Consider the following 211,355-nt stretch of genomic DNA (forward strand, 5'->3'; position numbering starts at 1 on the left):
GAAAAAAGGAAGTTGACCAATCCAGGTATCCATCGCCGCGGCTGCAGAGCGGTAAAGTTTTTTCCGTTTTTTGTCGTGGACAGGGCCAGAGCTTGACTGAGAGGTCAATGCTGGGCTGGGTCTGTTTGTGCGTTTTTCTCGTCCACTGATTGGTCAAATATGTTTTTTCCAGCTCCTATCAAGTGTAGCACAAAGAACAAGAACTGGCAGCAGTTCATGGGGCAATTATAAAGATGAAAGAATTGCCATTTACAGAGTGACAGTGTATCAGGACAGGTTTGCCATACGACTACCTACCAAGTGGGCATTCAGGGATCTGCATACTGGCATTTGATGCTGGAATGCGTAGCCCTGCACCCTGTGTAGTTTAAGTGCAAAGTGCTCCTTCCTACAGGGAGGCAGCCATTTTTTTTGTAGTATGGGGGTAGTAGCATGGCAAACATTGGTCAGAGGGTACAACACACAGAACTTCTAGCAGAGCTGGTTCAATGAGGTTCTAGATAAGTAAATGCAAAAATGAGTAAGAGCATTGCAGGCTCACCTGCAAAGCAACAACAGGTGTGTGGCATCCGTAATCTGTGCATACGACGGCCGCGTATGTACAGAAGGGGGGATGTGGAGAGAGCTTGCAATGAGGCGAGAGCTTCCAAAGGTGAAGTGCGCGGGAGCATATTTTACACAGGTAAGTACTTAGGATAGTACTTAGGTAGGGGAGAGAGGTTTAACCCCAATCTACCAAAAAGAGTAAACAGAGTTCATGAGAATCATAAAGCAACAAGATCAATTCCGGTATGTATTGATCAATTTAAAGTGTACAGAGTACAAGCCGCAGGGCGAATCCCAAATCATTAATAAGAATTGATTTGTTTGTATTTCGATTTCAGGAGTTTGGCAATATGGACTCGAGACAGCTGCAGTGCTGGCAGCAAAGATGGAGATGTCAGTCGGATAAGCGAAAGGTTCCAGATGCCAATCTGAGTTTGGAGAACAGCGAGATTCCTGAAATTGGAAAGAGACTAAAAAACGTGATTCCTGAAATTGGAAAGAGACTAAAAAACGAGGTTCCTGAGATCGGAAAACGACTAAAAAAACTGACTGAGCAAAGCATAGTGCAAATTGTTAATGTTTTTCTTTCCCAAGGAGGTGCTTTTATAATGAAGAGTACCGTGCTGATGGTGATCCTAGGCTGCCATTTCGTCCTAGGAGAACGAAGAGAGGACATTCTCATGAATAATAAGGAATTAATGAGAATGCAAGGCCCAAACATGTTGATGTTGGGTGACAAAGGTACTGATCCTTTCACACCTCCCTCTGATTGGCACAGATGGACCAAGCAGGGATGGAGGAAAAGAGCACTTGTGCCAGGTGAAAACAAATTTCATGGCACAATGTGAGTGAAAGTTCTGAAGGGTCAGGTGTGCGGGCAGTGTGAATTGAATGGCAGTGTAAATCTGCCATGTAATGGCAGTGTAAATCTGCCATGTAAATCCCAGAATCGATGCACCGATCCAAAGTTTTGGTAAAAGGTACATTGCAGTACAATGGGTATATGCAAAAGGTGGCGTGTGTGATTCAGGGGTACCTTGTCTTGGTTATACAGAGTGAGATGGTTCCAGATTGGAGAGAAATGAGCAGGAGGCGTCAATTTTCCGACCAGAGAGACGCAGGGGACAACATCACACTCTGGGGTTACCAACAGAGGGTGTCTCTGAAACAACTATACACACGTGAAGGCTGGAAAGCCGAGGGTTGGTGGTTCTCGAAACAAGAAGTAAAAATCGAGATCAAGCCACATTTCCAGGTGACAAAGAGGGTGGGGAAAGCGATCCCGGGGGAGGGAAAGCCAACACAGGGAACCCCATTCACACTACACGGGTCACAACAGAGGCCGATATTACACAGCCCATATGCAGCCATTTATCCTCATGCTAGTTGGATAAGTGAAGAGATACTCTTAAAGGGGAACTGAAGAGAGAGGTATATGGAGGCTGTCATGTTTATTTCCTTTTAATCAATACCAGTTGCCTGGCAGCCCTGCTGGTCTATTTCTCTGCAGTAGTATCTGATTAAAACCAGAAACAAGCATGCAGCTAGTCTTGTCAGATCAGACTTATAAGTCTGAAACACTGAAACACCTGATCTGCTGCATGCTTGTTCAGAGGCTATGGCTAATAGTATTAGAGGATCAGCAGGGCTGCCAGGCAACTGGTATTGTCTAAAAAGAAATAAACATGACAGCCTCCATATACCTCTCTCTTCAGTTCCCCTTTAATTGAAAGATTGCAGAGAGTACAGTCTTCCCGACCTCAGGTACATATTGTGCCTCAGGACATAAGGGGGGAAAAGGTCCAATCAGGACAGTTGGGGACATATTTTGTCAGGGAGTTGCTAAAAGATCCTATACAACGGAGATTGGACAAGGGGAGGTATATCGATTTTTCTGGAAAAGGATCTTTTGCATGGAAGCTTCGAGATGTTTGGGTGAACAAATGGAAACGGTGCAACATTTCTTTAGGCACCGTCACTTCCTTAGTTCCCACCTCAACACATGTCTTACACCATGACCTGAGAGGTCAACCTTTTTTGGTGCTAGACGGGGAGGTGAAACAAGTAGAGTTGTCCTCATGTGGGCAATTCTCACAGAGGTACCTGTGTTTGCCGGGGCAAGTCAAATTTAGTGAAGAAGCCTGCTGGCTCAATAACACAGAATGCGAGGCTACCATTCAAAAGATCCACCCTGAAGCCAAACCGATAGTTCTGGTGGCTGAAGGAAAGGTTTTTTCTTTTTTAACATAGTGTCTAATGACACATTTAAGGTACATTTGCATAATTGTTCCGAGAAGGGGGATCTGTCAAGGGGAACATATTGTGTGAGCGGAGATCCCATATGGATCAAGTCATCCAGGTTTGATGACGTTATTTCTCAAATTGTTAAGAGAACTCTAAAGTTCAAAGGTTCACGTGAAGCTCCCATCCTGAAAGAGAACACGACATGGGACAAAGGGGAACAGGGTTTGATCCAAGACGACCACACTTTGTTACAACGGTTAAACAGACAGTACACTAAGTTAGAGGTAAGATTTCACCATGATCCCGGTGATCTTAATGAGGTAGAACACAAAAATAAGCAGGTGAGTTCCAGTCTGACCTGGTGGGAAAGGTTTCCGGCTATGTTCCAGGGACACTCGGACTGGGCCTCTGCAGTTCAAAATTTCTTCTTACACCCACTGGTCGTCTGGATGGGGATGACAACTTTGGGCGTCATTATCCAGGTGAGGTTGTGTGTTAAAATTACGTAAAACAAATTAACCTGGTCAAGAGATTGGTGCCTCATAAACAATCTCATGAACCAATATTTCCAAATTAAGGGATAACCAGGGTTACGGGTATAGGTGTAGCAGTTCCTGTGATGGAGCTGATTGTATAAAGGTGGTATTTTAGAAGGCTCCTGGCACTGCTCCGTTGTGTAACAGACAAACGAGTTTCACTTTTCTGTGGTCATCAAAGTTTGTGAGTGATACGCAAGTGACGCAAATGCTGAACATGTGGTATAGAGGGACTTAGAAGTAGGGCCTCCCCAGAGAGCATGGTTACAGGAAGACCAAGAGGTCTTGCCCTCTCTCCCAGGGATAACCGCCTAGAGCAGAGAAGTTGTGTGAGCACGAACATCGAAAAGTGAAACATAAAGGAAAGAAACCAGGTACGGCTGGGTTCAGAAGTTGGGATCTGCGGATCAAGCCATTTTAGGGGGGATTGTTATAGCTTAAGTAGGCCTCAGTTATTTGGACTGAGTTAGTCAAAAAGGCTTAAGGTGCAGAGCTGCCCTTTAACCACTTTACCCCCGGCGGTACGAATTTCTCCGTCCCTTTTTTCCCTCCTAAAAAACCAGGGACGGAGAAATCCGTACCTTCCGCGCTCCCGCCGCTGTCCGCGCTACCGCTGCTCGTGCGCGCGCACCCGCCGCTCGTGCACGCCGCTGCTTGCTTGCCCGGAGATCAATGAACGGGAAAATCAATTCCCGTTCGTTGATCTAAGCCCCCGCAATGATCTGCTGCTTCTTTCAGAAACAGCGCGATCATTGTGAGTCTCCCAGCCTCCTACTGCTTCCTGTAAGCGTCCTTCCGGTCGCTTACAGGTCGCATGTAAACATACTCACTGTGGCCATCTTGTGTCCAAATAGTAAACTACACCCTAATGCATTTTACACATAAAAATAAATTGTTTTACATAATAAATTAACTCATTACCTCCCACACTCCCCCAATTTTTTTTTTTTTTGTAATTTAAAAAAAAAAAATATATATACAATAAAAAAAAACATAAATAGTTACCTTAGGGACTGAACTTTTTAAATATTTATGTCAAGAGGGTATAACACTGTTACTTTATAAACTACGGGCTTGTAATTAGGGATGGACGCAAAACTGAAAAAAATGCACCTTTATTTCCAAATAAAATATTGGGGCCAAACATTGTGATAGGGACATAATTTAAACGGTTTTATAATCGGGAATAATGGGCAAATAAATTTCATTGGTTTTAATTACAGTAGCATGCATTATTTAAAAACTATAATGGCCGAAAACTGAAAATAATAATTTTTTCTCACATTTTTTCCTATTTTCCCCATTAAAACACATTTAGAATAAAATAATTCTTGGCATAATGTCCCACCTAAAGAAAGCCTAATTAAATAAAGCCTAACAAGATATAGTTCATTTCATTGCGATAAGTAATAATAAAGTTATAGACGAATGAATGGATGGAGCGCTGAAAGGTGAAAATTGCTCTGGTGGTCAGGGGGTAAAACCCCTCAGTGGTGAAGTGGTTAAGGGGATTTTCTCTTAGAGAGAAAATCTACAGTTCTGTCAGCAGAACTAGAACATACCAAGAAGCTGTTCCTGAAAGAAGGCCACAGGCCTACACTGACCTCAACATGTACACCACAAGAACAATCAACATAGGCCATGTTTACCAAAATACCACATTCCAGTAAGTAAGGGAAAAGTGACATTAAATATTAACCGAGTAGGTGGGTATTATGACACCACGAGGGGGCTAAGCCAATAGTCGGGTCTGGGGGATGGCGAAGATGAGGTCACAATTAACTCTTTCCTAGTCGGTATTAAAGACCCGGGACGGGCGGACAGAGTGCACTCTGATTCCTGCTCTGCTTCCTACTTTCCCGCTATGCTGTCTGGGACCTCTAAGTATTTCCATTCTATATGTAATCTGATATGATGTATGCTGTACATAGGTAGTCTAGTGTAACGTAGGTTAGAAAGAAGGTAACTGACTAACATTCAGGAGGAAGGTTAGTCAAGAGCTGTACCGCCAAGTACTTAAAGAATGAAGACTTTGCTTTGCTAGGATGATGAATTATATCTGTATATCTGTTTCCTGAATAAACTCCTTGAATATTGAAGAAGCCTGAGAAAAGTCTATCTCCTGCTTGCTGTGTTGAGAGTCAAGTTATCTCACAGTTCGTGGGACGTAACTATAAGAAGTTGCTGGTGTCGAAACAGTTAAGGTGATTTATAACAATGGTGCCAATAAACCCTTCACTGTCTAGCAAAACAGGCAGACAGGGGCCAGGGGCCGAAGTTTTCAACATATTCCACAGCGAAACAAGCGGAGTAGATGCAGACTGGAAAGCTTATCAAGCTGATAAGTGGTGTGCGTGAGTCAGCACACGGGCTGCAATTCGAGGAAATCAGCTGCGAAACTCTTGGACGTTGAACTTAAGCTGCAGGTGCACAGCAGTTAAAAGCCTAAACAGGATCGGGAAGAACGCTCCGAGGCTACAGCTCGCAACTGCCGCTGGAGATCGATTGGTTTATAACACTCAGCACAAGCAGCAAGGAAGGATGTTCCGCTACACCGTGGGTAGGGTATAAAGATTTCTTCAATTTTATTGACACATCAGAAGATACACATAAGGCTCACGCGTATCGGAGCTCACAATGGCTCCTTAATCATAATCATATGATTACACCCACGGTGTAACGGAACATCCTTCCTTGCTGTTTCTTTGATGTATAAGTCCTTTAGAAAACAGCACTGTACCCCACACAGCTCAGAGAAGATCTTTTGCATAGATAACAAGTGACGTTTCTTAACTCTTTCTGTACTGGAAACAATATGAGACTATTTTCTTTGCTACTAATGTTCTAATTCTTAGCTGTACTACACATACAATTCATTATCTCATAAGTTTATTTCACTTCAGATTTTCTTTAAATGAAAGACGTCTAGCCATCTGCCTGGCAATAAAGAACACAAATATAAGCTCGTTGGTAGATAGACATTTTCTTGATAACCACTAAGGGTACTTTGTAGAACTCCCCTTTGTGGCTTGGACACACAGCAGTCATAGCCACACACACAGACAAGCACAGACACACACAACCACAGCCTCTCTTCTTCCATAGCTGCCATATACAGGATCAGGAGGGGTGTAGCTACATCCTGCCTGAGTGTGCACCTCCGCTCCCTATCTACTGCATGTAAGAATACCTACAGAGGGGTTAACCTAGGGTGCGTACTCACCTAACAACTAATGTCTCCTGTCAGGGATCGGGACCCAATCCCATTGGGTGACATCGCTGTTCATGTCTGTACAAACACGTGTCAGCTGTGAAGCTGACAATGTGCTCTGTTGCTATGCAGGGGATGAAAGGACAACAGAGCGGCACGTGTGCAACATCACGTAGCGGGCGAGGGAGCAGCATCTTAAAAGAAATTGGCCACCGCTCAGGCAAGCTCGACCAAGTTGATCCGCTGCGCGGAACGCTTGCCGAGCAGCCATCGCTGGCCGGGGACCCCTTTACACACGCCTGAGTATCGACTGAGGCGGTTGTTATCAGCCGACAGTGAATGTGTGGTGGGGGACCCACTAGTGCGATTGCAATTAGGGGTAGTAGCAAACGCAGGCCATGTAGCATTTTGAGTGCTCAATGCTAAGTATGTAAGCTCTGCGAAATCACTTTTCAAAGCAATTTTGCAATCCCGGGGGGGGGGGGCGAGCAATTGCGCTTCAATAAACTTTATAATACTCCTCAGATGCCTGGATTTCCTGTTTCTGTACATAGTCCCACCCCCGAAAGGAAGAGGTCACAGGTGTTACTCTGATTGGTCGTAGAGAAGTCGGTCACCTGGTAAGTATAATAAAGTTTTGTTTAAAAACAACAACATGCGAATAGCTGGCTAATCGCGATAATGTAAGTGTTGGATAATCGTGAGCGAAACTGCACTAGGAATCACTGCACACAGCACTGTGGCGTTTTTAATGTGCATTAGCGATTCCTAGCAGATTCCAGGCCTAACACTAACTTTGACTCCCCTCTACCTAATATTAACCTCCTCTCTCCTCAGCCCAACACTAATCTCCCCTGTGCCAAACACTGGCATCTCCTCTGCCTAAAGGTGCCCATTCAAGATCCAATTTCCCTAACAACCTACCGCTTAATCTGATCATTGTGATCAATCGGAAATGATCGTTCCGGCTCACCTATGTAGTGGAATATCATAAGCAATCCAAACAGACTAATAGAATCTATCCAAAATTCAGGTCAACAGAATGATACAGATGATCTAGATTCTAGACTACTGCAATGCCCTGTTCATCGGATCTACAGATAAAGTTCTGCGCCCCTTACAGCTAGTACAGAATGCTGCAGCCAGACTAGCCAATGCCCCCCGCAGCTCACACATCACCCCAGTAGTACTGCAAACTCTTCACTGGTTGCCAGCAAAAGGGAGAATCAATTTTAAGATCTGCCTGCTGACATTCAAGGCTCTACACCACATGGGACCCAATTACATAGAGGATCTATTGGAACTTTATGCCCCTCCACGCACCCTCCGCTCTGCCAACAAGATAAAGCTGGTTATACCCAGGATACACTTAACATTTGGTGCTCGGGCCTTTTCCTATGCAGCCCCTACTCTATGGAACTCACTTCCACAATCAGTACGAGAGGCTCCTTCTCTGGACAGCTTTAAAAAAAGGCTACAAACTCACCTCTTTTCCCTAGCCTTTGAGACTGCGTAATGCAGGGTCACAGTGCTTTGAGTCCCCAGGGAGAAAAGCGCTATATAAATATTATTGTTATTGTTAAGCCTTGTACACACGCCAGACGAAGCAAGCTCAGCCGAGGGCTATTTGATAACAACTGCCTCTACTGAGAATCTATCTACATCAGCCCCTTATAATTCGGCCAGCAACCTGGCACCAGAAGTGGATCACTCTAGCCTAGTGTTGGTGAAGAGCAATGTCCTCCCCACTCACCAGTGGTGTAGCAATAGGGGGTGCAGAGGTAGTGACCGCATCGGGCCCTTGGGCCAGAGGGGCCCTGAAGGGTCCACCCTCTATCACAGTATTAGCTCTCTATTGGTCCTGTGCTGGTAATAATCACTTCTATAGATGCTTTGAATAGTACTAGTAATCCTTAACACACTGTTCCCCATCCCCTTCTTGCACCTCTGACACTGTAGTTGCCATTGGCAGGTTTTGGTACACCATATCAATTTATATGTATAGAGTGCCTGGGGGGGCCCCAATGTAAAACTTGCACCGTGGCCTATAGCTCCTTAGCTATGCCACTGCCACTCACACTCACCCTGTTCACCCAGTAAGGTGCAGCGCCAGCCCACCCTACTCCCCCCACCCCCCACATAGCAATAGAGCAGTCTAGCAACGCATCTGTACAGTCTTTTCGCCGCACTGTCGCCTGAGGGACTAAGTACTGGCAGTTGGTGACATTCTTTGTATGTATGTAAGAAGCTTCAGCTATCAGGTACACCCGTGTGTACAAAATCAACACAAACTGCAGCTCACTAGTGTTGTCCGGATCATGAACGATTCGGATCTTTGATCTGAATCTCTTTTGTGAGTCGAATCATCCGAATCATCAAAATGAGTGATTCGGATCACAAAGGGGGCGGGGCCAGGAGCGGCACGCCCCCATCTCAGCGGGCAGGGGGATCCTGGAAGCAGAGCAGAGATGGATCGCTCTGTTGGAGGGGAGCCAGCCTTGCAGGGACAGGTAGATGAGAGAGGGGACATGGGTGCCACTGCCAGATATGTGTAGAGCACACATACTGGCTATAATGTGCTGCTCATTTTAGGCTGTCTGTTCCTAGTTGTGCACAGTGAACAAATGGGAAACTTTTGGCTCAGAAGCACAGCTCAGTAACTTTGTAGACAGCGTGCTGGGCTAGAAGGGCAGACACTGTGATTGCTGTGCAATATGATCCTCCTGCACTGCTCTAAACAGCTGCACTTCACTTCTGGGAATGCTTTGGGGAATGCTTTCTTTCACTGTGCGACGTTTGCATTCAAAGTATACAGATGGACATATAGGTGAAATATATGTAAAGCATATGATTGCAGCATGTGGGTATTGTGTGCAAACAAACATTTCTGCTCTCTGCTCGTCCCTCCTCCCTTCTCTGTCCACTCCCTGCCCGTCTCTGTCTACCATCTCCCCTTCTCTGTGTGTCCACCCCCCTCCCCTTCTCTGTCCACCGCAGGGAAAGTCCTGTCCTGCTAGTCATTTCACCCCCGAATGCTTCCCTAGTAAAATGATCCGAGATTCAGATCAAAGATCCGGATCTTTTCAATGATCCGATTTGAATCATCCGAATCATTGAAAAGATCCGAACTTCCCATCTCTACAGCTCACTGTCAGCATTTCTTCTCTCTGCATCTCTCCAGTAAAGTCTTCACTGCCAAAATGCATTTTATAGTGAAATGCTGAAGTATGTTGAGATTAGCAACTGTGTACTAGAAAACATATGATTAAAGCGGACCCAAACCAAACATTTTTTTAATTAAAAATATTTAGTTGCACCACTCTGACACATACAAAGATAAATAAACATTCCTTCAAACCTATGATCATTTCAGTGCATGCTTTTCACCCTTCTCTTTTCATATCTAGGATTATACTGGGGGCAGCCATTAACAATTCCTCCATTGCCAGACACCATCTACTCCACCAGTTTGCCGGATTTTGTCCCGGCAATTTGAAAGGAAGGGAGGGGTTCCTCCAATAAATGTAAAATATTTTATATTTGTCATCATGCAGCTGAAAAAAGGCTGCTATTTATTATTATAATTTAGAAAATAGATTTTATTTCTGAAATATTGTATTTTTAACCACTTCAGGATTCTGCGTACGCTTAAGTACGCCCCTGAATCCTGAAGTGGATTCCATGGACCGTTCCATGTCAGTTCACGGAGGGCGGCTCGCAGGGTAAATGTAAACACGCGGGGAAGATCTTCCCCGGTGTTTACATATATACGGCGCTGCTGCGCAGCAGCGCCGTAGAGGAGATCGGCGATCCCCGGCCTCTGATTGGCCGGGGATCGCCGGAATCTGATAGGCTAAAGCCTATCCCATCAGGCGCAGGACGGAAATCCGTCCTGCGCCGCTCACAGGGGGAGGGAGAGGGAGGGAAGGAGGCCAGGAAGCGCTGCGGAGGGGGGCTTTGAAGAGCCCCCCCGCAAGCAGCCGGCGGCGATCAGACCCCTCCAGCAGGACATCCCCCTAGTGGGGAAAAAAGGGGGGAAGTCTGATCGCCCTGGCTGCTATCTGATCGGTGCTGCGGGCTGGAGAGCCCACGCAGCACCGATTAGTGTTGTCCGGATCATGAACGATTCGGATCTTTGATCCGAATCTCTTTTGTGAGTCGAATCATCCGAATCATCAAAATGAGTGATTCGGATCGCAAAAGGGGCAGGGCCAGGAGCGACACACACCCCTCTCAGCGGGCAGTGGGGTCCTGGAAGCAGAGCAGAGATGGATCGCTCAGTTGGAGGGGAGCCAGGGACAGGTAGATGAGAGAGAGGGGACATGGGTGCCACTGCCAGATATGTGTAGAGCACACATACTGGCTGAAATGTGCTGCTCATTATAGGCTGTCTGTTCCGTAGTTGTGCACAGTGAACAAATTGTAAACTTTTGGCTCAGCACAGCTCAGTAACTTTGCAGACACTGTGATTGCTGTGCAATATGATCCTCCTGCACTCGGCACTAAACAGCTACACTTCACTTCTGGGAATGCTTTCTTTCACTGTGCGACGTTTGCATTCAAAGAGTACAGATGAACATGTAGGTGAAATATATGTAAAGCATATGATTGCAGCATGTGGGTATTGTGTGCAAACAAACATTTCTGCTCTCTGCTCGTCCCTCCTTCCTTCTCTCTCCACTCCCTGCCCTCTGTCCATCTTCTCCCATTCTCTGTGTGTCCTGCTAGTCATTTCACCCCCGAATGCTTCCGTAGTAAAATGATCCGAGATTCGGATCAAAGATCCGGATCTTTTCAATGATCCGATTCGAATCATCCGGATCATTGAAAAGATCCGAACTTCGCATCTCTAGCACCGATCAGAAAAATACCCCCCTGACACAGAAGTGGTTAATTTGGGTCCACTTTAAAGTTCACTACAATAACTTTCCAATGCAATTTGCAGGAGATCATGTTTAGGCAGTTATATATTAGTGTTGTCCGGATCATGAACGATTTGGATCTTTGATCCGAATCTATTTTGTGAGTCGAATCATCCGAATCATCAAAATTAGTGATTCGGATCGCAAAAGGGGCGGGGCCAGGAGCGACACGCCCCCTCTCAGCGGGGTCCTGGAAGCAGAGCTGAGATGGATCGCTCTGTTGGATGGGAGCCAGCCTTGCAGGGAGACAGGTAGATGAGAGAGGGGACATGGGTGCCACTGCCAGATATGTGTAGAGCACACATACTGGCTATAATTATGTGCTGCTGATTATAGGCTGTCTGTTCCGTAGTTGTGCACAGTGAACACATTGGAAACTTTTGGCTCAGCTCAGCACAGCTCAGTAACTTTGCAGGCACTGTGATTGCAGCACAATATGATCCTCCTGCACTTGCTCTAAACAGCTGCACTTCACTTCTGGGAATGCTTTGGGGACGTTTGCATTCAAAGTACACAGATGAGCATATAGGTGAAATATATGTAAAGTATATGATTGCAGCATGTGGGTATTGTATTCAAACAAACATTTCTGCTCTCTGCTCGTCCCTCCTCGCTTCTCTGTCCACTCCCTGCCCTCTGTCCATCTTCTCTCCTTCTCTGTGTGTCCACCCACCTCCCCTTCTCCTGTCCACAGCAGGGAAAGACCTGTCCTGCTATTCATTTCACCCCCAATGCTTCGGTAGTAAAATGATCCGATTCGGATCAAAGATCCGGATCTTTTCAATGATCCAATTCGAATCATCTAGAAGATTGATAAGATCCAAACTTCCCATTTCTATTATATATTCATCTATTTTTCACTTTCCTAAAGCAATCACTCAGCTTGCGGTCGTTCCCTCCTACTTCCCCGTAAAGAGAAGAGGAACGGTCATCAATGGCAAGTAACAGCTACAGTGAAGTAGCATTACAAGCCCGCTTCGCGCTCAGGAACAACCGCTGAAGCTCCTCATCGTGATTGGCAAGTTTGTACACTTTAGAGCACATTTCGACAGTTAAAAACTATAGAAATGATCCCTGAAAGTATAGTCTTAACCTAAAACTGCAACTGTGTAATGCCCAGATCTGGAGAGATTACTTTTCCTGTTAAGGCGACAATTTTATGTATTTTTTTTTTCTTTTTAATATATACGGCTTTAACTGCAATTTGGTAAACTGATACTATTTTTCTACTCTACACATCTTAAGTGGTATAGTTTTAATTTTCTAACGGCTACATAACATATTGCTGCTCATTTACATGTCTTGGTCCAACCATCCAATTACAATCAGACTACCCTGTACTGCCACCTAGCGACTTTACGAAAATACAGGGATGATGGCAAGCCCTACTCAAACATGGCTTCCCCGCATGTAAATGTTGTCTCTATGGTAACGAGACTTCCTCCCAGGGTGCACTGCACGCCAGGAAGAGGATAGAGGTGTGTAAGCATAAGCTGTAGCTGAGCAGGATGGAGGAAGAAGAACTGGAGGTGGTGGAGGAGTTGGAGGCAGTCTTGCACCTGACACCAGAAGTGCAACAAGCCATAGAGCAGGTGAGAGCAATGATGGCAGTGGTCTCACATGGGAGTCCAGCTCATATAATAGGATGCTGTGTGCAGGCTGCTTACTCAGTCTCCTTCATAAGTGTGTGCATATACAATACTAAATAAATACTACATGACAGTGCTTTGCTACACGTTTATCTACAGACTAGTGTAAGTTCCAGCTTTCTAAAATGAGGGAGGAGGACAGCTTTTAGTGAAAAACACATACATTCGGGCAAAACACTCCTCTGGAACACCTCTGTAATAGATCATGAGCAATAGATCTGTCCCCTTTCTAAGCATTACTTTAACTACTCTAGTCCTTGCTTTCTACCCTTCCTTATTTAGCGTTTGAAATTAAGAATGAGTAAGACAGTAATTTCGAGCTTGTGAAAATTGTTTAGAACACGATAAAAGCTATTTTTAGTGTATGCTAAATAGGAAATATAGAAAGCAGTACATCAGAGAGGGACATGAGGTTTAGTTCCTGAAAAGGAAAGGCACAGTCCCTTTGAATTGTGGACAGTTGTGATCTATTTTTGTAGGAATCCTGAGTTTCATATAATGAATGACACATTGTAATAATAGTATGAAACAAGTTAGCCTCTTTGCACAGTGTCTCTAAACATGCAGATATTGCATGCAGCCGTTCATTTGCAGATTTATTTGGACAGATGCAAAGAATAGTGGAGCTGTTGACCAGAACAATTGGTCTCCTTGCTTTTTGTAAACATTGAGGGAGGGTTAACGCTTCTGCAGACAATTCTTCTTTTTTCTGCATGTTTTTTTGTGTGTAAGGGCCCTTTTACACTTAATGCGTCAGTACGTGTTGGTACATGTTTTTTCCATGGTAGTGCATTGTGAAAAAGCTTTCAGTTAAAACGTGTATAGTGGGAACTGAGCCATAGGAAAATATGGGCATTACTTTGAAAATCAGTTTTTCTTTCAGTTATAACTGAGAGTAAATAATTGTAAAAGGGGCCTTAGCCAGGGTCAGCATACAACAAAAGACTGTCCATAACAGGAGTTGCACGCAGTGTGCGACATAACGTATGATGAAAGCAGCACTTTTTTTCCTGCATGTGGGAACCACACCTAGATATGAACCATCACATTGATTAATCTGGTATGGTATGATTCTGCATTTGGGATGAGTGATAATGCTCTCACGAAAAGCGAGAATGTCCTGCAGAGTGCGGGAGGTGAGAGTTGGATGTATGGGGTTAACTCACCTAGCCATCGCTGGCATTCCGATGCAGCCTATGGTGCATTCCATCGTCTTACAATTTTGTATTTAGTGCCGGACGTTCTGGCTCTGAATGCGGAAGTGTAAGCCGATGGAACGCACTGTAGACTGCATTGGAATGCAGGCGAGGGCCAGATAGGTTAACCCTCCGCAGATCTCGCTCTCACCTTCTGCACTCTGCAGGACATTCTTGCTCATCCCTATTCTGCATGCAGGAAAAACTGCGTGTGATAACCACCAAGTGTGAACCCTGCCTGAAAGCTGATTGGTTGTTTTGGGTATATGGCCCACCTTTGCCCCAGTGTTCTCCATATGTGTTTTGGTAAATGAACCCAAATGACCCCAGACTGTCTGAGATGACATGGCTGTCCATTATGCCACATTACTCCAGGTTTTATACATAACTATGTAGAGGGATGGCAGAGAGCCTCCCCGATCCTTGCTAGGTCAAATAGCTCTTCAGTACTCCTCGGACAACCTTCGGATTTACTTGTGACTGTGAGTAGTTCAGAAGACATTCACATCCTTATTAAAGAGAATCTGTATTTAAAAAAATGTAGCATAAAAAAACATACCTATGTGTTCAGGGACATCTCCTATTACCCTCTGTCATAATTTTGCCGCTCCCCACCGCATCAAGCATAATTAAAAACAGTTTTATAAACTTTGTTTATAAACAAAAAAAATGGCCGCCAAAACCAGAAGTACGTCAGCAGAGCTTTTTTTCCCCTCTAACTCTAATCCACTAAAGTGTGACAGGCTGTTCGTTTCTTCTGAGCCTGCAGGCTCCAGCACTCTGCCTGTTACTGGGATTGCTCAGCATGTGACAGTCCAGGCAGCTCATTTCACAGCCCCACAGAGGACGATTTATCCTGATTACAGCTTGTTTTTACAAGCTGTAAAAAGCCTGCTCGAGTCTGCAGGCTCAGAAGAAACAACCAGCCTGTCACTCTATACGCAGCTCTCTCCCTGGTCAGCCTCAGAGGCAGCTCTCACTGACAAGAGAGCAGAGAGGCTGCCTAATCTAAATAACACACACGGGAGTGTGCATAGGCGTGGAGCGGGGGCTTGCATAACAGATCAACAACACTAAAGAGTTGGCAGCCTTTCAGACACAGGGCGACAAATCCGACAGGGGAAAGATAAGTTGATTTATTACAGAGACAGTGATAGTAGAAAGTGCTGCAGTAAGCCAGAGCACATTAGAATAGGTTTAGGAACTTGTAGGATGATAAAAAACAGGATGACATTTTTGTTAGTCTCTTTAAGCATGCAGGAGTCCAGGCTTGCACATGCGCAGTACGGATGCGCTCTTCTTCTAAACCACTTGGGGCACAAATAGTTCCAAAGGTTGCCCGAGGGTACTGAAGACATAGGCTATCATTCATAAAGCATTCTCGCATGCGGAAATGCTGAAAACAGCTGACTTTACCGAATACATAGCAAGATCTCCATTCATAAAGGCTCTTTCCGCATGAAAAGCTGACATTTCCTCTACGGCTCTACCAATGCCTAACCCTTGAAGTTGTCATTGACATATTCAAAAATTGTTGTATTACAGTTGCGGGGCCTTGCCAAATCATTGAAGAATCTGCGTAATTGACCACTCTATTAAAATTACCACCCCCCCCAAAAAAAAAACTTGGGTTGAATTCCACTGTATAAGAGGTTTTGTGCTTCTCATTTACAGGTTTTCCCAAGTCAAGACCCCTTGGACCGTGCAGACTTCAATGCTGTTGAATACATTAATACTCTGTTTCCAACTGAACAGGTGGGTGAATAGAGACATGACTAGTGCTCTAAGGCAGTGTTCCCCAACCCTGTCCTCAAGGCCCACCAACAGTGCATGTTTTGTGGAAATCCACAGCGGAAGTTAATCAGCTCTGCTGAGACACTAATTACCTCACCTGTGCATGTGTGTGGTTTTCTGCAAAACATGCACTGTTTGTGGGCCTTGAGGGCAGGGTTGGGGAACTCTGCTCTAAGGAATTCTTTCTAATTTGTAGTTTCTTAGAGTATTTAAGTATGAGAGGTGGGACACAGGCTATGCACCCACCCTGCAAACCTCTTAAGCTCAAATCTGGTCATCAGCTAATTATGGAACCTATAAGTTGGGACCTGACGATGACCCACCATTGGCTTCACAATCCTTAGACCACATCAAAACATTACAAACAATTGACACTAATACAATTCTTTGAAATTCCATTGTCCCTTATTCGGCTCTACCAGCAGGGAAAAATCTGAGCGCGTAAACCAGAGCTTTAACTATATATTTATCTGAAAACACAGTTCAACCGTCCTTTCTCCAGACATGCATGTTGCCATGAGATCAGTCAAGGATTGTTTCTGCTCAGCTAAGGGCTTGAAACACAAATATTCAAGCTACACAGTACCGTGAAGGTCAACGGCAATGCATTTGCATTTCTTTCCATCAGCAGTCACTCTATTTACCCACGATGCTGCAGTATGTGCTAGAAAAGATATGTAATACGTTTCTTCTTTTCCCTCTTCTTAACAGGTACTATTTCTTACTAGTGTCCGAAGCTTTACTGTGAATAATGTTACATAGATGATATTTCCCCTGCATTAAACATTTCCCACCCCCTGTAAACATTGGTGCTAGTCATACATATATAGAATAGGGGAGACGTAAACAATACGTGACACTTCATACCAGGTTTAACGGGAGTGGATTTTGACAGAAAGATCTGTCGAGCTGGCAGTAGTTCATTTTATGTGCACATATTCATTATGTAAATTTTTTAAGGAATGCTGAAGGAGTTAAAAGCAACATTTTAACCTCTTGTGGGTACAGCCAATTTGAAATGTATGTGTGATTATTGTCCTCCGATGCCAGAGTGCAGATTTTCCTAGACTGCATCGACATGCTCCTGCCATAATCCTGTGCACTTGATGCTGGGAACTCGGCTGACATCTCCCCATACTGATCAGGAATTATATTGATTAGCTCTTCATCAACTGATCCCTATGATCGCCAGCGATCACAGTGGTCAGAAAAGGCAGGCACAGATATTTCTCTCACCTCTCCTTGTTCCCCCGATGATTGTCGCTCCACTCAGCATGGCATCTAGTGTCTCACTGCCTCTAGTTCCAGGTCCAGACTTGGTGATATCATCAACCTGGGACCTGGTACTTTCGGCAGTATGAGTCTGGATGCGGTGCTGAGTGGAGGCGAGAGACAAGTGTCCCTGGAACTAGAAGTATGTAATACTAACCACTTCCTGCTGCTCATCTCTGCATGTGGATGTGAAGGGGAGACCACTAGACACCAGGGAAGCTTATGAGGACAACTAGACATCAGGGAAATAAATGGAGGAACACTAGACTCCAGGCAAAACATATAGGGGACAACTAGACACTTGGGAAATAGTACATGGACGAACCACTAGATACCAGGGAAAACATACAGGGGACCACTAGATACCAGGGAAAATGTATAGGGGACCACTAGAAGCCAAGGAAACTGCATAGGGGACCACTAGATGCCAGGGAAATGGATGGGAACCACTAGAACACCAGGGAAACCTATGGATGACCACTACCAGTGAACCATATGAGTAAAACTATAATACAATACAATACAATAACATTTGTAAAGTGCTTTTCTCCCATAGGACTCAAAGAGCATAGTTGTGTCTCAGATTAATACAGGGTTGCAGGCTGGGTTGTGTTACAGAGGAGATAGTCAGATGTTCATGAATGCTAGACTGAAGAGGTAGGTTTTCAGTTTAGACTTAAATGCTTCCAGGGATGGAGCTGTCCTGATTGGGTGTGGCAGGGAGTTCCAAAGTGTAGGGGCAGCATAACAAAAGGCTCTGTCTCCAAAGGTTTTGAGGTGGACTCTGGGGGTGACGAAGGTGTGACGTCCTTTTGATCTAAGATTGTGTGTGTGTGTGTGTGGGGGGGGGGGGGGGGGGTGATGCAGTTACAACAAGTCCTTCAGGTATCCAGGGCCCAGATTGTGCAAGGATTTGAATGTCAGTAAGCCAATCTTAAACAGAATTCTCCATTTTATCGGTAGCCAGTGGAGTGAGCACAGGGTTGGTGTTATGTGGCAATGGCGGGGTTGGCTCGTTAGCAGCCTTGCGGCGGCATTATGTACTGATTGCAGGCGGCGTAAGTCTTTCTTATGCAGGCCTGTGTAGAGGACATTGCAGTAGTCTAACCTTGATGTGACGAAGGCATGAACTAGGGTTGGAAGATCCTCTGAAGGAATTAGGTGTTTAATCCTTGCAATATTCCTTAGATGAAAGAAGGAATGTTTCACAACAGCTGAGATTTGATTCCTGAAGCTTAATTTCCCATCAATCAGTACTCCCAGGCTGCGAACACAGTCTGAGTTGTTCAGGTCTGAGTTCCCTATCCTTAGCGGTGTTGGTTGAGACTGGGGCTGCTTTGCTGTTGAGCCCTGGCCCTCGATAACATGAACCTCAGTTTTGTCAGCATTAAGTTTTAGCCAATTATTATTCATCCACTCCTGAAGCTCAGCTAAGCATGCGTTTATTTGTGGAGTAGGGTCTGTGATGCCCGGTTTGAATGACAAATATAGCTGGGTGTCATCAGCATAGCAATGATATTTCAGCCCATGTTTTTGTATGATTTATCCAAGTGGCAGCATGTATATGGTGAAAAGTAAAGGGGATAATATTGCGTCCTGAGGTACACCGTATTTTAGTGGTACAGGGTTGGAGAGGAAGGGCCCTAAGGCTACCCTTTGTGTTCTGCCAGCCAGGAAGGAGTTGAACCACCGGAGAACAATGCCATCTATGGTCAGCAAATAAAAATGAGAGGTACAGAGTCGGCACTGCTGTAAGCTGTATTTTAATCCACAGGTGGTAGACATCACATGCGTGTAAAATAGAAGAGGTACATGTACCATGAAGTGGAGGCTGTGAGCTGGTGGTGGGTGCTGGGCACAAGATCAGCCTCTGTTGGTAGCCTCCGTAGAAGCGCTCAGCGCGAAACGGCCGTCAGGCTGATCCTGTGCCCAGCACCCACCACCAGCTCACAGCCTCCACCTCATGGTACGTGTACCTCTTCTATTTTACACGCATGTGATGTCTACCACCTGTGGATTAAATTACAGCTTACAGCAGTGCCAACTCTGTACCTCTCATTTTTATTTGCTGACCATTGTTTGTTTCCAGTCTGAGCATGCTGGCTGTGCCACAAGTGAGGTCTGCCGCTAATCTGTTGGTCTCCCACACTGCATGTAGATCTAGCTGTAGTGCCGACTCCCTCTCCCCTCCTTACATCTTCCGCAATGCCATCTATGCCACAGTACTCTTGTAGCCTGTTGAGCAAGATTTCATGATCGACTGTGTCAAAAGCCGCTGAGAGGTCAAGCAAAATCAGGATGGAACATCGAACATTTACCCTTGTCTCTTGCAATGAGCAGATCATTGCAAATCTGGGTGAGGGCTGTTTCACAGCTGTGATATTTCCTGAAGCCAGATTGAAGAGGGTCAAGGATGTTGTTTCTGGAGAGCCTGGCTTCAACTTGGAGGTAGACAGCCTTTTCAATAACTTTTCCCAGAAAGGGGAGGTTTGAGACAGGTCTGTAGCTGTTTCACCAGGGAAGCATTAGAGTAGACTACTAGACCACCAGGGAAACACATAAGGAGGGCCACTAGATTACCAGGAAGCTTTGTATATAGACTGGTATGTATCACAGATCAAATGGGGAAATGTAATAGGGAAACATGAAGATGCATTAAAAACAATTACCATAAAATATACAGCTTACCCATGCGCTCTACAAAATAAAATAATGAATTAACGTTCCCTATAACTTTTTCTCCCTAATTTGTACCATTAAAAATACTTTCATTATTTTCTCAGTTCAAAGTACATACAAGCAAAACCTCACTTTCATAGGTGTCTTAAGCAGGGATAATGTAATTGCTGATTAAATAGGGACATGGCTAAAGCTTCAAAGCTGCTCTGGTCCTTCCAGTTTATAAAACCCCAACATCTCTCCTGAGTACTGTTCAGATTCAGATGTGGGTAATTTGGTTGTAACCCTACTGTCCTATACAAACCACATAACCATACTGTCCTATACAGAACCATACTGTCCTATATAAACCAAAGAAAGAGATGATGTATTCCACTTGTTTTTCTTATCTTTTTCCATTCACTTCTATCAGAAAGCAAGTGGCCACAGAATCGAAAGGGAGATCGGACATGTTGGAAATGATCTTTCGAACCATCTAATCAGCTAAAAAACGAACAGTGTATTCCCAGCATTATTCATTTTTGCTTTTTAAGTACCTGTTTGCATCCACTAGGGGTCACTGTCTACTCTTTTTAGTTGTTTCTGCATGATACTTTTCTAGGGAAGTACACCATCACATCCTAGCTCACCCACAATTTCTAACATGAAATCAATAGTTTCTTGTATGAATTTTAAAAACGAGTGAAGTTGGAGGGTAGTTCCTATTCGGACCAATGGTGTGTGCACCCTTGGAGATACTCCTGACAGTAATAATAATTACATTATTTGTATAGCGTTTTTCTCCTGTCGGACACAAAGCGCTTGCGAGGCAGCCACTAGAGCGCACTCAGTAGGTAATGGCAGTGTTAGAGAGTCTAGCCCAAGAACTCCTTACTGAATAGGTGCTGGCTTACTGAATTAGGAAGAGGCGAGATTTTAACCCAGGTTATGCAGAGCCCTGAACCATTACACTTTACAGCCACTGATTTTAGTACATTTACTTTGGAATTATGTCCAAAGTCTTTATTTTTTTGCTAAGCCAGTAAGCCAGCACCTATTCAGTAGGAGACCTTGGGCAAGACTCCCCAACACTGCTATTGCCTAAAGAAAATGGCCTAGTGGCTGCAGCTCTGGCGCTTTGAGTCTGCCAGGAGAAAAGCGCAATATAAATGTTATTTGTCGTGTCAGTTAAAGAGAATCTGTACTCTAAAATTCTTACAGTAAAAAGCATACCATTCTATTCATTATGTTCTCCTGGGCCCCTCAGTGCTGTTTCTGCCACTCCCTGCTGCGATCCTGGCTTGTAATTGCCAGTTTTAGGCAGTGTTTACAAACAAAAGACATGGCTGCTAACAGCTTGTGATAGGCTCTGAGAAGCTCTGTCTGTGACTCACACAGAGCCAGCAGGGGGCGTGGAGAGGGTGTGTATAGCTTCTATCCTATCACAGCAGAGCAGCAGATTCCTGCCTGAGTGCTTGAGTCTCACAAAGCCGTCAGAGGAAAGAAGATTAGGTTATATAACAGAGATAATACAGCCACTGTTCAACTAGGAAAAGCTGCAGTAAGACAGACTACATTAGAACAGGTATAGGAACTTATAGAAGAAATAAGGCTGAAAATTTTGTTACAGAGTCTCGTTAATGTAGGTGAACAGACGTATGTGTTGGGAATTTGCGTGTTTACAGGCAAATGCAAATTTTGGCCCCATTTGCAAACAGCAAACTATTTTTCCTACAGTGCTTAGCTTTAATTAACCAAGGTCAGCTGTGCTGGGATGGCCAATCAGCACTGAGTGGAAAAGCACGTGCCATGCTCGCACAAATTTTCTTTTTGGAGGATAGCAAACTAATGTTTGGGGATTTGCCTGTACGTGGTCCTTCTCGTTTTGCAAACAAGCCGACTTGTGTTTGCCATTTGCCCAACGAACCACAGAAAATGGAAGTGATTGTAACATTAGCTGAACACACTTGTAAAAACAACTATATAACAATTACTTTACATTTTTACCTTTATTTACTACTACTACTGCAGTGTTTTATTATGCAGGGGGTTTATGTTTCTTTTTGTCCAAGATACTTGTGGTTGTAGGCCTACATTACATTTACATTTACGTCAGCTGGCTAAATTTAATATTAAAGTTCAAAACAAAACCTTTTCTTAAAGTAAAGATCCAATGAGGCTAGGTGCACACTTGATTGATATTGGTTCATTTCCTGGAATGGACAACAATAAAACTGGACATGTTGATAGATCCTATGTTAAGCATAGATCGTTCAGACACGTTCTAACATGTCTGTTGCGGGTACTGCTATCATGCTCTTGTGTATTTATAATGCTGGGCATACTCTGTACGTTTTCTACCGTGTAATCGAGCCGCCGGCTCGATTCCGGCGCTTCCCTGCTCGTCCCCGCGGGCGCCGGGGACGTCCCCGCTCGTCCCTGTGGGTGCCCGGATCCATTCCCGCTCGTCCCCGCGAGCGCTTCCTTATCTTCCGCTCGTTCTTTTTGCCCTGCCCGCCGGTATCGAGCACGGAATCGATCCGGCGGGGTATCCGACACGTCGGAAATTATCAATCAAGCCATCAGCGGCTCGATTACACGGTAGAAAACGTACCGTGTATGCCCAGCATAACACCTTTTTGAGATTGTATGGACCCTCTCCTCCCCTTTACCTGTTGCTGTGAGGAGATGCAAAGTCTAGTCCTGCACAAGTTTTCCAGACACCAGACAGAAGTTGGGCGTGTCATAGATGGCATTCTAGCTATGACATGTCTGTTGCAATGGACATAACAGTCAAGTGGTGAGAGCTATGGGGATGTGCCATGGAGGTCACATCGGATCCTCTGACAGCCCATTACACTTCCTCATTGTAAAGTGAACCCAGCCTAAATGTGAAAAGATTTTTTTACAAGGAGAGGTTTTTTCTTCCTGTTGTTAATCACTAGTCAATTTAATTAACATGTAATAATGTTCTATGTTTTCTTCTTACAGTCCTTATCAAATATTGATGATGTTGTGAGCAAAATACGCCTGAAAATAAGGTATGTAAAAATATTTTATTTTTTGTCAGAGCTGCCCATGGACCTGATGCACAAAACTCTGGTAATGTTGCCATGCACAGGGGTTACTAGCTACCGTTATTAGTGCAGAGGGAGCACAGGCCATTCACCTATTAGCATCATGTGCGTTACCGGGCTACCACTATGGTAGTGTGCGTTAACATAGCAACACTTGCGTACGTGGAGCTAATGGCCAGTGTTTTCCCTAATGCTGGGTACACATGATACGTTTTTCTGCTCGATTTTTCCTCTCGATTCTCCGCTCGATTCTGTGCTCGATTCTCTTATCTTCCACAAGTTTTTCTTATCTTTTTCCATTCACTTCTATGAGGAATCGAGGCAAAAAATGATCGGGAGGAATATCGGACATGTCAGAAATGATCTATCAAATCCATCTTATTGAGAGGATAAACTTATGGTGTGTACCCAGCATTATGCTAGTAACTTTACCGTAGATTAGTGCATCAGGCCCACTGTCTCTTAACCACTTGAGGACCCACCCTTTACCCCCCCTTAAGGACCAGCGCTGTATTATGTGATCTGTGCTGGGTGGGCTCTGCAGCCCCCAGCACAGATCAGGGTGCACGCAGAGCGATCAGATCGCCCCCCTTTTTTCCCCCCTATGGGGATGATGTGCAGGGGGGGTCTGATCGCGTCTGCGTGCAGGCATGTTGCGGGGGGGGGGCACCTCAAAGCCCCCCTCCGCGGCGACATTCTCCCCCTCCCTCTCCTACCTCCCTTCCCCGGAGATCCGGGCTGCACAGGACGCTATCCGTCCTGTGCAGCCAGTGACAGGACGTCCCCTGTCACATGGCGGCGATCCCCGGCCGCTGATTGGCCGGGGATCGCCGATCTGCCTTACGGCGCTGCTGCGCAGCAGCGCCGTACAATGTAAACAAAGCGGATTATTTCCGCTTGTGTTTACATTTAGCCTGCGAGCCGCCATCGGCGGCCCGCAGGCTATTCACGGAGCCCCCCGCCGTGATTTGACAGGAAGCAGCCACTCGCGCGAGCGGCTGCTTCCTGATTAATCAGCCTGCAGCTGGCGACGCAGTACTGCGTCGCTGGTCCTGCAGCTGCCACTTTGCCGACGCACGGTATAAGCGTGCGGTCGGCAAGTGGTTTTGGGTAGTAGTAGTAGTAGTAGTAGTATTAATGGCAGCTTCAGGAGAATGACTACAAAAAAATCAAGGGCTGCTCAATGTACAGTAACTTTAAGGGCCAATTCAGATGGGGGTCTGAACCAACTACCCGGAGTCTCAATCAAATACTTTTTTGCATGCATGCAGAAAAGCATTTGGTGGATTTCAGTGTCCTAACCCCCTCCCTCCCTCCCCCCATGTGATACGGAGGCACAGCCGTAAGCGACTCTGGAAGCAGCCTGTTGCTTCCAGGGTGCGGCTTAAACATTGGGTAAATAGAAATAAAAACGTGGCATTTGCACAAGCAACGGTAAATGGCAGGTACCAGCGACAGTACTGGCTTTGTAGTGTGGCATGTTGCACAACCCACATAGGGCTTCATTCACTAAACAGTGATAACTCAAATATCGCACCTTATGAAAAGATATCGCACCTTATGAAAAGATATCGCACCTTATGAAAAGATATTGCACCTTATGAAAAGATATCGCACCTTATGAAAAGATATCGCACCTTATGAAAAGATATCGCACCTTATGAAAAGATATCGCACCTTATGAAAAGATATCGCACCTTATGAAAAGAAATCGCACCTTATGAAAAGAAATCGCACCTTATGAAAAGATATCATGCCTTATGAAAATATATCGCACCTTATCAGAGTAGCATAGCGAGCGCTACAAACTTATTGGCAATGGCACTCGCCCTGCCCTGAGCCCCTGCGGGTTCGTAGCGTTTGCTATGCTACTTTGATAAGACGTGATATCTTTGATAAGGTGTGATATTTTTCATAAGGTATAATATCTTTTCATAAGGTGTGATATCTTTTCATAAGGTGTGATATTTGAGTTATCACGGTTTAGTAAATCAAGCCCATAGTGTGAATTTAGCCTAAAAAGGAAACTTAGGATAGCAATGAATAAAATAATCCACGTTTTAACAGTTTCTAACATTATTCTTAACCTCTCGTATCCCTTGCCCTGCGGTAGTAGATTTAGTAGTGGAGGCTGCAGATAACTTGAACTTTTCTGCTGTACCCATAGCCAAGATTGCTATTTGGCAGCTGAGACCATAGTACAGTATAATCTCTTTATAGTAAACCTTGATATAGTAAACATTCGTGTATAGTAAACTACATGTCCAGGTCCTGGCCAAGCACAATTATAAATATATGGGAGTAACGTCTGGTATAGAAAACCATGATATAATAGGACTTCTGCGATAGGAAGCCTGTTTTTGCCCCCTGCAGTATTCCATATCGAGCTATAGTGGAAAGTGGGTGCATGCATCATATGTCAGTAGGAGACCCATGACCCGTGGTTATTGGATGGCAACCATTTGTAGCCTGCTCGCTATCTGCACACTACTCTGAGCCTTCATGGATTACCTCCAAAAGCACCAGCAAGTGGGACCTATGCTTCCTGTGTAAGCTGCTGCCTGATTGCTGAGGGAATTGTCTGTCATCTGTGACTTGCTTGTGCATGGCTGCAACACTACAGTATAATCAAGGATGCACAGAAATGTGGAAGGAGAGCACACAATAAGTACTTTACCTGCATTAACTGTTGAGACCTATGCTTCCTGTGCAAGCTGTTGTGTGATTATTGCATGCAAATCCCTACATATTGAGCACTGTACATTTTGATCTAGCTTGGATACAGCCTGTACTCGCTTGCTGAAGCATTGAAAAGAAAAAAAACCTCCCAATTATTGACTGATTTAAAGAGACACTGAAGCGAAAAAAAAAAATGATGATTTTATGATTTGTATGTGTAGCACAGCTAAGAAATAAAACATTAAGATCCGATACATCAGTGTAATTGTTTCCAGTACAGGAAGAGTTGAGAAACTCCAGTTGTTATCTCTATGCAAACAAGCCATTAAGCTCCCCGACTAAGTTAGTCGTGGAGAGGGCTGTTAACTGACTTTTATTATCTCAACTGTTCCTGGACTATTTACTTTTCCTCTGCTAGAGGAGAGGTCATTACTTCACAGACTGCTCTGAAAGACTCATTTTGAATGCTGAGTGTTGTGTAATCTGCACATATTATAGAATGATGCAATGTTAGAAAAAACACTATATACCTGAAAATAAAAGTATGAGAATATTTTCTTTGCTGCTAATCTTCTAGTAATTATTCATAGTACACAACCAATTCACTATATCATATTTTTTTTTCCGCTTCAGTGTCTCTTTAAGATGCAGTACTATAGTATACATTATGCACTTAAGTATGGCCATTTCTGATATAATAAACTTCTGATAAAGTAAACCACTTTTCCCGATCCCTTGAAGTTTTGAAGTTTACTATAAACGGTTTCTACTGTAGTTACTTAAAAACTGATTGCATATTCTAAAAAAATAGTTTTATCACTTCTGCATATCATGTCTTCATTCCTATGTTTCCACTCTAGGCGTTTGGATGACAGCATCAGAGGTGTAGTCCGGGGCCAGACAAATGTTGGCCAAGATGGGAGACAGGTATGTGCTATTTTATTCACTATTGTTTTTATGTCTGTATGTCTGTGTAAGATCGCAGCAAAAAACAAACAAACCTGTAAAAGTGTTTATTCTTTTTCTGCATACATTTTAAATGCGTCCAGTGTTCTCACCAGGCTCTTTTAGCCGGGTGCTCCACCCGGCTAGTTTTGATGAGCACCCGGCTGTCATCAGCTCACCTCCTGCTGTGCTATAAGGAGAGTTGCGCACAGAACCACCAGTCCAGCATTTTCTCATATTGCCCCACCCGGCTACTTTTTCATGCCTCTGGCTGAAAAAAAAATTCTGGGGAGAACACTGGCGTCCATTCACATAATAAATGTTTCATTTTGTTTGAAGTAAGGAGTTAATGCAGTGGCTCTCAAACTTTTAGTGGTGAGGGTGCTTTGATGACTTTGACATTTTTTCACACCTGAACAAAAACTACTAAAATGCTGTCAAGACTTTTATGCGGCTAGACTTTTTATCATCCGTCTCTCTAAGTGGTCAGTGACAACCCCTCCCCCTCAATTAAGTAGCATCCCCCCAAATAGCTAGTGCTGCTCTATAGGCAGCATTTCCCTCCTTTCTAGTGATGCTTATTAGGCCACTTTCCCCCTTCAAGTAGTCAGAGAACACCTAGGCAGCATCCCCCCTCTAGGTGGCCACCTATTGTTTATCAATGTGAAGTTGCATTATCTTATGGCAATGCACAAATGATGGGGATGCATGCCGAGGCACTCCTGCATGCACTCCTGCAAAGCCCCTTTGACTGTAAAAAGAAGCTCCGCCTCTGGCAGCGATAAGCTCTGCCCCCTTCCCATGGGAAGCCCTACCCACACCAGCAGGAATCTCCTCCCTATCTGGACACTTTGGAGTAAAGAGGTACCATACAGGAATCCTAGTGTAACCACCCCTGCAGCTGTGTGGGAGCAGGTAAGATAGTGTCTCTCTGACAGCAGTGACCTCTCTCTCCTCCAGCATCCACAGTGACCTCTCCCTCAACCTTGCACCCACAGGGACCTCTCCCTCCACCTAGGACCCATACTGACCTCTCCCTCCCCAGCATTAGCACTGCAGTGATCCTGCCTCCCCCAGCATATCTCACATGGCACTAAGTACTTGCAATCAACACCCGCATGACACTCGATACCCACCCACAGCCAGAACCCACATGACACTCTGTACTCACACCCAGAACCCACAAGGCACCCAGCATCTGCATTCAGCACCCACATGACAATTAATACCCCCTAGCCAGAAATGAGGAGGGGTGGGGTGTGCGGCGGGGAGGGGCGTTGCGAGGCCCCTTTTTTTAAATTTGAGCACCCCCACTTAAGGCCCTGCACTCCTGGGAGGTGCTTGAGTTTGAGAACCCCTGAGTTAATGATTTCCAACTAAGGTAAAACAAATCATTGTTTCTTATCTGAGCAGAAAGGATGGAAGTTTGATGCTGTGAGAGTAGTGCTTACAAATTTCCTGTAGCCAATCAAAATACCATAACAATATGGTGGTGAACAAGAAACTGCTACTTTTTATTCCATTATCATGCAAGCATCCCAGCATAAAATGACTGCTTGGACTGCTTACATTTCTATTGCCTCATTGACATGATAATGAGAGTTCCTTAAACTGGGTCTTGGGTACCCTTTTCTAGTTTCTGACCCTCTCCTGTGACCATCAAGCTTCTGTCCATATTCTTTTGCAGAAGCATAGATCGTGCCATTTCCACAAGGTCTCTAAGGGCTTGTTTCCACTGTTGCGACGCGATTTCGCCGGCATTCCGACGCTTGTAAAAACGCATGCTGATGCGTTTCCGCATGTGTTTTTACCCGCGATTTCGCGTGCGATTTCGCATGGCAGGGTGCCATGCGAAATTAACCATGACACTGCCAGGGCAAAATAAAATTGAAAAAGGTGCGAAATCGCACGCGAAATCGCGGGTAAAAACGCATGTAACAAACACATGCGTTTTTACTATTAAATACATTAGCGGCGATTCGCATGCATTCCACTCGCAGGCGAATTCGTTGGCTCTTTTGTGCGTTTTTTTACCGCTGAAAAAAACGCACCTCAACAACGCTACAGTGGAAACAGGCCCATCCACTTGCATTACATGTGCGAATCCGCATGCATTGGACGCATGCGGATTCGCGATAGTGGAAACGAGCCCTAAAGGTGAAATAGCAACTGAAGATAAACAGGAAGAGAAACTTCACACTTGAGCATCTGGTAGCCAATGTTACATAAAAATGAGTTTTTCTTGGATCTCCGTTGCATCACTCGCCTGTATTTACTTAATTTTTTTTTTTACTCTTATCCAGTCACATTCAATGTTTTACACACAAATGTGAATCTTAATATTAAAACTGAAAAAAAATAAAAAGTCAGATACTAATGGAAATGGGCGCTCTGGATCCTATAGAGCACAGGTGTCAAACTCCAGACCTGGAGGGCCAGATCAATGCCAGTGTTTAGGATGGACTAAGAAATGGAGGAATGTGTTCTACCTGATGGACCACACCTTTCCTAATTCAGACCCATCAATTAATTTGAGCTGTGTCAAAAATGTGTGAGGACCTCAGCCCTCGAAGGACCGGTTTGACATCCCTGCTATAGAGCCTTTCAATATGTCTTTGAGGACCCTTAGAAAGCTTTGGGAGCACTAGTTTCCCCAAGTGCTCCTGAAGACGGGCAGCTCCATACTGCACATGTGTGAGCGCACTCGTGCATGAATGGTACTACTCCGTCTTTGGAGCGATCGGCCATGTGAGCTCCTGGAGACAGGTGGCTCCATACTGCGCATGTATGAGCATGCACTCATGCATGAGTGGTACTGCTCCATCTTTGTAGCGCTCGGGGACACGTGTGCTCCTGAAGACAGGCGGCTCCATACTGTGCATGTGTGAGAGCACTCATGCATGAGTGGTACTGCTCCGTCTTTGGAAAGCTCGGGAAGTGTGCTCCTGAAACCTCCTGTGGCCTCTCAACGTTAGTAAATTTAATAGGGAACAGCACTTGAAGGAGGGAACCGAGAGGCATCAGGGAAGGCTCTATAGGATCCAGAGCCTCTTCTCTCTCCATAGGTAAGGATCTGACTTTTTTTTTTTTTTCTTGCTACAGATTTGCTTTAAGAAAGTTCCTTTTTGCTTATCTTATATGAATCATGGATGGCCTTAAAGGGAACCTTAACTGAGATGAATATGGATGTTTCCTTTTAAACAATATCAGTTGCTTGTCAGTCCTGCTGCTCTATTTGGCTGCAATAGTGGCTGAATCACACACCTGAAACAATCATGCAGCTAATCCAGTCAGACTTCAGTCAGAGCACCTGATCTGCATGCTTGTTGAGGGGCTGTGGCTAAAAGTATTAGAGACACAGGGTCAGCAGGAGAGTCAGGCAACTGGTATTATTTAAAAAGGAAACATCCATATCCTTATCAGTTTAGGTTCCCTTTAAAGGAGGCATAAGGGCGATTCTAAGGAAAATAAGTGCTACTTACCCGAGACTTCTTCCAGCCCCAAGCTCCCAGCATGTCCCTCGCTGCAGCTCCACCGCCAGCCCTTGGCCGGCGCTGCCTCCCGGTCCCCGGCGATGATGTCAGGCCGACCTGTACTGTGCCTGTGCTATCGGCGCTGTCAATCACCGCCATGTGGACCGGAGTGTACTGCGCAGGTGCAGAACTGCTGCGCCTGCACAGTACACTTCCGAACCATGTGGCGGTGATTGACAGCGCCGCTCGCACAGGCGCAGTACAGGTCAGCCTGACATCATCACCGGGGACCGGGAGGCGGCGGCGAAGCTGCAGCGAGGGACATGATGGGAGCTTGGGGCTGGACGAAGCCCCGGGTAAGTAGCACTTATTTTCCTCAGAATTGCCCTTATGCCTCCTTTTAAGGTTCAAACACATGCAGAATCCATGTCGCTTAAAGTGATCAGGACTTGATCCCTGGGGTGTCCAAGTGCGGGCTGAGCACTGTACACAGAGGCGCGTCTGTTGTATTTGGGAGGGGAATGGATACAACAGACACAGGGCTGGATTTACCCATAAGCATGATAGGTTTTTGCCTACAGGTTTTCCCGTCCATGAAAGATGGCTCGCTAGCCGCCAAAGTGCTCACTTCGCTTCCCTCCCTCCCTGCAGAGTGCGAGCAGAGCAAAGACTCACCGGCGCCAACATGCCCGCAGTGACCGCTTCTCTCCCCTGCAGCGTGCCCAGCATCATCTCCTAGGTAACAGCGGCGTCTACTTACTATGACGCGTTGCCGCCAGTATGTGCAGGCGCGTCATGGTAAGGAGACAATGCTGTTTCCTACGAGATGAGGCTCGGCGTGCTGCAGGGAGGATAGCGGTCAACACTGGCATGTGGGCTTGGGTGAGTGTTTGATTCACTCCGACTCTGGATTATGTAAATTTGTATACAATTTTATGCAGCTTGAAAATGGACCAATCAAGTCCCATCCAGGCTTAAATTGATTGGTCCATTTTCAAGCTTCATACATTTACATACAAATTTATATAATCCTGCATGAACTCGGAAATATTTGCATCTCATCTTCATCCCTAATGTCTAAAGCCTCATTTCCACAGACAATGAAAAGCTTCTAAAACTCTCACAACTGCTTGCTGCAGCCTGGCAATTGCTTGCTGCAGCCTGGCAACTGTTCTGATATTGGGTACAGTACATTTTGACATATCAGTGTTGTAAAGGAGTAAACAAAATCATTTATAGCTATGTAGATTAATTTGCAAGCGTTATACCAAAAAATACCACATGTACAGCCAGTGTTTGTGCTCTTTAAAATCTATTGATGCAAATTTATTAGATGATATCTAATCATATAATATACTTGCAAATATGTTCTTTCTTTGTTAGAGTAAGATTTATACATTTAATGATTGGCAATTCAGCAGACTAAGAGTGCACATTTTGAGAACACCTGTGATTAATACCATACCTCAAATTGACACCTTTTATATACAATCCATGAAAGATATACACATACTAGCTTCTTTACCTGAATGGCTGGTATTAGCTGTGGTCATGTGTTAGGATCTACAGATAGTCATCAGTGTGTAGGAATGTTTTTAAGGAATAAACACACGGTTTAGACCTGCCAGCCTGCACATCCAAGTGGGAGCAGGTTATAGTGAAAGCCTTTTGGAGTTTTTATACAATTCTGAAAATGAAAGTTTGAAAGGAAACAGACCTGGTAGAGGTAACAGTCTTTCAAAATTAAAACCGCACTGAAACGTAATATTTATTCTTGTGTATAGACTGTAGTACAGAGTTCTTAATCTCTATAGAGGAGTTGCCTAGAATTTTGCTAGAAGTAGCCAATGCAGATCCTAACATTTTTTTTTTTTTTGAGAAGATACTTGTTTTATATTAATTATCACATGTAAGAAGAGGTTTCAAAAGCGGTCTGCACAGTCTTATACTTTATGTATATCATACTCACTGGATCCGTGGCTCGCAGCACTTCCAGGCAGGTGTCTCTACGCGTGCGCGCGGACGAACGCTGGGCCTTGTAGTTCCTCTTAGAGCAAGATGGTGCACAGTGTTGCGCGGTAGCGGCACGGAGTTGTGTATGCGCAAGGCACTTGCGTGAATGTGTGCGCGCGCAGATCGTTGCGAGATTGCGCAGGCGTTAATTCTGGCGCCAGATTCAATTGCCACCAGTATTTAAGCAGCACTGCCCTTCACTGCAGTGCTGCTTGTTCTGGCAGTTTGGATAGTTTACTAGTGTGCTTATCTATTGTATTTATGATCTCCTGTTGTGACCCAGCTTGTGAACTCGACTATTCTTGATCTCCGCCTGCCCTGACCTTTGACTTGTGACCCCGACCATCCTTGATCTCCGCCTGCCCTGACCTTTGGCTTGTGACCCCTACCATCCTTGATCTCCGCCTGCCCTGACCTTTGGCTTGTGACCCCGACCATCCTTGATCTCCGCCTGCCCTGACCTTTGGCTTGTGACCCCGACCATCCTTGATCTCCGCCTGCCCTGACCTTTGGCTTGTGACCCCCAACCATCCTTGATCTCCGCCTGCCCTGACCCTTGGCTTGTCTTGTGGAATACGTCTCTCCGTTATCAGTCCTTCACCCAGTAGTGTCCTCCTGTTCTCTGAATCACTGTGGAGCTACTTCCAGCTCAACCTGGTGGGCACTAGGCAGCGAAGTCCGGCATCCCCATTAGGGGGGTGTTTCAGCATCTCCACTAGGGAGGTGTTGGTGAAGACCCGTGGTCACTTAGACTCTGTGCTGGAGTGGTTCTATATCAGTGATGAGGTCAACAGCCTCCTGACCCGTAACAATGTACAGAACAATTAATCACAGTGTTCCCACTTGGTAAGAGAAAGCTTGAAACACATCATGTACTGTACAGTAGATTTAACTATACTGTATTACAAAGGCTGCTTAATTTCCACCTTTCTGTGTAATTTAAGATGGTTACCTGATGGCTGCTTTGAACAGTGTGAGTGATCTGCTTTGTACTTAAAGTCAGCTTTTGAAGATAAAAGTTTCCATAATGCTACAGGTTTTGTAGCTGTCATTTTGATCCTTACTTCATTACCTGATGAGCAAAAAGCTAGCTGTCAGATCTCCCCCAGCTCCAGAATGGAATAAAATCCAGCCATTTAAAGCCACTAGATAAGTCACTGACCCATTGGTCTTGCAGTTGATATACATACTAACCGGTGATTTGGTTGGTGGTGAGTTCCGGATCAGGATGTTAAACCTGGAGATTCAGCCGTTAATAACAAACTTGGAAAAGGTAGTTTCAGGTTCATTTTATTTAAGTTACATTAGTTAAAGAGAACCCGAACTGAAAATAAAAAGTCAAAATAACCATACACAGGTCATACTTTCCTCCTGTGTAGTCTCTTCCTCAATCTCTTTCTCCTCTCCTGTGCCCCATTTGCACACTGTGATCAATGGAATTCTCCATCCTCCATTTTAAAAATGGTCATTACCCCATAACAGCTTCCTGGTCAGCACACTGTTTAACTGTAATATCACCCACTTGAGCCATAGGGAAACATGGACATTACCTTGCACATTCAGTTATAACTGACAGCTGCTAATATGTAACTGACAGCAACTGGTATATTTCAGTTCTAACAAAATATTGTCAGAACTGGAAGGGATCACTGTAAGAAGAAAACGGTGAGCTTCTGAGAGGAACTGACGGTGAGGTTCGTATGTAATATTCATTTGCAGCTATGTCATGTGTTTATTTTAAATAATTGTACTCGCTTCAGGTTCCCTTTAAGACTAAATGCTTTAAATGGAACCTTAAAGTGGACCCAAATTAAAAATACAAGATTTCAGAAATGAAACCTATTTTCTAAATTATAATTATAAATAGCAGCCTTTTTCAGCTGCATGATGGCAAATATAAAATATTTTACATTTATTGGAGAAACCCCTCCCTTCCTTTCATATTGCCGGGAAATAATCCGGCAAACTGGTGAAGTAGATGGTGTCCAGCAAAGGAGGAATTGCTAATGGCTGCCACCTGTATAACCCTAGTTATGCAAAGAGAAGGGTGAAAAGCAGGCACTGAAATGCTCACAGGCTTGAAGGAGTATTTATTTATCTTTGTATGTGTCAGAGTGGTGCAACTAAATATTTTGAATAAAAAAAATGTTTGGTTTGGGTCCGCTTTAAGTGACATCATGCCATAGCTATGTGGATGTACAGTGGCCGATCTGTGCAAGCCCTCTACGCTTGTATAGACCGAGCTGCATCGACAGGCCCTTGATGTCGGGCTTTGGGAGATCCCAGTACTGGAAAGGCGAGGGAGAAGCTGCTGGATTATCCAGAGTTCAGGTTCTAGAGATTGCCAATGATTATTACTATGGGGCTTATTCACCTTGTGTCAGATGTTTATTATGATTATCTACTGTTTTCAGTTTGCCCTAGTGTGTGAGCACCGTAGTGAACTTAAATGGCAAATGACTTCAAAAGCAAAGAAGATTTGTAATTGGTTATCGGTACAGTACTTTGTAAAGCGTGGTAATTTATCAGCTTTATTTAATTATTGAATTATTAGGAAGATAAATATAAACTGTACTTATATGAAAATGCTGTAAATGTGTGTATAAAAGTGGCAGAAATAATGCACTTCCTAATTACAGGTTCTGGGGTGTGTAATTAAAGGAATACTTAAGTCATAGAAAAAAAAAAATGACATTTACTCACCCGGGGCATCCCTCAGCCCCCTGAAGCTGGATGGTGCCCTCGCAGCCCCGTTCCGACCGTCCTGTCCCCGCCGGCGGCTACTTCCGGGTTCGGCGACAGCCGCCGACAGGCTGGGAACGCGGCTGATTCTCCGCGTTCCCAGCCGCTATATCACCCTCTATGCTGCTATAGCGTGTGTGTATATATAATATATATATATAAAATATATATATATGGTGCGAGGGCACCATCCAGCTTCAGGGGGCTGAGGGATGCCCCGGGTGAGTAAATGTCGTCATTTTTTTTAATGACTTAAAGTGACTCTGTAACAAAAATTACAACGTTTTTTCTACCATCCTACAAGTTCCTAAACCTATTCTAATGTGATCTAGCTTACTGCAGCTCTTTCAACTATAACCATCTCTGTAATAAATCAATGTATCTTTCCCCTGTCAGACTTGTCGGCCTGTGTCTGGAAGGCTGCCAAGTTCTTCAGTGTTGAACTGTTCCTCTATGCACACTCCAGTGTGTGTTTTATTTACATAAGCCAGCAGCTTCTCTGCTATCTTATCAGTGATAGAAGAGAGCTGGATAAAAACCCTCCTCTGTGAAAGGACAAGGAGCTGGTCTGTCACATACTAAGGAATTAACGACATAGGCAGAGCTGTCTGCAGGAAGCCTGTAATGTTCAGTGCATGAGAGAAGCTGGGGACAGAAGGTAAACACACACAAGTGATCTTTTGAGATTCAGAAGTAAGGCTGTATACAGCCTGCTTGTGTATGGATGTATTTTCTATGTGTGGACATACTGTGCATCAACCTACTTCCTGTTTTGGTGGCCATTTTGTTTGTTTATAAACAAACTTTTTAAAACTGTTTTTAACCACTTTTAATGCGGCGAGGAGCGGCGAAATTGTGACAGAGGGTAATAGGAGATGTCCCCTAACGCACTGGTATGTTTACTTTTGTGCGATTTTAACAATACAGATTCTCTTTAAGTATTCCTTTAATGTGACCAGGTTATCAAAGCAGTTCTGATAATGGCCCCTCTTCACAAGGAAACTGCTAGTCTGGGTGTGAAAATTCCTCTACTGGGCGTAGCAGGTTTCCTTAAGCTTCTGTACTGTAGTTATTTCATAAGTACCAGAAATAGGAATTCCCTAGAATCTCTGTGGTTTATTTATGTTGGCGATCAGGCGATGTCAGGTTAAATATCTTGTTTACACGCTTGAGTCTTGTTTCTACTGTCTGTTAGATCAGCTGTACACTTTATTCATTAGAGTAATTATTTTACAGAACCTGGGCTGAACAAACCCCAGGAGCCAGTTTTAATTTGTCAGGCTTTATTTATTGTCAGTGAAGCTGCTTCCAAATACTGTCATTTCTGGCTGCCCTCTAAATGCTACTTAAATGTGACCACCTCTTCTTTAAACTTTGGTCTAAAGCTACAGCTATAGCTTCTAATGACCGAATTGGGCTATGTTTCTGCTGGTGCTGGATGTCCGTCTCCAAGATGGACATAGCATTTGTGATGATGCTACTACACATCCAAATCCCCCCTGCCTTTCCAATGCGTGGCAATGGGGATTTGGGTGCAATGTGCAAAAAAATTCAGCAGGTTGCACTGAACATCACACACTCCCCTCTACCCTCCACTGCCATAGTGTGTCCTCGTCAGACAGTGTATATTACCTGTTGGGCTCCTTTTTATTGCATTTTTGTATCTGATTTTCGGAATGCATGCATATGCAAGACAATTCTAAGATTGCTAGGGTGCTAGCAATTTAACATAATTTGTAATGTCCCCTTTCCACTAATCTAGTTAGGCTTTTTTTTTTTTTTTGTGTGTGTGTTTTTTCCCAAACTCAAATCCAGTTCTTGCTGCATTTTTCTTGCATTTGGATTATAGTCAATGGGAGAGCAAAAAAATCTCATACCAGATATGGTGTTATGCAATTTACTTGTCATTTTTCTGCTTGATTTTTGTCTTTGCTTACGATCATTAGAAAAACGCAATCACCCTGTGACAATGAATGTTCGCACGAAAATTGTGCCTACGTGCACAGGGAAACAAGTAGCGTAAAATGGTGTAATTGCGATTTTTCACTGAAGGTGCCCATCCTGCTGCCCACCAGTAATGTACAGCGGCCTGCAGGCCCCAAAGCCAGAAAGCAGCAGGACTGGTAAAGTATACAGTTGTATGTGGACATGCTGGGGGGAAAGGGGGGGGGGGGGGTCATTTCATTGTATGCATAGTACTAGGGTCACTGGTTGGTTAGAAAAATTCTATTTCCTTACATGAGAAAACTGTACTACAGTGGTTTGCAAAAGTATTCGGCCCCCTTGAAATTTTCCACATTTCGTCATATTACTGCCACAAACATAAATCAATTTTATTGGAATTCCACGTGAAAGACCAATACAAAGTGGTGTACAAGTGAGAAGTGGAACGAAAATCATACATGATTCCAAACATAAAAAAATAAAAAAACTGCAAAGTGGGGGTGTGCGTAATTATTCAGCCCCCTGAGTCAATACTTTGTAGAACCAGCTTTTGCTGCAATTACAGCTGCCAGTCTTTTATGGTATGTCTCTACCAGCTTTGCACACCTAGAGACTGAAATCCTTGCCCATTCTTCTTTGCAAAACAGCTCCAGCTCAGTCAGATTAGATGGGCAGCGTTTGTGACCAGCAGTTTTCAGTTCGTGCCACATATTCTCGATTGGATTTAGATCTGGACTTTGACTGGGCCATTCTAACACATGGATATGTTTTGTTTTAAACCATTCCATTGTTGCCCTGGCTTTGTTTAGGGTCGTTGTGCTGCTGGAAGGTGAACCTCCGCCCCAGTCTCAAGTCTTTTGCAGATTCCAAGTTTGCCCTGTATTTGGCTCCATCCATCTTCCCATCAACTCTGACCAGCTTCCCTGTCCCTGGTGAAGAGAAACACCCCCAGAGCATGATGCTGCCACCACCATATTTGACAGTGGGGATGGTGTGCTGAGTGATGTGCAGTGTTTTGCATTTTGGCCAAAAAGTTCCATTTTGGCCTCATCTGACCAGAGCACCTTCTTCCACATGGTTGCTGTGTCCCCCACATGGCTTGTGGCAAACTGCAAACAGGACTTCTTATGCTTTTCTGTTAACAATGGCTTTCTTCTTGTCACTCTTCCATAAAGGCCAACTTTGTGCAGTGCACGACTAATAGTTGTCCTATGGACAGATTCCCCCACCTGAGCTGTATATCTCTGCAGCTCGTTCCAGAGTCACCATGGGCCTCTTGACTGCATTTCTAATCAGCGCTCTCCTTGTTCGGCCTGTGAGTTTAGGTGGACGGCCTTGTCTTGGTAAGTTTACAGTTGTGCCATACTCCTTCCATTTCTGAATAATCGCTTGAACAGTGCTCCGTGGGATGTTCAAGGCTTTGGAAATCTTTTTGTAGGCTAAGCCTGCTTTAAATTTCTCAATAACTTTATCCCTGACCTGTCTGGTGTGTTCTTTGGACTTCATGGTGTTGTTGCTCCCAATATTCTCTTAGACAACCTCTGAGGGTGTCACAGAGCAGCTGTATTTGTACTGACATTAGATTACACACAGGTGCACTCTATTTAGTCATTAGCACTCATCAGGCAATGTCTATGGACAACTGACTGCACTCAGACCAAAGCACACCCCACTTTGAAGTTATTTATTTGTAAAAAATGTTTGTAATCATGTATGATGTATGATGTATCATGTATGATCATGTATGATGTTCGTTCCACTCTCATGTATTTGTATTGGTCTTTCACGTGGAATTCCAATAAAATTGATTCATGTTTGTGGCAGTAATATGACAAAATGTGGAAAACTTCAATACTTTTGCAAACCACTGTATAATAACAAAAAACTCTATCTTTTGAGTTTAACAGAATTGTATGCCATTGCATAAATAACAACAATAACAATAATATTTATATAGCGCTTTTCTCCCTGGGGACTCAAAGCGCTCTGACCCTGCATTATGCAGTCTCAAAGGCTAGGGAAAAGAGGTGAGTTTTTAGCCTTTTTTTAAAGCTGTCCAGAGAGGGAGCCTCTCGTACTGATTGTGGAAGTGAGTTCCATAGAGTAGGGGCTGCGTAGGAAAAGGCCCGAGCACCAAATGTTAAGTGTATCCTGGGAATAATCAGCTTCATCTTGTTGGCAGAGCGGAGGGTGCGTGGAGGGGCATAACATTCCAATAGATCCGCTATGTATTTGGGACCCATGTGGTGTAGAGCCTTGAATGTCAGCAAGCAGATCTTAAAATTGATTCTCCATTTTACTGGCAACCAGTGAAGAGTTTGCAGTGCTGGGGTGATGTGTGAGCTGCGGGGGGCATTGGCTAGGAGTCTGGCTGCAGCATTCTGTACTAGCTGTAAGGGGCGCAGAACCTTTTCTGTAGATCCGATGAACAGGGCGTTGCAGTAGTCTAGGCGGGAGGATACAAATGCATGAACCAGGGCAGGTAGGTCTTCAGCTGGGATAAGGTGTTTGATTTTCGCTATATTTCTTAGATGGAAGAAGGAAGACTTGACGACAGCTGATACCTGCTGTCTGAGTTTTAGATTTCCATCCAGGATCACCCCAAGGTTTCGCACAGAGTCTTTATACTGTACGGTATCTCCCCCAATTGCTAGTTTGAGGTGGTGACCTACCACCAACACCTCTGTTTTGTCAGAGTTCAGCCTCAGCCAGCTGGTGTTCATCCAATTTTGTAAATCCACTAGACACGCATTTATGGATACTGATGGGTCTTGGGTGCCAGGCTTGAAGGACAGATACAGTTGTGTGTCATCTGCATAACAATGGTATCCTAGGCCATAGTTCTGGATTATTTTTCCCAGTGGGAGCATGTAGATTGCAAAGAGTAATGCTGTTCCTTTTACATATAATCCCTGCAGTATGGGGGCATTCAGAACCATGGGCAACAGTGAATATCAGACAGACTTCCAGAACAGAATAAGGCTCCCTGCACACCGCATGCTATTCCGATTCTGCTTTTTAATCAGTTTTTACATCCGATTCCGATTTTTAATCTTTACTGCATGCTGCGTTTTTTGCTCTGTTTTTCTGTTGAATGTATTCAGGGAAAATCGGAATTGAGAATCGGAAACTGAATCGGAAAACAGATTTGCAGTGTGCAGGGAGCCTAACAGTCTAAGCACACATTGCCCCATTCTCCCAGCATACACTCTCTGTAATGCAAGCATGTTATTTTCTTATAGAGTACCTCCCCAGACATGGTATCTGCCTCTTCACAAACCTAAACTGACCATAAAACAACTTTTGCTGCTGTTATAAAAGGACCACTATTGCAAATAAAAAAGTAAAGTATGTGTGTATGCATACATATAAGATACATTTGTCCCAGAGTAAAATGCACTATAGGGCCTGTATAACCGGCATGCGTCCCTGAAACTTGTTCTGATGGGAGTACGCAACCAAATCCCTCCGGCTATGGGAATTCGCACGAATAATACAAAAAAAAATATTTTGACTGTCCATTTTATTTTTCACCCATATGCAAGTTCAGAAGATTACCTTACGCTCCAACGTGTCCCTAGTGGAAGCAAGCCCTAAATTACTTTTTTACTTTTGCTGTCACAGTTAGTAGGAAAAATATGCATTCTTTATTCTTTAGAAAAGCACTTAGTGAATGGCAGTTGCTTAGTCCAATTGGCAAAATTCTGTGCAGATGGGTAGTGAGGCTGGCAGTATTGTATAGATCCTTTGCAAGGAGTACTCTTCTAAAAGAATAAGGTTAAGTTCACATTAAAGAGAATCTGTATTGTTAAAATCGCACAAAAGTAAACATACCAGTGCGTTAGGGGACATCTCCTATTACCCTCTGTCACAATTTCGCTGCTCCCCGCCGCATTAAAAGTGGTTAAAAACAGTTTTAAAAAGTTTGTTTATAAACAAACAAAATGGCCACCAAAACAGGAAGTAGGTTAATGTACAGTATGTCCACACATAGAAAATACATCCATACACAAGCAGGCTGTGTACACCCTTCCTTTTTAATCTCAAGAGATCATTTGTGTGTTTCTTTCCCCCTGCAGCTATCTTCCACTGAAGTGTCAGGCTGTTTCTTCCTGCAGAGTGCAGACAGCTGTGCCTGTATGTAATTCCTCAGTATGTGAAAGCCCAGCCAGCTCAGAGGAGGATTTATCCAGCTTGTAAAAGATAATAGAGCAGAGAGAAGCTGCACTAATCTAAACAACACACAGGCAGTGTGCAGAGAGGGGCCTGGAGGGGGGAGATGCATCACAGAACCACAACACTGAAGAACTTGGCAGCCTTCCAGACACAGGCCGACAAGTCTGACAGGAGAGAGATAAGTTGATTTATTACAGAGATGGTGATAGTAGAACATGCTGCAGTAAGCCAAAACACATTAGAATAGATTTTGGAACTTGTAGGATGGAAGAAAACCGGATGAAATTTTTGTTACGGAGTCTCTTTAAGGCTTCTTGCACACTACATGCGATTCCAATTTTTGTTTAATTTTTTTTTTTTATTTGATCCGATTTCGATTCCAATTAAAAACGTAACAGCATGCAGTACGTTTTTTAATCGGAATCTAAAATCGGATTAGATAAAAAATCGGAATTACATGTAGTGTGCAAGAGGCCTTAGGCTCCTTTTCCACTGCACAGCTGAATCGCAAAAGCGCAAATCACTAGTGATTTTTAAATCGCTAGGGTTGCTACTTTATTACAGAAATCATGAGTAGTATTTACTATAGTGATTCGATTTGGAAATTGCAATTGCTTTCTGGAGCCATTTTAAACGGAATAATGCAAATCACAATAAAAAAAATCACAATCACATAACAATATTAATGAAAAATCGCAATCGCTGGCATCTGTGATTTGCGATTGCTAGTGGAAAAGGGCCCTAAATCTGTTGCGATTTGTGCGCATCACATGGCAACAGTTTTCAAAATGAGTGGCTTCCACTAACGTGCGAGTTGCAATGCATAGTACGTTGCCCCCAATTATTTGAAATGTGAGCGTATCATGCGTGTTGTCCAGTAGGAAACTTCTCAGCTTGCGTTACTGCAATGAAATCTAATGCGCTAGATGGCCAGCCAACAGGATGATTTGAATGGGTCCATTGTGAGACTACTGCAGTACATTGCTGTTCATAACTTGCATAGAGCCATATTGCATATCAGTGAACTCAAACTAAAGGAAATGCTGAGAATCTTCCATGAGAAACTGGACTAGTTCAAATCCAAAGCTGTCAGTTTTTTACTACAGCGACATTGGGAAAAAGTAATTTATAGTGCACTTTACGCTGGGAGAAATGTACATCTCGCATATGATTGAACCTGCGTAGCCTGAATTTTATTTTTTTATTTTTTTTTTGTGATAGTGGTCTCTTAGATTGCAAAAAAGGTTTTATATGTATGTATAGTTGATAATCTTTTCCTAATATGTGGAGGGGTATTTAATGGCAGTGGTAGTTTGTTGAAAAACCCTGGTTTACTGTTTAGTTTTCTGTATTCGGTAGTTTGCGAGTCACAGACCTGAAAAAAAGTATGAAGCCAGGGGAATAAGTGCGTAGTCATAACACCTTATCTGCATGCAGGCTCTGGGCCAATGATTAGTAAACTGCCATTTTAATTTACAGAAATCTATTTCTTTTCCCCAAATGTGTAATTTTTCAAACATCGTGTAAAGCAACTAGGCGATGGCTTTGAGCAGGGGTGGTGAGTTTGAGCCAGTGTTCTGCTAACTAAATAAAACTGAATGCATACTTTGTTTTGAGAATGTTGAGCTGATGAATACATTTTAGCCTGTTGAACAAATGACAGTGCAGTAACAGAGAAATGTGCCTGGCACTCGGTGCAGCTGCTTCCTGAAGATGTGTACTTCCCTAGCTGGAGAAAACATTGCTAGCTTAATAAGTTGGGCAGATGTGTTTCCCCCCATAAAACATAGCTTAACATTCCTGGTAATTGGACAGTTCCTCTAGGATCCTGCTATGAATATTTGTATATTTATAGATGAGGAATTTTTGTACATTGTGCAGGGATGTGTGCTTCACACTTTGACACGTAACATTGGCTGTTTACTAATTACTAGCTATTCCTGCATAGGTAGCATTGGTATAATTTTGAGTTTTTTTCTGCATGCTTTTCAAAGCAAGCTGCTATTGCTGACTTCTTTTAAAAATACCAATTGCTATTTTGGTACTGCTAATCTTGTGTTTTTGAAACAGTGTTATCCTGTATAATAATTTTGCTGTCCCTGCGTTCTCCTGTGTCTGTCCATGCATCCATTGTGCCTGGCGTGCATGCACGGCACGTGGGCAGACATTGAGCAGTGGTCATGGACAAGCATGCGTGGCCATGCATGTGGGTTGCAGCCTTGGTGCGTGCATGTGGGTTGTGGCTTATCTTTTGGGAGTAGCATAAGCTAGAGATATATACAGGAAGCTCATCCCTAAAATGCTGTTATGGGGAAGGGGGAATCGCGGTTGCACCCACAAGGAGTTCAGGCAAGTGATTCTCCAAGGACATCTGCCATGTACAGTAATTATCTATGGATGGACATCAGGAACCCTGCCCCACCCTTTGTCATGGCAGCTCTCAGTGTATGAGGAGCAGATCACCTTGGAGAACTGGAAAACTGCTTGCTTGGCTGAGTGCACAGTAGGCAGCTGCTGGTAAAATTACCTATATTCTACTATTTGCTTTTATGTAATCACAATGGTAAAATATTTTATTATTGCCTAATCTGACCCAATTCTCACTTGAACCCTCCCTCTATCGATGCCAAACCCTAACTGACCCCCCAACTGATGTGCCTGACCTTAGCTGACCCTCCCCCCTTTCAACTGATTCCTAACCCATGGCAGCTATGTTAACCGCAGTGAGTAGCAGCTATAACTGGAAATTTGGAAACGTCCGCTGTTTACAGCCGCCGTTGTTTGCATAACGGATGGCACTAGCACTCATTATTTTATTGGGTGCCTCCAGCTCCCAAATATTTAGTTATGGCCATCACTAATTGTGGCTATTAGCATGGGCACCTATGCTGGCGCCCAAACTTTCCACCGGCCTCTGGTGCCCAAATTCCTTACTTTGCTGCCAACCCTCTCCATCCTTCATTCTTTTTACAGCATTTTAAATAGAACTTTTCCATTTACTTTTGTTACTGTCAAAAAAAATAAAGATAGGTGAATTTTTGTTCATTAGTGTACTCATCCCTTAGGTATCTCATTAAAGCAATAATAGTATGCAGATCAGAACCTCTAAGGCCTATGTTCTCAGCACATGGTGCTTGTACCCCAGGGGCACTTTAGTTGGGCTCAGGAGATATATGAACTAGTCCTAGTCAATCTATTATATTCAGTTTTGAGATGAAAAAAAATGAAAAACCATATATAAATTTACCTGAATAAGTATTATGAAGTAATCCTAAGCAACAAGTATGCATCAAGGGAGACGGGAAAGCCCCTGGATTATCCGGAGGCTTTCCTTTACCTAGGCAAGTACAATTTAACAATAACAATAATATTTATATAGCGCTTTTCTCCCTGGGGACTCAAAGCGCTGTGACCCTGCATTATGCAGTCTCAAAGGCTAGGGAAAAGAGGTGAGTTTTTAGCCTTTTTTTTAAAGCTGTCCAGAGAAGGAGCCTCTCGTACTGATTGTGGAAGTGAGTTCCATAGAGTAGGGGCTGCATAGGAAAAGGCCCGAGCACCAAATGTTAAGTGTATCCTGGGAATAACCAGCTTCATCTTGTTGGCAGAGCGGAGGGTGCATGGAGGGGCATAAAGTTCCAATAGATCCGCTATGTATTTGGGTCCCATGTGGTGTAGAGCCTTGAATGTCAGCAGGCAGATCTTAAAATTGATTCTCCATTTTACTGGCAACCAGTGAAGAGTTTGCAGTACTGGGGTGATGTGTGAGCTGCGGGGGGCATTGGCTAGGAGTCTGGCTGCAGCATTCTGTACTAGCTGTAAGGGGCGCAGAACCTTATCTGTAGATCCGATTAACAGGGCGTTGCAGTAGTCTAGGCGGGAGGATACAAATGCGTGAACCAGGGCAGGTAGGTCTTCAGCTGGGATAAGGTGTTTTATTTTCGCTATATTTCTTAGATGGAAGAAGGAAGACTTGACGACAGCTGATACCTGCTGTCTGAGTTTTAGATTTCCATCCAGGATCACCCCAAGGTTTCGCACAGAGTCTTTATACTGTACAGTATCTCCCCCAATTGCTAGTTTGAGGTGGTGAGCGTTTTGAACTTTATCCATCATGTGTGGACCACTTACCACCAACACCTCTGTTTTGTCAGAGTTCAGCCTCAGCCAGCTGGTGTTCATCCAATTTTGTAAATCCACTAGACACGCATTTATGGATGCTGATGGGTCTTGGGTGCCAGGCTTGAAGGACAGATACAGTTGTGTGTCATCTGCATAACAATGGTATCCTAAACCATAGTTCTGGATTATTTTGCCCAGTGGGAGCATGTAGACTGCAAAGAGTAATGGTGATAGTACAGAACCCTGTGGAACTCCATAGGCAAGTGGCACTGGATTAGAGTAGTGTGTGCCCAGACATACTTGCTGTGTCCTGCCAGATAGGAAGGTCTGAAACCAGCTAAGAACAGTACCCCTTAGGCCACAGTAATTCTTCAGTCGCTGGATTAGTATTTCATGGTCCACAGTATCAAATGCTGCTGACAAGTCAAGAAGAATCAGAATTGAGCAATCACCCTTGTCCCTTGCAGTAAGTAGATCATTCATTACTCGGACTAATGCTGTTTCAGTGCTGTGCCTTTTCCTGAATCCTGACTGAAAAGTATCAAAGATGTTGTTATCTGTAAGCCTGGCTTCTAGCTGGTTGGCGACTGCTTTCTCGATAACTTTTGATAGGAATGGTAAGTTCGCCACAGGTCTGTAGTTGGTTACAGAATCAGGATCTAGTGATGGTTTCTTCAGGAGGGGTTTTATGATTGCTTTCTTTAGTTCTTCTGGGAAAAGTCCACTTTGCAAGGAGCACTGAGTGATTTTGTGAAGTGCTGGCCTGAACAGCGCTGGGCACTGCATTAAGGATCCAGTTGGGCCAGGATCCAGGTCGCAGGTAGTGGGGCGGAGACTTTGAATGAGAATTCCAAAATCTTCTACACTCAGAGTGTCAAAGACTTGCCATGGTGGTACGGTAGTAGGCATATGCAACGTCCAGTGGTCAATTGATGTTGTTGGTGTAATGCTGGCACGGATGGTAGACACCTTGTTTGTGAAGAAGGCAGAGAATTCTTCACACCTTTCCCTGGAGTATGTGGTTGGGGCTTTTAGGCAGGAAGGATTGCAGAGTGATTCCACTGTGTGGAAGAGTTGAGCAGCTCTGTTGTTGGCTGTAGATATTTTGTGCGAGATAAAGTCTGATTTTTTCTTAGTTATTGCTTGTTGGTATTGTCTGAGGTGTTGAACTAGGCTAGATTTGTGCTCCCCAGTCCCTGATTTACGCCACTGTCTTTCTAGTCTGCGCCCTTTCTTTTTTAGATCCATGATGGTTTTGTCAAACCAATTAGCTTTCTGCTTTTTGGTTGCTGATTTGGTGCGCCATGGGGCAATACTGTCAAGTGTTTCATATATCGTGTTGTTGTACTGGGTTACTAGAGAGTTTGGGTCCATTTGACTGTGGAGCAGATTTGTAAAATCCAGGTTGGCAGTTATCCTCTCCGGTGTTAATTTACTCAGGGGACGGGTTTTGATTGTTTCTTTAGGGAGCTGCTTGATAGGGTGATGTTCAATAGTAAACTGTATTATGTGATGGTCTGACCACACCACTGGGGTTACTGTTATGTTACTAATGTCCATTCCGAGGTGGAACAGTAAGTCTATGGTATGCCCTCCTCTGTGGGTAGCAGATTTTACAACTTGTGTGAAGCCTAGTCCACCCATGAGATTTATTAGTTCATTTGCATCTTGTGATTGAGTGTTATCAGCCCGGATGTTGAAGTCACCAAGGATGATCCATCTCGGATAAGACAGAGCCAGCATGGCCAGAAGTTCTGGGAATTCCTGTAGGAAAGGGTCAGCATCTCCGGGGGGACGATAAACCACTAAAATTTTGAAGCCTTTACCAGCTGAGATCTGGGCACCTATACATTCAAAGGACTTTGTTGAGCCAACATTCAGGGCCCTGAGCTGCAGAGTTGTTTTGCCACAAATTGCTACACCCCCTCCTCTGCGGTCTCGCCTTCCCTCACTTAGGACTGAGTAATTGTATGGGATGGTTGCTTCCAATGTGGGGCCCGCATTGGCATCAATCCAGGTTTCAGTGATGCATGAAAAATCGCATGTCTGAATAAGGTCCGCAATAATGGCTGTCTTATTGTTTATAGAGCGGGCATTGCAGAGCAATGCGGTGACTGCATGGGGCTTAGCAATGGCGACTGGGTTCACTGCCGGGGTGTTACTGCATCTCTGACTAGGGACATGGCAACTTCTGCTACTTTCAGCCTCTGATTTCCAGTACACATCACTGGAGATCGCTGAAAAGTTATTTTCTTTGAATGGACCTGGGTCCCTGAAGTTGGACTGAGACTGAGTGTGGCACTTTTTATGGGCCTGGCCGCCTTTTTTACCTCTGTGCGTTTTATTTAAAATCCCTAGAGATTCCAGCAAATTAGCTTTTTTTTTTCCAATGTGAGATACAGCTCTCAATGGCCTGAGAGATAGTAAGAAGCTGGCTGTATAGATTAACATTGCTCTTTGGGAAGGAATGGGTTAAGTAAGCTCTTCCTTTGATTGTTGTTGTTTATCAGTGGGGGGTAGACAAAAGCAAATGCTGGCCTTCAGAATCTGCTAGAATAGGTGTGAAAAGTCCATTGATATGCAGAAGCATGGGGCCTACTAAGGTTTACTTAGAAAGGCAATGGAGTCAATATAATTTCAGCCTCTGAATGCATTTAAAGTATTTGTACAGTCTGCAAAAACGGATTGCCAGCTGGAAGATATTACTGGTGTTTGGGGAAGGAGGATGAATTCCCTTACCTTGGGAAGAGGACTTGGGAAGGTAGGAGATCTGCTTGCTGTGTTGCCTGGACATGCTTTTTTGATGTATTGGTTTGTTTGAAGCTGTGGACCTCATGAGTATCCTGGTGGAGAAATCCTATTCCATTGTGTGTCCTTGTAGGAGTAGAGAAGGCTTTTGTTTGTTTGTGTGGATTATCAGCTTCCCAATCCCATGCAGGACTCCAAAACCAAGGTCAGCTACACATGACTTTCATGGTGAGTACAATCCAGCTTGTAACTTAGCCATCCATAAACTTCCACGTTTCCCAGAAGGTTCCAGTTGTAGCCAGAGATTTCATGGTGCAGAATCTGTAAGTATTTTTGTTCCTTCTGTGCATATATGTGATTAATGCTTCCCAGAGCCGAGACAAGGTGTGGAGCAGGTAAAAGGAGAGGCTGCCATCTTGAGCGCGCTCAGTAAGTCCTAGGGCACCTTTTCACAGGTACACTTTAATGAGCAGATATTCTCTTCTTCTTGCTTTCACGTTTGCTTTAGTAGATCACATTAATTGTGTTTGAACATCATGTGACCTAATTAACCTATGAGATAGCTGTAGAATATCCCATTCTCTGGTTAGAAGCAGTTTGCAATGGGGGTGGGGCTGACAGGGGTGCGGTAGAAAACCAGAGCACCCACAAGAATAACACGAAAGCATCTGGAGAACATACATTCTCCATGTAGATCTGTGTTGAGAAGGGAATTCAAATTTGCAACTGCGGTGCCACAAGGGTAGAATAACAACCAGGAAGCTCATGCTGCCATTTAATGCTGCCCTGAACTTCAGCGTTGTTTTCTTCTTTTTTTCGTATAATTCCAATCTTTCAAATTCCAAGTGCAAAGATTTGAATGAAAATGTTTTTAAGCCCACCTTTGTTTGAACTGCTTAAGACTGTATTTCTCGTCTCATTTTTAAATGTTTGACTTTAGCTCAGAGAAATATTCATATTACAACTTAAATTCTGGCAGAATTTCCAGTCAAGAAATATAAAGTTTTACAACTGCATTAGCGTCTAGGAAGCAGACTAGCCTTTTAATTCAGATAATGTTCATATTTATTTTACTTTCACTCACTACATTTTATGTGGGGGTCATTTCATTTTAGTATATATATATATATATATATATATATATATATATATATATATATATATATTCACAGCCAAATTCCTGAAAGCTGTCTTTGAGGAGCCTAATTCTGGAGCTTTGGGGTTTTTTTCTGCCACTTATGTGAATTCACAGGATGTATTTTATATTGTTTCTTGTGTAATTGGTTGAAACAATTGAATTCCTTGTATATAACAAGTATAATGAGACCATAGCAAGGTTCTTCAAAAGAATCACGTCTACATTTGTTATGTTTCTTTGTTTGTGGATTGATTTACTTTACTTTAGCTTGAAATATAGCATTGCTTTGTATGTAAGTACATACATATATTCATGATTTAAGTTATTGGCACCATTTTGCTTGCCTCATTAAACTAACTTTGAATAACACCCAATGGCACCAACATTCATTCTACTTTTTACATTGCTTGTAAAGTAAGAACCGCATGGTATCTCCAGTTTTTGCTTAGACTGGTTTTAACTGGCTCCACTGCATTGTGTTGCTGTGTAGTAGGCACCAGACAGGCAACTGACAGAGCAGATCCATGCTTTTCCATAGACGCTTAATAGCAGTTTGCAGTTTAATTTTCTATATCCATTTAAATATGCTGGAAGGGACATGATGGGTCTTAAGCTGCCCTGTATTTGTAGCACTTGTAACTTTAGAAGTCAAACTTTTTTAGTAAATAAAGAAAGGGACAAGGCTCCACAACAACCAATCCAAATTCAATTTCCTTAAGCAGGATAAGATTGTAGGAGCTCGTTTCCACTAGAGGCGATTCTATGTGATTTCCCACACATGAATCCAGAATCCCAGCCTATTGAAACCAATAGGCTTCTTCCCAAATCGCATGTGGGGAAAAAAATATGAAGCGCTGCTTCAGAACTTCAGATAAGGCATCTGAATCCACCATAGCTGTGCACGGCATGGTTAGAGGGATGTGGATGTGTAATTGTGCAGCACATGTGCCAGCATCTGTCTTGGAGACATGGAAAACCACCCTAAAGCTAAATACTCACCACCCGACGGAGGAAGATGCATCCAGCGATGTCTCCTTGACGATGAGTACTCCACGATCCGTCTTCTGCCCGGCGGGTATACACGACATCACACGACGGGTGCAAACGGAAAGTCAAGTGATCGTGGTACTTCACATGGAGTCATCCAGGGTTTTAAAGATCTGATCCGCTGTGGTGGTTGTTATTGTTGTGTGACGATAAACGTCTTTTGTGTGATTGCGCGCCTGTGCCCACTTCACGAGATCGCTGAAACGATCAGTAATCGCTCATCGTCAGTCATCGGTAAAATCGCATTGCAGATTTAAAATATGACTGAGCATCCTCGACATTTTATTTTGGTGATTTTTTTTTTTTTTTTTTTTGTCAGGGAACACAGCTGATGGGATTTGCTAAAACACACCAAAGAACATTCTTTCTAAAGCATTGTGGCTTGACTATATGCACTTTACCAAATTTAGCCTTTTTTTTTCCTTTTTCTAACAATGGAGTTTTCTGGGTCTTCTTTCATTGAGTACTCAGAAAGCTTGTGTAATCAGAAACAGATGGACTTTGATCTTGAAGTTTGTATCTCTTGGAGGTTGTCCATGGATTTTCGTGTACCATTCTTGCTAATCTGTCCATTTTAGGTTCAGTTTTTCTAATATGGCCACATCCTAGAAGGCTGGTTATATCTATTTGCAGCTTTTTTCACAGGAACATCATGCTGTCTTATAGCCTCTACCTCTAAAAGACAACTGACCTGAGAGGGATGTGGAGGCTGCTATATTTATTTCCTTTTAAACATTACTAGTTGCCTGGCATCTTGCTGATCTTTCATGCACCAGTAGTGTCTGATTCACAAATCTGAATCAAGCATGTGGCAATTGCCGTCAAACTTAAAGAAAACCTGGATTGAAAATTAAAAGTCAAAATAAACATACACAAGTCATACTTACCTTCCATGTAGTCTACTCCTCAGTGTCTTTCTCGTGTCCCGCGTCCTGTTTGTTCACTGTGATCAAGGAAATTTTCCGTCCTCCATTTTGAAAATGTCCGTTACCCATAACAGCTTTCTGGTCAGCACACAGTTAAACTGTAACATCGCCCACTTGAGCCATAGGGAAACATGGACATTACTTGGTTTTCCTCTCAGCCTTAACTGACAGCAACTGATATTTTACTGACAGCAACTGATATATTTCACATCTGACAAAATATTGTCAGAACTGGAAGGGATTATTGTCAGAAGAAAATGGTGAGCTTCTGAGAGGAACTGATGGCAAGGTAACTATGTAATGTTCATTTGAAGTTACCTCATGTGGTTTTTTTTTCAAATATTTTTACTCAGTACAGGTTCTCTTTAAGTCGAACATCTGATCTGGATGCTTGTTCAGGGCCTATGACCAAGTATTAGAGGAAGAGGATCAGCAGGACAGCCAGGCAATTTGCATTGTTTAAAAGGAAATAAATATGTCAGCTTCCATATATCTTGCAGGTCAGTTGTCCTTTAAAGGAGACCTAAAGTAATTTAAAAAAAGCCAGTTTAACTTATCTAGGACTTCTACCGGCCCCCTGCAGCTGCCCTGTGCCTCCGCCATGACAAACTGATCCCTCCGGTCCCTCCCAGCGACTCACTTCTGTTTTTGGCAACGCAGCCAGTCGATGGCCACTTCATCTGCGCAGTGTCCAGGCCATGTTACAATATCTTTGTAGAATAAACACTCCTTTATCTCTTTTCACACTTGCTTTGATCAATGTCCAGTTGCGGCCTTTCATGGGACAGGTGCTTTTAATTTACTAGTTTTTCGGGAGGCATAGAACACTTTTTTTTAAATAGCTGTGAGGATACCAATAAATTTGTCCTGTGGCTGTATGTTCTATAAAAAAAACTTAGTTGAGGACTAAGCTGCTTGTATAGAATACATCCTTGTAAAATATCCATGAAACAAATCAACAAGTCTCCAGAGGATTCCATACTTTTGAACAGTGATAAAGGGGAATTTTATGGCAACGATGGTGGTCTTTTACTGCAAAATCCTTGAAGATCATTATTTAAACAGACATAACGTCTGACAAGGAAAATCCTCATAAAATGGATTCAATTGAATACAGTGTAGTAACTTTGTACAATTAGCCAAGGTGCATTCTGTCACCCTGCAAATTAGACCGTGTTTTTTTGTTTTGTTTTCATCACAGTATTGTAGTATTGTTTTGTACATGTTTTCTGAACTGTCACCTACTGAATGTGAAACCTTTGGAATCTTCATGGTGTGTCTTTTAACACATAGTTAACAGGAGGTTGCAATTGAATAACTCTTCAAAGAAGATGTAGTTCCGAGTTGCCTAAGCTTCACTTTCAAGGAGGTCCTTAACCTTGTAAATCTGTTAAATGCCAATGCCAGATGGCAACAGCTGTCAGCATTCCATGGGACTGTTTAAATACCCAAGGAAAATATCTCTTTATTGGAGATGGTAAAAGCATAGCAATTACTCTTTCGGGGATTGGTTGGTTGTTTTTATAATTTATGACTTGCCACATGAAAACAATTCTGTAGATAACTGGCTGAAAAGGCCAAGCAATGCATAGTTAAAATCAAAATGCATACAACATATAATTCACAGTATTGACATGATAATTTACAGGAAAACTGCATGTTTGGCAAAACGGAACAGAGCATTTCTGTTGTATTGGTCTTCGAGCTGAACTTGTATCACATATAATACACTGCCCACTAAGGGAAAGGACAATTTCTATGTAGCCTTAAAGCTATCACAGGTCCATATACATTTGCTAGTAATAATTCTGTCCCTGACCATCTGAGGCTGGCTTTTAGTTAGGTGGCCAAGCAAGGGGCATAGCCACCCCCACACACCCACTCACTTGCATGAAAGTGTATGACTAGACTACAGTCCAACCTCTGCTCCAATGCAGAGGCCAAAGGATGGTCAGTTTAGCTGGGTGTATTGGGTCTGTAATCTCTGCTGGTAAATGTATTGTAGAAATTAGGGATGGCCCATGGCACAACTCTATACTCTGTATGAATACGGACACTGTAAGACACTGATGAAGATTGTGAGCATCTGAAATACATACTTAGTGCATTACAATGTGCATTTCTAACCATAATCTTATTATTACAGTGAGCTTAAATAGTGCAGTCCTTGAAGAGTTAGAACTCTGACCCTAAGTAAAGAATGCTTTTCTTTCCTTTAAGCCCCGATGGAAGTACCCAAATCTACAGCGCGTTATCGCATGACCCATGCTTACCGCACAGATTATTCAATTATGCAAGTCAATGGGTGACACAGGCAGTGAGTACGACTGGAGCGCAGCGCACTTATGGCGACTGACAGGAATCCTGTGACATACTTCCTACCCAGCGGGGAGTACGCCACTAACCAGGGAGCAGGCCTATTCATATGACCCTGTTGCCGCACTATGGTGCAGGGTCATATGAAGCTTCATTTTTCAGTGCGAGAATCACATCACAAACATCCATTGCAAAACTGGCCTCAATTGTACTAAAGGAAGTGTCTGTTATAGCATTGTGTTTTCCCCTTATATGGGTAGTTGAAGTAGTAATGTAAATGCTTGTGCTGGAAAATTATGATATATGGCTTTGTGTAAAAGACCACTGTCATGAGGGATAGAGGCAGGAGTGTGGACTGCTATATGCAGTATTATGATTTATTGCATTAGCCTCAGCTATGCATATAGACATTTTTGCCCTGCCAAGTACAAAAGGACAAAACAGATGTCTCAAAGTGGGTCCACTGATCCCTGCAGTCTTTATAGATGGCTTAGCTGTACAGTCTGCATAATTCAACTGGCAAGCACTCCAAAAAATCTATAGAAAACAAATGGGTAATTTAATATGCTCCTGTGCTGACATTTTCGCCAGTATCTGCCAAAATAATCCTGTGCAAATCACTATCTGCTTTGTGGGAAAAAAGCTGACTAGTCTTATTACTGAATCATTTTCTGAATTACATGTGCCGGCAAGTTAATGAAACAGGTCTAGGCAGCTCTTGGAGTTATGTGCTACAGAGATGTGTAGTATTGATTATTGCCGTGGACTGGGCGGAAGGCTTTCCTCCAAATCAGCTGTATATATTTAGTTTAAGGTCCCCCCCCGGTTATACTGGATATTACACTTACGGTATATCATTGTAAAGTTGATGCTGTGTTGTGACATACCTGTTGCATTAGTCTCAGAGCTTAGCTTCTGGTATTTTATGATCAGAAAAAAAGAAACGCGTTTGCCTATTATTCAGTATTTGTAAGAAAATGTTTAGAAGTAATAGAAAACCTGAGTATTCAGTATCTTTCAATGTTGCAGACGAATTGTACCCATTTGCAAATGTTCTCACTATAAAGGCTTGCAGCAACAGATTTTTAGGTTAGAGCCATCTACTGGTAAAGTCTGGTATTGAGGAACAATCAGAAAACATTGGTTCCGTTTAGGCTTTTTTGTATTTTGCCAACTGGGTTCCAGTCTGCCAAGTAAATCAAATAGCCTGAGTACAAAGAATTTATGCAGACCAAATATCAGATTTATACTTTTATGGTCCCTAGGTCAACTTTCTTGTGGCTACTCTTCCTTGTGCAGCAGCACCTGCCCATTCCATGGCCCAGAGGTCACAGTGGCGCAAGACGCAGGCTAAGTAAACTGGTTTAAACCAGTTCTCCTCACAGCGTTTCAGTCAGTCAGGCGGCGGTGTACGAGGGGAGCAGAGGCCCAGACTGGAGCAGCCGTAGCAGCCACCCATTTGGCAGAGCGGGGGCCCGGCGGCAGCTATTCGGACGAAGCAAGGAGGAGAGCACAGCCAGAGGGGACAGAAACCAGGTGGCCACTGAAAAGTATTATGGAGACATCAGGCCAGATCCAAGACAGTGCACAGAGAGAGAGAGAGACGCAGTTGAGACAGATGAGTATAATTATTGCAACTTTGGCACAGACTGTGATCAGAGTAGTAGCCTGCAGTTAGGTGAAAAGAGCCTTAATTCAGCGTGGGTTATCTGAGAAAAAGATGATAGTTAACCACAGTATACTGAATTTATCCTCGATGAACGTGGTGAGATCAGGATCTGCCTGCTTGATATAACCTTAAAGAAACATTAACCTTGTGGTGAAAACAGTTCATTTCTGCAATTGAGTCTTGTATTGCCTAAAGAAACCGACTGTGCCCAAGTTACAGCAAGTATGAGAGAACTTTGTCGCCTAGAGAGTGAAAGGCCTCTGTCAAGTCCCCAAATTTGATATCTAGCTCAGCCGCAAGTGGTGATTGTGATTCAGAGACATTTTGCCGGTCAGCCTGCAGCAGTCACTAGAATATATAACCGCAAAATATAGAAGCGAATCTTAAAGTGATATCTGTTCTACCTAAGTGCAAGATTTGTGCAGGAGAGAGTGATTTTGAGATAAAGAAAACCTGTCAGTTAACCCCCTTGGCGTTATGATTCTTTCCAGATTTTAGGATCTAAAAAGTGCTGCAATTTTTTTGCACCCTTTCAGACCCTAAAACCTGGAAAAAATCATGCTGCCAGGGAGATCTGCAGCAGTTACAGTAACCTCTCAGCTCCCTGGCTCCAGCGCTGCAGTTAGACCTCCACCCTCCGGGTGGAGCTGCACCTCTAAAGTGAAATTGCCGTCTGTCGTCATGACGACAGCCGGCGATTTCACCAGCAGGAAGCAGAGCCCCAGAGGAGAGGAAGAAGAAAGCCAGCCGCCGTCGGGATTCCCGGGAGGTATGTAAAAACGCTCCCGCTACACGCATTGCTCTGCATACAGCCTCCGGCGGCTACCCCGAACAGAGGTCGGGATTACCGCTCTTAGCTGCGGTTTCCCCCCCCCCCCAACCCTAGCTTGGGATAACTGCCAAGGAGGTTAAAGTGAACCTAAAGCCAGTTAAAAAAAAATTAGATGAACTCACCTGGGGCTTCCTTCAGCCCCCTGCAGCCGATCGGTGCTCTCGCAGCTCTGGTCCGATGCTTCTGGACCCGCCGGCGAACACTTCCAGTTTGGCCGTCACTGGCCGACAGGCATGGGAACGCGAGTGATTGTTCGCGTTCCCAGCCTGTATATCGCCCCCTATGCTGCTATTGCGGCCAGGAGGTCGCAATAGCAGCATAGGAGGGCGATATACAGGCTGGGAACGCGAACAATCACTCGCGTTCCCATGCCTGTCGGCCGGTGATGGCGAAACCGGAAGTCGCCGCCGGCGGGTCCAGAGGCATCAGAGCGGAGCTGCGAGGGCACCGATTGGCTGCAGGGGGCTGAGGGAAGCCCCAGGTGAGTTAATCTCATTTTTTTTAACTGGCTTTAGGTTCACTTTAAACAAACAAGATCTGTTCACCTGTCAGCAGAAAAGGAGAAGATCTGTGTTTGAGTCATCCTGCATGCTGTGACACTAAAGAAACTACGGTGCAAAGGAAAACCGCATCTGATAGAGAAAAGTCAAACAGAGTTGGTGATTTAAGTGTTGCTATTGCACAAGTTGGAGTTTGATCTAAACAGCATAGAGAAAGTGATCTTACTGCAGAGGGAGATATTGGTGCTGTTCCTGGGTACATTTGTTTTCTTTGTTTCTTTTGTTTCTTTTTATGTATTTTATTCCTTATCAATTTATTTCATTATTGCTTTTATTTGGTTATTTTATTATATTGGGGCCACAGTACATAGAAAGAGAGCTTGAGAAATCCTCTGAGCCAAAAGAGTGGAAATTATTCCGGTGCCTTAACCACCTTAGCGGTATGGACGAGCTCAGCTCGTCCATTACCGCCAGAGGGTGCCGCTCAGGCCCTGCTGGGCCGATTTTGTTCAAATAAAAAGCAACACACGCAGCCGGCACTTTGCCAGCCGCGTGTGCTGCCTGATCGAAAGAGGGTCCCCCCAGCCGCCCGAGCCCTGCGCAGCCGGAACAAATAGTTCCGGCCAGCGCTAAGGGCTGGATCGGAGGCGGCTGACGTCAGGACGTCGGCTGACGTCCATGACGTCACTCCGCTCGTCGCCATGGCGATGAGGAAAGCCAAACAAGGAAGGCTGCTCATTGCAGCCTTCCTTGTTACTTATGCTTGCCGGAGGCGATCGGAAGAACGCCTCCGGAGCGCCCTCTAGTGGGCTTTCATGCAGCCAACTTTCAGTTGGCTGCATGAAATAGTTTTTTTTTAATTAAAAAAAAACCCTCCCGCAGCCGCCCTGGCGATCTCAATAGAACGCCAGGGTGGTTAAACCAACTAAAGAAAAGTGAGAGCTGTGTCAGTACCATATTAAAGAGAGACTCTAACACCACTTGAAGGTTTTGCTGAGCAATATAGCTTGGACCTGGTATCAAGGGACTGAGACTGTATAGAACTGAAGTTGCTCAGTAGACCTGTCCTTTGCCAAGCCCCTATATAACAGCCCATGGTACTGTAATAACAAGTATTGTATTCCGTAGTGGTTGATGATTGTAAGAGAAGATAGATCTGTTCTAGCTCAATTGTGTATATAAGTAAGGCTGTGAAGAGAAGAAGATTTTCTGACGTATTGTGAAAAGAGTTTATAATTGTGTTGAGAGTTATTACTAGTTGAGGAAGTTACCAGTTGACCATTGTTAGGTCACAAATAAATTCTTGATATTCGCATTTGAGTCACTGTCTGGTGGATTTCTCTCATCCGGGCCTAAAACAAGGATAAATCGGGTTACCCTAAGAAGTCAGAGCAATTTTGGGTACCTGGAGTCCGAGTCGGTGGTTTCATAAACAGAGGAGGTGATTTTTGTACCGACTCCACAGCCCTGCCTTTACATGTGTTGCTCCTCAATTGCAGCCTCTATTTTCAATTTGCATCCTCCTCCTTCCATGTCCAGCCTCTCCTTGCAGCCGCCTGAGGTCCGGGCCTATGTAGCCTTTCCAGAAATCTGGCATTGTAGCAGTTCCCTCTGTGGTTTTATAGAGAAAATCTTGTATTGAAAAAAAATGCTTGGTTGGCTTCGCTGAGAACTACTAACATTTCTAGCTGCCTGACTGTCGTGCTCATCTAATTAATACAATACTTTGTGAATATTATATGTGGGACAAGTATGGAAATGTTTTGACTTAACCACTTCCCGACCGCCTAACGCACAGAGGCGGCCGGGAAGTGGAGCCCTGAAGGACCGGCTCACCCACAGAGGTGGCGGTCCTTCTAAGGGCATGGGCGGAGCGATCGCGTCATCCGTGACGCGATCCTCCGCCGGCGCCTGTCACCGCTCGCCTGCCGCAACATCCCGCCGGCTATACGGAAGCGCCGGCGGGATGTTAACCCCGCGATCGCCGCATACAAAGTGTATAATACACTTTGTAATGTTTACAAAGTGTATTATACAGGCTGCCTCCTGCCCTGGTGGTCCCAGTGTCCGAGGGACCACCAGGGCAGGCTGCAGCCACCCTAGTCTGCACCCAAGCACACTGATTTCTCCCCCCCCCCTGCCCCAGATCGCCCAGAGCACCCCTCAGACCCCCCCCCCTGCCCACCCCCCAGACCCCTGTTTGCACCCAATCACCCCCCTAATCACCCATCAATCACTCCCTGTCACTATCTGTCAACGCTATTTTTTTTTATCTCCCCCCCCCTGCCCGCTGCCCCCTCCTGATCACCCCCCACCCCTCAGATTCTCCCCAGACCCCCCCCCTGTGTACTGTATGCATCTATCCCCCCTGATCACCTGTCAATCACCTGTCAATCACCCATCAATCACCCCGTCACTGCCACCCATCAATCAGCCCCTAACCTGCCCCTTGCGGGCAATCTGATCACCCACCCACACCAATAGATCGCCCGCAGATCCGACATCAGATCACCACCCAAACGCAGTGTTTACATCTATTCTCTCCTCTAAACACCCACTAATTACCCATCAATCACCCCCTATCACCACCTGTCACTGTTACCCATCAGATCAGACCCTAATCTGCCCCTTGCGGGCACCCAATCACCCACCTACACGCTCAGATTGCCCTCAGACCCCCCCCCCCCCCCCTTATCAATTCGCCAGGGCAGTATTTACATCTGTCCTTCCCTGTAATAACCCACTGATCACCTGTCAATCACCCATCAATCACTCCCTGTCACTGCCACCCATCAATCACCCCCTGTCACTGCCACCCATCAATCAGCCCCTAACCTGCCCCTTGCGGGCAATCTGATCACCCACACACACCAATAGTTCGCCCGCTGATCCGACGTCAGATCACCTCCCAAGGGCAGTGTTTATATCTGTTCTCTACCCTAAACACCCACTAATTACCCATCAATCACCCCCTGTCACTGCTACCTATCAGATTAGACCCCTATCTGCCCCTAGGGCACTCAATCACCCGCCCACACCCTCAGAATGCCCTCAGGCCCCAGCCCTGATCACCTCGCCAGTGCATTGCTTGCATCTATTCCCCCCTCTAATCACACCTTGAGACACCCATCAATCACCTCCTGTCACCCCCTAGCACACCTACCCATCAGATCAGGCCCTAATTTGCCCCGTGTGGGCTCCTGATCACTCGGCCAAACCCTCGGATCCCCCTCAGACCCCCTTCCGATCACCTCCCCAGTGCATTGATTGCATCTATTTTCCCCTCTAACCACCCCCTGAGACACCCATCAATCACCTCCTGTCACCCCCCTAGCACTCCTATCCATCAGATCAGGCCCAATACAACCTGTCATCTAAAAGGCCACCCTGCATATGACCGGTTCCACAAAATTCGCCCCCTCATAGACCACCTGTCATCAAAATTTGCAGATGCTTATACCCCTGAACAGTCATTTTGAGACATTTGGTTTCCAGACTACTCACGGTTTTGGGCCCGTAAAATGCCAGGGCGGTATAGGAACCCCAGAAACGGACCCCATTTTAGAAAAAAGACACCCCAATGTATTCTGTTAGGTGTATGACGAGTTCATAGAAGATTTTATTTTTTGTCAAAAGTTAGCGGAAATTGATTTTTGTTTTTTTTTCACAAAGTGTCTTTTTTCACTAACTTGTGACAAAAAATAAAATCTTCTATGAACTCGCCATACACCTAACGGAATACCTTGGGGTGTCTTCTTTCGAAAATGGGGTCACTTGTGGGGTTCCTATACTGCCCTGGCATTTTAGGCGCCCTAAACCGTGAGGAGTAGTCTAGAAAACAAATGCCTCAAAATGACCTGTGATTAGGACGTTGGGCCCCTTAGCGCACCTAGGCTGCAAAAAAGTGTCACACGTGGTATCGCCGTACTCAGGAGAAGTAGTATAATGTGTTTTGGGGTGTATTTTTACACATACCCATGCTGGGTGGGAGAAATCTCTCTGTAAATGGACAATTGTGTGTAAAAAAAATCAAACAATTGTCATTTACAGAGGTATTTCTCCCACCCAGCATGGGTATGTGTAAAAATACACCCCAAAACACATTATACTACATCTCCCGAGTACGGCGATACCACATGATTGGCACTTTTTTGCAGCCTAACTGCGCTAAGGGGCCCAAAGTCCAATGAGTACCTTTAGGATTTCACAGGTCCATTTTGTTTCAAGACTACTCCTCACGGTTTAGGGCCCCTAAAATGCCAGGGCAGTATAGGAACCCCACAAATGACCCCATTCTAGAAAGAAGACACCCAAACGTATTCCGTTAGGAGTATGGTGAGTTCATAGAAGATTTTATTTTTTGTCACAAGTTAGCGGAAAATGACACTTTGTGAAAAAAAAACAATTAAAATCAATTTCCGCTAACTTGTGACAAAAAAATAAAAACTTCTATGAACTCACCATACTCCTAACGGAATACCTTGGGGTGTCTTCTTTCTAAAATGGGGTCATTAGTGGGGTTCCTATACTGCCCTGGCATTTTAGGGGCCCTAAACCGTGAGGAGTAGTCTTGAAACAAAAATGACCTGTGAAATCCTGAAGGTACTCATTGGACTTTGGGCCCTTTAGCGCAGTTAGGGTGCAAAAAAGTGCCACACGTGGTATCACCGTACTCGGGAGAAGTAGTACAATGTGTTTTGGGGTGTATTTTTACACATACCCATGCTGGGTGGGAGAAATACCGCTGTAAATGGACAATTGTGTGTAAAAAAAAATCAAAAGATTGTCATTTACAGAGGTGTTTCTCCCACCCAGCATGGGTATGTGTAAAAATACACCCCAAAACACATTGTACTACTTCTCCCAAGTACGGTGATACCACATGTGTGGCACTTTTTTGCACCCTAACTGCGCTAAAGGGCCCAAAGTCCAATGAGTACCTTTAGGATTTCACAGGTCATTTTGAGAAATTTTGTTTCAAGACTACTCCTCACGGTTTAGGGCCCCTAAAATGCCAGGGCAGTATAGGAACCCCACAAATGACCCCATTTTAGAAAGAAGACACCCCAAGGTATTCCGTTAGTAGTATGGCGAGTTCATAGAAGATTTTTTTTTTTTGTCACAAGTTAGCGGAAATTGATTTTAATTGTGTTTTTTCACAAAGTGTCATTTTCCGCTAACTTGTGACAAAAAATAAAATCTTCTATGAACTCACCATACTCCTAACGGAATACGTTTGGGTGTCTTCTTTCTAGAATGGGGTCATTTGTGGGGTTCCTATACTGGTACTCATTGGACTTTGGGCCCTTTAGCGCAGTTAGAGTGCAAAAAAGTGCCACACATGTGGTATCGCCGTACTCAGGAGAAGTAGTATAATGTGTTTTGGGGTGTATTTTTACACATACCCATGCTGAGTGGGAGAAAGATCTCTGTAAATGGACAATTGTGTGTAAAAAAAATTAACAAATTGTCATTTACAGAGATATTTCTCCCACCCAGCATGGGTATGTGTAAAAATACGCCCCAAAACACATTATACTACTTCTCCTGAGTACGGCAATACCACATGTGTGGCACTTTTTTGCAGCCTAACTGCGCTAAGGGGTCCAAAGTCCAATGAGCACCTTTAGGCTTTACAGGGGTGCTTACAATTTAGCACCCCCCAAAATGTCAGGACAGTAAACACACCCCACAAATGACCCCATTTTGGAAAGTAGACCCTTCAAGGTATTCAGAGAGGGGCATGGTGAGTCCGTGGCAGATTTCATTTTTTTTTGTCGCAAGTTAGAAGAAATGGAAACTTTTTTTTTTTTTTTTTTCACAAAGTGTCATTTTCCGCTTACTTGTGACAAAAAATAATATCTTCTATGAACTCACTATGCCTCTCAGTGAATACTTTAGGATGTCTACTTTCCAAAATGGGGTCATTTGGGGGGTATTTATACTATCCTGGAATTCTAGCCCCTCATGAAACATTACAGGGGGTCAGAAAAGTCATAGATGCTTGAAAATGGGAAAATTCACTTTTTGCACCATAGTTTGTAAACGCTATAACTTTTACCCAAACCAATAAATATACACTGAATGGGTTTTTTTTTTATCAAAAACATGTTTGTCCACATTTTTCGCGCTGCATGTATACAGAAATGTTACTTTATTTGAAAAATGTCAGCACAGAAAGTTAAAAAAATCATTTTTTTGCCAAAATTCATGTCTTTTTTGATGAATATAATAAAAAGTAAAAATCGCAGGAGCAATCAAATAGCACCAAAAGAAAGCTTTATTAGTGCCAAGAAAAGGAGCCAAAATTCATTTAGGTGGTAGGTTGTATGAGCGAGCAATAAACCGTGAAAGCTGCAGTGGTCTGAATGGGAAAAAAAGTGGCCGGTCCTTAACCACTTCCCGACCGCCTAACGCACAGAGGCGGCCGGGAAGTGGATCCCGCAAGGACCAGCTCATGCCCAAAGGTGGCGGTCCTTGTAGGGGCATGGGCGGAGCGATCGCGTCATCCGTGACGCGATCCTCCGCCGGCGCCTGTCACCGCTCGCCCGCCGCAACATCCCGCCGGCTATACGGAAGCGCCGGCGGGATGTTAACCCCGCGATCGCCGCATACAAAGTGTATAATACACTTTGTAATGTTTACAAAGTGTATTATACAGGCTGCCTCCTGCCCTGGTGGTCCCAGTGTCCGAGGGACCACCAGGGCAGGCTGCAGCCACCCTAGTCTGCACCCAAGCACACTGATTTCACCCCCCCCCTGCCCCAGATCACCCACAGCACCCCTCAGACCCCCCCCCTGCCCACCCCCCAGACCCCTGTTTGCACCCAATCACCCCCCTAATCACCCATCAATCACTCCCTGTCACTATCTGTCAACGCTATTTTTTTTTTATCTCCCCCCCCCCCCTGCCCACTGCCCCCTCCTGATCACCACCCCACCCCTCAGATTCTCCCCAGACCCCCCACCCCCTGTGTACTGTATATATCTATCCCCCCTGATCACCTGTCAATCACCCATCAATCACCCCCTGTCACTGCCACCCATCAATCAGCCTCTAACCTGCCCCTTGCGGGCAATCTGATCACCCACCCACACCGATAGATCGCCCGCAGATCCGACATCAGATAACCACCCAAGCGCAGTGTTTACATCTATTCTCTCCTCTAAACACCCACTAATTACCCATCAATCACCCATCAATCACCCCCTATCACCACCTGTCACTGTTACCCATCAGATCAGACCCTAATCTGCCCCTTGCGGGCACCCAATCACCCGCCTACACGCTCAGATTGCCCTCAGACCCCCCCTTATCAATTTGCCAGGGCATTATTTACATCTGTCCTTCCCTGTAATAACCCACTGATCACCTGTCAATCACCCGTCAATCACCCCCTGTCACTGCCACCCATCAATCACCCCCTGTCACTGCCACCCATCAATCAGCCCCTAACCTGCCCCTTGCGGGCAATCTGATCACCCACCCACACCAATAGATCGCCCACAGATCCGACATCAGATCACCACCCAAGCGCAGTGTTTACATCTATTCTCTCCTCTAAACACCCACTAATTACCCATCAATCACCCCCTATCACCACCTGTCACTGTTACCCATCAGATCAGACCCTAATCTGCCCCTTGCGGGCACCCAATCACCCGCCTACACGCTCAGATTGCCCTCAGACCCCCCCTTATCAATTCGCCAGTGCAATATTTATATCTGTGCTTCCCTGTAATAACCCACTGATCACCTGTCAATCACCTGTCAATCACCCATCAATCACCCCCTGTCACTGCCACCCATCAATCACCCCCTGTTACTGCCACCCATCAATCAGCCGCTAACCTGCCCCTTGCGGGCAATCTGATCACCCACCCACACCAATAGATCGCCCGCACATCCGACATCAGATCACCACCCAAGCGCAGCGTTTACATCTATTGTCTCCTCTAAACACCCACTAATTACCCATCAATCACCCCCTATCACCACCTGTCACTGTTACCCATCAGATTAGATCCTAATCTGCCCCTTGCCGGCACACAATCACCTGCCTACACGCTCAGATTGCCCTCAGACCCCCCCTTATCAATTCGCCAGGGCATTATTTACATCTGTCCTTCCCTGTAATAAACCACTGATCACCCATCAATCACCCCCTGTCACTGCCACCCATCAATCACCCCCTGTCACTGCCACTCATCAATCAGCCCCTAACCTGCCCCTTGTGGGCAATCTGATCACCCACCCACACCAATAGTTCGCCCGCAGATCCGACGTCAAATCACCTCCCAAGTGCAGTGTTTATATCTGTTCTCTACCCTAAACACCCACTAATTACCGATCAATCACCCCCTGTCACTGCTACCTATCAGATTAGACACCTATCTGCCCCTAGGGCACTCAATCACCCGCCCACACCCTCAGAATGCCCTCATGCCCCAGCCCTGATCACCTCGCCAGTGCATTGCTTGCATCTATTCCCCCCTCTAATCACACCTTGAGACACCCATCAATCACCTCCTGTCACCCCCTAGCACACCTACCCATCAGATCAGGCCCTAATTTGCCCCGTGTGGGCTCCTGATCACTTGGCCAAACCCTCAGATCCCCCTCAGACCCCCTTCCGATCACCTCCCCAGTGCATTGATTGCATCTATTTTCCCCTCTAACCACCCCCTGAGACACCCATCAATCACCTCCTGTCACCCCCTAGCACTCCTATCCATCAGATCAGGCCCAATACAACCTGTCATCTAAAAGGCCACCCTGCTTATGTCCGGTTCCACAAAATTCGCCCCCTCATAGACCACCTGTCATCAAAATTTTCAGATGCTTATACCCATGAACAGTCATTTTGAGACATTTGGTTTCCAGACTACTCACGGTTTTGGGCCCGTAAAATGCCAGGGCGGTATAGGAACCCCACAAACTGACCCCATTTTAGAAAAAAAGACACCCCAATGTATTCTTTTAGGTGTATGACGAGTTCATAGAAGATTTTATTTTTTGTCAAAAGTTAGCGGAAATTGATTTTTTTTTTTTCACAAAGTGTAATTTTTCACTAACTTGTGACAAAAAATAAAATCTTCTATAAACTCACCATACTCCTAACGGAATACCTTGGGGTGTCTTCTTTCTAAAATGGGGTCACTTGTGGGGTTCCTATACTGCCCTGGCATTTTAGGGGCCCTAAACCGTGAGGAGTAGTCTAGAAAACAAATGCCTCAAAATGACCTGTGATTAGGACGTTGGGCCCCTTAGCGCACCTAGGCTGCAAAAAAGTGTCACACATGTGGTATCGCCGTACTCAGGAGAAGTAGTATAATGTGTTTTGGGATGTATTTTTACACATACCCATGCTGGGTGGGAGAAATCTCTCTGTAAATGGACAATTGTGTGTAAAAAAAATCAAACAATTGTCATTTACAGAGATATTTCTCCCACCCAGCATGGGTATGTGTAAAAATACACCCCAAAACACATTATACTACTTCTCCTGAGTACGGCGATACCACATGTGTGACACTTTTTTGCACCCTAAGTACGCTAAGGGGCCCAAAGTCCAATGATTACCTTTAGGATTTCACAGGTCAATTTGCGACATTGTTGGTTTCAAGACTACTCCTCACGGTTTAGGGCCCCTAAAATGCCAGGGCAGTATAGGAACCCCACAAATGACCCCATTCTAGAAAGAAGACACCCAAAGGTATTCCGTTAGGAGTATGGTGAGTTTATAGAAGATTTTATTTTTTGTCACAAGTTAGCGGAAAATGACACTTTGTGAAAAAAAAACAATTAAAATCAATTTCCGCTAACTTGTGACAAAAAAATAAAAACTTCTATGAACTCACCATACCCCTAACGGAATACCTTGGGGTGTCTTCTTTCTAAAATGGGGTCATTAGTGGGGTTCCTATACTGCCCTGGCATTTTAGGGGCCCTAAACCGTGAGGAGTAGTCTTGAAACAAAAATGACCTGTGAAATCCTAAAGGTACTCATTGGACTTTGGGCCCCTTAGCGCAGTTAGGGTGCAAAAAAGTGCCACACATGTGGTATCGCCGTACTCGGGAGAAGTAGTATAATGTGTTTTGGGGTGTATTTTTACACATACCCATGCTGGGTGGGAGAAATACCTCTGTAAATGACAATCTTTTGATTTTTTTTTACACACAATTGTCCATTTACAGAGTTATTTCTCCCACCCAGCATGGGTATGTGTAAAAATACACCCCAAAACACATTGTACTACTTCTCCCGAGTACGGCGATACCACATGTGTGGCACTTTTTTGCACCCTAACTGTGCTAAGGGGCCCAAAGTCCAATGAGTACCTTTAGGATTTCACAGGTCATTTTGAGAAATTTCGTTTCAAGACTACTCCTCACGGTTTAGGGCCCCTAAAACGCCAGGACAGTATAGGAACCCCACAAATGACTCAATTTTAGAAAGAAGACACCCCAAGGTATTCTGTTAGTAGTACGGTGAGTTCATAGAAGATTTTATTTTTTGTCACAAGTTAGCGGAAATTGATTTTTATTGGTTTTTTTCACAAAGTGTCATTTTCCGCTAACTTGTGACAAAAAATAAAATCTTCTATGAACTCACCGTACTACTAACGGAATACCTTGGGGTGTCTCCTTTCTAAAATGGGGTAATCCCTCGCTGTCCTCCTGCGCTCTGCCGTTCAGCTGCGATCAGCCCCGGTAACTTGCTCAGTCACGTCAATCTGGGTCTACTGCGCACGCGCAGTAGCTCCGCTCATGCGTATAAGACCCACACTGGACCCGACTGAGCCAGTTACTGGGGCTGAACGGCAGACCGCGGGTGTACGGTGAGGGACTCGCACATGTTTATGGGGCTGGAGGAAGCCCCGGGTAAGTATGGATTCTTATGTTTTCATCTCTGAGTCTCTTTTCAAAGGATACCTGACCCGAGGCAGGCTTGCTGCTGTTTTCCATTCTCTCACTTTCCCGTTTCCTACTCTTAAGGGGAGTGAATGGGACAGGAAAGAGGAGGGAATGGAGGGATAGTAAGGGGAAATATCACAGCAAGCCTGCCTTTTTGTGTCTAAAACTTTGACATTAGCCAAAAGTCAAATTTTTCAAGGGGTAATTACAGGGACTGAGGAGCGGTACAAATGACGCACGGAGGTATGATTATCCAGCATAAACATACAATAGGTAGCTTTGCATCGAGTCCACTTAAAGTGTACCCAAGGCAATGCTTAGGTCAAAAAATGATACTTACCTAAGCAGAGGGAAGCCTGTGGATACTTCCCATGCTGTCCTCCAGTCCCCCGTTACAGCTCGCAGACCCTCCAACCAGCACTTGTCAGATGGAAGATCCAGGTCACGCTCCTCTTCATGTACAATCCTGAGCAGTAAGCCATAGCTGCTTAAGCACAAGGGGCTCCTTGCTACTGCACAGGCACAGCAACAGGCAACAACTGTGGTCGTGCATGAAGAGTAGCGTGGCCTGGATCTTCCAGAGGGTAAGGTAAGTATGTGGGTTTTTTTTTACCTTAGGTTCGCCTCGGTTTCACTTTGTGTTTGAGAGCTTGCTCTAATCAATTACTTTTTTTTTTTAATTGATGCCAGATACAAGTAGGGAAGTAGCATTTGCAAAGAAATATTGAGATTAGAAATCAATTATGAGAGCTTTCATAATACGGGATTGCCTTAATGTGATTTTTTATTTTTTATTTATTTATTTATTTTTGGTAGTGCTACAGCAAACATGATTATAATTCATTGCAAATATTATGCCGATGTAATTTCAATACAAAGTGTTAAAATGTATGTTTAGTGAGCATCAAAGAGACTCTGAAGTCTCTAAAAAAAAATCCTCATTTTATAACAAAATCCTGATTAACATATTAGCCCTACCTAGACCGCCGCATTCCCGCTGCTGTACACTATCTAAATTCCCCCCCCCCCCCCAAACTCCCTGGGGGGCAATCCGGGCAGCGCTTCCATGAGAGGCAGAGCTATGAGCCGCAGCTCTGCCTCTCAGCGCGTCTATCAGCCCGGATCGCCGCCTTTCCCCCACCCCTCTGTCTTCCTTCACTGAAAGGGGCGGGGGAGAGGCGGAGATCCGCCATTGCTACACAAGAACGGAGGCAGAGCTGCGGCTCATAGCTCTGCCTCCAACAGCAGCAAAATCCACAACCAAGAAAGTCGTGGATTTTGCAGGGGAGAGGGAGGGCGAGTTTGGGGGGGGAAGGGATTAAGATAGTGTACAGTGGCGGGGATGCGGCGGTTTAGGTAGGGCTGTGATGTTAATCAGGAATTTGTCATAAAAAGAGGCTTTTTGGGCCCTTTTCCACTTGCAATCGCTAGCGTTCACGCTGAACGCTAGCGATTGCTGAATCGCAATTACCGGCGATTCCCCGACGTTCGCCGCCGCGATTTTGCTATGCTATGCACTGCATAGCAAAATCGCGGCAAATATCGCTCCGCCGCGCGTTCGCGTTCCTGACAAAAATGAATCGCGGTAGTGGAAATGACCTACCGCGATTCCTATGTTAAAAAGCAAACCGTAGCGATTGTAAAATCGCTAGCGGTTTGCGTTTTTGCGATTCAGCCAGCGCAAACGCGCTGGTGGAAAAGGGCCCTTTAAGAGACTTAAAGTGTCTCTTAAAAGACCTGAAGCGTCCTAACTGAAATACACAGCGGTCATCCTCCTTTGAAGGATTATTGTGTTTGTTTGAACATGCAACGCCAAAATTGCTCTTATTTACATAGATGCTATTTAAGGGAATCGTGCAAGTTACTTGGCAAGAAACATTGTACTGCTGTTTAAATTGTTTATTATTATACATTGTAGATTAAAGTGTTTAGGATGAAACATTAATGTATATGTAGGTTGTTTATGTGAAATTTTATATACACAGGGTGTCTATTTACATTTATATGAGTAACACAATTTAAGTGTAGTCTGGAGAGAGTCTATGGATTGCTCAGAATTTGCATGTTAAATAATAAATACTGTCATTTTTGCATTGCACTTGATGAATTGCTAGTCTCTCTTGTTTTTTCATTCTCTCAGGCTTTGGAAGAGGCGCAGAAAGCCATACAGCAACTCTTTGGCAAGATCAAAGACATCAAAGACAAAGCTGAGAAATCTGAGCAAATGGTAATTAAACTAGCATCACACTATTGCCTACAAGGGAAAAGGATGCTTTTTTTCTAGGTGTACTGCTCTACACCTTTAAAATGGATTTAAGTAGTGGCACTATGCAGCTTCCAGCATAAGGTGTCAGCTGTGACAGAACTTTACCCAATTAGAGTCCACTGGCACCTGATGCAACAGCTGGTTTCTTTTAATGCACATTGTGAAACCTCTGAGTTTCAGTACAATATTGGCATAAATCCCTGCCCGTGTTCCTCCATGTTACTGTGCTTGGGTTTAGCAATTGATTAATCAGGCTCTGAGTATCATATTGTGGGAGAATGGAGAATTATGAAGAATGTAACTGCACACAAAGCCAGGAAGTTCCCGAGCAATGCCTAAAGTTTGCAATATCCACCAACAGGAATGGTCACCGTATGGGGATGTTCATGTACTTTTTTATATGTGGAGTTTTTAAAGAGGGGTTCACATCAATAAGGGAAATTTTAAGTCACTTTAACCTTAGGAGTTCAAATTTTCCTTACTCTGTGTGTTGTTAGTGTAATGCTTGGTTCCCCCAAAAATGTTTGTGTGGCCTATAACTTTTATTTTTACATGGCTAATTTGCAGGTACAAGAAATATGACTGGTTTGTATGGGCATCACATGCTAATCCTTCCTAGACACAAGACCCTTGGTTACAGCTTTATCTTTCTCTCAAGCAGCGGTATACTAAGCTAAATGGAGACCCATACCCATCAATATTGATACCAATATCATATGACTAGTGATCTGGACAGGTGGCCAATGGGAACAGTTTATGGAAGGAGGGACAGAGGGGCTGTGCAGAAGTTACAACCTGGGTTTAAACTAAACATGTTACCATCTGTTTATGGTAACATGTTTAGTTTAAACTGAACCAAGCTGCTCCAGTTAACCAACTGCTTTCCCCTTCCTCCCTCTCTGAACTGCTCCAGTTAACTAACTGCTGACTCCTTCCTCCCTCTCTGAACTGCCCCAGTTAACCAACTGCTTACCCCTTCCTACCTCTTTGAGCTGCTCCAGTTAATTAACTGTTTACCCCTCCCTCTCTGAGCTGCTCCAGTTTACCAACTGCTCACCCCTTCCTCCCTCTCTGAGCTGCTTCAGTTAGCAAACTGCTCACCCCTTTCTCACTTTTTGAACTGCTTAAGTTAACAAACTGCTGCCACTAACTCTAGTAATGTGGGTACTGATCTAGTGGCTTGTTAAAAGGTGAGAGACCTATGGAAGCTGCCATATTTATTTCTTTAGACCATAACACTTTTCCTGGCAGTCCTGCTGATCTTTCTGGTGAGTAGAATAGTATTAGAAGCAGAGGACAGAAGGACAGCCAGGCAATGTGCATTATTTAAAAGCAAATAAACATGTCAGCTTCCATATCCTTCTCACTTCAGGTTCCCTTTAAGCCCGAATCTACTAAACAGTTGAACACAGGTTTACCATAAGTCTCACTCCACAAAACATATAAAAAAGCTGCATAAGAGCTGAGAAATAAAACAGGAAGTATGGAGGAATTATAAGACAGCAGCATGTAAAATGTTTTTACAGGTTTATTTTACTTCTAATGATTTGAACACGTATTTACTTTTGTGTAGTGGTCAGTACTTAGTAATGCCCCTTTATGGAGTAATAGAGCCCTTCTACTTCCTAAGTGACTTCCACCCACTTTGCAACTTTTTAGTTGTGCTGCCTTTTATGACTTGGCTGGTGACTCTCTGCTCCATGTCAGTCACTCTGCGTCAGTGTATGTAAACACTCATCATGTGATGTAGAGCGACTATAACCGGACACGCACTGCTTGTCTAAAGTCTTAAAGAAGCTTAGAAAACTATATATTTTCTAATAAAGTCTGTAAAGCCAAAGCCCAAAGGAATGACCAGCAAAAATGACAGAGCTTCAAGGAAGGAGAAGGGATTTCAATTACTGTATTTCCTGGTACATGTTTAATAATCTGGCAGTATGGCAGGCCTGGTAGATTAAGTTATTTATATAAGGTTTAGGTGTAGTATGCAATGCATTTTGTACGTCATATCTTCTAAGGAGCGCATATTTTACCCCAGAGCCGCTGCACCTTTTATATTGTGTGCCATAATTGGTGATTGCTGAGCCATGTTACAAGGCAACTTGATTTTCAAATCCCCTTCATCAAACATTCCATCACTAAGCTGGTTTATATGACTCTTTCAAGGTGAAAGAAATCACGCGGGATATTAAGCAGTTGGACCATGCCAAGCGCCATCTGACCACTTCAATTACAACGCTAAACCATCTACACATGTTGGCTGGAGGAGTAGACTCACTGGAGTAAGTCTGTAATCTATCCTGACATTGTCAGTCATTTGTGGCCAAACAACAAATGCCATCTCTCTGAGTTATAAATGTACGTTTTCATTTTCTTCTGTGCTGGCTGATTGAATGTAAGGCTTGTTTCACACTGGGGCTGCTGCTCTGCTTTTTACCACAATGGACAAAAGGACTCCTGCCACGGATGTTTGTTGCGTTCCCGTTGCAATGTTGTCCACTGCGGTACTGCTGCAGCACACTGGGAACAAACATGAAGTACAATTGCTCAAAATGAAAATCTCCATAATAGTCGAAGTAAACTGGAAAGTGCTGTTATTTCAGTAGAATACGGTAAATGTCACTTTTCTGGAGATTAGCTCGTTTATAAATAATGGTCATCTTAAATGATCACTATTTTTATAATGGTAGCTTGTTTCCTGAGATTTTTACTTTTGTGGGTGATGATTTATAAAATGATGATCAGCATGACTGTCACCTTATAGATCAGCAAATATTTATCACTGTGAAAGTAAAAAAATGCTATTGGCTTTAGTGGAATGATGTTGAGAACAAGTTTTTTTTTTTTTTACATTACTGTTGTTTTTAACCACTTCGCCATATCTGGACGCATATATCCATCCAGATAGGCAGTGGTGCTGCAGCCGTGTGGTGCGCGCGATCGGGCGTGCGCTCCCGCTGCCCCCCCGATCAGTGAATGGGAATATAATTCCCATTCACCGATCTAAGTCCCCGGCATAAATACCGACGCTTTCTCATCAGAGAGCGTGGTATTTCTGCCCCAGGAAACTTCTTCTCTTAATTTTAGTTCCTAGATGCGACATTGTTCGCATCCAGGAATTTTTTGAATGTGGCCATCTTGTGGCCAAATAGTAAACTGCACCCACATACCTGTATTGAATAAAAAATACATTATATTACATCTAAAATTGGCTATTTACCTCCCAAACTAAAATTACCCAAATACATTTTTGTATTAAAAAAATAAAATAAAAAAAATTACAATTAAAAAAAAAAAAAACTACATAAATAGTTACCTAAGGGTCTGAACTTTTTAAATATACATGTCAAGAGAGTATCTTATTAAATTTTTTAAAATTATAAGCTTGTAAATAGTGATGGACGCAAATTGAAAAAATGCACCTTTATTTCTAAATAAAATATCGGCGCCATAAATTGTGATAGGGAAGTAATTTAAATGGTGTAATAAGCGGGAGAAATGGGCACATAAAATGCATGGGTTTTAATTACTGTAGCATGTATTAATTTTAAACTATAATGGCCAAAAACTGAGAAATAATGATTTTTTTCCATTTCTATCTTAATCTTCCTGTTAAAATGTATTTACAGTAAAGTGGCTCTTAGCAAAATGTACTACCTAAAGAAAGCCTAATTAGTGGCGGAAAAAACGAGATATAGATCAATTAATTTTGATAAGTAGTGATAAAGTTATTAGCGAATGAATGGGAGGTGAACATTGCTCGGATGCATAAGATTTTCGAAGCTGTAGGCTGAAGTGGTTAAACATGTACTTGTACTATGATAATCCACAACCAAAATTAACCCCAACTAAAGTCAGTGCAGGCTTCTACCTTTTTCTTATTCTTTGTAAACTGCCATTTGCCTCTTCAAATTGTCCCTTTACCTAAATATGGGGATCTTAAAGTGGTGATTTGTTTGTACTCTGATTACTACTTCCTTTTAAAGAGGTCCCTGTCTAATACTTAAATTTATAATGTTTTAATCTATGGCACAGGTCAGCTGTGTAGGATTGTGAGTACTATTATTCAATCTGAAGTACAGGTATAATTTTTAGAAAATGGATTTCAGTTTTATTTTTCAAGTGAGTACTGGTTATCTGGGATAGCAATCTGCAATATGCACAGTAGGACATAAGGATTAATTAAACAGATTTAACCCCCATTGTTGTGTTTCCTTTTCACACTCCCTTGTCCTTTTTATTTTGGTTTTGGACATGATTAAAAATGTGCAAAGTAAGATAACATTTCAATGTATTTCCTTGATGTGCAGAGAAAGCTGTTCAGTCCTGAGAAAATAAGCAGTCAGAGTGATTTTTCTTTTCTTTTTGGGGGGAGGGGGGTCATATATGGGCGCAGGGAAGAGTTGACACAGGGGGCAATAACTTTGGATTCCTGCAAGATAAGTAGAGACAGAGATATTTCCCTGCTCCTGCAAAGCCATGAACATGTATGCTTGGATTGTCCATCGAAGGATGCATACTTAGAAAAACTTCTGAGGCTGCCTTGTCTTCAGGCCTGATCATCTTACACACTTTGGTATTTCAAGGTGTCCACAGATAAAACATTTATCAACAGTGTTAGCAGCTGGTGAAGGAGTGTGTGAATACTCATCATAACCATAGTAGCACTGAACTCGCTATGACTTGTAAGTATGAATCCTTTACATCATGCACAGTGCTTACTTGTAAAGCTGGAAATGTTTATATCTGTGAGTAATTTTACTTACTGCACCAGAAGAAATGGCATACTTGCAGTACTTATCTTATTGGGTCCTGTAAACTTTATATTCACGGCTTTAAGAAAGGACATATCTGGCATCAAGCATACTGTTCACGAAAAACTAGAAGTCAAGTAAAGCTTTTTTTATTATAGCCTATGTGTTTAGCTTGTTACTGATGCAGCATTACCATTACTTGACTGATTTTCTGTATAGTAATCTCAGGTCACTGGAGGTAAACCTGTTCACATAAGTGACCATTGTAGTTGTATTACAAGGCTCTCAAATCAAGTAAAGATGGCTTCCATGTAAGCCTAGTCCCACCATTGTTTTGTTTATTAACAGAGATGGTTTAGTAGCAGCATTATTAACTTTTCGGAATAAAACTGTGTTTTTGCAGAGCAATGACAAGAAAAAGGCAATATGGTGAAGTTGCTAATCTACTTCAAGGAGTGGTGAATGTCTTAGAACATTTCCAGAAGTATATGGGTATTCCTCAGATTCGCCAGCTGTCTGAAAGGTGAGAAAATACATTATACTTATTGTTCTGATGGTGCAGTTGAACCACAATAGTTGACTGCACTGGTGTATATAAATGGTAAGTTTTTGGAGGTGCCAACAGATAACCCCATCTTTCAATTCTTGTGATACTGACAGAAATGAGTAATTTCTCATAGATGATAGTTAGTTCCCTGCTCATGATGGATTTCTAAGCCACATTTTTTTTTAAAAACTTGACGTTTCCTAACTATCTTAAGGAAAGAGATTTTTTTTTTCAGTGGTCCTGTTGTTTTTCAGCATCCATCGGTCTTCTAACACCAGTGCAAACATGACCATCATGTCAGGGCCAGTGCGGTGTTGGCAGTGGAACACACTCACCTGTCACGGGGTGAAGGTGCCCCAGCAGGATGGAGATAGGACACAGGAAGGAGTGCGCCGGTGACAGGCGAGGGGGCTCTGCTGCCAACACTCTGCGCAGGCCTCATGGCAGGACATTTTAGATGGGGAGAGACCTATTACTCCCTTTAAAATGCAGCTAAAATATAATAATTCTTAGAAAAAAGTACCACCGCAGGAAAGCTTTATTTGTGGTGAAAAAAAATAATGCATAGATCATTTCATTGTCATAAGTGGCGATAAAGTTATTGGCGAATGAACGGGAGGAGTGTGGAAAGTGAAAATGGCTCTGGTTTTAGTGGAAATAACTTGCGGTGGGGAAGTGGTTAAATATACACTTTTATATTTCCTCCTGGTTGGGTAAAGCTGTTTTTCTAATGCGGCCCATATATAGAAGCTTTCCATGATGTACCCAACCCTCCATCTAATCAGTGGAAACATTGGAGACACAACACAGTGTGGCAAGCATTGATCAGTGGAGGATTGATGGGAACTCAGATTGCATCTCTTATTTGAAATGTCAATGTAGACCATGATGGATTGTTTCATGGTAATATTTTTAGTTGTGTCTTTGTGAAGCGTCTTTCCTTGTGTTTATGTTTTGATAACTGCTCCATCTGGTTGTGATAGGAATCATGATTTGCACGGAAATGAACGGCACACCCATGCTTACATCTCCAGCATTCAGAATAAGGAAATACAGCTTGTTTAAGCCAAAATAAATAGACCTTTGGGCAGTTGCTTCTCATTTCCCTCACTGACAATAGCTAAAACTGGAGATTTTTGTGTTTATAAAATTCTTTTCAGTGTTATGCCCACATGGATTTAATACTTAAGCTTTCTTATCACATCTAAGAGTAGTTATCTCATGAACCTTCAGATTTAAGCTGTCAATTATTTATACACCAAGTCCCAACAGGAGTATTGCAAATAACAATAACCGCATGTATAACTTGTAGCTCCACTTATCTGTGCTATGGAGCAGTAAGGGCACTTTTTACACTGCATGTGCTGTGATCTGTTTTTTTGCAGTGCATGCATTTTGCTGATCACAAGGGCACCATGATAAACCTAGTAATTGTAGTGCCTTGTATGGAATCGTGCAAAAACAGTGCCAGAGATTTTGGCGCAGCCTGCACCACCACAGGCCGTAATGTGAATAACGGCTAAAGAGGCGCTCAAGACAGACCACAAATTATTATAAAAATGGCATAATTTGGCCGCTAGCAATAGCTGACAGCCGAATTGCGCTTTTTCCTAATATCTATGGTGACCTGGAGGGGGAATAGTAATTAACGCCACCGAGACTTGTGCAGGAGCAGGGTGAGACAATTATCCGCTTTACCCTGCACCCAAATTTCTTGGCATAATTATAGATACGTGCCGTGTACAGACTGGGTAGTGCAATCTGTTTCTAACTGTATCGCAAACGTAATGCCTGGTACATTTTTTCTGCATTTGCGGTTAGGTTAAATGAATGGGAGCACATGCAAATTGTAAAGCAGGTGCAGTGCTATGTGATTTGCTATGCAATGTCCCATTTGAAAAACTTCCCACCCACATTTTTTTTTACACGTCAGGAATCTAAAGCCCAATCTACACGATACGATTCTATGTGTGATTCGATTACGATTCTATTTACAATCCGATTAAATCCGATATGTCCGATCGGGATTCGATTTGATTCAATTCGATTTGCCATTGCAAAACAATGGCAAATCGGACATGTCAGATTTAATCGGATCGTAAACAGAATCGTAATCGAATCGTACAAAGAATCGTGTCGTGTAGATTGGGCTTTAATCTCATCCCTAAGCGTGGTGAAGCCGCTGGAAAACAAGTGACAATTGTAGTTGCAGTGCACCACCATTGCAATTTACGGTGTGGAAAGGCCCTAACAGGCAAACATAATACAACACATTGTAACATTTACTTTTTTGTTTATTTGTATTTCATTTGGATTGCCTGAAATATTTTTTGTTTCTGAAACATGGTTTGAAGAAAGCAATAAGTGTGTTAAACTTGTCACTGATAACCATTCTATGAAAAGCATGGTGAACATTAGGGATTCAGCAAGGATCACACCGCACTAGTGGGAACAGTAATGTGGGCTGGGTATCAGGAAGCATGTCATAGCTAATTTCTGATTGTGCTATATCTGAAAAGCAGATTGGCTCACATGCAATGGCATGGCAGTTATTAGGACTCACTCCCTCCAGGTGACAGTGCGGGGCGAATGCTGTACTGACATATTTTTAAATTTTAGGCTAGCAATTTGTTTTGCTGCTATGGTGGGGGGTCAATGGAGCTGCGCACTTGGAGCATCATAGAGCAGGCAGAGTGAGTGGGTAGAGCAATGCTCTCAGCAAGGCGGATCACTCACCAGGGGTCGCTACACACACACACACACACACACACACACACACACACACACACACACACACACACACACACAGATATAGATGGCCTGGTATTTGCCAAAAGCTCATTGTCGTTTTCATCTGGTTTGTTTAATTCACTTTCCCCCATCACAATCTGTCAAAGGAAACACATGAAACACGAACGATATTTACCAAATGCCAGTTGCACTACAAAATAGTAAAAATAAGTTATGCAACAGACTTTCTTGGTCACATCCCCAAATCAAATCTTACTACAAAGTGCATCTGCACTCCCCAACAGTTTGCAAACAACAGCGAGAGGTGAGCTCCCCCACCCTAACACACACACACACACACACACACACACACACACACACACACACACACACACACACACACACACACACACACACACACACACACACACACACACACACACACACACACACACACACTAGGCAGAGGTGCTCCTTATCTGCCACCTTGGGCAAATGTAATCTAGCAGGTGTACAAGGCATTAGACATAGTAAAGAATATTGCTTTTAGCAAGTTTTTTAAACAAAAGATGAAGTGTACATATTTATCAGCATATGATCCATATCTTTGTCATTACTTTGGCAAGTACACACACTATTTACACATGCTGGTTATCAGTTGTGTTCTGTTGCTGCATTTTTGCATGAGTGTGTCTAAATAGCACCAACTAACAGCATGCATTTTGTAAAGGGCATTTCTCCTCAACAGGATCTATGGTCTCTGTGATCTGAATAAAAGAAAGCAGACTATTAGTAAACTGATACTTTAATATATACAAAAGTTTGCTTTCCTAAAACAGAAAGAATTTGCGATAATTCAGGTTGGAGTGAGCTCGAGATGTCTCCCAGGCACCACTGCTGAATATATGCAAATTACCCATTGTACCCTTAGAAGCTAAACACACCTCCAGAACCGCTGGAATGCAATGATGTGTCAGCTTGTTAATATGTACAGAGCCATAATAATCCAACATGCATACAGACTGTTTCGGATTGTTTAATATAATATATATTTAATATATACCTTATAGAGTACATTAACGAACTAAAGGACTATATAATGAATCTGAAATATTGTTTATGGACATACAATTATTCCACTGCTTTTTGACTTAAACTCTAATTCTTAAAATTGAGAAATAATGTGGTTTTGTTTCTATTGGTTTCCTCTTTTTTTTCCCCTATTAAAATGCATAGAAAACAAAACTCTTCGAGGGGAAAAAATGTCATACAATGAAAGCCTAGTTAGTCTTGAAAAAAAGATATATATTTCATTTAGGTATCATAAGTAGGGATAACGTTATTGCTGATTAAATAGGGAGTTAGCTAAACTGTCAAATCTGCTCTGGTCCATAATGGGAAACAAGGTAGTTAAAATACTAGTGTAATGCTGGGTCCCCTACGTCATTCTTTATTGGGTAGCCACGAGTGAGCATGGCTCATTCTTTCAATCGGGTCGGTGTGTGGTTGCTTTTCAGGTGACTCAGTTTTGTAAGTACCATATACATTTATGTCCATGGCTCTATATTAGGAATGGCCAGTGAGATTCAAGATTATTCAAATACTTGTATGCAAATGTACGCAGCTTGAAAATGGACCAATTAAATTCCGCAACAATGAAATTTGTTTGGTCCATTTTCAACCAGCATGTATTTGCATACATAATTTGCATATTTCTTAACCAACTAGGTTCGTACACACCTGTGACTCATGTTGCCCATTGGGGATCGAAACCTTATCCCCTTAGGCAACATCGCTGGGCCAGCCAGTACAGACGTGTCAGCTGTGCGGCTGACGATGCGTACTGTTGCTCTTCGGGGGGTGGGAGCAAAGGAACGATGGAGCGGTGAGTGTGTGATGGCAGGCGGGGGAGCTGCGCCTTCAAAGAAGTTGGCTGTCCGTTGGGTGAGTTAATCTACGGGATGGATGGCTCGTGGGTTTGGGGGTAGGGAGATTCTATACACACATTTGATTATCGGCTGAGAGGGTTGTTATTGGCCGTTTTAGCCGACTTAGGTCAAGTGTGTGTAGAAGCCTTAAGAATTATTTGCAACATATTGATCATCCCTAGCGTTCATATGTTTTAATCTAATACACTACAATTGACTCTAGGCTGTCTCTGTTTTTAAGACAATCGGTTGAATACAACACATGCACTTCTCCTTAATTTGTAGTGAGGTTGATTAATGTTTGAAGTGGTGCGTTGCACATGGCTTGCCGCACCGCAATGCACCACCTATGAGATGTTCCCAGTGCAGCAGGTGTGATGTGATATGCGGTATAGTAACATGTCTAAAGGTGCCCAGACATGGTGCAATTTATTTTTTTTTCGATTAGATAATTTAGTTCCATTATTCCGTTAGATTGAATATAAAGATTTTTCCAACATGTCTGATCGGATTGTTATAGAAAAAACAGGATAATCATGAATTTTTCTTGATCGAAAAAAAAGATTATTTTCAACTTTCATTCGATTTTGGTAAATAAAAAAACTGGAAAATCAAACGTTTTTATTGTATCATGTATGGGTACCACTGGTGCAGATGGTTTATCTCAGCAAAGGAGAAGTGCTCACTAACACAGACTTTTGGTGCCCATACATGGTACAATTTTTTTCGATTAGATAATTTAGTTTAAGTATTCTGTTAGATCGAATATTAAGATTTTTCCAACATGTTAGATCGGAATTTTATTGAAAAAAAAGGTCTAATTGTTCGTTTTCTTGATCGAAAAAAAGGTTATTTTCGATTCTAACGCTTTGGTTGAATAAACAGGAAAATCGAACGTTTTTATTGTACCATGTATGGGCACCATTAGACAGATTTGTGAACAACATTTGAGAGTAATTGAGTCTATTGTGTATGTAGAAAATGTTTCAGATCTTTATTCAGCTCATGCAAAATGGGAGCAAAACTGAAAGTTTTGCATTTATATTTTTGCTCAGTGAACAGTAAGGCCCAGTTCACACTTGAGTGGAGTGGCAAACGGATCCGTGAAAATGGATCTGATCACAGGTCGATCGGATCAGTTTTCACTCCGTTTCCGTTCCGCTGCTTCCGTTGTGTTTTCCCCCTACCCCCAAAGTGTATTTTTTTTTCTATTTGGAACGGTCCGTTTCTTCACTAGTGTGAAGAAATGTTCCGTTTTCTCATTGCCCCCAATGCAGCACTTCCGTTTCCGTTCTGCTTGGCTCATTGGTCCAGAAAAATTGGTCCTGCAGAAAACTTGAGTTCCATTCAGCGGATTGTGCAGAACGGATCCGTTTGGATGGATGTGAACGTATCCATAGGCTAACATTGTATCCGTTCTGATCCATTCCGGGAACAACCATTTTTTAACTCTGTGAACTGGGCCTTAAATAGTAGCTGTTCACTGTCAGTTTTGTGATGAGCGAAGAATGGACAAGAAAAAGTCCGTTCTCAGCTCAAGTGGGAACACAGCCTCTGTGTATTTTGTTGGAAAGCTTTTGGAATGGCTTTGTCTGTGTTTACTCATTAAAATAAGAAAAAAAAAGCAGAATTGTTTGCCAAAACCCTTGCAAAGTATAAAGTGGAGACAAGAGGATCTTTTTCATCAACAAAAGTAGAATTTGGTATACATACTCGCAAATGTATTGCTCAGTGGATTTATTCACTAAGTTATTCATTCGAGTACCTTAGGAAAGATCAAGCTGAAAATAGAACAAGCATCAATCCGTTTAATAGCATTTTTCGCCATTGTTATATATATATTACCATATAATATATGTTGTATGACACATGGTAAAACATTGAAGCCCGATGAAGGCTATACAGCCGAAAGCTCACTTACTTATTCTTTTAAGTTAGCCAATAAATGGCATCATCCTGATTCAAAACTTCTTACATGGTAAAAAAGTATTCCTAAATAAGGTCCTAAATATATACTAATTCTAACCCTTCTTACTCTGTGTTTTTGGCATATGCCTGATCCAAAAATAGTAACCCATTTATATCTCGGTAAGCTTTTTCCCCTTTATTAAAATACCGTGTCTAGGTGTGCTTCCTGTAGAGCCCATTATTCCTCTTTCCAACTTTACTAATACTGCCTGCAGCTTCCTGGAGGTCTGCTTCCATTTATAAAAGCCATATAAATTGAATTTGCCTAGCAATTTTGGCTCTGTATGACTTACAGAATATGATTTGTATTAATTTCAAATATCAGTTATCTTTTAAATGTCATAGATATGCCAAACATTGACACTTTAAATGGTACCTGCTCTGCAATCTGTAAAATTAGCAACAGGACTGATCTCTGTGACATTAAATCATTCAATATATGTTTTTAAACTGGTCCTGAAGTCTTTATGCACACTTCTATATTTATTCAGGAAACATTTATCATTATTATTATTATTAAAACTAAATCTACTCCATGCCCCTCTTCTAAGGTCTTAGAGCAACAATTTAATATAACCCCATGGGCATGAGTGAAGCCATCTTGATTTCACTAGCTCTCTTTTCAGATATGTAATGTTCAGGAAGAGTGGTTCGACCCCTGAGCATAAGGAACCTAGTGTTGCATAAACTTGGGTATCTCTCCAACTCTGCAGTCACCTAATTTCTGCATTTATTATAGAAGACTCCTTTTGCATTTCATTCCATTCTGACCAAAACCTTAAACAAAAATACAGTAGGTGTAACGTATGAAAGCCATTGACTGTTCATAATTGTTCTGTATGTAATGGAAGTAATTGCCATGAACTGGCAGGATGCAGAATCATACCATGTGATACATGTGCTGAGAAAGAGATTTTTTTTTTCCTGCTTTTGTTGAATGTGTGTAACAAATAAGTACGCATTTTTGGGACCATAAGATGGTCCTGACCATCATGTAGGTTTAGAGGGGAAAAAAAAAACAGGCAAAAATATAGTAAACCTGGTGTGTCCATTGTCCATTGATGTTAAATTATAACATCCATGGTGCAGGAGTGTCTTGTGGATCTTCTCCCCCCACCCCCCAATCATTATATCCCCCTTGTACCTTTTGTGTGCGCCTGAGTCCCCCTTGTGCCTTTTTTATTCCCCTTGTGTCTTTTTTATTCCCCTTGTGTCCTCTTCTGCCTCTCTTGTGTCCTCTTCTGCCTCTCTTGTGTCCTCTTCTGCCTCTCTTGTGTCCTCTTCTATCCCTCTGTGTCCTCCTATGTCCCTTTGTGTCCCCCTGTTTTTCCCTGAGTCCTCCTCCTTTTCCCTGTGTCATACTCTGTCCCCGGTTTCTCCTCTGTCTCCCATCCATGGAGCTATGCTGTGTTCCCAAGTGCAGCTTCATCGTGCTGCAAGGGAGTGCTACGGTAACTTGAACCACTGTCCTGATATCTCACTGTTACTAAGCGAATGCAGTGATTGGCCCCACTATGGGAGCCATGGTCCTGCCCACAAGACCATCAGCATCAGTAAAAAGGCATTAGTTTAAGTTACTACTTCCTTATAGCGTACCATGGATGGAAGACTGAGGAGCATGCAGGGGGACAGAGGAGGACCGCTGTAGTACCCGTATGTCCTGTACTTGTGGGGATATGCCAGGCGCCTGTCTGAATTATAATATTCAGACCATAAGATTCACGGACTTCCCCCACCCCCACTTTTGGGGTAGTATAAGTACATCTTGTGGTCCAGTTCAGAAGCATAAGTAATAAAGAGGAAGAGGAACAGTTATGTCTTTTGAGTGATGTTATATTCCCAGAATATTAAAGCAGCTTCTGCTGGCCAAACCAAAAACCACTTTTCTGAAGTGTTGCAATGTGGCAGAGCCTATAGACAGAGAATTGTTTGTCAGACTTCAGATGCACAGCTTATAAACTATATGGACCATTAAAGAGAAACTTTACCAAGGATTGAACTTCATGCCAATCAGTAGTCGATACCCTCTTTCCAATGAGAAATCTTTACCTTTTCTCGGAGAGATCAGCAGGAGGTCTGTCTGGCTGATATTGTGATGAAACCCCTTCCACAGTGTGATGGCATGACCATGGTCATGACAGTTTCCTTTCTGTTAATCTCACTGCATTGTGGGAAATAACATCTATTTCCAACTCACAAGCAACAACCAGTATCTCTCTCTGTGCATATGTATATCTTGTATATCTATAAAAAAAAAACACTTTTTAGCCTATCACATTGTTAGTGGTTGTGGTTAGAGATAATGGCAGTTGGTGCTGTCTAGTTTTTTTTCCTTGTCTGCCAGTAGTAAAGATGATGACTTGAAGGCTCATTGTGGATCAAACAGCATGAACAAATTTACATGGTGAATATCAACCATTTCTTGATCTTCTATTTTTTAACTTCTCACCTTGCAATGTATAGATTTTTTTCCCTTACTACTGTTTATCAGAAAAGTTTATCTTTAAATATGTACATTAAAAATGGTTCTGCGGTAATTTTGGCACCGGAGAAAGCCGATAGTAGAATATCAATAAAATAACCAATATTCTACTACTAGGTAATAGGATAGTAGAATATTGGTAATTTTTACAGTTATTTTACTATTATTAAACCTACCGTTAACCCTGTTCTTCCTTGAACGCTCCCTCGATCGATGTCTAACCATAACTAACCACACTCCCTCCACAATCTCCACCAATATCAGCAGCACCTTCACTGTTAAACTCTCCCTCCACCAATATCTGCGCTGCCCAAATTACCCACTGGGCACCACTATAGCCGTAAGTAACATTGCAGTCCACTGGTGCCCAAGTGACCTACCTGCTTTACTATATAATCCCTAAGAAATTTTCTTGATGGGATTCTAGTCTGCTGCTTACTATTGAGCAAAAAATACTCCTAAAGGTGCCCATTAACAATACAATCCTGCGGCCGATAGACAATTTCCGATCACAGCTATTGGAAATGATCGGTCATGTCTACTAACGGCCAAATACCTGCTAATCAATTTAATTAGATGAATGGAATTGATCCTTTTTTTTGATTGATCCCATCAATCTGATCAGAACGGTTAGCAGAAAAAAAGATTTGCATATCAGGAACACTTTCTAATCAACAAGTAATAACTGCTGAGAAATACTTGTCTATTGTGGATGTCACCTCTATCAGCATGGCTGAACTGGAAACCTGAATGCTGTAATATACAATTTATACCACAACTTATACCACTTCGGCTTCGCAACACTCTAAGGGCTCGAATCTGTAAAGTGTGATAACTGCCGTGCGCAAGGGGTAGCGCTCGAACAGCGTTACTTTGCGTGATAAGCTAAGGTTTGCGCACGATCACGTGCACTTTTCACGTGAAATGGGTAGCGCGGCAGCTCGCGTGATAACTGCTGTGATAGCAGTTTTCACACTTTAGAGAATCGAGCCCTAAGTGTAATAAAAGCTTTGTTATGGACATACAGCAGGGAGGGAAGGGGAACCACAGTATGCTTCCTTAAAAGTAGCCATAAAGTTATCAGACTGCACTCACAACAGTTACTTGTAAATGGAGAAATGCTTCATAAATTAAACCACATTAAATCGCTAGTATGCATGTGGAGTAATCATTTAATAGTGTTTCAGTCTACAAAGGTGGTTAGTGGCGCCTGGTAATTTAGGCGCTACCATAAACAGCAATGTTGAGTGCGGCTACAGCTGTACCTGGTGTATAATTTGAGTGCTGGACATGACTGAAGCTCAAATTATGTTCAAAAACAGAACAGGTAGTGTTAGGCTATTACTGGCAGCCGATTATGCTGTTTTTATACTAAATTAGTGTCTGAGCTCCACTATAGCAGTAATTCACATTGCGGCCTATGGTGCGCCCAAATTTCCAGCGCCATTTTGCGATGTCTGCCTCTAGTGACCGCCACTGTTCTCCAACCTTATAAAATTATGCCTTACGTAGTGTTATTAGCAACCACTTAGCAATGTTTCCAACCGTTACAAAGACAAATGATGGCTATCCTCTCCGCTAGAAAGGTTTCTTGATGTTTTTGCTTTCGGTTGAGTTGGCCTTTAATTCATTGCTGCTGGCTTGTTACTTTAGCTGTTGGCTTGCAATGAATATTTGAGGTCACTAGATTAATATACATTACAGAAATATTCAGTCAACTGACAAAACGTATTATTTTTGTGTGTGTGTAAGGAGCTAATAATACTCTGTCACCTCGCGCCCTGCATAAGAAGAAATGAACAGTTATATTCTCCAGTGATTAGAAGAGCGGCTATACGAAGGGAACAGCTGTATCGAGACAGAAGCTGCTAAGAGGCGCTCACCTATCCCCTCTCTGCCTGTGATCCACACAGACAGAAGAAAAAAATTACTAGAACAATAAACAATTATATTTTCTCCCTGTACAGCACATTCTTTATTCTAGGGATGTTTTCATTATGGGGATGACATTTTAAGCCCGCTTTGGTTTTGCCACTTGTGACAGGATCTTCGCCCAATCAGCACATATCTTCCCATGCTATTCCAACTCACTTGCGTTTTTCTCATCAGTGCTTAAAACAGAAGTAAGATGTAAATCTGGAGAGACAGCTGTGTAGAGTTTATCTTCACAAATGCACAGTTGCAATAGGTGGAACAGAGTAATGTGTCACCTTGTGCTCTTGTCATCTTTACTTGAAGCACAACTATCACAAACTTTGGAAACAGACCCAAGCATGTAAAGGATTGTAGAAGCTTATCATCCAAAACATTCAGGCAAGGTTCACACTTTTTGCGAAAAATTTAACGTTTTTGCATGAGGTTAAATATGCGTTCATATGCAAATTTTCACATTTTTTTTTTTTAACCATAGCTAATGTGAGTTTCCATGAAATGTGCAAATGTATGCTACAAGATGTAAGGGTTTTTTTTGTGTGCAAGTTAAAACGAAAATGCAATATTGCATATTAAATCCTGCTTGAAATGACTTGCATAGTATTTAGGGATTTATGTAGTCCTATTGAGCCACAAACTCCTCTAGACACTGGTCCTGTGACATCTGGCAACTAATTGTAAGCAGTAGTTACATACTTAGTTTGGTTGAAAAAAGCCATCCGGCCATCAAGTCCAAGCAGGGGAAAAAATGGATCCTTTAAGTTCTATAAGCTGTGAGGTGAAGCCTCCATGGACCAGATTTGTTTTTACAGCAAAACCCTCAGATGTTCAACCAAACTGAGATCTGGGGGAATTTAGGTATTAAAGCGGACCTGAACTCATACGTCCTCTCTGCTCTAAGCGTTAAACTGCATTATAACCTTTAAACAAAAAAACATTTCTTTGTTACAACTGATACAAATCTTAAAATAAATCTGCACTGTTTCTACTTCCTGGTTCATGGAAGCAGACATATTGTTAACATCCTGTGCTTTCAAATGGGCTTATCTGCCATCTCTGCCATAGGCAGTCATGTGACGCAGAGAGAGATCAGATTACAACTTGTGACTGTACACAAATGAGGGGGAATTAGACAGGCTAAAACTCTCAAAATACTTTCTCTCTGTTTTTCTTCTGTCCCGTGCTAGAGTTCTGGTCCACTTAAAGCTTCTTAATGCTGGGAATACATGCTTTGTTTCTGCTGTACGTTTCTCCTCTCGATCGGTTTTGCCGCTCGATTCTGCAGTCGATTCTCTTATTTTCCGCTCGTTTTTCTTATATTTTTTCATTCACTTCTATCGGAAATCGAGCGGCGAAAGAACCGAAAGGGAGATCCGACATGTCGGAAATTATCTATCGAACCATCTAAAAACGAACCGTGTACTCCCAGCATTAAATTTGTCACTACATCTCACGGGTGCGATTGGTTATAGAATTGCCAACATTCAGCTTTAGTATTGTGAGTTCCTTTAGAGCTCTTTCACACTATAGAGTGTGTATTGCGTTACGTTATAATGCAACACACAATGTCTCTGATGCAGCATGGCTCCCATTCAGGCATGAATGGCAGACGTGTACATTGTCGGGGAAAAAGCCATGCAGCAGTGTATTGCGTGCTACATTGGAGCAAATATGAAAGGACCCATTTACAACAATGGGTTGTTGGTACACTGCGCTGCTGCACGCATTTGCAGGTATAGTGTAAAAGGAACCTTACTACTTAATCAAACAGGCAGCTCAACTCAATTTTCTTGCACTTGAACCATAGGAACCTAGGGCTTTATTCCACTAGCTGCATTTTGCGTATTCAATCACTATCTGATCACAAAACAATAGGTACTAACTTAACAAACAGAAACTATGCAAGGACTTTTCCATTAGTGCAATGCATTTACAACGTGATTAGGAAATAGGAGCAATAGAAAATCGCATAGCAATTGCGCTGCTGTGCAATTTTTTTTCTGTGATTTAGCAAGTCAAACTATTTCCCGCTTGGTTTTTTTCTCCCGTCGGAAATAACGAATGCATCACAATCGCGCTGTACGTCTAGAGGATCAAACGAGGATCGCAGCGGAATTGCTGCAGTGTAAAATGGGAGAAACCTGAATGAGTTGCAGCATGATTGCGATCACGTTTCTCTGTGGGAAAACAGCTCTAAACTCTGAAACTGATTAATTGCTTTGATGTGCCATTTTAATTGCTGGTCACTGGATATTTATTTTTTTATCATATGTGTAACTGGTTAAGGACACAGCCTCTGACATAGGAGATCAGGGTTCAAATCTTGGCTCTTCCCATTCAGTAAGCTATTCAGTAAGTAGTCCTTGGGCAAGACTCCCTAAGGCTCAACACACACCATACAATCTTTGTTGGTCAATCTTACCACTTTCAGGTAGTATAAGAGCTTATCCATTCAATCATTCCAGGTATTTTCAATCTGTTGGCCCTTATACTACATAGATTTGGTAAATCTGTACAACCAAGATTGTATAGTGTGTGTTGAGCCTAATGCTGGGGATACACGGTACGTTTCTGTACCGTGTATCAACCAGCTGATCCGGCCAGCTGATAATATTCAGCTGGCCCGATCAAGCCGCTCGACCCGCGCCCGCTCGATCCCCGCCGGCGGACAATGGCAGGGAATCGAGCACTGATAAGGAAGCGCCGGCGGGGACGAGCGGTAATCGATCCGCGCGGACGCGGCTGGGGTCAATCCAGCGGCTGATCGAGCCGCCGGTCGACCCGTGTATTGCAGGCATTAGACTGCTACTTACTGCCTACTGAGTGCGCTCTAGTGGCTGCCTCTCAAGTGCTTTGAGAGCGACAGGAGAAAGGCGCTATACAATTTTATTTTATTTTTAGGTATTATTTATATGTTCATTTCCTATTGTCCAAGCAGTGACAGGGTTGCTTTAAGCCCTAGGACCGCTGGTTTGCAAACATTTCATTTTCTTGTTTAACTTAAATAAACTAGAACTTGATTCCATTTTTGTAACCTAAAAAGATTAAATGACCATCACAAATATTTGAAATGGCCTGGAAAATATTTTAACTGAGATATAACAACTGTACCACAAGTCAGTAAAGAGCAGCTGCCTCAGCCCCTTTTCAAGCTGAACACTGCCATTCCCTGTCTTAAATTTCTGGTAGGCTAAGCAAAAAGAGGTTGTGGTTTTCTAAGATGTACAGCTATTTGAAAACATGGGGAAATCTGAAACAAAGGAAAAAACACAAACTGTGCTTCGATTTCAATTGTAGGTGCCAATTTGGCATGCTTATTGGCTAATGTATCAATTAATACCCTTCTTATGCGTCACTCCAACCTCACTACCTTAATATAAGTTATAATGATCTGCAGATTTCTTAAAGGTTCACTACATAGTTTAATTCCTTGGTGTGGCAACATCAGTTTTTGGCATTTCAACCAGATCCAGAAGTCTGGCCACTTTGGGTTCTGGCTGGCCAATATGCAAAGTGGCCGACTGATGTGGCCAATGTGCAAAGCAAATCGCGTTTACTTACTATTTCGGACTTCAGCTGGCTAGAACAGGAAATGACAAGAGCTGGCCAGCCAAGTCCCAAACATGTTTTAGCATCTGTAGTCCCGGGCTCCTCTCTCTGCCCCTTGCATCCCGTGTCCTCCTCTCACACCTGCTGCAGGTAGAAAATATACAAGGCAGCACGTCCAACGTGCCTGTATCTCTCATTCACTGCTGTGTGTGTGTGTGTGTGTGTGTGTGTGTGTGTGTGTGTGTGTGTGTGTGTGTGTGTGTGTGTGTGTGTGTGTGTGTGTGTGTGTATATACACGCTCGAGTGTATGTTCATATGTGTGTCTGTGCACGGTATCTCTGGTTTTTATTGCAGTCTCCGTCACCGGTATTCGCTTCAGTAACAAAGGTTGCAATGAAAGCTGGAGACACAACACGCAGACACACACACACACACACACACACACACACACACACACACACACACACACACACACCAGGAAGAGAGAGATACAGGCACATTAAGAAGACACCAGGAGGGGGTCCTGGGGTGGACCTGGGTAATGCAGTGCGTTAAAGCTGTTTGCTCCTCCGCCCCACTGATAGAAACCTTTACTTCTGGACATGGCTGGCACACTGTTATCAGGTTGCTTTCGGGCCGGCCAAAGTCCGAAAAAAAAATAAGTGCTATATAAATTGGCTGCATTAGTCGTCAATGTGCTGAAGTGGCCACTATATGGTAAGTCCTACTATAACCATTCAAAAAAAAGAAATGCTACTTCTCTTCACATCTCCTCACAATGCCAAAAGCCCAAGTATCAAACAAATGGAAATGAAACTAAAAGCACTTCACCTTCCAACTAGCTACAGACTGTGTGTGTATACACATAGCTCTATCTCTCTCTCTCTGTATATACTGTATATATTTTATGTGTCCTCTAAATTTTTTTTACTGCATTATGTAGCCATACCTGTACTTGTGTGATATTCCTGTATTGCGTCAGTTAGTAGGTTTAGCCAATTTTGCAGTGGGAGCTTTGGTTGAATGCCATGTAAACATAATGGCTTAAAATAAATGTAAATTCCTTGAATAGATTAAGGTCAGCTTGTTGGAACAATCCCATTCTAGTGACTTCCTTCAGTCATGGAACAAGGATGAAAAATTGGTTTGGCACTTGCTCAGAAACGGAGATCAAAGAATAAGGAAGGGCCCATCTTAGCATTTGAAATTGGGGTTTTCTTTTGTAAAGAATGCTGGCTCTTGTACATCACCAGACCTACTCAAGTATCTGGAATCATTTTAGACCTGGACAGAGACTACATTTCCACAGTGATAGCACATAAATATGTTTACACATTCCCTCTAATTGGGCAGCTTGTATAAAATGATTCTACACAGTGTTTTGAAAGGGAGTATTCATTTGTGTGTGTGTTTTGTTTAACTGTATATGTTCTGCATTTAGAAGGGTCGGGGTGTCTGGAAAATTATCTCATCAGGTTACCTTTCATTTTGACAAGAAAATAACATGGACAACGTCGGTGAAGTCAAAAACGTAACAAGATCACTTCTCTATGAATGCATTTTTTGTTGTAACAGATGGTAGGGCAAATACCGTCGTTAACATTCTTTAGGAAAGAACCTTACATGTTGGAGAACTTTAGCATAAAGGGTTCTCTGATCAGCTTTTTATTCTCCATAATAGAATTAATATTTTTGGGAGGTCTTCATACAACATGTAGCTCAAGATCACTTCAGCAGATCTGATCACTTCAGTTCAACCAATAGAATTTTACACTGACTTCAGGTTCATGAGGCCCAGGAATATTTTTCAGCTACCCCAGCCACCTTGCCCACATCATGCTGCAAGCAGGCTGCGTTGTCCCCATAACTTCCTTTAATTTAAGACAGGGCCAGTTTTGCCATAAGCATTTCACTGGCCATTAGATCTTCCCAGTTCCCAGTTCCAGATCATTATTTGTAACAGCAGCTGTGCTTGTGTGATCTCAAGGCCAGTCTAAAACTTGGAAGGAGGTTGTACGGTCACATTACTTGGCAGTGCTACCATCTCAGGACCAGTCTGGGTAGGCTTTCGCTATGGGTGTGAAATTTTAATGCATCTTCATTCTGGAATCCAGCCTAGTACCAGGTCAGTACTTAGAGCACAAGTGTCGAACTCTCCGAGTGCCATGTCCATGCCAGTGTTTAGGATGTAAGCAAAAAAGTAAAAATGACCAGCACTTGCCAATTCTTAAAAAGCAGGGTATTTATTCACAAAAAGAGTGAACAAAAAATAGCCATGACATCTGGACTCCCAGAATGTAACTATAGCTCTTGATAGTAGATATAGCTCTTAGCTGCAAACAGTAGCATGATGACTTCCTCCAGAATAGGTTACGCCTCCATTGCAGCCCAGTTCCAATCACAACGGACTGTCGCCGTTTCGAACGGATAAACCGCTTTTGTCAAGTGAAAACATGCTTTTACTTGACAAAAGCGGTTTATCCGTTCGAAACGGCGACAGTCCGTTGTGATTGGAATTGGGCTGCAATGGAGGCGTAACCTATTCTGGAGGAAGTCCTCATGCTACTGTTTGCAGCTAAGAGCTATATCTACTATCAAGAGCTATAGTTACATTCTGGGAGTGCAGATGTCATGGCTATTTTTTGTTCACTCTTTTTGTGAATAAATACCCTGCTCTTTAAGAATTGGCAAGTGCTGGTCATTTTTACTTTTTTGCTTGCATTAAGTCTGTATCAGCCTTACAGGCTAGACCTGGCACAGCCGTTGAAGCAAGATAGGTGTGCTGTCCAAGAAGTACAAAACAGTGTTTAGGATGTACTGAGAAATGGAAAAATGTGGTCTATTTGATCAATCACACCTTTCCTGATTACAATGCATTTGAGCTGTGCCAAAAATGTGTGAGTACCCCGGCCCTTGAGGACTTCTGCCGTTGTATGGTGTTGTCTTCTGCTGCTGTAGCCCATCAGCTTCAAGGTGCAGCTAGGTGTGCATTCAGAGAGGGTATTCTGCATACCTCGGTTGCAACGTTGTCAATAGCTCCACTGTTCCTTTTTAATCTTTTCAAACCAGTCTTCTCATTCTCCTCTGACATCAACGAGGCATTTTTTCCTCATAGCTTCCGCTTATATATTATATATTTTATCTTTTTCTGACCATACTCTGTAAACCGGGCATCAACCACCGTGTCATGTTCAGAATCACTTAAATCCCCCTTTTTCCTCATTCTGATGCTCAGTTTGAATTTCAGCAACTTGTCTTCACCATGTGTAGATGCCTAAATGCATTCAGTTGCTATACTGTGATTGGATGATTTGTGTTAACAAGCAAATTGAACAGCTACACCTAACACCTAAAGGCCAGTGAATATAGAGTACTACTCTGAAAATTAAATTCAGGGTGTGTTCAACAAATTGACACAAATGTTGCCATGAGTAGTCCTGTCATGTTGGAGAGTGACCTAATGCCTCTCCACCTCTCCATTTGGGGCTATACAGGCCGTAATGTTTTCTTTTTTTTTCTGTTGACCACTATATTACTTAGGGAGGGACCCAGGGGTTCTTCACGCCATAATTGTAATAATTCCTTTAACTTCCTTTAAATTTCCACAAAAAAATGTTTAATGCCTCAGGTCTTGCTTTGATCTGCATCAAATGGACTGTAAACTAGACACCATTGTGTTTTCATTATTTATTTCAATGGTTTCCCATTTCAGACTGCTAGTTGTGAACAACTTTATTAAACAATATTAATGCCTTCTTTAAAAGAGAATGTTATTAATGCATGTTAATGAGTTCAGGAATCCCTGTTTGTTCTAAGCTGGACCATGTTCCAATAAGTGTGTTGTATGTCTGACTGCTTTTGGTGGCATATAGCTTCATGAGGCAGTTTCGTCTATGCAGATAACTCAAAATAATGTATCGTCTGCATAACCATTATTGTGCAATTTGTGTCTTAACAGAGTTAAAGCTGCTCAGACTGAGCTGGGTCAACAGATTTTAGCTGACTTTGAAGAAGCATTTCCATCTCAGGGCACAAAGGTAAGTCTTGTACTATTTTTTTTTTTTTTTTTTTTTTTTTTATTCCCTCTTTCTCATGTGATGGTGCTTAACAATGTGTGTGAAACCGTTCACACAATTCATTGCCTATAACAGTTTACAATTTAGGAAGTATTCAGCTAAGCATTCCAAAATAAATGCTGGGCTTGTTTAAGCCTTGTGCACACTTCCGCTATTGTTGCCTCTCGCCTGGCGGGGACACGATCCCTACATCTTCCCTGTTCTCTCACTTAAACAGGGAATGTGGCAATCTTCTTCCCTACTCTTTAATATGTTATCCCCTGACTTCTTCCCTCCCTCCTCCCCTACGGTCATCCTTTTGTGCTCCCAAGGTAGCTCCTACTCACTTGCCTCTACCCTTTGCAGATAAGTGGAGCGGTGATGCTGGCATCTTTCCTCCTCCAGCACTTGATCTGTCCTCCTCTGCTGCAGGTGTCTGCTCTCCTATGCCTTCCTGAGTTTACCTGCATGATTTATGGAATTAGGTAACATCCAGAACACCAAAACCAAGTCAGTGGAGAGTAAGCAACTGCAAAGGAAGAGGACTGATTGGCCACGAACCATTGGCCATGGTCTCTGCTGCCAGTCAATTAACGGGAAGGAGCTAAGAGTGACTAAGAGCTAGGTAGGCAAGAGCTCAGTACACCTTGCAACTCCTGGGCAAGATGGCATAGACAAGCATTACTTATCTGCACCCCTGCTAAATTGGCAGTCACCTAGTTTGCCCACTAGTTAAAAATTGGACTAAAGTTATTAGTGATAAAATATAAATTCTCACACACCCTGTATAAGGGAAGCTGTGGGCTGAAAGTGTGGTGTGGATAACATGACTAACTGGACAGAATCCTAAACCTTTTGGCAGGAAAGACAGTTCAGGTACATTTACATAGTGTTTAGCTGTTTGCTTGAAGTTCCCATTAATGTAGAGTATGTAAGGCAGTTTGGCTCAGCTGTGTTTTTGTACACGGAGCTCTGGAAACATATTGGATGTACTTTCAGCTTGGTAAAAGCAAATAAAGCATAATGGTTCTGTATTTGATGTTTTTACCAGAGACCTGGAGGACCGAGCAATGTTCTGCGCGATGCCTGTTTGGTAGCTAATGTGCTGGATGTTCGGATAAAACAGGAAATCATTAAGAAGTTCATCAGGCAACATCTCTCCGAATACCTGGTGCTCTTCCAAGAAAATCAAGATGTAAGCATAGCCCAAACACTCCCCACCAAGTTTCAAGCAATACTGTGCTTCAAAAAAACAAAAAAAAATTAATCATTGTTCAAAAAACTACTGATTATTCACAGCCAAGTGTATAAATGTGCCCACAGCAGTAATAAAATGCAATATTAAACATTTAGTAACGAGTACTCTGTTGGCTGGCACTTTAGAAAGAGATAAGGAGGCAATGTGTGATTTTCTTAGGCCTCTTTCACATCTACCAACGCGTGCAGGAGCCATTGCCTGCGGCGTGTCGTCGGGAGTCTGCGGTGCGACGCAATCAGCGGCAGTATGCTATTAATTGAACCCGATGGAAAACGCCGGCTCCCGGCGGTTCAACGCTCCCGGGTGCGTTGAACCGAAACGCAGCGTCAGGTGTGAAAGGTAAAATGTAAGTCTATGGACTTTAATTTTACCTTGGTTAACGCAAAGAATTGCCTTTGCGTTGAAACGCAGGAAAAGGGCTCTGGTTTGAAAGAGCCTTAATTTGGCATTACTGGACAGGATCTGAGGTATATTTTAAACAATGTTTCCCGCTGGTCCATCTGTGCTTCAAATATCATATTATCATCGGAGACGTTCTTGAAAGTTACATATTTCTTATGTGCTATCCAAATCTTTTATATACTATATAGTATGGTAAATGCATTTATATACCTGATGGAATTTGTGCAAAAGTAATTTTTGTTGACCAGTTTTAGGGGATTTGTGGCCAGAATCCAGATGAAATAAAATCTCACCATGCTGTCCAGTTTGTGCTTTAATTGGAGTGTATCAGCCATAGTAGTACCTGTAGTGATCAGAAATCTCTCACTACCATGCCAAGTATTTTCAATTTTAGGGTGAAAAAGGAATGGCTGTAGCTTTCAGGTAACGTCATGGGAGCCCTAACCATCCTGAAAGGAAAACTCCTATTCCTACCAATATTTTTTTATGTTTTTCTTTCTTTTTGTGGCAGGTTGCCTGGCTCGATAAAATCGACAGACGTTATGCTTGGATTAAGCGTCAGTTGGTGGATTATGAGGAAAAATATAGTCGAATGTTTCCAGTGGACTGGTGCATGACCGAGCGCATTGCTGTTGAGTTTTGTCATATAACCAGGTGAGATAACAGAGCAGTAGTAGAGATTTCAGAAATGTAATTTGCACTGCTCATTACATAATTTTTCTGGACAGTGAAACCAGGCAATGTTAGGTGTGCCACACTGCCATGAAACATCATTTAGGTATTTAAAGTGGAATGACACTTTTTATTTTGTTTTTGGAAAGACTAGAGAGTGATTAGAACTGTCCCTGTCCATACTGTTGTCTGTGTCCTGTTTGCAGAGATATACACTCACTTCCTATTGTAAGTTACCGTGTCACCAAGCCAGGTAGAGTAATGCTCTCAATTGAGGCATACACAATGATTCACTTCTCACACTAAAGTGATTTTATTGCTCTCTCTGTGTCACTGAAGACTCCCTTCCTTATCCATAACCCTTATATTGGGACGAGCTATGAGTACAAATGTCTCCAGCCAGAACCCAAGGAGTTTTGAATCAGGATGGTACAATTTATTGGCTAACTTAGAGATGAATAAGCATTGAGCTTTTGGCTTATAAAAAGCCTTTGTCGGACTTGGTTCCTGACAAAAACTGAAAAACACAGCTTATATATACTGACATACAGAGGAGAAATATTCTTTTGCAAACATAAATGTAACTAGATGCCTTAAAGGAATTGTCAGGCAAAAAAAAAATTTGTTTCACTTACCTGGGGCTTCTACCAGCCTCATGCAGCCATCCAGTCACTCACTGCTGCTCCAGTCCCCCGCCGCCAGCTAGTTTCGTTTTTGCTGACCTCAAGGTCGGCGGGCCGCATTGCATCAATTTTTACGCATGCCCGCTGGTGCAGGAACATTAACTAATACATTTTTTAGTTAGTGGTGCAACGCTAACAATTTTTTGCGTTGCACCGCTAACAATTTTTTGCGTTGCACTGCTAACGCAAAAAAAGGTTGGTGTTAATTTTCCTGCACCAGTGGGAATGCGTAAAAATGGACGCAATGCGGCCCGCCAACCCCGAGATCGGCAAAAATGAAACTAGTTGTCGGCGGGGGACTGGAGCAGCAGTGAGTGACTACGAGGGATCAGGATGGCTGCATGGGGCTGGTAGAAGCCCCCGGTAAGTGAAACTATTTTTTGTTTTTGTTTGTTTGTTTGTTTTTGCATGACAATTCCTTTAACTGTTACTTCAGGAGGCTTTCCCAGGCATCCTGGCTAAATTGATAAGATCAACAGTTTCCTCAACATAACAGACACTCATATTCAGTTATTGGTTTTCTTTTTGTTAGTTTCACTTCAGAGTAAATTAATAATTCCTTTAATTTCTTTTTTTGTATAGCACTTTTCTCCTGTCAGACTCAAAGCGCTTGTGAGGCAGCCACTAGAGCGCACTCAGTAGGCAGTAGCAGTGTTAGGGAGTCTTGCCCAAAGAACTCCTTACTGAATAGGTGCTGGCTTACTGAATAGGAAGAGCCTAGATTTGAACCGAGGTCTCCTACGTCAGAGGCAGAGCCCTTAACCATTACACAAATTCCACTAGCGTTACTATTTTAGTTCTGAATGAGGCATCGGCAGACTTCTAGAGGTGCCCCTCTTCTTGGAGTTTTCCCTGGCAGTCTGACCGATATGATAATGTCAGCCAAGCAGCAGTCCCACCCACAGAGCACATTATTATCTCTCAGCCTGGACTGCTCTAAGTCTTCATAATTTGTAAGTCGAGTTTTAGATGCCGGACTTTATCTATTTGAGGTTGAGGTAATCAAGAAGATGAAAATAATATCAAGTTCAAATTTTATTATTTTATGCCAATTAATGCAGCTTGCACCATCCGGAGGTTCACCCTACTGAAGTATCTAACTTCAGCTACCCTTTAACCTCCTGGCGATAATCCTGAGCTGAGCTCGGGGTAAGCCGCCGCGGAGGATTTCTCAGCCCCTGGTTGGCCAATTTCAACACTTTGCTTCGTTACACGCAGCTAGCACTTTGCTAGTTGCGTGTATAAGCAGTTCGCCGCCGTGCCGCGTTAGATGGCCTGACCCATCCCCCCCCTCCCCCCAGGACCCTGTGCGCAGCCTGGCCTATCACCGCCAGGCTGCGCTAAGGGGTGGATCGGGACTCCCTCAGATGCCATGACGTCATCCCGATCGTCTCCATGGCGACGGGGGGAGCCAAACAGGAAATCTTGTTCTGAACGGGATTTCCTGTTTGCTCTGATCGCTGGAAGGAGTGGGGGGGATGCAGCTGCACAGCGGCTATCATGTAGCTAGCGCTAGGCTAGCTACATGTTTAAAAATTAAAAAAAAAAAAAAAAAAAGTGCTGAGCTGCCTCCCTGGCGATTCTATTGTATCACCAGGGAGGTTAAAATGAACCCTCGTAAAAATTGCCTTTTTTTTTTTTTTAGATATCCCCTGGTTTTATTTTATAGTTAAACCTTTACAAAGAAGAATGAATGTTTTGTTGTCTCTGATCAGTGGTAGCCTATTAAGTTTCCCTAAATGAAAATTCATGAACTATTGACCTTTTCTATCTCCCTCTGCTTTCAGAAGTTTTATTTTTCCAGGAACTCTTTTATGTTTACTATATTCCTAACAAGGTACCAACAAGACAGAAGCTGTCACTTTCATGCCTAAAAATTATCTCTTTCAGGCTGCAAAATAAAACAAATTAAACAGCCTGGTTATTAATATGTTGTGCACTGTATATACACATGTTTATCTCATCATGTCACATGCCCCTTCAGGTATACTTTAAGCTATATATTGGTAAGATTCCTTGCATCCTTTAGAATTGTTCACTATCAATACAATCACTGTCTGTGACTTTCTATAATCTTTCCCATTTCCATCCATGATTATAAACCTAACATCCAAAGCAAAGAATGGGAAGCCAATCCACTGTGCGAATTTGATTCTGGAGTTCACTGTCTTACAGTACAATTTATTTTCACAGATGCCAACATCAAAGTTCACCTTTTCTGAAATGAGATCTGTGTTCACGGCTTCTTACCTTTTGATGGAGCACAATCCTTGCTCATTATTTAAGACATGCATTGCATTTATACCTTACTGAAAGCTCGTAGGGAAAGTCTTCCAAAATATAAGACCTTGAGCTGCCCAAGTGCTTGATTCAGTCATTTAGCAGCTTGCTCTGTACTGAGAGGACTCCAGGAAAAAAAAGAAAGAAATCCCCTTGAGATGAAAAGTATCCACAGTACCAGAACTTGTATAATACTCTTTTATACCTGTCATTGTTCTCTCTCTAATGAGAACCTCATCTGCTGCCAATGCTTTGTTCTTCAGCTACATATGCTGGCTTGAAACCCCTTGTGAATTGTACCCTGAACTCCTCACCTCCTCACAAACATGTTTCTTGCCCAGTCTTAACTGTAAAAGAAAAAGCTTCAGAACTGAAGTGGAAAAGTCACTGGGATTTCTTTCTGTAATGGCCTTAGGTGCGATTAGATGGCTATTTACCTGCAGTTTATAATGAGTTATTAAACTGGATAGAGATTATCTTCAGGCCATAGACATATTTCTTTGAAACGGAGACAAGTGCCTTTATCTCTTGATACTAACATCATAAAGTTGGGCACCTTTTACCTTACTGGTGTTTCACATATTGTAAATCTGGACAATTAAGACATTTTGCACATAGTAACTATTAAAGTGAACCTGTGGTAGAAATATTGCAGTGCTCATTGCAGATATTTTTATATAAATTGCCATTTCCCCTGCTGGTCAGAATCATCCATTGGCTTTAGTACACAGAGGCTCGGTAACACAGAACAGACATGCAGCTAGAGAAGTCAGAGGTTATGCTGGATGAGTAATTATGTAAGCAGGGAAGTAACGGGATAAGCATGACAATCAAGTAGCAAGAAACCCCTGACTAAAAATCTGTCAGTACTATTGCCAGTCTTTTTAGTTATGGCAGCAGAGGCATGACTACTGGGGTAGCCCATTGCTGGGAATCTCTGACTTCTTACCATTCCCCTCTCACAGGTTTATGCATTTTTGCCAGTTTGCATCAGTGTTCATAAGTAAGGGCCCTTTTCCACTAGCTGCGATCCGCTTCAAAAAACCATTTTGCCAGTAACAACAGCATTGCAATTAACATGTAAATTGTGGTGCTTTTTTTCCACTAGCGTGATTAATTTTTCCTGAATCACAGTTGCTAGCCTGTGCAGTTTTCAGTTGCGCTCATAGCCGTTGTATGATGGTGCGATCGCGGGGACAATTGCAACAGTGGGAATGGAAGGTAATGCGATCGCATTAGTGGAAAAGGGCTGTAATCTAATCTTTGGATGTGCTATACACCACCCATTCCTTGACTGCTGCTTATAGGAATCCTGATGTGAGAAGGATATGGAGATTACCATAGTTATTTCATTTTAAACAGTACTAGTTGTGTGGCAGTCTTCCTCATCTGCCCGACATCAGTGGTGTCTGAATCAAACACCTGAAACAAGCATGCAGCTAATGCAGTCAGATTTCAGTCAGAAACATCTGGCTTGTTTAGGGTCTATGACTAAAAGTATTAGAGGCAGATGTCTAGCAGGCCAGCCAGGCAATCTGCATAGTTTAAAGGTATATCAGTATGTCAGCCTCTATATTTCTCTCACTTCAGGTGTGCTTTAACTACCTAATGACCGCGTCACGCCAATGGGCGTGACCGCAGCGGCAGCCCCAGGACGGCCTAACGCCAATTGGCATCACGTCCTAGAGCTGCAGTTTCTCAGGGAACGGCCGCGCGCATGCACGATTGTTCCCTGCCCATTCACGGAGCTGAGCGGAGCGAGTAGCCTGCTAGCCGCCGATCGCGGCTAGCAGGCTGTTTGTAAACGAAAGGGGAAAGAAATCCCCTTTGTTTACATGCGTACAGCGATGCGGTCTCTGGCAGCGCTGTAGGATATCGTCGATCCCCGCCCTCTGATTGGCCGGGGATCGCCGTCCTCTCATAGGCTGATGCCTATGAGAGGCAGAACAGGATGGATCGCTGTCCTGTTCAAATTCAGTGGAATGGGAGGGAGGGAAGGTGAAACAGCCTATACAGGCTGGGAAAAAAAAAACCAAAACACTGCTGCCACAGCGAGCAGACACCTCCGGCTACATGTCCCCTAAGGGTCAAAAAAAGGAGGTGAGTCCGATTGCTGGGCTCCATAGCTGGGCTGTGCAGGAGGCTGAAAAGCCTGCACAGCCCAGCGCAACAAAAACAGCCTGGTCCGTAGGGGGGTTTAATACTGCGGTCCTCAAGTGGTTAAATGGCTCCAAACCAGTATCCATGTCGACTGCCGACTTTCATTCCCTTGACTCTTACAGGGTTTGAAAACCAGACTAAATCATTTCTATACAGGACTCTAAATAGTAGTGGGCCCAGTAGTTTTAGTTCTGCAATTGTCTACTTTCACCAAACTTCTTTCTCTTTTTGCAGAAACGATCTTGGAAAAATCATGAGGACAAGAGCAAAAGAGATTGAAGTTAAGCTGCTGCTCTTTGCTATTCAGAGAACCACTAACTTTGAGGGTCTTTTAGGCAAAAAATTCTCAGGCTGCACCCTCACTGACACTGTAGTGGTAAGATAACTGTATACTTTGTCTATTTTGTATGTGGTCAAACACTATTTATGGCGATACATTTACTGGTGCTGTGCTCTACCCTTTCTACCACTGATGGGACAGTTTCACATAACTTTTAGTAATCTGGTAGTTTAACATCAGATACAGAGCTAAACATACCATCTAGCAGCTTGGTTAGCAGATTGTCTAGTCTTACTTTGTGTATGACATTAGGTTTCTAGTTCAAAAAAATGCATTTTAAGATTTTGATCATGTAACCTAAAGCACGTCATCAGAAATAGTTAATGGGAGGATTGGTGGCAGGGGCTGCTGCTGATTGGCTGAGATATGGTATGCTGCTCAGAGTACAAGGGGGTGGAACAAAGACTGAACATTACAATTTGTTGCTATGGAAGTCTGTGATGCATGAAGTAACAAACTCCTCCCCTTGTTCCCATGGAAGAATCAGATGGAGGAGGTGGGCATCATATGTGTTGGCTTTGTGCAAAGGAATTAATTCACATTTAAACTGATGAGATAAACGGTTTTATATATCCTCATACTACAGATGTACTAAACATGACTTTTAGATGTCCCACAGTTTTATGTTATGTTTAAAAACTTAAAGTAGGTTCATGGTTTTGTTTCAGCTCAATAGAGTAAACAAGCAGCTCGGGGTGACCCAAACCACTAGGAATGTATAGGGGGGATAAAAGAGACCGAAAAGCTCTCCTACTAATAAGCAATGCTTGGTGAAATTTTCCTTCTTAAAACAGAAGGAATCTTGCAATAATTTAGCTATAAATGAACATTTGTGGTTACCCACAATGCACTAGGTTTGCAGCGGTATACCGCGGTAATCATACCATGGTCCTGACTCCAGGAGCATGATATGATTACCATGCACAATGATACCGCGGTATACCGCTGCAACCCTGCAATGCACCACTACTGAATATGCAAATTATCTCTTTATACCCCAGTAAGCCTGGCAAGCATCCAGAACCGCTGGTGTATAGCAAGCCTATAGCTTTAAAGAGGGTGAAAATATATGAACAATTGACCTTTTTATCTTTCTATGCTCAATTATCTGCCAGAAAAATATTATATAGCTGTAATTCCTTATCAGTGATGGATACTATAGTTTGGAGAAAAACTGTTAGTTGCATAGCTGAATATTAACTCTTTCAGGCAGAGAAAGAAGAAAAGCAACACAGAATATTTGTGTGCTAGACTCTGTACATACACGTCTATCTCAACATGTCACTTAAAAGGAACCTAAAGTAATAGCAAAAAAGGCAGTTCAACTTACCTGGAGCTTCTAGCAACCCCTGAAGAGGCCTTGTGCCTGTCTTGACACTGAGCATTCCTCTGGTCTCCTGCAGCACCCCACTTTCGGTTCTGGCGACTCAGTGAGTTGATGGCCACAGTGGCAGCATGGCCCTGGCCATGCATGTCCTCGATCATGTCCTGTGCATGTGCAGTACGTGAAAATCTCGTACTGCGCTTACGCAAGACTCGCTTAATCGACGAAAGTGGGGTGCTAAGGAAGACTGGTGGAACGCTCAGTGACGGCGTGGGAACAGAGCGACTGCAGGAGGGCAGTAGAAGCCCCAGGTAAGTTTAACTGGCAAGGTTTTTTTTTTCAATTATTTTAGGTTCCCTTTATTGCACTGATCTCATTTTTTTTTTTGTGATTGATTTTTCCAGATTGAATTTATTTGGAACAGCTGCATGCCATGTTGAACTTATGTAATGGGCCTGACTGATCCCCTAAATGCTGGTAAAGTTGCCATGCACAGGGAGTGCACGGGCACATTTAACACTGGACATTAATCTATTAGCGCCATAAGTGTTACCGTGGTTACATGCGCGTTAATCCAACACGCAAGGAGCTAATGGGATAGCTCCACCTACTCTAGTAACGCAAGTGGTGCTAGTGGCCTAACGGCCAGTGCTCCCCCTCCTCTAGTATTGGTAAGATTGCTGCGCGCTTCCTGCAAATACAACTTTACCAGGGCTCAATGCATCAGGTCCAGTGTCCCTTAGTCGCCTTACTTTGTAAACAAACTGGAAGGGGGGGACAAGAGCTTTTAAGCTTGCTCAGTTAAAGAGGAACTTCAGCCTAAACAAACACACTGTCATTAAGTTACATTAGTTATGTTCATTAAATAGATAGGTAATATAATCTCTTACCCACCCTGTTTTAAAAGAACAGGCAAATGTTTGATTTCATGAGGGCAGCCATCTTTTTGGTTGAAAGGAGGTGACAGGGAGCATGAGGCACAGTTCCAACTGTCCTGTGTGCTGATCACCCCTCCCAGTTGCTAGTCAACATGAATAACAACATAGAAAATCCCATCATGCTTTGCACAACATCAGGGAAAAAAAAGCTCAGGCAGTTTTCTTTGATGGGTGGAACTTGGCTAAAAATGCAGCTAAAAATGATGCTTTGGTAAGAAAAACAAAGTTCTGATGCTGTGAAACGGTTAAAGACACACCAAGCCTTTTCAGTGCTGCTGAGTAGATTTTTATTCCGGAGGTTCACTTTAAGCTGGGAGGCCTGGCTCTTGAATTAGGTGTTTGCCTTTCCTAATCATCTCCCAATGCAATTTACCAGAGGTGAATGGCAAACAATATGTTAATAATGGTCTGAAGAGCAGGATACACCAGAGCTGAATGTCAATTGAGGTGGCTGAATATTTGCCTCAATATGATATGTCAGCTTGATATTTTTAACGATCTTTGAGAAAAGAAAAAAAACCTGTTTTTTACTTTGTGCTTATAGGGTGCTGAGTGTTGCTTTATGAGAGAGATGATGAATGTAAATGAGTTTAGCATAAGGTTGCAAAAAGTATCTGAAGGGTCTGAATACACACTAGATTTTCTTTTTCTAAAAAAAAACTCCTTGTGGTGTCTCTGGAAGAACACCAGTTTGCATGTTATCATCTTCATATATAATTCGGCATACAAGTACGCTTTTAATTTACAGAATGCAAAATATTTGTGTGTGCTTTTCATTATCCCCCAGAAAGGAGAATGCTGGTTCACCCGAGGACAAATGCCAGGGCCAGAGAAAGGCCAGTGTGTTTCTCTACACAAAACTATCACTTATGTATTGATAAAATGGTTTAAAAAATGTAACTCTGATTTAATGGAGAGGAAAAAAATATTTCCAGAATAACTACATACATTTTTATGGATTTATGAAGACATTGCAGCTGTGTAGCTCATAAAGGTGCAAAATTTATGATGGTGAGACAGGTGTTAGTAGTCAGAAGGGTATGGTCAGTGAGATGCAAATTAATCCATGTTAATACAGGATTATACAAATGTGTGCAGCTTGGAAACGGACTAGTTGAATTGTGCCAAGGTGGAATTTGATCGATCTATTGTGATCGAATTGTGAAATTCCTCTAGATCTGCATACTCCCCACTTCCTCGAGTATCAATGTAAAAGTCACCACAGAAAAACGTTTCACTGTATGGACTTTGAAAGGAACCCGAGGTGTGAGACCTATGGAAGCTGCCATATTTATTTCCTTTTAAACAATACCAGTTGCCTTGCAGTCCTGCTGATCTTTCTGGTCAGTAGGGTCTAAATCCCACACCTGAAACAAGCATGCAGCTAATATTGTCAGATTTGTCATAGACATCTGATCTGCATGTTTGGTCGGGTAAGTGGCTTAAAGTAATAGAGGCATGGGATCAGCAGGACAGCCAGGCAATGAGCATTATTTAAAAGCAAATAAACATGTCAGCCTCCTAACAGGTTCCTTTGCACAGTGAAATGAAGTGCTCGTCTGAGTGCTTTCTTTCACAGCTCATGTGCAGTTTGAAACTCACAGATGCGCAGTTCAGAATTGTGTGGTGCTTTTTGGGAGGAATTTCCAGAAGGCTCAGGAGGGGGAATAGGAGGAGTTATGGGGACCACTAGCAGCATCGGGAGACCCAATGGAAAATAATCTAACCCATCATAGTTACATAGTTATTTTGGTTGAAAAAAGACATACGTCCATCGAGTTCAACCAGTATAAAGTACAACACCAGCCCACTCCCTCACATATCCCTGTTGATCCAGAGGAAGTTGTTTTTTCTCCCGATTCAGGGGTACTTTACCATCCCTGCCTGATTCTTACTACTTATCCGTGTCTTAGATAAACATTTGTTTCTTCATGTACTGAGTTTTGTATGCATATTATGCAGCTTGAAAATGGATCAATCCAATTCCACTTTGGCAGTTTTCGATTGGTGTATTTTTAAGCTGCATTCATTTGCATACCAGCTCTGACAGGAAGTTGTATCGAGAGTTCATGTCCATACTGCTCCTGTTTGATAACTGGATAGATTTTCCCATGATAACTTTAGGAAACCGTTCCCGAACCAGATCAGACATGTCAGAAATAATGAATGTTAGGTTTTAGGAATACAAGAAATATATTTAACATCTATGCATTTAATTTTTTTTTTTCTAGAAAAAGCCAGAGCCCCAAGCTCCAGTTTCAACCAATCCCTTCCTAGACGATGACAACATGGGAGATGAGTCTGCTCTTGAAAGTGATCTGGATAAGGTGACTAAAAGGGATATACACATAATTTATTCATTTATAAGTTTGTAAGGGCTTTGCAATAGAACGTGACTTAAGCCTCATACCCAGCTAAATGGTCTTCAACAGACGCTGCCTCGGCTGAGAATTTAACTTGTACAGCTGTCCCATGACGTAGTTTAATGATCCAGCATGCTAAACTACTAAACGACAAGCAAAAAACAAGCGCATTTTGCTTGTGCTTACCCGCATGCGTAACACAGCTCACTCGTGTGCTGCCCCATCATCCCTCCTCCCCTTTCTTAGTGAACAGTGCACACTGCTCAGCGATAGTTGACCAGCGTGTCTGTACAGTATTCATTAAAGGTGTGTACAAGACTTAAAGAGTAACTGTCAGGCTGCAGAAGCTAATTTAAACCTCTATTCTCCTGTGTTAAACAGTTTAGAAGGAAGCTCAAAAGCCATTAGTGAAGATAAACATTTCAGTTACCTTTGATGTGTGCTTATCTTAAAGTCTGTTATAGACCCATAAAGACGCAAGCCGCAGCTAAACTGCAAAGCATTCTGGGGCCCTCCCCTCGGCTGCTAATGAGACGGTACAGGAGCTTCTAATCAGTCCAGCGCGAAGCACTGATAAATCTCGGGGCAGAGTACACTGCAGGACTCAGCTATTGTTCCTAGCCACATGGCTCATTAATATTCACTGCACACCGTGTTGTTCAAGAACGAGCTTATCTGTGATCAGAAGCAGGCAGGACATGAGGACACATTTGGCTTCACAAACATGGAGCCTGCCATGAGCTGTCAGGAGCATCTATCTCTGCATATACTATATACAAATTCTGTGAAATCCAAACGTGGACAGTGAAATGCATATGTAATGTAAGTACAGCCAATCTTTAGCTACTGATATATGTGTTTATTTTCTCTGAGACCCTATACCTAACAGCTCCTCTTTAAGCTTTCATGCGATTTCTTAAGTGAGTAATTGTAAAACGAACTGCATTTGTTATGATTGATTTGAATTCCTCCTGACAGTTTTCTTTATAAACTTGTCATTAAGGGCTGGCCATTAGAACACCACAACAAATGGTCGCATACAAGGGGACTCATGTGAGGCCAGGTGCAAAGAAAAAGGGAGCAAAATAGTTCACTTAAAACAATCAGAATCTTGTTTTCATTTAACAGCCTTGGTTTTCTTGGGCAATCAGTTTTCTTTTGCTCCAGTTTTGTTCTTTGTTTTTAATACATCTGTTACAAATCAGCCATTGGGCGTTGGTCACTCATCGCTGATCAAACATGACTGTAAATGGGTATAAAAGACACTGATCAAATATATATAATACTGATGCCACCCAGCTGTCTGGATTTGATTGATTCTTTGTGATATTGAACGGGACATCCATCTATTATCTATGTATTTTTTTACTTTAAGATTTTACTTTGTTTACAGCCAAAGAAGCCGAAAGTACCAGAGAATCCATTTCATGGGATTATTTCAAAATGTTTTGAGCCCCATCTATATGTGTATATAGAATCACAAGACAAGTAAGTGTCCTTTCTTTTTCACTCTGTGGTGTCATTTCTATTATGAGTGAATTTAACTTGGGTTAACACTACGTGAACAATATCAGTAAAATCGCCGATGGTTAATGTGGCCACTAATGATCCAATTTCTAGCGAAAAATTGTTCAAGCGATCAGATAATTCTGAATGGAAGAAAAATCGTTCACTACACCATCAACGAACCAATCTTTGTTTCCTCTCTATCACAACCAAGAAGAAAATCCAAATTTTGGTGTGAAGAAAATCCAATCGGATTTTTATAATCGCTCGTAATTGATTGTGCCCATCAGCAGAGATTGTTTACAACCAATCCGATCAGAATTTCTCATCCCTCAAACGATTTTTTGCTAGAAATTGGACCATTACTGGCCACCTTTACAGAGATTGAGACCAATGGTTACTGTGGACAAGGGCCACACTGGGCAAAGACTGGGCACTACCTGTAACTATTGGCAGAGATTGCTGACCATCTAGAATTGCTGGCAGACATTTCTGGGTTTCATATCTCTCATGGCAGATATTTGTGGGCTATCTGTGACAGCTGGCAGAGATTGAGGTAATCTGTGACTGCTGGCAGCAATTGAGGACCATTTTGAACTATTGCTAGAGATTGGGGGACACTTGCGACTATTGCCTGAGATTGGGGATTACTTCTGACTACTGGCAGGTAGGCCAGCCTCATAGTAGTGAGGGAATGCAAATTTCTCAAAGAAGCCTCAGATCTTCCCCAAGCAGCCCAAATCTTCAGGGGACAGAGTAGCTTGGGGACATAGTGCTTCCTGGTGCCCTGACACCATGCTCTCTCTTTAGATGCAGTAAAGAGGTCCCTTAAGTTTCAAATACCATTTATCTAAAATTGCTGTTGCGTAAACCGTGTTTACAAAGAATCAGACTGAGAAGAATCCTCATGACTGGAAAGTTAAAAGTCTAATCTTTATTTCATCACAAATCCAGACACAGGCAGAGTACTATGACTTAGGAGTGATCTGTACTCCTGATACGTGTGAGTCAATATGCCTGTGTTTGGATTTGTTATGAAATAAAGATTAGACTTTTAACGTTCCAGTTGAGCAGATTCTTCTCATTCCGATATCTGATTGGTTTGACTTAACATGTGTCCAGCTCCTGGACTGTTTCAGTGTGGTGAGCGTTATGATCTACATTTGCCTTATATATTTAAAAGAACCACAGGAAGTTGAAGTGAATCTGAGGTGATAAGATAAACAATTGAATATATCCTCCTACTCCTGAAATTTACTTTTTTAGATATCTCACAGTTTTATGTTTAAACACTTGAAAAGTAGATAGTTTTATTGTCTCTGCTCAATGACAGTTTTTCAAGTGTCCCAGTGCTAGAATATATGAACTTTTGACCTTTTTTATCTATGCCCTGCACTCAAAAGCTGTTCTCAGCCAGGAAAGAGTTTTATGGCTGTAATTTCTTATCAGTGAGGTTTATGTTCTAGTCCAACTAGGTCTACTGGAGAGAAAAGGTCACTTGCATAGCTGAAAGTTTAACTTCTCAAGACAGAAAAAGGAACACAGCCTAGTTATTTGTATGCTTAGCACTGTACATAAATGTCTGTCTCACAATATCACATACCACCTTGGGTACACTTTAAGAATAAGATCTGAAGTATATGCTTATTTGATTTTTTTTTTGTATTTCAATTGTTTCGGATTCTACAATTGTTAAATGTTTCCTGCCTGTCAATTCTGCTGTCTTAAAACCTCTTTAAGAAGTTGTAAGACCTGACATTAATGTAACAAAAAGTGTTTTTGGATCTTGCTCATGACTAACACAGACCACACCTGGCTTAAGATCTCCTGAATGTATTTCTAGAGACACTAATGGAATGAGCGGGTTTGTGCTTGACTCTGTGCCCCACAGAGAACAGGATGGGCTGCTTCTGCCTAGGAGTAATTGCTTATTGTCGATGCAGGACAAGTCCATGCCAGTTTTTAGCACTATTTTAAAGCATATTACAAGCAAAGAGAGAAAAGTATTTAAAATGAATTGCGGTTAACAGTTATTACTTGAGAGATACGTTTTATTTAAAGCATAGTGGAGTTATTTTTAAAGCCACGCTATGAGCACAAAAATAGCCATTGCTGCCCACACCCTTTGCACATATTGGGATTACTACAGAAAGGTATGAAAAAAATGCAGTAGTCTAATGTTGCCCGGAATTCTTCCTCTTCATCACCCTGGCAGCCTGGTACTTAATATCTGTTGGCCATCTACTGCTAAATCATGATGAACGGGCTGCAGACATCGGTCTGGATTTTTATGAGCTGAACACCATATCCAGAGGTAGATTAAGGACAATAAGTCAGATGTACAAAGCCTGACTGGCATGCCCATTGCAGCTGTGCACGAGTGGAAAGACTAGAGTACGATGTTGCAGGGGATATGTCTGCACTTCACTACTCATGTATCAAAATAGAGGTTCAGCTGTGACTTAAAGGACACCTAAACTAAAAGTGGTGTAGTGGCTGCCATATTTATTTCCTTTTAAAACTATACCAGTTGCCTTCAGTACTGCTGATCTTTCTGGTATCAGTAGTGTCTTGATCACACAACTGAAACAAATATGAGGCTAATCTAGTTAGACTTCGGTCATAAACACGTGATCTGCTTGCTTGATAAGGGTCTATGGCTAAAGTTCCATACCCACGAAGCAATTTTTCAGGTGGCTTTTTCATGATGCCTATTTTTTTTTATTTTTTTTTTTGCGACAATGCTTAGTTATGTGCGGTGATCGCTACCTCATATTGGATCATTGAATGACAATTGTTCAGTTCCCCATTGACAGTCACAGAAATTTTACCACAATCGTTAAAACGATTGTTCGCGCCGTTGTTACACCGTGGTAGGGAAATTGAACCGAAAAGCGATCGTTGGTCATGGCTGATTAACCCCCCCACCCAATGTTCATGTGGGTGCTTGACTTAAAGAGAATCTGTATTGTTAAAATCGCACAAAAGTAAACATACCAGTGCGTTAGGGGACATCTCCTATTCCCCTCTGTCACAATTTCGCCGCTCCTCGACGCATTAAAAGTGGTTAAAAACAGTTTTAAAAAGTTTGTTTGTAAACAAACAAAATGGCCACCAAAACAGGAAGTAGGTTGATGTACAGTATGTCCACACATAGAAAATACATCCATACACAAGCAGGCTGTATACAGCCTTCCTTTTAAATCTCAAGAGATCATTTGTGTGTTTCTTTCCCCCATGCACTGAAGTTTCAGGCTGCTCTTTTCGTCCTGCAAACAGCTTTGCCCTTGTTTGTAATTCCTCAGTATGTGAAAGCCCAGCCAGCTCAGAGGACGATTTATCCAGCTGATTAGAGCAGCGTCTCTCTTCTCTCGTATCTAAATAACACACAGGCAGTGTGCATAGAGGGGCCAGAAAGGGTGAGTTCATAGCAGAACCACAACACTGAAGAACTTGGCAGCCTTCCAGACACAGGCCGACAAGTCTGACAGGGGAAAGATACATTGATTTATTACAGAGACTGTGATAGTACAAAGTGCTGCAGTAAGCCAGAACACATTAGAATAGCTTTTGGAACTTGTAGGATGATAAAAAACAGGATGCAATTTTTGTTACGGAGTCTCTTTAAGAGTATTAGAAACAGGCTAAGCAGGATAGCCAGGCAATTTATTGTTTAAAAGGAAGTAAATGTTTCAGTCTCCATATTCCCCTCAGTTCAGGTGTACTTTAATGTATTTCACAAAACTGAACTTAAGCCCCATATACACACTCAACAGTGGTCTTTTAGGCTCTCACAACTTTTCTTGTGAAACACCTAAAAAAAATATCTTGCTATTGTTCAGCTGCTTGAACAATAGCAAGAGATTTTTTTTTAGGTGTTTCACAAGAAAAGTTGTGAGAGCCTAAAAGACCACTGTTAAGTGTGTATATGAGGCTTAAAAGACTGCTGTTGTGTGTGTGTGGGACTTTACTGTGCAGTGGGTGAGGAAAACTCCAACCTATACATACAAAGTTAGGCTTAGTTCACACTGCAAATTGCAGTCGCTGAGCACTCAGCATTTGCCGATTTTGCAGTGCGTTTTCCCTCATTCCTTTAAAGAGAATCTGTATTGTTAAAATCGCACAAAAGTAAACATACCAGTGCGTTAGGGGACATCTCCTATTACCCTCTGTCACAATTTCACCGCTCTCCGCCGCATTAAAAGTAGTCAAAAACTGTTTTTAAAAGTTTGTTTATAAACAAACAAAATGGCCACCAAAACAGGAAGTAGGTTGATGTACAGCATGTCCACACATAGAAAATACATCCATACACAAGCAGGCTGTATACAGCCTTACTTCTGAATCTCAAGAGATCACTTGTGTGTGTTTACCTTCTGTCCCCAGCTTCTCTCATGCACTGAACATTACAGGCTTCCTGCAGACAGCTCTGCCTATGTCGTTAATTCCTCAGTATGTGACAGACCAGCTCCTTTCACAGCCTCCAGAGGAGGATTTTTAGGGCCGGTTCACACGGACGCTTGGCGGCGTCTACCGTCAAGCGTTCGGGACCCATCGGCTAAACTCTCCCATTCAAGTGAATAGGAGCGTTTAGCATTGCGCGGTTACCGTCGATTACCGTCGATTGCATAAACGCGGCGTTCTGATCCCGATTTAACGCATCGTTTCGGCCGTCCCTAGAAGCCGCATGCAACGTCCAGGGACGGCTAGCCGGCGCGGCTTCATGTCCCCCTGCGGGGACGAGAAACGCCGATCGCGACGATCTCTGTACCGCCGCCACCGAACGGGACGTCACAGGACGACGCGACTTCCTGGCCGCCCCAACGCCGCCTGCCGTCCGTGTGAACCGGCCCTTATCCAGCTCTCTTCTATCACTGATAAGATAGCAGAGAAGCTGCTGGCTTATGTAAATAAAACACACACTGGAGTGTGCATAGAGGAACAGTTCAACACTGAAGAACTTGGCAGCCTTCCAGACACAGGCCGACAAGTCTGACAGGGGAAAGATACATTGATTTATTACAGAGATGGTTATAGTAGAAAGAGCTGCAGTAAGCCAGATCACATTAGAATAGGTTTAGGAACTTGTAGGATGGTAGAAAAAAACGTTGTAATTTTTGTTACAGAGTCACTTTAAGCTGAATTGCTCTGAAAAATGGTACCCGCAGTAAGATTTCCATTTTCTGAAAATCGCTGTCTTGGGAACACTCTCATAGGGTGACACTGTATTAGCACTTTGCCAGTCGCCGGCGATCAGCAAGCCCAGCACTATCTACCCCAGTGTGAACCAGCCCTTAAAGCTTTTTTGGTTAAGCACACCGTATTAAAATCTGTTAACTCATCAGGATGAGATATTCTGGGAGACCAGGGATATTTTGAACTTTCACAACTCTAAGTAAACAAACATTCCGCATAGATGACCTGACGGGACTAAAGATGTCGCCACCTGTAATAAATTGCAAAATGTAAATTGGTTTAAATAAAGATTAAACATTTGGCAAACACTGGCTAAATCATTTATAACTGTATCGTGTAAAAAATAAGCTATTTTATTAATCACGTTATTGTCACTACCGTTCCTTTTTAATAGACAAGCTTATTTTGTGCACGGATATGTAAAATATACTTGTGTATCTTTATCAAAATTTTCCATTGGGCCCTTGGTTTAAGTACTGTTTATTTAGAATTTTATACACAATATTTTGTTACTGTTCCTCTTCTGTAAGTCTTGTGCCCAGTCTTATAGTAAAATATTCTTAACAGTAAGCTAGCAAGTGCAGCCAGATTCAATGAGGGTCTGTCATTGTACCTTCCAGCCAATGTAATCCCAGCTCTCCGTAATCCAGACACACCCTGTCCTGACTTTACATTGAAATGCATTTTTATTTTCCTCTTTTCCACTCAATCAGAAATGTTTTCCATTAGAGTGTTTCCCTTGCAGGCACCCTAAACTTGAAAGGAATTTGTAACCTTAGCAAAAGGTTTTGAGAAGAGAAAGTGTACAGTTTCCCAGAATGTTAACCTGTTCATGTCTTTTCCCAGTTCTGAGCTTTTCATGGGCAGTATGCAATTTAAATCTTTCCAATACTTAATGGCTAATCAGTTTTTAATGTATTAACCGAACAGCTTTTATTTTTAAAGTATTGTATAGAAATTAATGCAAAAATGAATAGGTCTTCTACACATAAATTATTCACGCACATAAAATGTGGCAGGGATTTGCCTCTTGCTGAAATTTTTTTTTTCACAAAAGCTATGTGTTTTTTTCTCATCTTAGAAAGTTGTGAGGTATAGATCTAGCACGTTTAAATTCTAACAAATATGTGCCCACTGGGCACAGTACAGGTTGTATTAAAGTGGCATTGAAGCCAAAAAAAATTATGATAGAATTAATTGTATGTTTAGTATGGATAATTAATAGAACATTAGAAGCAAAGAAAAGGGTCTCTAATATTTTTTATTTTCAATTATATAGCTTTTTTTTTTTTTATAACATTGCATCATTCTGTTATATTTGCAATTCACAAACCACACTATGTATTTTAAAGGACTACTGTAGGGGTTAGGGGGAAAAAAGAATTAAACTTACCTAGGGCTTCTAATGGTCCCCCGCAGACGTCCTGTGCCCGCACAGCCAGTCACCGATGTTCCAGTCCCCGCAGCCAGTTCACTTCCGGAATTAGCGTCTTTAAAGTCACAAACCCACTGCAGCTGCGCGACCGCCTCCTCGCTCCCGCTGACGTCACTGGGAGTGATCTGCGCTTGAGCAGTACAACATCAATGAATATTCCAATGATCCATCTACTTCAAAAATCCTAGTGGTTCTGGCATTCAATGATATCACCGGGTGCTTTGCAACATTGGCTCCTTTTATCATTTACAGTGGGTGCCCATCTTGGCAGATCAGACTAAAGAACTAGTATTACACAAAATAAGGGATTGTCTTAGTCTGCTTCACATGAATAGCTAAATAGGTGTGAACAGCAATAGGAATGTCCTGTATGTACTGTCCATGGAGTGTGTTTGTAACTCATGACAGGCATACTGTTCATTCACTTTGCACACATCACGCTCCTATTTATTTTCACATCCCTTGTCTAGTAAATTCCATTTTCAGCAATACTTTGGATGTGGGGTGCAAAGGAAAGTGCAAAGTCCAGGGTAACACCTAAACAGTGGGTTTGGGAGGTAGGGTGGATGGTAGTGTTGTCAATAGTGATATGCATATCTGGGCGGGGTACAGATGGGAATATCAGAAACTCAGTCTTGTCCAAATTAAGCTTCAGGAACCTGGCGGCCATCCAGGAAGAAATGGATGTGAGGCAGGTGGAGACCTTGTCCATGGTGGAGGAGGAGAGATCTGGGGTGTGGAAGTATATCTGGGTGTCTTCAGCATAGAGGTGGTAGTTGAAGCCCATGGAGGAGATGATTTTCCCAATTCAATTGAGGCAGTGTAGACAGGGTAGGCAGTAAAGGTCCCAGTAAGGAACCTTGGGGAACAGGGGCATGGGAGAAGATGAGGAGCCATTGAAGAATGTTGTGAAGGAGTGGTAGGAGGAGATCCAGGCTAAGGCTAGGTTCTGAATGCCCTTTGACTGCAGGGAGTAGAGAAGGAGGGAGTGGTCGACAGTGTCAAATGCCAAGGAGAGGTCCAGGAGGAGCAGGATAGAGCTTTTATTTTCGGCTTTGGCAAGGTCATGGACCACGTTGGCAATTGCTGTTCCTGTAGAATAGGCTGGATGAAAACCAGATTACAGGGGACCGAGAAGGGAGTTGGAACAGAAGAAGTGGCTCAAGTGTTGGTGGGCCAGGCGTTTAAGAATTTTCAAGGCAAAGGGGAGGAGGGAGATTGGGAGGTAGTTGGATTGTAGTGCAGGGTCGAGTGAAGGTTTCTTCAGCAGGGGAAGCACCGTGGCCTGTTTGAATATGGAGGGGAAGGTGCCGGTGTTAGTATTTCAATGGGGGCCTATGAGGGAGCCCAAAATCTTGCCACTAGCGGGGTAACCAAATTTCCACTCACCCTCTTACACTGCTACCTCTGCTGACTTGTGAATTTCTACTCTTATCTATAGTGATTGAACACTTTTATGCATGTAATGGGAGGGAGGTAGGCATTCTGAAGCAACACAAGAGACTGGTTTACCTCAGAAAATGGACATGTCAAAGTACTGTCATCTCATGGCTGGGTACTGTTAGAAATGTACTGTAACTAGTTATCTCTAGCTCCTCTCTTCAAAACATCATTTATAATTAGGTCATTAGATTTATGTGGGAAGTAGGCTCCACAAAGTTCATCGGTGTGAGATTAAAATGTGTTCATGAACAAAGACCAAGACTTTTGTTATGAAGTCGTATGAACAGAGGAGGCAAAGATAGTTATTTGGCTACAATATTAGAAGATGCCTTGGAAAGTTGAAAACAGCATTTCACCAAAGGAACCTGATACCAGCTGCAAAGCCTGCTGGTGGAAATGTTAGTTTGAGGTTGCTTTGCAGCATCGGCATCTTGGTATCACATCATAGAATCCATTTTTAATTCTTGGTTGTATAATTGGTTGCTTGAGAAAGATGCAACACCATCAGCTAAAAGACTTGCGTTCAATTGGTTCTTGCAAAATGGCCATGGCACTAAAATATTCCAACATACACACACTGGCCACTTTACCATGCTAGTAGCGGGTTTGACTACCTTTTGCCTTTAGAACTGTGTTAATTCTCTTTGGGGTAGAATCAACAAGGTATGGAAACATTCCTGAGATGTTGGTCCATATTGTCATCATAGCTTCACTGCAAATGTATCAGCTGCACTTCAATGATGAAGATAAAGTATCAGTACAGCCACACAAGTTAAAGGGGAAAAACTGTGGTTTCTGTATTCAGAAAGAAAGCCTCATATAATTCAAGGCTGTTGATTCTTGTAACATAGACTCTGGCATTCCATTTTGTGAGTTATTTTCAACTAGTAGCAGAAGTTGCTTTTATTGTTAATCCTAATTCTCATATTAAGGATCTGTGATAGCCAAGAGCTGAATATTTTCCTCTATAACCAGGAGCTTCAGAAAATGTGTTAAACTAAGTATGTTTTTATTTAAACACAGATGGGTAGACTGATTCTTTTCCACACAAAGTTGTTTTTGATGTCTGTGGAAAATGAATGCATTAGGTTCAAGCTTGCTTCGCGTTGTGGAAAATTACTGGCCCCATTATCGTCAAGAGCTTCTTTTTCATAGCACCAGTGGAGACTACTGAAATTTAACAAGAAAATGAAAGTGGTTTTAGAACTTTTACTTACAGCTTGCACATTTTTAGTGGAAAAGAAATCTAGTAAATACCGCTTTGAATAAAAGTTTTTTATACATGTGGTAAGATTCATACATCATTTAATCCAAACTGCCAGCTTTTAAAAACAAGCTTAATGGGAATCTGATGTGAAAGGGATATAAAGGCTGACATATTTATTTTCTTTTAAACAATGCATATTGCCTGGCCGTCCTGCTGATCCTCTGCTTTTTATACATGTTGCCATAAACCCCGAGCAGCATGCAGATCAGATTTTCTAACCCTAGTTTGACCTGATTAGCTGCATGCTTTTTTCTGGATTGTGATTCAGACACTACTGCTGCAATAGAGATGAGCACCGCTGCCAGGCAACTGGTATTGTTTTAAAAGGAAATACAAATGGCAGCCTCCATATTGCTCTTACTTGATCACGCTGCATGGTGGCCCAATATTGTCCCATGTGCTTTGAGGCTGACAGGAGAAAAACGCTATACAAATGTTAACCTTTTTAAAGCGGGTGCTAAGGCTGCACAGAAGGACACAGGTACACTTTAAGGACTTCTAATTTTCTAATGCCACATTCTAGATGAGATATGTGCAATGGTGAAACATTATGCATGATGTAGATAATAGATATTTTCTAAAACTTTTAATCAAATGTGCATCTTCAATTTATAATAATTAATTTCCAGTCATTGAATATTTGTTTTTTTTTCCCATCTGTAGGAACCTTGGTGAGTTAATTGACCGTTTTGTAAGTGATTTCAAGGCTCAGGGTCCACCAAAGTGTACTTCAGAGGATGCTGGAGCCGTGTTACCGAGCTGTGCAGACCTGTTTGTCTACTACAAAAAGTGCATGGTGCAATGTTCCCAGCTTAGCACAGGAGAGCCGATGATTGCACTTACCACAATATTCCAGAAGTACCTGCGGGAATATGCCTTGAAAATTCTCTCTGGTAATCTCCCCAAGTAAGTGCCTCTTTCATTTACATATACTATATCCTGTATATTTTGATTTATCTAATTCCAGCTCCATTCAAAATATTTACTTATCCACAGCTCAAGTGGTAAAGCATTACAATCTCTTCCACCCGTTGCTGCTTTTAGTGTTCTTGTAAGTGAGAATTTCTTCCACTTCATGTTCAGACAGGATGTGGATAAATCTCTTAGGGCTTGTTTCCACTGTTGCGACGCGATTTCGGCCGCATTCCGACGCTTGTAAAAACGCATGCGGATGCGTTTCCACATGCGTTTTTACCCGCGATTTCGCCTGCGATTTCGCATGGCAGGGTGCCATGCGAAATTAACCATGACACTGCCAGGGCTAAATAAAATTGAAAAAGGTGCGAAATCGCGGGTAAAAACGCATGTAACAAACGCATGCGTTTTTACTATTAAATACATTAGCGGCGATTCGCACGGATTCCCGACGCAGGCGAAATCGTTGGCTCTTTTGTGCGTTTTTTTCACGCTGAAAAAAACGCACCTCAACAACGCTACAGTGGAAACAGGCCCATCCACTTGTATTACATGTGCGGATCTGCATGCGTTGGACGCATGCAGATTCGCGATAGTGGAAACGAGCCCTTAACAAGAAGAGAGGCAGCAGGAAGAAACAGTGTTTTTTTGGGTAGTGGCAAAACCTCTGACAGGTTTTTACTGCTTTTACTCCTTTTCAACCTAATTTCAGCTAACATGTCTGAAGCATGGCAACCCATGCTGGGTTTTGATGTCAAAAGTTGACATCTTTGTTCTGTGTAGTCTTGAGCTTTGTCAAGGCTTCCTGTGCATATTTGAAAGAATTTACATGGAAAGGTCTTTTTTTTTTTTTTTTTTTAGGAACTTAATGACATTTTTAGTATCATTTTACTAATATCAAGAAGTCTGACTGGTTAATTTTTTAATATACAGTTAGGATAGGAGAGAAACTCTGGTCACTTTTGGATACCAGGTCCAGACTGAAAGTGGATACCAGCCCTTCCCCCAGGCTAAACTGGTTAGGGAGGAAGTACAAACACACACAATTGGCCGCGCTCACAGTTCATAAACTGGGGAAAGAAAATATATAATATCACCGTCCACAAAAGTCCTTTTACTCCCCTCAGGGATCAGGAGATCAGCAAATAGGACACTCCAGGAGCTGTATTCAATCCTCCAGTTCGAACCCTCATAATAAGCATGAAAGAGAAAAGAACATTGAAAGGATCATAGCGCGATCTGCTTAACAGCACATCCCTCCACCTTCCTAGTGCCAGAATCCACCTTCACCGTGTTTCTCTCCGTGCCAGGACACACTCCCCCTATGTGCCCGCACTCACCTAACTGGCCTCCAATTTCTCCGGAGGTAGGATTCTATAGCATAAGGGGGATGCGCAAGCTCACGTTGATCCGTTGTTCACTAAAACTAAAACAGCCTCGTATAGCGTAAAACCATTTAATATACAGTTAAAAAAAGTGGAAATACACTCACAAACGTCAGAAGTTTAAGCGCATTGTACATATGTGCCAGCGAGTCCCGGGCGCCGCCTACACACACGCTGCCTCAGGTCCTTCCGCGTCCTCCGAGCTACATCCACTGCCGGTCACGTGGGACGTGGCTCCGCCCAACGCGTTTCTTCAGTAATGACTCATCAGGGGCTAACGTATCCTCAATATGCCGGCCATTAAATTCAGTGTCTAACCCCACCCACACCCCACCCACAGGTCTACCCATTGGATAAAATCTAAGATCTTCAGCTTACGCGTGTGTCCACAGCGCTCACGGAATCCGTAATACAATATCATGTTTACACACCTCCGCCCCGCTCTAGGAATCCGTAAACCACACAATAAAACCCTATACAATTCCGTCTTACTCAATACATCAGAACAGCAATACAATATTTACCAATCCTATCCTTCATAGTACAGTATAATCCGATATTTCTGTATCTAACCTCCAACCCCCTCATCACGAACAGTACATCCACCCTATGCGAATTATAACATTGTGCTCTCCTAACAAAACTACAACTCCATCCAGAAATGCACAGTATAATCATTTATATCTTATTCCATTGAGGTGGGAACTCCCACCTCAATGGAATAAGATATAAATGATTATACTGTGCATTTCTGGATGGAGTTGTAGTTTTGTTAGGAGAGCACAATGTTATAATTCGCATAGGGTGGATGTACTGTTCGTGATGAGGGGGTTGGAGGTTAGATACAGAAATATCGGATTATACTGTACTATGAAGGATAGGATTGGTAAATATTGTATTGCTGTTCTGATGTATTGAGTAAGACGGAATTGTATAGGGTTTTATTGTGTGGTTTACGGATTCCTAGAGCGGGGCGGAGGTGTGTAAACATGATATTGTATTACGGATTCCGTGAGCGCTGTGGACACACGCGTAAGCTGAAGATCTTAGATTTTATCCAATGGGTAGACCTGTGGGTGGGGTGTGGGTGGGGTTAGACACTGAATTTAATGGCCGGCATATTGAGGATACGTTAGCCCCTGATGAGTCATTACTGACGAAACGCGTTGGGCGGAGCCACGTCCCACGTGACCGGCAGTGGATGTAGCTCGGAGGACGCGGAAGGACCTGAGGCAGCGTGTGTGTAGGCGGCGCCCGGGACTCACTGGCACATATGTACAATGCGCTTAAACTTCTGACGTTTGTGAGTGTATTTCCACCTTTTTAACTGTATATTAAATGGTTTTACGCTATATGAGGCTGTTTTAGTTTTAGTGAACAACGGATCAACGTGAGCTTGCGCATCCCCCTTATGCTATAGAATCCTACCTCCGGAGAAATTGGAGGCCAGTTAGGTGAGTGCGGGCACATAGGGGGAGTGTGTCCTGGCACGGAGAGAAACACGGTGAAGGTGGATTCTGGCACTAGGAAGGTGGAGGGATGTGCTGTTAAGCAGATCGCGCTATGATCCTTTCAATGTTCTTTTCTCTTTCATGCTTATTATGAGGGTTCGAACTGGAGGATTGAATACAGCTCCTGGAGTGTCCTATTTGCTGATCTCCTGATCCCTGAGGGGAGTAAAAGGACTTTTGTGGACGGTGATATTATATATTTTCTTTCCCCAGTTTATGAACTGTGAGCACGGCCAATTGTGTGTGTTTGTACTTTTTCACTTATACTGGTGGGTGTGGCCAGCGCACCATATTGTTGCATATTTTTCCATCAGCGCAAGTTTTTGTGTATTTTATGGTTAGGGAGGAAACCTGATACAGGGGGAACATCTGGCTACATATACGGGAGGGGTGGCACGCTACCTACTACTGGGGCCACATCTGCTACCTACACTTGGGCGGGCACTATTCAGGGCTTAGCTAGCTAAACCGCTGAAGGAGGCTATCTAAACTGGGTAAGGGGCTACCCAATATTGGGGGAAAATCTGACTATACTGGGGGTGGGTCCTACCTAATATTGGGGTTACATTGGGCTACCAATACTGGAGGATAAGGAGACCTACCTAATACTGGGGCCACATCTACTACTACACTTGCACAATTCAGGAGTGGGAGGGCACTTTACAGGGGGTGCAGAATTATTAGGCAAGTTGTATTTTTGAGGAATAATTTTATTATTGAACAACAACCATGTTCTCAATGAACCCAAAAAACTCATTAATATCAAAGCTGAATATTTTTGAAAGTAGTTTTTAGTTTGTTTTTAGTTTTAGCTATTTTAGGGGGATATCTGTGTGTGCAGGTGACTATTACTGTGCATAATTAGTTATTAGGCAACTTAACAAAAAACAAATATATACCCATTTCAATTATTTATTTTTACCAGTGAAACCAATATAACATCTCGACATTCACAAATATACATTTCTGACATTCAAAAACAAAACAAAAACAAATCAGTGACCAATATAGCCACCTTTCTTTGCAAGGACACTCAAAAGCCTGCCATCCATGGATTCTGTCAGTGTTTTGATCTGTTCACCATCAACATTGCGTGCAGCAGCAACCACAGCCTCCCAGACACTGTTCAGAGAGGTGTACTGTTTTCCCTCCTTGTAAATCTCACATTTTATGATGGACCACAGGTTCTCAATGGGGTTCAGATCAGGTGAACAAGGAGGCCATGTCATTAGTTTTTCTTCTTTTATACCCTTTCTTGCCAGCCACGCTGTGGAGTACTTGGACGCGTGTGATGGAGCATTTTCCTGCATAAAAATCATGTTTTTCTTGAAGGATGCAGACTTCTTCCTGTACCACTGCTTGAAGAAGGTGTCTTCCAGAAACTGGCAATAGGACTGGGAGTTGAGCTTGACTCCATCCTCGACCCGAAAAAGCCCCACAAACTCATTTTTGATGATACCAGCCCAAACCAGTACTCCACCTCCACCTTACTGGAGTCTGAGTCGGACTGGAGCTCTCTGCCCTTTACCAATCCAGCCACAGGCCCATCAAGACTCACTCTCATTTCATCAGTCCATAAAACCTTAGAAAAATCAGTCTTGGGATATTTCTTGGCCCAGTCTTGACGTTTCAGCTTATGTGTCTTGTTCAGTGGTGGTCGTCTTTCAGCCTTTCTTACCTTGGCCATGTCTCTGAGTATTGCACACCTTGTGCTTTTGGGCACTCCAGTGATGTTGCAGCTCTGAAATATGGCCAAACTGGTGGCAAGTGGCATCTTGGCAGCTGCACGCTTGACTTTTCTCAGTTCATGGGCAGTTATTTTGCGCCTTGGTTTTTCCACACGCTTCTTGCGACCCTGTTGACTATTTTGAATGAAACGCTTGATTGTTCGATGATCACGCTTCAGAAGCTTTGCAATTTTAAGAGTGCTGCATTCTTCTGCAAGATATCTCACTATTTTTGACTTTTCTGAGCCTGTCAAGTCCTTCTTTTGACCCATTTTGCCAAAGGAAAGTAAGTTGCCTAATAATTATGCACACCTGATATAGGGTGTTGATGTCATTAGACCACACCCCTGCTCATTACAGAGATGCACATCACCTATTATGCTTAATTGGTAGTAGGCTTTCGAGCCTATACAGCTTGGAGTAATGCTGCATACACACTTGAGATAAAAGTCTTTGGAAAATGCAAGATCACAGACCAATTTTACCCCATTCCATGTAGTATAAGAGCCATACTCTACACAGTCTATTCTATGGAGCTGCACTCCCCATCAGATAAAATCTTTGCAGGATGCTGCACACACAGATGCTGTACAGACACAAAAGATCAGTATCTGCAAAAGATCTCTCCCTGCAATAGATCCATTCCTGCAAAATGCATTCATAGTCTATGAGATCTGCAGATCCTCATACACACCTTGTTTAACAGACTTCATCTGCATATCTGGCAATCATCTGCAGATCTGAAAATCCATCCTGGTGGATCTGATCTGCAGATGATTGCCTGCTAAACAAGGTGTGTATGATGATCTGCAGATCTCATAGACTATGAATGCATTTTGCAGGAATGGATCTATTGCAGGAAGAGATCTTTTTCAGCTAATGATCTTTTGAATGTGTAAGGGCATCTTTGTGTGCAGTATCTTGCAAAGATTTCTGTCTGATGGGGAGTTCAGCTCCATAGAATAGACTGTGTAGAGTATGGCTCTCATACTACATGGAAGGGGGTAAAATTGGTCTGTGATCTTGCCTTTTCCAAAGACTTTTATCTCAAGTGTGTATGCAGCATAAGACAACATGCATAAAGAGGATGATGTGGTCAAAATACTAATTTGCCTAATAATTCTGCACTCCCTGTAGAATCTCCGTCTCTAGTGCTGAAGAACCTTGTCTTGGGCCTGGTTATCTTGGTTTAAAATGCCCAAACACTTGTTCCCTTCTACTAATAGTGTCTATATAAGAAATGCCTGCAACTTGTTGAATTAATTCTCAACTTTGAGATTTAGAGAATGGAAGCAAAGCAGTAGTTTAGCAGTGGCGTGTGAGTTTCTCACCGAGCAAAAGCTGAGTCGTGTGGCAGCGTATTAACGTCTCATTGCTCAGCTGGCTTGTAAATTCTCCACATATGTAGAGCGCAGTAAGGAAGTCGCCTGGTCGGCTGTGTTTCCTACAGATGAGCTGTTTTTTTTTCTGCACACACATGGTGTCTGTTGCTAAAAGTAGTAGTAGTCCTGCAGCCCAATAAATCTTTATTCCTGTCAGGGAGGAGGAGGGGGACCTGAGGATTATTGTGCTCCTTGGAAAGGTGTATATTTCTTTCCTGTTTGCAATAGGACACCATCAGATTCCTTTCCACTGAGAGACTCCTGAAACTGATTTTCCTTCATGTGTACAGAAAAAGCTGTACCTGGACTATGCTCTTCTTTCGTCCTTTAATAACAGCTGCTGCTTCCAAAGCAAACATTCTGTGGACAGAGAGGTGCTCCTTGCTCTGGAAAATAAAGATTTACTGATTGTTTACAAATGTCAAGAAGTAATTGAATGGCTTTAAATCATTCTCAGCTGCCACACGGGTTTCATCCATGGTGTTGTGATAAATATGACCTTCATGGGCCTAGTTTTACTTGTTGTTTAAACGATTCATTGTTTGTCTTGGTCATATTTTATTTGTCATCAGTGTATGCATTGTGTACATTATATTTATGATATTAACATTAAAATCATGTCTTTGAAATAATGATCTCTCTGTGATCCACCTATTGCATCTTGATCCATGAGCTTCCCTGGCATTATGGAAATTCCGGCATAAATTAGGGTGACCCAGACTTCCATTTTTGTATGCTTTTGGTATTTTTCTAAACCTATGAAAATAAATATTTATTTGGTACCAGTGCTGTACTATGTTCAGTCTGCATCCCTCACCTTTAGTCAGCCATATAGAAGTATTTTTGCGTAGTTTGTATAAACACCATACTCAAACCCGTTGGCTTGTTTTTGGCTAGTTTCCACCCCTACGTGTCCCCTATTTGGCAATTGTGCATGGGGTAGGGACAAGGGCTTTGGAGCAGAGGGGACAGGCTTTGCCGGCTCTCTCTTCTAAAGCCCTCCCCCCATGGACCATGCGGGCTGGTATAGCTTATAGTGCAGAGCCTCACACAGTTTCTAGCTATACAAGGTTGGAAGGGGTGTTAAATAGGGTTGGTAGTGGGTACCCCACCCGCTCCGTTTTTCTTACATTGTGCAAATGTGCAAAATTTGAGCTCAGCACTAGTCATCTCCAACTTAATGTTGTGTCTCCTGGACAGAAAGTGGGTGCAAACCTTCCACTAAGGATAGATAATGCAATAAAAGCTGGAGGGCCTCGAATTACTCTCCTCTGTCTAAAACTTTTTTTTTTTTAATTGAAGTTTTGTATTGATGTTCTCATTTACAAGTTTGTTGTCTTGTCTTACCATATCATATGTGCGAGAAAGGTGAAGCCTTGCTTTAGGCATGGATACTAGAATTAAAATTGGTGTGCTAGGAAAGGTACAGCACAAGTGAATACTGTATATACTCCAGTAGAAGTCTACAAATTTAGGTCTGATTCACTTCATAAAAGTATAGGGGTTGCCTTATACATGAGTCACGGGCAACACTGAGTAACGTGTGTACTAATAGTGACATTTGCAGCAATTTACCCTGAGATAAGTGATACTTTGAGGAAAGGAAATGCCAAGAAAACACAGGTCTGAAAGTCCTGGCCACAACCATTAACAAGGAAAGGGGCAGGGGGGAAATACTGGGCTGCATAAAAGGGAGTGAATAATTGCAGCACGTGGGGGCCTGGAGGAGGCAGTGGCTGCACTTAAGGGCCAGTAGGGGTTAATGGTGGCAATACTGTGTGCAGTGCAGTCATTAACACCTCCTGAGCTATATGTGCAGCCATTAACTTTGCTAGGTAGACTTATACTTGAGACAATACAAAATTCCAGTTTAAGAGGGTTGCATATTGGAGTCGACTTATACACGAGGTCGACTTGTATTCTAGTATATCCGGTAAATGCAGCTGACTAGAGTGAAAGTGATAAGTCTGTATACTACTGAACAATCCAAAATATAAATGCAAAAATAGTATGTGGTCAATTACAAATCCTCAAATCATTACATGCCATCAATAGAGGTGAAACTTTCTTCATATGAGCACAGTCATTCACTTTATCGGGTGCTGAAAATAATTTGGCACCAAAAAATATCAATAATGAAAAAGTGTGCCACATTCTATGCACAGGCAGACAATGGCCTCAATTCACTAAGATCATGCTGGAGATAATAAGGCAAGAGAAAACTTACCTCCACTAGTAAGAGAGTTATCTTATCTCTTCATTCCTTACTTTACCTCTTCTGTAGTTAATTTACCTCTTCTGTAGTTAATTTTCCTCCTCTGTAGTTATTTTCACATGCAGTTAATGAACAGCCTGTCTTTAACTCTGGAGTTATTTTAAGGATTAATGGCCTCAATTCACTAAGATCATGCTAGAGATAATAAGGCAAGAGAAAACTTACCTCCACACGTGAGAGAGTTATTTTACCTCTTCATTCCTTAAGTTACCTCTCCTGTAGTTAATTTACCTCTTCTGTAGTTAATTTACCTCCTCTGTAATTATTTTCACATGCAGCCAATTAACAGCCTGTCTTTAACTCTGGAGTTATTTTAAGGATTGGAGAGTTAATTTAAAGACAGAAGAGTTAACTTTAGGCTTGCCTGAGGTAAAATGTTTCCTGAATACTACATGCCTTATCACCATGGTAACAACTCTAGAAGAGTTATTAAAGACAGGAGATAAGTTTAGTAAATTGAGGCCAAAGAGTTAACTTAAATGCTCCTACAATTAAGTGTAGAGTGCTTTTATGCTACTATCTATAGTCACTCCTTTTTCTATAAGTTACATCTTGGAGAATGTTCAAAATAGTATTTCTCTGTGAAAAAAAAAATCTTCTGATTTGTAATTCGTTGCAAAATCTCTTTTCCAGCGCTGGGCGAACTGCATTTATGCATGCTTTAGGTGTGGTATGTGTTTGTTTCTATGTATTTTTATATATTTTGATTGTCTGTTTTTAATTTTCCTATTAATTTGTTTAGAACCAGCAGCAGTAGCACGGGCCTGACAATTACCAGTCTTTTGAAGGAAAAAGAAGGTTCAGAAGTGGCAAAGTTTACCACCGAGGAGCTGTGCTTGATATGCAGTATACTGAGTACCGCAGAGTACTGTCTGGCCACTACACAACAAGTAAGCAGCATGGATAGCCCTACTTCTGTAGAAGCTCCTTTTCAACCCCTGTGGTGTTCTTGTGATAATTTCCTAATGCTCTTTTCTTAATAGCTGGAAGAGAAGCTGAAAGAAAAGGTAGACATGACACTGACAGAAAGGATCAACCTGACAGCTGAGATGGACACTTTCAGCACGTAAGCTTTCCTTATCTGTAATTTACTTTGTTTATACTGATTGGTGTTTCTTCTGTCTGTATCTTCTTGTTGCTGCCAGTACCAGTGGGTATTCCCAGCTGTCCTACAAAACAATCCTTAAACACAATCACAACTAAGGTGTATTTCTGCAGAAGTATACTAGATCTTGATCTTGATTATGCAGATCAACCACCTGCTACAGGACATGAAGCAGCTCCTGTTCATGTAGAACATGCAGAGCTGTGTTGGAGCATCCTGAGTTACACGTCTCTGCTACCATATAGCACAGAGAACAAATTGGGAGATTGGTTATCCCTGCTGCCGCAGCACATGTACCTGTAGCAGTTGAAAGCAGAATGATCATGTCAAATACTTTACATGCTGTAGACTCCATATTTTGAGGGTTTATGCTTACAGAATATATACATATTAAGACATAACTTTTAATGTGTGATCATTTCCATAAAAAAGACAATATCATATAGTCAGTAATAAAAACATACATCACTATATTGTGAAATACATATAATCTTGTTGGAATTTGTTGCACTTGCCGGACATCAACAGCTGTCTCTCTAGATGCCATTGACGATCTTCCATGCCTATGGTCTTTTTCATGGCCTCCATCTTGGAAACTGCATGGAGACTTTGTCATTATTATTTATGTATTTTTTTCAACAATAGTTTTTAGTGAATTTTAGTACATCATACAGATAAATAACCAGAGTTTAAAAGGCGTGTGGCTGTAGGCACAGAACATAATTTAGAACCAACAAGCAAGCCTATGTTTATACAGTATGTGGTTGGTCAATATAAAATACATCAGGTGACATAACTAGTACTGTAGAGATATCCTAACCCATCAAAATAGACTTCCAAAGAGAACAAAGATCTTAACTGAAAACCGGAAACCGTATCATATCATGCCCACCTGCTCATTATTATTGAGTCCGTGAAGTGGACTCTGGAAATATCTTTGACATACCGGTATATAACTTTCTGTTTTGGATGCTTTGGCCAATGGCATCACTTGTTTTTTTTTTTTTTCATATGACCATCACAGATCTACTACTTTTGATTCTGAAGAAGCAGTTCTATGTAACCGTGAAGTGCGCATCAGGCCTTGATTATATATGTTGTACAGTACAGTGATGTTTGTGTTTTAATTACTGACTATATGATACTGACCTTTTTATGAGATTGGTCATACATTTAAAGTTATGTTCATTTTAATATACAAATACCCTTTATCGTTATCTACAACCTCTAATGTTGGTGTGTTCTTTTGATTTATTCTGTTGAGGGGAAGCTAACTACTATTATTTTCTTGTTGAATTATTCGATCTAATTATGCTGTAGGAAAATACAAAATGGGACACAGAGAGCCCAATATAGAAGTAAGTAATGGAAACAATGAAATATGTAAAGGAAGTAAATAATACTCACCAGGGTCACCTCAAAGGCAACCACTGTATAAGCAGGTGAGGAGATTAGACCTGACCCCACTCAGGATTAAGAAGTGGCTCTCTGTGGAACAGGAAAAAAGGGGGTAACTCCCCTCCACCAAGGGTGGCCTATATTATTGTACAAAGCAAACAGAGGCACCAAAAGAATAAAAAGGACTAAAATACTTAAAATAAACAAATGGAGGAGGTAGTGGTGGACTTACCTCATCCAGGCAGACACAGGGAACTGTTGATTAGTCAGTTATAATTTGTATTTACACACTCCAGAGTTTTGTGCAACACATTTCACATGACCATGCTTCATCAGGCAATAAGGTAGGAGAATATAACATCTGCAGATCAGCAGAGGTGCTGGGTGTATTGCTGATCTGCAGATGTTATATTCTCCTACCTTATTGCCTGATGAAGCAGGGTCATGCCTGTGAAACGCATTGCACAAAACTTTGGAGTGCGTGAATAAAATTTTTGGCTGTCTAATCAGCAGTTCCCTGTGTCTGATTGGATGAGTTAAGTTCACCACTACCTCCTTTATTTATTTTAAGTATTTTAGTCCTTTTTTATTATTTTGGCGCCTCTGTTTGCTTTGTACAATAATAATGCTGTAATCCCAATTAAAGCAGCAGTCCCTTTTTCAGCAATCAGGACCTATAGGATTAAATATCCAAATGGGAAAAATCCTAGCATGAGGCATTTTGAAAGTCATGAAGATGTACAATGTTAAGTAGAGAAAGTCACAGTAGAAGAGAGGCAGCGTCTGCACTGAAGCCAGAGTGGTGAAACATTCTGGCAGATAAGTCCCACTTCTTGACACGGGTGTTTAGAGCCAGCAAAGGGCACCATGGAAGACAACATTTAAGTCAGTTCCTCTCTACAACTTTCATTAATAGCAAATAGCCCTTATTTTCTATTTCAGGTTGAATACAGTATAACTGTGAGTGAGGGGATTTTGTCTTTCATTGTTTACAGGGGTCAGAAAAGAGAGTAGACTTGGCTTGGGAGGCACTGAAACTCTTTGCCTCCTCTTTATCTCCTTCTCCAGTGCTTCTATGACATGCTTGGTTAGCCATCCAGAAATCGTGTATGATATATATAATCAGGTCATCTGAGGAAGGGCAGCTTCTTACAGGAAAATGATTGCATAGAGACCGCAAGATTACTAGAACTGTCCTCCAAATAAACTTTTATTTTACATGAAATAAACTTTTTTTTTTTTCAACAGGGAGACTATACATATTGCATGACTTGAGCAAAAATTAGTACATTTACACCTGTAATTAAAAGAAAAATCCACAAATAAGACTGTTATGGAAGAGAGGTGATCAGAATGAACGCCTCCGAAAAACACGGTAACATGGTACATTGGAAGATAATGAGCTCAGTGTTTGTGAGGAAAATTTTCAATGTGCCATTCACCAAATAATGTTCTGTTGTTGTTGTCGCAAATAGCATATTTTTGCATAATCTTTGAGAACACTCCACCTGGCTTATAAAATATATTGTATACCATTTTATATATTACTAGCCGACCCGCGGCGTAGCATACGCCGCATAAGAGGGTAGAGGGAAGGAAGGCGGGGTATTGGGCACAGCGGCGGGGAGGGGGGTTGGACCCCCCCTCAACTGGGTCCTCCATGTGTGCTCTACCTCCAGCTTAAGCTCAGCAGGAACCCCCCCCTCACCTGGGTCCCCCATGTGCGCTCCCCCTTCAGCTTAAGCTCAGCAGGAACCCCCCCTTCCTCACCTGGGTCCCCCATGTGCACTCCCCCTCCAGCTTAAGCTCAGCAGGAACCCCCACCTGGGTCGCTCTCACCTGGGTCCCCCTCCTGCTTAAGCACAGTAGCAGCCGCCACTATTAGTAAGAGGCTGCGGGCGGGGATGACTCACCTCTTCCGTGTTCCATCGTGCGTTCCACTGTCGTCACTTCCTGCAATGCCGCACACTGTATTGGTGTAATTTGCCTTTTTAAAACAGAAGGAAATCTGCAATAATTCAGCTATAAGTGAACATTTGTGGTTACCCACAATGCGCTGCTACTAAATATGCAAATCACCCCTTTCCCTCTTGGTAGGCCAAGCAAGCATCCAGAACCACTGATGTATAGCAAGCCTATAGCTTTAAATTTTACACAGCCATATACACAGCCACATGGGACAGCCTGTTTCAGGCTTTTGGTCCTCATCAGTACATAGCAGGGATTGATAAGGCTGTATGAGATAGGGCTTGGACCAGTACAACAGAGTAACCAAGCAGCTCAGGGTGACCCAAACCACTCGGAATGTATAGGTGGATAAATGGGACCAAAAAGACCTTCTACTAAAAAAATCAAAGCTTGGTGTAATTTGCCTTCTTAAAACAGAAGAAAATCTGCAATAATTCAGCTATAAGTAAACATTTGTGATTACCCACAATGCACGGCTACTAAATATGCAAATTATTCCTTTTCACCCTTGGTAAGTTAAGCAAGCCTATAGCTTTAAAGAGGAACTCCAGTGAAAATATTGTAATAAAAAAAGTGCTTCATTTTTACAATAATTATGTATAAATGATTTAGTCAGTGTTTGCTCATTGTAAAATCTTTCCTCACCCAGATTTACATTCAGACATTTATCACATGGTGACATTTTTACTGTGGGCAGGTTATGTAGCTGCTCCTAGCCTTTTTGGCTGTTACAGACAGCTGTAAACAGCCATTTCCTGTCTGTGAACATTGTTACATTGTGGCAGTTTGCCCAGAGTACCGCGGTACCAGAGTTTCTTGTGGGAGGGGTTTCATCACAAAATCAGTCATACAGCGCCCCCTGATGGTCTGTTTGTGAAATGCAATAGATTTCTCATGTAAAAGGGGGTATCAGCTACTGATTGGGATAAAGTTCAATTCTTGGTTGGAGTTTCTCTTTAAAGGTAACCTTAAGTGTGGCAAAAAATGACATTTACTCACCTGTGGCTTCCCTCAGCCCCCTGCAGCCGATCGGTGCCCTCGGCGTGTCTCGGAGATCCTCCCCGGCGACTACTTCCGGTTTGGCCATCAGGCATGGGAACGCGAGTGATTCTTCGCGTTCCCAGCCATAATATCGCCCACTCTGCTGCTATTGCAGCCTCCTGGCCGCAATAGCAGCATAGGGGGCAATATTGTGGCTGGGAACGCGAAGAATCACTCACGTTCCCATGCCTGTTGGGTCCTGACAGCGAAACCGGAAGTGGCCGCCGGCGAGGACGGGAGGCTCTCCAAGACACGGCGAGGGCATTGATCAGCTGCAGGGGGCTGAGGGAACTCTCAGGTGAGTAAAAGTTTTACAGTCATATCAAACCCACATGTGACTGCCTATTTCAGCCATTTGGTCCTCATCAGTACATAGCAGGGATTCATAAGGCTGTATGAGATAGGGCTTAGACCAATACAACAGAGTAACCAAGCAGCTCAGGGTGACCCAAACCACTCGGAATGTATAAGGGGATAAAAGGGACCAAAAAGCCTTCCTACTAAAAAAAGCCAAGCTTGGTGTAAATTTCCTTCTTAAAACAGAAGGAAATATGCAATAATTCAGCTATAAGTGAACATTTGGGGTTACCCACAATGCACTGCTACTGAATATGCAAATTATCCCTCTTTGCCCTTGGTTTGATATGGCACTACTTCTTCTTGCTTGGACCAGCCCCTTCTTGCTTGGACCGGCCCTGGGGGCAGGGCGCTACTTCTTCTTCTTGCTTGAAGGTTGAGGCACTTACTCTATTATATATATATAGATTGTTATATCAGTTTTCAAAGGTAAATTTAGATTCACTTTAATAATTTGACTTTGCTTTGTTTACAAAGACTGTACAGTATAAGTGGTTATTCTGCGAAGTAGGGTGGCATAAATCTCATGGAGAACAAAAAATATTTTATTAACTCAAGCTCTTTGAATTTAGATTTTAATTTGTCATCTGTCTGTTATGTGCAGCATAGGAGGAAAAGATTACCGTATTATTTTTATGCTTAAAGTGTAACCGAGACGACATGTGGCATGATGAGATAAACATGTGTATGTACAGTACAAAGCATATTAATAACCATGCTGTTTTACTTTTATTTTGCTGCCTGAAAGAGTTTATTTTTAAGGATGGAAGTGGCAGCTTTTGTCTCGTCAGTAGCTTGTCGGGAATATTGTAACCATCACTGATAAGAAAATTACAGCCATAAAAGTTTTCCAGGCAGAATACATTTTTCTACATATTTCTGAGAGCAGATGGAGAGAGAAAAGGGTCAATCTAGTTCATGTATTTTCATTTAGGGACACTTAATAGACTGTAACTAAGCAGAGACAACAAAACATTCAATCTACTTTCTAAATGTTTAAATATTAAATAAAATTCTGGGATGACAAAAAAAAGTCATTTTTAGGAGTAGGAGGATAAATATAATTGTTTATCTCATCAGTTTTTCACCTCGGGTTCGCTTTAAGGATTATAAAATGAATATAACATTTGTATGACTTTTAACTGCTGCCACATTGATGGAGGTTTAACAAAAAAAAGTTTTGAAAACACACAAATATCCATCATCCAACAGTATAAATTTGTTTGGAAGGATTTTTGTAGCACCATGCTGCTGGGCTGTCAGTCTCCATTTACTTGATTATAAAGTTTTCTGGAAATGCATCAAGCGTGTGAGTAGATACAAAAAAGATCCCAACATACTTGGCATTGAAGAGTTCGTTACAGGCAAGTTAAACCATGCTGCTTTTTGTTTGTTTTTTTTTTTCTTTTTAATAATCTCATTTTGACAGCATTTTTTAGTGTAAAAATGTGTTGGCATTAGTAAAAATGAATATCAGATCAGTGGTGTTAAAAATGTATTTTAATATCTTTTACAGAATCTGAAGTCTGCTTTCGGATTTATTATTTTGAATAATACCATGTATGTAATTGCCATTTGCTCTTCCTCGTAAGACATACATGTGTGAAATTAATCAACATATTATGCTTTTCAGAGTGATTTCAAACAGTATTCAACTTCTTGTGCAAGATTTAGATTCTGCCTGTGATCCTGCACTTACTGCAATGAGCAAGGTAAGGCAGTGGCAAGTTTATTTGACTTGAACACAAGGTAGGGGTTGAGTATGGCTCTACAAAAAAAGAAACCGAGTAAGTACCAAAGTCACTGAAATAACTAAATCTTAACCTTAGCTAACATCCTGGTGAGACCCTCCTGATGTTGTAATTAAAACATCTGAACGTCCGCTGTACCTCCTTTTGATGTTCAATGTACAGCAGAGTCCCTGGGGATCCCCTGATGCCAGATACATGTGCTTGCCGGTAGCTTGAGCAACCGGCCTAAAAAGTACAAACCTCCTCTCCCAAATACTCACCGAGCCTCTAGCGACATTTTACAGCCTTCCTCTTACTCCTAGTGGGCTCCTAGCAGCTTTCCCCATGCATGAAAGCCGGCGGGTCACCTGACCCGCATCAGGCCACATGACACGCCAAAAGCCATGCATGGAAGCCGCTAGAAGCAAGAGGAAGGCTGCAAGACGTTGCTGGAGGCTCAGTATTTAAAATGCTGAAAACACCCCTGAAACCCCCAAAAAACAAAAGTCCCCCGTTATCCCTCAGGCATGCCAGTGAGCTGAGACTTCCGGTTGCCTAAGTTCCGGATAACTGGAACTTTGCTGTATATAAACTCTATTTTCTAACGTCTTGTCCGTATACAGGGTTTGAGTCTGAGGTAGGCTTATTAGCCAAAAGTTTACCCTTTTTCTTTTTAGTTGGCCAATAAATGGTATCATCCTGATTCCCACCTACGTTTGTAACATGTCTAGTTTCAGTGTAGGTATAGTGCTGAACGACATTCCCTTTTCATGTTCTCTGGCACTGATTTATGGAGATATGTAAAACAAGAAGGTAGACAACCGTGAGCCCCCAAACGTGTATTATTGATAATACAATGTAAATATGGTTTGTAGTGAATAATACTCACAAGTATGGGTTGCCAAGACCGGGCAACCACTCAAAAAGCAAGAGGGGAGATTAGGCCTGTCCCTACCAATTATCACTTGGACCCCCCCTCAACTGGGTCCCCCATGTGTGCTCTACACAATACAATACAGAGGTGCCAACAGACTAAAAGTATCAAGTATTTACTCTTACTCCAAGACTCCACACTGTTTTTCTTGATCTTCTACAATAGTTGTGTTTTTGTCAGGGAGGTAAGTCCACCCTTGCCCCTCATTTTAAACCTTTTTAACTTGATACTTTTACTGTGTTAGCGCCTCTGTAGTTTATTGTCTAACTGATTTATGGAGGTGGGATAGTATTGCTGCATACCTCAACCAAATCCTTTTAAAAATTGCATTTTACTTTGTTGCAACCCTTACTTGAATCGTATCACATCATTGTGAGGATTGCTAAAAGGTTCCACCTGCAGTGCAAAATGCTTGTGTTAAATCTGGTAAATTCTGTGTTATGGAAAGGTTTCACTGCAAGTGTTAATGGATGGCTGTCAGTCACTGAAGGAGGCATGGCTATGGTGGGGGTCACGGTCAATCCTGCCTCGCCTCCCTTTTGGTCATTAAAGTTATCCCAACATGATCTGGCCAGCTGCCAGGCAGAGGAGAGATGGTGGGGGGTTTAATAGAGCAAAGATGTTGGTTGGAAGAGCTACATTTTTATTTTGTTGTATAAATGTTTTTGCAATATTATCCAAAAGGCATAATTGTTGTACACCAGACAGGTCAGGGATAAAGTTATTGAGAAATTTAAAGCAGGCTTAGGCTACAAAAAGATTTCCAAAGCCTTGAACATCCCACGGAGCACTGTTCAAGCGATCATTCAGAAATAGGAGTATGGAGTATAACTGTAAATCTAGCAAGACAAGGCCGTCCATCTGAACTCACAGGCCGAACAAGGAGAGTGCTGATCAGAAATGCAGGAGTCAAGAGACCCATGGTGACTCTGGATGAGCTGCAGAGATCTACAGCACAGGTGGGGGAATCTGTCCACAGGACTACTATTCGTGTACTGCACAAAGTTGGCCTTTATGGAAGAGTGGCAAGAAGAAAGCCATTGTTAACAGAAAAGCATAAGATGTCCCATTTGCAGTTTGCCACAAGCCATGTGGGGGACACAGCAAACATGTGGAAGAAGGTGCTCTGGTCAGATGAGACCAAAATGGAACTTTTTGGCCAAAGTGCAAAACACTATGTGTGGCGGTAAACTAATACTGCACCATCCCCACTGTCAAATATGGTGGTGGCAGCATCATGCTCTAGAGGTGCTTCTCTTCAGCAGGGACAGGAAAGCTGGTCAGAGTTGATGGGAAGATGGATGAAGCCAAATACAGGGCAATCTTGGAAGAAAACCTCTTGGAGTCTGTAAAAGACTTGAGACTGGGGCGGATGTTCACCTTCCAGCAGGACAACGACCCTAAACATAAAGCCAGGGCAACAATGGAATGGTTTAAAACAAAACATATCCATGTGTTAGAATGGCCCAGTCAAAGTCCAGATTTAAATCCAAATCGAGAATCTGTGGCAAGATCTGAAAACTGCTGTTCACAAATGCTGTCCATCTAATCTGACTGAGCTGGAGCTGTTTTGCAAAGAAGAATGGGCAAGTATTTCAGTCTCTACATGTGCAAAGCTGGTAGAGAAATACCCCAAAAGACTGGCAGCTGTAATTGCAGCAAAAGGTGGTTCTACAAAGTATTGACTCAGGGGGCTGAATAATTATGTACACCCCACTTTGCAGTTATTTTTTTTTTCTTTAACCACTTGCCGACCGCACGCTTATACCGTGCGTCGGCAAAGTGGCAGCTGCAGGACCAGCGACGCAGTACTGCGTCGCCAGCTGCAGGCTGATTAATCAGGAAGCAGCCGCTCGCGTGAGCGGCTGCTTCCTGTCAAATCACGGCGGGGGGCTCCGTGAATAGCCTGCGGGCCGCCAATGGCGGCTCGCAGGCTAAATGTAAACACAAGCGGAAATAATCCGCTTTGTTTACATTTGGCAGATCGGCGATCCCCGGCCAATCAGCGGCCGGGGATCGCCGCCATGTGACAGGGGACGTCCTGTCAATGGCTGCACAGGACGGATAGCGTCCTGTGCAGCCTCGATGACCGGGGGGGAGCAGGTAGGAGAGGGAGGGGGGAATTTTGCCGCGGAGGGGGGCTTTGAGGTGCCCCCCCCGCCAGCCACACGCAGGCAGAAGAGATCAGACCCCCCCTGCACATCATCCCCATAGGGGGGAAAAAGGGGGGGCAATCTGATCTCTCTGCCTGCACCCTGATCTGTGCTGGGGGCTGTAGAGCCCACCCAGCACAGATCACTAAAAACCACGCTGGTCCTTAAGGGGGGGGTAAAGGGTGGGTCATCAAGTGGTTAATGTTTGGAATCATGTATGATTTTCATTCCACTTCTCAAGTGTACACTACTTTGTTTTGGTCTTTCATGTGGAATTCCAATAAAATTGATTCATGTTTGTGGCAGTAATATGACAAAATGTGGAAAACTTCAAGGGGGCTGAATACTTTTGCAAACTTCAGAGATTTTCATGTTTGTCTGCAGGGGCGTCGCTAGCCCTGTTTTAGGGGGGCACGTGCCCCCAATCTTTCCTGGGGTGCCACGGATCTCCGCCCGGCCGCCCCCTCTGTCAGACTCAGCGGCTCCCTCCAGCCGCCGCGTCACTGACAGTCTCAGACCTCAGGATCAGGCGGCGAGCCGGCGACCAATTGTGCGGGCGCTAGGACCCAGCGCCCGCACTGATATGCGGAAGTGACATCACTTCCGCATATCGAGCGGGTGCGTCCAGCGCCCGCTCGTACATCTGGTCGGGTCGCCGCTGATCCTGAGGTCTGCTGAGAGGTAGGGGGGGGGGAGCGGCGGCGGCTAGAGAGGGGGCCTCCCTGTCACTCACTCACTCACTCACTAAAGGGGCTCCCTGGCACTCACTCACTCCCTAAAGGGGCTCCCTGTCACTCACTCACTCCCTAAAGGGGCTCCCTGTCACTCACTCACTCCCTAAAGGGGCTACCTGTCACTCACTCACTCCCTAAAGGGGCTCCCTGTCACTCACTCACTCCCTAAAGGGGCTCCCCTGGCACTCACTCACTCCCTAAAGGGGCTCCCTGGCACTCACTCACTCCCTAAAGGGGCTCCCTGGCACTCACTCACTCCCTAAAGGGGCTCCCTGGCACGCACTCACTCCCTAAAGGGGCTCCCTGGCACGCACTCACTCCCTAAAGGGGCTCCCTGGCACTCACTCACTCCCTAAAGGGGCTCCCTGGCACTCACTCACTCCCTAAAGGGGCTCCCTGGCACTCACTCACTCCCTAAAGGGGCTCCCCTGGCACTCACTCACTCCCTAAAGGGGCTCCCCTGGCACTCACTCACTCCCTAAAGGGGCTCCCCTGGCACTCACTCACTCCCTAAAGGGGCTCCCCTGGCACTCACTCACTCCCTAAAGGGGCTCCCCTGGCACTCACTCACTCCCTAAAGGGGCTCCCCTGGCACTCACTCACTCCCTAAAGGGGCTCCCCTGGCACTCACTCACTCCCTAAAGGGGCTCCCCTGGCACGCACCCACTCCCTAAAGGGGCTCCCTGGCACGCACCCACTCCCTAAAGGGGCTCCCTGGCACGCACCCACTCCCTAAAGGGGCTCCCTGGCACGCACCCACTCCCTTAAGGGGCTCCCTGGCACGCACACACTCCCTAAAGGGGCTCCCTGTCACGCACCCACTCCCTAAAGGGGCTCCCTGTCACTCACTCACTCCCTAAAGGGGCTCCCTGTCACTCACTCACTCCCTAAAGGGGCTCCCTGTCACTCACTCACTCCCTAAAGGGGCTCCCTGTCACTCACTCACTCCCTAAAGGGGCTCCCTGTCACTCACTCACTCCATAAAGGGGCTCCCTGTCACTCACTCACTCCCTAAAGGGGCTCCCTGTCACTCACTCCCTAAAGGGGCTCCCTGTCACTCACTCCCTAAAGGGGCTCCCTGTCACTCACTCCCTAAAGGGGCTCCCTGTCACTCACTCCCTAAAGGGGCTCCCTGTCACTCACTCCCTAAAGGGGCTCCCTGTCACTCACTCCCTAAAGGGGCTCCCTGGCACGCACTCACTCACTAAAGGGGCTCCCTGGCACGCACTCACTCACTAAAGGGGCTCCCTGGCACGCACTCACTCACTAAAGGGGCTCCCTGGCACTCACTCACTCCCTAAAGGGCCTCCCTGGCACTCACTCACTCCCTAAAGGGGCTCCCTGTCACTCACTCACTCCCTAAAGGGGCTCCCTGTCACTCACTCACTCCCTAAAGGGGCTCCCTGTCACTCACTCACTGCCTAAAGGGGCTCCCTGTCACTCACTCACTGCCTAAAGAGGCTCCCTGTCACTCACTCACTGCCTAAAGGGGCTTCCTGTCACTCACTGCCTAAAGGGGCTTCCTGTCACTCACTCACTGCCTAAAGGGGCTCCCTGGCACTCACTCACTGCCTAAAGGGGCTTCCTGGCACACACTCACTGCCTAAAGGGGCTCCCTGGCACTCACTCACTACCTAAAGGTGCTCCCTGTCACTCACTATTGGGGTCCCTGTCACTCACTACCTAACTGGAGGCGCCTGTCACTCACTAGCTAACCTGGGGGTCCATGTCACTCACTACCTAACTTGGGGGGGCTACCATATTAAGGGGGCATTCTGCCTATTTATGTGAAATGCTGTCTATTTATGTGCCTCATGACTGCTGAATGTGTCTTGTTGGGAGCCTTATGATTTGTTGGGGGCCTCATGATTGCTGAATTTGTCTTGTTGGGGGCCTCATGATTTGTTGGGGGCCTCATGATTGCTGAATTTGTCTTGTTGGGGGCCTCATGATTGCTGAATTTGTCTTGTTGGGGGCCTCATGATTTGTTGGAGGCCACATGATTGCTGAATATGTCTTGTTGGGGGTCACATGATTGCTAACTGCGAGACTATGGGAAAAGCTGAATCCTTATCATATGAGACAATAGCATTAAACCTACTTTTTTAGCGTTTTAAAACAGAAAATAAAACTGGGAGGTTCTAAAAAATTGAATACATTTTTCAGGAGTAGGATGGATGAAATTGTTTATCTTCACAGTTTATTTTCAACTTGGATTTTCCATAATGTTCATGTATGAGTTAAAACGTTTGTACAGTATTTAGTTTAAATTGCTGTTGCCACTTTGCGATAGATACCGGTAAGTGACTTTTGGGTTGCAGTTTGGGCACTCGGCCTCCAAAAGGTTCGCCACCACTGTCCTAATCTGATGTCCCACCATTGCTAGGTTCATGTAAATTTGTCTCCACCCGTTACCACACCTATATTCTGGTCCATGGCCCACCCATTTTTTGGTGCGGCGCGATAAGCACGCCACACAACGTGATCGTCATATTTTTGGCACGCTAGCTGCAGTGTGCTGAATTCTGCTGCCTACAGTATGTACAGTATACGCTGTTCTCTAGTGCTTGCACTGTGTGCTGATTTACCTCCAGTGTGTACAGTGTAAGGTGTTACTCTGTGCCTTTATTGATTGTAAACCAGCTGTATTGTATGCTGATCCCTGCTACTTTCAGTATGTACAGTATTAGCTGTAAAGCCTGGTACACACATACAGTTTTGATTAGCCAATTTTAGCTCTGTTCATAAAATTCATTGTCTGTTGGCCCACTTACTGCACGGGGGTGGGAAATTGGGGGTCAGTGATTGACCAATCAAAATTGTATGTGCGTATACATCTTTGATCTATGCCTATACTGATTGTAAATGATCGAAATAAAGGACAGGGGGCTCCGTCCAATATTTCGATGGGCAGGCCCGTTATCCGTAGCTTACACCGCTGCTAAGTTCATGTACATTTGGCCCCACCCATGACCACGCCCACTCACCGCATGGCCACGCCCATTTTTTGCCGCGGCGCGCTGCGCCAGCCGCATATACCTCCCCTCCTGGTGCCCACAGGTGCCACTGATCTCCAGGGACCCTAGAAACGCCCCTGTTTGTCTGGTGGGAAAGTAGATCTGCAGATTCACACACTGCATATTTATAAATCCGACTCTGCTCTAGGAAGCTAAGTGGAGCTTGTGCTATTCAACAAAGCAGTTAGTATTAAAGTTACTATTTCTGAAAAAGGTCAGCATCCTCACAGAAGATGCCATTATGTCTTCACTTTCCTATAAAGGCCATGTTGTGTTTGACATAACCTAGAGTAGTCTTGTATTCATGTGTAAAATTCAACACTTCATTTTTACCTCCATTCAAATATACTAAACTCTGATTTTGAAAACGTGTTCATCATCGGCTCTAAATCGTCTAAATTGACAATTGTATCTGCAAGTTTAGTTGATGAGACAGAAATTACAGAGCAGCATTCTATACCAATTAATCACAGATAATCTTCACTGATTTATCTAAAGTAGACTCAGGTCATTATCATTTCTGTAATAAATCAGCCTACTTGCTGAAATTGTATCCATTATCCATCCTTCAGCAAGAACCACACTGGACTTGGGTAATCTCCTGAGGTAGAAAAAAAGAATTACAATGTTCTGTTTTTTACCTCCAAAGGTAGAATTACATGTGCTGAGTGACTAGGCTGAAAAATGAGTAGAATTTGTTTCTTTCCAAACACCACTTCAGAAGCCAAGCATAAAGGTAAAGGAACCGCCTTTGACACAGGAGGCTGTGAGTTCAACTCTGGGGCTTTTTCTAATTTAGCTGCCTGATTTACCTATTTACAAGTAGTGATGTTCGAACATCACAAAAGTCACCTGGGGAGGGGGCGAGCATCTAGGGGTCCCAGATGCTATCATCACCCCCTCCCCAGGGCGTGCAATGCCCCTACCTCCTCCTGGGCACTGGAGGTAGTAACTTTTATTTTCCCCAAAAAAAGGTACAGTTGCCAGGGATCCTTATACAACAATATTGCGGCTGTACAGCGATCCCTAACCAAAAGCATTGCCAGTTCCACCTGGTTTCCAGGTGATCATTACGCACTGGGTAATGACCACCTGGAAACCCCGGCATGAAATTCACTATTCTTTCTTTTGATATACATAAATTTACACTAATGATAGGTAGATACATTGTCATTTAATCGCAGTAAAAAAACAAAACACTTTTTTTCCTATCATAATTTTTAAATGAAATCTCTTAAAAACTAAGGTCTTTTTAAAAAACAAATTCCATTATTCCCAATTGTTCGCCTTAAAATACCCTGCAAATTTCTAGCATGAATCAGGGCTTAGCAATTAACCACTAAAGTTGGCTGCCATTGACCTCATTGTTAAGCGCGCACTTTTGGACACATTTGCGGTAAACTCAAACATTGTTTGCCACAAACTGTCCACCACTGAACATGTTTGTCTATCACTATTTACATGTCTCTCAGGATTTCAACAGCAATTACACACAACATAGTGCCTCTTTAATTTAATTTCTTGGTTGTGTGATGGGATGTTCATTTATAAAGAAAAAAACATGCATTAAACAACCATGGTGCCTGAGCACCCAATGCAAAACAGTTTATGTAAAGTTAAGTAAGGATCATTTTTAAAAGCATTCTGCTTAAAAACACAGATTGAAAAGTGGACACAATGGCCTCAATTCACTAAGCTTTATCAAACACTTTATCAAACGTTTGATAATTTACCTCATGGGTAAAATCTAATTTTTAATTCACTAAGGTGTTATAGATGTATTGAACTTTTTATCAATAAAACATTTGATAAGTATATAACACCTTAGTGAATTCAAAATTAGATTTTACCCATGAGGTAAATTATCATACGTTTGATAAAGTGTTTGATAAAGCTTAGTGAATTGAGGCCAATATGTGTCCATGGGGAGGTGTGCAAATTCTTACCAAAACTCCCGTGTGCCAGCATCCCCCTCTGTGTATTGGTAAAATGCACTGTTTCTTCCGGTAAGTAGGCAAAGTTGGTGCCCTCTGAGGCTCTGACCTGGACATACAACGGGCGTGTGTGCAGTATATCCCTACGAGGGTTGTTTTCTGTTGTCTTTGACCGCTGTGTCCTCCATTTCTGTAAGTGCTACCAGAGTGTCTGTGCACCCAAGTGGGGACAGGATTTTCCCAACATGCGCTGATTGCGGTTGCTGGCTAGAACCTCAGAATTTATGAGTAACCCCCTTTCTGATATTTCATTATTATTCAGTCTACGTTCTTACAACACTATTTAGGAGAGGCGATCAAACTAAGGGTAATCCTTGTAGATACAAAGAGAAGAGCTTTTTCAAAAATATTAAAAATTAGTTTATTACCTGAACAACATCATAAAACTAAACTACTAAAAACAGCATGAGATGGCCATCCCACCACACATACATACATCAAACACCCACACAACTGGCCAGTTATTTAGTTTACATCAAGCTGAACAAATGTCAAATGACAAAGCTCCACGATGGAATCAGTAGTTCCACAAGCCAGCAGAAAAAGTAGCTCTGATCAAGCAAAAGCAGTAGCGTGCAAGCCAGTGTGCAAAGGAATGCTGCCAGATGTCAGTCACATACAGTCATACAAAGCAGGCTGTTTGTAATGGTCTCACCACTCCGTAGTATCCCCTGTGCATCCAGGCGTTCCAGCAAGATTGTCACCACCTCAGCTGTGATTGCTGTAGGTCAGAGTGTCCCAGCAAGGATGTGGAGCGGGCAGCAAGCAGCAGTCCTCGCTGCATTCACAAAGGGCATGTATCTCAGGAACTGTAGCCCGCAACAGATTTCAAGCTCTTCCAGATAGCCTCACCAGGAAAACTTCTGGGCACTGGGGTCAGATAGCATCCGTGGGTGAGTGAGTCACCTTCAGCCTACGTTGCGGAGGAATGACCGGAGTGTCAAAACTGAAGCTGGCGTAGACGCGTGGTGGGACGGCGTCTCATGCGAGCACACAGGCCTTTACTTATTTCGCCACTACTACACTATATCAGGATCCCGGTGTTCCTGTGCCCTTTTATACTACCTCATTTGCTCCAGTACTTTTCACTGCAGGTGTCCATCAATTATTTAAACCTTGTAAGTACTCCTCTGTGCTCACTGCAAAGGAGCTACATAGAAGGTATAAATAGATACAGTATATCAACATGGCTATGAAAGTCATGATGCTGGCAAATACTAGAGAGTAGCACTTGTCATAAAGGAAGACAGGATACAGTATGAATATACAAAAAGTGCCTATACATTTGTACATTTCTTATTTAACCAGGAGTTTCCACTTCAAGATCTTGTATGAAAATGGCAGCATGAGAATACATTGAAAGTTTTTCTCTGCTAGTGGGCAGCCATCTTCTGCTGAGAACAATGTACCTGACAGTGTCTGTTAGTTTAGGAAGTTACCTGTGGGGAGACAAATTGCAATCAGCAGGCAGCAGTTGTGGTTACTGATTGTTCATTATACATGTTAGCTGGATCCATTTGAAAATGTCTTGGAATATACCCAAGCAAAACACAAGGGGGAGATCATTCCAGGCCTGATGATAGAATTTACTCTGCGACAAAACAACCACAGCAAAGCTCAGTTTTCTCCTAATGGATTTTCATGCTGCTCTTAGAAACAGCAGAAAATGATGATACACCGAGTTTTCGTTTCATTGCTATTTTCCAATTCAGTACAAAGAAAAACATTTGGCTATTTAAAAAATTGGAACGAAAAGTAGCATAAATATTGGTGTTGTAATCACTGCCACTGTGTATAATCACTTTGTCCTGAAATTAGTTACTGCCTGTGCTACGCTGCTTCATCAGCTCTTGTGACTCTCTCTCTCACTCTTTCACACAAATGTTGAATAATGGAGGATATAATTTTTTATGCCATTTAACAGAAATAAACTATCCCACTTCAAAACAGATCTCCACAGAATGTTTTACGTTACTTGGAAGGGGGTGGGGAGAAGCAATTTAATATATATTACTATCTTTTTTTAGTTGGTTAGATGTCGGGATATTTGCCCCATGACTAACACCGGACCATACTGAACTTGCTTTTCAAGTCAGTATTTTAACTGATGCACTTTTGCCAGCAATTCCAGCCTTTAATGTATGTGACTAGATCTCTTAAGTTGTGTACGTTCAGACACTCATTTTTTTCTCAATTTTTCTCTCTCTAAAATTTCTCAAACTTTTCAAAAGATCATTAGTGTATAGCCTTGTTTAAGTCCATCCACAAATTCTGTATTGGATTGAGATCTAGATTTGATTCTGCCATAATGGAACATTGACATTGTTTTAACCATTTTTTTAAAGTCTGAGCTTTATGCTTTGGACCTTCTTCCAAACCTCAGGTTTGTTGAAGACTGTATTATATATTGCTTCAGGATTTTCCTTAAAGAGAACCCGAGGTGGGTTTGAAGAATATTATCTGCATACAGAGGCTGGATCTGCCTATACAGCCCAGCCTCTGTTGCTATCCCAAACCCCCCTAAGGCCCCCCTGCACTCTGCAATCCCTCATAAATCACAGCCACGCTGCTGACAACAGCTTGTCAGAGCTGGCTGTGTTTATCTCTATAGTGTCAGTCTGCTGCTCTCCCCGCCTCCTGCAGAACTCCAGTCCCCGCCTGCATTCCTTCCCTCCCTGCTGATTGGAGGGAAGGGACGGGGGCAGGGACCGGAGCTATGCAGGAGGCGGGGGAGCAGCTGAGACTGACACTACAGATGTAAACACAGCCTCACAGCACGGCTGTGATTTATGAGGGATTGCAGAGTGCAGGGGGACCTTAGTGGGGTTTGGGATAGCAACTGAGGCTGGGCTGTATAGGCAGATCCAGCCTCTGTATGCAGATAACATTCTTTAAACACACCTCGGGTTCTCTTTAAAACTGGCAATTTACATTTAGTTATAAATGGAACTTAGGAAATTAATTTGCTGATAATATAGGTGGGTTATATTAAAAGGGTGGATACCTATACAGTAAGGTATTTATTGTTTTTCTTTGTAATTTAAATTTATTTGCAGAGGTTAATTTTACTATTTCATAGTTTATTTTATGATTTATAGGAGAAACAAAAACTTCCTCTGATATTCAGTGTTCCCAAACAATAGAACATGAAAATTTCAAATTGTCTGAATAGTTTTAATTGTATTGGTTTGTGAACTTTCACAGCATATTGCCTAGCATTGCTACAAAACATTGCAGAACAAAAGTAAAATTCTTCTTCTTTCAGTTCACCTGCAACCTGCTGGAGTGTGCGTGACCTGAGGCTGAGACATAGCTGTCTCACACTTTGCTCCAAAACATTTTGTTAGTCTTCAGATTTCATTGTTCCCTGCACAGACTAAAGGCACCCATTGCCAGAGAGAGCACAGCAGTCACAGAATATTAGCACTTCTCCTTCATGTTTCACAGTAGGCATTTTTCTTTTTTTCCTTGAAAGATTCATCTTTTTCATTTGTTTTTACAGAACTGGTGTAACTAGCCAAAAACCTCCATTGCTGTCTCATCCATCCAAAAGACATTCTCTCAGATGAATTGTAGATTACAACCAATAAGCATTTTAATAATTTTTAGTCTGGCTTTTATATTTTTATCTCAACAGGGGAGTTCTCTTGTATCGTCTTACATTGAGCCCATTGTCACTCCAAAAGTAACAAATGATCAGACACGATTAGACCTTAGAGTTCAACATTTGCCTCTTTGGAAGTTGTCCTTGGTTTTGATCCTTCTGCCCATTTGGGGTCATGAGCAGTGTGCTGCCCTCTGTCCCCTACATGTGCATCCGGTTGGGCTGCAGTCGCTCACTAGTAATTGTTAACCACTGACACATGTGGGTATACCTACTGCCATTTGGTTGTATTACATAGCAACTGGATGGCACTTATTCCCCAGAAGATCAATGGCTGATCCACTATGCAAGCATGCAGTTCGCCCCCGTGTGGCTCTAGGCACAAAGTATGCAGTTCACCCACGTGTGGCACTAAACGCCTAGTGTGCAGTTCACCCCCGTGTGGCACTAGTTGCATTTAGGTGACGTGGTACAAGCACCACATGGTGGTGCTAGCGGTAACAGGGGACATGGAAGTGATGGAGGATGACACTGGGAGTCATGCCAGCAGGGCAGATGAGAATTTACACTGCAAAGGCTCTGGAGGAAGGGGACACTTTACACTTGTGGGGAGTGCGGTAGAAGTGTCATCACTAGGCCGATTCGGATAGATTTCATGCTGAAAATGTGCCGCTATCAATCTGAGACGTATGGGCAGGCAACCGATGTTTCTCCAATCAGATTCAATCAAAGAGAGATCTGTCTCATGATCGATCTGCCTATACATCGCCTGATTTATGGCCACCTTTATACTTTATGTCACTGTCCCAGAATAAGAGGATCAGATGCTTTGACTCAAAAGGCTGCTTTGTTTAAAACGTATTTGTGTTTCAAATAACCACACCAAAATCAGTAGAAAAAAAAATGATACTACTCGCCTTAGCTGAGCAGTTTTATTTTCCTGGCATGTGTTCAAGTCATTTATTTTCCATGTAACACTTCCATTCTTTTCTTTAGCCCCGTGCTGTTGTTCTAATGGCTGTTTTACTACATCCTTTCATTGAAGAAAGTACACGACATTACTGTAATTTTCTGTGTTTTTTGTTAATCGGCTTTGCTGTCAGTAATTGTTGTTGCTCTCTGTTCTATAGATGCAGTGGCAGAATGTGGAGCACGTTGGGGATCAAAGTCCATATGTTACATCAATCATTCTACACATCAAGCAAAATGTTCCCATAATTCGAGATAACCTGGCATCTACCAGAAAGTACTTCACACAGTTCTGTATCAAATTTGCTAAGTAAGTAAGCAGACATTCCCTTAAAGTCCATCCTCAGGCACAACTTTAAATATCCTGTTTTATAGTTTAGTAAGTGCAGTGCCCAAATGTTACCTTTTTCTGTGAAAATAAGGCTTGTGCATTTAAATCTTGTTTTGAATATGTGGTTATTTATTTGCTCTTTATTCTTCTAAGAAAAACAATGTTTTAACTAGACATTTGGTCATGTGTCTTGAAGCAGCCCATCTGAAAGAGTTGAGTGTGTAAAGCCTGGTGCACAAGTATGAGGATTGTCAAACGGCAGGGATCAAAAGATCCCTCAGGCCACAGTTAGAGGCCTGATGATGTACAGATGCATCTGTTGCTATGGGCAGAGGAATGGCATATGACGATGTGGCTTCTGGTGGGCAAGGTGAATGGGTAGAACAATGCACTCGCATGGTCGCTGGGGCATTGGATGTGGCTAAAGATCTGGCATGCCGAGGAGGGGCTCCCATGCGTCTCGTTGTTCGCCACTACCCAGACTCACCATTCACCTACACAGTGACGTTGGCACTGTAGACCATGCAGTACTACGCTGAAAATGCAGCTGACGTTTTAAAGCAGTAGAGTGTGGTGGCTTTCTTCATTTGCATTGAATAAGGCTGATCCACTCTGTACACTACAGTGACCTGCAGTGGTGCTGAGCTGTTTGTACTGCTCACCAGTGGCACTGCTCACCAAGCATAACTTTCTTTATATTATACAGGTAACTTCAGAAAAAGGCTTTTTATGTGGAATGCAGATTCAACACACAGACTGAAATTTGTAACTATTAGAAGTGACTGATCGGAATCAGTACAGACAAGGCATGTGACTGGATGAGTGGAGGTCACATGGTTTAGAAATCAGAGTTCCTGTCCATGTGAATGGACAATGTCTGCACCTAACATCTGATTTGAGCACAATATCCTGTGACACTAATATTTCCTGAAATCAGAAGGGAAAGGGTTTGTATAGACAGCATAAACAAAGGTTTAACTGTGCTAAGATTCTTTGATATTTTGTGGTGTCCATTACAATTTTGTGGATTTCATGGGATAAACAACCAAGTCATTTTCATTGGCCCTCTAGCAGTAGCACTTGAAGTGATTTCTTTGTGGTCTGTAGCATTTTATTACTGTAGAGGAAAATCTTTAGTAAACATTGAGTGCAAGGCATTTGGTTTTTAGAGCTGCCATGACATGCTTTAGTACACAGCGTCAATGAATAACATAAGTGGTTTAACAGTAAATGCCAAAAGTCAACTTTTTGGTCTTTTAAATATACATAGATGATTACTCTTGGAAGTTGTTATCGTACAATTGAAGGGTTTTTATTTTTCTCCGGTCTTATGTTTGTATATTAATCACTACAGAGAGAATTGAATGTGCGCATTAAACACCAAGTGAACACCTGACAAAACTGGATAAGCAAATTTGGCCTAATTGGCTATTCATGAGGCAATGCGCATGCAAATATGCATTCGCTTTCGCATGCCAACTTATGCAGGGTCCAAAACCAATGCCGCAAAGTGGTTGCCCTGCGGGAATTAGTTCATGCTACAATAGCACTATCCAGGAGCGCCACAAGGAGGCTTCCCAATGCCCCCATACAACCGGGGGACCGCGGGGTCCCAGGCGCTCTCACTGCCTCGGAACCACAGCAGCACCCCGGAGGGGGAGGCTGGGTGGCGCATCGACAACCCCCCCAAGCGTGGCCAGCGCCGGGGAGAGCCGTCCGCACCCACCTCCCAATATTTAAAAACAGGCACTTACCTTAACGTCCATTGCGTTGTGCTACTGAGCATAGCTTGGGTGCAACACATTTGAAAAGGAAAGGAATGAAGCATGGGTTGCACTGAGCTTTGGAGCTCAGGGCAGGCTCACACACAGCACTCAAAGGGGGGGGGGGAGGACAGGTGCAGACAGCCCACTCCAGGACTCACACCACCTGGAAAGAGCCATCCGCCACCCAGCCTCCCCCTCTGGGGTGCTGCTGTGGTTCCCAGGCAGTGAGAGCACCTGGGACCCCGCGGTCCCCCGGTTGTATGGGGGCATTGGGAAGCCTCCTCGTGGCGCTCCTGGATAGTGCTATTGTAGCATGAACTAATTCCCGCAGGGCAACCACTTTGTGGCATTGGTTTTGGACCCTGCATAAGTTGGCATGCGAAAGCGAATGCATATTTGCATGAGCATTGCCTCATAAATAGCCAATTAGGCCAAATTTACTTAGCCAGTTTTGTCAGGTGTTCACTTGGTGTTTAATGCACACATTCAATTCTCTCTGTAGTGATTTATGTTTGTATATGTTGTTATAAATTCTGTTTCCACCAGCCTACTTTTAGTTGCATTCTGAAATGAGTTACATCAAAGTCTCTGGGAAAATGTACCTCAAACGCAGAACGATTAGAAACCACTAAAGATTCTTTTTAACCCTTTGTGTTGCAGTATTGCAAATGGGCAGGCCAGGCCATGGATCTTTATAAAGTAATATGGTGCAGCTGTGCTGTGCTCTGATGCCCCAGGAAAGTAGGATGACCATATGTATTTTTCTTAACAAAAAGCCTTTTTTAAGTTTTAAAGTAGTATTTATGTAGCGCTGACACCTTCCACAGCACTTTTTTTACAGTATATAGGCTTGTTAGTAAATGTTCCTCAGGGGGGCTCAGTCTAATCCCCACCATAGTTATATGTCCATTATAGTCTATGGCCAATTTTGGGAAAGACACAAAAAACTTTGTCATCTATGGATCTGATTTAGAGAAGAGTAAGGATGCCATCCCTGTATTGCCAACACCAGTGCATTACTGCTGGTCATTTGTTCACTTCCTGTCCCTATAACGCCAACAGATCTGAATTACAAATGTTACTCTTTTTTTTTTTTTTTTTTTTAATGTCCAGCACAGCTAAACTTAATAGGGTTGTCATTTAAACTGTAGATGTTAATCTCAATGTCTTTAGTATATTGAAAAAGCATGTACATTCATAGTGGCAGTCACATACACTTAGATAACATTTGTATACTATGCATTAGTGTTAAATTATAGTTGTTGTTAGCAAGCTATGTCCGTGGTTACAGAATTGTGGTTACAGAATTGTACAAAGTAACTATTTTATCCATTGTTGAAATCTTGCTTTATTTTGCGTTTGTTAAAAGTTAAAGTGAACCTCCAGACTAAAAATCTACTCAGCAGCACTGAAAAGGCTTGGGGTTTCTTTAACAGTTTCGCAGCATCAGAACTTTTTTTTTCTTACCCAATCCTCATTTTTAGCTGCAAAGAAGCTTAGCTCCACCCTATCAAAGAAATCTGCCCTGGCATATTTCCCCTGATGATGTGCTAAGCATGATGGGATTTCTAATGCTGCTGTTCTCCTTGCCTAGCATGCAAAGCTGGGAGGGGCGATCAGGACACAGGACAGTTGGAACTGTGTCTCATGCTCCCTGTCACCTCCTTTCAACCAAAAAGATGGCTGCCTCCATTAAATCACAAATGTTTGCCTGTTCTTTTAAAACAGGGTGGGTAAGAGATTATATTACCTATCTAGGTACTTACATATTATCCTGTCTGGAAAGGCTTAAGTGGTTAATGACAGTATGTTGGTTTAGACTGAAGTTCCTCTTTAGCATACAGCTCAAAATTGTATCTCATAAAAATACTTTTTGAGAATTTTGTATTTTGAACTAATTTTATCCTCTCCAAAGGTGTTTCTGTCTCTTGACACTGCTGAGTGTCTGTTAAACTTCTGATACACAAAGTTTGTGTACATATTGATACCTGCCAAAGCATTACAATGTGCAAACACAGCAAGTTTGCATGCCAGAGACCTAGACTGTAGCCTTGGCAAATATACAGTTACCTTTGGCTGGAATGGCTAGATGGTGGTATGCAGTTACATTGTATACATTCACTCAGTGCATCCTCAAGCAGCTTCTAAGAACCCAGCAGCCATTATATTAAGCATGAGATGAGCTCCTTGCTGCTGGGCACTAAAGCAGTCATGAGCTGGACATCTCTGTCCACACATTTTCAGCCAGATGAGGTGATCTATGAAAACAGTTTTTAGTGTACCAACTGTCAGTCTGGAATGCTAATGTCCAATACTTTAGTACATTTTTACCATTTGCTGCAAGTGTTGAAACTCCTGCTCTCCAGTTTACTGTGCCTACATGGTCAGAGGCATGTGAGAGGCGCTCTGGCTAGCCACTGACTCGCAGTGAGATTCCTCTCACGCTCGCTAACCGAACCCAGCAGAGCAGACAACATCCACCCTGAGTCAACTAGTTGTGTATGGACCATTACCTCCTCCAGGATTCACCAACACTACTGGCAAGGAGACGATGGCCTCCAAGATGACATCGTCCTCTAAAGCACCACCACGTGTATCCCGTAGAGGGCAGAAAGCGGGAGGATGGGACTCTGACACTGACTCCCAGGGGGAGAGATGCGCCCGGGAGATGGCAGACCTGGATTACACCAAACTTGCCAAGGCAGCGGTGAGGCAGATTACCCCATACTTTCAAGCCATTGTTGAGCAAGCTGTCACGTGTTCCCTCGTCCCCATTAAGCAGGAGCTGCAGGATCACTCTGACCAGCTTGAGGAAGCTGCATAGCGCATACTGCAGTGCAAGCAAGATACTGAATCTACTACTTCTCAGCTTGGAGAATTGAGGCAGCAGAACAGGCAATTTCTGGAATGTTTAGAAAATAGAACAAAGCTCCATAACTTGAGAATTGGGGGGCCTACCGGAGACACACAAACCGGACACTTTGCAATTCCATTGTGAGGATTTCACCCCCAGATCTACCAGAGGTAACTAGGACCCACGTATGGTGATAGTAAAGTACTTAGACTATAATACGAAAATATAAGAATATGATGTTACGTGCCTTTAAAGGACTTCTGAGGTGAAAATAACAATCTATGTATTACTCACCTGGGGCTTCTTCCAACCCCAAGCAGCAGTCTCATTCCATCGTCACAGCCCCGGTTCTCCTCTGTGTCCACACTGGCCGCTCGCAATGAATACTTAAATTATATTATTACTTTAATGCTATTACTTCTGTTTTGCGGTTAACTAGAGGACTATTGAGATTTCTCAGTTAAACCCTGTTGGCTTTAGGAGAGAAAAAGGAGGGTGACCAGTTGGAAAAAAGTGAAGTCACCTGCCACAGTTAGGGCCCTTTTCCACTAGCAATCGCAATCACAAATCACAGACGTCAGCGATTGTGATTGTGATTTTTATTAATTCTGTTATGCAATTGCGATTTTTCATTTGCATTGCATTATCACTCTAAAAATCGCTCCAGAAAGCTATTGCGATTTCCAAAGACAATCACTATAGTGGAAAATACTTCTCATGATTTCTATGATAAAGTAACAACCCTAGCGATTTAAAAATCACTAGCGATTTGCGATTTTGCTATTCAGCTGTGTAGTAGAAAAAGGCCCTTATGGTTTTTTTACTTTTTGAAATTGTTAGGGCCCGTTCACACTTAGAATCGTTGCGGGAGTGATTTTCCCGCGATTAGCGCGGAAAAATCACTGGACACTGTGGCGGTTTTGGAGCAATCGCGATTGGCGTGCTTTGCATGCTAATCAAGATCGCTAATCACGGAACGCTCGTCGCCGGCAAACCGCTGCATGCAGCGCGGTTGCGGTTATCGCTAACCGCAACCGCGGCAGTGGGAACACTGCCACTCGCTACATTGTGTAGCAGTTTTTGCTAAACCGCTAGCGGTTTGCCGTGAGCGTGAATCGCGCGATTCCCGCTCAGGTGAGAACGGGCCCTTACTATTATGTACTTCTGTTTTTCAGTCAAGTTGACTTAGGGGAGAGGGGGGAGGGGATCTGCTTTCATCCCATCAGTTTGCAGATTATCTGAGCTGCTCTGCCACCGGGAAGTATGCTCATGATACTGCTACTAGTGTTAATATGTCGAGGCCTATCTATTTGCCAGTTTATCTTATAGTGATTCAAAAATAGTACTGAACATTGTATCTTGCGATGTTAAAGTGAACCCGAGAGGTGAGAGTGATATGAGTGCCGACATATTTTGTTTCCTTTTAAACAACACCAGTTGCCTGGCAGCTCTGCTGATTTATTTAGCTGCAGTAGTGTCTGAATCACACCTGAAACAAGCATGCATGTAATCTTGTCAGTTATGACAATACTGTCAGAATTGCCTGATCTGCATATGCTTGTTCAGGGTCTATAGCTGAAAGTATTTGAGGCAGAGGATCTGCAAGACAGCCAGGCAACTGGTATTGCTTAAAAGGAAATCAATATGGCAGCCTCCATATACCTCTCACCTCACGTTTCCTTAAAGTAGCTTCATACCTAAAAAGAATGCAAGTCGTTTGTCACCTTAAAACGCTTAAAGGGAACCTTTAACTGAAGTTACAAAGTTTCCCTAACCTGTGGCTTCCACCAGCTCTGCAGCAATCCCGTGCCCATGCCATCACTCACCAATCATCCAGTCACCCGCCATGGCTTAGTTTGGTTTTTAACAAAGTGCTTGCACGGCACTGGCCACACGCACCCTCGATCCCGCTCCTGTCCCTGTGGCTTTCTTGCACCTGCGCAGTATGCATTCGTACTTAATACACGTACTGTGGAGGCGCAAGACGGCCACAGGAACGGGAGCGCGAACGAGGACGAGCGCAGCTAGGGCCATGCAGGTGCACTGCTCTGCGACTAATTAGTCGTCAAAAACGAAACTGAGCCATGGCGGGGGACCGGATGATTGGTGAGTGACAGCGCAGGCACAGGACTGCTGCAGGGGGCTGGTGGAAGCCCTAGGTAAGTGAAACTTTTTTTTGTAGCTTCAGTTAAGGTTCCCTTTAAGGCTGACGTTACATTGCTCCAGGATACCCATCTCAAGGATAGGGAAATTCATTATATGCCAAAAAAATGGGTTGATATTTGTGTGGGCTCTTCAGCTGTAGGAAAATAAGCAGAGATCATAATACTAATTAGTAAAAGCTTGCATGCTACCCTTGATGGCGTATGCAGAGATATAGATGGCTGATGGATTCTCCTCAATTTGATTATTGCCCTAATGTGAATAATAAGCAGTTTATTTTGAATCTTCTGATCTTCCTGGCAATGTGGTAGTGGGCGGAGATTGGAACAAAGTTGTCTGTGTTGAGGAGGACACATCAGCTAGACACAGCATGCCTCACGCCCACATGGCCAGGCAGACTTCCAGGCTAAATTTAACAGATACCTGGAGATTCATCCATCCCTATGATCATGATTACACTTTCTATTTGCATGTGCATTCCTCCTCTTCCAGGATAGACTATCTGTTTCTCCGCCCTTCACTGCAAAGCAGGTTAATAAATGCTCATATACTAGATATGGTGATATCGGATCACGTCCCAATTTCTCTGGAACCATCTGAGCAGGTTCCCAGAGGAACTGACATGCTATGGAGATTTCCTGAATATTTATATGGTGATGATAATTTTAAAAATAGTTTGTAATTCTGGTGGGTTGCCTAACTGAAGGATAATGCAGGTCGGGTGAGAGCCCCCTGCTATTACGGGATGCAGCAAAGGCAGTACTTAGGGGAAGGATAATGGCTGTGAGATCGTGTATGTTAACTTGAAGGTTGATCCTACAGCTGACAATAGGAAAAACTGTATGCTAACTAAGCAAGAGGCCAACAAATGGTTTCGTATGAGGAAACTTCACCTTTAACCCTACTGGGATCTTTTATAAATATGGGAAGGAGGCAAGGAAATTGTTGGCCTCTGTCACAGGGTCCCTATCAGACACTTAAAGTTCAGAAGTTACAGTCACAAGCTGGGAAATTAGTACACCACCCTCGGGAAGTCAACGAGATCTTTTTTCAGTTTTACAGCCAGCTATACAGGATCTTCTAAAAAAATTTGCATATTGTGATAAAGTTCATTATTTTCTGTAATGTACTGATAAACATTAGACTTTCATATATTTTAGATTCAAATACACACAACTGAAGTAGTTCAAGCCTTTTATTGTTTTAATATTGATGATTTTGGCATACAGCTCATAAAAACCCAAATTTCCTATCTCAAAAAATTAGCATATTTCATCCGACCAATAAAAGAAAAGCGTTTTTAAAGCAAAAAAAAAAGTCAACCTTCAAATAGTTATGTTCAGTTATGCACTCAATACTTGGTCAGAAATCTTTTTGCAGAAATGACTGCTTCAATGCGGCGTGACATGGAGGCAATCAGCCTGTGGCACTGCTCAGGTGTTATGGAGGCCCAGGATGCTTCGATAGCGGCCTTAAGCTCATCCAGAGTGTTGGGTCTTGCGTCTCTCAAGTTATGGCCCATACTCACGGGCTACAATTGTCGCCGCAACACGCGGCGTGCGCGTGTTGCGGCCACAGGTCGCCCGTGAGTATGAGGCGTTGCACGGGAGCGCACCCCGAACCGTCGCTCATCGCTGATGTCGCCAGGCGATTGAACCGGTCAATCGCCTAGCAACAGTTGGCGCCGCAACTTCGCCGCAACTGTTGCTAGTCCGCGTGTGTATGCGGACTAGCGACAGCAACCCCATAGCCGGCGCACTGAGTTTCCGGCGGGGAGGAGGAACGTCTGCGACAGCTTCCGTCGCGCCACTGGTCCCTCTTCCGCAGTGTGTATGCGGAGGGACGTGGCGACGAGCTGTCGCCGAACTGTCGCGCACACGCTCCCGTGTGCTAGCGACATGCAGGTTTGCTTGCCCGTGAGTATGGGCCATTACTCTTCACAATATCCCACAGATTCTCTATGGGGTTCAGGTCAGGAGAGTTGGCAGGCCAATTGAGCACAGTAATACCATGGTCAGTAAACCATTTACCAGTGGTTTTGGCACTGTGAGCAGGTGCCAGGTCGTGCTGAAAAATGAAATCTTCATCTCCATAAAGCTTTTCAGCAGATGGAAGCATGAAGTGCTCCAAAATCTCCTGATAGCTAGCTGCATTGACCCTGCCCTTGATAAAACACAGTGGACCAACACCAGCAGCTGACATGGCACCCAGACCATCACTGACTGTGGGTACTTGACACTGGACTTCAGGCATTTTGGCATTTCCCTCTCCCCAGTCTTCCTCCAGACTCTGGCACCTTGATTTCCGAATGACATGTAAAAGTTGCTTTCATCCGAAAAAAGTACTTTGGACCACTGAGCAACAGTCCAGTGCTGCTTCTCTGTAGCCCAGGTCAGGCGCTTCTGCTGCTGTTTCTGGTTCAAAAGTGGGTTCATGCTTCCATCTGCTGAAAATCTTTATGGAGATAAAGATTTCATTTTTCAGCACGACCTGGCACCTGCTCACAGTGCCAAAACCACTGGTAAATGGTTTAATGACCATGGTATTACTGTGCTCAATTGGCCTGCCAATTCTCCTGACCTGAACCCCATAGAGAATCTGTGGGATATTGTGAAGAGACAGTTGAGAGACGCAAGACCCAACACTCTGGATGCGCTTAAGGCTGCTATCGAAGCGTCCTGGACCTCCATAACACCTGAGCAGTGCCACAGGCTGATTGCCTCCATGCCATGCCGCATTGAAGCAGTCATTTCTGCAAAAGGATTCCCGACCAAGTATTGAGTGCATAACTGAACATAATTATTTGAAGGTTGACTTTTTTTTTGTTTTAAAAACACTTTTCTTTTATTGGTCGGATTAAATATGCTAATTTTTTGAGATAGGAAATTTGGGTTTTCATGAGCTGTATGTCAAAATCATCAATATTAAAACAATAAAAGGCTTGAACTACTTCAGTTGTGTGTATTTGAATCTAAAATATATGAAAGTCTAATGTTTATCAGTACATTACAGAAAATAATGAACTTTATCACAATATGCACATTTTTTGAGCAGATCCTGTATAGTGAACCAGCATCCCCATTGAAAAGTGTAAAGGGTAGTACGTAGCAGATTACCCATGTTGGCCTCTGAGGATTTAGAACTTCTTAATGCAAACACCATGAAGCAGGAGATACTCTATTCAATTAAAACCCTACCCAATGGGAAAGCACCTGGCCCAGATGGCCTTTCCACAGATTTATGTTTTAAATTCTGCAGCATAAAATTTCTCCTGCCCTGGCTGGTTTATTAAATTATATGCTGAAGCACAGGACTTTCTTGCCCTCGGGCAAGGATGCCAAAATTGTGGTGCACAATTCAACGCTGTCCATTTGTTGTAACTGCATGGGGTTAACGCTGCACAGACCGCTAGCAGTGCCAAGTATTGCAGAATAGCACACCCCCTATGTGAGATCAAGCCATTACCAGTCATCAATACACCCAATGCTTCATTTGCATGGTTGCCCTTGTAAATCTACTGCTGATATGGGTGTTTGATGCTGGATTCCTTCTGGCTTAATAATGCATTCTTTGTTTGTTTATATAGCTACATATATAATTATTTTTTGCGTTTTAGCAATCATTTTTTAAATGTTTTTTTTTCCAGCTCCTTTATCCCTAAGTTTATCAACCACCTGTTTAAATGCAAGCCTATCAGTATGGTTGGAGCTGAACAGGTAAGCATTTATCTTGCTTCATTTTTATTACCACATTAATACATACCGGTAATTATTTTTTCTTCAGCCATTCATAAATAAATCTATGCATAGTCTTAGGGCTCTTTCACAGTGGGACGTTGCGTTATAGGGGACGTTAAGGTGGCAAAACGTGCCCCTAACGCAACGCATGGTGGTGTTTATGTTGGACGCTACATAGAGCCGCGTTATGCGGCTCTTGGTGCGCCATTTTCGTTCAATACTGATAGAACGAAAACTGCGCATGCGTCAAGACTGTGGAGACGACGTGATCGGGACACTCCGCATCACGTGGTCCCGCCAGTGACGTCACACAGTGCAGTGAATATTAATTAGCCATGTGGCTACTCCCACGACACATTACTGAGCATGTGCAAACAGTCTAACGTGGCTAAAACCCCATATAACGCACAGCATGCTGCACTTTCATTGAACGTGCAGCGTTACACTGTAACACAACGTGGGCACTGTGAACAGCCCATTGATTTTTCATTACTGTGAGTTGGACTACGTTACAGGCTGCTCTAACGTGCGCCTGTAACAACCCACTGTGAAAGCAGCCTTAAAGTGGAACTAAACCTTTTCTTTTATTCTAGTGTGGGAAAGTAAAACAAGTATGTTATTACTATCACCATTGTTTCATTCACAGCAGTTCTGGTTTTCCCTTGTCATAGCAGCAAGCACTGGCAACTCTGGTTTCTTAGAACTATCTTTCTCAAGTATTTTCACTTTGAGTTCATCTGCAACAAAGAAACAACAATTTCCAATATTCTGTGTCAAGGGCAACCAAGGGTTCTTGGCAATGAAAACGGCTGCAGTTAGGTTCAATCCACACTATGCTTGGCAAATATTGAACTGATGAAAGATCGAACTCTGTACAGCTGCATAATCCTTTGCAGGATTTGCTGCCACTCCAGAGCCAATGTGTGCCAGTTATAGGATTAATGACAACATAGTCCAATGTCCAGGGAAATAAATTGTACTGGTCAGGTCACAATTCAACCGATATATATTGTTTTCAATGAGGTCAGTTCACACTATAAGCCCAGTCCTGGGATTTTGCTGGTACTGACTAGTGAATTTGCTTCCATAGTAGGTGATAGAAAATGACTGCCGGTGCCAGAGGAGATCATTAAATCTGCAAAATGAGACAAGCAGCCCCTGTAAAAGTACCAATTAGTGCTACGGTAGATTTTTTTTTCTTTTTCATTTGTTTTAGCATTTATAGTGTGAATGAATACCCACACTGTTTTAATAGTTTAACACTATATAAATAAATAGGGATGATCTCGCAAAGGTACATATATAATTTTGTTCAGGTCAGCACTGGAGGATCAAAACTGGTTGCTTTGAGCAGCCGCTTCTCTTGAGCAACTGATGGGGACGTCTGCTTCACCAGTTCTCTAGATTTCATTGCACTCTGCCAAAACATAGCCCCCATGATCCAGGACAAACGTGGGTTGGGGCAGGCTGTTCAAAGCGGGACCTGTGACACCATGCTGACCTCCAAATGTCAGGGCATTCGCAGAAAAAGGTGATAGTTGGCTAGTATGCAGATTATCCTGGAAATGGAGCATAAAACGTGTCCACAGAGGATAATCTTTTTTTTTTTTTATGTTCAGGATAAGGTTTCAGGCTGATAATCTGCAAGATATGTAGGAGCTACTGAAGGTTTATTGTGAAATATGAATTAAATCCTTATTTCAAAGCTTTTCTTCTGTTTAATAAATTATATGTACTGGTAGATCTATATTTTCGCACAAAACCACTGTAGAAAAACAAGCTTTTTCAATGAAAACAATTGAGTAATGAGTTTCATTTTCTGAATTGTTTATTTTAAAGCACATTAGGAAGTGTTCAGTATACTGGAAATCAGGCTGTGTAAGCAAAACCACATTACCATCCCTCCATATGCCATCAATCATCTCGCCTTCCTGAATTCAGGCTGTTCATCTTTAGCTTTTTTTTTCTTTCTTTCTTTCTTTTGGGAGAAACAGCCAAATGCATGTCATTCAAAGGGTTTGGGGTAAGCCATGAATTTTAATCCACGCTTCCTGACCGGCAGTTCTATTTATACTTCATTTTTGTACTTTATACTTGTGTGCCAAGCAAACACAAACACTTTACAATGCTTTCTAAAAACTGCAGAAAAAGTATGGTAAAGGACAAGCACGTACCTAGTTACTGATTTTGTAACCTTCTCTTTATGGGGCTGCTCTATAGGTAACAAGTCATGTTTATTTAGAGATGGTGAAAGCTGTAAAACCATTTAAATGCTGATTGGTATAATAAAAAAAAGAAAAAAAAAAAGCAAAGGACTGTCAAGTAGTGCCTTTTATTAGTATGTCAGGCTATGTTCACGGGTATTTATTTTTATAAGACATTGTGTATACATCTATAGCCATTCTCTGGTAGGTGTTGTATATTTGTTTGGCCTCTTTTTAAGCGGGACTTTTGGACTGCTCCATTCCAGTATATGTTCCCTCCCCTCCACATAACATTACTTGTGCACTAGTGGTAGAATTGAGCCTCTTGTCCTTGACAGAGCAGGTTTTTTGCCCTCTCCCACAGAGTAACTGACCTCCCAGTGTTAAGAACCATGTCGGCTAGTTATTCAGATCCCTAGGCTTGTGGACTCAATCATCCTGGACAACATCAACCTACAGGGGGAGATGGGATTAAAGGGGCTTGGGGAAGGGAATCTCTTTGGAGAAGGCAGAGCTTGTGACTTGCTAATGCATAGTTTTGTTCTGCATTGAGCAGTACAAGGGTGGCAATGGCAGGGGCTTGATAGATATTGTATCCGATTGCTCATCCAAATGTTCTCTGCTTCAGTCCATGAAAGTTTAACATAACATAATAATATAATTTTAGTCACCTCACTTCGCTAGTGTGAAATGCAGAGTCCGGAATCTGCTGTCTATTTCATATGGGCTATTGTCTTTCATTTTGGTAATTAAGCCTTAATCCTTACCTGCCTGGCTGATGTTACGGAGTTAAAACTGATGTTTTGACAGTGGTTCCCGACCAGCACCTCTGCTTCTGCAGCTCTCCTGACAGATGTTTGTTTACAACAACGCTATTAAAAAAAAAAAAAAGAGTAAAACTGAATTGGAGACCTCAAGAAAAGAGGTGATTACCTGTTGGAAGTGAACATTCTCTCCTAGCATGCAGTAGCTAGATTCTTGGAGGCACAATCTTGTGATTAAGCAAAAAGTCTCTATTTTTTGGTGTAAAGAATACCTGACCAGAGGCACCTAAGGTAAGCACAGACATCTGTTTTTCTAGATCCACATACCTCAGTGCTTTGTCTATTTCACTCAGCTTAGAGGACAATGCACTTCACATCTTAAACCTGAAACAAGGGGTTTATGGAGGCTGCCATATTTATTTCATTTTAACCACTTAATGACAAGCTGACTTATAAAAGATCCTGCTTGAGCCTCTAATGGCTCCAGGACGTTTTTATAAGACAGACGGTGCTACTGCCGCTGTGCGCGTGCACTTGCGCGCTCCCGCGCATGCATGTGCATTTCTGTGCACGTGAAAATACTGGGGGGAAAAAACCACCAAAGAAAAAATACACCTTTATTTCCAAATGTTGTATTGTCACCATACTTTGTACTAGGGACATAATTAAAATCTTGTGATAACCAGGACAAATAGGCAGAGAATATGTGTGGGTTTTATGTACAGTAGCAGTGTTTATATTAAAACCATAGGGGATGAAATTGGATAAAATAGTGTATTTTTTTTTCATTTTTTCCTTGCATTTCCCCTTAAAATGCATAGAAAATAAAGTAATTACTGAAAACAAATATCAACCCCAAAAAGCCCAATTGGTGGTGAAAAAAACAAGATATAGATCATTTCATTGTGATTAGTAGTGATTAAGCTATTGGCAAATGAAAGGGATGAGCACTGCCAGGTGATAATCGCTCTTTTCCGTTAGGGTAAAAACACCTTTGGGGTGAAGTGGTTAAACACTTTCAGTTGTCTGGTGTCCTGCTGATCTTTTTGGCTGCAGTAGTGTCTGAATCACACACCTGATACAAGCATGCAGCTAATCTTGTCAGATTTTTGTCAGAAACCTCTGATCTGCATGCTTGTTCAAGGTCTATGACTAAAATAATTAGAGGCAGAGGATCAGCAGGACTGCCTGGCAACTAATATTGTTTAAAATGGAATACATATGGCAGTCTCCACATATCTCTAACTTCAGGCTCCCTTTAAGGCTACTTCATCAGGTCAATACAGTGCCAAAAAGGTAGAGGAGTGTAGCTCAGAACCCCTTTTCCATGTGGATCCAGCATGAACATACATCTGTACTTACCTTGGGTAGCTTTGCTTGGATCAAGTGTCCTTTGAATGTCATTTCAGCAGTTTTTTTAAACTATAACATCCCTCACTATAAGCCAACAATAACACCCTATCTTTATTGACTACAAACATCTCCCTCTGCCGCCTCCTCGCCCTTACAAATGAAGCTAATTCTACCTTCCACATGTATATCTAACTCTAACCATCCTAGTGGTCACATAACCCCAACCGATACTCACATTTCATCTGCTTTCTCTTTTTTAGCTTCAGGTCTGGTGCCTAATGCGCCACACCTTCACTGACCACGCAAAGCAGAAGTTATTTCAGCATCGGTGCTGTGTGCTCACACCACTGCTGAACAAAGCATATGCTTTAGTTAAAGTGAATCTGAGAAACTTTTACTTATTGCATAATTATGTTCCTTACATATAGTTTATAGGGCATTCCTTAAGCCAAATACGTTTGTTTTGTTATAATACCCTAATTCCCTATAAACTAAACAAGCCTTGCCCACAGTTCTTTCAGCACCTAGGCACTCTTGAGACCCATGAAGCAAGGGCTTATGGGAGCTCAGTCTGGGCAGAAGGAGGTGGAGGTGGTGTTACTAGCCAGACATTTTTTGAGGCAGAAAGGAGGAGAGGGAAGTGGCATTTTTACAGGCTTAGGTGTGGAGAGGCAGAGCAGCTTGCCGTGTGTAATGAGCACAAGCAGAACATGGCTGCTCTTGTATCACAGGAAGAAATAATCATATACTGTTGAAGCTGTTTGCAGCTAGTTTTGCTGTGTAAACTATTTAAGCTTTAGATAAGATATAAAGACAAGTTACTTGTTAGTTTTCCATCTTGGATCCGCTTTAAACACTGACAGCCAACCTAAAAGCACTAAAGCTAGTTGCTTTGCCATATTCCTTTCAATACAAGTTTCCTTTTATTTTTAAGCAGTGCTGCAGTGTAAAAATGCAGATGTAGAAAACACTCATTGAGGGCTGAAATGTGCTCAAATTAGCTTTCTTTCCTAGGTATGGTTTCTCTTTGAACTGTATTTAGACATATTTAAGATTTTTAGTCTGCCGTGGTGGAAATAACGTACTCCTGTAAAATTAGTTGACCTTTTATTGTAGGAGGCTGAGCAAGAGAAATCTTCCTTTGTAGCAGTAGCAATAAAACTTTCTTTGCAGACCCATTGAGTTTACCTTGAAATCCTTTTAACTTTTGCATATTCAGTAGAGAGGATAACGAAAGTGACAAAGTGTTGCAAATGTTCTGTTCGACAGTAGCACTATATTTTTCTATAAAGGTCCTCCATGGTAATTTGATAAGAATATTACAGACACAGTTACTTAGGCTTGACATGTGGTTCTATTTTATGTTCCCCATTTGAACATGGACTGCCGACAACTAGAATCTCTGTTAACGGTCACTGGCTTTCTTCACAAAGTGCAAATGCAGAATGGAGCATGTAGTATGGCTAATTGCCCCTATCTTCATAAGATACAGTATATACTAAAATATGAGTTGACAGTTTACTCCAATATTTGACTCTCTTAAAGCAGTAGGATTAGCCATCCTATGCCAGGGAAAAAAAACAGATATATAAGTAGATAAATACTTGATCTTCTTACATAACACATGTATTGTACTGTCCACGTTTTGAATTCAGTGTATAGTAAATTAAGATAATTCTGTTCCTGGTGGGGGCCATGTCTTTTTCCCACAGTTTAGGCTAAAACCTGATGTCATTTCTGCCCTTTAGTTTTTTTTCTTTTCTCCTCCAATCGCTGAGTCACCTCAGCCTTGCTTGTAAATACAAGTGAGCAGGAGATCAGGTTTCAGAGAAGCAGCTGGCAGGGAAGTAAAGGGAAGAGGAGGAATATATTCTAGATAAAAAGAACCCCCAGCATGCAGCTGTTTGGCACTGACTACTAAAGTTCCAGTGCTTCTTAGTATGTGATAACTCCAAATCATAACAGCAGAAAAAGTTTTGAATGCAGGATTAGCATCTTTATAACTTAATGCACTCAGACCAGTTGCTGTTGAAATTTGATTTTTATGGTGAAACTCCCGCTTTAATGGGAACCTAAAGCTAACAAAAGAAAAAGAGTTTCACTTACCTGGGGCTTCTACCAGCCCCCTGCAGCCATCCTGTGCCGGTCCTCAATGATCCTCCATTCTCCTGCCAAAGATTAGTTTCGTTTTCTGCCGACTGACATGCCATACGATTCCTCTTTTGCACTCCCGTCTGCGAGATCGTCAGGCGCAGTAAGAGAAAACCTCATATTGCGCCTGTGCAGGACCCTCTCACCAAGGGGAGCACAAATGAGGATGCGTATGGCCAGGAACAACAGGCGCAGTAGCCAGTGGCGGGGGAACAGAGGATCGTTGAGGACTGGCGTGTGCAGAGGACGGCTGCAGGGGGCTGGCAGAAGCCCCAGGTAATTGAAACTCCTTTTCTTTCATTAGCTTTATGTTCCCTCTAAAGTACTTCCGATGCAACAAAAATTAAACAGATTTTACTTCCATTGGGATTCTTCCAGCCCATAGCAGCCATCTCGTGCCCTCGCCGCAGCCCCGGTCCTCCACGTTGTCCCACTGACCATAGTTGTTCGCAGGCGCAGTATGCACCAGATGATGTGGCAGCAAGGGGTAGGAATGCAGGAACAGGAGACCCGACCCTACGGCGGGGTCACGATCTTTACCGGTGGTGAGGGCACAAGACTGCCAACCAAGAAGGATTAATGATGGCAATGCATACAGTATTGCAGTCATTAACCCCTCCTGTCCTTCAAAGAGAACCTGAGATGAATAATAATGAAAAATGTATAGATACCTGGGGTATCCTTTAGAACTCTTTGGCTGATCACTCCCTCGCCGCCGTCTTCCGCCTCCTGCATCCTCCGCTATGGCTCCCGGTAACCTTGTAAGTCGGGGCTTACTGCGCATGCGCAGCCCGGCCGGCAATAGTACTATGCAATTGCAGAACGCTCCCCGCTGTGGGAGCGCATTGTGGGACACTCAGTCGCACTGCGCCTGCGCCGACTGGCTGAAGTTACCAGGAGCCATAATGGAGGATCCAGGAGGCAGAAGAGAATGGGGAGGGAGCGATCAGGCCGAAGGGAGCTGGAGGAAGCCCCATGTGCGTATGAAGTTTTTTTTATTATTCATCTCAAGTGCACTTTAAGTGCAGAGAATAATTCCTCCAGGCCCCACATGCAGCAATTATTCACTCCCCTTCCTCCAGCCCAGTATTTCCCCGTCCCTTTGCTTGTTAATTGTTGCTGCCAGGATTTTCAGACCTGTGCTTTCTTGGCATTTCCTTTATCAAATGTTACCCACTGACCACTGGGTAAATTGCTGCAAATGGGAATGTCACTTATAGTGCACACATTACTTAGTGTGCTCAGTATTGCTTGTGACTTGTGTGCAAGTCTACCCCTATATTTCCAGACCTAAATGTCTAGTTTTGTCGTCGAGTTTATACAGTAAGTTTGGGCACATGTGAGTGAGTAGGGCCACCTTAGCCAGTGGTTCTCACAGAGACTAGTCATGAGCAGTCCAGTTGAATTTATTTATCCAGCTGCTTATTATGTCTTATGGTTATCTTTCCTGGAAGTCTCCTTCATTTAATGAATTACTTTTTATGTGGTCAGGCATTTAACTATTTTAATTACTTATGTTGTTTCCTTCTGTTATTCTTGAACGCACCGCAGAATTAATCTGCTTCACAGTCTAAGTTAATCTGCTTCACAGTCTAAGCAGGAGTTGACATTAATTAGGAACTTCAGTCCAGGAGAGCAAGCAATCCCCAGACATTCCTTGCAGGTGTCCTAACATGGTACAGACATAAACAGTTTTTGTTTTCATTTGATTCCTGCTCATAAGCTGTGCGGTTGATGCTCAGTCATTTCACTGCCAGCATGTGGCACAGTCAATGCTAATTCTTAATCCCTGCAATTTTGTATCACGTCGTCTCAACATTGCTAAAAAGCAAACCTAGCTTCCTTTACCACAAAAATGTACCGAAATGACTGGTAACTATGTGCCAAATTACAGCCCTTTTTCAAAAAGAAAAAGTTGGGGTGCTGTGTAAAATGTGAGAAAAAAAACAGAATCCAATACTAATAATGAAGACCTTCTATTTAATTTAAAATTTTATAAACGTACAAAGGGTAACATAACAACTGTTGAAACTGAGAAATAATGTTGTTTTGTTAAAAATAAAAGTTTGCCTTCTTAAAACAGAAAGAATTTGCGATAATTCAGGTTAGAGTGAGCTCAGAGATGTCTCCCAGTGCATCACTGCTGAATATATGCAAAACATCCATTGTTGCCCTTAAGCTACATACTCACCGTAGCATGCGAGCACGCGAACAGGGAGCGACAGCTCCCTGCCAGCGACAGCTGTCCACACGTCTCGCCAGAAAGGCAGAGACGCGGCGGAAGCTGTTTGTGAATGGAGCATCCCCCGGCCAGATGCTCCATTCACTCGCGTAGGTCTCCTGTCGCTAGCCCGCGTACTCACGCGGGACTAGCGACAGTTCCGGCGAAGTCGCGGCGACAGCTGTAGCCGGCGATTGAACATGTCAATCGCCTGGTGACAGCTCCGACGGGCGACGGTTCGGGGCGCGCGCGTTATACACACGGGCGACCTGCCGCCGCAACACGCGTGTGCCACGTGGCTGCGGTGACGGCCGTACCCCGTGTGTATGGGCCTTTAGAAGCTAAACACACCTCCAAAACCGGAATGCAATGATGCCAGTCAGCTTGTTAATTGTACAGAGCCAAAATAATCCAACATGCATACAGACTGTTTCGGACTGATTGAGCCTCATCAGTGCATGTCATGGATTAATGTGGCTCTACGGAGTAGGACTTGAAACACCTAGAGGTACAGACTAACCAGCAAAAATACAAACTCATTCTAACAGTGGGATATGGGCATGTTTACCACTGTTTCATCACCTCTACTTTTATCAGTATTTTATAAACATTTTGGTGCTAAGTTGTATTACCGAGCAATAAACCGTTAAAGCTGTGCAGTGCTGAATTGTAAAAAAAAAATTGCCTGGTCACTAGGGGGGGTGTAAGCCTGTGGTCCTCAACAGGTTAATGGCTGTTCTTGGAGCCAGTCAGATAGCAAATTGTTAGTTTTTCATATTTCACCAGTTTTATATTGGATTTTGTTACATTTTGCCATTCATTACCATTGCTAACCAATAAGAGATTGATCACGCTACCTGAAATCTATCACACACTGTCATGTTTTTTTTAGCTGCTGCTAGACACTCATTCTCTGAAAACTGTTCTCCTGGACCTGCCATCTATCGGTTCTCAAGTCATACGGAAGGCTCCAGCCAGTTACACAAAGATTGTGGTGAAAGGAATGACCCGGGCTGAGATGATCCTAAAGGTGAGCTATGGCATCATTTTTCTGTTAGGATGACTAAATGGTTTTATCAATGCTACTGTTATGTTTTCTACAAACACATATTTTTAATGTTTTGCCTAAAAAATTGGCTGATCAAAGTAGAACAAATGCAAGAACTGCTGAGAGCATCACTTCAAAGGGATCTGGTCAGCTAACTTTCACGGCTCCTGGAGCTGAAGCAATGTCTGTTACATTATTATAGCACCGAGTACCTGTCTGCAGCATCTCTTCTTGCATAACGAGTGTTACACTAGCAATGTGCGAGCTACCTAGATAGCTGAAGTTGCACAATGTGCACTGCGGAAGTGCTGTAAATGCTGGTAAAATTGCAGTGCACTGTGTGTAACAAAATATCTTACATTTTTGTTTAAACTGACTACACATTGCAGAACCTTACTGGATTCATAATGGGCACTGTACAGCCAGCTTCATATTGCTATATCTCGCAAAAGGTTAAGGTTTAATAACATTTCATATACAGAACTTTATAGCAGAAAGGATGAAATCTGTCAGAACAAAATCTCTCCGTGCACATAAGTCCTATCAATAAATGGACTGCATATTTGCATTCTGTAAGGTGTTACAAACTCACACATATGAAACATGAGTATTAAACTGTGCAGTGTTATGGAGAACCTTTATTTCCCAGAATGTGTCAAATTGAGCTTAATACCGTCTGTAAGGATGGTTTGGCTAGCATATACCTAGTGGCTAGAAAACTTGTGAAATGTGAAGAAATATGAACTTTATGTTTTAGCTGGCATCCCAGCAGAACAGCTGACCCTTGTAAAAGCAGTTGTGTGAAGAGAAACAGAGATAAGAATCTGAGATGATCCCTTGACCTCTGGCATGAGTCTAGAGGTGTGAATCCTACAGTCACCCAGTCTAGGATAAGTGTGGTATGGGAGCTCTGCAGACAGTGTTCTTGAGACAAGGCTCTATTATTAGGATTTGTCAAGAACTGATTTATGGCCAATCAGCAAGGGTGCTTGAAGAGCTGAGTCAATTACAGTAATTCTGTTCGACCTGGGCAGTTTTAACAATTTACTGCTGTGCCTCTGTTGTGACACTGTACAAGTGTTATGATGCATTTGATATGAAATATATAGACTGCATTACACCAGTGTCCAGCCCTGCGGGTGCTAACAAACATATAGTGTGTGTGTGTATGTATGTATGTATGTATATGTGTGTATATATATATATATATATATATATATCTCCTAAAATGAACTACATGGCAGCATTTATACTTACCTGACGCTTCCTCCAGCTCCCTGTGGAGCGTGGGTTCCATGGCCGTACTCCAGGGCCACTCTGGTCCTCCGCTGGCCAGCCTGGTCTCTGTCCCCATTTGTGATGCACTGCGTATGCCCTCCCATCACCGGGAGCATCCTGTGCTGGCCCAGTACTAAGTGCGCATGTGCAGAATGCTCCCGGTGATGGGGGCGCATGCGCAGTGCATTACAACTGGAGAAAGTGACTGCCCGGCCAGCGAAAAAATGCAGCGGCCAGGTAGGATGGAGAGGGAGCCCCAAGTAGTTAGCCATGCAGCTTGTTCCAGGTTTCCTTTTATGTGTCTACCTGCTGGGCAACTTTGCCATGAAGACTATACAGGATCGTTTTTAAAAAAATTAGCGTATTGTGATAAAGTTCATTATTTTCTGTAATGTACTGATAAACATTAGACTTTCATATATTTTAGATTCAAATACACACAACTGAAGTAGTTCAAGCCTTTTATTGTTTTAATATTGATGATTTTGGCATACAGCTCATGAAAACCCAAAATTCCTATCTCAAAAAATTTGCATATTTCATCCGACCAATAAAAGAAAAGTGTTTTTAAAACAAAAAAAGTCAACCTTCAAATAATTATGTTCAGTTATGCACTCAATACTTGGTCGGGAATCCTTTTGCAGAAATGACTGCTTCAATGCGGTGTGGTTGGCTGATGGTGTAATGGTTAAGGGCTCTGCCTCTGACACAGGAGACCAGGGTTCGAATCTCGGCTCTGCCTGTTCAGTAAGCCAGCACTAATTCAGTAGGAGACTTTTGGCAAGTCTCCCTTACACTGCTACTGCCAATAGAGCGCGCCCTAGTGGCTGCTGCTCTGCTCTGGCGCTTTGAGTCCGCAAGGAGAAAAGCGCAATATAAATGTTATTTGTCTTGTCTTGTCTTGTGGCATGGAGGCAATCAGCCTGTGGCCGCGCTCAGGTGTTATGGAGACCCAGGATGCTTCGATAGTGGCCTTAAGCTCATTCAGAGTGTTGGGTCTTGCGTCTCTCAACCTTCTCTTCACAATATCCCACAGATTCTCTATGGGGTTCAGGTCAGAGAGTTGGCAGGCCAATTGAGCACAGTAATACCATGGTCAGTAAACCATTTACCAGTGGTTTTGGCACTGTGAGCAGGTGCCAGGTCGTGCTGAAAAATGAAATCTTCCTCTCCATAAAGCTTTTCAGCAGATGGAAGCATGAAGTGCTCCAAAATCTCCTGATAGCTAGCTGCATTGACCCTGCCCTTGATAAAACACAGTGGACCAACACCAGCAGCTGACATGGCACCCCAGACCATCACTGACTGTGGGTACTTGACACTGGACTTCAGGCATTTTGGCATTTCTCTCCCCCCAGTCTTCCTTCAGACTCTGGCACCTTGATTTCCGAATGACATGTAAAAGTTGCTTTCATCCGAAAAAAGTACTTTAGACCACTGAGCAACAGTCCAGTGCTGCTTCTCTGTAGCCCAGGTCAGGCGCTTCTGCCACTGTTTCTGGTTCAAAAGTGGGTTTATTCTTCCATCTGCTGAAAAGCTTTATGGAGATGAAGATTTCATTTTTCAGCACGACCTGGCACCTGCTCACAGTGCCAAAACCACTGGTAAATGGTTTACTGACCATGGTATTACTGTGCTCAATTGGCCTGCCAACTCTCCTGACCTGTACCCCATAGAGAATCTGTGGGATATTGTGAAGAGAAAGTTGAGAGACGCAAGACCCAACACTCTGGATGAGCTTAAGGCCGCTATCGAAGCCTCCTGGACCTCCATAACACCTGAGCAGTGCCACAGGCTGATTGCCTCCATGCCACGCTGCATTGAAGCAGTCATATTTTGCAAAAGGATTCCCAACCAAGTATTGAGTGCATAACTGAACATAATTATTTGAAGGTTGACTTTTTTTGTTTTAAAAACGCTTTTCTTTTATTGGTCGGATGAAATATGCTAATTTTTTGCGATAGGAATATGAGGTTTTCATGAGCTGTATGCCAAAATCATCAATATTAAAACAATAAAAGGCTTGAACTACTTCAGTTGTGTGTATTTGAATCTAAAATATATGAAAGTCTAATGTTTATCTGTACATTACAGAAAATAGTGAACTTTATAACAATATGCTAATTTTTTGAGAAGATCCTGTAGTTACAGCTTTCCATCATTGCCAATCCCATATTATAGCTTAGGGTGGGTACACACATCCAATTTGGATTGGCCAATTTGAGCACTTCCATGTGGTATGAGAACTTACCTACACAATGGGGTAGATTCACAAAGCCGTGATAACTCTTATCACGGTCACGTTTTAATCGCAGCTGTTTTTGCACCAAAATTAGCGGTTTTGTGCGAAAACTGGTGCAATTTTGCACACAAATTCACGTTTGCACACTAAAAACGTTACGTGCGCTATAACACTAGCGCGTCTGTGAAAGGAGTGATCACGGCTTTGTGAATCAAGCCCAATATGTTCATAGTGGTCATAGTATTCACCTCATACTACATGAAGGTGATAAAATTGGTCAGTGATTGACCAATGAAAATTGGATGCCTGTGCTTTAGGTTTGGCAAGTTTCCGGAGACTGATATCTAGTTTAAATTACAGATTGCATATAAAGCCTTATTTAAAGTATGTTGTCAGCATATGCCTGCAATGTCTGGCAGGCTAGAACACATCTTCATGGCTCCTTAGTTTTCATGCTTGATGTCAGAATCTCCCACAGTGCAGCATTTACTGCACCCTCAGTGGGGTGAGAGGTGGCTTATTATTTGGAAGCAATCTAAGGTTATGGTTCACAGAGGTGGGAAAAAATTAGTTTGCAAAGCTGACTCTGCAATTCACATCAACCTCCGTAATCCTCGGTTTCATGGCTTACATTTTATCGCTACCATAGAAGATTAAGTAGCTTATACTGTCATTGCTATGTTTAGGAAAATAAACTCACATCAGGACAGTTTTATGACTGTCTGAAACTGATGGCCCAGACCAGTATAAAATAAACTGTCCACAGGACACCAATTTGACAAGTATATTGCAGGAGCAGAAAATCTGAATTTTGAGCTTTAGTAACCATTGGGAAGAAAGGCACATATGGAAGTGATTCATCATTCTTTCCCGCTACCCAGAACAAGTGTTGAATGTTTATATAAAGAACTATCCATTTTCAAAGACATTTTGCAATACTTAGCAAGCGGTTCAATGTATTATCTGGTGGTGCATACTTCAGATTCCAGCTGCTATATAATTATTGTTGTTCCATTTACTTGTTCCCGACAAACAAAAGTTATTAGGGAAACCATTTTTTGCAAGAGTCTGTCTGCTGTGATTAACAAACGTTTTTCAGCCCTAACCCACAGCTGAGTGGCTCTTCTCGAAAGTTGGTTCTCAAGTACACATTTTAGAAAGTTCAGTTTGTACCTCTAGATGTAGTTCTAAGTTTTGTGCTACAGTGCAATCATATCAGTTGTAACAAGCGCTGCTCCAATATACTGTGGAGGCTGTAGAGTATCACCGTGCAGGTAACAGACACAAGACACAGAACATTTATATTGCGCTCTTCTCCTGGAGGACTCAGAGCGCCAGAGCTGCAGCCACTAGGGTGTGCTAAGTAGGCAGAAGCAGTGTTAGGGAGTCTAGGCTAAAACTCCTTACTGAATAGGTGCTGCCTTACTGAACAGAAGAGCCAAGATCCAAACCCTGGTCTCCTGTGCAGAGCCCTTAACTAGTACACTATCCAGCCACTGCATTTCAGCAGGCACCGCCTTCATCAGATGATGCTACCACACACAAGCTTGCTTAGGTAATGGGGGCGAAAGTGATTGACAAGCTGCTCTACGAGTGCCGGGCAGGAGGAAGAGTTTGGTGAGACTATTAGCATGACCCCAGATAGAGGTCCAAATGATTATGCTGCAATCTGTGCTCCACTCATCATTGAAGTTGTTTATTCTCAAAATTCTTCAAATTCTATTGATTTTTCATGTCTCTTAATGTAACTCAGAGTAGGACATCATTAAAGTGGACCTGTACTATTGCACACGGAAAAAGGAAAACATAGAGAAATGCACCCTGTATATTGAGTTTAGCCTGTCTAATCCCCCCTCATTTGTGTCTAATCACAAATTGTAATTTGATCTCCCTCCCCCCCCTCCCCGTTTCACATGACTGCCGTGGCAGATAAGGCAAATTAGCTCATTTGAAAGCACAGGCTGTTATCAATGTGTCCGCTTCCATGAATGAGGAAGTAGAAACCGTGCATATTTATTTTAGGATTTGCATCACCTGTAACAAAGAAATGTTTTTTGTTTAAAGGTTATTATGCTGTTGCGTATCTTTTAGAGCAGAGAGGATGTTCGGAAGTTCAGGTCCGCTTTAAGCATACTTCCGAAATTATGCAAATTTGTATGCAAATGTATGCAGTTTGAAAATGAACCAATCAATTTAAATCCAGGTTTAAATTGATTGGCCCATTTTCAAGCTACATATAGTTGCATAAGAATGTGCATCAACTCGGAAACAATTGCATATCTGTGATCATCACTAGTCCTTAGCCATCATTATGGTTTTGCAAATGTTGATTTGACACCTGGTATGTCGTACAGAAAAGTTACCTTAATTTATTCATTTATTGCCTAATGCCTAATGATGTTGATCCAGGGATTTTATCTGATTGCCATCTGGAGTCAGGAAGGAATTTTTCCCTTTTGGGGCTAATTGGACCATGCCTTGTGGGGGTTTTTTCGCCTTCCTCTGGATCAACAGGGGTATGTGGGGGACGGGCTGGAGTTGTACTTTGTACTGGTTGAACTCGATGGACGTATGTCTTTTTTCAACCAAAATAACTATGTAACTATGTAACTATTTATAAAATTATTTAGTTTTTTGTCGTAATGTTTACAAATGTCATTTTAGGCTGGGCAGCAGACTGGGAATGCGTAACACACACCTCCCACTTAACTCCTCCTCCTATATATATATAATTATTTTGAAAAGAAGTGTGCTTTTGATTGATAAAGTCTAATACATTTCTATATGGTAGCCAAGTCGACAGGCAGCTGTATAGGAGTGTTGAACCCCTCCTATCAAACTCCTTCCTCCTGCCCACCGGAACTTGCATAGTGGCTTGTCAATCACTTCCGCCCCCATTACATAAGCGTGCTTGCGTCATCTGATGATGGTGGTGCCCGCAGAAACACGTAATGACCGTTACCTGCGCACTGATGCATAGGCACACCCACTCAGCCGTTCACCTATCCTGTACCTGAGTACACCACTTTATCACCCAATCTGCTGATCATGTCTTGACGCAGGAGTCAGAAGGGACCTGAGGAGGGAAAGGGAAACAAAATTTGAATAAATAAGGTTAATGCACGATAGCGCGCTCCTTTTCTCCTTCTACAGTTTGCACCTCGGTGTGTGTAATAGAATTGTTAAATTATTTAATGAACAATAACTCTGGGAATAAGCTAACTTTTTCTTCTAAATGAATTTTGCAGTGCAGTGTGGCTTTTGCCATCCACTTGTAGTAGCTCCCACTAATCAGAGGTGAGCATTCTTGGGAAATCTCTGCCCTGAATGCCCTGTAATTCTGACCAGGCAGTCACCATAGAGCAGGGGTCAGGAACCTTCTTGACTGAGAGAGCCATAAACGCCACATATTTTAAAATTGTAATTCCTTGAGAGCCATGCCATATGCTTCAAACTGGGAAAGTAGGGCTCATTTTCCTGTTGCCATGGTGATGTGTATAGTTGATCTGCCAGGCAGTGGCAGTGTCAGGCACATCTTTAGCTTCTCTTGGGTTTCAGCAGCATCGGCAATTTCCCCGAGAGCCAGAGAGGAGAAATACAGACTAACAGCTTGTACAATTAGCCAGCTGACTTGGGGGTTGATTCACTTTGTAGGATGAGATCCCTGCACTTTGGTCCAATAGGCTGCTTGTCAAGTGACAGGCAGCCTATTGGCCCAATCTTGTCCTACAAAGTCACTGGACCTGACAGGATCCAGAGTAGGACAATTGGAGCAGCCGTTGTTCGTTTTGGGGTAGCGCGAGTAAGTTAGTAGTGCATGCTACAGCATGTTACTTGTGCTGCCACACTAAACTGCGCTGCTTGAGCAGTGTAGCTTAGTGAATAAACTCCTACTGATTTGTAGGATGTAGCCATCAAAAGAGCCACAGGTTCCTTACCCCTGCCATAGAGCATTCTTATTTCCACCCTGAATACTGGCACCACCAGAGTAGAGATACAGAGGAGAGACTGGTGATTGCTGTAAGGAGAGAAATAGAAATAAAGAAGGACATTAAAAAATACATAATCAATAAAATAGAAAAGGATTTTCACATTTCAAAACTATAATAAAAAGTTCTCATTCATTTTTGTTGAGACATTTTACAGGTCTACATATGTATGTATGATCTTTTCCCTCTACCATTCTCCAGTGATGCTTACCATATTTGGTTTGAAATCTATCTTTATGACAATATAGTGCAGGTAGAACAAAACCCCAGTAAGGCACCTGCAGGTCCCTGGTCCTCCTCCTCTTTATACTGTAAGGCCCATTTCCTTGTTTGCTGGTGACTTAAATGGCATTTTATTGATAAGATATAATATCAACTAGGAGAAAACTTAGGACAAAAAGTCAATTGCATATGGCCCTAGGTCTCTTTGCTCTCACTGCCTCTGTGAATTCCCATTGACCAGCCAAGCATTTACAGTAATGTACACAGGCTGCCCTCAGACACAAAAGCATGAGCAGCTATGCCAGTCAAATACTTTTTCCATCATTCCTTTTCCTGGTGGGGTAAGACATGCTAGCCATCTTGGAAGACACATCAGGCAATCTACACCACTTTTATAATGGTGTCCTTGGGTGAAGAGCTGTATAGTAAAAAGATGATTTTTTTTTTCTGCATCAGTGGACAATCTTACAGTTTATTTTTATGTTTTTAGTTAAATAAAAAATACTCATGCAAGACTATATTGTTGCAGTATCCTGCTGGTGTGCATATTACAGATTGTAGTTTTTTTACTTTTGACACACGGATTTGATTGACATGACGCCTGTAACAACACAAGTATCTATTGGCATGTAAGGCCTTATGACTAAATAGGTTGATAAGTACATTAAGAATACTGAGAATATAAGAATACTTTTGACAAGATAATGAGAATGTCTCCAGGAATAAAATCTACCCCTGGAGGTATTTGATGTAAAACATTGTTGGATAGTAAAGACTCAGTACACGCATATCTGTGCTACATAGTCATATGTTTAGGAGAAATTTCATTGTAGCCACACGTGGCAGTTTTTAAATTTATTTTCAAATCAGTTTTATATTTAGTTTCAAGGTTTTTATTGAATTTTCAACAGAATACAGGCCTAACCAGGCCAAAACATACCCAAGTATCCCAGGCATGTTCATAATATGTAATGAATACAGAAATAAAGAAGCATATTAAAAGATACATAATCAGAGTGTATTACTGAGAACGGGAACATTTCACAATAGGACCAGTCAAAAAATCTGTGTAAAGAAGGAATCCATTATAGAAAGACCATATATAGTTCAGACCACCCAGATTAATACCGCCCTACTATTAGGGTAGCACGGTAGAAATTAGCGCTCTTGCCTTGCAGCGCTGGCTAAGGACTGTGACCGGGTGGAATCTGTATGGATTCCTGCTGGTTTATTGGGGTCTATTATAAACCTTCACACATAAATTACATGGAGGAAGTGTAATTACTGCAGCAGATTTAAAAGGCTGCAAGCAAAAGCAAAATTATGACCCTCATAATTATGGTTGATTTCAATTATCCAGACATTAACTGGGAAATTAAGGCCTCTCGCTCTAGTAAAAGTGACAGATTCATAACAACACTGCAAGATAGTAACTTAATTTAGATGGTAATTACACCAGAGAGGAAATGTGTGCATCAACCAAGGCTGGGGAGTGCAGGCGATCTCCCCAGCGTGGCCAGCGCTGGGAAGAGCCGCCCGCACACACCTCCCAAGATTAAACATTTAGATGGTAACCTAACCAACCAGGGGAGATACTCTGCATGATTTGGTAATGTCAAATAGACCAGATGTTATATCTAATGTGCAAGTTCAAAAACATTTGGGAAATAGTGACCATTATATAGTAACATTTGACCTACTACTCAACAGGGTTGTGAACAAGGGGAGAATTAAAACTATGAATTTTAAAAAGGCTAACTTTAACAAGCTCAGGGACTCGCTTAAGGTGCGTACACACGCACTACTACAGAGAATGACTAGTCCGTCAGACCCTCCCGCTGGGCGGGTGTTCTCCTGACAGTAGTGCGTGTGTACAGTCTGTCTGCAGACTGATAAGGCTGTTTCTAAACGATCCGCTCAGCGGATCGTTCAGAAACAGCTTTATCAGTCTGCAAACACTGTACACACACACTACTGGGAGAACGCCCGGCCAGCGGGAGGGTCTGACGGACCCGTCATTCTCTGTAGTAGTGCGTATGTACGCACCTTAAGACTGGTTCAGCATGAATTGCCTAACACAGGAGGGTGTGCAGGCACATTTAAATAAAATCAAGATCACATTTAAATAAAATCAGAAACAGGAAACTATACACCTGTAAGCTTAAAGTAAACCAGAGCTAAGTTAATGTGAAAAATCAATACTTACCTGGGGCTTCATCCAAGCCCTATAAGCACGTGCGAGTCCCTCACCATCCTCACGTGGTCTGCTGTTCAGCCACAATCAGTTTCGGTAACAGGTTGAGTCTAGTCAGTTGTGGCCTTCTACGCATGCGCAGAAGGCCACAACTGACGCGACTGAGCCTGTTGCCGGGGATGATCGTGGCTGAACAGCAAACCGCGGGAGGACGGCAAGGGACACACGCTTATGGGGCTGGAGGAAGCCCCGGGTAAGTATCAATTTTTCATATTCACTCAGCTCTGGTACACTTTAAAATCAGTTGTGTGCAAATTGTTTGAAGGTATCCTAAGGGATGCTATACAACATTATGTAGCACAGAATAATCTTATTCCAGTTTGACGGCATGGTTTTACTAAAGACAGGTCCTGTCTCAACAACATGCTCAGCTTTTATGAAGTGGTGAATGAAAATGTAGATTTTCGGAAAGCAATAGATGTAGTATAATTGCACTTTGCAAAGGCTTTTGGCACTGTTCCCACAGCAGCCTGATGCAGAAGCTGAGGATACAAGGACTAGGAGAAAATGTGTGTATGTGGATAGAGAACTGGTTAAGGGATAAAGTGCAAAGAGCGGTGGTAAACAGAAAATACCCGAATGGAAAAATGTTAGTAGTGGGGTACCGCAGGTGTCAGTGCTTGGTCTACTTCTTTTCAATTTATTTAATGATTTAGTAGACTGATTACAGTGTAATGTAGCTATCTTTGCAGATGATACAGAATTATGCAGAATGATCAACACTAAAACGGATAGTGACCTATTACAACCGGATCTTAAAGAAACACTGTAGCGGGAAAAAAATTATGATATGATTTATATGTGTAGTACAGCTCAGAAATAAAACATTAGGAGCAGACACATAAGTCTAATGTTTTCAGCACAGGAAGAGTTAAGAGACTCCAGTTGTTATCTAAGCAAAAAAGCCATTGAGCTCTACACTTTCAAAGTCGCAGACAGCTCTGAGTTCTGAAGGTTATCTGAGCTGTCAGTCAGGACAGGTCAATAGTTCACAGCCTACTCTGTATTTAGAATGCTGAGTGTTGTGTAAACTGCACATATTAGAGAATGATGCAGTTATAAAAAAAGACACTATTTAACTGAAAATAAAAATATGAGAATATTTTCTTTGCTACTAATCTTCTAGTAATTATCCATACTACACAACCAATTCATTATATCATATATTTTTTTTTTCACTTCAGTGTCTCTTTAACAATATGTCCAGATGGGCAGGTACATGGCACATTAACTTCAACGTTGGTAAATGTAAAGTCATGCACTTTGGATGTACCACTGGTAATGCACCATATAAAATAAACGCCATACAGCTGGGGACATCATACTTGGAGAAGTACTTAGGAATACTGGTTGATAACAAGTTAAGTAATTGTGTACCATGCCAAGAAGCAGTAGCTAAAGCAAAATCCTAGGAGGCATAAAATGTGAAATAAAATCTCAAGATGCTAGTATACTACTCCTAGGGATGCTCAAATTCGGCTTCGGGAGATATCCGGATTTTTGCTATCCGGATATCTCCCAGTAATGCTGTGCGGGCTGGGCGGGGGGGGGGTCAAGCTTACCTCTCTGACGTCTTCTTCGGTCGTCCCTCGGCGCCTCCCACGATGCGCTTCATGCGCGTCACGTGATTACAAACACTTCCTCCTTCAACCCGGAAGGAGGAAGTGTTTGTAATCAGGTGACCGCCGCTTGGAGCGCATCGTGGGAGGCCTGAGGGACGACCGAAGAAGACGTCAGAGAGGTAAGCTTGACCCCCCCGCCCAGCCCGCACAGCATTACTGGGAGATATCCGGATAGCAAAAATCCGGATATCTCCCGAAGCCGAATTTGAGCATCCCTAACTACTCCCACTGTATAAATCACTTGTGAAGCCACATATGGAGTATGGGATACTGTTTTGGGCACCACACTACAGAAAGGACATTGACCTTCTAGAACGGGTACAAAGACGGGCGAATAAATTAGAGGAAAGAAAACACACTTCACGCTGACCACAAATGTTGTGCACTGGATCGCCCCTCTGGAGATCAAAGATAAACTATAGCAATGCCAGAGGTAGGCGCTCACAGTGCCAGCAAAGTGTCTGGCTTTCGCCTGCCCAATTCTAAGGTGCGGATGGAAATTAATCTATATGTCTAGGCATTATCATCAACAGCATGAATAAACAAACAAATGTTCCAGGTTGCGGGGACAATGCTCCCAAATTGCACACAGTTCCAATCCAGGAGTCAAGGATCTATACACATAGCATCACTCGCTCCACAATATTTTCCAGCATGTATGCTATCAGCAGCACGGTGAGTTCAAGTCCTTTAGGTGGCTATAAGTCTCCTCTCAGGAACAGATAAAAAGCCGTCACCACACCCCATTGAGATACACTCACCAGATATTAGGACCTACTCATAGGTCATAGGAAGCCTTGGGACAGTCACCGGGTCGTCCCTCACCACATCGGCAAACCTTAGTCCAAGTCCAAACGGCCTTAATATACTTTAATCTTCCTCAGCCTTAAAACCTCAATAAAAAAAACTCCACATAGGGTAATACTGTTACTTTAATAAAACCTTTAAAAATCAGTTGCACTTACAATTTCCATGAAGTAAAAACAGCGTAGAGTTTTTTTCACGCGGGCTCTCCCCCGCTATGTTGGCCGGCTGGCACAGGTATCCCCCTGCTCTGGTGGACTTCCGACCGCCGCGCGCTCAGTCAGTTCCGTCCTCCCAGCTGCGATACCCCGCCGAGCCGCGTGTGTGATCGTGCTGTCTCTTCCGCGTTAGGCCCCGCCTTACATGTTTCGTCACTACGTGACTCATCAGAAGCTCCTGAAGCTTCTGATGAGTCACGTAGTGACGAAACATGTAAGGCGGGGCCTAACGCGGAAGAGACAGCACGATCACACACGCGGCTCGGCGGGGTCTCGCAGCGGTGTGGAATAAATTAGAGGGATGGAAGATCTCACTTGCCATGAAAGGTTGGATAAACCGGGCTTATTTAGCTTGAAAAAAAAGGCGACTGAGAAGTGACCTGATTAACATCAAAGGGCAAAACAAAAGCTTGGCAGGTGAGCTTTTTGTCCCAAGGGTTGTACAACAAGTAACATGATCTGCATATGTAGGAAAAAAGTTTTTGCCATCTATTTAGAAAGGGGTCCTTCACAGTAAAGCCCAATCTACACGATATGATTCTTTGTGCGATTCGATTACGGTTCTATTTACAATCCGATTAAATCCGACATGTCCAATTGGGATTCGATTCAGTTCGATTTGCCATTGCAAAACAATGGCATATCGAATTGAATCAAATCGAATCCCGATCGGACATGTCGCACAAAGAATCATATCGTGTAGATGGGGCTTAAAGGGACTCATACACCTAACGATTTTCCCGCCGATATACAGCAGATTCGATCACTGATCGAATCTGCTGTGAAATCGTTGCGCAAACGCTGACAGAACGATCGATTTCCATCCGAAATCAATCATTCCCGTAGATCCGTCCGTGCGGAAGATTTCGCTCGATCGCCGTCGGGAGTGGGTCGATAGCGGCGTTCAAATGTCCGACGACCGACGCTAACGGCAATACATTACCTGCTCCGGCCGGCGCGTGTCCCCTGGTCTCCGCTGTCCCTTCTCCGTGCTCGCCTCCTCCCGCTTCACGGAGGCCAGGGGACACGCGCCGGCCGGAGCAGGTAATGTATGCGGGGGAAGGGGGTGGCGGCAGCTTCACAGATTGTGATCGGTTTCATGCTGAAATCGATTCGCAATCTGTTTGCAGTAAAGGCAGCCATACGATCCCTCTCTGATCAGATTCGATCAGAGAGGGATCTATCTGTTGGTCGGATCTGATGGCAAATCTAGAATTTCATAGCTCAAGAAGTAGTTATGCCAAACTCTTTATCTGCATTTATAGAGGGCTTGGATGCTTGCCTTGCATTGAAGGGCATCCATGGCTATAATTACTAGGTAAATTCCCTGGAGAGTTGATTCAGGGATTTAGCTGACTGCCATCTGGAGTCGGGTAGGTTATTTTTCCCTTTTAAGGCTAAATGGTCCAGATCTTTCAAGGTTTTTCGCCTTCCCCTGGATCTACTGGAATATGTGCAGGTTCAGGATGGTATTTTTTGTTTGTTTTTGTTTGTTTTGTTTTCTGTCTAGCTGAACTTGACGGGTAGATTTTTTTTTCAATCAAACTAACTGTTACTATGTATGTAAATGTGTTTTTTTTGTTTCAAGATAGTAAAATGGTTTCCTTTGATAGAAATGATACATTCTAATATACATCAGTTTTATTCAAATATACAAATCTAGTGAGGTATAATAGTGAGATGGTTTTTTAACAATACCCTTTTTTTTTTTTGCATTTGGCTATGAGATGCATAGTAACACTATAGATACAGTATTGAAATGCATCTACCAGACATAAATCTTGTTTTCCTAAATCACAGCCAGATCAGTATACTGATTCATAGCTCCTTTCTGAATCAGCACTTAAGATATAACCAGAGTGCATGCTAGTTTCCACACTGGTCATACCTCCTACTGTGACATTCCACGGCTCTTGCAAGCGTGACCATGTCTGGTGACATGGACATGAAAGAATGTATTTTTCGGTTAGTAAAATCTAATCTGCTCAGTAGATGGTCATTCTAAATTATTACTCTTTCCAAGCTTCCCACATTTTTAACTGTATCTAAGTGTAAAATATGGTATAATTTGTGTTGGCAACATTTTATTTTGAATTCTATTTTTCATAATTTTTTCTATTTTAAAACGTACTGTTTTACATGCATTTTTATATGCATATGTACCCAACACTGAGGCTGATTTCACACTACAAACTGGCGGTAGCGTTGTGGTGCAGTGCGCCTGCCGCACTGCATCGCATCCATGTAGTATGAATGCCAACAGATTGTATAGGTAAGGTCTTGTATTACATCGAAGTAGTAAAATTGGCCAATCAAAATTGTATGTATGTACCAGGCTTTACACATAGTTTGCAAACATTATGGGAGCTCTCATACTACCAGAAAGTGGTAAAATTGGGCAATCATTGGCCAATCAAAATTGGATGTGTATGCACTTGTAAGAACGGTGTTGTATATCTGTGTTTTACATGACATGCTGAAATAAAGTCTGTAATCCATACCATGTAATATATAGAGCTGATCTTAAGAACTTGCCTTTTTCTCAGCAACAGTAGGGATTCACTTTAAATTTAAAGTGTACCAGAGACGACGACAACTAAAGATTTGATACTTACCCGGGGCTTCCTCCAGCCCCATAAGCACATGCGAGTCCCTCGCCGTCCTCCCGCGGTCTGCAGTTCAGCCGCAATCAGCCCTGGTAACTGGCTCAGTCGCATCAGTCGGTTACCAGTTACCGGGGCTGATTGTGGCTGAACGGCAGACCGCGGGAGGACGGTGAGGGACTCGCACGTGCTTATGGGGCTGGAGGAAGCCCCAGGCAAGTATCAAATTTTTAGCTGTCGTTTTCTCTGGTTTCCTTTAATTCATGTAATCTGCAAAACTTTATTCATTTTATGTTTTAAGAAAATGCCTCATTTATTCATTGTGATTTTTAAAGAGGTTGTTTTTTTTTTTTTATCAGCTAACAGAATTGTGTTTTTGCAGATGAGGTGTTCAGTATGTTGCTGCAGCACATATTAAAACGTACAGTGAGGGCACCGAAAATGCTGTGCAGTGTTTTTGTGTCCTTCCAAAGTCCACAAGCTATCCCTGGGGAAGTGGAATGCGCTTTGGGTTTTTTGGAAGTTTTCAGTCTGCTGGCAGCCTTTGCCTTGTACATTCCAAGTGTAGGTTGGGCCTTAAGCCCAGAAGTGAGGTTGGTCATAAGCATTCGGATCATCCAGACGGCCACATTTAAAGAGCCATACCCTATACAGATATAAACCCTACTCAGATAATTAGAATATCATGCTATATTAAGGTGTTGTTAAAGAAAACCAATCATGAATATTGAGCATTTGTAACATTCTTAGAGCTAGATCTGTCTCCATGTATTTGTGTTTTCTAACTGTGAGCCTGAATTTTTTGTGCTGAACCCACACACAAGCTGTCTTCTGCTTGAAGTTAGTTCTGATAGCCGATATTCCCTCTGGGCTGCTGCAGCAAGGACAGTCAGAAGAGGATCAGAAGACGAAACCTTTACTATTCCGTAAACCTGGCAGTAGTTGTTTTTATTACATGACAGTTAAAGCAAACTTAAATCAACAAGAACTTACAATTTAAAGTGACACTGAAGCGAAAAAAAACTCATGATATAATGAATTGTATGTGTAGTACGGATAACTAATAAAACATGAGTAGCAAACAAAGGAGTCTCATTTTTGTTTTCTGTTATACGTACACTCTGTATTTTTAATTATGAAGCCGCGCTAATGATTGTTTTAACTTCCTGGCAGTAAAACCTTAAACAAGAAACCGTGAGAAACAGGTTGGGAGATGTGCTTTAGAAAACAGCACTGTAGCCGAACCAAGTTGGGTTGGAGAGCTCAGAGAAGCTGTTTTGCATAGATTACAAGTGAAGTTTCTTAACTCTTCCTGTACTTGAAATAATGTGACACTCATAACTGTGCTATTAATGTTCTATTTCTTAGCTGTACTACCCATATAAATCATTGTTTTTTTATAATGATATATTATATTTTTCTTCTTTTTCCCTGTAAAATGCATATAAAATAAAATAATTCTTATCGAAAAGTACTGTCCAAAGAGAGCCTAGTTTGTCCCGCAAAAAAATAATATATAGATCATATCAGTGTGATAAGTAGCGATAAAGTTATTGGCAAATGAATGGGAGGAGCGTATTTTGAAAATTGTTCTGGTTTTGAAGGGGAACAAAATCTGTGGTTTGGAAGTGCTTAAAGGGGCAACAAATTGTCTTATGGTCCTGTACAGCAACGCCGAGGACAAAATCGATATACAAAACACACTACTTGACTCTTTAATGATGTTACCTTTTTTTGACTCTTGACCCTGTCAATCAATGTAAACCAATGGGATTGGCTTACAGTGATGACAGGACCAGGAGCCAATGAAAACTGCTCCTGACCTGCACACAGTGCTCTGCCGTCATAGAGACGGCAGGGCGAGCGAATTGCGGGGGGTCAAAGTGGCGAGATCGGCGGTAATGGCGGGGACGTGTGGTTAATGGGAAGTGGAACGTATGTCCAGTCAGGGCCGCAGCGCCACTTGCCTGACGTAGATTCAACCTACCTCGGTCCGGATCCGGTTAATAGGGCTTAATACATAGGATAATGTTTAAACAGCACACCTGGGTCCCATTTTATGTATGAGAACAGTGGATCATTGCAAGAGACAGTAATGCTGCTGCTATGCCATTTGTAATTGTACTATTCTGGTAGGTTTGCATGTTTTTTTTCTGGCGGCATGGCCTTCTGGTACAGTTTTTTTTTTTTTTTTTAATTCAAACATTACAGGAAATGTGCTAAGCTTATGTAGAAGGGTTGTACAAGTGTAATCCATATTAATGTCTATGTTAATCTCATTCCATCTTGTTTTGGTGGTAACCTGAGTGTGTTATGTGGAATGTACCTCTACAGTCTGTATGTGAGCCCATGTAACCATACACCTGTTTCTTTCCTGGTTCCTTAGGTTGTGATGGCGCCACACGAACCTTCTGTTGTATTTGTGGATAATTACATCAAACTACTGGCTGATTGCAACACAGAAACATTCCAGAAGATATTGGAAATGAAGGTACAGAAAGTACAAGATAGGGTTACACTGTTAGGGTAGCAGAGCTTCCTCTTGTCAGTGCTCTGAGAGCTGGATTCCGTATGAAAGCACATCGTTTTCCTTCCATAATTACACATGCTGAATCCCTGACACTGATTTGCCATGTCGTTTCAACTGTTATATAAATATGTATTCGTATTTAGCCAATTATGTGGCAGAATACTTTACTTCAGATCAGAATTGTTTAGACTGATGATATGGGTTTTCTTTCACAACACAAAACTGACATTTCTGAGTGTTCTTTTGACAGGAAATATATTGAGGCTTTCATTCTGCTGCTGTCACATGAATGGTTAGAGGCGTAGCAGAATGTCATAACTTTTATTGCGATGCTCCTTCATAATAAGCTCCAGTTTCTTACAAAAAAAGGACCATCTTCATCTGTGACATTCTAAGGCGTCAAATATCCTTGTGCTGTGACTGACATTCACATAGGGCCCAATCCAATTCATTTGTGCTCTTAAGAAATAATGTTTCACCTTTAGTGTAAAATTACTTTTCAGCACTCTGCAATTGAAAAAACACCAATAGTGAAAAGCTACTGTCAAAACTATTCGGAGTACTTTCTTGCTTGCTGGTAGCTCTCTGCCCTCCCCGCCACCGCCACGCTATCGTACCCCGAGATTAGCAACAATATATTAATATTTGATTAATATTAATATATTAGGTCCATAGGCATTCATTGGAGTCTTTATTTTTTCTGCATCCAGAATCTGCATGTAGTGGAAACATCCCCTCTGTATTTATGTGTTTTTCAGAATAAGGCATTATATTCTTCAGAGTGCTGTACAGAGGGCAAACTGTGGGCAGTGATACGGGAAAATAATTGCTAATGTACCTTTTTGTGGTACCATTGCCACTTATTACAGCCTTGAATGGTCTGTTGGCTTTCCTGTTCTTGAGCAGTGCCATGATGGAAGGGAGCCTCAGAAAGAATGTCCTTCCAAGACTGGAAGTAATTACTGGAAGTCTGCTTTCAGATGTTCGTCTGATAGGCAACAAGCACTATTAGGAGTCCTGCTTTGTAAGAACATCTGCTTGCTACCCTGTGCTAGTTACCCAGAATTGTGAGATTGCCTTATACAATCTGCATTTTCTGCTGGTCAGCACTTTGCTTCAAAGTCAAATGTAGAATTCATTTTAGCATATAGGGTCATCCAGAGTGCACGCATTGATAGCTTTCTATATGTGTGCATGAAGAACAGCTTGTTTTAATAAAACATCTTATACATCAGATACACTACATTTACGAAGTTATTTTTCTTGAATTATGGCCTAGGTAGAAAATGCAGAAAACCAATGCAATGTAGCAAATTCTTTTCTGTAATTAACGTCTTAACGGATTTATTCCTAAAAACAACAAATTGAATTAAATCCTTTTCAACATGAAGGTCTTCTTGATCCACATTGGATAGTTTTATCAATTAAACATCGATCAGGGAATGGCTGTTCATTTAGCGATTGCATAGCTCCCAATTGTCCCATATTTGAAGAGACAGTCCCTCTTTAGGAACCACATCCCCCTGTCCCTCTTTTTTTTTTATTTATTGCCAGCCTCTAAATATATTTCTGGCTAAATGTCTTATTTTGTTATTTTAAAATGTTACTATAAAGCAAATGTGAATTTGCTGAGGAATTTTTTGTGGGAACTAGAGGTGTGCTATTGGAGTACCTGGAGATGTGGCTGGGGTGTATCTAAGGCCCAGGGTTCAGTGGCGGTGCTTTTGCAATGCTTGCTGATCGCTGGTGATCAGCAAAGCCTTCAACAGTTGAACTCAATGGAGATGGTTCCACTGCAAGGTTGTGAACGCGAAGCGCTGCTTGCAGCATGTTCGGCATGCAGGGGCAAATTGTATTCCTCAAAGATCTCTTTGGGAATCTTGCACAAAATTGCAGTACTTATGATAGCTTTTTTAGACTTCACATGCTGTTTCCAATAAGTGCCACTAGTGAGTCTTTCTCATCTTAAAAAGTAGAGAGGGATGTGATCAAATGGGACAAGACATTGGCAGGTATGTGATCAGCAGTACACAGCTACCACCACCAGTAGTGCAATCAATATTAGATCAGATTCCTGCTGGATCCTTTTGCAGATGTCATCACCAATTTAGTATGCATTGCATATGTGCTATCCAAGAGTCATTGTTGTAGTGTAATCAATAGGAGTATCTCTTCTCTATTCCAAAATGGTCCGTACATCAATAATGCATGAAATTATTGATCAGTTTTATTTTAAGACTTTTTATATACACACGGGTATAAGTACACTTAGGCTGAGTATCCACAGCCAGCTGACAGGCAGTTTTTATTGCTGCTTCACTACCTGTCACCTGCTCCAGTATTCGGACAGTGTTTAGAGGGTGGCTGGACCTAGGTGTGGTACCAATCACCCTGTCACCTGCACCAGTATTCAGCAGTGTTTAGAGCAGGGGCCCCCAAACGTTTTGGGTCGAGGGGCGGGTCAACATACTTCAGACTGCTGGGGGGCCAGAGTATGCATAAAATGATGTAGAAGTCTCTGCGAGCCAGACAGTGAAGCATACCAAGGTGACAACCTGCAGTCCAGTTGGACAGCATTGTCACCGACCTGATGTGGAATGTGATTGGAAACCAGCGAATGACTGCTTTATGGCTTCCATGTGGATGGGTGGTGCCAGCACTGCTATTCTATATGTGGACCACAAATATTTAAAGATGTAGCTTACCGCATCTATAAGTAATAAACTTTGTGTTTGGTTGCCGGTAAAAAAGCCTCAGGGGGCCACATTCGGTACACGGGCCTTAGTTTGAGGACCACTGGTTTAGAGGGTGGCTGGACCAAGCTGTGGTACCAATCACCCTGTCAGCTGCACCAGTATTCTGGCAGTGTCTAGGGGGTGGCTGGACCTAGCTGTGGTACCAATCACCCTGTCAGCTGCACCAGTATTCAGGCAGTGTTTAGGGGGTGGCTGGACCTAGCTGTGGTACCAATCACCCCGTTAGCTGCTCCTGTGGGTAGCTGGACCAAGCTATGGTGCTAATGACTCGGTCAGCTGCTCCTATGTGTGTAGGCAGTGTTCAGACTGGAGTGAACTACAGTACTTATCTCACATTCAACCACTTCCCAGGCATTTCATGCAGTAGTTGATAAGCTGTGACTCCTGACCCACCCATCAGAACACTAGCTTACACTGTGGGGACTGCGCCGGAAGCGGAAGCAGACCAACAGCTATACTAATGTGTTAAATGTTGTTTAGCTGCCTGTGGAGACAGCCAACCACTTTAAAGGACACCTGACCTGAACTGAAAGGGATATGGAGGTTGCCATATTTATTTCCTTTTAAACTGTACGAGATATGAAATATGGTGGCGTACTGGTTAGCACTCTTGCCTTGCAGCGCTGGGTCCCTGGTTCAAATCAGCCAGCCAGGCCACTATCTGAACGGAGGTTGTATGTTCTCCCCATGTTGCATGGGTTTCTTCTGAGCACCCTGCTTTCCTTCCTAATCCCAAAAACTTAAAGATAAGGTAATTGACTTCCCCCTAAATTGGCCCTAGCCTAGACTATGATACATACACTATTGTGAGCCCCTCTTAGAAACAGTTATGTGACAAGACAATGTGCTCAGGGCAGCACTATGAAAGATGTCGGTGCTATACAAATACTCATAATAATAAAATATTCCCACATCTATTTAACGTTTTGATGCACATCCTATTTTCTAATGTTAGCATTGTAGCCCAGATGGTTCCAAATGTACAGTCTGAGTACATTACTATGTTAAAGTGGACCTGAACTCAGAACTCCTCTCTGCTCTAAAAGATACACAACAGCATAATGACCTTTAAACAAAAAAACATTTCTTTGTTACAGCTGATACAAATCCTAAAATACATTTGCACAGTTTGTACTTCCTGCTTTCATGGAAGCAGACATATTGTTAACATCCTGTGCTTTCAACTGAGCTTATCTGCCATGGCAGTCATGTGACACGGGGGAGAGGTCAAATTACAACTTGTGATTAGACACAAATGAGTGGGAATTAGACAGGCTAAACTCTCTAAATACAATCAGGGTGCATTTCTCTGTTTTCCTTCTGTCCTGTGCAAGAGTTCAGGACTACTTTAAGAATATTTAATACACAAAGGCATTCCGCGCTGATTCAGGAATTTTGTATGAATTGCTATTCTGTTTTGTACTTCTGTTTGATGAAATGTCTTCACTCATTGTCTAGGGCCTAAAGAGGAGTGAGCAGAGCGCCATGCTTGAGCTATTCCGACAGCGGCTTCCGAATCCTCCTTCTGGTGCAGAAAACAGTTCTATGGCTCTGCAGACACCAACTCCTGAGCAGGAGTCTTCACGCATCCGGAAACTGGAAAAACTCATCAAGAAGCGGCTATAAACTGCACACCGCGACCTGTGGGCTCCACCGCGGCTTGTTTATCTGTGTTAATGGCAACTCTGCTATAAACACCCTGACAGACAACCCATTATGCTGTCACATCTCTTTTAATTAATAATTTTAAGTGTCTTCTGAGTAGGATTTGAGCCAGAGAAGGCATATTGGGTATGACTGAACAGTATGGCATTGTCTCTGTCTAGACAGCACATATCTAGATCAGTCATTCCCTGAAGCATGTTAAAAACAGTGTGAGGGAGTGTGCGGTCACGCAGGATTGTTTCTCCTAATTTTTGTGTTTGGTTTTGCCCAGGGCTTGCATGCAAGCACATAGCTGGGAGTCCAGTCTATTTCAGTAGACACTTCTGCTCCTGCTGTGTCTAACCACTGAAACACATTACAAACAAAACAGGCTCAAGCCTGAGCAAACTTTTGTTAAAGCCGTATTGCTTTATGTTCTGGATCCAGCTGTTATTCTAAGAGTGCTGTGACAGCCTTGACACCTGATTTAGCTGTGTGCCAGTGAATTTCCTTGTCTCAAGTTTTATACTGTACAAATAATGAGCATTTGCTTAGACCGAAGAGTCGGGTGGATTGCCCTGAAAGAATCTTGGCTAGTCTGTTCAAACTATAATACCTAGTTTGACTGGTACAAGTGAAAGCTAGAGACTTTAGTCAGATAAGTGTGTTTTGTCTCTACTGTGCAGTCATGGAACTGGGATTGAGACACAGATAAACTGTGTACTGCCATCATGTTACTCTGCACCATGTCATAAGCTTGTTAGATAGCGGTTACTTGCAGATCTGGGGAATGATGGTATGCTGTCATATACATGAAACAAATTGTTCCCGATAAAGCTGTGTTTGGGACATAACTGTTGCATAAGGAATCTCTGGAGACCACTAGCTGTTATTGTACTGCTGAGTACTGTCACGGGAAGAATTCTGTTTGAAAGGACAGAAAAAGACATTAGACAAATATACCCAAATCAATGAATAGCTTTATGCATGTGGGTTCTCCGAAGACCTCACAATCCATGTCAACCGGTTCCCCCTAAAACTGGCCTAGTCTAAGATGGGGACATAACACTATGACTATGGTAGGGATAAGATTGGGGACTCTTGAGGACAGTTCGTGATACAATCATGTATCCGGTAGACCGCTGCAGGACACAGCAATAACAGTTTCAAGAAAAGTGATGGGAGAGGTTGCAAAGCCTAGCTTTATGGCTATTGTTTCCAACCCCTGATAAAGGGTCGTAAGCTTCCTATGCACAGCCTTCATTCAGCACAGTTTATTCCAGCACCAGCAGAAACCAATTAGTGAGACGTCATGTTAACTACTTTCGTACCAGCAGTCTCTGGCCCTATAAGGGCCAGAGACTGCTGGTACCGTAAAACAGTGCTTACAGCTGATTCGCTGCACTGATCTGCCACTCTTGTCAGTCACGCCGCTCTCCCATCGCCGCAGGTCCCTCTGTTTGCCTTCTCTATGACAGCAGAGCTCTGTGCACCGGTCAGGAGCCGCTTTCATTGGCTCCTCACCCTGTCCATCGATGTAAGTCAATAGGATTGGCTTACAGTGATGACAGGGTCAGGAGCCAGTGAAATTGGCTCCTGACTGGCTACTAACTAACAGAACATTAGTAGCAAAGAAGAGTCTCATATTTTTATTTTCAGTTATATAGCTTTTTTTTGTTTTTATAACATTGCATCATTCTCTAATATTTCCAGTTTACAAACTACACTCTGTATTTTTAACTATGAAACAGAGCAGAGCTAATGGCCCTTTAAACTTTCCTGCAGTAAAACTGCAGATAACAACTGAAGTTTAAAGCTGGCCATACACTGGCCTGATTTGCCGCCGTTCGGCAGCAGATTCGATCACTGGGATCGAATCTGCTGCCAATCGTTCGCGCTAAACGCACCCGCCGATCGGATTTCCTCCCGAAATCGGGTCGATCGCGTCGTGCGGGAAATTACCATCGATCGGCCGCGGGTAGGGAGCGCGTCGCTAGCGGCGGCCGATCCGATACAGGTATACATTACCTGACGCTGGCTCCCGGGCATCTTCTCCGCGCTGCACGCTCTGTTCCTTCTCCATCCCAGCGTACATTAACTTCCTGTGTCACTCTAGTGACCAGGAAGTTCAATTAGAGGGCGCTCTATTTGAACTTCCTGGTCATGGAGTGACACAGTGTACGCTGGGATGCCGTGCAGCGTGGAGAAGAGGACCCGGAGCCAGCTTTAGGTAATGTATACGGGGGGGGGGGGGCTGGCGGCAGGAGCAGCTCAACAGATTGTGATCGGTTTCAGGCTGAAAACTATTCACAATCTGTTTGCAGTAAAGGCAGCCATACGATCCCTCTCTGATCGGATTCGATCAGATATGGATCTGTCAGTTGGTCGATCTAATGGCAAATCGACCAGTGTATGGCTACCTTAACTCTTCCTGTACTGGAAACAATATGAGACTCATATCTGCGCTACTAATGTTCTATTTCTTAGCTGTACTACACATACAAATCATTATATGTCTATTTTCACTTCAGGTTCCTTTTAACGCCTTCCTAACATTGGCCTGTTTTCTAATCTCGATTCTCGAATCCTCCTACCACTTCTTGCCACTATAATTTTTTCTTGAACAGTAGGCACTTAACCATGAATTTATAATCCTAACTAATAACACTAACTTTCCTCTGAGATATCCTCTAACAATAACCCTAAAAATTTGCATCTAACCAATATTCACCACACACTTCCGCATCCAAATCCTGTAGATGAGTTTCAGCATGACATAGGACATGCAGAAGTGTAATGCATAATAAACTACTGATATAGTGCATTATTAACTTCATAGTTATAACCCTCTGGGCCCACCAGCAAATAACAATCATGGGAGGCCCTGCAGCAACCCCCCTCTCCCCGTCTCCCCCCCCCCCCCCTCTCCATGCTCCCATTCAGCCAGGAGCCCAAGAGCTTTGGGGGCCCGTGCTTCCTCCCTTACCTTTTGCAGAGCGCAGAGTGGTAAATATATAAATCTGCTCTCATTGCACTTGTGCTCCTCTTCTTCCCGGGAGCCACTCCCACTTCTACATTCCCAGCTCCTAATGCATGTCATGTGATCGGGGACCAGAGGGGGCAGCATAGGGCAAGTAGCTCCCAGGAGGAAGAGGAGACCCAACGCAACAAGAGCAGGTAAATAAATGTACACAGTTCCCCTGTGCTCTGCAAGAGGGAATGGAAGGGGACCAGGGCAACAAAACACCCCTCACCCCCTCCCACAGTCATGGGAGTTGCAGGGAATGTTATGCGCCTGCTCTGTAGAGCTGACAAAGGATGGTACCTCTTGAATGCTGCTGTACATGGATGTCTAGGACTAGAAAGAAGACTTGTTTTCCAAACTATGTTCAAATTATCTGCAACCCTTGCAAAATGATACATAGAAATATATACATGACAAAGATACACGCTCCAGAGAAAAGTTTCAATTACGTATTTTAATCAGCTTAGTTTTGTCTACTTAGGCTTAAAGGATACCCAAGGTGACATGTGACATGAGATAGATACTTCAATGAATATGTCATTGAGCAAAAACAATAAAACAGTTAAAACTTAAAAAGTAGATTTAAACATAAAATAAAACTGTGGATTATCTTAAAAAGTCATTTTTAGGAGAAGGAAGATAGATACAATCGTTTATTGCATTAGTTTATTTTCACCTCGGGTGTCCTTTAAAATTTTTGACTCCTATTAAGCAGAGGTTGCATACATTTATGCCATAATATGGTTTAACGTTTGTTAGTTGGTTTTACGATTATACAGTACTCTGTCGCAATACTAATTGTCTCTGTAAATATAACATTTAAAATTAAATGTATAGCCACTGTAATTAAAGGGACTCCGAGCAGTGCGTAAACTATGGAAAGATGCATATCATTTTAAAGCTCTCTTTCTCCTCTTTCCAATGATATATAAACTGCCACCCTACGCCTTTTAGTTTTCGCTATTATCGCGATTGAAATTGCTGCGGCCGCGATTTCAATCGCGAAAATAGAGAAAACTTAAAGGCGTAGGGCAACGATTTAGGTGTCGTCAGAAAGAGGAGAAAGAGAGCTTTAAAATGATATCCATCTTTATATAGTTACTTGTATTACACAGGACGACACTTTCCCCAGTGTCAGCAGCTCCATTCAGCAGAATGGAGCTGCTGACTTTAGGAAAAAGTCGCCCTGTGTAATACAATGTAACTATGGAAAGATGGATATCATTTTAAAGCTCTCTTTCTCCTCTTTCTGGCGACACCTAAATCGTCGCCCTACGCCTTTTAGTTTTCACTATTTTCGTGATTAAAATCGCGGCCGCAGCAATTTCAATCGCAAAAATAGCGAAAACTAAAAGGCGTAGGGCGGCGGTCTATATATCATTGGAAAGAGGAGAAAGAGCGCTTTAAAATGATATGCATCTTTCCATAGTTTCTGCACTGCTCGGAGTCCCTTTAAATTACTAAAATATTTTGTTTAGTTTATAGAACAAAGGCTATGACTAGAAATTGTCAATGAGATGCTAATTATTTTGGGTTGGTGCAAATTTAAATTGAAATGTATGCAGCTTCGAAATGGGCCAATTATGTGATTGGTCCAATTCCAAGTTGCATACATTTACATTAAGTTAATGTACATTTTTCATCAACTCAAAATTACTGTATTTTTTTTGACAATAAGACACTCCTGACCATAAAACGCACCTAGGTTCAGAGGACAAAAACCAAGGGCAAAAATATATATACTAAACCTGGTGCATCCATGGTGAATGGGCATCTTGTGGATTATGCCCCCTTTGTACCTCTTGTCCCCTTGTACCTCTTGTGTCTCCCTGTGTCCTCCTCTGTCCCCCTTGTGTTCTCCTGTGTACCCCATGTGTATACTACTGTCGTCCTTGTGTCATCCTCCATGCCCCTTTGTGTCCTCCTCTGTCCCCCTCTGTCCTCCGCAGCATGGGCACAGTACAGGGTGTCCCCAACATTGCAGCGGGTTGGAGGTTCATAGTGGCAGGCGTTCACAAGTCAGGTACTCCATGCATTTGGACTAGAAGACACAGTGACTTTTTCCCCCACTTTTGGGGGGGGAAGTGAGTCTTCTAGTCGAAAAAAATACAGTATCAACATATCATTGACTATTGTCTGAATGTGCAATTTAATTGACAGATAACGTGTAATGTACTCAATGTTTTTAAACAACCAGTCAGAATTTGACCATCGTTGACCTGAAGCAATAGACTGAGATGTGGTTGCTTTGTGTTACAGCATAATGTCTATCCAATTTGCACTGGCTTACTAAATTATATTGTTTGTTGCAATTACTAGTTTGCATTATTTAATGTCTTGTGCGGGTGACTTAGGGAACATAATCTTTTTCCACATTTTTTGTTTCATGTTTAAGGAAAGATAGAATGTATTTAAAGCAAATCTGAAGTGAAATTAAGCTTATGAGATAATGTACAACAACTGTATGTGTAGTACGAATAATAAATAGAACATTAATAGCAAAGAAAAGTCTCATATTTTTATTTTCAGTTATATAGCTTTATTGGTAACATTGTGACAGACTTTCACAAATGCAGTTTAGAATACACACTCTGGGCCAGACGCAATTCTCGTTTTCTCATAGGAGATAATTTTTCATCTTCAATTTTAAATAACTTTCCAGCACTGTTCAACTTAAAAAGTATCAAAAAGTGGGTGACTAAGTACTATCAAAATTATTTTGAGAATTTTCTTGCTTTGTGGTGGCTTAAAAGGCATTTTATTGACAAGTTTAAAAATATCACCTAGGATAAAACTATGGAGAAAAAGTGAATTGCATATGGGCCCATGTGTTTTAAGATGTAAAACAGAGCAGAGCTAAATGACCCTTTGTTTTTTCCTCATCTCAAGTTGTCTCTCACAATTTCTTGGCTTTTTAAGACGTTTTTCACTTCAGATTTGCTTTAAAGGGAACCTAAGCTGAGAGGGATATGGATGTTTCCTTTTAATCAATACCAGTTGCCTGGCAGTCCTGATCCCTTTGGCTGAAGTAGGGCTGAATCACACACCTGAAACAAGCATGCAGCTAATCCAGTCTGACTTCAGTCAGAGCACCTGATCTGCATGCTTGTTCAGGGGTGTGGCTGAAAGTATTGGCAACACAGGATCAGCAGGAGAGTCAGGCCACTGGTATTATGTTAAAAGGAAAAATCCATATCATTCTCAGTTTAGGTTCCCTTTAAGGGAATTATTATTTGACTTAAGGTTTTGTTTTACTTTGTACAAAATATTAATCCTTATAAATATAGATCTGAAATCTATCTGCGTCTAAAAGGTCAGCCCACACAGAACTGCTTTCACTTTTTAGTAGTTGGGAGTTGACCAAGTAGTTATTTCCACTATCTGTGCGGAGATCTCTGCTCTTGAGACTAAAGCTGCATACATATGCACATAGCGGTCACCCTTAACGGTCATGCCACTAGGGTGGCAGTTAGGGCCACAAGCACTAGAGAGACACTCTGAGAGGAACAGGAAGGTGCACTAGCAGGCTTCTGGTGGCCAGTGCAAGCATGAATACGATGCACTTGATTGTTGGTGGGGTTTATCCATCCCGCATGTTGGATTGCTGACCAACATGGTGGGGAAAGCTTTACAAATACTTGACTCTTGATTGAGACAGCACCCAATTACAACCACAACCAAAAATCGTCTAGCTTGCGTACAAGGCTTTAACCACCTTAGCGGTATGGACGAGCTCAGCTCGTCCATTACCGCCAGAGGGTGCCGCTCAGGCCCTGCTGGGCCGATTTTGATCAAATAAAGAGCAGCACACGCAGCCGGCACTTTGCCAGCCGCGTGTGCTGCCCGATCGCCGCCGCTCTGCGGCGATCCGCCGCGAGCAGCGGCGAAAGAGGGTCCCCCCAGCCGCCTGAGCCCTGCGCAGCCGGAACAAATAGTTCCGGCCAGCGCTAAGGGCTGGATCGGAGGCGGCAGACGTCAGGACGTCGGCTGACGTCCATGACGTCACTCCGCTCGTCGCCATGGCGACGAAGTAAACAAAACACGGAAGGCCGCTCTTTGCGGCCTTCCGTGTTACTTTTGGCCGCCGGAGGCGATCAGAAGAACGCCTCCGGAGCGCCATCTAGTGGGCTTTCATGCAGCCAACTTTCAGTTGGCTGCATGAAATAGTTTTTTTTTATTTAAAAAAAACCCTCATGCAGCTGCCCTGGCGATCTTAATAGAACGCCAGGGTGGTTAACGTGCTCCTCCTTCCATGGCCATCAGAAGGGAACCCCTGTCTTCTGAGTGGATGTTTCAATTTTTTGTTATAAACAATGCTTTAGGAGAAGTTAAAACACAACAAAATGAGTGATATCTGAAGTTTAAGGTAAGCTGAAACAAAGCCAGGATAGATCGTGGAGACGTGCTACATCTGGAGTCCGAGAAAGATGCAAGAAATCAGGATATAGCTCATCTGACTCCGCTTGAAATTAAAGGACACCTGAAGTGAGAAGTATATGGAGGCTGCCATATTAATTTCCTTTTAAGCAATACCATTTGCCTGGCTATCCTGCTGATCCACTGCCTCTAATACTTTTAGCCATATACAGCATAGGCCCTGTTATCCGGAGTTCAGTTAACCAGAAGTCTCAACTAACTGGCATGCCTGAGGTATAGCGGGAACCTTTTTGTGGGGGCTTTTCTGGATGCTGGCAGGCTGTAAAATACTTACCTAGCCTCCAGTGACTGTACCTCCTCGTAGGCCCCTAAAAAAAAGAAAAAAAATTGTAATATTTAAAAATAAAACAAAAATATTTATAAAAAAAAATAAACATCCTGGGAGCGATCACAGCCCACCAGCAGAGCTTTCTGAAAAGGGAGGAAATTACTCGTGTGCTGAGTTGTATGTCCCTGCAGCAAGGCCTTAAAGCTGCAGTGGCCTTAATTGTAAAAAAAATAGCCTGGTCACTAGGGGGGTGTAAGCTTACAATCCTCAAGAGGTTAATGAAATAACTCCCTATATAAAGCATTTTCTGAAAAGTAAAAGCAGAGAACCTAAAGAATCAGAGTTCTGCTATGCAGGCAGCCTTGCCAAGATCCATCTCATCAAATCGTCAATAAATCTAATGTGGCAGATCACCTGCAGGCATCTCATTAGTGATAGTAAGGGGGGGGGGGGGGGGGTGGCTTTTCCACTTGGATGCTGTGTTACTTTCCAGAATACACTCCTCTTCTGTTTGTGTTATCAGGAGAAGCTCTTCCTTCCTGTTCTGCATGTTTTATTTTGTGTCTTTCTGTACTTTGATGATATAAGAAGTGTGTGTTTGAGGGGACCACCAAATCGTAGATTATTCAAGTCAAAAGCTTTCCTGTTAGTCTTTACAATTACGAATATTCCCGCCCCTTCCTGCCTCCCAAGCATTGTAAATGGCCCATCACTGTGATGGACAGCCTCACTAACCAATTAGAATTCTCATGTGGCATTTACTGCATAGCCTTCCCTCACAAATAGGACTCCACATTTACCTCTTGCTTGCACAGCTGCAGCGCTTTTAATCCCTGGTAGAAAGTGGTCTGTGGTGGTGGCTTATATCTGGGTTACAATGCACTAACATTGATTAAAAAAGTGAAGCAAAAAGGGTTGTTGTACCAATAGCAAATGTGAAATGTAATGAGGGATCTTTTTCATTCTGGTGACAGCGTCTGCTTTGCTCCAGTTATTAAACGAGGCTCAAAGAATTCTGTGGAACTATAAAGCCACTTTTATATTTATGTGCGGTTATGGTGCTTTGTTCTAAACTCTGTCTATATGGTATGTAGTTATGGTCACTTCATTCTTGGTTTATTAAAATTATTTAACACATGTATTTAATAAACTATGATCTAGTAGGTTTGGCACTGTCTATTCTATAGATGATTGTAAATTCTGCCCTGAGCCCATACTGGATCATCATGTGCTCTAGTGGTTGCAGACCTGTAAATGGATGCCTTAGATGTACATTTTTTCTGCAGAGCTAGTGGAAGTATTAATATAGAAATGCACACAATGTTCAGTTATTTGGCTAATAAAAGCTACTGGATTTTATTTTAAAATGGCTGATTACTTTTTGACGATGTGCTATTTGAATTGTACTGCTAGCTATTCAGCTTTCGTGATGATTTTCCATGTATTGGTTTCCACAGGCATTTTTGAATGTGCTTGAGCTTCTTTGTAGAGTCCGTCAGCAATCTGCTATTGCCATATAGAAAACATTTCACTGTGCTAGTCTGTCAGATGGCGGAATTTCTTTAATTTACACTTTGAAGCTGAGCTCTACATCAACTCTATATGAACAATATTTCTGTATCTTAAATTAAAAAACAAAACTTCCTCTGCCTCAAAAATTCAGTACAATGAAGTCCTACATGATGCAATAATATGGTACATCCACGTTTAAAGTACCCCCGAACACAGAGGGAGTTTGATTGATCTATAGGTGCGATTGTGTGACATAAGCCACAGCACCATTCTCTGACTGGTGCACCCAGGGGCCCCCCTTTTAGTTGGCCTAAATCTTCAACTCACTAGAACGTCGAATATGGGTGGGGAGGAAATGGCAGATATCCTCCCCGATTATGCCCCTTTGTACCGCCGATGTTTTAAGACCTGTAAAAAATAAGCAACACCGCAACTCAACTACTTCTGGATCCATTCACTGTCTTTTCTGCCTTGTCAGCACTCCCATTCCGCCATCAGGAAGCTGATCATGCACAATTTTTTCTCGTACATGGAGAGGAGCACAGTCCTGAAGAACCGAGATGGGCCCGGCCTGAAACGGAGGGCTCAAGGAGGATCGGGGAAGGCATATGAAGCATCCACAGGCTTCCTTCTTCTGAGGTAAGCATTACTGAAACCTGAGATGGCCAAATAAAGATTTTATACTTTTATACTTACTTCCTCCAGCCCCATGAGCACTGATGCGTCCCTCGCCATCCTGAATGCCTCCATTTGCCTGATATTGGTCCTGGCAATCTGGCTCAGTCACGCCAGTCGGCTCTTCTGCGCATGCGCGGACCCTCAGTCGGCTCTTCTTCGCATTGCGCCTCACCCACATCAGGGGTCTACCATGTTGCCAGAGCCACCCTGCCTGTGACTAGTATGGCCGCTGCTGCCTTCCTATCACTCACACACAGAACAGCGCAATGACCACAGAGTACACTTCAGATGTGAAAGTGAGGTCATTGCTCATTTCTTGCACTGGAATTGTGTTGCGCAGTTACTGTGCGCTGATCTGCTCTCTTTGATGATCTGCAGGTCTGTGAGTGTTGGGGAGTGGGAGGCAGTAGGAAGCTAAACACCCCCACTGTCACCAATGCCCTGAACGGTGAGGGGGAGGGAGATGCACCTTTTGTTTACCAATACCAGGGGTGGCTACCTATACTGGGGGGGTGGCACAAATGAGGTGCAGCTTGGGGCCAAAAAATCCTTAGTAGCACCAAAACATCTGATTTGCATGCTCATTGTGTGCCAGTGACTTAAAGGACAACTGAAGTGATAAGAATATGGAGGCTGACATTTATGTCCTTTTAAACTAGCAGTTGCCTGACAGCCCTGCTAATCTATTTGGCTGCAGTAGTGTCTGAATAACACAAAAAACAAGCATGCAGCTAATATTGTCAGATCTGCTGCATGCATGTCTATGGCTAAAAGTATTAGAGACTTTAGAATTAGCAGGATAGCCATGCAACTGGTATTGCTTATAAGTAAATAAATATGGCAGCCACCATATCTCTCACTTCAGTTATCCTAAAGTATTAGAGGCGGAGCATCAGCACAGAAGTCAGGCACCTGGAATTGTTTATTAGAGGATGAAGATGACAGGCCCCATAGTCCTCTCCTTTCAGATTCCATTTAACCAATAAAAGATCTAATCAAATCCAGAAGTTGCTGCTTCTACCCATGGCTAACAAGTGCAAGGCTCTAATGCTCAGTTTTCTTTAATAGAGAATTTAGAACCTTGACACGGGAGACCAGTGTTCGAATCTCGGCTCTGCCTGTTCAGTAAGCCAGCACCTATTCAGCAGGAGACCTTAGGCCTGGAACCCACTACAAATTGCTATCGCCAATTGCACTCGCTAGTGTTTTGTAAGCGATTTCATGAGCATTTTCTGGCAATTTTGGTAGCGATATAAACCCTCCTGGAGGTCTATTAAAAACCGCCATGGGGCAGCGCAGCAGTTTTTTTTTTTTTGTTTTTTTAAATCATGTAGCGAGCCTAAGGCTCGCTACATGACAGCCGCTGTGCAGCGGCATCCCCCCACCCTCTTCGATCGCCTCTTGCGATCAAGCCCGCCCGGAAATCCCGTTCTGAACGGGATTTCCATTAGGGCTTCCACCGTCGCCATGGCGACTGGCGGGATGACGTCATCGACGCCGTGACGTCAAAGGGAATCCCGATCCACCCCTCAGCGCTGCCTGGCGCTGATTGGCCAGGCAGCACATGGGGTTTGGGGGGGCGGGGCGGCGGGTAGCGGTGAATCGGCGGGTAGTGGCGGCGATCGGAGTGCACACGCAGCTAGCAAAGTGCTAGCTGCGTGTAGCAAAAAAAGTTATGCAAATCGGCCCAGCAGGGCCTGAGAAATCCTCCTGCGTGGCTTACCCCGAACTATGTTTGGGGTTACCACCAGGAGGGTTAAAAAGTCTAAGCATTTTGCCACCGTTTCTGTAGCTAATTTTTAATTCTGATTGGTCCTCTCAATTAATTTACATTTTTTTACAGTGTGCAGTAATTTCAAAAGCAAAAAATGCTGCATTAAATGCAACACACTTCGCGCTGGAAATGGAGTAGTATATGTCACTGGTTCGCCCCTCTGTATCAACCAATTGATTTCTTCAAGAACAGAGGATGGCGCTCACAGTGAGTCTTCAAGACTCACTGTGAGCGCCATCCTCTGTTCTTGAAGTAAAAATGCTGCATGTGTCCTGCGTTTGCAATTTTGGTAATCGCAATTGTTCCAGTAGAAATTGGCCCATCCATTAACATTAGCTGAGGGTTTAGGGAAATCGCTAGCGTTTTGAATCGCTCCCTACACACTCACAAAATCGCTCTAGTGAGTTCCAGCCCTTAGGCAAGTCTCCTTTACACTGTTGTTGCCTATAGAGAGCGTCCTAGTGGCTGCAGCTCTGGTGCTTTGAGTCCGCCAGGAGAAAAGCACCATATAAATGTTATTTGTCTTGTCTTCATCAAATGACTCATAATACCTAATAAATACTAAACTCTTAAACTGAAACCATGTTCTTTTGCTAGAATATAAAGCACCAAGACTTAAAATTGTGTTTCCTAATACATGAGAACTCTGTTCAAGAAAACAAAACTGGAATAATATGTTTTGGGTTTTGTTTTTTGTTTGGCCAGATTCTCCATATTTTAATATTCTGCAGATCCACTCTTTTTCTACTTGAAAACACAAGCTCAGTATACACTGCCATAAGTATATAGTAATGATTTGTCTGGAACGATTTTGGCTTAAACGTCCGGGTGGATTTGGTCCAGGTTGTTTAGTTTAGCTGAGTAACAATACTGTACTGCCATTTGCAAAAGATGCCACAGACTTTCATTTGTATTAAGATTCCATAATAAATTAATACAAAATACACAAATGCAATATTCCAAGTTTTTTATTATTACTTTTGAATCTGTATAGAGGCAGCATATTGCGTGGCATTGTATAATATAGAATACAAACTATAGACAGTTATGGAGGTGTGACAAATCCTTGAGGTATCCATAGCCCAGATATTGCAGGTATTTGAATGTCCATAAACCAATCTTAAATAGATTAAGGCCCCCGTTCACACTGTACTCGTTTCCATCCGCGCTTCAGGAACGCGTGCAGGAGGCCGACATGCACGACATGAGACAGTGCATAGACTGCACTGTCTGATGTTCACACTGCATGCATTCCGGGAACGCATGCTTCACGCATTTTTTCCAGAAACGCGCGGCTGACCCATTCACTTCAGTGAATGGGATCAGCCACGCAACGCATACAAACGCAGATGGCGTGCGTTCGTATGCGTTGTGTTCCAAACGCACAGCCGTCCGCGTTTGCTAATGTGAACAGGGCCTCACAGACTTTAAAGTCTGAAATTCCAGAGATGACCCGGAGGCGGGGCCAGAGCATCGGTGAGTGGCTGCACCAACACAGGATGTCTTTGGGGACCATTAGAAGCCCCGGGTAACTTCAACTCATTTTCCCCCGACCCCCCTACAGTATCCCTTTAAGTACCTTCACTGTTCAGTGAACCCAGCTCACTGCATCTAACTACCCAGTACCTGTTGTGAATACTTAACCCACCTCATCACTGCATATACCTAGCATTGTGTTGAGTGAACCCAGCTCACTGCATCTAAATACCTGTTGTGTTGAGTGAGAACCCACCTGGCCACCTCACTGCATCTAACTACCTCTTGTGTTGAGTGAGAACCCACCTCACTGCATATACCTAGCATCCCCCCGAGATGGACAAAATGGACAAACCAGGTAGAGGAAGAGGTAGAGGCAGGCCCAGAGGAAGGCCACCAGGCACCGTCAGGTCTGTGCGAGGTGGTGTTTCTCTGATTTCGTGCGGACCTGCCCCAAAATACAGTGCTCAGAAGAAGGCACGTGCCATCACTTCCCAAAATCGTGAGGAGGTGATTGAGTTTTTAACACAGAACACCTCATCTCCCGCAGCCACCAGCGCTACAACAAGCACCACATCCGCTGCATTTGACACTTCGCAGGAGTTATTTGGTGGTGGTGGTGAAATCACTGATTCCCAGCCACTACTGTCACAACAACAAGAAGGCGCAGGTACACCACCTCATACGTCTGAGTTAGGTGGCGATAGTATGGACGTAACGTGTGTGGATGGGGATGATGGTGGACCACCTGAAGTTGGTGCACTTGAGGAGGTGTCTGAGGAAAGCGCAGCTGGCCAGGAGGATTATGATGACGATTATACGGATACCACATATGTTCCCGGTAGAGGAGATGACCAGGGGGACAGTTCAGAGGAGGAGTCAGAGAGGAGTAGGAGGAGACGACTCCATGATAGAAGCAGAGGGAGCTCGTCCTCAGAAATAGCTGGGGGCAGTGTCCGGCGCCATGTATCGCCAGCTATGGCCAGCCAGCACACATGCCCTTCAACGTCAGCTGCTGATGCCACCGTAGCGCCATCAGCCCAGGGGGGCTCAGCGGTTTGGAAATGTTTTCACGTGTGTGTCTCAGATCGGAGCAAAGCCATCTGTTGTCTCTGCCAGCTAAAATTGAGCCGTGGAAAGGCCAACTCTCACGTAGGGACAAGTGCCTTACGAAGGCACCTGGAGAGAGGGCACAAACAGCTATGGCAAGAACACCTGAGGAAAAGCAGCACCCCTCAAAAAACAAGCCACCCTCCTTCTCCTCTTCCTCCTTCAGGTGCATCGTCTTCATCCACTTTCTCCCTTGCACCTTCACAGCCACCCTCCTCCACACCACCTCTTCCCTTGAGCGGTTCCTTCTCCTCTGCCCACAGCAGTACCCAGCTGTCCGTGAAGGAAGTATTTGAGCGGAAGAAGCAAATGTCTGCCAGTCACCCTCTTGCCCGGCGTCTGACAGCTGGCGTGGCGGAACTATTAGCTCGCCAGCTATTACCATACAAGCTGGTGGAGTCGGAGGCTTTCCGTAAGTTTGTGGCCATTGGTACACCGCAGTGGAAGATACCAGGCCGCAATTATTTTTCACAAAAGGTCATACCCAAACTCTACCGTGCAGTTGAGAGGCAAGTGGTGTCATCTCTGGCACACAGCGTTGGGTCAAGGGTCCACCTGACCACGGATGCCTGGTCTGCCAAGCACGGGCAGGGCCACTACATTACATACACAGCCCATTGGGTCAACCTGGTGACCGATGGCAGCAAGCAGGGAGTACGTGGCTGCGCAGCAGACCGACTTGTCACACCTCCACGGCTTGCAGGCAGGCCCCCAGCCACCTCCTCTCCACCTGCTACCACCGCTTCGCTGTCGTCATCCTCCTCCTCGTCCTTGGCTGGTGCCACGATCTCCTCTCCAGCCACACAGCCCCAGCACCCCAGGGCCTATGCTGCATGCCAGGTACGACGGTGTCACGCAGTGTTAGACATGTCTTGCCTGAAAGCGGAGAGTCACACTGGAGCAGCTCTCCTGGGTGCTCTTAACAAACAGGTGGAGCAATGGCTGACCCCGCACAAGCTTGAGATCGGCAACGTGGTGTGTGACAACAGCAGCAATCTGATTGCTGCGTTGAATTTGGGAAAGCTGACACACATACCCTGCATGGCACATGTGCTGAATCTGGTCGTGCAAAGATTTGTGTCCAAGTACCCAGGCTTAGAGGACGTCCTGAAGCAGGCCAGGAAGTTGTGTGGGCATTTCAGGCACTCTTACAAGGCCAGGGCACGCTTTGCGGAGATTCAGCGTAGAAACAACTTGCCTGTGAGACGCCTGATTTGCGATAGCCCAACTCGCTGGAATTCCACCATGCTGATGTTCTCTCGCCTGCTAGACCAGGAGAAAGCCGTCACCCACTACCTGTATCATTACAGTACAAGGACACAATCTGGGAGGATGGGGATGTTGTGGCCCAACAACTGGACACTGATGCGAAATGCATGCAGGGTCATGGAGCCCTTTGAGGAGGTGACCAAACTGGTGAGTCGCGATGAGGGCACCATCAGCGACTTGATCCCCTACGCCTACTTCCTGCAGCGTGCTGTGCGTAGAGTGGTGGATACAGCTGTGGAGGAGCGTGAACGAGAAGAGTTACGGCAGCAGGAGTCGTGGGAGCCATTTACACACGAACCCGATGTTCCCACAACACCTGCGGCAGCACAGAGGGGGGAGGAGGAAGAGGAAGAAGAGGAGTCATGTGGGGAAGGAGAGGAGTCAGACTCTGATGATGGTGATGATGAGGAAGGTGTTTCTGTGGAGGAGGAAGAGGCGGCGGAAGAAGAACAACCGCGGCAGCCGTCACAGGGGGCTTCTGCTGCTCCACGTTCCTGTGGTATTGTTCGTGGCTGGGGGGAGGAAGAAGAGTTGCGTCCCGTCACTGAGGAAGAGCAAGAGGAGATGGAGAGTACGTCTGCATCCAGCTTTGTGCAGATGTCCTCTTTCATGTTGTCCAGCCTGTTGAGGGACCCCCATATCAAAAAACTCAAGATGAATGACCTGTACTGGGTGGCCACGCTACTAGACCCTCGGTACAGGCACAAAGTGGTGGACCTCTTAGCAACTCAACAAAAGGCGGAAAGGATGCAGCACTTGCAGAACAAGCTGTCGATGATGCTTTACAATGCATTTAACCACTTGCTGACCGCACGCTTATACCGTGCGTCGGCAAAGTGGCAGCTGCAGGACCAGCGACGCAGTACTGCGTCGCCAGCTGCAGGCTGATTAATCAGGAAGCAGCCGCTCGCGCGAGCGGCTGCTTCCTGTCAAATCACGGCGGGGGGCTCCGTGAATAGCCTGCGGGCCGTCGATGGCGGCTCGCAGGCTAAATGTAAACACTAGCGGAAATAATCCGCTTTGTTTACATTTGTACGGCGCAGCAGCGCCGTAAGGCAGATCGGCGATCCCCGGCCAATCAGCGGCCGGGGATCGCCGCCATGTGACGGGACGTCCTGTCACTGCGTCCTGTGCAGCCCCGATCTCCGGGGGGGGAGCAGGTAGGAGAGGGAGGGGGGAATTTCGCCGCGGAGGGGGGCTTTGAGGTGCCCCCCCCCGCCAGCCACACGCAGGCAGAAGAGATCAGACCCCCCCTGCACATCATCCCCATAGGGGGGAAAAAAGGGGGGCAATCTGATCTCTCTGCCTGCACCCTGATCTGTGCTGGGGGCTGTAGAGCCCACCCAGCACAGATCACTAAAAACAGCGCTGGTCCTTAACCCCCTTGGCGGTATGAAAAATACCGCCAGGGGGCAGCGCAGCAGTTTTTTTTTAATTATTTTTTTTTTTAAATCATGTAGCGAGCCGAGGGCTCGCTACATGATAGCCGCTGCTCAGCGGCATCCCCCCAGCCCCGCCGATCGCCTCCGGCGATAGGCGATCAGGAAATCCCGTTCAAAGAACAGGATTTCCTGGAGGGCTTCCCCCGTCGCCATGGCGACGGGGCGGAATGACGTCAGCGACGTTGGGACGTCATTGGGAGACCCGATCCACCCCTCGGCGCTGCCTGGCACTGATTGGCCAGGCAGCGCTCGGGGTCTGGGGGGGGGGGGGGGGCGCGCGCCGCACCGGATAGCGGCGATCGGGCGCGCGGCGGCGATCGGGGTGCTGGCGCAGCTAGCAAAGTGCTAGCTGCGTCCAGCAAAAAAAAAATTAAGTAAATCGGCCCAGCAGGGCCTGAGCGGCACCCTCCGGCGGCTTACCCCGTGTCACACACGGGGTTACCGCTAAGGAGGTTAAGGGGGGGTAAAGGGTGGGTCATCAAGTGGTTAAGGGTGATGTGGCTGCAAAACGCAATCAAGGTACCACTGGCAGTAACCCTCCTCCTCCCAAGTCCACGCAGGCAAGGACAGGATGCTCCAGCGATCTCAGGGTGATGTCGGACATGCGGACGTTCTTTAGTCCAACTGCTCGCCATAATCCTTCCGGATCCACCCTCCAACAATGCCTGGAGCGGCAGGTAGCCGACTACCTGGCCTTGAGTGTGGATGTAGACTCTGCGAAAAGCGACGATTAACCCTTGGACTACTGGTTGCGCAGGCTTGACCTGTGGCCAGAGCTGTCCCAATTTGCCATACAACTTCTCTCTTGCCCTGCCGCAAGCGTCCTGTCAGAAAGGACCTTCAGTGCAGCTGGAGGCATAGTTACTGAGAAGAGAAGTCGCCTAAGTCACGACAGTGTTCAGTACCTGACCTTTATCAAGATGAATGAGGAATTGATCCCGGAGGGCTACTGCACGACCGAAGACTAAGTCAGTCCCCACACACAGCATCTCTGCCTGCAGGCCGCTTGACTGCCTTCTCCGCCACCACCAACAGGGTCCAGGACTCTAGGCGGATTCCTGAATTTTTAAGGCCGCTGCTAGCAGCGGCCGCTACACTAGTTTTTCTGGTGCGTGTACATGCCTGCCTAATTTTTCTGGCTGCACTGCGGGCGGCTGCAACAACAAAACAAAAGGCATGTACATGTGCCCATCCCCCTTCATGAACATTACCTTGCCGCGGTGAAGGGGCTTGCGCATCACAATTAAGCAATGACCGCCGGCTAGTTGAGTGTCTCGGGTGGGGGTGGCACACAAAAGATAATAAGGTCGTTGCTTCATTGTGGTCAGACCAAATTTGATCAGCTGGACAGTCACTGTTGTTCTATCATTGAGCTACCACAGCCCGGCGACCATATGGGCTTGAAAAACCTATAGCTGGTTACCTATACTGAGGGCACCTATAGCTGGCTACCTTTACTGAGGGCACCAACACCTGGCTACCTATACTAGAGGCACCTACGCCTGGCTACCTATGGGGGCAATGGAGACTTTCAACTGACTTCCTATACTGAGAGCACCTATGCTTGGCAACCTATATTGATGGCACCTACATATGAGATCCTATACTAGTGGCACCTATGCCTGACTACCTACCTATATTGAGTCTGAGGGTTTTTTTGGGGGGGAGGGGGGCGCACTGCAGCTATAATGCATGGTGCAAATTGCCGGTGCTGTGCTATCATTCTGAATGGGGGGGCGCTAACTGTCCCACTGATTGTTTTTATTAATATTCCTGAAAGGTTCTAGCCTTCATTTTTAAGTATATTCAGGATAATGTACTCTTTCCATCTATTTGTGGTTATTAATAATATTTTTTCTATTATACATATGTGACTTGTCACGGAGATCTGAGCATTAGGTGTGATGTGTCACAACATCAAAAAGGTTGGGAACCACTGTCCTAGGAGGTAACTCAGGAGAAAAGGTGAATTGCATATGGGCCTGTGTGTGTATGTGTGCGTGCGCGTGAGCACATGCGCAAAGAGGATGAAGGGGGGCACAAAAATCAGGTTTCGCTCAGGGCACTATGAAACCTAAGGCTGGCCCGTTGGCCGGCCATTTCTAGAACTGGCTGATTTGACGTCGGCCAAAGTCCAAAATGCTGGGAATTTCTGACATTGGCTGGCCAGTTCTAAAAGCAGCCAAAGTCAGAAATTCTCAGCATTTTAGACTTTGGCCGACGTCAAATCGGCCAGTTCTATTCCCGTTTTGGCCGTAACATATTTTATTACCGTTGACATAGCTGTAGCTATTAAAATAAATATGCCACCAAATAATTATTAAAACTTATGTAAAAATGCAAAATAATCTCCTATCAAATTCCTCCCCCGCCCCCCCCTTCTCTGTGTCCACCCCATGTCACCTGGAGCCGTGGGTCGTTGGAGGAGAAAGCAGCCGGCAGACACTTGAGGACAAGCGGACATTTGGGAACAGCGGGGACTGCTGAGCGGGGATGGCGGGACACCTCGGGGACATTCCTCCAACCTTCGTTCTGTCACCTGGGTCCTTGCACGCTTGGGTCCTTCAATGCAGACAGCGCAGACACTTGGGGGACAGCGGGACTGCTGAGCGGGGACAGAGGGATACCTTGGGGACATTCCTCCCCCCTCCGTTCTCTGTCATCTGGGAGGAGAAAGCCGGCGGCCATTGGAGAAGAAAGCAGCCAGCAGCATTTGGGCAGCCCAGGGGGCCTTGCACGCAAAGAGCGTGGACCTGACACTGACGGCGCACACAGCGTGGGGAGAGGGGACAGCAGGTATCCGACTGTCACAGAGGTTAGCTTCGGGACTTGGCCGGCCACATTTAGCCACAACGCGTTCTGGCTGGCCAAAGTCCGAACTTGAGTATCGTTTTCTATATTGGCTGCATCAGGCGGCCACTTCGCGTTTTGACCGACCAGAACCCGAAGTGGCCAGACCTCGGGTTCTGGCCGTAACAAATATATGTTTTGCATCACTTAACAGAGTACATAGTTTTGTCACTAACTGTCCTTCAAAACTGCTCACAATTCAATCCCTACCAGATGTGTAACTAAAGAGGAGAAGCTGCAGTGTTGAGCCCCAAATACTTGCCCTTTTTCCAGTACAAGGGTTCAACCCATTTTTCAGATGAGATGTTGTTGAGACTTCCTTTGTTCTAGAAGATGGAGTCATGATGACCTCTGGCAGATGAGTCTGTAGGCTGTGGGAGTCACCACGGGGAGATGGAAGTGGATGTGGACAATTCTGGGGGCCCTATCAAAGTTTTGCTGGGGGAGACCCATCATTTGTAGTTTTGACTATGAAAGGAATCAGAGGCATATGTCCATAATAGTCTACAGCCAACGTTTGGGGAAGCCAACTCGCATATCAGCATGTTTTGAAATGTGGGAAGAAACTGGAGTGTGTGATGAACATATACAACTCTATGCAGGCAGTGCCCTGGCCCAGATACAAACTGGGGATCCAGGCTGCAAGATGAGAGTGCTATCCACTTACTCCATAATGAGGACCATGACTGTCAATGCAATATCTGAAGCTCTACCTAACTGCACATTGTCACTGTGTAGTTTTGTTGATATTTGCTGCAATATGCATTATGTGTATTGGCCTGTGGTCTCTCTGGCTAAAATATTAAGTCATCATGCTACAAGGAAAGCAAGATGTTTTGCAAAGTGCACATGAAAAATATTAAATTGAGATTTCCATTCATTTCCCTGTGTGACAAAATAGTCCATTTACCGTCTTTCGGAAGTCATTTTGTTGTACTATTCTATCCAAAAAAATCTACTTTCTTTTTATAACATATTAGAAATGTTATATGATATTGCTTGATTTGCATGGCTCCACCCACTCTCCTGCAGTTATGCATAGTGGAAGTTGCAACCTGCAAATATTCCAATTATATTTTTTCCTCCTAGTTGATATGTTTGCATTTTATAAATATAATGCCTTTTAAAGTGTACCAGAGACGAGCTCATTAAAAGATTTGCTACTTACCCAGGGCTTCCTCTGGCCCCATAAGCACTGCCATGGTGCCAGTCAGTCTCTTCTGCACATGTGCGGTCCTTCTGTGTTTGCAACTGCCACAGCTGAGCCAGTTGCCGGGACCGCTAGCAGAAGAACGGAGGCATTCGGGAGGACGGTATGGGATGCGGCAGTGCTTGTGGGGCTGGAGGAAGCGCCGGGTAAGTAGCAAATCTTTTAAAGATCTCATCTCTGGTTTACTTTGAGCCAAGAAAGATGGTACTCCGAATAATTTTGACAGTACTTGTTCACCTACTTTTTGGTACTTTTCAGTTGCAGAGTGCCAAAAAATTATTTTAAACAAAATATGAAAAATTATCTCATAGAAGAAAACTTAAGAAAAAAAGTGAACTGGATAATGCCCATTAACTTTTAAACTTTATATTGCAAGAGAAGTGGTGTGTGTGCAATAAACCTGATATTTAACCACTTCAGGACTCAGCCTTTACCCCCCCCCCCCCCCCTTAAGGACCAGCGCTGATCTCGCTGATCTGTGCTGGGTGGGCTCTACAGCCCCCAGCACAGATCAAACACCAGGCAGAGCGACCAGATCGCCCCCCTTTTTTCCCCACAAGGGGGATGATGTGCTGGGAGGGTC

At 43.3% G+C, this 211,355-nt stretch overlaps 1 protein-coding gene and 1 non-coding gene across 2 annotated transcripts; one reads left to right on the plus strand and one right to left on the minus strand.

The window, feature by feature from the left end:
• Positions 1-12,332: 12,332 nt before the first annotated feature.
• LOC137554819 (small nucleolar RNA U3) lies at positions 12,333-12,549 on the minus strand. The gene has a single exon (XR_011027536.1). It is a non-coding gene; the product is annotated as a small nucleolar RNA U3 (small nucleolar RNA).
• A 282-nt stretch (positions 12,550-12,831) lies between these two features.
• VPS53 (VPS53 subunit of GARP complex) lies at positions 12,832-189,791 on the plus strand. Its single transcript, XM_068268614.1, has 22 exons — positions 12,832-13,051; positions 15,979-16,059; positions 23,020-23,069; positions 26,645-26,711; positions 69,431-69,517; positions 71,723-71,838; positions 74,714-74,833; positions 93,405-93,483; positions 94,553-94,696; positions 95,673-95,815; positions 101,191-101,332; positions 105,790-105,885; positions 107,315-107,409; positions 117,432-117,674; positions 126,706-126,853; positions 126,947-127,029; positions 133,466-133,544; positions 147,129-147,277; positions 157,728-157,797; positions 167,404-167,541; positions 185,178-185,282; positions 189,536-189,791. Exons 1-22 carry the CDS (start codon positions 12,968-12,970, stop codon positions 189,701-189,703), a joined length of 2,487 nt encoding a protein of 828 aa, XP_068124715.1. The 5' UTR covers positions 12,832-12,967; the 3' UTR covers positions 189,704-189,791.
• Positions 189,792-211,355: the final 21,564 nt, after the last annotated feature.

The sequence above is a fragment of the Hyperolius riggenbachi genome, chromosome 2 (genome assembly GCF_040937935.1).
Source record: "Hyperolius riggenbachi isolate aHypRig1 chromosome 2, aHypRig1.pri, whole genome shotgun sequence".
Taxonomy (NCBI): domain Eukaryota; kingdom Metazoa; phylum Chordata; class Amphibia; order Anura; family Hyperoliidae; genus Hyperolius; species Hyperolius riggenbachi.

What these genes read in the sequence shown, in the direction of transcription:
- VPS53 (XM_068268614.1), top strand. Translation starts at nt 12,968, where the DNA reads ATGGAGGAAGAAGAACTGGAGGTGGTGGAGGAGTTGGAGGCAGTCTTG. An exon ending in GAGATGGACACTTTCAGCAC is followed by an intron (nt 127,030 to 133,465) that starts GTAAGCTTTCCT and finishes TATGCTTTTCAG; the next exon opens with AGTGATTTCAAACAGTATTC. An exon ending in TTCTGTATCAAATTTGCTAA is followed by an intron (nt 147,278 to 157,727) that starts GTAAGTAAGCAG and finishes TTTTTTTTCCAG; the next exon opens with CTCCTTTATCCCTAAGTTTA.